Below are 288,358 nucleotides of genomic sequence, written 5' to 3'. Positions count from 1 at the left end.
ATGCTTTTTTTGTTTTTTGTTTGTTTTATGAGATTTACATATAATTTAAAGTCGTTTATAAAATGTGAAAAGCCCACTTCTTCATATGTAGCTATATGGAATTTTCCTAACAAAATAAATAAATGTATAATATGTTCAATTAAAATTTTCGTTTTCTGTATAAAAAAAGTACATCAGATTTCTATCATACACTCCATTTTTCTGCTAATATAGAATTCCAAATCCTTCCAAAAGAATCTTGAGTAAAGTGATGTACACACCTGTGCAACTACAAAGCCTTATTTGGCGCATCATCTTCTAGCCCCGCCCATATTCTCCGTTCCTTGATGATGATTGGTTCACGCACACGTCTGTAACGCTATGGGGACGCCGAACAGTTCTCCAGGCGCGTTGCACACATTTCGCTCTTATTTTTACGATGAATTTAAACAACTACGACTGTTTCTCGCAACTTCAAATATCATCTCGAAAGTGGAGGAAATAAAGTGGCAAATGCCACAGGAGGTGGTCAAGTCATACCTGTGCTGTGTTGAACTAAAATCTCAGCAATGTCGCTACTGTGCGTGCGAGGCAAGTGTTTGGGACCTTTAAATATTTTTCGTGTTATTGCATTGTATACCTGTATATATATATATCCTTCTGTTTTGAAATAGCGTGTAGTTAGTTGCTAAACTTGAAGTGCATCTGAAAGCAACAGGTTATGATGTTAACTTATAATATTCTAGCAAAGGTGCAACTTTGATAAACATGTGAGTGTAACACAGACTCGAATGTGTGTTATTGTGGATTGAATGCAACTCAACAGGGTTTCCAGCTGCTGAGATGTTATTATAGCATATGCTGTGATTGTCTTACTGTACACAATGTGATTATATGTGACAACCAGCACACATTTGTCTGTGCATTATTGCATTTCATCCATCTGACTTATGCTATGCTTAATAAGAGAGATATATGCACAGAAAAACTATGTCTACTGTGCACCTGTTGTTATACATCCATGTTCAATCAATAACATTTCAGATCAGTGAGCTTGAGTAGATTTAACTTTAGCAGATTTAACAAATCAAGCATTAGAGTTGACTGGCTTTAATCGATGTAATTTCGCTTTATACACTAATATAAGCACTAAATGTTATACTGGATGTCAAAAATACTCCTTATTGATAATATAGTGTGCGAAAAATACTAATCTGCAACCATTTGTTATCTAAGCAGACTAGTATGCTATTACTATTTTTTTTTAGCATATCTTTCTATGACAGAAATATTAAGAGTACTATGCTAGTATGTGATTTCATGTACCACTGGCTCCTGTGTGTTAGCCAATCAGAAAACTTGGAGTCAAATCTCTTCCAGTGATGTGAGATTGAGATTTACATGTTATGCCAACATTTATTAGATTAGGTTTGGATATTAATGTTGCTCATACTCCGAGGTAGGAATTTGAACAAAACGTCTAATTCTAAGCATTAAACTTAATCACATTTCTCCTATTAATTGTGCTACTGGCATAATTGATACCTTAAACTTTTTAAGCATATTAAAGAGGAGAACATTGTTTTCTTTGCTAAAAATAAGTTTTCTATCCTTGCATTGGTGAACAAACCTAATGCATATCTAAAGACAAGACTTGAATGGGATTTTTTTAACTCGAGCCTGTAAGTAGCAACCCAGTAACCCCCCAGATTACCCTAGTAAATGAATAGCAAAGTCAGCATGCATGTTAGATCTTGTTACAAAAATGCATAAATGTTTCCATTTATTTATTTATTTATTTGAAGGCTTCATGTATGCAACCTTGACCCTACAAGCTTGTGTACATCTGCTTGCATTTTGCATGTGCAGGCACCAATTAAATTAGTAGTATAAAAGTCTTCTTTTATCACTTCTGTTAAGCCGTTGACTATTGAAATCGTTTATAGCAGCTAAATATTCTGCTTAGAAATAAGTGGTATGGAAAAACTGAATATTTGCAGCATGAGCATGACAGCAATTTTAAACTGTCTATAGGAGTTTCCTCTCTTTATAAATCTAATACAATTGATTTGAGTTTGTCTGGACTGGAGTAAATTGCTGTTCTGTGAGGTCTTTTGTGTCACAAAGATATGTCATGCTGTCAGCAGTCATAAGAGAGGAAGCACGTACAGAAAATCAAAAGAGACTGACATCTCGATGATGAATAGAGAGATATTCTGGGATAACAGAACAAAATAAATATGATTTGGTCTCATCGTGAATGTAACAGTGGATTATTATGTTTTGCCTTTTCTCTCAGCGTTTTGCTGCAGACTGTGTTTTACAGTTGAGTTTATAAAAAAGGCATAGGGTACGAAGATTTGGTTTGCAGTGTTTTGTGTGTTGCTGTGGATTGTTCAGAAGTTTGTTCTCCACACGTAGAGTGGAAGCACACAGGCACGAGGGGAAAGTGAAAAGTTAGACGGATGTATATAGCGCGATGCTGGTGTTGGGGGGAAGGACAGAGCTTCAGTGTAATCCTCCAGCCATCTGGTGTTGCGTGGGTCTGCGTGTATGCAGCCGCAGCATCACATGTGTGCATGTCAGCCGTAAGCTCTCTGCAGCCTCTGTTTATCCTGTCTGACCAAAAGAATGCATCTAATACTCTATACCTATCCTTTTTTTCTTTTTCTTTTTTTTAAGATCTGTGCATTGTCTTTTACTGCTTGTCATCTGTTGTTTTATCTGTATTTGTGTACCCCCCCCCCCCCCCCCCTTTCATCAGGTATTCTATTGCTACAAAAAGAAAAACCTTTGCAATTTGTGGTTTTCACTGGGTTTGTGGGTTTCACATTGTCTTTTTTTCTTTTCTTTTCAGTGAAAAAGGCCAAGCTGCAAGGACCTCCAGGTAATGGACTGTTTGCGTCATGCATGAAACAGTTGTGGCTCTACAATTACCCTAAACTCAAAGAGGAAAAAATAACACATCATTCAGTCAATTGTCATTCACATGAGTGTTTGGTGCTAAAATGAGGTGCTTGAATCAGACTCGTGCTGCGGCCCAGTTTGACTTGGACTGGAGAGACGCGGTGAACTGGTTTTCTTGTTAGCCAGCAGGCAAGCACTAGACTGTCAGGGGATTTTCACTCTACTATAACACACATTACACTCTCTACCCAGGAGAGAGACAAACACACACGCTGTAAGTGTATGTCTTTTAGTGACTGAACCTTAGAATTAGAATAAGCTTTTCGGAAGAGCAATGAAATGAAATTTGCATTAATACAACAGGAAAAAATAGGGATTATTATTTTTAGTTTATCAGTATCATCTGATATTAGATATTTAATATCAAATATTTGTGCATGTTCTTTTTCCTATTTTTTTAATGTAGATTCTCTTGATATATTTAGCAATTCTCAAATATAAAATATATATATATTGTTTTCATAATATACATTGATATATTGATTGATTTTAGTATTTTATTTTTTTATTTATTCAGACAAAGTAGTATAGAATTTTATAACCGCTAGGCTATTTATCCATTATCTGCCATGGACATTATCTTGATCTTGTCATTATCAGCCAGAAAAACATATTTTATTGGACTGTCCCAGATTTAGTGCAAGTAGAAACCTTTTTTATGAAAAACACTCACTCAGGGACTTGTTCTGTAGGATTTTACCAGAAAAGATTTGAGCTAAATCTTGTGTATTTTTGTTTTTATTTTGTTTGTAACTCTTGTATTATTTCATTTTATGTATTAACCTTTTATTGTGGCCAGCCTAAGGCACACCTGTGCAATTATCATGCTGTCGAATCAGCATCTTGATATGCCACACCTGTGAGATGGATGGATTATCTCGGCAAAGGAGAAGTGCTCACTAACACAGATTTAGACAGATTTGTGAACAATATTTGAGAGAAATAGGCTTTTTGTGTACATGGAAAAAGTCTTCGATCTTTGAGTTCAGCTCATGAAAAAAGGGGGCAAAAACAAAAGTGTTGCATTTATAATTTTGTTCAGTGTAAATTATACTATATTATTTGTATATAAATACAAATTATAATCTGATGCATGTTGCATATAAAAATGGCAAAAGCTGGCTACAATCTCCAGCTTCAGTCTGACTGTGATGCAATTTCAGAGAGGCAAGCTGCAGAGATTTCTCGCAGTCTACAGGGAAAGGTTGTGTTTATGAGGTACCGAGCTACTAGAATGTGTGATTCTGACTAGTTTCTTTTTTGTGTGGCTTACTATCACATTAAATATTGCAGATATTGTTGGCACTTATGATTTGCTTGTGTTGTTTTTCTCATTTGTGAGTCACTTTGGATAAAGATTTCTGATAAAAATGTTTGAGAGCAAGTGGTGATATTGAAAGTTTGGTCGAATAGGTATGGATTGTGGGGACAAATTTATGGTAAATAAATCTATATGGGTACATGAGTATCTTTCAGTCTAAATGATGAATCTCTTTGAGAAGCTAATGCGCTAGTGTTTCGTCTCTGTCTGGCATTTGGTGTTCTTATTGACTGTGTCTGGGTCTTCTCATTCTCCCTGTGTCACCCACACCATGAATGTCTGCTTCTGCTTTATCCTGCATCATCCATCCTTCCATCCATCCATCTGCTAAATTCCTTAATGGTGGACTCTGTGTTCAAATATGCCTACTTCCATACTTTATAGTATGTGAAAAACAGTACTCCAAAAGTGTAGTATGTCCGATTTAGTATTTAATGGGCAAAAAGTATCCGGATGACCTGCTATTTCTAGAATCTGCATTCGACGGACACTTTACTATCCCATGAAGCCTTGAGAAATTGTGAATGGCTGTGATGCGACGCAACTGATGCTGGTAGGTCATGTGAGAGTGACAACATGTCTGAATTGAATTCATATTAACCATATTCATACTACATACAGTATCTCACAGAAGTGAGTACACCCCTCACATTTTTGTAAATATTTTCTTTTCATGTGACAACACTGAAGAAATGACACTTTGCTACAATGTAAAGTAGTGAATGTACAGCTTGTATAAAAGTGTAAATTTGCTGTCCCCTCAAAATAACTCAACACACAGCCATTAATGTCTAAACCGCTGGCCACAAAAGTGAGTACACCCCTAAGTGAAAATATCCAAATTGGGCCCAAAGTGTCAATATTTTGTGTGGCCACCATTATTTTCCAGCACTGCCTTAACCCTCTTGGGCATGGAGTTCACCAGAGCTTCACAGGTTGCTCCTAGAGTCCTCTTCCACTCCTCCATGATGACATCACGGAGCTGGTGGATGTTAGAGACCTTGCGCTCCTCCACCTTACATTTGAGGATGCCCCACAGATGGGTTTAGGTCTGGAGACATGCTTGGCCAGACCATCACCTTTACCCTCAGCTTCTTTAGCAAGGCAGTGGTCGTCTTGGAGGTGTGTTTGGGGTCGTTATCATGTTGGAATACAGCCCTGTGGCCCAGTCTCTGCTTCAGTAGCCTGGTTGCACAGACAGGGTTTAGACTAAGCCAGGGTTAGGCCATAGTTCAATTAGGACATTTAAGTAATTTTTATAAATGTGCCTTGGACAAAAACATTACTGGTGTCCATCTTGAGACAAAACAAAGGCATTGATATATTTTAAGATCAAGCAGTGCAAATTTCTTTCAGTTGAAACAGCTCAGACTTACATTTTAGTCTAGGACTAGGCTTAAGCCTTGTCTGTGAAACCGGGGAGTATGTCACAGTACATGTTGGCATTCATGGTTCCCTCAATGAACTGTAGCTCCCCAGTGCCGGCAGCACTCATGCAGCCCCAGTCCATGACACTCCCACCACCATGCCTGACTGTAGGCAAGACAGCCTAATCCTCACCTAATTGGGCCCAATTTGGACATTTTCACTTAGGGGTGTACGCACTTTTGTGGCCAACGGTTTAGACATTAATGGCTGTGTTGAGTTATTTTGGGGGGACAGCAAATTAAGTTATACAAGCTGTACACTCACTACTTTGCATTGTAGCAAAGTGTCATTTCTTCAGTGTTGTCACATGAAAAGATATTTACAAAAATGTGAGGGGTGTACTCACTTCTGTGAGATACTGTAGAACATACTTTTCTAAAAGTCACCAAGTAAATTTCAAGCTAAATGTAGTACAAGACAGTATGCTATTTCAGACACAGTTGAAGTGCGTAATTTCCCCACAAATAGCAGCATCAAAAAGACATAAGATATTAACATGTTATGCTAAACATAAACATAACCATAGGCTAAACATAATAACATCAGCTGAGTTTAGGGCAGAACTACCTGTCCAGGCATTGGCAGATGGAGATTACTAAAACATCTTTGAAGACAGTCACTATTTCTGTAATTCTGTTAAGTGCCGATAGTAGTGCAGAAATCACATGCTTCATCTGAATTTATATACTTTATGTATGCATATATGGTGTGTTTTCCTTACTGGATTAGAACAAAATAACTGCATAATTCATGTACTCTTGATTGACCTCATGTAGAGTGGCTGTTCCATAAATGAGACTAAGATCACTGATAGAGAGAGAAAGAGCGCCAGCAGCAGCAGAGCATCAGTCTGTGTTTGACTCCCAAATGAACAGAGGTCTGTCAGAGTGACAGAGAAGCCCATAGAAATCTAATCTATTGCTAATAACAGAAAAAGCCTTCTCAGAGTGTCCCACCCACAGTACAGAATTCAATACTGTGCTAGAATCAAATGCAGTTTGACTCCTAATAATATTCTATTATCTTTGCCGCAGAGGGATTCTTACTGAAAAGTGAATGTGGCTCACTTTAGTTTAACAGCTGGTGATGCTTAATTGCATCAAATTAAGGAGCCTATTATTTGAGACGGGTGTCTAAATTCCTGTTTCTTGGCTTCTACCTGCTCTAAGCATGCATTTGTTTTTCATCTGAAGATATTTAATTTTCATTTTACATTGATGGCTTGCATAATGTACTGTATATGATCATGTGCACACTACCATTCAAATGTTAGGGGTTTGTCTCTGTTAGATTTTTTTATATTACTGTTATTATATATATATTTTTTTTTAAAGAAGATACTTACCAAGGATGCATTTATTTGACGAAATATACAGTAAAAAAATATTACAGTGAAATATTAGGCTGTTCCAGTTTTAAACAACCGTTTTCTATTTAAATATTTTTAAATGTTATTTATTCCAGTGATGGCAAAGCTGAATCCGCAAACATGAATCAGTGATCCTTCAGAAATCATTTTATTATGCTGATTTGTTGCTTAAGTAACAGTTTTGATTATTGTTGAGGACAGTTGTGCTGCTAAGTTTATTTTTGTGGAAACCGTGCTGCTTTTGTAGGGTTATTTGTTAAACGGAAGGGGAAAATTTTTAAAATGAAAACTTTTGTTGCATTATAAATAACTTTACTGTCTTTTTAGTTTAACATATCCTTGCAGAATAAAAGTAGTTCTTTTCTCTATAATATGGACTAGGTTTATTGCTTGTACTTGGGTGTCTGTGTTTTTATATTTAACATCATGTGGGAGTATTTCTCCAAATAGCTCGTAAATGTCAGCTGTACAGGCCCAGACATGTGTGAATATGACTTATTTATTTTCGCAAGTCATCAAAAATTAAATATTCATCAGGTTAGGCATCCCTGGGAGCCCCTTTGCACTCTGGGACAGTGAGAGAGAGCGTATAAAGGAATCTTATGAAAGGAAGTGGATACAGATGTAAAGATGTACCCACAAAAGAGTCTGACGTACATAAGAGTAATTAGAGATTCAGAATGATATAAATATTTGATCATTTCCCTGCTTCACCCTAGGCCCAGATAAGACCATTAATCACAAAAATCACACCTCGCTTCTGTATTTCCATTTATTGCTGACTCCTTTTCCCTTCAAATATATTGCAGCTGTTCTGAAGCCTAACTGTAGGATTGCATGTTACTTGATCCACAAATTGGAAAGCAAAAGTTTCAACTTTTCTGTTGCCTTCAGATTTTGAAAAAATAGATATTAGTGCATACTGTATTTCCTCACTAAATGTAGATTTCAAGCTGAAACCCACCCTACTGTTTTGGACAGCACAATAACTTTATTTTTTAAATAGATGAAGTGAACTTGCTTTACTATAAGGTATAAGTAATAATATATTTAAAAATGACAGAAATCAAGAATGAAATTATTTGTTGCACATCAATGCACATGTTTGTTACTTTCATTTTACTTCTTAGTTTGGAGTCATAATTTAGTTTTGTTCTTGAGGACACAGTCTGAGTGATGGTCACCAATATAGATGCAGAAACATTTAGAGTGAATTCAGTATAAGTGGGCTCAGTTTGTTTACAATGGTCTTTAATTAAAAGGACACCATTTCTTTAGATTATAAAGTAGTTTTGGGTGTTGCTACAGTATATGACCCTGGTGATTGTTGCTACATCTCGAAGGAGGACTCATGAAAGATAGTAAGCCCATTGATTTTAATCAAGGTTCCTTAAGAAATGTAATATTTTATTGTGACAGTACTTGTATTATTCGTCACTGCTGTTAACATGGATTAAAATGCAAATAATGCATTTAAAAATAGTTTTGTTAGGTTAAATATTACTGGCCCATTTTGGCTGAGTGTGCTTGGTAAAGTGGGCCACTTTAGACCTTTACTAATTCTTCTCTTATTGATTGAATAAATTGATATATACTGATTATTTCATAATTTACATGTATTATTGACTTTTTTGAAAACAGAAATGAAGTTGGTTCTTGTGGGCATGCTGAGAATCAAATAAATAACAAAGATAATATAGCTGCTATAGACTTTAGGGACAAAAAATAAGTGCTTATTGCATTAGTTGAAGAGTGAGAAAGTCATGATAGATTGTCAACCAGAGAAAAGAGGATGACCATTTTAGCAATTAAGAAACATTGAGATTAAAAATTTAGACTGACTATTTATGTTTGTTAATGGATGCTGAAAAATGTCAAACACTAAAACTGTATTCCAAAAGGGTACAAGTTTGTTCATTTTGATGAAAAATGAGGCATCCGGGTTGAAGACCTCTAGCTGGTTGACCAGCCATAGCCATGATGCCGCCCATCAAGATGGCTAACCTGCATGCCCATTCTGGGGAAGTTGGTTAACTAATCGCCATTGCTGGTGTATTTTAATGTAATCTTCCACATTATTTTCCACATTATTTTACTTTAGCCTGAGTTAGTAATCAGTCTTTGTATACTTTTAGGTTCATCTCTGGGAAGAATAAAAAGTGTGGAATATTACTTAAGCCAAGGTTAGAAGTGGCCTTCATCTGAGGTTAAAAAAGATGCTGTGTTAAGTGTTTTGAGAAAAGCCTTTAAAGGAACACTCCACATTTTTTTGAAAATAGGCTAATTTTACAACTCCCCTAGAGTTAAACTGTTGAGTTTTACCATTTTTGAATCCATTCAGCCCATCTCCGGGTCTGGCGGTAGCACTTTTAGCTTAGCTTAGCATAGATCATTGAATCGGATTAGACCATTAGCATTTGGTCATCAAAAACGACCAAAAAGTTTCGATAATTTTCCCATTTAAAGCTTGACTCTTCTGTAGTTACATCGTGCACTAAGACCGACGGAAAATGAAAAGTTGTGATTTTGTAGGCCGATATGGCTAGGAACTATACTCTCATTCCGGCGTAATAATCATTGAATCGGATTAGACCATTAGCATCTCGCTCATATTATTCATGGATACTACACAGTTTTTTGCTTTGGGATATTTAAGAAGGAAGTAAAAATGTTAAATGGACAAAACATGGTAGATCACAACGTTATTTTAACCTTTGGTGACTTAAACCAGCCATTAACTACACATTTTTTTGCTTTCTGTTTTTCATGTTCCTGGCAACTTATGATTGAAATGGTTTTGTACTTAACTTGACAAGGTCAAAGATGTATTGTTATGAGAAGTTAGTCGATCCAGTAATATTTGCGCTACCATTTCAGCCGAATCCCTTCTAACCCTTTAACAATGACAGACCCACACACACATATGCAACCAGCCAGGCTCTTACAAAGAATCAATTGCCCTTCACCGACTTTTTCTATCTTCTCCAGCTCTATCCTTCCATCTCTCTCTCTCATTCCGCCCCAATTCTGCTCTTCATTACGGTGGTCATATCAAGAGTGGGCTGCAGAAGCTGTGTTCCTCTGGGATAAGGAGGAATCCATGGGGACAGAGATTACAGCCTGTCTGCAGAGAGAAATTGGAAGAATTCTCATTAAACTAGCATTACTTCTTGAGAACAGCTGTCTAGTTCTCACCTAGACAAACACATGACACTTGACCCTCCAGGATTTCATTAGCACTAGTGTATGCATACACACTCGGAGGACAGTTTTTTTTAGTTCTTTTAGAGCTCAGGAGACTTAGACTTGTGGTTCAATATTTAAAAAATATTTGACTTCATATTGAAATATTTGTGTCATTTTGGCAAATTAGAGCACAATTTGAGATTTCTTTTGAGGTGATTTTTTTTGGTCACCTCCTGTCTCTTTCTGTCTGTATTTCTCAAGACTGACAGATGAGGTAAATTGCACCTGGGTAAGTGAAAGGTAGAGCATGAGAGGAAATAAAGATTTAGGGAAGGAGAATCGGGGAGTAAAGATCAGGACTGTACTATTCGTTAGCCATACCAGATAATCTTGGGTGGAAAGATGGAGACAGCCTCTTCAGTGAAGGACACATTTTCTCTGGGGCTTTCTACAGGATTCATTAGACTGTTGAAATAAATCAAGAGCGAAGGACAGAAAGCCTTTCAAGAGGTGGTCAGTATTCAGGTTAATTTTATTCAGCATATTCTTTGAGTTGTTTTAAGAAAGACTGTACAAAATGCAGGCTTCATTTCTGTGAGGGATTCTCGGGCCAAGCGCCTTGATTGGATGAATAATGCCACTGTAAATAGAAATGTCATCGAGCAATCGTCTGCTGATTAATTTCCGCAGATGAGAAGTTCAGCTCATGCTGATATTTATGAGCTAAATTTAGAGTAATCACAGGGTCATGAACACATTGTATTATAGAAATAATATTCTCTGGAAACAAATAGTATTTTCTGGAAATAATGATGTTCTATCTGAAAGGAATATTGTTCAGAATAATCAATTTTTTGTCCAATTTGATGATGCTGCCTCTCTCTCTAATTCTTTTTCTCTGCTTGTGCCATTTTCTTTTAAAAATCACCCTTGTGAAATGAGTCTTGCGGTCTTTGTTAGTCTTCGTAAGAACATGTAATTCAGTACACATTTTGCTCCATGTTAACAAACCCGGTTGGTTTCAAATGCGAATTGTAGACTGGAACATATATGCATTAGTTTTTTTTTATGTAAATGACAATATTGTGATTATCCAGTTGATAGTAGATTAAGAAGCTGTAAATGTTGTCAGAGATATATTGTAAATGTTAAGTTAAATTCAGCAAGGATGCATTAAATTGATAAAAAGGGACAGTAAAGACTTTTAAATCGTGACAAAAATATTCAAATAAATGCTGTTCTTTCTGTTTACCCCAAAAAGTATTATAAATTCTACAAAAATATTAAGTAGTAATAATATTAATAGATAATATTAAGAAATTATTCTGATAATATGAAGAAATTAGAATATTAAGAAATTTCTCGAGCACCATTTCGGCATGTTAGAATGATTTCTGAAGGATCATGCGACACTGAATACCGGATGATAAATAATGGCAAAATTCATCAAACATCAGTATGAATAACATTTTAAAGTGAAAATTCAGGTGTAAATAACAACTTTTTAGCCTTTATGCAGCCTTTATGAGAGACCAACCCCAAACTTTTAAATGGTAGTTTAAGTGCCATAAAAGTATGAAAATGCCTTAATATGGTAGATGCATGTTTTTTTAGGCCATACTTGGCATGCAACACTCAGTTTTATGTCCTTGGCCTGAAAAATGTTGAAGCCCCACTTACACATTTTTAAAAAAAGTTTTTTTAAAGTTGTGACGTATTGTCAAGTATGGTGACCCATACTCGAAATTGGTGCTCTGCGTTTAACCCATCCAAGTGCACACACACAGCAGTGAGTAGTGAACAAATGCACGCACACACACACACACACACACACACACCGTGAACACACACCCGGAGCAGTGGGCAGCCATTTATGCTGCAGCGCCCGGGGAGCAGTTGGGGGTTCGGTGCCTTGCTCAAGGGCACCTCAGTCGTGGTATTGAGGGTGGAGAGAGCGCTGGACATTCACTCCCCCCACCTACAATCCCTGCCGACCGGGGACTCGAACCCGCAACCTTTCGATTACAAGTCTGACTCTCTAACCATTAGGCCACGACTTCCCACGACTTCACGACTTTACACATTATGTGTGCCGTAGGAAAAAGGCCTTAAAATGATGTGAGACATGTCAAACTTGGGAACATAAGAGAACTAAATGAAAAGTAGGACAAAGTTTATTTGATTTTTTTTAAACCATATCCAATTTTGTATGTGTAAAAGGATGAATGTGGGTTGGCCCATTTGTGTTCTCCTGGTGTGTATGTGTTTTTTTTTTATTTGGTAAAGTCTGTTTCCCTGAGAAAGAAGGATTGATGGAGCCTTGCATTCCTCAACCTAAACCAACAGTCACAGATGCAGTGAAACTAAGTCTTGTGTACACGATTCATCTGGACCAAAATGACAAGGCAATCTTGTGAAATGCCTGCAAAGAAGTGAGAAGTGTACTGTGGCATCCTAGAGAAGGCTGCAGTCCGAAGGGTATATCAGTTATGCTGAGGTGCTACACTGCAGCTGATGGAGAAAGATGCCTTGCTGCTCACCCACTGCCGATCATGACCCTGCTGCTTTACCAATGATACCAGACCAGACACCTTTAGTCCTTTCTTCAAAATCTGATTTTTCTTTTTGTAGCCTATAAATATATGGCTTTTTGGACTGAGGACAAAGTTTTGAGTTCTGAAAGCTGCATGACATATTTTTGACATATTTTTCAAATCAGTACTTTTTAATCCTGAACCATTTAATAATGAGATTATAAAAGCAGCTCTCTGTACAAAGTCAACTTTGGAGAGATGATAGAAGCACTCACATTTGTCTTCGTCGTCCTCTGTACTTGTGGCTCTCATGGAGCTCTTGTGGCACTTTATATCTAGGTTTAATTATGCCTGCTTGCTTTGACCTCTGATAGTCAATTTCAACCTGTCTGTGTTGCTGCACATAATAACTATTGCATTTACATAAAACCATGAATATTTAACACACACACACACACACTTAGAGGTGGATGTCACATCTCAATTTTCCATTACAATACTTGTCAGTTTGCTATGACATCACATTAGTTGGTTTATTTAATATAGAAAAAAGATGCATTCCTCAATTTCTGTATTCCTTTGCATGAAGCTTTTAGTGACCAGTAATTCCTGAAATGTCGTCTTTTGTCTTCCACGGAAGAAAGTCATACAGGTTTAGAATAACATGAGGATGAGTAAATTTCTTTTTTGGGTGAACTATTTGAAAATGATAGACTTTAATGTTCTAACCTGTTTTTTTTTTTTTTGCAGACAAGTTTAATGTGTATGTCACGTTGAAGGTCCAGAATGTTAAAAGCACAACCATCACGGTGCGAGGAGACCAGCCCTGCTGGGAACAGGACTTTATGTTGTGAGTATTTCTGTTTTTGTCATGTTTCCATGCTTTTGGAAATGTCTGTACCACTGTAACACTCAAATTTGTGCCTAATGAAAGGGCCCAGATTCGCTGAAGGACTTTAAAAACACTCAAAACTGCTTTGCTGTGGAAAATGGAAGATTGTTTATGAGCACATCAAACTGGATGTGCAGATGTGTTCTTCGAAATAGAAAACAATTTAATATTTTTAAACCTCAGTATTGAGGATAGTGTAAAATTTGGTATTTTGGAAGAGTTAGAGCTGTTATGTTCTGTATATCTTTGCATTTTTTATTTTGGTTCCTGCATTAAATGCACAGACTCTTCAGTTTGTCTTATCTTCACTTACCTTTGACCCTCTTGTGTTGCAATGACAAATGTTAAATAGCTTTTTGGTGGGCTCTCAAGAGGTTTTGTGCGTCCCGGAAATTGTCCCTGATTTTCAGATTGTTCCAGAGAGAATTTTGGCAATTCTTCAGGAAGAATTCTGAGAATCCGCTGCAGTTACAGTGATTACCAGAGAGAGAGAGGGAGCACAAAACACAAGGACTGACATATAAAGTTTTTTGTTCTTCCCTTCAAAACGCACATTTATTCATTCTTCACCAGAGATGGAAGGGTTACTTTAATTTGTTCCCAATTTTACCCAGTGTTAAAAGTAACATAATTTTAGACATTTATTAGAGATTACTTTTCACATTTATCTTGAATGAGAAGGGTTCATTTCAGTCTGATTCTCATATAAAGCTCCTGAAGCACATGTATAATGTTACATAATTTTTTGAAGATTAAAAACCTTAATCCCCATTTGTTGTAGCTGGATTGAAAATAGTGAATTTAAGATAGAAATTAAATTGATTTGTTTTGGGACAACTTGAAGAAATATGTGAAATTGTCAGTAATTTGATTGTTTACTGTTGTATTTTATATACGCTGATATAGGGTCATAAGCATTTTTTTATACTTTTATTCATCACAGATGCAGTAAATTGATCAAAAGTGACAGTAAAGACAGTTGTAACATTAAACACAATAATATTTGTTTTAAAAGATTTATATTTCAAATAAATGCTCTTCTTTTGAGCATTCTATTCATTAAAGAATCTTGAAAAAATGTATCAGTTTTCACAACAGTATTTAGCAGCACAACTGTTTTCAAGACTGATAATAAATGTTTCTTTAGCAGCAAATCAGTATATTAGAATGATGTCTGAAGGATCATGTGACACCGGACATTGTAGTATTGGCTGTTGGAAATGCCATCTACAATCCGAAATCCAGAACTTTTGGGACGTTCTTTTAAATTTGAATAAAATGGAATCTAAAAGAATTTCAAATCACATGAGCCAATATTTTATTCACAATAGAACATAGATAACATAAATGTTTAAACTGAGAAATTTGACAATTTTATGCACTAAATGAGCTCATTTCAAATTTGATGCCTGCTACAGGTCTCAAAATAGTTGGGGGCATGTTTCCCATGGTGTAGCATCTCCTCTTCTTTTCAAAACAGTTTGAGGACGTCTGGGCATCAAGGTTATGAGTTTCTGGAGTTTTGGTGTTGGAATTTGGTCCCATTCTTGCCTGATATACGTTTCCAGCTGCTGAAGAGTTTGTGGTCGTCTTTGACGTATTTTTCGTTTAATAATGCGCCAAATGTTCTCTATAGGTGAAAGTTCTGGACTGGAGGCAGGCCAATTCAGCACCTGGACTCTTCTACTACGAAGCCATGCTGTTGTAATAGCTGCAGTGTGTGGTTTTGCAATGTCCTTCTGAAATACACAAGGCCTTCCCTGAAATAGATGTCGTCTGGAGGGGAGCATATGTTGCTCTAAAACCTTTTATATACCTTTCAGCATTCATTATGCCTACCAAAATATGCAAGCTGCCCATACCGTATGCACTTATGCACCCCCATACCATCAGAGATGCTGGCTTTTGAACTGAACGCTGATAACACGCTGGAAGGTCTCCCTCCTTTTTAGCCCGGAGGACACGGCATCCGTGATTTCCAACAAGAATGTCAAATTTGGACTCGTCTGACCATAAAACACTTTTCCACTTTGAAACAGTCCATTTTAAATGAGCCTTGGCCCACAGGACACGACTTCGCTTCAGGACCATGTTCACATATGGCTTCCTTTTTGCATGATAGAGCTTTAGTTGGCATCTGCAGATGGCACGGCGGATTGTGTTTACCGACAGTGGTTTCTGGAAGTATTCCTGGGCCCATTTAGTAATGTCAATGACAGAATCATGCTGATGGGTGATGCAGTGTCGTCTGAGGGCCCGAAGACCACGGGCATCCAACAAAGGTCTTTGGCCTTGTCCCTTACGCACAGAGATTTCTCCAGTTTCTCTGAATCTTTTGATGATGTTATGCACTGTAGATCATGGGATTTTCATAGCCTTAGCAATTTGAAGTTGAGGAACGTTGTTTTTAAAGTATTCCACAATCTTTTTATGCACTCTTTCACAGATTGGAGAGCCTCTGCCCATCTTTACTTCTGGGAGACTCTGCCTCTCTAAGACATCGCTTTTATAGCTAATCATGTTACAGACCTGATGTCAATTAACTTAATTAGTTGCTAGATGTTCTCCCAGCTGAATCTTTTCAAAATGTCTTGCTTTTTCAGCCCTTTGTTGCCCCCGTGCCAAACTTTTTGAGACCTGTAGCAGGCATCAAATTTGAAATGAGCTCATTTAGTGGTAAAAAGTGTAAAATTTCTCAGTTTAAACATTTATGTTCTCTGTTTTATTGTGAATAAAATATTGGCTCATGTGATATGAAAGTCTTTTAGTTTTCATTGTATTCAAATGTAAAAAATATCCCAACATTTCTGGGATTTGGTTTGGAAATTACATTTTAAAATATATTAAGGTAGAAAAGAGTTATTTTAAATGAATAATATTTTAAAATGTCACATTATTACTTAAGACTCTTTTCATGTTTTTAAAAGAAAAGAAATAAACAAACCCAAACGTGTCAATTCTCCTCATTTTCAAACAGTTTATCACATTAACTGTGAACATGCTCTACTAACCTTTGACACCCAGAAACTGTCCAAGAAATATTGGCCACTCTATCTGGTTATGTCAGTCGGAAAGCCTGAAATCAAAAGCAATGTGCCTTTTACCGCTTAGAGAAAGTGTTGTATAATTATAGGGATAGTGTGTTAGGATTCTAGGCCAGTGGCTCAGCTTTGTGTGCGTGTTCTATTCAGACGGAGATCCTCTGTGCCTGGATTATTGTCCTGCTGCTCAGCGCTCACCAATGATCAGCAGGTTAAAGTCCACACATACATAACACACTTTCACTGAGGGACTGAAACAGCATTGTGTGTAGAGGATACAAGGATAAAGTGAATGTATTAAGGAAAGTGAGAGGTATTGATAGAGAAGCTAGGAGGAGGTTTCAGACGAGTAAATGTGAAAGTTAGTGTGACACATTATGCAGAAAACTAGGGGGGGGGGGCACTCTCAAATTGCTAGCATTTAATAATAGTCAATGACTACTATTCAGAAGTTTGGCGTTGGTAAGATTTTTAAGATTAATATTATTATAAATTAAAATAATGACAGTATTTTAATGTAATTTGAAATGTGTTTTTTTTTTCCCTGTGATGACAGTATCCTGCGATACTAAATGTTCAGTATCATTAATCCAGTCTTGTGTGCCACATGATCCTTCAGAAATAATTCTAATATGCTGATTTGAACCCGAAGAAACACTTATTCTATATTGAAAATGTTGATTTGGACAGTCCTTAATGCCTTCGTACCTCCACATTTCTGTATTCAGCCTCAATATATAATTTATGAGTTTTTGAATTCAATTAAAGAGAGGTAGACATGGGTTGTGACATGCTGTCTGTCTCTGTCTGCTTACCCCAATGAAAACAAATTTTCCAAGGACGGCTGTTGTTTATTATACACCCCTTTCTTCATTGCACACACAATTTAGAATATTATTTTTGCTTTGTTGGTGGCAAAATTAGTAGCTTGAAGTCCTTTCAGTACTTTTTCGTCACTGATATAGTGTAATGTAAACATAAACATGTAATGTTTATAGTAGGGTTAGATCATTCCCTTTTTGAACTAACTTTATAATGTATAAATGCGTGTGCACATATACTGTGTTCTTTTTTTTACCACTAGTAAGGCCTAACTGGGCTACATTAACCAAAATTGGGTTCAAGTCTTAAAAGGGGAGATTCACGACCACTATTCTGGCCTACTTGCAAGATGCTTAACTGCTGTAGATTTCTTTGGAACAGTGTTAGCTAAATCAAGAATGGAATGGTTGCGCTAATGGTTTGCTTCCAGCTTCAAGCTCTTTAGAAACCGCTAAGACTCACCAAGGAAGAGAGGGAGAGACAATTATGAGTTTTTCATAGAAATTAAAATATTTAGAGGTAGCAGGACTCCCGACAGCCTCAATGTTCTGATCGTAGAGTTCGGAGAGACCTGTAATTAATTCCCCCTCCTCTTCTCCCGCCTCTTAATATAATTACTGTCTTTATATTGAATATGATTGTGAAGAATTAGCCTGGTATGTGCAATGACAATTTCTGCTTGGGTAGTTTAAATTGCATGAGCTTGACATTTATTATTTTGAATATCAGGAGAATATTTTGCTCAGGCAAAATTTGAGGGGAAGAAACTGTTAACACTAAAGCAGGTTCCAAAATGGAGACTCTTTGAGTTAGTTGAATTATTTCACCCCTAAATAATGGAAATTGTTACCCTCATTTTGTTTCTAATTCATATGACTTTCTTTTTTAAAATGACTACATTTTGAGAAATATTCAGAAAATTCGTGAAGTGAGTGATGGGGAGGATGGGGGATAAAAGCACCATGAAACTGTCTTAAAGTGGGTCATGTGACTTTTCAACTTATACAGTTTTGGAATGGCATAAGAAGGTGCAAATTGTTGGTTGAACTATACTTTTAATTCTGACATAAGCAACATGACCAAATAAAATTATATGCAAATTTAAACGGATATGAAATCATTCATGTATGTGCATAGGGATGATCTACTAAAGCAAACATCAGCCGGCTCAAACTTGACGTTACAGAGACCCAATTAACTATACTGGTAGCCACCAATATACAAGAAAACCTAATTACATAATTCCATTCCCAAAAAAAGTCAATTAATAATTCAAAATTAAATTTTTATGATCTGTACAAAATATTTATGCCCATTTCCTCAATTCATCCACCGTTGGTAAGGCTATTTTTAGACTTAGTCCCCTAAAGGACACTGATGAAGTGTCTCGAACTCCTAGAGAGGTGTGGGTGAATTGGGAGGTTTCAGAATTGGTGCATTTCTTCATCATATTTGTTGATGGTCTGATCTCTATTTCTGTATCTCTATCTGTGGCCCAAGTGAGATTAATCGTCTGGATCTGGGTCTGGTTGTGGAGGTGTGGAATAAAGGACTCATCTGGGACACATTAATAGGAACAGCATGGATCCCACTTAACACCATCCGCCAATCGGATGAGGTAAGTGGGTACCACCAGCCAATCGGAATGAAGAGAAATGTGCCCTCGACAGTCACACATCTCAGCTGTCTATCTGGTGAGGCACGAAAGTGCCACTCCCACCTTGTTTCACACAAGACGTTAAGACCATCTGAGTCATGCCCGGAGCTGAGGTGGGTGGGGTGGGTGGTGGGTGGGGAATGCAGTGCAAATGGTGAGAATGACGAAAACATTTTCTTCCAACTGGACACTTCTGGAATAACCCCATGGTGTTAACCCCATGGTAACCCCAAAGGTGGTCAATTAAAGGAATAGTTCACCCCCAAATTAAAATTAGCTGAAACTTTACTTATCCTAGGCCATCCACGATCTAGATGAGTTTGTTTCTTCATAGCAGCAGATTTGGAGAAATTTAGCATTATGTCCTTGGCCAGTGGATCCTCTGTAGCAAATGGGTCCCATCAGAATGAGTCCAAACAACTGATAAAAACATCACAATGCAGCGAAAGCAACACTTAGATGTTTTAACTTCAAGCCATTGTTAGCCATTCTGGCAAAAATGTGAAAACCCATCTATAATGCTTTCTTTGGTGGAAAAGTTGTATCATCTGAATCAGGAGAGAAAAATGCGCCGTTCAAGTACCGTTGCCAAAGCAGTTCAAAACACTGATGTGAGAGTCAGTGGATTTTGATGTGAGAGGACAAGGGATTTTCATTGGAGAAAGCATTATTATGGTTATGGGCTGGTATTCAGCCTAGAGATGTGTTGGCAGCCACTCATGTTTTCTGCAGAAAACATAAAAATGTTGTTGAATTAGTTAATCCTGCCCTTATGATTTTATAAATTGACTGTGAAACAGATACAGTCAAACTCCCCCTGTTGAAAAGAGATCCCTTCTGACTTGAACCATAAAAAAAAATTAAAAAAACATTTGTGAACCTGGACCACAAAACCATTCATAAGTAGCATGGGTATATTTGTTGTAGCAATAGTCAAAAATACATTGTCAGTATGGGTCAAAATGGTCGATTATTCTTTTATGCCAAAAAACATTAGAGTATTAAGTAAAGATCATGTTCCATGAAGATATTTTGTAAATTTTCTACCGGAAATATTTCAAAACTCAACAATTTTTGATTAGTAATATGCATTGCTATGAGCTTCATTTGGACAAATTTAAAGGCGATTTACTCAATATTTAGATTTTTTTGCACCCTCAGATTCCAGATTTTCAAATAGTTGTATCTCGGCCAAATATTGTCCTATCCTAACAAACCATACATCAATGGAAAGCTTATTTAAGATAATGTATGAATCTCAATTAAAAAAAAAAATTGACCCTTATGACTACTTTTGTGGTCCAGGGTCAGTACCTTCATGCTCTCTCTCTCTACACTGTATCTCCGAGTCAGAGTTGGGATGATGTCTTACAGGTCTCTCTGTCTCTTTCTTTAGGAGGGACCTGGAGAATGGACCTCACTGGATTCTGAGGTTCTGATGAAGGAAGATGAGATCTATGGCACTAAAAACCCCACTCCTCACCAAGTGCTGCTGGACACACGCTTTGAGCTCCCTTTTGGTAGTCCACATATAATAGAATAGAACATGCCTTTTTTATTTTATTTCTAGATTTACCTTTTCTCAGACCTCTTAGAACTGATTCTGAGCAGTTCCTTTAACTGCCACATATACAGTGGCCACAAAACTAAATTCATACATTTTTAAGTGACTGAAGTACTTTGAGGGCCACTGTATGATATAAAACATCTAAATAAATCGGGAGAATCAAGGAGACATAAATGGAGAACATCGAAGGAAAAAAGAGAGGAAGCAAAGGGTGCTGATGTACTTGTGATGTTGCTGCAGTAACCTCTGTCTCATGCCATATTAAACACTGTGAATACAGAATTGAGTGCTGTGTGGCCAGAAGAACTGGAAGGGAGGAGCGAGCGGTGCATTGGAACAGTGGAAGCTGGAGTTTTATCTAAAGATACCTATAGACTTTCTTTTTGCCTTATTTCTGTATTATTTGTTTGCTTGTGCAGATATCCCCGACGACGAGGCCCAGTACTGGACTAAAAAGCTGGAGTGCATCAATTCTATGAGGATACATGATGAGGTACAGACTGTGTGCGTTTAGATGGAGTAGAGATGTGAGAATGTACAGTAGAAGTAACATGTTAATTTGATGGGTCTGGACAAGAGTTACCACTATTCAGATAAAAAAAAAAAATTATTATGGTGAATTTCATATTTGAAATATGAATTTAAGATATATATTTTATGTATTTGAGTGTTTTTTTTTTTTTTTTTTTTCACATCCAACAAATGGAAATCTGTATTGTTTTGTGGGTTCATTGTCAGCTATTGTCCGGAAAAAAAAATCTCAGAACCTTTTCTTATATGTGTGTATATTCATATGTATGTTTGTGTTGATTATATGTATGTATGTTGATTTGGAGCAGATATTTGGTATTTTGCTCTCATGTATGTTGCCTTGGTACTCAAAAAAAAGGAATTCTGCAGTTTAGTTAAAGAAAAAAGATCTTCTACCTCCTCCTGCTGTCAGCTCTGAGTTATTGCAAGGGCCTTACAGTTATACGGCCAAAAGACCACTAAGATGTGATTTACAGGTGCATCTAAAAAAATTTGAATATCGTGAAAAAGTTTATATTGTAACATTTCAAAAAGTGAAATAAGATTTATAGATTCATTACATGTAAAGTAAAACATTTCAAACTATTTTTTTGTTTTAATTTTGATGATTAGAGCTTACAGCTCATAAAAGTCAAAAAAGTATCTCAAAATATTAGAATATTTCCTAAGATCATTCAAAAAAAGGATTTGCAAAACAGAAAAGTTCAAGTTGTTTAAAGTATGTTCATTTATGCACTCGATACTTGGTCGGGGCTCCTTTAGCACAAAAACTCCAGCATCAGTGAGGAATGGCATGGAAGCGATCAGCCTGTGGTCTGAAAAAAAAAAAAAACTTTTGAAATGTTTCACTTTCATATATTCTAGAATTTCATATATTCTAGAATTCAAAATGAACTTTTTCACGATATTCAAATTTTTTGAGATGCACCTGTATATTACCAATGGAGGGGAAGATTAGTGCACATGAACATCACTTCTGATTAGTTATGAATCTTTCCCAGCTGAAATGGGTTATTGGTGTGTTAGCCAGTGTAATTAATGTAAAGACAACACACACATTAAAACACACAGGTATTAAAGCTTATGTTGTTAGCTGATGGCGTTTGACCTTTTTGTTAATTTCCCTTCTTCTGTTTTTTTTTTTTTTTAAATAGTACTCACTGCAAGATGAAGCACAGAGAAGACAGCTGCCCCCAGTGCCCTCCCAGTGCTGTAAGTATTCTGTTTTCAGCCTTTACTGTGAGGAAAAAATGAAATTACGTGATGAGCCCTGTAAGACAGCAGATGGCAGTAGTTTATAGATGTTGTAATGGATTTAGTCCTGATGATTTATGGCATTCGACTTTTATGTTCTGTTTCTTGTATTAAAATAGCAAGTGATTTACTTTTGCTTAAAAGGATAGTACACTCAACAAACGAAGATTACAGAATGACTCTGAGAGTCAATATTTACTTGGAATATTGAATATTTCATTGTTTTGTGTGGAACAATGAAATGTATCTCTAACATTCTGTGCATTTACTTTCGTGTTCATTCTACTTTCTTGACATCTCTAACATTTACTTTCTTGTTTCACGGAAAAGAAGGATTTACAGATTTGTAACAAAATGAATGTGAATAAATAATTGCTGAAGATTTATTTTTGGTGAAGTACCCAACCGTGAAGTAATTTACTGAAATATTTAATATTATTTTGCGACCAAAAAATACAGATTTTTGATATTAAATAATTAAGAAAGCAGATTTGCATGCAAACTCTTTAAAAACCCCTCTGTGGGTTATGCAATTGTATATAGCATCAGTAACACTTACAAAAAGATTGTATTAGTTAATATTAACGCATTGACTAACAAATGTACTGCTTGTTGTCAGTGTTAAAGTATTTATGAATCTTTCTTAAAGGGGACATCGGATGCCCATTTCCCACAAGTTGCTTTGATTCTTTAGGGTCTTACTTACTACTAGGGAAATACTTTTGTGAAAATTCCTCAATGGTTTACTTTTACATCCAACTACATAACATCTGCATACCTTACGAGACATTGTTTTCGCTACAGCTGTTTGAGCACAGAGAAAATGACAGACACCGTATGACTAGCTGAGGGCAGAAATATGCTAATATGCGATCATAGACGGGGCCTGAGCAGTATGACATCATACTACTCAGAAAATCAAAACGGCTTGGTAATTAAGACTGTTTAGTTCTTTGGGGATATAAAAAAAAAAAAAAGGAGTGAATGGATTTTTGTCATTGTAGGGTGGTTGTCCCCACACACTACTGAGACATATTTATATGCAGACACCATGTAAAAGTGAATTTTTGCATCCAATGTCCCCTTTAGCATTTGTTAATACAACTGTTCAATCTTAGTTCATGTTAGCTCAGGTTCATAAATATTAACACATACCAATTTTGGTTTTAATAATTTATTAGTAAATGATGAAATTAATATTAAGATGAATAAATGCTTTAGACTTTTGTTTTATTTTTAGTTCTTGCTCACTAATCTAGGTATTTAATGTTATGAAATGGAACCTGTTTGTAGAGCGTTATCATTATATCTATCTTCTGCTGTTTAACTTTCTCCACACCACTAGGCAATTGGACATACTTTGGATGGAATGATCAGCAGAGTATGTACTTCAAGTGTGTTGTAACTAATCATCATTTCACTTCTTTCTTTCTATTACCATTTATTCATTTAGAGGAAGTAAGGTTTGGTTGGAGGCACTTGTAATGGAAAATTTGGTAAAATATTTAGTATTTATTAGTAATACACCACAATTTAGACACCAAGTTGTGGAGTAGATTGTATGGTTTTACTTTTTGGATTAATTATTATTTGCTATGTGTTGAATTTAAGTTTTTTTTTTTAAAGGCGTCACGTCCGTTGAAGTGTCTGAGGAAATTTTGTATGCTCAAAGTCTACTCTGACCGCAGCTTTAATCTTTTGATAATGCTTATATTCTTAAAATGCTTATATTCTTAAAATTTGATTTGTGCCATATGGTTTTCATTTCAAAACTAACATTTTATGACAAAACACTTTATTTTATTCATTTTATTTTCATTGGTAACTTTACTATTTTCCAAATTTTATAATAATAGTAATAATAACGAATGTGTTTGTGTGCCCAAGCTAATGACTAATAGTGTACATAAAACAAGATGAAGTTTAGTGCATATGCAAACTGAAATTTTCCACTATTCTCCCTCCTTTCCTATTTTGGTTATTCATCGTTCCTTCATTATGCATATGTTTGTGTTTCATGCATTTATTTGTTGTGCATGTGATTTGTATTTAGAAATCTCCATTAACTTTTTTTGACACCAAGATTTTTGCTGAAGTCTTACAAAGATGCCGTCACCTTTGTTTTATTTATTTATATATGTATATATTTTTAAAATTTTTGTAATTTACTTTTAGCTTTTATGCAGTGTTGTAACAGAACCCTATAAAAGTAAAAATTTTCCATATAGTTTCTCATTTAATATGAAGTTATTTTGTTTAAAATAATTTATGCTGGAGTATAGCATATTCCACAACTGTCACTGCTTTAGCCTGGTCGTTGCAGTCTCTGCATTCATTTAATTGAATTAATTTCAAGTTTTAGGTAAAGTCCTCCCTGACCACACTTTACGCACTTCTGGATTTCATTGTGCTGTAGCTTTTGAAGACCATGACAGTGCTGTGGATGAAAGGGACAGTGATTACCGCAGTGAGACAAACAGTAGGCCTCCACGATACCACACCACAGCTCAACCCAATTCCTCAGTACATCAGTACCCTATTGGCCGAAGATTACAGAATGAGGCATTGTCAAAAGAGTCTAGGACAGACTCTATCCAGAGCTATGACTTGGATTATAGAGAAGGAAAGGAACAGAGGTATGTTTGAACACTTGATTACACAAATACATTTACAGCTTGGCATAAATAATTTTGAAATATAGCATTACCCACCCGTTATCTAAAAATCCTTAAAAAAAAGGATTTACAATAAGTAAATATTACATTTATTTGAAGCAACCCTAAATAAGATACTGTGACTTATTTTCAGATAAAGTCTCGGATATACTTGTATTTTGTCTTTCTGCACTTCTGCACAAACTTGTGTTCTTGTTTAATGTTTACAATAAGTGCAGTGTGCAAACACCTGTCAGTGCAGTAAGACCAAATGCATATATTCAAGATATGATCTATGAACAATCTTTAAGAGTTGAACTATTCAATTAGAACTATTAAGAAAGTATTTTTTTCAGTCAAGTTAGCTCCAGAAATTTTCTGTTTTAGTTGCTTCATACGTTCACATTTTTCTGTCTGTCTTTGTTTTTATCCATCTATATGTTTTGATTGAAGATTTTGTTAATTTCTCTTCCTTTTCGTTCTTCTCCTCATCCATGCTTTTGGCACTTTCACTTTATGCACACCAGATTTTCAAGTGGTACAGATGATGTCAAAATGATTCCAGTGGACTCGGGTATGGGAGTTGAAGACTGGGAGACCAAATACAAAATTAATGACAACATACTGGACGATTACCTGGTACCAGAGCAGAAAACGTGGGACGACGATGATGACACCAAGAGTGAAATTTATAGAATCGTGAGCAGTCCGGGTGACTCCAAAGGGAGTCTGTTTTACCAGACAGTAGACTGTGATGCAATGTCCCCGGAGGAGGCTGAGGAGTATGACACATTAGAAAATCCCATCAGGAGAGCAGCCACAAGCAGCAGTGAGGTCCGTTTGGTCTATAAGGAAGCTAGAAACTTCGAGGATGAAATTTCCCCTCCTGAGATTTCCATCATTCCTTCAATTAGGCAACTTGGCAGGACAAACCAAACATCATATACAGAGGGGCTATTGTACAAAACCAGGATGTGGGCCAAAAACTCATTTGAAGACACCCTTGAGAACTACACAATTTATTGTGAGGGAGAGGAAGCCAGAATGAGAGCAAGAAGTGAATCTGGATCTGCAGGATCTGATGAAATGCAATTCTCTCTTGGGTCTGAAGAGGAGCTAGATGATATGGCGTTTGTAGAAGGGGATGCACAGTATGAATATGACAGTTACTACAGTAATCCAATAAATATTTCCTCTTATGATGAATGGTCACAAGGCTATAATGAACAACAGAGTAACATGGGGAATGATTGCACAAGGGGCACAGATGAAATATTGCCACCTGTGCAGAAGCCAGATAAGGAGTATCATGATACAATGGATGAACTTCAAAGCTTAGTTGACTCTGTGTCAGAATATCTGGCTGGAAGAGAGGAGGAAATGAGTAAATATGAATCAATGCAAAAATCTGTCACTAAAACAGAAACAGAGAGTGAAGAAAAGAAAACTGAGGGTAAACCAGCTGAGATGAAAGAGGAAAATGCTGTGGAACAAAGGATTGCCGGTGTTAAAAATGCCACGAGCTCTTTGTTTAACTCAATCACAAATACTAAACCAGCAGCTGAAAATACAGAAACGGCAACAAAAACTCCATCTCCATTTCCTCCCCAGTCAGAGTCTGGTATTTCAAAACTGTTCTCTTTCATACCTAAATCAACTAGTAGTCCAACTCCTGTCGCTGTTGTACCACCTGCTAATCAGGAAACTAATGCAGATAAGAAGTTCTCTTTGCAGTCACTGTTGTCATTTCAGTCCCCAGAGGTCAGTCGACCGGCTAGTGCCACATCAGAGACTGATGCTACAAACATTGCTGTTTCAAGTGGCTCTCAAACTCAGGACTCCACTCCAAGTCAAACACAAACAGTGGTTGAGTCTGTGCTAGGACGATTGAGCCCTTTCAGGCTTTTTGGAGACAAATCTAGTGCTGAAACTGTTTCACAACCAAGTATAACTCAGGGAAACACAGAATCTAAAGAAGCGTCAATGGAGAAATCCAAATGTTTGTCTTTAGAGGGATCTGGGACACAACCTGAGCACCAGTCCTCATGTGGGGGATCAGGAAGTGGCTCAGTAGAGCTCTTACCTGAAACAGAATCATCTGGTGAATTACCCGATTCCATGCCCAGAGGGGCCACACCCAAGCTAGTAGAGAGTGCAACTGAAGCAAAATCTGCCTGTCAAACACCAGCAGAAGACACCGGATTCTTTAGCCCCTTTAAGAAATCATTGAACTCACTCATATCAAACAATGCTCCTGACGATAAACCAGCTGAGGTCCCCTCGATGTTTTCTATTTTTAAGCCAGCCGAGGCTCCAAAATCTGAGGATGTGTCTGGTACTTTTGGCAATAAATTAAAGCTGCCTTTCTTTTCCTCAGATGCTCCAGTCAATACTCAGGCACCTAAACAAGAAGGTGGTATGCTGTCTGGATTTCTAAAACTGACAACAGGTGAGGATCCCAATACTTCTAGACCTGGAGGACTCCAAGCTGGTGCTAAATCACCACTGTCCAGTCGTTCCGCACTGCTTGAAAGTGTTTCCAAAGGAAATGCAGATACTGGCTGGTTCTCCAATCTGTTCAAAGCAAGCTCAACTGAACCACCAAAGCCTCAGACTGGAACACCAGCCTCATCAAAGCCAACAGCAACTACACAAAACATTCCCACTGTTGTTGTGAATCCTGAAAAACCAGCCAATGTCATAGAAGCTTCTGCAGATATAGTTGCAGAAGAAGATGCTGCAACAAAATGTCATAATGAGTGCCTGTCTACTGAAAATCAAAGAGAGATTAAAACAGATACACTGGATACAGACCAAGGTGACAGAAATGAAAATGCATCTAAACTTCAAGATGGATCAAATACCAAGCCGGATGACCAATGCCATTCGAAGACTATGACACAAATTGATACACCGGCACAACCTCAGTCTCAGGGTTTGCTATCCGGTCTTTTATCTGGCAACAACAAGCCCCAAGCAAATTCTGGTCCACCTCCAAAGGGTGGATTATTCTCAGGGTTACTTTCCACTGTTACTGGCTCTCAAAACCCAAGCCAGGTTCAACCAGGGGCTGCATCTGCTCAGTCAGGAGGGCTGTTGTCTGGAATATTGAAAACGGGTCCCCAACAACAACAACCCTCCCGTGAAGGAAACTCCTTTCAAGAATCACCTGCAGCTGCTCAAAGCCACAGCCAGCCACAGCAGAGCACTGGAATTTTCTCTGGGTTATTCAAATTGGCCAGTGATGCAGTTTCAAGCCCCCAAACAGCACCTGGCCAGTCAGCACCAAATCCTGAAAATCAAAATGTCCCAAAGCAAGGGACATTGGAGGGTGCACCCAATGAGCCCTCTCAAGGAGCTTCACCTCACCCTCAATCGGGAGGCTTCTTATCTGGACTTTTGAAGTTGGCCCCCCCTGAGACTGTCCCAGCACCTGGAGAGGTATCCCAGCCTCATCAACAGCAAGCACCACAACAGAACAGTAATCAACAACCAAGTCAACAACAATCAGAAACAAAGAGTCAACTGCCGCCATCTCAGTCAGTGCCAATTGCACCACCTCCGAGTCAAACAGGAGGACTTTTTGGGGGACTCCTAAAACTAACGGAGAGTGCTCTTGCAGGGTCACAACAGCAAAGTGATTCTGGCAGTCAGCCTAATCAACAGCAATCCAGCAAACCACCTGCTTCAGCAAGTGGAATGTTCTCAGGATTTTTGAACAAGCTAACAGCCCCAGAGAGTGTCCCTCAACAGCCACATCCTGGAAATAGTAGCCAGACCTCACAACAGAGCCCTAAACCCCCTCAACAACCACTACCTTCCCAGACAGGTGGCTTCCTTTCTGGCCTGTTTGGTATGAGTGCATCAGATGTTAATAATGCCAGAGACCCCGTTCCCCAGAATCTCCCACAGCAGGAGGCCCCTTGTTCTGGTCAACCTAATGCACAGCAAAGTAACAGACAAAACTTGCGAAGACAAAACCAAGTTCCACCTCAGCCGGTACCTCAAAGTGGACCAAGTGGAATGTTCTCTGGGTTGCTTAATAAGATTGCAGACACCGCCACTGCACCATCCCAGGCACAAACCCCACAGCAAACCAGTAGATCTGGTCCAAATGAAAGTGCCCCCCAGCAATCATCTAGCCAACAGGGTGGTGGGTTCTTTTCTGGGCTTTTTTCAACCAACCAGACACCAGCACAATCACAACAAGGACCCCCTGGATACAATCAACAGCAGCAAGGAAACAGGCAGCCTTTACAAAGACAGAATCCGATTCTATCTCATACAACATCAACCCCTAAGCCATCACAAGGGGGTCTGCTTTCAGGCCTTTTCAACAAACTTGCATCAGTAGATACTCCAGGTCCGTCATCGACATCTGTTTCTGGAGTTCAGCTTAACCAACAAACAAGTAGGGCAGATGCATCAGGACAGACTCAAACATCTACCCAACAGCCACCCTCTTCAAACCAGTCGGGTGGACTTCTTTCTGGTCTTTTGAAGATGGGTTCAGAAGCTCCAGCCCCAAAATCACCTTCTGTAGGACAGCAGCCACATCCTTCCTCTGGAAGCCAGATGCAAGGTCCACAACGTCAAGGTCAGACTGTGTCACGAGGAGCAACACAACAGCAAAGTCAGTCTGGTGGTCTGTTTTCTAGCATTTTCAAAATGGCCACCTCGGATGAATCTGTGCAACAACATGCCCAGTCAAGCAATCGGCAAGGAAATACGTCTGTTCAAAGTGCCAACAATCAGCAAATTGAGTCTAGTGGCATCATCTCTGGATTTTTGAACAAACTTACTACAACAGCTGAAGTAACGGTAGCAAAAAGTGAAGCTTCCCCTGATGAGAAACCAAAACAACAGCAAAAAGACCGTTCTGGAATTAAACCTAGTCAAGGACGTCCACAGAGTCAGAGAGCCAAACCAATTGAACTTATGTCCTCTGAAGATGGAAGTGCAGAAAAAGATCTAAAAGTTTTCGCACAAAAAGGTTTTTTGTCTGGACTATTTAGCAATGTCTCAGAGGAAGACACTTCATCTAAACCTCCTTCACAAATCAATGAACTGCCAAAAAGTACTTCTAATAGTAGTGCAGGTATGCTTTCTGGAATTTTTAAATCTGGAGCTAATGAAAATGACACTTCAGCAAAAAGTAAGGACTCCGAGAAGGGCTTCCTTGATCGACTAATGTCTAAGCAGAGTAAAGACGAGTCCACTACTTCAGTTACCAGCAGCACTGGTTTAGAGTCGAACAATTTAGTGAGTGAAGCTTCTCAACAACCTGCTAACCTGCATCCTGCAGCAAAGTCCACCCAACAGTACATGGAGGAGATCCATAGACTCTTATATGGCACGTCTATTAATTATGGCTACCAAGATCTACTGTATTCATTTGCTATGCATGGTGTGATTCCCCCAGAACTTTATGAACATCAGTGTCTCATAGAAGCTCTTCTTTGGCAGCAATTGAATGATTATGCTCTTTTGGAGACGCTAGCAACTCAAGTTCTAGACTGTTATTCTGCATATCAAATGGAAATGCCATTATCCTCTGAACCTTTTGTAGAGACACCTGAATCGTGGAACTTGAAAAACATGGATCCTAGTCAATTCCATATACCCTCACATCCTTGGCAGGATGTTGTTAACCTGCCATTTCAAAGTAGTCTTCCACTAGCAAATGGAGAGGATATTATTGTGTTTGACATGAGTAGCACAAACAAGACACCCTGGGAAGCCTGTGACAATTTAAATGGCTTCAGTGATAAAAGAACCAAAAAGTCTTGGATAGAGAAAACCACTGCCATAAACCTCTCAACGGATGTACCAGCAAAAAAATATTTGTGCCAGTCGATGTCAGACTTTAGTAGCAAAAATGCCTCTCAAATCACCCCAAAATCACATTTAGATTTGAAATTTGACTCAAGATTTTTCAGACGTCTCACTGAAAAAAAGGGGCCATTGGATTTGACTCCAGGTGCAGTCGACCTCAGTAGCACTGTAACTGCTAGTGAAGGTATAGAGGATGACATGTTTTTTGAAGATTCTGAGTGGTACCAGCAGTGGCTGTCCTTGTTGGAGCAGGGAATGTGGTGGCCGGCTGAGGCAGGAGATTGTGGCTATTACGTTTACATGGATGAAGAATATATATACACTCTTTTGACTGATAGGGATGGGAAGCACCTTTATGCATGTGCAACCCCAGAGGAGAGCCGTGTTTTAGAACAAATCACTGAAAATATTTCAAGTATTCTGCATAAAAAAGACAAACCAAAGATGACGCTCTGTGGTTTTAAAATACCTCTGTTCAATGAAGATGAAGTTCTGTGGATACCAGGAAAAAAATATTGTGACTCGCAGCTCCTAAATGCTCCCGTTGATTTGTCTTCAGCTCTTCAGAAAGGAAACAGGATTATGAACATGAATCTTGAGCGGTTCTCTCAAATGTTTCAGGACTCCATAAATGCGCAGACAGAGCAACCTGTTGACTTTAGTGCGTACAAACTCAAAAAAGTAAAAATGGGTTCACAAGAGCCAAGTATAATTTCTACAGAGGAGCAACCTCAAGCAGCTGACCTCTCTAGGAAAGCAACGAACCCATGTCATGGAGGACCATACTGGATAAATCAGGGTATTAAAGACCTTTTTCCTGAGGTATCTGTGCACCAATTCTCTTCTACAGTTACTTTTACTTCATCAGTGGGCTATAGAGAACATCCCTCAACTATAAAATCTTCAATTCCTGAAATCAGGATAGGATCTGTAGATGATAAGCCTGTTGACCAGAAAACTCAAAGTACAGAAACTACTTTGACAACTACTGCACCACCAACAGCTAAAGGCACAGCATTGGCAGGATCTACAATTACACCACAACCTCAGGCCATTTCTAGAAAACCTTCTGATCTACTGAATGGCAATGGAACGCCACCTACATCAACTAGGAAACTTCCTGTAGCACCAGGAAATTCAACAAAACAGGATGGGTTTACACAGCAGAGTGCAACCATTACACCACGAGTATTACCTACTCCACCAACCTCAGAACAAGTCACAACAAGTATTTCTTCTAAGCCTTCTGCTGCATCTCAGAAACACAAACTGGCAAGACAGCCATCACAGTCAACACAGTCTCCTTCATTAGAGAAAGCATTACATTTTGATAGCTCTAAGACTGAAGAAGTTCCCTTGAAGCCAAAACCTTCCGCAGTGATGTCAAATCAAAGACTATCATTGCCACCACCACAGAATTTACTTTTTAACAAGCCTCAAATGCCAGTAGACTCTCTTCTTTGTAGTAAACCTATGGATTTCTCTGGAACCTTGAGCAAAAAAGACAAAGGTAAAAATGAGAAAACTCCAACAGATACTGATGCTGAAAGGTCTATTCAGGATATCATTGACTTTACCACAACAAAACTAAAAGTTAAAAATCAGAATGAAGAGACTTTTCACATTGACGAGACAGCTGCTGTAGATCTTACTGTTGAGTTAAAGGAGGACGTGAAAGAAATCAATATAACATTTCCAGCTTTAGAGGTCAGAAATCTCTCCATGACAATGTCTGATGTGCCTCTGGGAACTGTTTCAGCTCTAGCCTCTCCGAGAAGACCACAGTACTTTCTTCCAGACAGTGGAATTCCCATACAAAAAGACAGCTGTGGCAATAAAGCACCGATATCACCAAGACAAAAACCCCAGCTTGCAAGACTGGTGTCAGATCAGGTGTGCCAGGCAAGCAGTATTCAAGTAAGCCCTGACAGAGTCCTGGTGGATTCACCCTTAAAGGTAGCGCCAAAGTTGGCCTCAACACCAGTTAAACTTGATCGCCTCAAGGGAGGCTCAATTAAGCAAATTTCCAAACCCAGCCAAGTACCAGCTTCCATGCCTCAGGCACAATCACCTCATATATGTCCTGAAATAAAGACATCACCAGTGCTAAGCCCAGCATTGCGCATATCTGCTCAAAATAAACAAATCGGCCTCACAAGGCAGATTTCAGTTGTTAGTGAATCTATGACAATGAGTCACGTGACTGGTCAGTCATATAATGAGAACATTGCTCCAGCTAATTCAGTCAAAGCAACACTGGATATGACTTTAAAGACAGCCAATAAGCATATGGAGATAGTGATCACTGAGACTTCAGCAACTGAAGCAGTAGCCCTTGTAAGAAGCAGACGGGCATCAGTCACAGAAATGAATACAGATTCTGTTGGTTTGCCTTTGCTTGTAGAGCCATCAGCACCAGAGGTGAATTTTCTCCTACAAAGGCATCAATCATTACCCCAGCTCGTTTGTAGCGAATCCAGATTTTTCCAGGAAGCTCCTGTTTCACACCGCCAAAACCATATTTGCAACAGAACTGCAGGTTTGCCAGTGCATCCTTCTCATTATCATCAAACAGCAACTGCTCCAGCTAATGCAATAAAAGCTACATTAGATATGTCTGCTAAATCAACTACTCATTCGACTGTGGTTACTGAGGCAATTCAAAAGGAAGCACTGCCACTTGTGAGAGCGAGATCAACATCAATTTCAGATTGCAATGAAGAGCTTGTCGGATTGCCTTTGCTTATTGAGCCATCAGTGCAAGAGAAGAGTCTTATCCCGCAAAGGCATCAATCGTTACCACATCTCTCTTCTAATGACTCCAGGTTTTTCCATGAAGACCCTGTTTTACCCAGCCAAAATCATCCTTATAACAGAACTGCAAGTTTGCCAGTGCAACTTATTCATTGTCATCAAATAGCAACTGCTCCAGCAAATGCGATTAAAGCTACATTAGATATGTCTGCAAAAACAACGGCTAGTTCAGCTGTGGTAACTGAGGTGGTTCAAAAGGAAGCGTTGCCACTTGTGAGAGGAAGATCAACATCAGTCTCAGATGACAATGAGGAGGTTGTTGGTATGTCTTTGATTGTTGACCCTCCAACACAACAGCGAAAAAATCTTCTCATGAGTTGTGAATCACAATCGAATGTTAGACAAAGTGATTCTTTACAACATGTGGATGTGAAAACATCCCAGTTAAATCCAGCCTTAAGCCGACAAACACCTAGTTGGCAAGCAGCTTCTGCTCCAGCCAGTGCAGTTAAAACAATTGTGGATATGTCTCCAAAGCCGATTGAAAAAATCAAAGAGGAAAAGCAAGAATTATCTCCAGTGCCATTGATGAAAAGAAAAACATCTGCTACTGTGATTGCCACAGGGACATCTGCTGGTTTACCTTTAATTGTAACACCCTCTAATTCCCAAGAAAATCTTATGTCAGAGTCCTCATCTCCATCTCAAACACTGAAAGAAAAGAATAGTGGTCATTTAAGCCAGCAGTCCCTTGAAGTCAGAAGCATCTCTGCTAAAGTGGGTTGCTTTCAAAACAAAGGTCCTACATTACAAATAACATGGCAATCATCTATTTTAGGACAGCCCAACAGAATACCCACAGCACCAGCTAATACAATCAAGGACATAGTTGACATGTCTCCAAGACTCTTGTCAGATCCAACAGAGGTTTGTGGAGAAGTTATGACTGAAGCTGGTGTGCTGTCACTTGTGAAGACAAGACCAACCAGTGATGCTGAAGTATTTAAAGGGCTAGCTGGTGTACCTTTACTGGTCGAACCTCCTTTGCTTCCTAAACTAGTTCGTGGACAAAGCAAATTGCCTGATAAAATGTCATCGTTCTCTTTGAAATCAACTATAGCTCAAGGAACAAAAGGATCTTCGGCACCAGCTAACACAATTAAATCCACTATTGATATGTCTTTGGGCCGATCAATCTCTAAGATATCTGAGGGATCAGTAGGAGAAATGCTTCCAAGTGGAGTAATGCCTCTTGTCAAAGATAAAGCAGCCATCAACAAATATTCAAGAAAAGACTCAATGGGAATGCCATTAATAGTTTATTCTTTTTCATGTTCTGAGCAGGTCTCTCAAAACACATCTCCTTTTATATCATTACTAGAGGAAAAAGTTAATCCACACCAAATGCAATTATTGAATGGACGTCATACTACAGAACCTTTTTTACGCCAACAGATCTCTACCTATCACCGAAATGGAATTCTCTCAATCTCAAAGACACCAACCGTAGAATCTCAGACCTTCAGCAAACCGATAGACTTCTCTGTCATTGTTTCACCTACAAAGCACAACTGCTTCTCTGTTCTGCAAAATGAACATCCTGTGGATTTTACTAGAAGTGAAGAAAAGAAATCAAGCATTGGAAGCAGATATCCAAAAAATGGTAGTAGCACTTTTAAGAAATCCTATGTTGGGGCTGTTGACCTAACTGCTGACATAATGATTGATGTAAATAGAAACAAAAGTGGTGATGATGTCAAAGATCTTTCATCTCCAAGGACTACTAGCAAATCCACTCAGAACACCTCAGCATGTACAGCGGTTGAATATGCCACCACAACAAATAAGAAAGATTCTTATCAGCTGTCAGGAAATGTGGACATATTGGCCCCCCGATCAAAGAATGTGCCTACACAAATGGCAGATATATCCATTCAGATGAAAAGTCATTTGCTCAGAACTGATTTACATATCTCTAAAGCTTCTGTACAACTAAAGAAAGAACAAAGTGAACCTGCTGAACCAACGAACACACATCTTTTGAATAAGGAGCTTCCATTTGCAAGCAACACAAGTGTTGATCCACATGGCTCTCATCTCTCTGCACAAATCAGTAATTCATCTAAAATGGTGACCTTCAGTGACCTGCCCCCAAAAGCTATGCCTCACATAAATTGCTCAGAGCATACAACTAATCTGCAAGTATCTCGAAGATCTATCATTAGTAGACAGGTGGTAACACACCAGTCAGTTCCCTTGGCCTTAACTGAGAATGAAGGGACTGAATTTTTTTTTACTTCAGCTGCTACTGCTTCAACTACAGTCTCAAGACCCAAAGGTATTATCAAACAATCAACAGTGGAAAGCTTTGGAGAAGATTGCACCCCTCAGAGTGGGACAGCTACTTTCATCGGAAAGCCTTTAGCATTAGACAATACACTTGTTCAAACTTCAGTTGTTCCAGTTATATCAGTTCAAGATGTATCCATACCTGACCATGGTTTGTCACCTAATATTGTATCTACTGCTGCAAACCTGCCAGAGTCAACTTCTCCCATTGTACTAGAATCAGTAGTTGTTGTACCCACAAGTACAACAAACTCTCAAGTTTCCATGGCATGTTCAAGACCACTTTTAACAAGTCCTGCTGTCAAACCAAGTGTTATGGATAGTCGTCAGCTATCTCCAGATCAAGTCTCAAATTCAAGCCCAGCCACAAAGATGTTAGTCAAAGGTTTGATATCATTGCTCGACGGATCAAGCTCACAGCCAGCAACAGCTATCTCACAAAGAAGTGATAAAATATTACCATCAATTGTCGAACCATCACAAAATGTTTGTTTTGAGTTTAACCAAGAAATGACAACATCTCCAAATTGGACAGTGATGAAAACAGCCGACATGTCAGTGATCAGTGGAACTGTACCATCTACTGTTAAAGCATATGCGTCGCCATCCTTAGTTAATCCATCCACAGTGCATCTTCCAAGTCCAGCAAGTACTACACCACCTTCTGTAATAAGACCACCCGTCAAACATAATGAAGTTTCACCAGTTCCATCTCAAGTTTTTCCCACTGACCAGCCTTTAACAAAAAGTACACTCATACAACATAACACAACAACTCCTCAGACTGAGACATCTGCTCAAAGCTTGGCTCCAACATTTAGTGGCACAATTTCTCAGCCAATGAATGTTTGTTTTATTCCGGCAGAGAGACAGTCTCAAGAAAATACTTTTGGAAGCATCCCCTTTCCTGAAGTTTCAGTCACAAGTGATAAATCCAGCCCTGCTACATATTCCTGTGTTTCTACAGTTACTCCCTTAACACTTCAAACCCAATTGAAAGAGATACCATTTATGGTTATGTCTTGCAACCAAACTGATGCAGGCCAACCATATGAAATATCAACTCAACATCATACTGCTACAGTCAGTGGATGTGATGCCCAGCATATGTCAGTTCAAGCTACTTCGCAGTTCTCTGTGCCTCAAACAGCAGCTGTGTGGTGGACAGTGGTGGACAGTGTTAGTCAGTTAGATGTTACTCCCCAGCAGTTTGTTTTGTCTGAGATGATGTCTATTGAAGAGACACCATCTTTCATGCAAGTTTCACCCACTGAGGTATTGGGACGATCATTAGTCATTTCTGGTTTAGGCCCAAGAAAGATGCTTATACCTCAGATCATGATTTCAGAAGCTAGCAGTCCTGAAGACTGTCCTAGTGAGGAAGATACCATGACAGATGAACCTGATACAATAGACAAAGATGATCCTGTCATTGACAAGACTCCTATGGAAAGCACTGATGGTTCTCAAGACAATTTAGCTATCGAGGTTGTGGAATCTCAAGAAACTGACAGTCAGAACATAAAAAATCATCTCTTTAAAATACTGGCATCCCCAGAGGCTCTAACAGAGGTTTCAGAGATTAAACATGATAACTCTATTGATGTACTCTCCAATTCTGATGCATTTTCAGCACCATTAATACCAAGCACTGTTGAACAAAATAAGAGTATCTGCCCTGAGGCCAGCTCTTCTGAAAAAACATATCCTGATGACGATTACAGGAGGATTACAGGACTACAGGAGGGTGGCCATGTGTCTAATCTAGAAAATGGTGCAAACACAGAATCAACAATGTGTAAAGAGAAAATAAAAGATCACGAGGTATCCTCTCAAGTAATGTCTGACAAATTGAGTATCATTTCTGAACCAGTGTCCTCAGGAACAGAAAGTCTACCATCAGAAGACACTCTAAAAACCTCTACAGTGATGTCTCCCGAACTGAGTATCACTTCTGAACCAGTGTCTTCAGGAACAGAAAACGTACCATCAGAAGACACCCTAAAAACCTCTAAAGTAATGTCTCCCGAACTGAGTATGACTTCTGAACCAGTGTCTTCAGGAACAGAAAACGTACCATCAGAAGACACCCTAAAAACCTCTAAAGTAATGTCTCCCGAACTGAGTATCACTTCTGAACCAGTGTCTTCAGGAACAGAAAACGTACCATCAGAAGACACCCTAAAAACCTCTACAGTGATGTCTCCCGAACTGAGTATCACTTCTGAACCAGTGTCTTCAGGAACAGAAAACGTACCATCAGAAGACACCCTAAAAACCTCTAAAGTAATGTCTCCCGAACTGAGTATCACTTCCGAACCAGTGTCTTCAAGAACAGAAAACGTTCCATCAGAGAAAATAAAAGATCACGAGGTATCCTCTAAAGGAATGTCTCCCAAACTGAGTATCACTTCTGAACCAGTGTCTTCAAGAACAGAAAATGTTCCATCAGAGAAAATAAAAGATCACGAGGTATCCTCTAAAGTAATGTCTCCTGAACTGAGTATCACTTCTGAACCAGTGTCTTCAGGAACAGAAAACGTACCATCAGAAGACACCCTAAAAACCTCTAAAGTAATGTCTCCCGAACGGAGTATCACTTCGGAACCAGTGTCTTCAAGAACAGAAAACGTTCCATTAGAAGACACCCTAAAAACCTCTAAAGTAATGTCTCCCGAACTGAGTATCACTTCTGAACCAGTGTCTTCAGGAACAGAAAACGTACCATCAGAAGACACCCTAAAAACTTCTAAAGTAATGTCTCCCGAACTGAGTATCACTTCCGAACCAGTGTCTTCAAGAACAGAAAACGTTCCATCAGAGAAAATAAAAGATCACGAGGTATCCTCTAAAGTAATGTCTGGCGAACTGAGTATCACTTCTGGACCAGTGTCTTTAGGAACAGAAAGTGTACCATCAGAAGACACCCTAAAAACCTCTAAAGTAATGTCTCCCGAACTGAGTATCACTTCGGAACCAGTGTCTTCAAAAACAGAAAACGTTCCATCAGAAGACACCCTAAAAACCTCTAAAGTAATGTCTGACGAATTGAGTATCACTTCTGGACCAGTGTCATCAGGAGCAGAAAACGTAGACACTCTAAAAACCTCCATATCAAAATCTGAACCAAGTACAAAGGAAGTGGAAGGGCAGAGTTCAGGGCCTGCAAAATCGCACGAAGAGGCAACACCCACCAGCACTGAACCAGTTTCCTTTTCCACATCTGTTGCCACTTCATCTTCGGGTCAAACTCAGCCACAGAGTGGACAGTCCATACTAGGAGGGATACTCCCTGGGTCTTCATCCTCTAAAGAAATACCAGGTACAGGATTATTCTCAATGTTTGGAAGTTCTGGTACTCAAGCAACACAAACACCATCCGCACCTAAAGAGCCACCTGGAAAGGGCTTATTTTCTATATTTGGTGGATCTGTTGCTCAGCCACAACCTAACCAGCAAGGTTCACCTATGTCTGGCTCAAAGAATCTGTCTGTAGGACCAAGACTACCACACATGCCTACTCCAAGAATGGCTCCTGGACCAAGAGGACCACCCGGACATGTTCCAAGAACTACATCAGGACCTGCACCAAGGGGTCCAACTCCAAGAGGGCCCACTTCCAAAGAACCACTGGGAAAAGGACTATTTTCTGTGTTTGGTGGGTCTTCTCAGCCGACAGCACCAACAGGGAACTGGGGAGCTGCTGCAAAAACACCTGGATTTGGATCCTCAATACTTGGAGGTATTTTGCCTGGTTCTGGGGTCAAGGAAAACAGTGGCCCTGGTTTATTTTCCATGTTTGGTGGAGGTAGTTCTCAATCCCAAGCACCAACTGATGCTGCTGCAGCTGAATCTACCAATAAGGAATCAACAGGAAAAGGATTATTTTCCATGTTTGGTGGGCCAAGTCCAATGGCAAGCTCTGAACCAGAAAGTCTCTTTAAAGTTCCTTCTGTGTTCTCATCAGATAAAACAAAATCTAATGGGTTCAGCCTCATGTCTTTTGTGGATAAGAAATCTGATTCAAAACCTGCAGATGCATCCACCGTAAGTGTGGATTCTCTCACGTGCAATATAACACCCCTACCTTTAACTGATGCAATTACAGATGAAAATACATCAGTTAAGGCTAAAGAAGAGTTTTCTGCAGAGATCACCTTTGAACCTCCTGGCAAGAAGGATAAGAAACTGAGTGATGAAATGAAGGAAGAGTCTACGAATGATACAGGGAGGACTGATGAAATGCACTCTGCCATAAATGATGATACAAATTCTGAAATGGTGACACTACTAAAAGAGAATGAAGAGGTTGCACCTCTGACAGAGAAACAAGCTGAAAAGGAAGAAACTCCAACGGTTGACAAAGTACATGAGGAACAAACCATTAATGAGAAACTTAATGAGGAGCTGGACATGAAAAATGACAAAGAAACTATAGCCACTAGTTCAGAGAAAACTGATTATGTGACACCAATAAACAAGACTGAAGAGATTGTACCTGTAATTGAGGAGCAGTCTAAAAATGAAGAAACTTCTGTGGTTGACAAAATGTACGAGGAACAAACCAATAATGAGCAACTTAAAATTGAGGAATTGGATGTGGAAAATGACAAAGAAACTGTAGCCACTGGTCCAGATTCTGACAAAGATTTAAACCAACATGTGCTTGAAAAATCATCAGAGCACGAGAAAGTTTTAGAGCCTTTTGAGCTTGAGAAACCATCAGAAGTCTTGTTAGAATCTGAGAAAACTGTAGAGCCTGAAAAATCATCTGAATCACAAGACCCAGTGCAGAAGAACATGGAATCAGAAGAATGTGTGGAACTGGAAAACTCTCAGGAAACTAACAAACCTCTGGATTCTGAGAAACCCTCAGAAAATGAGAAATCTCTCACTGAAGGAACAGGGAAAGTTGATGATGTACAAATAGCAGACAAAATGTCAGCTGGATCTGAAAAAGACACTGTATTGACAATTTCTGACAGCCAACAAGTAGACCTTAAGGAAAAACCAGATGAAATCAAAAAGTCACAAGAAAGTGACAAAACATTAATAGTTGCAACCACACAACCATCTTTAGATCCACAGTTGATTTCTTCTGTTCAGCAGCAGCAACAGGCCAAACAAGACACTATTGTACCTCAGCCAGGAAAGGTTGGTTTTCCTGCTCAGCCAAGACCAAGAATGGCAGGACCTTTTTGTCAGCCCAGACCTGGAATGTCTGAACCAAGAGGACCTAGACCTCCCATTTCCAATCAACCAAGACCAAGAATGCCTGGATCTCAAAGACCCCCAGAGCCTGCTGCATTTTCTGGGTTTATGTCAATGTTTTCTGGTCCAAGTGCTTCTAGCAAGCCAGCAAATTCTAGTTTTTTCTCAGTGCCACAGACCTCTTTCTTCAAGTCATCAGCACCTTCTGTTCCAGCACAACCGCAACAGCAGAAGAGCTCATTTTTCAATCTTCCCACCAGCCTGCCAACGGACTCCCTCACAGGTGATCTGTTTGGATTGTTTAAAGGTACAGAAGCAGCAAAATCAGATGAAACCAAGCTGCCAGAGAAAGGTCATGATGGAACACAAGTCTCTAAAGAGCAAATGAGCCTCACTGCTAGTAAGTCAAGTGCAGTCTCTAAACCTGAGTCAACTGTGGCAAGCACTGAATTAGTAAATGAAGAACAACTGAAGCAAGGTGATTCAGAATCATTAAAGCTTGTTGAAGAGAAAGAGGTCAAATCTCCAGATGAAACAAAATATGAAAGCAAGGAAATCACAGAGACATCTGAAACGATTCACACACAGACATCTGAATCGGGTTTACCCTCAAAGGTACCACTAGGAGACAAAGAAACCCCACTATCAACACCCAAAGTAACCAAAGACAAACTACCAACATCACCACCTTCTAAAGGTATCTTTGCTTTACCTGGTTTATCAACATCCTCTCTTGGTGGTTTGGTGTCTGGTGCAGCGGCAGAGACAGCCAAACCTTTCAGCTCTTTTTTTGGTTCTTCCACTCCTGCCCCTTCAGTCAGCACCAACACTTCACAGCCACAAGCAGAGAGCAGTGGTCTGCTTTCTGGTTTAAAAGGTTTGTCTGCGGGTCTCTTCCAAGAAGAGAAGTCAGCTTCTGCAACAGAAGAGACAATGTCTTCAATGTTTGGAAGGAAAATAGGCTTCCCGTGGCAAAGTTCACCCCCTCAGACCCCAGCTGCCACCCAGTCTAAACACCCAGACTTGAAACCTGAAGAAAATGATGAACCAGAGGCTGATAAATTGTCACCTGAATCAGATGTCACAGGAAGTGCGGATCCCAGTGATACAGAAGGTCCAAGTGACAACTCTTCACATAAGCAGCCAAGCTTTGACACAAGTCCAGAGAGTCCGACAGCATTTAAACAAGGGGCATCTTGTCTGGAAGTAGAACATGTGGACAAATCCCAAATTTCCCAAGATTGCATAGACAAGGACCCTCCTAATACAGATTCCAGTGAAGAAAAGCCATTAGAGAGGCTTCAACAGCAAACCTTTGATAAAAGGCTAGTAAAATCATAATAAATGGCTATTCTTAGGCCATTTATTATGGTTTGTTGTGAACATTACCCACCATCTTTCCAGTATACTGTATATTTTTTTTTTTTTATTAATTATTCATTTTATTATTTATTCCTGTTATTGATCATTTTAATTTGGTTTCTTACAGTCTGTCGAGACAATACATAATCCAAATAACTTTACAAGAACATTGCTTGCTCCTTTAATTAAGAATCATTTAAAGGTGCCAAAGAATAGAAAACTGTATTTACCTTGGCATAGTTGAATAATAAGAGTTCTGTACATGGAAATGACATACTGTGAGCCTCAAATACAAATGTTTCCTCCTCCTTATGTAAATCTCGTGAATGCAAAAGACCACTGAAAAATAGGCAAATCAGAACATAACACTGACTGTGACGTTACAGTCGGGATCACAAATAGTTATGCCCCCAACATTTGCATATACCCACCCATGTTCTAGGCCAGAAGTTCTGCAGGTATTGTGAAGAAACAAGCGAGGACAACAGCGAAAATGGCAGGTCACGGAAATAAATGTTATGTCCCAGGCTGTCCAGTGATGGGTTGGTGTCTGTATTCAGAAAGGCACGGAGAGCAAATAACGCGTTCTAATAAAATAACGCGAGCCACTAAAGGGACACGGTTAGCTCCTTGCTAGCGGTAGCCTGTTACATTACTGTACATAAGATTTCACTTACCACATAAACAGAGTAAGGAGAGATGACTGAGGATTATGGCGAATGATTTACAGATCCTGAGTACCACTGACAAGCATCTGATCTTGTAAAATGTATGGTGAGTACTGCCGCTCCATAGTATAAACAGAGTTTGTGCGATCGTGCATTCCAAAGCAGTTTCAATGCCCAGCATATTAATAGTGGCTCACCGATGCCCGCATTTTATGTACATTATAATTACCCAACGATATAACTGTGCGAGAAAGTATTGAAATATATATTTTTCCGTCCTGCTGAAGCTGCTGAAATGAGCCACACTGTGAAACAACCAATCAGAGCAGAGCTCAACATTGAGCAGCACTGCGAAACAGCCAATCAGAGCACAGCTCAGCATTATTATTCATGACCCTTCCAAATAAGACCATTTCATTCTAGGGAGAAATCCTAGGTTTTTAAATAGACATGTAAAACAGTTTCTGGAGAATTGTTTGCTCTTACCTAAGCCACACACCTTCTATGTAGATATCAGAGAACAATTTAAAATATTGTATCAATGCATTCTATGGCACCTTTAAACAACCACTTAATCCATGAATCCTTTAAAACTACTTAACCCATTTAAACATTAGAATTCAGTGCTACTAATTAATTTTATATTTATCTTAAAATTTATCTTTCTTATCTACTGTTCTAATAAATTATAATTAGCACTCTCCCCAGTGTGTTTATTCAACTTTTCCCCTAAGATTCTTCATACTGCATTACTGTAATGAGATCATTGACTTGTTACCCAGATTTTATTTAGTTTGAGACTGTTTAATCCGTTTTGGAAGTAACTCCCACTTGACAGCCAGTCAGTCTTAAACCTGTGCAGTTATTCTAGAGTTTATTTGATCATTGCATCTTTTTGTGTTCCTTCACCAGCCCGGTGGACAGTTCTCGATTTGGGTCTTCTGGTAACCTTAGCCAGGCCAGTTCCAAGTTCAGCTCGGAACCAGAAGAACAAAGCTATTCAAATGCTCAGATCATGCCTTCTGTTGTTGCTCAACCTCTTCCAGCCTCAGATGACACAGAAAAAGGTGAAAGAGAGATATTAGCAAATGTGGAGAAAGAAGTACAGGGAGAGAGTTTGCCCAAGCTTGTTGCTAATCAAGGGAGAAAGCCAGAGAGGCAGCACAGGTAAGTGTTTTGTGTTGAAAAGATGTGAATAGAGGATGGGTGAATTAATCTAGAAAAGACTAGGAAAGGGGATACAATCATATGAAACTTAACGCTAAGCTAGTATTTAAATAAATGTAAAGCACAACACTGGTAAAAGTGTATTGTTTGACCTTGATTGTAACTGTAATCAAACTTTGTAATAATTAAACATTGTTAATGATATCAGAATCGTGTTTTAAATGTTTGTGTCTGATCTGTCTCTTAGCTTTGAGACCATCTGTATGCTTCTAAGGTGACAAATTATATGTAAATGTATAATATACTCTTCCAGGAAATGAACCAAAAGCATATTTATAGCGAGGGACTTTAGCCACAAGGGTTTTATGTCATTTACTTGTGTTTTTCAGTTTCTATGAGGATGGACCACCTCCTTTCTCTCCATCACGCCTGCGCTGGTTGAAGGCCATCAATAAAGTTAGAGTGAAGCTGCATGAGGTAGGAGGGAGAGAACAAAACATCTCTCACCGTTTCAAACAGTTAAAAAAGAAATTATTCTTGTTTTTTGTCCTCCTCTTCCTCATCCTTTCACTTGCTAGCTCTCTTGATATTTATCCAAAGTCTACAATTCCTAGTTCTTTGCCCTTCTGTTGTTTGGTTGATTGAGATTCACGTGACAAATTCAAAGTCACAGGCTGCTGTTGGGAATGAAAGTAATGACATTTCCGTTATTTCCAGTGTTTATTTTATTTGGATTGCCTGTATTTATAAGATAAGATGAAGGAATATATATAGTTTTATTTTTGATAATTACTAGTTTTTGTAATGTGCACTGTTGTGTTTGTAAAATAAGTTTTTTTTTTTTTTTTTTTACAGCTCTTTGCTGACGAGTTATCATGTTTGTATTGTGTATTTGTTTTGTTTCTTGATGCCTTGTGTGTTTATATATGTGTGTGTGTTCAATGTATGCGTCATTGTAAGTGTCTGCTTACTTTCTTAAGCTTTTCCGAGTCATACTCTGGTTGTTTTGGTAATTGAAAAAAATGTGTGCCACCCAGTATGCTCTGTTATTGTTTAGCTGTGGTCTAATTTGGATTTGAGAGTTTTTATTTTTTTATATTGTTTGACGTGCGCTGCTGGAAAGGCTTGTTGCTGTGACTTAATTCTTCCCACAGTACTAGATGATTGTTAACCCTGCAGGGAAGGCTTTTTAAAAATAAAGATTAAATTATTCTGTACTAGAGGTTTTTGGTGCAACCTAAGGTCTGTCAGTGGTTTCCTCAGTTACCCCATTATACAAAATAGGATATTTGAGACACCTTCAAAAGGTCATTTAAAGAATCTCCAATGAGATCCACTAGTGTGGCATTCTGAGAAACGCCTTAATTCTCTCTCTTTCTCTCTCTTATAATATTGTCAGTGCAGAGGTTGACATACAGAATCAGCGTTGTGTCCTTGAGTGATCTTGAGAGACAAAAGGTGGAGAAAGCAGTAACAGAGATGACTCTCTTGGTACATCAAAACATGCTAGCAACTGGAGCCCACCACTGTATGTGTGTTGTTGTTTTTTATAAACAATAGCGGTGTCACTAGAGAAATCAGATAATGGAAGATAAATAATAGGTTAAAAAGTGTACAATAAACATGTAAATTCAATACATATATTAAAAAATTATATTAAAACAAACATTTGTACATAATGTAAATGAAAGCCTTTTTCTGAAAAAAAAAGGGTGCTAGTTGACACCCTTGTGGGCAGAGCACCGACATACAGCAGGCGTCCCGGGTTTGAATCCTAACTCGAGGACCTTTCCTGATCCCGACCCCACGCTCTCTCGTACTTCGCTTTCTGTCAGCTCTGATCTGTCCTATCATAATAAAGACAAAAATGCCAAATATAAAAAAACAAAAAAAATCAGGGTAATTTTTGATTTGGATTCTCTTCAAAATGTTTGTTTTTTTTTCACTTGATCTAACACAAACTAAGTGATAATGTAAGTTGCCCCCCCCGCCCCCCCCAAAAAAGGACAAATATTGAATACTAAACTGGTAAATGTCAGTCTTGTACCTTGGATTCTTCAGATGCTGGAGAACATAAATTCATTTTGCAATGCTTAGATAATCCACCAATCAAAATGATGGTAAAACCAAAGAAGGATGTTTTTTTGTTGATGCTGTTGTTTTATGTGTTCTCGTTGATATTTGCAATCTGCCTCAGCAGCTGTGTCCTCTGATGCATGCAGCTGCTAGCGGGAGGGACCGTGGTGATGGGTGATTGCTCTATTGAGACAAATGCAGTGACAGGGAAAGTGTTGGGCAGAAAAGTCTTCACCAAATGATCACTATTTTTCTGCTGACAGCTTAAACAGTACCTTCAGCACTTAAGGTTTGGAGTGTTTGTTCAATTTCTTTATTAATGGATCTGTAGTGCAGAGGGTGTTCCTTTAGCATGTTATGTGTACTGTATGTTTGCATTGTTCGCTTTAAGTTAAGTGCTTGAGACAAGTGTCAAAGGGGACAAGCAAGACAGACTATGATTATAAATATCTACACATAATCCAAAGTGCTGAATACTTCTTTGTTTAAAATATCCATTTTATCTCAACGAGAAATAATTTGCCATGGCAACTAAGTGACATTACTATGGAAACACAACCTTGATTGTTGCATGTGGAGCCAGCCTTGGGCACCTATTATATGCATAATTCTTGTAGTTTGACTCAATCCAGACATAACCGTTGATCATACTACATTTCTCTTTTTTAAGGACATTAAGTGCCGCTTCAAATTGCTGTCAGATGTCTTAAGAATGAGTTGAACCTGTTATTAACAAAGCTTAGCCATAGTGTTTTATTAATATGGGTAATTTCATCCAGGATTAGGGAAGTGCATTTAAAAGTTCCTTTTTAGATAATTAGATAGATGTCATTATGCTGTCAACACATATTTCATACTGAATTTATTATGGAAAGTAGGAATCTGTGTATTTTCTTTGAGGTGACCTCGTGGAACAAAAGAGACTGGCAATAAAATTAGCCCGATGTAAGCCTTTATACTAATTAAAATGGAGTATCATCACTGTTGTTGTGGTTACCATTAGTATCCAGCTTTTTAGTTTTAATACAAAGATTCAAAGCGATGACTTAAAATCACGCTGCTTGCAGTGATCAAGGTTTTGTTGAAGTGTTTGTATGTCGAATAATGTATGAATTAGTGCACTTAAATTTAACAGCTGTAAAGCATGAATGGTGTCCCTAATGCTGCTTTAATTTGAAAACTCCTATGTGTACACATTTGTTAGCTTCCATTTAACAGGTGGTTTCAAAGCAAACTGGCGTAAACTAATTACAGGGACAGTCTCGCTGCAGTAACCCCAGGTTAAGAAACTCGTGCAAGGACAAAATACAACTGTCGTAGATCTTGATTGGCTAATTCTAAGCACCATTGTTGCCCACTTGAACTATGGGAAAGAAATTCTTGAAGAGTTGTTTCACGAGGAGTTAGCAACTAAATTCCCTCATGAATGGCCGTTAGCATAGTGCACATATGGAAATTTAAAGGAAGAAGTTTTGCCATGTGATCTTGTGTGGCACATTCTTGAGATTAATTTGAAACCTGAGGTGATTTTATTAGAATAATCTGATTTTAAGACCATTTAAACACCACATATTCTTTGTGTATTTACATACTTCTAGTTTTTTTTCACAAGCAACACATTAGGAGATTAATATATAAATAGATTTTAATTGGGGGGTTTGACACTTGATTGTAACATTGTGTGAGAAGTAGCAGGCTTTGTTGACTTAAAGCGTTTTTGTCCTTTTTTTAAAACACATTTAAAATGAGTTTTCTTTTTATATTCATAACAATGTAAGAGGACAGGAGATGGGAAAGATGACGAGAGCTGAAAGATGATGGGATCAGATTTGTCCTACAGGATTAAAACTGAATTTGTACAGTGGAATGATAAAGGCCTATTTGCACAATGCGTTCTTTCTAACACGCTTTAGAAACAGCGAGGCATCGCATCTAGTAACAGCACACACATAGTACAAGCTTTCCCCTGTGGAGTTGAAGCTGTTGGGTTTTTTTCTTACGTGATGAATGACTTTGTTCTAGTGGTTTATTCAATAACCACAAGAATGATTATTTGGACCATATTTTGCTTTGTTTTTTTATTCCTGATATTTAGTACTTGTTAAAGGCTTTTTGTGCATATGAATTTAGTTCTAATGCATTGTTCAGGAAGGAAGGAAGATTGTGCGTCATCTGTCCCTGTGATGACATGTGGCTAAGCATCATTTTAATACAAGTTTAACAGAAGAATGACCTGATTGATGCACTGCACTGAGCTCTTTTAAACTTTTTCTTATATACCAAACATAAAGGCATTCAAAGGGCCTTATAGAACATGGGTCTGTTTATGTAGGCCATTTTTTTCTTTATGAAATTGAGGACAGAATATATTTATTTATATTCCAGACCGGACAGACATTAATATCCCTCAGACTTCAAATCACTGTGCCCATTACAATAGTCATCCTCAGAGCTGGAAAACCCTAGAGAGAGACGGAAGGGAGAAGATGTGTCAAAGAAAATCAGAGCGATAGAGGCGGGGAGATAGAAGCTGAGCGGAAGAGAGAGAGAATGGAGCGAATGAATTGGATAAGGAAGAGTTTCTGAATCTGAGTAGTGAGTATGCACAGAATACTAACTGTAAGGAATCAAAGGCATGTAGGATGACATTGGCTGAAAGTCACCAAAGAAATTCACCCCTCCCAGTCGCACCTCAGCTTCCCTTTCCTGCTGATTTCCCTACAGCGTCCACAGAACCTGTGATAACACAGTGACAGTCTTTACTTCTCCAATGTTGTCTCCCTAATCAGAAGATCAAAGAGATAATACCTAGAGGGAGTGCGGATGTGAAACGGTGAATGGTATGCCATCCAGTAGCTTGTGTATTCGGTTGATGGAGCATCGATCAGGCAGTACAGAGCATTGTAAAAGAGGAACAAATAAATATATATATATACTGAACAAAATTCTAAACGCAACACTTTTGTTTTTGCCCCCATTTTTCATGAGCTGTACTCAAAGATCTAAGGCTTTTTCTATGTACACAAAAGGCCCATTTCTCTCAAATATTGTTCACAAATCTGTCTAAATCTGTGTTAGTGAGCACTTCTCCTTTGCCGAGATAATCCATCCACCTCACAGGTGTGCTGTGTGATAAAACTGCACATTTTAGAGTGGCCTTTTATTGTGGCCAGCTTAAAGCCCACCTGTGCAATAATCATGCTGTCTAATCAGCATCTTGATATACCTGTGAGGTGGATGGATTATCTCGACAAAGGAGAAGTGCTAATCCCTGAAGCAATATTTCTGGCAAAAATTGCATGTAAAAACTTACTGCACACATGATGCAACTCATCTAGCACTTTGGACACAGCGACGAGATGATGTCATAGTGAGAGGAAGAAGAGTTGTAGGAGAGATGTGGAGTGTGTGCAAGCCTCCGCAAGGGGGAGGAAAAGAGAGAGAAACAGATGGATGGAGAAGTGAAGAGTGAATAAGGCAGAAGTGTGAGGGAGAGAGAGGGAGAAGGAGAATGGGTGAAAGTGTCTGAACACTCACACACAGCTGAGGGTGGATGTGTTCTTAGCAACAAGCCAGAGGAGTGTAGGAGGAAGAGACTGGAGAATCTGAGATAGAGGAGTGGAACACTGACACAAATGTGTATGAAGGAGCAGGAATAAGAATTACTCGTATATTTGAACTAATTGAATCGAGAAGAGGGCATTGAGGAGCTTGCCAGGACTATACAGACTTATTTAGCTTGTGCTATACTAGAGATCATGAGCACAGTGATTTTTTTTTTTAGGTTAACTTATTGGATTGTTGTGGAAGCTGCCTGGAGCTTTGGATAAAAGCTAAATCTGTCATTTTCACTGTATTTTTGACATTTATTTTACCTTTTGTACTTGATCACTCCCTTTTTATGGACTTTCTACATTGGAATCACAATGAGGAGCTCTCTTTATAATTCCACTCTATTGGAAAATGTTCACTATATGGTTTAACTGATCTGTGCACCTTCAACGTGGTAAGTTGGGTGTTTTGTTCTTTAAATACTAAATATTTTTAGATCATATTTTCTGTTAGTATTTAAAGAACGTATGTTATTGCAAGCTTTTACAAGATTATTTTAGAAAAGATTTAGCTTTATTCTCTGTATTTAAATATATTGTTTAATATCATTAAAAATAAAAACTATTTGTGTATGATTTCAAGCACTCTATTTACTGTATATAGATTTATGGAATTAAAACTAATCATCTGAATACTTTCCTCTCTTATCTAAGGCGTCATGCATCCATTCATATAAGTTTGAGTGTAATCGTGTTGGTTAGTGGTACTTTATTGTAATTTAGTGCATATCAAGTGGTCCAGATATTGGAGCTGGCTGGTTGTCTCACTCTCATTTTCATTTAGTTGCAGTGACTGTGCCGGGAAGTCAACAGGTTTTTGGTCCATGATTATGCTTGCGCTTAATTTTGAATGAGTGGCAGATTTAATATTTACTTCGTTTGCATGCAAAAAGGTAGCCGAGTTCAATTCAAAGGTCATGTTGTACTGGATGTATTGATCAACAAGCTCTTCAATCTTGACCTTCTATGCATTTCTGGCCTTTTATTCTTGAATGAGCTTCTGTGAATACACTAAGTAGGCATGGCATTGGAAGGCCGAATACAGAGTACACAAGAATGGTGCCTGTGGTTGCATGTTTAAGTGAATTCAGTATGACCAGCCAGAATAAGACCTTGTAAATATTGTTAACAATGCTGTTGCTTAACATCACAGAGATTACTGAGTTTGCTGGAAAGGAGAGATAATATTTTACTCACTTTTAAACACACACACACACACACACACAAATTATCCCCATAATTCCTGACTAATAGCATCCCTAACTAATTCTGACATAGTTTATGACTATTAGCTTCTCATTTGGAGCTGTTTTTGATGACATGATCATGAAACTGATTGACATGTAAAGTCAATCACAAACATTATTTTTTCCTTACACCTGGAAATTCCATAAAGCAAGCTGATCAGATCAGAGCTTTCAGTTCTGTGCACCATATTTGTGCATTAAGCATCAGACTGCGAACAACAACACATGGGTGTGCCATCGAAGGGTGTCACAGGGTCTTATTTTTTATTTCCTGAGATCAACTACCCATACTAAATCACTTCCTGTCCACTCCTTAGTATGTTGTAAAAAAAACAAACAAACCAAAAAAAACTGGTGTTTTGAAAAGTTCTTTTCTTTTTGTTCTCATTTGCTTTGGATGTTTGAAGGAACATTTAGACACAGTGTGATCAATGAAATGATCAATATCTGAAAATATGTAGCTGATTTCAGTGAAGAATAAATCTGCCAAGGACATTGTTTAGACTGTGTGCCATTGCTTTTGCTTTGATAGATGAATATCTGGTCATTCTACTTGACTGTTTGGATAAAATGATTGTGAAAAAGAGAAAGGGACATGGGTCAGTATGTGAAATAGATTGGCACAGCAATTTTCTATAATTGATCATCATCTTATTGTGCCTTTGGTTGCCGTTAGAATCATTTTCTATTTTAAGTAAGATGTAATATTTTCACAATTCTGACTTACAGATTTGAATCTTCTATGTGTGTACTATAGAGATTGTGTCTTCTGTGTGTAGCAAGGTCACAGCGTCTGGTAGTGACAGCAAAGACACGTGCTTGAACCCAATCTGAAGCTCAGTGAAAGGCAAGATTAATTAAAAGCCCTAGCTTTCACCACATTGTGCTCTATACCTCTGTTTCTCTTGTAATATAGTACTGTACATGAAAGATGTGAGAAGTGGTGTGCAAAGATGTGAGCTCTGAAGGAGTCATTGCCAGTTAAAAATCCAATTAATCTTGCAGTCGCAAAGAAGCTGTTTATTTTAACCTTCTATTGCATTATGTCCGTAACAAACATTTTATTCAGTTTGACAATAAAATGGTTATTACGTTTTGATGACCATTATGAATTATTTATTTAATGCACTTTTTGACTTTGGATCGCCGCACTTTTTTTATCACCTATTAAATGATTTTAATGGATTTTTTTTTTTGCACCCATTAAACTAATTTTAAAAGTCAAATTATTTGCATGTAATGAACATTGCCTAATGTTTGTTGCCTAGGAGATACATTGTTATTTTTAGGTAAAGGGGATGAAATATTGGAACTCAAACACTGGAATTGAATTTTTGCCCTCATAATGTCTGCAGTAGAAGCTTAAGAATAGTAACATGTAGCATCTTCCGGACAGCTGTAGGGCGAAATGACTCTGAAATGATTTTAGCTGCCCCAAGTGAAATGTTCCTCAAGCACTCAGTGTCACAGACGCCTCACTTTGCCTGGCACCTGTTTTTTTTTTTTCTTCTCGTATACCTATTTTTTTTTTTCTACCTTCCTGTCTGTGTCTCACTGAGGTGAATGTGCTCCACACTTAAAAGTTGGTGTTGTGAGTGGTAGTGTGTTTACCCTCTGCTTTCTTCTCCCAGCATCCCCTACGCCTCTGTTTGTTCTGTGCCTTTGTCTTCCACGCTTTTAGGTAGACAGAAAATGCATGCCTTGAAGATTTGGGCAAAACACATACATGCAGAATGGTGTTACCTTTAGCCCTTGTGCTTCAGTGATCTCAAAAAGCCACATTAGTGTGCTTCTCACTGCGCTCATGTGGATCACTCACCCCTGAATGCCCTAACCTACAGTGAATGACAGAGAGAGAGAGAGAGTGTGGAAAAGACAAGGTGAAAAGGCGAGACTGTGAGGCATGCAAGGAGACTAGTGAAGCGTAAGACTGTGTAAACAAAATGTGGCGTAAAAAATGTTTGGCTATTGAAAATTCACATCCAGTTGTTGCTAGTTAGACGAGCATGAGTGTACGATCGAGACAGGAGATGCAGAAGGACTGAAGGTATGCATCACATATGAGTGATATAACACTTCTGCCTCAACTCACACCATGTCTAACACTGGTTTAACCACACTATAACTCATCTTCTCTCAGCCTCACTGTCCAATCTAACACCACCTCAGAGAGACATACTAAACCATGTAGGCTACTTATTTGGGAGAGACTGCTAAAATATGCAGTTGGTGTCTGTCAAAAAATATATGCAGCATGCAGACTCCCAGAACAAGGGTGTCAAATTTAAGTTAAGCAGAATAATTGACTTTTTCTTGAGTTATACCAGCTTAACATCCATGGGTTGCTTTACAATTCCTGATTGCCTGCATGTGTAACTTGTCTTATTAAGTTGATGCTTGGGAGTTGATAACAGAGATGAGAAACATAGGTGGAAAAAAAAACAGAAGAGCAAGTTTTATGCAGGTAATTGCCATCTTAGAATATAGATAGATATCTCTATATAGAGAACCTGACTGCAGGTATAGCACATGGTTTCCATAGCTACTGATCCGGTGTCACATGATTTTGCACAAACATGTGACATTTTCTCTGCTTAATTGACTCTCCACAAGGAGTCGATTGAGCCAGACTCTTCAGCTCTCTTAAAATTCCAGTTATTTTTATATACTGAAATCCAAAAATGAATGAAATGCTGCAGAGTCTGTATTTTGCAGATTTTCCATGACAAAATTGTATCTTGCTGCGTTTCATATTTTAGTATACTTAAAGAATAAGACAGGCATAGCAAATAGTATGATGCACCAAGATTTACAAAATGAATAGTCATTTGTGGTTTTAATGCAGCTCTGTTGTAGGTAAACATTCTTTTTATTGATTTATGCATTCAATAGCACACACATCTATATGTACTCATAGAAATTGCATATAATATAATGTCAGTGTTGTTTTACTTTACTGTTGCACTGTGTTGCCATGGATTTAAGTGAATGTTCTTAAAAGGTGTTTAGTTTATCTTTTGTGCTTCTTATCTGTTGTGTTTTCTCTCCAGCAGATAAGCAAAGCCAAAAGTGCTGTTGCATTTCAGTCTTTGTATACTACTACTGCTAGAATGCTAGTAATATGTTACTTTATTTCCTTTCACTTTTATTCATTTTTGTTTGTTGTTTTTTAGTATAATTTTTTATTTATTTAGGTATTTATTTGCTTCACTAATTTTCACATTATTTAGATTTTTGTTTTCGAGATAAAAACAAAGGGATCGTTTTTATTTCTGAGGAGAAAATGCTAGTCAGCCAGATAGAGTTGCTCATTTGTGGCATATTAATATAATTAGGGTATATTTAGGATCAATCTCACGACTGTCAATGGTATTTTGGACCAGGTAATGTGACAATTAATTATTAGACACTTTCAACACTTTGTGTTCTAGCATTGCTCAAACTGCACTTTGGGTGAGTCAGAATATACACACATGATAAATTCTCTGTGTTGTTGATTACTTTGTGTTGTTGCAAATACATGACAAAACTTTGATAAGGGAGGAAATTAACTGAAGGTATAGTACCAAATGCGTAATCAGTCATTTACTTTTCTTGACCAAATCGGTGCATTTGCACTGGGTGATGCTTTATGATGTACTTTTCCCCCATTGTCATGGATTTACCCCGCTTAAGTCGACTGATAATCTCTCACTTATATCATCAGATGTAATGTGATTCAGCTCTACAGCACGGAAGAAGGGAGGAAAACAATGTTCTCCCGCAACCGCTGCAATGGACAGGATGGCACGGGCATCCCTCAATATCCCCGACCCAAAAAGAAAACTTCAGCACCAAAGAGAAGGCAGCCTAATCCCAAAGTTGCTCTGGTGTTGCGTGGGAAAATTCATCGTTTCTTGCAGGGATCTGCAGATCATTCTGTCCAGCCTTCTGGTCTTTACTATGCTGGAATTGAGGAAGAGGATGAAGAGGGGGAAGAGGATGTTGAAAAGCTGCAGAACTACTGCAGGAGAGAATTAGATTCAGCAGAGGTCTGCTGCTCACCTCAGGTGCCAAACGGACTTGAGCTGGGAGCGTTTTCTGGGGCAGCTTGTGTTGGGGAAGTGGAACTAAATCGAGAGGGAGGCATCAGAATTCCTTGCACTTTGCAGCACAACAGTAATTCCACAGTAGTTCCAAACCAAATGACTCAAGATCTAAATGGGACTAGGTTTTCATCTGGAAGAGGACTTGATGGTGAGCCTAAAAGACAGACGGAGACTTTGCTGTGCAGGTTAAATATGGCGATCCTGGATGAAGTCGTGGAGGGGAATAATGAGGACTATCAAGAGGAAGAATCGAGTGCTATCGTTGAGCACATTCTGAAGGAATTGCGAGGGATCAACAAAATTCAAGAGGAGATTTCAGACTTGAGGGAGTACCTGTCATCTGTTCGTGGCTCTGTCGAGGAGGTCTCTAGCTGTGTAGATGCTGTCCTAATGGAGATCGAATGCATGCGGTCTGGAAACAAATCTGGTGTAGAGACTTGGCCAGGAGCAATGGGTGGCACTGAGGGTCACTCCCACCACACACACAAATCAAATAACACGGTTAGTATAGGCTGCTACACTGTTGAATCCTCAAGTAGCTGTGGCGATATACTCTCAGAATATCAAGTCGTTGATGGGAAGCACAAAGAGCCACCAAGGCAGTCTGCTTTCACTAGTGTTGAGACTTCAAACCACAATGAACATCATCCTTTTACACAAGAAGCATCTAATCAAAAGTCTGATGTATCTCAAGGTGCAAGGAGAAGGAAGGTTAGCTTTGGTTACCTCGAGCGCCAGGATGGACAGGACTGTCCGAGCACCAGTTCCCTATCTTCGGGTCAGAGTTCCAAGTCTGAATCTGATCCAGAAAGACCCACCTCTGAACATGGCAAAGCAGGGGGTGAAAGGCAGACCTGGAACCCAATGGCTTTAAAACATAGTGGGAGTGGAGAGATTGGTTGGAGCGAAGATGATTCTTGCTCCAGACAAGGCAGTTTTGAAGAGGCAGAGTGCTGCATGGGTGAAGTGGACAGCTGGGACCCATCAAAAGCTGTAAGTACATGTACGATGGGCACCTCAGATCAAATATCCATAGTATCTGGTAAACACTACAACTCTCCTGTTAGTACAAGCAATAGAGAAGATTGGAAGCTGTATGATGCAGAAATGCTGCCTGAAGAACCTGGTTTGGGCTGCCATAATTGCAAAGCAGATGGTAAATATCCTCAGAGCTCTGTTTATCAGAATCGCATGTCGTCTTGTGAAAATTGCGTAGTTCCATTTAAAAGTGAGTCAACAGAAAGTGTGATGATTGAGCCATCTAGGAGCCTTCTATATGAAGGTACATGTATTCGAAATGTCCCCGATTGGAAGCCAGGCTCTGCTGATGACAGTAATGTGCCGTTTAATGTAAAAAAGTTTGGTAGAGCAGTTCTTGACTTGAAAACTGCCTTGCGGGGAGCTCTAAAGAAGAGGGATGGAGCTAGTGCTACTTTGCCTGGTGAAAGGGTCAAAGTCCATATGCAGATCTGTCCATGTGAGGAACAACAAGGAATGGTAAATGCTGTAAATACTGAGACACCAAATTTAGACATGCCTCAAATACAGATGGAGACTACACAAACAGAAACAAATTATTCTGAGCAGCCTCAAGCCATCGGTACTGAGAAAGGTTTCGTTGAGATGCCTCAATGCATCTCCACCAAAGCAAGACCTGAATCGCCTCCTCACCAGCAAAATGTTGAACATTCAGAACATCCAAATTCTCCAGGGGTGGACTCCTCCACCAGTAATGCATCAGATGCTACATCTGGACATCCAACCAATGCTTATTTACCACAGTGTTTCTCTACAGACATTATCCCAGACTCTTTTTCTCCCGAGGAACTAGCAGTAGAAGAGGAGCAAAGAACGCTGGCGGGGGAAACGCAGCCTCCCACCGATTCCTCTACAGAAGGAGGTAGTGAAGCAGAGCTTAGTCAGCGGGATGCACGTCGTCTGAAGTGCCTCAGGACTTTCCAGCAGATTCTAAGGGAGAAGAGAGAGTCCAGAAGACAACTCAGTATAGTGACCATGTCAACATTTTCTGAAGATGATTTGAACCCAGGTATATTGAGTTTGGAGGTTCTAAAAACTTTCCTATTCATTGTTCTCCTTCATTGTCACGTGTTAGAAGTTCTTGTCTGAAGTTTCAGATTTGTAGTGTTAGTGAATTTCTGTGAACTCAATCTTTTGAAATTTATGTCAGAAAAGGAAAGCAAATCATTCTTATGTGCTTTTCCATGGCTATGCACATCAAACATGCCTCACAAATAACATTTAAACACTTTTTTTGTATCTGTAAAATATCAGATCTCATCAGAAACGTAGCCAGTGGGTGTTTGGTCCTTTCCTGCAGATATATTAGCAAGCGTCCTGCTGGGTGTTAAACTAGTCTTGTTCCCCAGGCTCAAACAAAGTAATTACACTCATCGAGTTGAAATGAAAACAAATCTGACATGAAAGAAAAGTGCAGAGAAAATTTAGGAGCCATTATAAATGAATAATACATCTCAGTGAAACTTTTATGAACTGTCTGGATCAATTGTGAAATCCCCACAGTTATGCAGTTCATGTTCTCGGTCCATATACACAGGGTTATTAAACTCCCTGTCTGCAGATGTAAATATGTTCTTGGACAACAGGTTTAATTGCGTTATAATGTTATGTCTAGTTAAAGAGTGCTGTCTAGTTCCGGTTAAAAATGGTGTGATAGCTTGATGTGCTGTTTGTTGTTATTTTCAGATGGAAGCCAGGATGAAGATCAGGTTATATATTTTTTACATGGTTTAAAAAGTGCCTTGATGTTTCATGTTTGCACTGCTAGAGATAATACTGTTTGAAGGTCTTTAGTGCGCATGGTGCTAACAGGCTCCTTTGATTTGGGTTTCCTGCATTGTGTTGAGTTACTTGTGTCTATGTTTTATTTCATTTTTTAAATCATGCCTTGTAGTCTATGCTGCATTGTAAACATTACACACATTTTCAGTCTGTGTTATTGATTGTGGCTCATTAAAGTATCCCTCCAGGTTATACTGTATAAAATAGAAACTGTGATGGCAGATTCATTTTAAGGCCGAGAGTTGCTGAGTCTCAGCCTTTTTGTTTTGAGGGGCTTGGCATTACAGATGATTTTGCATAGGGAATTTATTGATTTTGTTGCAATTACATTAACAATTAATCTCTTTTAGAGTAAGAAATGCTTAATTTAGTGCACAGCCTGTTGCCAAATGATGAGTTAAAATGAGATAAAATGATCAGTTTTTTGACACAGCACAGACGTGGCATAAATGCTACTTCAATAATTTGTCCTAATTATATAGTAAATAAAAATATTCTAAATATAAAACATATTTAAAATTTATTAAATTATTTTCTAACTTGTTTTTTACAAAACTTGATATAATTGCTTCTTTTAAAGATGAGTCTTTATCTTTCTGCATTCACATCAAAAGCAAAAATACTTTTCTCTTGTTAGATTTAGGTTACTATTGTGCATCTTGAAAGTAAATTAAATTGTGATTTTCTGACAGGAAGTTATATTAGAGAGTTCTGAGCCTTTGCATGTCTAATCTTGTCTTGACTAGAATTGTTCTCATGACTGAAACATTCTGCTTGTATATTCATGAATATAGTGGTGAAATTCAATCAACCAAACTGCAGGATTTTCTCTGTTCCTCTTTCTCCCCATTTCCTACGTTTTTATTAAGTGCTGTTTTTGTTGTCTGTGTGAAAAATTAACATTTTATATTTGTTTTAATGCATCACAATTTAACAGAATATCAATGGAGACCATAACAAACATCCATGGGCCAAACCTGGGTATGACCTCTTACTCATTCACTATCACTGTTTGAACCATGTTGTTGTTGTTTAGCTGTTCTTTACCAAACATTCATTTTCCATTACTGGAATATCCATATTGTTATCTTCAGGGGAGGAGGATTATTTGGCATTGATAGCATGCCTGACCTTAGGAAGAAGAAGCCTATCCCCTTGGTTAGCGAAGTGGTGAGTGATTATTATTATTATTTTTATTTTTCATATTGAAATATTAGTAATTATAATCTTAAATTGTAATCTAACTCTTATCTAATATAATTGAAAGTTTAGCTGAAATCTCATCTGATCTTTTGTCTTTTTTTTCTTAATGCTTTCCTTCATTACTAGGCCATTGTAAGTAAACCTTTCTATTAGTGAATGCTTTGTGTGTGTGTGTGCGTGCGTGTGTGTGTGTGTGTGTGTGTGTGTGTGTCTGTGTGTGTGTGTGTGTGTGTGCATGTTTATGTGGTTTATGAGGACACAAATTTGTATAATGACATGGGTATGACAGAGGTATTACAATATGAAGGTGGTTTATGAGGACACTGCCTATGTCCCCGTAATTCAAAAGGCTTAAAAAACATACTAAATGGTGTTTTTTTGAAAATCTAAAAATGCACAAAGTCTCCTGTGAGGGCTAAGTTTAGGTGTAGGGTTGGTGTAGGGCAATAGCACACACAGTTTGTTCAGTATAAAAACCATTACGCCTATGGAGAGTCCCCATAAACCACAAAAACCAACGTGTGTGTGTGTGTATCATTTATTTTAATTTTTTTTAGTTTTTGCAGACTGAAAAGGAATCCTATATCCTACACATTTTGTATTTCATATGTTTTCATTTTTTAGGTCTAAATTGTTATTTAAGCTATAACACGGTGTCTTAAAAAGACATGATGTAAGAAGATTCCAGTGACAAGCAATTTGTCTGTCCACACTAAAGGCAAAAGTGCTGTCATTTTTTCACACCTAAAAAATCTGATATAGATTATACAGATGTAGATTATATGTCAAAAATGATTTGTGCTCAGTTTCATTTTCAGTGTGATACCATCATCTTTGATTTGCTGCTCGATTCTGGTGAGATTGCAGTGAGCAGTAATACTATATCACCAATGAATGACCATATGACATTCTGTCTGAGAAGGGTTTGATATTACAAGTGGTCCGTTTTTGTTTATAATGGATTTTGGTGTTCAAGTCAATGCAATTTTCCAGCAATCTCGTAATTGAATGTCTTCTCTTCACCCTTAAAGAGGCACATCTTATGTGACTGGTGCATTAAAAACCAGACAAGTGTGCATACAATTGAGAAACTGAGCTCTATTTGAGGTGCTTGTCTTCTCCACCAGTTTTCTGACATGCCCATGAGTCAGAAATGGGGAACTTTCATCAATCAGTCTTTGTTGCGACACAATAAAACTGAAACCCACACAGATATATTTGACATGCTGTGGAGGGGACAAAAAAAGCCAAATAAAAACAGGCTTGATGTGAAGCTTGTGACTTGCACAACAGTTTTCATGCCAACAAACGCTTCTTTTTTTGTAGTAAAAGATTTTAGCTGAATATAAACAGGTTATTGCACAACTCTGGAAAACTGTATGGTCAGTCGCTGAATTTGGTGGTCAAATATTCTGTGTAATCAAACATGGATGCTACAGTCATATATTAAACATATATTGTACATATATTAAAACATTTTATCATTAGAAGTTATTATATATTAACATACAAATAAATTACAAAGAGTAACATTATTCAATAATAATATATTCCGTAATAGTGGTGTTCATTGGTTAAACACTGGCTTTAACATTAAACATTTACAATATGTTAAATACTCATTCATTGGATTTGTATGATGCTGGAACTTGATTTTTCCTCTTTTTGTTTGTAGAAATGACATTTTCTCCTAGCAATGTAATATCGATCCTTGTAGTTAGCTTTCAGGCCTTTTTTTTCTCCATTGACTGAACCTTTATTATTGAACCCCAATTCTTTATTATGGTATTTCTTTATTTACAGAGTTGGCTATGAAATGCTAAAAGCTATTTAATTAGGCATGGGTACCCTTAATGGCCAAATAGTGCTTAGCATATTTGAAATGTATTTATTAGGATTAACCCCTTGAGATGGACCATCTCATTTTCGAGGGGGTCCCACAATGTATCACAATATTAATGGGAATGTAGTAGACACGAGCATAGAACAACATTTACCAGGTGTTTAAGGAAACATTAAATCCACTGGGAGAGCACAAAATGGTATAATGAGTACTACTATTACTAGTTGTTAATAATTAGGCACATGTTCATATTCATCCTTTGTTCCCCTCTCAGTCTCTTGTGCAGTCCAGGAAAGCTGGGATCTCACATGCATTAGCTGCACGCTCTTCACTGAAGGACGAAGAACTGGTACGAGATGCAAAATACACAAACATCTGTCATCTATCTGCTTCTCACTTTATCAAGTTGTTCATGTTGTAACAAGAGCAGCAACAGAGATTTCCTTCTGCATTATGACATACATTTGAGTGAAACAGAGTATCGTAAAATAACAAATTGAGTGCAGGTTGGTTCTATCATTGGTTGTTGATTGGACGGAGGCAGATCTAAATGCAAGCTTACAGTAGATTGTGTGTGGGGTAAATGATCAGAAGAGTCCAGCATATGTTACCAGATGGAAGAAAAAAATGAAATGAAAGATATGCATGGATAAACTGTTCAGACGATGCATTTAAAACAAGAGAGGGTGTATTTTTACGCTGACTTTAATGGCATTGCAAAAAGGAAAATAAGTTGCTATGTGCTCACATGTATTATAACCAGTAACCATGTGACAGTTTGAATGTAATTTTCAGTAAATAATGATTTTATTTGTATCATATGTCTTCATTAATAAGTAATAAATAATACCTACATACTTAAATTAAAATCAATAATTATGTCTTTCAGCAGACTTTCAAAAGTAATATACAGTAGCACACCAATAATTTTCATAGCTTTGTTATATTGCCAGTGCTTTTTGTCATTTTTATAGCTTGACAGCATGTGTCTCCTTTTAATTTCATTGCATGACATTGTGTTTTTTGTGTTGTAATGATAATAGAGTAATTGTTGACACAATTCTAGTTATGTCTTTTATCAAAATGTAAATGTACCCTTCAAAATGCTCTGGATTGATGAATGTTTTTGAAACATTTTTCAATAAAGAAAAAAAAGATGTATGCCACCTACACTTTATGTAGATAAAGATGTGATGTGGCTCTCATTTGGTCATCAGTTTGACACCTGTCTGCCCACTTCCATAACTACACCTACAACATGAACCAGGACCAGAATTTATAAAGAGCATCTTTGTACTCTTACCTTTTTACTTCTCAATGCTTTTTCCTATTTTCAGTTTGAACCATTTTTAACTACTTCATGATTTCAACATGTCCTACATGTCATCTGGGGTTTGTTTTGAAATGTCTTCTTCAGGGTTACGTCTAGGGTCCGTTTCTGGCAGAAACTATATTCGGTGTATTTTCTCTCTCTGTAGAAGAATCACGTGTACAAGAAGACCCTTCAGGCTCTGATTTACCCTATTTCTTGCACGACACCCCATAACTTTGAAGTGTGGACGGCCACCACGCCTACCTACTGCTACGAGTGTGAGGGCTTGTTGTGGGGCATCGCGCGGCAGGGCATGCGCTGCTCAGAGTGTGGAGTCAAATGCCACGAAAAATGCCAGGAGCTTCTCAACGCGGACTGTTTACAGAGTGAGTCACCAACCAAATACTGAAAAACAAGCAACAACAAAACAAGCCTAAATGTATTATTACTTTAGTGTTCATACAGCAATTACAGTTAGCTGTTTATTTATTTTTTAAGCACTATCACTTATGAATATTACATCTGTGCCATTGACAAATGCTTTTTTAATGAAGCTCAGTGAGGAGATGCATGTAAAAATGAGTAAGAAATATTTAAGATTATGCACTATGCAATTTATGAAATGCCAAAAAGGTAAAAATGTATACAGTCTTTGTTTTTGATCCCTTTTTTCATTGCATGTTTTATTTTGCCATTTAAATGATACTTTTCTACAATTGCTAGGAGCTGCTGAGAAGAGCTCCAAAACAGGAGCCGAGGACAAAACCCAGCATATCATATCAGCCATGAAGGACCGCATGAAGATCCGAGAGAGGAACAGGCCTGAAATCTTTGAAATTATAAGGCTTGTATTCTATGTGACTAAACTGAACCATGCTCAGCAGATGAAGGCCATCAAACAGACTGTGCTTGACGGAACATCAAAGTGGTCTGCCAAAATCTCCATCACGGGTACGGAAGCAGGGACAGCTGTTATTGCTCTGATACCTTTCAGTAATCTACAGTTTTCAAGGAATGGTTGTATAAATGCAGATTTCTAATAGAGCTTTTAATAATATGCACTGTGCCAGCATTGGAATACATTTTTCCTTTTTTTTTTTTTTTTTTGTGGGTTAATCTTACAAGAGTGTTCATGTGTGTTTTCCAGTGGTGAGCGCTCAGGGCCTGCAGGCTAAAGACAGAACTGGTTCCAGTGATCCGTATGTGACCGTTCAGGTTGGCAAGACTAAGAAGAGAACCAAAACTATCTACGGTAACCTCAACCCTGTGTGGGAGGAGACATTCAACTTGTGAGTCTTCTACAATATTTTCTGTTCTCTTTGTTCTTTTGGAATCCTGTTTTTTATCTGCTGTGTTCTTATTTTCATTTCTTTTCAATGTAATCAGGAAATCATTGCTTAGGTGTTGTTATATGTCATCACCTTTTTCTCCAAAGGTTTCTTAGGAGAAGTAAAAATAGAAACAAGAGTATAGAGCTGTAAAATAAATGAATAGCATAACTCAGTTAATTTGGTTGGTATTGGGATCTCTGACATTTAAATGCACACTTTTTATCTTGGAAAATCTGATCACAGATGGTTTGATTGTTGAGATCTCGTTTCAGACCCCACAGGAGATGCATGAAATTACTGGAGCTTTTGCTCTGGACAAGAAAAATAAAATCTGAGAAGCAGGAGACTTCAGCAAAAGTGTCTATTTGCTCTCCGTGCTATCATATTGCAGGCTAGAAGAAATAATTAGGCATTAATATAAGATTTTAAAGATACCTCATTGGCAAATATTCTGTGCTACAGGCTTGCAAGTCAAAGATTTTAATTGTCGTATGTATAGGGTACAGTGCACAATGAAATTCTTACATGGGAAGCTTTCTTGCTAAGACTAAGGCAACAACAGATGATTTACAAAAAATATGAGGCAGATTTTTAAAGGCGAATTTAAAGCATTTTAAAAAGTGTTATGTAGGAAGAAAGTACTGCATCTCATTACATTTGACCAATAATATAACATGGCATAATACAGCAGAAATGAAGCAATAATCTGTAAAAGATCCTGTGTGTTATATTTTCAAGGATATTTTCGAGAATGTTGGTAACCAAACAGTAGCTGGTAGCTATTAACTTCCATAATAAAAAAAAAAAAAAAAAAAACTATGGAAGTCAGTGGCTACCAACAACTTTTGGTTGTTTGGTTACCAATAGAAGAAAGAAATTCATACAGGTTTGGAGCAATTGAAGATGAGTAAATGATGACAAAAATTTCATTTTTGGGTGAACTATCCCTTTAAAAAAAATCTTTAATGAAAATGAGCTAATACTTTGTTATTAAAAACAAATTGCAGTAAACAATTCTTATACAGTAATACAGTTAAGTTCATTAACATAACTGTACACTGTTTACAGTTGTCAAAAAAATATAGCAACTTGTGTTGATTATTGATTAGTTGTTAATTTGGTTGAAATCACAGCTCTCTGTTCACAAATTGACCTTTTCCTCCCCAGTGAGTGCCACAATTCATCTGACCGCATTAAACTGCGTGTGTGGGATGAAGATGATGATATAAAGTCTCGTGTGAAGCAGCGTCTGAAGAGAGAATCTGATGACTTTTTGGGTCAGAGCATTATCGAGGTCCGAACCCTCAGCGGAGAAATGGATGTCTGGTACAACCTTGGTACGTTTCTCTGCCTATGTACTGTGTTTCATTGTGGGGTGTTATTGACTTTTTTTTTTAAATGATCTTTTTTTTATTCTCTGAGGCTTTGAAAGTACTGAAGCACTCCCGATATAAAGCTGTACAGGCATGACGTCAATTTGTAGACAAACCTGAAGTCTAATTTGCTGTCCTCTCTGGAATTTTGAAAAGGTTTTATGTGTTATTCTACAAAATAAATTGCACGCTGTTACATCTCAAACATGAATTTTGAAACCTTCGTGTGCTTTAATGCAAAAAAATGGAAGCTGAAGTTGCTCCAGAAGGGCTAATGAAGACCTTATTTTTCTCATAAATCTAAAACTGATATTTGAAAAACCCATTAGAAATTCTCAAGGGAACCCATGACTAGACAATGGTAATTTTCTTAAGAGTTTTAGGACTACAAACTGAATGGCTCCTTTGTATGTCACACAAGAAACTAAACCATCTGTCTGTTTAAGTGTTGCAGTTACCATGCCTAAAATATCAACTATAATTTGCAATAATATATATATGTTATTTAATTCTTAATGTTGTAATAAGCCTAATCCCATAAAAATCCTATAATGGAATGATTTGCATGCATTTAGATCAAAGAAAAGATTGTAATTATATAGAAATATGCCAAATTTTGCTTTAGCTATTCATGAAAACTTGCTTTATGAATTGAATATGTCAAAAAATGGTGCTGGACCTTTTACAGTCCGCCAGATGGTCTACAGCCACATGGCTGCTTCTGCCTTTGCATAATAATATTACAGAAATGAGAAAGTTGTTCTTCAGTTTTTCATTAGAGCTCAGTACATTTGTCTAATCTGTTCTGCAAAGTGGTTTCTAAAACAATACATTGTTTCTGATGGAACTATTCGGTATTAGTATTCATTTTAAAATATTGAGTTTGATGTCTTTACATTTGAAGATACTGTTTGTTTTCTCTTGAAAAAAAATTTGCTTGGATCAAGGGTCACCATTACAAGATGCGATAAATGAAGAATTGTCTTTCATATCAGATATGTATTGGCCATGTGTTATCTTGCAGAAAAACGCACAGACAAGTCAGCGGTATCAGGGGCCATCAGACTGCAGATAAGTGTGGAAATTAAAGGAGAAGAGAAAGTGGCTCCTTATCATGTTCAGTACACCTGTTTGCATGAGGTAAACTTTGAATTCTTTTTAGATGACAAGTGACAAGTTTTTAAAAGAATTTACTTTTATTCAGCGAGGATGCATTCAATTATTCAAAAGTGACCATAATGACCTTCATATTGTTAAAAAATATTTCTATTTGAAATAAATGCTGTTGCTTTGAACTATTCATTGAAGAATGTATCATGGTTTGCACAGCAGCACAACTGTTTATAACATTGAAAATAATGCAAAATATTGAGCAGCAAATCAGTATTTTAGGATGATTTCTGAAGGATCAGGTGACGCTTAAGACTGGAGTAATGATGCTGAAAATTCAGCTTTGCATCACAGGAATGAATGACATCTTAAAATATAATAAAACACTTATTTTAAATTGCAATTATATTGTACAATTTTAACTGAAGTGTGCATCAAATAAATGCAGCCTTGGGGGAATAAGGCTGTGAAAATATTACAGATCTTTCTAAAATCTGATCCTAACATAAATCATATCTAATATATTAACTGTATGTAACATACAACTCACAATCATTTCTATAGCAAAGCACATCACTGAGCCTCTTTCTCCCTCTATTTTGTTTGTAGAATTTTTTTCACTTTGTGACAGACATTGAAGGACAAGGTGTGGTGAAGTTGCCCACGGCACGAGGAGATGATGCCTGGAAGGTCTACTTTGATGAGGTTGCTCAGGATATTGTAGACGAATTTGCCATGCGCTACGGAATAGAATCCATCTATCAGGCCATGACGTAAGCCCTGGAGCATTTTGTCTGTATTCTGACAGTCCTTTGCTGTCGATAGGAAATATCTGCTGGTAGCATTGTGTAACCACATTAATGCCCATCAATAATCAGTCAGTCTTAAGACCTATTAATCCTATTAAACACATTAATCCTGATTAGGTATTTAAATGGTGGGAATGTAGTAATTGCTCATCCTCATGTTGTTCCAAACCCTTAAGACCTTTGTTCATCTTCGGAACACAAATTAAGATATTTTGATGAAATCCGAGAGCTTTCTGACCCTGCATAGACAGCAACGTAACTACCATGTTCAAAGGTACAAATGCACGTCAAAGACTGACACGGAAGAGAAGAAATTGTTGAATGAAGTCATCGTTTTTGTTTGTGTTTGCACATAAAAAGTATTCACGTAGCTTCATAAAACCACTGATGTCACATGGACTATTTTAATGATGTCCATACTATGTTTTTGGGCCTTGAATGTGGTAGTTGAATTGCTGTCTATGCAGGGTCAGAAAGCTCTCAGATTTCATCATTTGTGTTCTGAAGATGAATGAAGGTCTTATGGGTTTGGAACAACATGAGCATAAATAATGACAGAATGTTAATTTTTGGGTGAACTATCCCTTTAATTATAAATCAGTCTGATAAATACATCTATACTAACCTAGACTTCTGTCTATTCAATAGTGGGGCTTGTTTTGGTGAGAGGCAGTCAATCACAATAGACTTGTTGTTTATGAGATGAGAAGTCCAGATACTCATCAGATATCAGATATTTAAAAGTGACATTTACTATTATTACATAGCTGTACAATGCTTAAGTAATAGTAGTAAATGTCACTTTTCGAATAATAAAAGCATGCTCAGTTTCTTACTGGATGTCTGTGTCTGTCCACCTGTAGGCATTTTGCATGTCTGTCCTATAAATACATGCTGCCTGGTGTTCCTGCGGTAATGAGCACACTCCTGGCCAACATCAACGCATTCTACGCTCATCCCACCTCAGTCACCAATGTCTCCGCCTGTGACCGCTTCAATGCCTCCAACTTTGGGGTAATGCTAACTTAGCATCGCACACAGCCAATATAGCCCGACCAAAGGACGGCTTAGGGTTTGATTATTCCCTGGGTCCATCAACAATAAAGCTGCTCAAAACAATGACAAAAAAATAGTGATGTAGCTTTACTTTGTCTTTGTTACTAAATGAAAAAGTACCTTGTTATTAGAAAAGCTACAGCATTTTGAATACAGCTGTGCTTTTGTATAAATGTGCAAACATTTGGAAAAAAAATATTTTATTCAATAAGCATGCATGACGTAGACATGACAATAAAGAAATATGTTGTCATAAAGAATTTATATTTGAAATAAATGTTCAAATACATTTTTCAACTTTGTATTCAAGAAAGCATCTTGAAAAAATGTGGCGCCATTTCCACAAAAACGTCACAACTGTTTTCAGCATTGGTAATATAAGAAATGTGTCTCGAGCACCAAATCAGCACATTAGAATGATTTCTGAGGGATTATGTGACCCTGAAGACTGGAGTAATGTCTGCTGAAACCACAGGAGTAAATTATATTAAAATAGACATACAGATTAATATTAAATATATATTAAAACATTTCTTTCATATAGTAATGTTCTTCTAAAATATTAGTTTTTAATGTATTTAAAAAAATCTTTTAACGTAAAATATGATAACATTTCAAATGCATTTAAAAATCAACCCTAAACTTTTGAGTAGTCTGAATTACTGAGTAGTTTAATGATACTGATGCATATGATATAATCTGAAAAATCCCCACCGCTAATGCACAGACTAATTTAACATGTAAACACAGAAAAGCGGAGTGATACACACATTGAAAAGTCCTAGTGCTGTTGAACTAAATGTCAGTGCTTTTGGAATGTTCTCAGACCGGAAATACCTGTTGTATAAGATATAATGTCACATTTGATCACAGACTGATAGTGAGTTTGACTGTTATAATCAGAGGCTCTCAAACGACACAGCTGAAGATGATATCGTGCCAGCTCATCCTATCAAAGCATAAATACAGCTGCTTGGATTTGTGCACAGCACAAACTCTCCAGTTCCCTCCTTTTCTTGTACTGGACCCTTCTGCTGTAGAAGTCTTGCTCATACCAGGATTTTGAAAAGATCCAGGATGGTGAATAACTGAGACCTTGTCAGTGTCCCTGAACCTTTGATTCCCTTTCAGGTTTTCTCATTGCCATCAGAAGGATTTATCCAAAAGCCTGTCTGTGGTGTGTTTGTACAGTATGTTCGTGTGTGTGTGTGTGTCCACGCTCTGTGCCCTTGGCCCAAGGTCTAGATTCCATTCAAAGTGAGATTGGTGTCACAGAAACACATCTTGTGGGGCTAGTTTTTGCTCTGACTCCATAACTAAATCATACTTTGCCTTTCAAAACACAAAAAGAAACAGCCAATCCTTTTTTGGTTTGTTAAATTTTATTCACCACTGACTCATTTTTCGCTCTGTTAATGCAGAAAGATCGCTTTGTTAGACTGCTGGATCAGCTCCATAACTCTCTCCGAATTGACCTGTCAAAATACAGAGTAAGTATTCATCATGTTCATTACCTTAACCTAATCTACAGGCAGAGTTGATGCAGTCTAGGATGGTGCGGTGTAAAACAAATTACAGCTTAGTTGGAAAACGACGCACATTAAAACATATTTTGCTTACATAGTTATTTACCTTAATTTTGTTCTTTTTTTGCCATCCCATTTTATTCTTTGTTGTCAAACTTCATTTCTCAAGCTCTTCTCTGAAACTGTTGTCTCCTTGGTAAACTTTTGAAGATGTTTTTTATTAGGGCTGGCGGTTATTTATTTATTTATTTTAATACTGATAGATCTTTAGTCATTAAGTCATTAATCTTTACAACATTTCATTATTATTTTATAATCACCAGAACCAGAAAGAGCGTTATTGCCAAGTATATTTGCACATACAAGGAATTTGTTTTGGTGACAAAAGAAGCTTCCAGTACACAGAGAAACAACATGCAGATAATAAAAAATAAAGATATGTGAGTAAAATACATGTATATTATATACAAAATTTGGATGTATGGGTGTTCTGCCCATCCATCCATTCTTCAAGTTACTTGTCCTCTGTAGGGTCACAGGATGCTGGAGCCTTGGGCTATTATCTCAGGCAGCATATTTTACTTTAACCAGATTTTTATGGTTTAACATTAAAAGTAAGGTCATGGACAAGAGTAAAACCATGCAATTTATGCATAATGGGCATTTCTGCAAAATGTTTGAATGTGACCATGTAACAAAGTGGAAAAAAGAAAATCAAAGTTTGAATAAAAATTTTGTAAAATGTTTGTTTTATGCGCAAATCATGATTCGCCAATCAGTGTGTTTTTCCACTGGTTTTGGGAGTGTCTTGCATGTATACATTTTATAAAAATTAATAGACTTGATCAGTAAACAATGTCCATATAAGTGATGCATTGTTCATGTTTGTTACTTCTCCTCAAGTATTCATTTCACCAGCGTCATACTGTGTTTCTCACTCAAGCTTCCTGTGATCTTCATTCTGTCCCTTTGATCTCCAGAATAATTTCCCAGCCAGCAGTAAACCACGTCTAGCAGATCTCAAATCCACAGTGGATTTGCTGACCAGCATTACATTCTTCAGACTGAAGGTAAGATAACGTAGCTCTAAATCAGATCAAGCAATGGCATGCAGTAATGCATTTCTTGTTGTTTTATACAGGGATGTAGGTCTTATTTGTAATACATACATTGAGTGACAGATCCTATAGAGATGAGTTATTCAATTGTGTTTCATATATTCTTGAGTAAACGCTCCGTCATTTCTGTCTGCCTGAGTTCATACAGTAGAAGAGGATAATAGAAGGCTTGAGATGAAGATTGATTTCTTTGTGCTGTAAGAGAGAGGCTTTTGTGCGGGCTTTCATAACGGAGATTAGTCACTATTGATTTGTTAGCGGGTGTTACGTTGTTTTTGTATAGATGTATTCTTGTCATCTCTGGCGCCCCCTGTGTCCAGGTTCTGGAACTGCAGTCTCCCCCGCGTGCTGCCCATGTGGTCAGGGACTGTGTGAAAGCGTGCCTCAACTCCACATATGAGTACATCTTTAACAACTGCCAAGAGCTGTACAACAGACAGTTCCAGCCGGCCGCGGAGCCTGTAAGTAAATACATTCGTATCATGCACAGGTGTATTTTTGCATACACACAGATGGGATGTGCGTATGCTTGTGTTTGACAGTAAGTTTGGATCACTGTTTAGATGATGTCATTATCAGAGGTTGAATTTCTCATGGGTAATACCAGCATTTCAACATGGGACATCAGCCTGAAATGAGTAATATTTCATAGAATTTATCTGTAACCACAGAGACCACGTTTGTTCATAAAGGTCAGGCACATGAATCATCAATTCTGAGTTTCTTTCATAGACTTTTAAAGAGACTATCTGTCTGTCTATCTATCTGTCTGTCTATATATCTGTCTGTCTGTCTGTGTGTCATTCTATCTGTCTGTCTCTGTGTCGTTCTATCTGTCTATCGTTCTATCTGTCTGTCTGACGTTGGGTGTCTGTCATTGTGTCTGTCAATCTGTCTGTCATTCTATTGTTCTGTCTGTCTGTCTGTCTGTCTATCGCTCTATCGTTCTGTCGTTCAATCTGTCTGTCTGTCGTTGTGTCTGTCTGTCGTGTCTGTCTGTCGTGTCTGTCTACCGGTCTGTCATTCTGTCTGTCTGTCGTTCTATCTGTCGGTCTGTCTGTCTATTGGTCTGTCATTCTGTCTGACATTCTGTCTGTCTGTCGTTGTATCTGTCTATCGGTCTGTCATTCTATCGTTCTGTCTGTCTGTCTGTCGTTGTGTCATTCTGCCTGTCTGTCTATCGGTCTGTCGTTCTGTCTATCTATCGGTCTGTCGTTCTGTCTGTCTGTCGTTGTGTCTGTATATCGGTCTGTCATTCTATCGTTCTGTCTGTCTGTCTGTCGTTGTGTCATTCTGCCTGTCTGTCTATCGGTCTGTCGTTCTGTCTATCTATCGGTCTGTCGTTCTGTCTGTCTGTCGTTGTGTCTGTATATCGGTCTGTCGTTGTGTCTGTCTGTCTGTCGTTCTGTCTGTCATTCTGTCGTTCTATCTCTGTCGTGTCCCAGGGTTCCCGCGGGTCCTTAAAGTCTTAAAATGTCTTAAATTTACTTGTATCAAGTTTAAGGTAATAAAAAGTCTTAAATTGTACAAGAAAGTCTGTGTTCTGCTGTTACCGGGGAAACCGTACTGAAAGTGCCTCCTGCTGGCAGAGAATGAATGTGCATGTTCAATAAGCCTGTTCTTGTGAGTAGGGTATTCCTGCAATACTGGAGGCTGCAGTTTCAGGACCGCATTTCTAGGACCTTATAGTTATTTATATATTTTATGTATTTTTTTGTATGTATGTATTAGCGGCTCAATACTATTTTATAGCACTTGCTATTCAATTCTGTATATTATTATTTTTAAGGAATTATGTAGTTGTTTATTTGTATACACTTAATTATTGTCCTAACCAACTCCTAACCCTAAACATACCCATTGCTAACCCTCTTGAATTAACCTAATTTATTTCAATATATTCTATATATATATTCTGATTTTAAATTGTTTTCTTGGAAAGACTTATGTCTGTGCGAGACTTCAGTTCATTAACGCTTCACGTCTGATGTGTGACCCACTGAAAGTGCAGTAAACGGTAAAACAATTGCTGTACAAATTAGTGTGATTATTAGTACTTTAATAAATGTACAATAATTTGAATACAATACTAATTTACAACATCCAGCAGCACAATGAACTGTTTTGCACAGCTAAATAGGCTAAATGGAGATTGCTGACACCCCCTCAAACACTCAAGTTCACACTCTTACATTAAAAAGATGGAAAGATAAAAAAAATGTATATTTTCCTTTGATCTAGTCTTTGCATATGTTTGTTTGATGTTTGAATCAGGTCTCCTCTGCTGGAATAGATGGCACTGTCCCAAAAAAATAGGTTCCTATGCAGTTCTAGAACTGCAGCCTCCGGTATTGCAGGAACATGGGGTTGTTTTTGTTCAGACCAATGCGAAAATCGACCCATGTTTTTACCCTGCAAACACGCAGAGCTGTAAATGTCATCCATTATAAAAATCTAAACAGTAAAATGTGTTTGTATGTTAATTAATATAATTTATTGATGATAATTGTTTGTTAATATATTAATTAATACTTTTGACTTTTTTTTACTTTTAAAGGCTGAAATGTGAAGAGTATAATTTTATAAAACTTTTAGTTTTTGTGTGAACTTTGATCTGAACTGTAAATCATGCTTTTTACAGTCATTTAACAGTTTAATAGTTTACCATAGACATTGCCCGACCCCGCTCATATGGTATTAATTTTATTTGTGCAGGTCTTAAAAAAGGTCTTAAGTCTTGAATTTGAGCTTAAAAATCCTGCAGCAACGCCTGGTGTCCGCCGTTGTGTCTGTCTGTCTGTCTTATCGTTCTGTCATTCTATCTATCTGTCTGTCTGGCTGTCTATCTGTCTGTCATTCTATCTGTCTGTCGTGTCCGTCGTTGTGTCTGTCTGTCTGTCCTTCTGTCTGTCGTTGTGTCTGTCTGACTGTCCGTCTGTCTGTCTGTCTGTCTGTCGTTTAGTCTGTCTGTCTGTCGTTTAGTCTGTCTGTTGTTGTCTGTTCTTCTGTCATTTTTATCTGTCATTTTATCTATGTGTTGTTCTGTCACTTTTATGCCATTCTATTGTTTTATGTTGTGTTGTTTTATGTTGTTCTATATGTTGTTTTTTTTATCTGTCATTCTATCTATTTCTATATCTGTTTTTCTGTATCTATCTATTGGTTATTTTATCTGTTGTTTTGTCTGACTGTATGTCTAATGTTCTGTAATTTTGTCTGACAAAGAGCAAGCAACAGCACGCACATCGTGCTCGACTAAAAAACAAGTAGAAGCATATTTAAAATGCAAAGTCGGCAACACCAAAGCTCCAAAAGTAGCAAAAAATTTATTTAAAAGACTTTTGCATAGTGTGTGACGTTTTGAGCACGCAGGCTCTTCATCAGACAAATGAACAACACTGATATACCACTCTTTATACCTCCAGGTGATTAAAGGTCACATGATCTCACATGAAATTATCATAATAATCATACCCCAACAAATAAACCGAAACAATAATATATCAATCAAGGAATTCAACAGCATTAAGTGATACCAGCCTACGTACAAAAATTCAACTATTACCATCAAAACCTTTATCAAAGCTGTAAAAAAGCTATATAAATAGATATTTTATATATTAAAGAACTGGACGAATATCAAAGTCCTCATTTAATCCTCTAGGGGACAACGTATCTAATGTAAAAATCCAAAAGGCCTCATGTTATAAAAGTAATTTATTAATATCACCACTGCACCGTGGACACTTGACTACCTCTATTCCTATGTACTGAAGATGGGTAACGAGTTTGCAAAATGCTGAGCTACTGGACTTTTTGGATCACGATGTCTAATTGCACACCGATGTTCAGAAATATGAATTTTCAGAGGTCTACTAGTCTTACCAACATAACATAAGCCACAAGGGCAACGCAACAAGTAAATAACATTAGCCGTCTTACACGAAATGGTGTAAATTTTAAAAATAGTGTAGAATTTTAAAGGTTTTCGCCGTGTGAGGATTTGTAAATGTCAACGTCTTCTATGTGAAATTGCACTGTTGACAATTACCACATCTATAATTCCCATATGGTATTTTGTTCAAGAAATTAAGATATTTTGAAGGTTAGGTGTTTTCTTATACACTAAACGAGGTGGTTTATCAAAATATTTCTTGAGACTGGGATCACTCTCTATAATGTGCCAATGTTTCAATGTCCTTCGAAACAGGCGAATATTGAATGTAACAATTAATCCGGCGGTCAAATTTGTTTTGTTTTTTAACGAGACTCTCTTGTTGTGACCCATCTTTAAAACAACTCACTGCAGACTGGATCCACTCTTCTCGATATGATCGTTTTGTGAATCTCTGCGATAAGATATGTGATCTTCATATCTTTCAGTGTGAAATCTTCATCACTGCTGCAAATACAGCGAATACGACTAAATTGTGAAATTGGTAATGAGCGCTTTAATGACACAGGATAAGATTGTCTGTGCAAGATGGCATATTAAAAATGGCGCCGATGATGGCAGCTATTGTGCGTTGCTCTTCAGTGTTTGTACTGTTTTTGTTTTGTTTTTCCTGTTTTTTGTTTTTCAAATACGATCAGTTTTACCAGGGATGACCTGCTGACCATTCGGCAGAACACACCACAAAATGTTTTACCGGATTTTGATTTTTCGGACGTTTTGCTGGACATTGTAGTTGGCGGAGCCGTAGCTCTGGTCAAACTCTACAGGAGGCGCAGGTGGTGGGGGAAAAGAGCCGGAGCGCTGGTGAAGCTTCGTCAGCGCGGATTTCGAACGGCGTTGCCTAGCATCCATCTGGCGAATCTCCGCTTTCTACCCAACAAAACAGACGAACTCCTTCTGCTCTCCCGGACAAACAAGGACTTTTCTAACTCTGCTGCTCTGTGTTTCACGGAAATCTGCCTAATTACCAGCTGATCAGAGCAGATCGGGATGCAGAATCAACGCGGAAATCGTGCGACGGCGGGACATGCTTTTACGTCAATGAGAGGTGGTGTACAGATATAACTGTGTTAAAGAAGATGTGCTGTTCAGATCTAGAAACACTCTTCATTAACTGCAAGCCATTCTATTCGCCGCGGGAATTCTGCTCGTTCATTCTCGTGAGTGTCTACATTCCTCCGCAAGCGCACGTGAGCACAGCTTTACAGAAACTCACTGATCTGATAACAGACACAGAACAACAACACCCGGACTCTGTTTTAATCATTCTCGGGGACTTTAATAAAGCAAATCTCTCCCGCGAACTGCAGACAGCACATCACATGTCCCACCAGAGACAGTAATATATTGGATCACTGTTACACAGCGATAAAGGACGCATATCACTTTGTTCCACAAGCAGCTTTAGGACTCTCTGATCACTGTTTGGTTCATCTTATTCCGTCCTACAGGCAGAAACTTAAGTCTGCAAAGCCTGTGTTAAGAACTGTTAAAAGATGGACTAATGAAACAGAGCGGGATCTACAAGCCTGTTTCTCTCTCACTGATTGGTCTGTTTTTGAAGCTGCTGCCACCGATCTGGACGAGCTCACAGAGACTGTAACATCTTATATCAGTTTCTGTGAGGATATGTGCATTCCTAACAGGACTCATCTAATCTACAACAATGACAAACCATGGTTCACTGCAAAACTCAGACAGCTCCGTCAGGCCAAAGAAGATGCTTACAGAAAGGGGGATAAAGTCTTGTACAAACAGGCCAAATACACACTGGAAAAGGAGATCAGAGCAGCAAAGAGACAAGCTCAGGAAAAAATGATCTTCTAGTGATCCTGCTTCAGTGTGGATGGGAATGAAGGATATCACCAGTTACAAGTCACCATCCCCCAATACTGTGGAGAATCAACACCTGGCAGACGACTTGAACGAGTTCTTTTGTCATTTTGAAAGATCAAATCATGATGCAGTCAACATGGGACTGCACTTCACCCTGCAGCATCTGGACAGACCAGGGACTTATGTGAGGATCCTGTTTGTGGACTTCAGCTCCGCTTTTAACACCATCATCACGGAAACCCTTCAGAATAAACTAACCCAGCTCTCCGTCCCCACCTCCGTCTGCCAGTGGATCAACAGCTTCCTGACGGACAGACAGCAGTTAGTAAAGCTTGGTAAATTCACATCCAGCACTGGAGCTCCTCAGGGCTGCGTACTCTCCCCACTGCTCTTCTCCCTCTACACCAACGACTGCACATCTAAAGACCCCTCTGTCAAGCTCCTGAAGTTTGTAGACGACACCACACTGATCGGCCTCATCCAGGACGGTGACGAGTCTGCTTACAGACAGGATGTTAAGGAGCAGGCTGTATGGTGCAGTCTTAACAACCTGGAGCTTAACACGCTCAAAACTGTGGAGATGATAGTGGACTTTAGGAGAAACCCCCCTGCTCGCCCGCCACTCACCATAATAAACAGCACTGTGACTGCAGTAACATCTCCCAGGACCTGAAGTGGGATATTCACATAGACTCTATTGTCAGGAAGGCCCAGCAGAGGTTGTACTTTCTTCGCCAGCTGAGGAAGTTCTACCTGCCACAGCAGCTGCTGAAACAGTTCTACTCTGCCATCATTGAATCCATCCTCTGCACTTCAATAACTGTCTGGTTCAGCTCAGCTATCAAATCTGACCTCAGAAGACTACGGAGGGTAGTCCAGACTACTGATCGAATCATTGGTACAACCCTCCCCACTCTCCAAGAACTGTACTTATCCAGAGTGAGCAAAAGGGCTGGTAAAATCACTCTGGACCCCTCACACCCAGCACACTCCCTCTTTGAACTGTTACCGTCTGGTCGACGCTACAGAGCTCTGTGCACCAGAACGACCGGACACAGGAACAGTTTCTTCCCTCAGGCAATCCATCTCATGAACACTCAACAATAAATGTGGAACACACGACTATAATACACTATCCATTCACCACACTCACTAATTTTATCTTTATTTTCTCATTTCTAATTTGCACATACTTGACCTGTACATACATAGTTGTCTATATTATATATTGTGTTTTTGCTGCTTTGTACATTGCCTTTTGGTTAATTGTTGTTATTCTTTTATTATCTGTGTCCTGTCCTGTTGCTGTCTTTCTGTTGCACTGTGGAGCTTCTGTCACTACAACAAATTCCTTGTATGTGTAAACATACCTGGCCAATAAAGCTCTTTCTGATTCTGATTCTGACTCTGATTACGGTCAGTTGGTTTGCGATACAAAGTTGTTTCAATGCCCGATGCAGTGCGAAGGACAAGCACATCCAAAAAATGTATTTTCTCTTGATGAAATTCAATCGTAAATTTCCACGCACTACACTTATTATTTACCAAACTATGAAACTCCAGTAGCTCAGATTCAGTACCACTCCATATGAAAAAAACATCATCAATATATTGTTTCCATAGAACAATGTCTCAAAAAATCATTTGCCCCAGGGTTTAGCACAAACTGATGTTCAAACATCCCACAAAATAAGGATGCAAAGCTTGGGGCCATCTTGGAACCCATGCTGACCCCTGAAATCTGTAAATAATAATCGGACCCAAACAAAAAATAATTATGTGAAAGCATCATTTTGCCAGGTCACTCAGACATGCAGTACAAAGATGTTGATTGAGAAAAAATTCAATTGCCTCTAGCCCGCCCTGAAATGGAACATTAGTGTAAAGCGATTCAACATCCATGGTAACTAGAAAAACAGGATGATCAGGTAACTTCACATTATCCATAAATTCAATAAAATCCATCGTGTCTTTAATATATGAGGGTAAAGACATGACTAAAGTTTGTAAATGAAAGTCAACAAAAGCAGATTTTTTTTTCTGTAAGTGACCCAATTGCTGCCACTATGGGTCTCCCAGAAGGGATCTCCCAGAAGGGGTACAGATGTCTTAAAATGAGCCAAAGGATTCATACTAAATTTTTTTTATTAAAAACTGAAACTCTCATTTTGTCTGACATTTTATGTTGCTCCTTCTCTTGTTTTGTCTGTTATTTTATCTGTTGTTCTATCCACCTGTTTATCTATCTTTATCTGTGCATCTATCTATTGTTCTTTTGTTTTATCATTCTGTGTCTGTTGTTCTGTCGTATCATGCAATTGTTCATACAACAGAAAACACAAGAAAAAAAAGAGGTAGAAGAGGGTGAAGAAGAGGAAGACAAGGAGGAGAAGGAGGAGGAAAATGCTGCTGTGGAGGAACCAGGACCAAGCATACAGAATTTGGACTTCTGGCCCAAACTCATCACCTTAATCGTTTCCATCATAGAGGAGGACAGGAACTCCTACAGCTCCATCATAAATCAGTCAGTCACTGCACAGATACACACAGTATCGCACACAAACACACTGAGCTGTTATGTTTGACCTGGTGTGTCCTGTGCAGGTTTCCTCAGGAGCTGAATGTGGGGAAGGTCAGTGCTGAGGTCATGTGGACACTCTTCGCTCAGGACATGAAGTATGCACTGGAAGGTATGAAGAAATATACATTTATATGTATGGGAAGCATGTTTGCCCTTAAAGGGGTCATGAACTGAGAAACCAAAATTCCCTTGATCTTTTGACATACACTATTGGCGCTTTTCCACTGCATAGTACAGCACGGTACAGTTCAGTACGGCACACTTTTGGGGGGTTTTACACTGGGTACAGTACGTGGTACCTGGTACTTTTTTTAGTACCACCTTGGCCGAGGTTCCAAGCGAGCCGTACGTTACCAAAACGTGACGTGTAAACTCTGCTGATCACTGATTGGCCGGAGAGAATCGTCACTGCCTACGTCATTGCACTTGCGGCACGAGACACAACAGACCCGCTAGATTTAAATCAGCACAGCCAGTGAAGGATCGAACGCAACTGTTTTGAATGGGCACGCCTTTTTTAACAACCATAAATGGCTGTTTCGTTGTCTGTTGATGAAGTACAGACGATCCTCTCATGATAGCCGAGGAACAGATCCAGCGAGAGCTTGGTGATGAGTTTTTGGCTCAAGGTCTGCATATAAAGTCACACCAGAGGTGTTCAGCTGGGATCAGGACTTGGCTTTCGCAGACCAGTCATGTTCGTCCACACTGACTGAATCAATCATGTCTTTTTAAATCTTGCCTTATACACAGAGGCATTGTCATGTTAGAATAGAAAAGGGTCCTGTCCAAACTGTTGCTATAAAATTAGAAGCACACAATTTCCTAGAATATCATTACATGCTTAAACATTAAGATTTGTACTCATAGAAATGACTAAAGTAGTCAAACATGTTCATTAGAAGGGGGTGACCCAATACTTTTGGCAATATAGTGTATAAGAATTCATTGTACTATAAAAACATCCTGTAAATTTTAGAATAGTGTGGCTAAACAACGCCTCTGCAGAAGATGATCTACATCACTGCCTGTGTTTAGCCCCTCCCACCGATTCACGCAGCACATTCCTTAGCAGGAGTTAAGACTTCCACTCCCAGCATCTGCATTTGACTGGCTGGCCGATTACCTGCCCTAAATCTCCTTATCTCAGGAGACCTCTAAAAACCAGGATAAATTTGAGGGAGCATCTGGATGTATTCCAGAACAGGACTTTACTGTGGCTTTCTTATCACTTAAACATAATTCAACCAGAAACAGGACAAAGACCTCTGGATCTGGACACGACCTCCTGACTGCTTAACATAATAATAATAATTTGTTACATTTATATAGCGCTTTTTCTGGGTACTCAAAGCGCTTTACATGGAAGGGGGGAATCTCCTCAACCACCACCAATATGCAGCATCCACCTGGATGATGCGACGGCAGCCATATTGCGCCAGAACGCCCAGCACACACCAGCTTATTGGTGGAGAGGAGACAGAGTGATTAAACCAATCAGTGTATGGGGATGATTAGGAGGCCATGATGGTCAGAGGCTAATGGGGAAATTTGGCCAGGATGCCAGGGTTACACCCCTACTCTTTTTCGAAGGACATCCTGGAATTTTTAATGACCACAGAGAGTCAGGACCTCGGTTTAACGTCTCATCCGAAGGACGGTGCTTTTTACAGTATAGTGTCCCTGTCACTACACTGGGGCATTAGGACCCGCACAGACTGGAGCAACCAAGTTTTCCCAGGAGTTCTCCCATCCAGGTACTGACCAGGCTCAACCCTGCGAAGCTTCAGTGGGCAACCAGTCTTGGGCTACAGGGTGATATGTCTGCTAATGTAATTCAATGACTGTATCAACCAGGAGAGACGGTTTTACAACTGACGTCCAAGCTAAGAAAAACACCAGATCTCCATGAGAATGACATTCCCACGACCTCCCGTTTCTCCCCAGCAGAGAAATGCGCCTTTTCTTCGTATTGGCAGGGCAAAGAAGATCAGACCTTTATGGGTGTTCCCGAAAGACATAATAATTGCTACCGAAAGCAACATATATATCTGGTGCAGGTTAGGGTTAGGGTTTGATTTTCATGTCTTAAACTATTTGCCAAAGATTGCGTTACCTATGCTAAAATTTACCTATGCTAAAAAATTACCTAATCAATTCAGTATTACTGTGGCCACGGGAATAGTCGGAATTGTTAAAACATACTGGTTTTAATGCTTGCTGGACAAGTCGTTAATTAGGTATCGTTAATAAGGTATAAGTTGGACGTTTTGATTAATATCCATTAATCATACGAATATGAAATCGATACGACTCGATTTCCAGAAACTAAAATTAAATTAATAGTTCTAAAATTACTACAATGCAGAAATCAAACGATAAAGAATGCTCTGATGACAACAGGACGCTGTACAGTGCCAAGTTGTGGAAAATCACAGTCTTCGCATCACCTTCCTTCTGATCCCAACATTTGGAAAAAGTGGATAAGCTTTATTGTTAATGAAGTTCCGGACCACGTCAGTAAGAACTTGGTCCTTTGTTTATTCATTTTATCATGGGTTTGTTTACAAACAATGCACAATTTGACACTGGATTTTCAGAAACATTGACACAAAAGACAGTGCTGTTCTGACTATATTGGATCAACACACAAGTGTGAGTAAGTTTAAGCTAAATCACAGCAGCGTCCATCTGTAAAGGATGTAGGCTGTCAAACATACACAACTGTTAGCCAATCACAGCAGTGGGTATTTACTTTTGAGTCTACAAGCCGCTACATCTATTCAATGGAGCATTCTGATGAGGGGGGGTTAAAAACAGGACAGAAAATAGCCTATTACTTCTAAATTATGTTTTTTGATGTGAAAATCTTGATAGCATTGTAAGTGGACCTCAGAGAACAGTACAAAATAATAAAACATTAGTTTTACATACATACTATGTTAGTTAACATTTCTTTGCATGTAGTTTAGTTTACATGAACATATTCCATCGCCAGTTCTTTGACCCTTGAATTAATCTAACCTTTGAGAAGTAATATGAATTTGCAAATTAAATGAGTTGTGATTCCAACATATTAGGCACTGCCTCATCATTTAAAAACAGCTTCTATAGCTTTGATACCAAGTGGAATGTTAGTAGAGTTAAGGTGATCAAGTACAACATCTGCCTTACGTCCTCCTTACTACCTCACCATGGTTATGTGGGCCAAATTGCGGAGTGCTAAATAATAAACATGGCCGGTGTTGTGTTAATGTGCTCATTCTTGTGACTATGCACATGAATTACTTGTTTTTGCAGTTTAGTTTGAATAATTTTCAGGGTGGGCAGGGGAGGGAGCTTTGCATTGTTAAGGTTTCATTTCAAAAGAGCAAAGCAAATCCTGTTTTCGATGATAAAACCCCTTTAAAGGTTCAAAGCACTCTTTTTGGTCATAAGTCCTCACTCTCTCATTGCTACAGCAGAGTTAGAGAATAGAACCCTCTGGTTTCCTTTTCCAAGTAGGAGTAAACTAGAGTTAGACTCCTCATTGAAATATTATCTCTTCCTTTTGATGCCAGCATCCTTTTCTTTCGAAAACACCTCTTTCATTGCACACCTGCACTTTTTTCTGTTCTTCCTCAAGTGTTCTTCATCACTCCATTCTCTCTCCTGCCTTGTTTTTTTATTTTAGCACCTGCCACATTCCATATTCGCAGACTTGATTTTTATGCTGGTAAGACATACTGTATGGTTAAGTCTCTGTGAGAGTTTGTGTGCACATGTAAACTGCTGTTCAGAAATGTTTGCGGGGTGGTAAGATTTTTTGATGTATTTGAAGAGTCTCCCCAAGGCTGCATGGAAATGATCAAAATTAAATTGAAATATAAATGCATTTCTGTTATGTTAAAGCTGAATTTTTAGGATCCATTTCTTGATTTTTTTAAATATTATTGTATTTTTATTTTTTAATTGTATTTTTTTTAATTTAAATTTTTATGGACAATCCTTAGCAGCTTTTTTATCATTATCATTATTATCAGTGTTGAAAACAGTTTCATATTTTTGTGGAAACCATTATGCATTTTTACATTGGGAATGTGATTCTGAATATAAAATTCAAAAGAACAGGCTTTTTTTTTTAAATAGATTCTTTTTTTTATAACAATGTGTAATCCTTTACTGTCACTTTTGATAAATTTAATGCATTTCTAAACATTAGCCTCTGTGAGTGAGTACAGCTAGAGACTTTCAGATAGATAAAGCAGTTCATTCTTAGTTTATAGCTCGTTGAAGAATACATATGTTGAAGCCGAAGGAGAGTAAATGTTTACTGGTTGAAATTCGTGACAAGGTAAGATGAAATTAAATCCGTCGACTCACGCTTGTTGTTTCCCCAGAACATGAGAAGCTGAGGTTGTGTAAAAGTGCGGACTACATGAATCTGCATTTCAAAGTCAAATGGCTCTACAACGAATACGTCCATGACCTGCCCGCCTTCTCTGACACCGTCCCAGAATACCCTTCGTGAGTCACGCCTCTTCTAAAACTCTTCCAGAGCATCTTTAGCTAAACTTTTCTCTTTTCTTCAAATAACCTGCAGTTTGTTCTTCTTTTGAGTAGTTTTATGTTCTCACTCACACACTGTCATCACCTACAGTCCCAAATCGACTAGGATCCCTAGTTGATGCTTTCCTCTGTTGTTTAAATGTTCTTGACCACTTGCTGCTTCGCTGCCCTCCTGCTTTATTCCTCCTCCTGTTTCTCTATATTTCTTTTTCATTTCCCATCTGTAGGTGGTTTCTGCCATTTGTTCTCCAGTGGCTGGCTGAGAATGAGGAAGTGTCGATGGAGTTTATGCATGGAGCCCTTGAGAGGGATAAAAGAGAGGGGGTATGTTTCAGAAACTGCTGTATAACCTTTCTGTGTGGTCCGCTCTCTTATATATATGGCTGCTTCGCTCTTGGTCTAACAGGCTTTAAAACAAGCCTTGTCAAACTAAATTGCTGCTTGCTGTCTACTACCAATTTTCGTCAGATTGATGTTTTCTTTTAGTTATGTAAAGGGCAAATTTAAATGGTTTTGAGAAATGCTTTCTTCAATGCATTCATCATTTATTTTCATATGTATTTTACTTTTACTACTTTTCAAATGTATTTTATGGATAACCATTGCAATATATTGTCTAAAATACAATATATTTTTCAAAATTTGGGGGTTGGTAAAAATGCATTTAGTTTATAAAAAATGTTTTTGAAAGAAGTGTCTTGTGCTCTCCAAGGATGCATTTATTTGATCAAATATATGGTGAAAATATGTTTTACAATACAATTTAAAATAAAAAAATAGAAAAGTTTTCTATTTTGATATATTTTAAAATGTGATATGTTTTTTGCTGTGATGCAATGATTTGGTGCTCAAGATTTTTTTTTCTGCTTAATATTTTTGTGGAAACCGTGATGAATTTTTTAATTCAAAAGAACCACATTTATTTAAAACAGAAATCTTTTGTAACATGGTAAATGTTTTATTGTCATTTTTGATGAATCGAATGCATCCTTGCTGAATAAAAGTATTAGTTTCCTTTAAAAAAAAAAAAAAACAGCTCTTTTGGGCCTTGTCTCAGACTTCCAATCTAAAAATATGAACATTTCATGTTTTAAACTATGGTAATATAAACAAAGAGTGAATTTTAATGTGTATTAGTTTCCACCACACAAACCAGTTTGCCCCAATTTTTTCCCCTGCAAATTAAAATATGAAATATGAAATGTGATGTGTGAAGAAAACCTAAAACTTCAAGTTAAATATCACTTTTGAACAATATTTTTTAGCATAATTTCCAATCAACATGTCATTTTGTCAAGTTATGCAAAAAGGTGTAAAAATATTATTTATTTCTGTGTATTTAGGATTCATAAAATTTTGTTGTTCGATGCCAATAATTCTCATGACATTTGGATGACATTAAGTAGAGATATTAAATAAAAAAAAAAAAACCGAAGACACCGTAGCGAAAGAAACATCTCAGACTGAAAACCTCTCGTTTTTTTCCACAGTTCCAGCAGACATCTGAGCATGCTCTGTTCTCCTGTTCGGTCGTGGACATCTTCACTCAGCTCAACCAAAGCTTTGAAATCATTAAGAAACTAGACTGTCCTGATCCTGCAGTGGTTGCCCAGTACAATCGACGATTTGCCAAGGTGAAGATCAACAGACCTAAACCATACTGTATGCTACATTCAAAAGATGTTTCCAGAGAAACTGGAAAATAGACGAGCACAGACTGACAGAAAGACAATAGATGGGAAATGGAGGCAAGAGACATATAAGCTGCTGGCACACAGAGTGTTTGTCTTTAGACCATCACCATCTGTTTCTTAGCCTGTGAGTCATATCTAACTTAGACGTCTGACGCAGAGACATCTTTGTTGAAGCCTACACAGGTTTTGTAGGAGCTGGGATGCATTTACATTTCATTAGATTTTCGTAAAGACCATGAGTAAATACTAAATGCAATTATCTGACATGATCGTAATCGTGGTATTTTCTGAAATAATTTTTATCAGTAATCAGCATATTGAGGTCTATGTCAGGGAACAAAACAGCAACTTGATGCATCTTCAACAAAGTCAATTTGTCTGCCATTCCAGATTTCAGACTACCGGTTCAGTACAAGGTGTAGTTCATTTACTCTACATACCGTATAGGTGTAATAGTGTTCTTTCTTTTCCTTTTTCCCCTTTCTCAATCAGACTATCACCAAAGTGCTCCTGCAGTATTGTGCTATTCTAACCAAGAGTTTCCCCTCGTACTGTGAGAAGGAAAAGACGGTGAGTGTTAACAAACACTATATTTGTACCAAATTTTTTAGGCATGTCTGTTAACATACATTAAGAGTCCAAGTAGGTCTAAGTTCTGTCTCTCTACATGTATATCTTTCTTTTTCCTTGTGCTGTTCGCTCTTTCCTGCCTCTGCTGCAGCCCTGTGTGTTGATGAACAACGTTCAACAGATGCGTGTGATGTTGGAGAAGATGTTTGAGTCTATGGGAGCCAAACAGGTAAGTGAAACATGAAGTTACTTCAGGCTTTTTAAGCTTTTTTGACTACAGATGCAGCACTATTACAAAAACCGTCTGTGGTGGTACTATTGTAAATTGACACAGTATAACAGGGAAGAAGCCACTGCACATATTCAGGAAACTGGTTACCAATGGTACTTTTTTTCGTTGTGCAACAAAAATGTGGTGCCTTATACGGTACACTATTGTTCAAAAGCATGGGTTTGTGAAGATTTCTCTTATGCTGACTGAGACTGCATTTATTTGATCAAAAATATAGTAAAAACGGTAATATTACAAAATAAATTATTATTTAAAGAGATGAAAATTTGATGTTTATCTGCTTACCCCCAGGGCATCCAAGATGTAGGTGACTTTGTTTCTTCAGTCAAACACAAACAAAGATTTTTAACTCAAACGTTGCAGTCTGTCAGTCATATAATGTCAGTCAATGGCACTCACGGCTTTGAGAGAAAAAAAAACATACACAGACAAAACCAAATTAAACCCTGCGGCTCGTGACGATACATTGAGGTCTAAAGACACGAAACGATCAGTCTGTGCAAGAAACTGAACAGTATTTATATTGTATATTACGCGCTCAGGACAGTTGGATAGTGCGGTGGATATAACGATATAAATACTGTTCAGTTTCTTGCACAGACCGATCGTTTCGTGTCTTTAGACCTCAATGTACCGTCACGAGCCGCAGGGTTTAATTTGGTTTTGTCTGTGTATGGTTTTTTTTCTCTCTGGGGGTAAGCAGATGAACATCAAATTTTCATTTTTTTTGGTGAACTATCCCTTTAAGGTTTACAATAACTCAATTTTAATATATTTGAAAATACAATAATTTTTTTTGATTACAAAGCAGCCTTTACTCCATTTTTTCAATGTCTTATTAACAAAGAACAGCATTTCTTTACTGTCCCTTTTTATCAATTTAATGCTTCCTTTCTGAATAAAAGTAAAAACAATCTTACAGACCTTTAACAGTTGAACAGTAGTGTACCTCGTTTAGCCAAAATCTAAAATATCATTGTTACCTCAGGATGCAGCGAATTACCCTGAATTTGTGTGTAGTTTTTGTGCTGCTTAGAGTCTCGAGTTGTTTGCTTGTGTAACTGGAGAAACTGAAGTGCAGGCTGGCATTTTGTGCATGATATACTTCTGGTGAGTAATGAACTGAATATTTATTATCTGTCATGAGTTCGTCCAAATGTTCCACATCTTTTTGGAAATACTGGTGAATCATCTGCTGCAAGACACGAAAATGTCTAGTTGAAAAGCGTGTTTCTCAGAGTTTTTGTGCCTTTTTCTGTAGATATGTGTGTGTGGTGAATGTTTATAGTAGCTGAGCTAACCATATTCATTTTTTTGTGTGTGTGTGTGTAGTATACTGTTGAGGAAGAGCGGGTAGGTGAAGCGATGTATTTTTGAGATGGACCATCCCTATAAACCTCTGTGTGGTTTGTGTGCTTTAGTAGGTGTTGTGTTTAGACCCTTTCACTAGGTTGCAGTGCCCTTTTTCCACCACCTTATGCCACCCAAAAGATTCAGCCCTCTGTAGTGTTGTTCTCTTAGTATAAAATTCTTAAATCACTTAAACGTTGGTCTCTGTTTTCACTCCCAGCTGGAGAATGAGGAAGAGCCAGAGGACGATGAGGAGGAGGTGTGTTGAGAGTGTTTATGGATGGGGTCCAAAATTAACTGCTAATTACCTGCCAATCATAATTTAAATTCTCAGTTCACTTTGGAAAATTATGGTCCATCTTTTTTATTATGGTACTCTCATTTGGTGCTTGGCCACATTTAATATTTTGGTTTTCTAAAATATAATTTAAACATCTTCCAGTTAGACAAAGATGCGTGTTTATGTATGCAAATGCAAATGTAGTCTTGTTTATGAGTGTGTGTGTTCAAAGCTAGGGGTCAAAAACACAAAATTCTGTTTCTTTTGGTCTCCCTCTGTTCAGGCCATCACTGATGATGAAGGCAATGAGGTCTGTACACTCAACACTGCGGTAGAGAGGAGTGTGTGTGTGTGTGTGTGTGTGGGGGGGGGGGGGTGTTTTGCAAGATTTTGTGTAAATCAACAAGGCAGTGAAAGTCTTCTGCTACTACCTAGCACCTTCTTTCTTTTTTGTTCTTTGTTTTCACTATCACTCATCTTGTTCTTTATTTCTCATTGCCAGTCGGATGAATCAGATGCTAAGGTGAGAAGCAGGCATACGTCTCACCTGATTGGCTTCTGTATGAAGCTGTTTATCAAACATATGAAACATTATAAATGGCTTTTTACACTGACAGAGATATGCAGTGACAAAGCGACCGGATGCAATGCAGCAATTACCATACAGTTTACGCCTACTAGCAAGTCACTGACAGTACAGCGACTTCTTAGCACTGAGATTTCCAACAGAGCAGATAGTTGCACTACAGCTGAAACGTTTGGGGTCATTTAGGTTTTTTAATGTTTCGATATATTTTGCTATGTCATTTATTCCTTTGATGGCAGAGCTAAATTTTGAGCAGCCATTACTTCAGCTTTTAGTGTCACATGATCCTTAAGAAATCCTTCTGATATGCTGATTTGGTGCTCAAGAAATATTTGTTATTATTATCAGTGTTAAAAACGCTTAATATTTTTCTGGAAACTGTAATATATTTTCTTCAGGACTCTTTAATAAATAGAAAGTTCCAAACAACAGCCTAGTTTTTAAAATCAAAGGGTTTTTTGTTAACCATTAAAGTTTTTGCTCTAATTTTTGATTAATTTAATGCATCTTTTCAAAATAAACTTATTTATATTCCAAACAAGAATAAGATATTACTGAGCCCAAACTTTTAACAGTAGTGTAAGTGAAGCTGCATTTATTTATATTTATTTCTTTGGTTATTTATGTCATTGTCATACATGTCATTTAATTGTTTATTTATTATTTTTGTCTGACTTGTGTATCTACATCTTTTCCATTAGTCTGGCATTTCGGATTCAGAAGGATCAGAGGTATGTTAAGAGATCATAGTCAGTGCTTTTTAAAGATGGACTAAAATCAAAAGCTCGGCTGATATACAGTACAGTCATCTGTCTGCTTTTCATTTACTCATTCATGTTTTGTTTTTGTGAAACATAATTAGAGATTGTGAAAGACTAAAGAAAATACAGGGTTTGAAACAGAATGGAGGCGAGTAAATGAGAACAATGTTAGTTTTTGGTGAACTGTCTCTTTAAGACTTAAGGTAGTTAGTAGAATCTGATAGAGCAGATGGGTCTTTAGATTGCAGTCACACACATTAAAGCCTAATTGACCCATTAATTGCGACCAGATAATTTAATGTAGCACTTAAGCTTTTAAAAGAATCAAAAGCTTTCACTTCTACAGCTGGCATTTGTGCCTTAATTGATTCCTGCATCCAACCAAAAGCAGTGAATCTGACTAAGAGCATGAGTGAGGAGTGAAATATGTAAGTTCTCTCTATTCATATAGTAAAGAGTTAGTCTTAAATGCAAGTTAAATCCATACAAAAGTGATATTTTTAATTGGAGGTGAGTGAGTACTCTGTGACGTGTCCTAAACACTGAACAGACAACTCCAGCTGTGATGTTAATGATTGCCGCTGACTTAACATCCGCATCATTACATAATACAAGCTAATTAAATCACAGCTCCACATGAGTGACACCATGAAAGATCTGGAAAGTCCATTGAATAGAAATTACCTTTAAAATAAAACTGTAGGGATGAATTCACCAAACAATTGATGCACTTTGTGCAGTTATAGGATCAATATTTGCTGAAAATCTACTCCCCCTCAGAGCATCCAAGATGTAGATGAGTTTTGAAAGATTTAGAGAAATTTAGCATTAAATGACTTGCAGTGAATGGGTGCCGTCAGAATGAGAGTCCAAACAGCTGATAAAAACAGCACAATAATCCACACCAGTCTATTATGCATGTTTGTGAGAAACAAATCCATTATTAAGGCATTATACGAATCCATAATAACATTTCCTCCAGTCGAATCAGTTATCCTTTTATAAGCTGTTTGGAGATTCGATCTGACGGCACCCATTCACTGCAGAGGATCTATTTGGTGAGCAAGTGGTGTAATGCGATTTTAGCAGGTTGGTATATTAAACTGGACTGTAATTGGAGAATGTATGATTTATTTTTATTTGTAGATTGACAACAAAGAAAAGGAGAATAAGGTTGGTTTTGTAAAGATAAAAGTCAACCCATTTGACTTTAGTGGCTGTATTGTGTGTTGTGAAACCCTGTTGCTTGTATACCTTTCAGTAGTTTGTATCGTGCTCCTGTGATTGTGGTTGAGGTCTTGTTGCAACGTTTTTCGATCATGGGCTGTCTTTTATTCCCGTAGTTTCCTGTCCTCACTTCAGTATTGTATAAAAAGTGGTCAAATAACGATAGTTAACTAAAGATTAGTTTTGGGACCGTGTTGCCAGTCAATAGAACTGAATTAGAACAGCAGCAGTTTTAGGCTCAGCAGGCAGTCTTCTAGTGACTGCACCTAAAGTGGGATTCCTTTGCTTTGTGTTATTGTGTCCAGGCATTTTTAAAGCCAGACATGTACAGACATTTTTAAAATTAATTCTGCATTTTAAAAATGACACTGTGAAACGATGACAAATATTCTGCTGTCCTTGAGTTCGTGTGAGTCAGTCTTACTGTTTTTACTGTATTTAAATACTGCATTGGTAAGCATAGGATATATCTTTAAAATAACATGAAACCTTACTGACTCCAATCTTTTATGGAGTACTGTTGGTGAATGCCCGTTGATGAAATCAGCCTGTCCTAACCAGGTGGAACGATACAACCTAACCTGCTGCGACTGCAATAAGTATTTTGATAAGTTTCTGTATATTAAATATCAGATATGTTCTGATTGCTGTCATTGTCACATGGCACAGCAGTTTTGCGTTCTGGTTGTTGTGGTTAGGCCAATTCTTCAATCCACTCTTGTCTAGCTGTTTTTAATGCACAAGTGCATCCTATGTGAATGGCCCCTTGAGCATTCGGCTGCTCCTGTTCAAAATTTCAACTTCCTTCTCTCTGCCATTCATCCATCTGTTATTGACTGTTATTTCTCCTTTCATCTGTATGTACAGCTTGGCAGGCAGAAGGTGGGTTTGTGTGAGCTAAATGCTTCAGTTTGATGTATGACAGTCGTAGTGAAGTAGTCAGTGTCGTCGTATCAGATGCTTTGAGCAGATGAATCAAATATTTAGGGAGCCAGATTCTTCTCTTCTATTTAACTTCTTCCTCTTATTACCCGGTAGAATTATTTATCTAGATTCTTCTTTCCTTCCCTTCAGTTCTGTTTGCGAAAGATATTGTGGTGTTTGAGTTCATCTATGTGCATATTTGCGTTTAGTAGCTCTTTAAACTTTTTCTTTATTGGCTTCCATTCTTATTGTCTTTTTGTTCATTTTTCCTGCAGTCTGTTGCTAAGAAAGGAAAGGTGTGTACACTTACAGTATTTTGTAATATTAGTACTTAAAGCACGCGTGTGTGTGTGTGTGTGTGTGTGTGTATACAGTATATAATGTACCTAATGTCTAAGGTGGTCACAGCCCTGGGGATGAGTATGAGTACTCTGAAGCGACAGCAATAATCAATCAAAAACAACTCGATGGAGTGCAGCTAAAATAGAACGTAAAGTTTTGAGATGACTTTTTGAAAGTTAAACTAGTTCTAACCCAGCACACATCCTAATAATGCAGTTCTTGTGCTGCAAGATGCTGTGAAAAACATTTCACTGCGTGTAGCTCCTAGATGCAGAACTTGATTTTACCAGGTGCGACATGTTCCTAGATCAACATCTTTGTTGACCCTAGAACAACATTGTGATTATCAACAATCAGATATGAAGTTTTAATTTAAGGCTTACAATCAGTGTTTGGTGCTTGTATATCAGTGTCATTCATCTATCATTTCCTCTGATTTTAGGGATTACTCATGGTTTAGGTGCAGGGATATGGTTAAAACTAAATTTGTGGATTAAAATGTTATTCCAGGGTCAACAAAATATGTTGACCTAGGAACACATGTAACTGAACAAAATCAGGACGTGTGCTCATAGAAAAACAATTTAAAATTGTGTTAGAAAGCAGGTTCTGTATTTTGAAGTGAAAAGATCCTGGAGTAAGATGCCACCCACAGAATTGAGGCATATGGTCCCCAGTGGCATGTTTTTGCTAGTGTTTTATTGATTGTTTTATGTGTTACAAATGAGTGAGATTTTGATGCTGGGATAAATACAAACCAGTGCTGGGTAAATATTGGACAGGACACATGCTGGGTTGTTTTCAACCAACAGTTGGGTTAAATGTTTAATGTTGAATGATTAAATCTGAATTAGTTTCTTTCAATTAAAATGATAGTATAGTGTAATAGAGATGTAACTCTGACATATTACATTTTCTTGCATTATTCAAGTTCCAACATTTTCAAAATACATAAATATACACACAATACACTAACACATAAGTTTGGGGTCCGTAAGAGATTTTTTATTTTTTTTGTACAAGTTTTTTCACACTGAATTAACCAAAAAAGAAAGTAAAGACATTAATAATGTTACAAAAAAAAAATAACCTGAAGAAATGTTAAGCAGCACAACTGTTTTCAACATTGATAATAATAAGAACTGATTTCGCTATTTAAATGCTTTTTGTGTGCAGAAAATCAGCAAATCTATTTTAGAAGATTTGTTAAAGATTGTTCAAATTTATTAGAATGAATTATGTTCATGTGTGACTGAAGACTGGAGTGATGATGCTGAAAATCCAGCTTGAAATAAATTATTAAATTATCATTTTAATTTATAGTTATTTTAAAAGAAATTTCAAACAAATTACTGGTTTTACTGTATTTGAAATAATGAAATAAATGCATGCATATATATATATATATATATATATATATATATATATATATATATATATATATATATATATATATATATATATATATATATATATATATATATATATATATATATATATACATACATATATACATATATATATATATATAATAGTAAATCAAATACACTAGTATTCAAAAGTACTAATAGTTATATTTATATCTATGTATATATTATGTTTATTTTTACATAGTCATTAAACATGTAGACATATTTTGCATCTGCCCCAGGTCCGGGATCATCTTCATGATGTTTATGCTAAGTTATAACAACTAAATTAGCAAATGTTTGCATTTATTTCCCTTAATGTATTGAATAATGCATCATATGTGCTCATTTAGATTTAGCTTGTAAGAGCCTATATTTTCTGTCTTGTGTGTTGTTTGTGTGTTTCTTTGATTCATATGTTTGCTTCCATGTTCTGGCATCAGGGGGAAAAGAAGGACAAAGAGAAGGAGGTTTGTGTACACACACACACACACACTGTTTGTCTGTGGTAGTGTTGCCCCTAGTCTCTGGATCAACAGGACTCTGTGTGATATTGAATGTAATTTTGTTTCTCTGTCTCAAGGATGAGAGCACGACCACAGAGGTGGGTGATGGAGCTGAGGTAATAAGCTAATGCACATCTGTGGGTGTGTGTGTGTGTGTGTGTGTGGGGTACTTTCTGAAACATGATAGAACAAGGTCTCATTAGTGTGAGGAGCAAGTGTGTGTATAAAATCTGATGGGAAGGAGAGATGTGTGCTGTTTGGCTCTGATTCTGTCCCCGGGGCTCCAGTACCTCATTGTCAGAGTCTTGTTTTTAGGTGGAATAGGATTCTTGTGCCCTGATGTGACATAAAAACAATTACCCATAATTCAAAGCTTAAATAATGATGTGTCATAGGCAAATGATATGATTTAGCTGTTGTCAGTGAATAAACGATCATTGTTTTGGTCAACACAGTAACCGATGCTTATTAAACTTTTTTTCTGCTGTCTTGGAGTGTTTCTCTAGAGCATAAGTCTAGAACACTCATTAGGACAATCCATGTGTTTTATGAGTGGTTTAAAGTAGTCTTGTGTCACCAGACTTTTGACTGAAGTCTGGGCAACTTTGCTACTTATTTTGGAAGTTCAGATCATTTTAATGACTTGAATCTTTAAGAATTAGTTTATTTTGCTGATCTTTCAAGTCATTTGGTGTAGTTAATTTAAAATGTTATATTTTCAATAGCCAAATTCCTCACACACCACATATACAAACTTTAATCATAGTCTGAATTAGAAAATCTTTGTAATGCAACCAAATGATAAATTTGCACAAGAGACTTCTTTCAAAAACCTTTTTTACAAAATCTTACCAAACCTTTGATAGGTGGTCTAGCCGGAATGTATGCATATTCAGATACTGAACTGACACCTGAAGTTGCCTGAACTGCATTCACCAACCAGAATGTAATCACACTAAGCTAATTGTCCATCACATAATACACATTACACAAAAAGATAGCCATTAAGAAATATTTATCATGTGTAATTTTGCTAACTCTGAGAAATGGTGATATGAGCTGTGTCACCTGGATCTTTCAGATCACTATCGCTATCGGACTCCAGTTTATTTAACTTTGTGTCCGCTGTGATGAGTAAATGCAGTTGTCAATGCCGAACACTGATTATGTGAATGTGACCTTAGACAGAGAGTAGACTAGACCTTACATCTGTCAGACTAAAATTGAGTTTGACTTTAAATGTTTTTCCCATTTTATTTATTCTTTTCGTTTTTATGTTACTCTTCAGCAAAAAGATGAAGGAAAAGAGGTGTGTGGTGTTTCTTTTGCAGTTTAAATGTTAACATTCCTGTATTTATCTAACATTCAGAAGCATATGTGCAATCGAGGATTTGCTCAGCAGTATCATTTTCTCTCTGTGCCTTGTCTTTTGTTTTCCTGTGTTATTTTCACTCTGTCCCTCGGTAGAAAGAGGCAACAGTCGACACAAAGGTGCGATAATCATCTTGGGTATATGTGTGTGTGTGTGTGTGTGTGTGTGAGACTGTCATGTTGTTTTGCTAGAAGCCTGGCTATCTCTTTCCTCCTCCTGAGACTTTCCCTATCACTGTGATGGCATAGTGCAAAATAGACGTTCAGACAAACATGCATTTATGATCAGTTCTGTGCATTCATTGACCTCAGTGCAAGTCCGCAAGCCACAATTCAAATGTAACAGTTTCCACAAAATTTTACAACCAGAAAGTGTCCAACTAAAAATATATCTCAATTAAACTATTTGTATACGTTTGTTTAAAAAGCTTGCTTGTGCAACCTTTCTTTAATATAAATAGCACTTGGTTTTATACTTTATCGCAATAACGCATTCATACATTGTGGTTCAAGTGTCCAAATACTTTTTGGGGCCACATTCTTGTGCAAATAAAGGATAAAGATGCTGTTGTTCAATATTTTTTAAAGGCTTATTGGTGCTTTCCGTCTTTGAATAGCCATAGGCTAGAAGATAGAAAGCAAAGAAAACCTACTTATAAGTTTTCTCTGTTCTACCACCCTGAACCAAATCTACATCCCTTACTGTCGATATTGTGCAATGTTTTAATTGTCCTTTCTCAGGAGCATTAAACTGGATAAACAAATGTTTCCAAATTTAATTATTGAATGAAAGCCTAACACCTGTATTTTTACACCTGCTTTAACTGAGCTGTTGTTGGAGCTGACAGATGTATTGCGGAATATTTTTCTTACCATTGAAAAACGGCTTTAATAGAGAATTTTTCCAATTTGTTTCGCTTCCGTGATGCTGATGCACTTGCAGAACCATGACAAACAGACATGGTGATTCCCCCTGCAACATCTTTTCCTTGCCTCTCCGCTCCTCTGCCTAGTTTAAGTTCGATATTTTCTATTAAACTAACACTTCTTCCCGTGTGTGTGTGTGTGCATGTGTTACTCTCAACAGCTCGACTCAGAGGCTGCAGATATCCTCAATGACCTGCAAGGGAAGCTTAATTCAGTTCTGGATAACCTGAGTGGCATGTTTGCCAAGAGGTAAACTTAATTTTCTGAGCCTGAATTTCATCTGAATATCGTTATTACAATGTTTCTGAGTGTTCTGCTTATAAATATCACCTTTGTCATAATAGCTCTGTCAGAAAATCACTATTATTTGTTTTTGTTTTGTTGGGTGTTTTTTTTCATTCTTTAAAATATTTTATTTTATTTTTATGCATTTTGAATGCATCTATAAACATAAACTATTAATAAATACAATATAATCATTGCACTACAGAAAAATCTATTTTGGACAATTATTTAGGGCTGCACGATATATCGCATGCGATTGTCATGCTCATCTCGTCAGTAAAGCCGGTTCTGTGATTAGTAATAAATCTCCTGTTTTCAATCGCCTGTGATATTGAACGTGATATTGCGTAGCTTGTTGGTGAACTACGGCTCTGTGTATTAAATGCCGCTCCATTTGAAAACAGGTGATGGAGATTTATTACTAATCACAGAACCGGCTTTACTGACGAGATGAGCATGACAATCGCATGCGATATATCGTGCAGCCCTATTATTTGTTTTTTTTCATTTTTTAATTCAGTTCTAAAAATATTTTATTTTGATGCATTTTGAATGCATCTATAAACAATATAAACATTGCACTACAGAAAAATCTATTTTGGAAATAGTGTTATTCTCACTGTCGTCTTGCTTTTGAATTTTCTATTTTCCCCCCATTCCATTCCTATCTCTCTCTCTCTCTCTCTCGCTCTCTCTCTCTCTCTCTCTCGCTCTCTCTCTCTCTCTCTCTCGCTCTCTCTCGCTCTCTCTCTCTCTCTCTCTCTCTCTCTCTCTCGCTCTCTCTCTCTCTCTCTCTCTCTCTCTCTCTCTCTCTCTCTTTCTGTATGTGTGTAGTTTCCAGGCCCGTATGAATGCATGTGTGCGTCAGATGGCGGAGATCCTGTATCAGATTAAAGGACCTCTGAATCAGAACAATCGTAACACAGCGGAGGCTGATGCAGACAACGCACTGCGGCCGCTTATGGAGTTCCTCGACACAAAGTCAGTTCAGCTCAACTTCCTTTAGTAGTTTTTAGACCAGTTTCAGATCAGTTGTCAATTTTGCCACACTAAGGATCTCCATGTGTGTATTTCTGTTTCTTGGCACACTTGGCATTCTAAACAAGAGCAGAGAAAAGTGAAATAGTAACCTGTCATCAGTACTGTATATCATAAATTCCCCAGGGAAATTCCCCCGACTGCCAAATGTAAATACACTTGTCTGTTTGCAATGTGTGTTTGCAGCCTCAGCATCTTTGCGGACATATGTGACAAGATTGTGTTGAAGCGTGTGCTAAAGGACCTCTGGAGGAATGTTCTGATCTGCATGGAGAAAACGATTGTGTTACCTCAGAGCAGCGACAGTATAGTGAGTTATATGTTTAGTGTTAGACACGTAAAAACTAAATTCATGACACAAACAGTATTATGATTCTCTGTCCTTGCTCTCAGAACACCATGTATGCTCTTTTACTGGCACAGAGTGGTCATTATTAATGCTTTTTTATTATTTTGTTTTATTTCATTTTTGAATTTATTTTATATTTTATTTTTAAATTTATTTAATTTTTTCTAGTTTTTTTTGAGACAGTCGTTTTCTAACTGGTGATAACTTGTCTGATTTGTTAGACAGCAATTTCTACAGTGTTTTTAAGTTAAAACTATTTTTTAATTGAGATGGCATCTGCACTGCTTATGGCAAGTTGTTGAAATAATAATGTCTAGGAGATAAATGCTTGCATAGAATTAGGTTTATACTTGTATTAGAGTAGGCAACATGGCCATAAAGGCCTTTCTATAGCTGGCACACTTTTGACATTTGGGATGTTAATAATATAATATTTTTCAGCCAACACTGGCAAGCAGAGGTCTGAAATAATTTTTCCTTTATTATTATTATTATTATTATTATTACAGGGAACTCAACTTCTTACTGCTGCTAAGGAACTGTCTAAACTAAAGGTATCAACCATAAACACTTGAAACCTATAATCTATAGCCTAGGGCAGTGGGCGTGGCTAATGCTTCTCTCTCATTATAGGGAGGGGTGGAGCCAAAGAGCTTGTCACCAAGGCAATGTGTGATCCTGGATACAGCACTGGATTCAATCAAGGTTTGTTGGTGGATATGGCATGCCTGCTGACTTACAACACGTTAAAGTGTCGAGTTTCTGCTTAAAAACAGAACTGTCACACCAAGTCAACACATTGCACACGAAGTGTTTGGGTTCTTGGGATCGGTGCGTCATTAAAGTGTGTGGGAAGGAGAGAGAAACTGAAAGAGTTTGAGAAAGCTGCTCACCACAGGCGTGACTTCTCACACGTATTGTAATAATGTGGTCAGACAAAATAACTGTGAACTGTAGCACCTTTTGCAGAAGGAAATTAATGCAAATTTTCTCTCTCTCTAACCTGCTACTGGGTAGCTCTTCTTCCATGCTGGTGGGAACGGTTTAAAGAAAGTGTACCTGGAGAAGAGCCCTGAGCTGTCGTCGCTGCGTTATGCTCTCTCCTTATATACACAGACCACTGATGCTCTTATCAAGGCGTTTGTGACCACACAACATGCTCAGGGTGAGATACATACCCTTGCACACGTTTAGTGGCTGACTTTTATCAACCCTTGCACATGGCCACACAATCTGTATAAATTATTTGACATTAGCTAGACTCGTATATTTTTAAAATGAAACATTTCTTCTTGCAGTTCAAAATGGTATGGGCATCAGGATCACCCCCAAGGAGAACGTTCGACCCGACAGAGGTGGGCCAAAGATTCGTTCATCCTTGACTCTTTGAAGAGCTAGAAAGAGAGAGAGTCTCTCTCTCTTCTGAATTAAATACAGAAATATAGGAAATGGCGGGGAAAATGGAATAAATTAATAAAATAATAAAAAATAATATGCAATAAATTAAAGTATACATACATACAATTAAAAGTTAAGGGGTCAGTAAATAGTTTTTTTAGTCTCCTGTGTTAAAAAGGCTATGATAATTTCACCAAAAACAGTAAAATGGCAATATTGTGTAATATTAAGATTACACAGTATTAAGTGTGAAAACTACATATATTTGAGTGTAATATGTTGAATATACAGTGTTTGTGAAATGAAGGGGTTTGGTTGACAGGCTCTGGGGTTGAGCGGCCGATTGGGGAAGCGGTGATTCAGCTGGATTTGTCGCCCCCAGCTGGAAACACTGAGCAGAAACTCGGCATCAGAGGTGAGAGCACTACAGCAAAGAAGAGCTAAATTTAGGACTCTTATCTGTGCATTTAAGTGTCTGGTGAGATAATGACGATTTAATCAAGTCTTAATGTTGACCCCCGGGTCTTTTTATGAACTCTTTATCTCTTTCTCTTCCAGTGATTGCAGTAAATGACATGAAATGGCAGACCTCAGGGATGTTTCGTCCATTTGTGGATGTTAATCTGGTCGGCCCACAACTTACAGAGAAGAAACGAAAATTCACAACCAAATCGAAAAACAACAGCTGGACTGCAAAGTACAACGAGGCCTTTCAATTGTGAGTAAAAACTCATCTATTAAATATGTGCTTTGAAACACCCAGTGTTTTCTATAAGAACAATACTAATACTTACTGGCGGTAAGTCTAAAAATGTATAAAAAAAAAATAATAAAAATATTACTGAGATATGTGTATTGTTTCTCTCCTTTATTTCAATCAGTGTGTTGGGTAAAGGCGCTGCTATGAGTCTGGACTGCTATGAGATTCAGATAACGGTGAAGGATTATTGTTTCGGTCGTGCGGATCGGGTGGTCGGGATCGCAGTGCTGCAGCTGCGTGACGTAGCAGACCGGAAAAGCTGCGTGTGCTGGTGCCCCTTGGGTCCGCGTATCAACATTGATGAAACCGGGACCACCGCACTACGAATCCTCTCTCAGCGCTCAACTGATGAGGTTGCCAAAGAGTTTGTCAAACTAAAGTCTGAGACCAGACCTGCTGAAGAGGGGAGGTGAAGATGAAACTCAAGGTTGACCTCTTCAATTTATCATTAGGATTACAGCGGACTGATTAAAACAGAAGAGACTTTGATAATAAAAGACAAATGAAAGCACTGACAGGCAAACAAGCGTTCACAAACCAATCACACAAGGACCTACACTGTTTATAAAATTGCATATGTTTATTCAAAGCCTTAAGAGGCACTTAACTGTCTGACTGGCTTTGCATCGCTCTACATGATGGACAGCAACTCACAAAATGAGTGAAATATCTGAATGAGGAACATCTGGAAATATCAGGGAATTTTCAAATGTTGGTTTCCAGGCATGAAAAGTCATGGAAATGTTAAAAAAAAGTCAGTACTGAAATATTAAATCAGCTAGAAATCTCTGCATTTTTGTGCCAAGAAATCTTAAAATCTTAAAAAGACTAAAATATTTTGTTGGCTAGAAATTATATATTATATAAAAGGTATATTCTGCATTTTTGTTTTATGAAAATGATCTAGTTAAATGACTGGAAAAGTCATGCAAATTAAAAAAAAAAAACAATCTTCAGTCAGCACTAAAATATTTTGTTGGCTAGAAATTAATTTTAAATCTGCATTTTTTCACAAAAATTATCTAGGTATTCAAACGACTGGAAAAGTCATGAAAATAATACAAAAAAGTCCAACTCAAATAATTGGTTAGCTAGAAATTGTGCAGTCTCTGAATTCTTTGCAACAATGTTTAAAAATAATCTAGTTTATCAAACAACTTAAAGTCTAGAAATGTATTGGTAAAAATGTGTGGGAGCCCTGTGAGAAGAGAAAAGCAGAACGCTATACATTTTACTGAGCACTTCAGTTATTTCAAGCACATTGCGAAGAAAAAAATGTGAGAAGATGCGAGAGTTTTGCCAAACATGAGTCTATGGGCTCATTCCACATGTTCTTCGTGGCCTTCTGAATGGGAGGAGTCTTACAGCAGGGGGAGTGGTCTAACAAGATTCATTTACATTGGCTGCCTATTCTTTGATTGACAGGCACGGATATGCACATTTAGACACATTTTTCTCTTTTGGTCTTGTTCACTAATGTGTTCCTGAAATCTTATCTGTGATACTTTCAGTACATTCATCACCTTTGTCTAACTTGAAAGACATTTCTAATAGTCTGAGCGCTCCAAATCCTCCAAAGAGCAAGGTTATCCCCCCTAGTCTCTTTATGGATATCTGAAAACAGATAAATACGCAAGTAAATCAAGACTAATATAGACCACCCAGTAGTGCCAGCCAATGAGAAGGTATGTACTCTATGAAACTTTGTTTACCTTGTGCCAAGTGGTTTGTATGCTCTCTTTTTTGAGGTGTAATGGAGTTATGGTTTTTGTTTTGTTTGTAATATATGCACAACCAAACAGGTGTAAACACAGACTACCACATGTGCATGTATTTATTGTAAATTCCAGCTTTTGGTCATATGTTTATTTATGTTTTGTCAATATGTGGAAAGCTATTTATGTATTTTAAACTATGGAAGAGATCACAGATTGATTCGATATTCTGAATTTATTTATAAATTATTTATGAATTAATGTGAGACTCTAATCTTTCTTTCTGATGTGCATTTGGATGCATAGATCTGTGGTTGCAAAACCTACACTTTCTTTCTTAACTTTCTATATGACTATGGGTTCTTCCTCTTAAACCATTTCCTCTCTTCCATTTTCTTTAGTATTTAGAAACATGTCATTTTGAGTGTTCCTTCTCTCTTTAGAAGATCCTCTAGAGGAATGTGATCCAGATAGGGCATGTCCATCCTTGCCTAAACCACCAGGCCATTTCACTCCTTGACCTCTGCCTTGTAATAAGGTGACCTGTTTTAAAAATCAATGAAATAGCGGTAAGACTCACTTCTGTATAATGCAGATCAATTGGCACATAGTTTTTTGCATCTGAAGTAAAGCTATACACATGGAAAAGTGTTTAGTGACAGTAAGTGGGTGTGTGTTAGTATGCTTATTAGTGTTTAATAGTCCGAATTAGTATTATTAACCTGTTTTCTTTTCTTGGATTCTTTTTTAATGGGTTTATAATAAGGTTATAAACCTTTATATAAAATATGTTGTATGCATTTTTGAGCAGTGCTGTATCAGGACTATTTTAATGATTGTTCGCTTACAGGACGGAAATAAGTCATTGGCCTGTGATAGCTTTCTACCTACATTTATTCTTGAATACTTGGTTACAGTTTGGGAACAAATTTGTTCCCAGAAGTGAGCAAAATATGATTTATATATATATATATAACTTGCATACTTGATTGTGTAACTGATTGTAATTAACTTTATATAAAAACAGAAGTCCTTGTTTAGATGGTTAAGTAAACGTGTATATTGTGTGTGTTTAGCCTGTGTGTGGCCTTGTGGTTATAGTGAACATGCTCAGTACTGCTGTACTTAGTCAGTGGTTAGAGGAATGGGGAAAAAAAAAATGGGTAGCTTCCTTTTTTTGTGTGCAGGAAATCGATACTTTACTAGCAAGTAAGTAAGTGGATGAGAAAGAGAGACAGATCTTAAAAGTTTGACAGTCTGAGTTTATTACCCAGGAAGACCAAGAGTAAATGTTACCTCAGATTAACTGAAACTAGAGTGGAGCAAGAAAGAGAAACACAGAAGAGAGCACTGCTCTCCGCCCCTCTTCCTTGTTTATCTAGAGTGTGTGTTGAGGGGTCTCTCTCTCTCTCTCTCTGTGTGTGTGTGTGTGTGTGTGAGTGAATGAGTCTAGGCTGGATGCCTGCACTCCCTGTTTCCCATCAATGTAAAGTGAGAGCAGATGGAAGACTGAGAAGCGAGAGAAAGGAGGAGGAGAAAGAAAATAAGAGGGCAAGACAAAGAGGAGGAGACTGTTTGGCTGACTTTGGCGATCTCTGGCTGGAGAAAGAAGTGCCACACTAGACCTACACACACTACGATGTTACCGTAGGACTTTTACGGTAAGAATCCTGAGGGTAAAGGTTAGGGGTGCAGTGAGGGGTCAAGGTCAGTAGAGGGGGATTTGTCAGACAGTCCTGGAAAACACAGGAAGTAAAGTTGTGAGTGTGAAAGAGTTGTTAGTTTTTTCGTGTCTGTCAGCAGTCTTAAAAGTGGGGTGGGAAGAGTGAGAGGTTCATGTAATAAACAGGCTGAGGACGAGTTTTTGTTTTCATTGGTAATATTTGGTGTCAAAATAGACTAAAAAAGTTGGTGTTTTGAATTTTGCATATGTTGGACTGTACAATTTTTCTAACCAGCGTGCTGTCAGAGAAACTTATGGCACACAGGTTACTTTAACACCAGGTGAGAACTGATGTAAACCACTGCTGTTCTTTTGTTATTTTGAGACAAAGTTTAAAAAAATAAATAATAATTTGATCACTTTTTCACAGTAGTGATAACACAAGATTAAATGTTTGAAATTCCATGCAACTCACTGAAAGCATGTTAATTCTGTCAGGTATTGTAGTGTACTACACCTCAAACTGACTTGTGTGTCTGTTTAGTGTGGGGGTCCCTAGGGATTATATAATATAAAAATGATATATACATATATAATGATATATATAATAATAATTCATACATTTAAAAAATATATATTTGAGCATCAAATTATCCTATTATAATTATTTCTAAAGCATCTTGTGATACTCAAGACTGGAGTAATGGCTGGAAAAAATTCAGCTTTTCTATTACAGGAATAAATTACATTTTAAATGTATGAAAATGCATCATATTTCACAATATTACTTTTTTACTTATATATATGTGTGTGTGTGTGTGTGTGTGTGTGTGTGTGTGTGTGTGTGTGTGTGTGTATATATATATATATATATATATATATATATATATATATATATATATATATATATATATATAAATTAAATGCAGCTTTGATATGCATAAGAGATTTCTTTCAAATTTTATTTTATTTTTTTAAAGGTTGCTAGCCCCAAAGTTTTGAATGGTAGTGTATATTTATATCTACATATTAAAAGAATATTCAGTTGTTTTGGGCTCTTTGAAAGACCAGTACATAGGGTATAACTGTAAAACCCTTTTGGTCTTTTTTTTAAGCGTGTAGGATAATTTTTGCTTGTTTTGTATTTAACATTTAGCACCGTTCATTACAGACTTCTAAAAATCAAGCAAGAAAACTCAAATGTTTGTCTTGTACTGTAACATATTCTCCAGACTTGTTTAGTACATTCTGGAGTCTGCTTCTCCTCAGGTTCAGGAGTTAGTCGTGTGTAGGATGGCTTTGCTATATGTCTGTGACTGTAGCATGACCCTGAGTTCCTCCGGTGGCCCATATAACTCGTTGTCAAATACAGCAGATAGATAATGCAGTGACAATACACAGCAGGCTCTGTCTGATCAGACATGATTATCTCTCTGACAGACTGTAATTGTTAATGGATAAATAATTAAAAGGTCATTAGAAATGACATGCCTTTATCTGGTAAATTGAGAGGCCTCTCCTCCTTTTGCTATACCTGAGCTCATCAGCTCTTGTCTTATAGATTTTCCATTTAGTTGTGATTTATCGCTTTAATGCCTTTACTCATTTTTTTTTTTTCAAGATGAAATTGTTAATTGGCTAGGTGTTCAAATGCAAGCAAGCAAGCTCATTACTTGGGAAAAAAAATCTGTATCAGTATGAATAAGTGTAACACAAGTAGATAAGGAAGTTTAGTTTAGATGTTCAATGTATAAATCCCACGAGGGGATTTCAGTAAAATAACATAAAACGGAAGTAGCTGAGTTCCTCAAATTCTATTGTATTGTAATAAGCTGCTAGCATAACAAAAAGTGAGGAATAAACTAATATTAACAACAACAATGGAAGAAGGACAGCAGGTAACACTTTATTTCGATAGTCCACTTTAGACATTCTATTAACAGTAAGTAACTTTGCAACTACGTCACCTAGCAGTCATTAAAGACACATAGTAGCTGTTTATGCTGACCTCGGAATATCATGGATATTTGCAGATGGGTTATTTTGACCTTGACCAGTAAGAAGCCACAGAAATTGCTAAGAAAAAAGTACATTAGTCAGATCTCCATCACAGAGCCATAAATGCCAAGCATCTCACATTGGGACATGTTACTAATTCAATTCGCACATCTACTATATAGTCCCATCCATGTATCTCCTGTGAGAAGTTGTAACCTACCATTGCTCTTTAGCTTGAGCTTCCCATCGTATGGCTCTTTCCATGATGCCCGCCTCTGACTGACTCAGTGAGCATGTTTCCTGCACTCGAGGGAAACTGAGGAAATGATGAAATCCCACTGCAACAGCGGCACACTTCACATTTTGTTGCCTTCAGCTCACTAAACAGACTTTTAGTAGAGTGTCTGCTTCAGGACAGGTTTGGTAGAGATGATGCTGTTGGCCTTTAATGTATAACCAGAGGTTCTTAAGAGCTTCCCCAGTCCATTAGTGCTGGAGGAGCGCTTGTTTATTGAGGTGCTCTGCTTGGAAAGCCACGGTTGATGATAACATTCCTTCACTAGCCATTTAATATGTAAACTAGAGGGAAAGTTAGTCTTACATACTTTTGCCTCTGTTGACCTGATTCAGGTTGAACCTATCAGACCTTCTGAAAGTCTGTGGATGAGTTTTGCATGGTTTATGTGTCTGAGGGACACTTTGATAAACGCAGATTAAATTTAAAGATTAACTTGAGGTTCCAGACCTGTTTTAATCTTGCGTGTGACATGATGTTTGCATAACTGAAAGAAAAACATTTTCAAGGAAACATTTTGTTAGCCAAGTTTGGAAAGAAACATCTGGTGAACCCAAATATTTGTGTAGAGGTTACTTTTTGTAGTAGAATGAACTTTAAGGCTTCAGCAGCGGTGCTTGGAAGTAACTATCTAGCGATGCTGCTAACTTAATTTTTCAGTACTGTGACAGTAGTTTAGCCCCCCCCCCCCCCCATAACAATATACAATAAATATAATATATTAATTCATGTTCTTATTATAAAATAATAATTAAAATATTTATGGATTCATGTCATTACAAAAATACCTGTACACTACAGTCTGTAGTACTCCTTTATCTTATAGTGAAATATTTCCCTGATTTGTTTTTAATCCATTTTCTAGTTTTAGCTGTATAACTGTATCTGTTCAAGTTTGATGCTATCGATCTTCATTCATTCGTAATAATGTGTGATTAAAAGCTATGATTCAATTTTGATATTGCCTATTACAGCTTTGTTGTTTGGTAGGCTACCCTTTGTTAGTAGCTTGTATTGTAACTAACTACTATTGAAATGTAGCTGTAGTTGGACTATTTTAACTCATCTCCAGACTGGAGTTACTCACTAGGCAATTACTGCATTTCTGAGCAATCCTGCTGCAAGTCCCTGCATGTTTTATACTGTCCTGAGATGCATGTGCTAAACTACATAAGCTACGTGTTGCAATTGAGACTCCAGACTGAAACATTTGACACTTATAATGCAGATTACAGTTCAGTGATTCATTTGAATGTTGTATTGTATAATACATTGATACTTTAGCGTATGGTAACATTAACTGTTTTTCATGTTACAGTGTTGTGCTGCACTTGTTGCTAATCTTGTAGCTTTCCCACAGTCTATACTACAGACTGTACTGTAAAAGTCATTAGCACTTCCTTCTATTGTATGATCTTTCAGCAGTTAATCTTTCAGCAGTTAATTCCCTCTCAGTTAACCAGACTGAGTTAGTGTTTGTGCATTCAGGGTTTATACTGTCTCCTTGCATTGATTTGTATGCATTAGATTAGATTAGATTAGATTAGATTAGACATATAGATAGACACACACGGTGACACTCTTTTAAATGTTACTCTTTGTATTCAGTGGGTTTCTAAAGAACCCCTTGTTCAATTAACTGCCCTACTTTCAAAACCACTTAAGTGGTTTTAGTGTCTGTGTTTTCAAACCCTCATAATTTGTCCTATTATTTATCTATTTTTGTAATTAAAACTAACATTTATTAAAAGTAATAGCATGTGACACTTTAACTTTTCATTCATTTATTTGCATGCTCTTTTGATTCTGTTATGGTATCTATGGCCAGCTTACAGTTTTTAGAAATACCCCTCAGGGCACTGTAAATTATCTAAAGTGGTGTGGAACAATAGTGACCAGAGCATGCCAGCACACACACAGGCATGTGGGGTATTCTGAGACACACAAAGCTCATCAGGAGACAGGATCTTACTTCTTTTGTATGCATATTTAACTTGAATTCACTCAGATGTAAGCCAGGCACGCATGTGTATACACTCCATTGCTTTGCTTTGTTTTTTTAAACAAAACTGATATGGTGTTGTAATCACATTTCACAGAAACAAGAAAGCACAGGAAAAAAAAAAGATTTAATGTTGGCTTTGTGTCAAAGTGAAAGGTGGAAAACGAGAGGGCACACAATAGCCCCTCAGAAAACTCACACACATGACTACCACTTGACTTCTAGACTCTAGACAGTGTTTGTAAAATTGCCAGTCATTGTGTTTTCCTTCCAAAGAGAGGAAGGTCATTGAGTACTGAGTGAGGATTTTCTAGGTGCGGCCTTGAATTCTTTATAGGGCAGTTAATGATGTGTGTGTGTGCCTTTTTTTATTTCTGCTTAGAATTTATATGTATATGATCACCATTTTTAATCACCTTTGAAATTAATTTTGAATTAAATTAGCACAACCCACAGGAAGTTGAAGTGGAATTTAAATTAAAATGACGGACATAAAATGACTCTAGTTACAAGCACTTTAATTTTGTCTTTGAATTACAGTTCATTTTCTTCTTTAAATTCAAATTCAATTTGCCTCAATTTAAATTTCTCAAAAAAAAAATTCTCAAAAATGTAATCGGAATTTATAAGGTAAGTGTGACTTGTGAAAAAAAGAGTACGAGGGGATGATTTATAGTATGTGATTAGTAAAACTGAAAGTTTTGCCTCTTTCTTTTTGTGGCTGGATTTTCTGCTTTTTTCCCCTTCTGCTCACACCTTACTTCATTAAGTACATCCTGCATATTTAATGTTTATGTAGTATATATTTTTAATTTATTAAAATGGCAGTTTCAATACTTTTCATATTTTAGTTTTCTCAGTGACTACTTTTCTTTGTTTTTTTTTTGCTGTACAGTGATGGTACAGTCTAACCTACTGTGGTGGCAGTGAGAAAGTAGCATGCGTGTTTGCAAACATATATTTGCATATGTGGTTTTTATGTGTGCGTATTGTGGCCTGTGCCTTGTCATTTTGCACCCCCCAGAAGCCCCCCGTATTTGTTTCTGTGGTTTAATTGAAATCATGTTTTTTTTTTCCCAACCACTTGCTCTGTTACTCAGTGACCCCATTATTTCTGTCCTATTTTTCTGTAAATCACTTCCTGTATTTTGTGTTGCTGTGAAGAATTAACATCAGAAAGTTTTCACATTTGGCTTGGGTGTTGTCTCTGTCTCAATACATGCTGTAATTGTTTTGGTTTTTTTGGGGGGGGCTCAATCATTACTGACAATTAGAGTGGGAAAGGTCTTATGTATTCCATTGCAAAACTCTGTATGCCGATTATACAGATTACAGTGAAATGTAGATTTAAAAATGATAAAGGATGATGATAAATGATAAAACATTTGCTTTTGCTTTTTTTCCCCGTACATTGAAAGAATACAATGACATGGGGCACTCAGACCTCAAAAAGGACAAAAAAAAGAGGCCAATGAAAGCAATTATATGATGGCTTTTTCATGAAGAAAAGTACAAAATTTTAATAATAATAATTTTTTTTTTTTCTTTTCTGACGTAGTTCTCAAGTAATTGTCATATGGCCTGCTTTTATGATACATTTACTTGTCTGCTAGCATTGAATGGAAGTGAGCAGCTTAAACATTCAGTTAAATATCTATTTTTATGCTCCATGAATCTCAAGTCAAGTCACCCAAGTTTCAAACTACATTAATGTCAGTAAATGATGACAGAATTTACACTTTTGGGTAACTATATCCCTTTAAGGCTTCCAATTTAGTAGGACATGTACTGATTTGTAACCCCTTAAATATTTATTTTTGGTTTTCATAATGACTAGTTTTTTTCCAGTGATGTGGATAGCATAACCAGGCTGTGGCCGCAGTGGAAAACAGCCCTTCCAGAGGTGCTCTAGCATGTGTGCTGTACGTTTAAAACACACACACGCACACACACACGCACACGCCCGCGGTTTCTATAATTAACTCTTGCGCTGAAGTCACTCTGAAATTCTGGTCAATGGGCGGATTTCAAGTGCTGTTTCCTCAACTTGAAATGTGTGTGTGTGTGTGTGTGGTGTGTAAATGTTTTATCTTTTCTTTTAAAATAAGTCTTTTCTATTGTAATTTATTTTAAAATATAATTTATTTCTGTGATGGCAAAGCTGAATTTTCAGCAGCCTTTATGCCAGTCTTCAGTGTCACATGCTCAATCCCTTTTTTGTCTTTAATGTCCCTTTTTTATATAAAAAAAGTGATCTTACTGACCCTAAACATTTGAACGGTTGTGTATTAGTGTGTTCGTGTCTGTTTGTGTTTATCCATTAAAAATGTGTTGGTGCTTTTGTACAAACAAAAAGTGCTTAAAGATCATCATCATTAAGCAGTTTACACACTCTTCCTGAAAGGAAAACAACCCCCAGACAAGTGTTTTGTTCTGTTTTTCAGAGAAATTATGATTTGAAAAGGAAGAAGGGAAGACATGTCATTCTTTGGCTTAGACTGTATGCGGAAGAAAGAAAAAGGTACATGCATGACATACAGCTCTGTCATCAGAACACTATCAAACCAAAGTCTTTCATCACTCAGAAGTGAATTGTCATTGTTGAAGTATGCAGAGACAAAAGTTGAAATGCTGTGGTGCTGTTGAATATGTTTTGTTTGAGCATCGGGACAAACACTTTGGCTCATCAACTTACCTAATCTAACCTGACCTAACGTTTATAAAGTGTATATACAATTTCTCTGTAAATTTTCTTCTAGAGGTGGAGAGGAAAATCAGAGCAAATGACAGAGAATATAACTCATCATTCAAATATGCCGTGAGTATAAAATCTGAAAATCTGAAAAACTAATTCAAACCTATAAAAATAAACATTTATGTTTTGTCTGATGACATAGGTGTCATCATGACATTATATCCACCAAACAGTTTCCTCTTAACAGATTGCACTTATTTTTAGATGCCTTTCTGTTAAAAAAAATAAACACTTGTTATTTGTCATCGTATTACTCATATTTGGAAATATGATTCCCAGCATGTGTGAGCTTTAGACAAACCACACCACCACATGTAGCACGATATCTGAACAACACTATTGAACACATTTCTATCTTTTCTCCCTGAAGACCAATTCCATCAAGACCTCCAAATACAACCCCTTCACTTTTCTGCCTCTTAACTTGTTTGAGCAGTTCCAGAGGATCGCTAATGCCTACTTCCTCTTCCTGCTCATCCTACAGGTGCGTAAAATCCAAGTTTACTGAGTGAAGCACTGGAAACAGGGTTGCAAGAGTGATATATTCATAATATGTTTTCAAAATAAATAAATGGATGAATAGGGATTTGAATACAAACTCTGTCCAATTCAAAGGAAGTGAAATTCTCTCAGGATGTTTCCTCAATTTGACACATTCATGCATATTGTGAAGAATGGGTTTGTAACGTGACCCTGACTTCCCGTATCAAGCCTACGCCCAACACGTTCTAAATGACTAAATACTTGCACAATAATGACCGTCTCATGACCCTGTAACTTCATTTACTCGCTCTTTACTAGCATTGACTTTGTGGCAAATCAGCTAACATCAGCCATTTTTGTTATTCATCATGGGCAGCTATTTTCTTTCATGCAAGTAAAGCGACCATATACAGTAGTAAATCAATGGAGAGACTGTAACAGTTTAAAATTACATGATCAATAACGGACAATATTTTCTTAAGCTCAAATCACGCAGTCATTTACGACTTCTCACAGTTATATATGTGCAACGTCTCTCTGGTTCACAATACAGTAACTACATATATGCATATATTTGAATTCCCACATTCAAAGCACATTAACATGTTTTGTTTCGTAGGTTATTCCTGCTATTTCTTCTCTGTCCTGGTTCACCACCGTCGTCCCGCTAGTCTTAGTATTATCAGTGACTGCAGCCAAAGATGCCATTGATGATATCGTAAGTACACACATGTGACTGTATACAACAAACTGTTCATTGTACATATTTCTTTCTTTTTCCCCTCCTCAGAGGAAACGGCAAGATCCGACTGTGCCAAATTATTCCTTTTAAAGGGATAGTAGTCCACCCAAAAAAGACAATTCTGTCAACATTTCCTCACCCACATGTTGTTCCAAACATCTATGACTTTCCTCTGCTAAATACAAAAGAAGATATTTTGAATGTTGATTATTCATAACAAAGCAGTTTTGATCCCACTGACTTCCATTGCATTGTTTGTCCAAGCTATAGAAGTTAATGGGAACCAAAACCGTTTAGCTAACAACATTAGAAAACAGTATTCCGCAGTAGAAAGGACGTCACACAGGTTTGCAACATTGTGTTGATTATTTTATATCATGTAGTACTGGATAGCTTTGCCCCACCAATCATTTCTTTTGTCCCAATGTGATCCAGAGGACCTCCAGACGTTCTGCCAGATCCCAAATAGAGAGCTAACTGGGTTTCCCATGCTCTGGTTGTGAATCTTATGGAAATAAACTGACATTTAGTTAATGATACTGGCAGCTTTTACTATAATACTCAGTACACGTCTGATTTAAATGCCCTTTACTTTTGCACACAGACGTCATCAAGCAAACTTTCCTCTGAGCAGCAGAAAATCGTAAAGCGAAAGGTTACGGATCTAAAATTTGTCAGCGGTGGACTGGAAAATTTGATACAGTTAACAGGAGCCACCTCACCCTCAGCAGGAATACAATAGTACTTATGTTCCTGCTGAGGGGAGTGGAGGGAAATTAGGGAATCGCACTTCTCGCCCCTCCTCTCCTCTTTCTCTAGCCTTCAAAAACTGGGATGAGCTGCTTTCTGGATGCAGAAGGTCTTGGCATTTGAAGACAGAGACTTCTCTTCTGTCTTCAGAAATTCATTTATCCCATGAGAGCTTCTGTTACATTTTTCTTTTTGCTGTCATTTAATTTCCTACATGAATTTTTCCTACATGAACTCTAATCTTATTTTTTTCTTTTTCTCTCTGACAGAATCGCCACAGAAGTGACAGGAAGGTGAATAACCGGAAAGTGAATGTGCTCATAAATGGAAAGTGAGTGGCTGTCAAATTTAGTTTGTCACACCTGCATACCTTTATCAAATGAATTTCACATGACACCAAATGCAGTCAGAGCTATTGTAGGTTCAATAATTTGCTGTCAAGACGGGTTTTTATAATATTGTTTATACAACTTTAGTTTTGGTATATGGTCATGACCTGAGTGTTTCAGTAACGTTTATCATATCACTAATGCTATAAATGGTTTCATAAATTTTGCATATACTGTAACTCAACCCAGGTGCATTTTTTCCATAATTTGTTCAGCTAATGTGCATGCACTTTCTAGAGCCCAAAACTTTGGCCCATTTAACTGAAAGTTGGGATTTAGTAAGTGTTCTTCTCCTCATAGTGGTAACCTTGAATTTTTGGTCCCACTTTCTATTAAGTGGCCTTAACTACTGTGTACTTACATTTAAATGAATCATTCGGTGCAATGCATTTGTGTACATACATGTTTTTACATTGTACTTATATTTTTAAATATACCTATATGTAATTTGTAATTAATTTCTGTAATTACATTTATAATTACACTGTTGACCCATCCCTCACACCTTAACTCACCCTTAAACCTACCCATACCACCAAACCTGTCCCTAACGTTACCCGTATCCCACCTCAGTAGCAGCAAAAGTGTTTTGCAATGCAAATATGACAACAATAAGTACATTGTACTTTGATGCAAGTACATAGTATTTAAGGCCACCTAATATAAAGTGTGACCGAATTTTTAACTAACCACAAAACAAACATCAACCACAGCAGGATGCATCTGTAGACACATCAAACAGTTCTTCCTGTTGTTCTGACCTGTTGTTCTAGATCTCTCACACACAATGAATGGCTGCTTGAATGATGCCTCAGATTTCTATTTTCCTGGTGGTCCCTCATCATATTTAAAATGTGTCAGTATCAGGCTCAGCAATAATAATTTATGTTGAGTTAAATAGAAACACATGACCCACACACCCTGACTGTTGCAGCAACTTGTAATCAGAATGATGTGGTTTACATAATTTGTTCTTTCTTTCAAAATAGACTGATAAGCGAGAAATGGATGACTGTGCAAGTGGGAGACATCATAAAGTTGGAGAACAACCAGTTTGTCACAGTAATACATTTTACAGATTTAGATTGCATTAAATGTAATGTAACCTTAAACTGTATATCTTTACTTAAAATTTAGGATCAGATGTAAATTGATGTTGAATTAACATCACCTTGACTCTCTGTATCCTCCTCACAGGCAGATTTACTCCTGTTGTCCAGCAGCGAACCTCTCAACTTAGTGTACATTGAAACTGCGGAGCTGGATGGGTGAGTGCAAGAAACAGAAAATAGGCATTGTTTTTTTTGCAGCTATATGAAATACTTTTGTGTTGTTTTAATGAAGCTGAAATATCTCATATGAATATTTTTTTATTTAAGTTGGAATACTGAATGCCTGATTTCATGTTTGTTTTCTTTGTCGCTTTTTGTCACACAGAGAAACCAACCTGAAGGTTAAACAGGCTCTGACTGTAACGGGAGACATGGGAGACAATTTAGAGTCTTTGGCTGCATTCAATGGTGAGGAGAAAGAGAGAAAGAGAATTCCTTGCTCTAGTTAAAGGGATAGTTCACCAAAAATGAAAATTCTGTCATCATTTACCTTCAAGTTATTCTAAACTTACAAGAGTTTCTGCTGAGCCCAAAAGAAGATTACAGAATGCTGGTAACCAAACAGTAGATGTTAGCTACAAGATGAAGCATAAACAGACTATGTAATGCTGCTCAGAGATGCATAAATGCAATTACACAGCAATTACAACTGTATATGTTGATACTAGGAGAGTCAGAGAAGGCATAGTTTAGTCTGGCATTTGCAGCTTTGCATCTTTCCACTGAATTTTGAGAAGGCACAGACCAGCCTTAACTTGATTGTGTGAAGGTGCCTTATTTTAAAGAATAAAATTGAAATCGTATCCTATACAATTGATCATGAACACACATCAGAGCTTTGTGAGATTTTGTCGTTTGCCTGGGTTACTCTATGTGCATACTCCATTCATAGAGAGCCAAAGGGGGAGGGACGTGTCCAAAATCAAACCAGTCACAGCTGTGAGGGAGGACATACAAACAATTAATTACTGACTCTACCTGATGATTCATCGGGGAAGTCGTGGCCTAATGGTTAGAGAGTCGGACTCGTAATCCAAAGGTTGCGGGTTCGAGTCTCGGGCCGGCAGGGATTGTAGATGGGGGGAGTGAATGTCCAGTGCTCTCTCCACCCTCAATACCACGACTGAGGTGCCCTTGAGCAAGGTACTGAACCCCCAACTGCTCCCCGGGCGCTGCAGCATGGCTGCCCACTGCTCCGGGTGTGTGTTCACGGTGTGTGTGTGTGTTCACTGCTGTGTGTGTGCACTTGGATGGGTTAAATGCAGAGCACGAATTCCGAGTATGGGTCACCATACTTGGCAGTATGTCACTTCACTTCATGATTCTTCCAGCATCTCTCCTTCATACAGATATTAATCTCTTAAGTCTTTACTAGTTAATCATTTAGGGAGGGTACTTGAGTCAGCAACACACTACCCTTTCCAAGGCTTTTGTTCCCCTCTTGTTGGGCTTTTACAAATGTGGAAAATAGTGCATCTTCCTATTTTTATAAATGTTTGTTTGCTGTGTTCTCTGATAGTAATCTCAGATAAAACTCTAATTTTTCTCCTGAGCAAAACCCCAGCTTACATGTCTCCTTTAGAGTTTCAAAAGAGAACAATAGTCTCATTTTGTGGTCAGAATATATTAAAGTTTGCTCAAATAAGTGCAAATGTATGTTTTTTTCCAAAACTACATTATCTGAGCTATGCAATTCACACACACAAAAAAGTTAATGGAAATTAAATGTAACTGAGAACTCCCAAATCTTCTCAACTTCTAAGTCTTTTCAACTTCTGAGCAATAACATTTTCCTCTGGTCTACTCTGTGCTTTCTTCAGGAGAGGTGTGTTGTGAGCCTCCTAACAACCGTCTGGATCGCTTTACAGGCACGCTGACATTCGGCACACAGAAATACTCTCTGGACAACGAGCGAGTCCTGCTGAGGGGCTGCACGCTCAGAAACACAGACTGGTGTTTTGGCCTGGTGTTGTTTGCAGGTAATAAATTCAGGCAGATGAGTGGTGTGTGCTCTGGAGCGGTCTGGTGTCCCAGTTTAATTCCTCTTTATTACTACAGAGAATGTGTGTGTTTTATGCTTTTGAGGGTGTAAAATGGTTTGCCAGCCCATAGGCTAAACAGACTTGACAAATACTGACTTTTAAATAAATAATATTCTGGATTTATGATTGAATTTATGAATGTTGTCTTGAAGGAAAAGTATCGTAGTTCATGTATATGTTATGTCTTCAGGCCCAGAGACTAAGCTGATGCAGAACTGTGGGAAAAGCACCTTTAAGAGGACAAGTATCGATCGACTCATGAATGTACTGGTGCTCTTTGTAAGTTAAATGTCTAATCTATAGTTCTTTTACTTCAAGATAAGCTCCACCTTTATACAGCATATGTATGTACATGTATATATAGGCCTACTAATAATTTTTATTTAGCAAGGATGCATTAAACAAAAGTGACTAAACACTTTCACTCTTATAATTTTTTAAATTTAAATTTTTTAATGTTTTTTCTGTTTTTTTAACAGAAACGTGAATATATTAATAGAAGACTATATTTGCTCATATGATATTTAATGTCATTGGTTGGTATGTAAGCAGATGGTTGGTAGCTCTATGTTAACATATTTGATCTCTTTGTAGATTTTTGGGCTTCTGGCTCTGATGTGTATTATTCTGGCTGTGGGGAATGGGATTTGGGAAAACCATGCAGGGTCAAAGTTCAACGCCTTTCTTCCACGGGAAGAGAACACTGCATTTTCAGCGTTCCTCACTTTCTGGTCTTACATTATAATCCTCAACACTGTGGTGCCCATCTCATTATATGTCAGGTAGGGTGCGTTCATGTACTGTATATATGTTTGTTTTCTGTGAAAAGTAACATGAATCCAAACTGTCTACAATTGGCTGTAATGCTGCCAAATGTCGTTTTTCAATGCTGATGATGCAAAAAATCTTGCACTAATTTAAGAAAAGAATGTCATTTTTATATTGCAGTATGGAAGTAATTCGGTTGGGCAACAGTTACTACATCAACTGGGACAGGAACATGTATCATGCACGAACTAACACGCCAGCTGAGGCTCGAACCACAACGCTCAACGAAGAGCTCGGTCAGATCAAATACATCTTCTCAGACAAAACCGGCACGCTCACCCAGAACATCATGACCTTCAACAAATGCTCCATTAATGGGAAATCTTATGGTCAGGACCAATCCCACATGCATCAGTAGTTTGTTATATTTATAGGCCTATATTATTTCAAAAGATTGCCAAGACCTGAAACTCCCCTGCGGCGATCAAACAGCCAGATACTGTTTGAACTTAAAAGTGTGTTTTCTCTGCTCTACAGGAGATGTTATTGACCACTATAGTGGACAGAGGCTGGAGATCACAGAGGTGAGAAACAAAGTCTCAAACAATCTCAAGTGATTTTAATGAGTCTGCTGGGTTAATGAGTTTGCGTTTGGTAATAGGAAATGACACCAGTGGATTTCTCCTTTAACCGTCTTGCGGACCCAAAGTTCTTCTTTTATGATCATAGTCTGGTAGAGGCTATAAAGCTGGAGCTTCCAGACGTTCATGCTTTCTTCAGATTACTTGCTCTCTGTCACACTGTCATGGCAGAAGAGAAAAAGGAGGGTGAGTGGTTGTGTATAGTGTGCCTTACCTTTTTACTGTATGTGTACCTTAAAACATGCGTTGTGTTTTTTTTTTATTGTTTTATTTATTTACTCTTAATTTACTCTGTAGGTGTTCTAGTGTATCAGGCCCAGTCTCCCGATGAAGGCTCTCTGGTCACAGCGGCGCGTAATTTCGGCTTTGTGTTCCGCTCACGCAGCCCTGAGACAGTGACAATAGAGGAGATGGGCATTCAGAGGAGCTATGAGCTTCTAGCCATTCTGGACTTTAACAATGTGCGGAAAAGGATGTCTGTAATTGGTATGCTCACTCTTGCTTTAACAAACAGTTTTTACCTAAAATGAAAATTTTCTGAAAATGTACTCGCCGTCAGGCTATCCAAGATTTAGAGTTTGTTTCTTCATTAGAACAGATTTGGAGAAATTTAGCATTGCATCACTTGCTCACCAATGGGTTCTTTGCAGTGAATGGGTGCCGTCAGAATGAGAGCCCAAACAGCTGATAAAAACACAATAATCCGATGTGACTCCTGTCCATTAATTATTGTCTTATGAAGTGAAAAGTTGTGTGTTTGTAATAAACAAATCCATCATTAAGACATTTTAACTTTAATTGCTTCGGGCTAAAATAAGTGTCCTCTATCCATAATATTGGTTTCTTCAGTGAAAAAGTCATCTCGTCTGAATCAGGAGAGAAATATGCACAGATCAAGCTAAAGTGGGTTTTGATGTGAAAAGACAACCGGGATTGACTTTTTCACTAGAGGAATTGTTATTATATAGATTATAAACTATATAATATTTATTTGACCAGAAGTAATGGTTTAAAGTTCAAAATTCTTAATGAAAGATTTGGTTTTTACAAATATGCATCTTTTCGTGTTATTTGAGTCATGTGGATTACTTGTGGATTATAGTGACATTTTTATCAGCCGTTTAGATTTGATTCTGACGGCACCCATTCACTGCAGAGGATCCACTGGTGAGCAAGCACTGTAAAGCTAAATTTCTTCAAATCTGTTCAGATTAAGAAACAAACGGATGGCCTGGTGGTGAGTAAATTTACAGCAAAATGTCTTTTTAGGGTAACATATTGCTTTAAGAAGGCTCCATGGCTCTTCTCATATAGTGTGTATTTTATGTGTGTTAAATTTGTGGTTTTTCTTTCAGTTCGTAATCCAGAGGGCAAACTCTCCTTGTACTGTAAAGGAGCAGACACCATCATATACGAGAGACTACATCCTTCCTGCAGCGAACTGATGAAGGTCACCACTGAGCACCTCAATGTGAGTCAACACCAGATGGCTCTAGTGAGAATACAAAGAGGATATTTGTTCATCTCTCTCAGTGCTTCACATATATCTCACACACTTTAGACAATATAGCTCTGTTCCAAAACCTTGTGAGCTGCCTTTCAGTTTTCTGTCTACATAGGCAGTGAACTAATTCATTTTAAACTCAAATCATCATAAGCAGGTCATCTCCATAGAAAACTCTACAGATTTCCCCACAATAGGAGTGCCTTTAAATCTTACCCGTTAAATATATATTCGATTGTGCATTCTTTCAATATCTATTTTTCTCTGCCTCTGTAGGAGTTTGCTGGTGAGGGGTTGAGAACTCTTGTTCTAGCATATAAGGATTTGGATGAGGACTATTTTTCAGAGTGGAAACAGCGCCACCATGAGTCCAGTGTGGAGCTGGAGGACCGGGAGGAGAAACTGGAGAAACTATATGAGGAGATAGAGAAAGACATGATGGTATGAATAAAACACACACCCACACAAAAGCATAAGTAGAGGTTATAGTCTTTATGTTGGCTGTTCTGTTTAATTTACCCAAAATGTTAGCTTTTTTTGTAGAATATGGTGCTAAAGTGTTTGTGTGCTGTCTTTTTTGTGTAGTTAATCGGAGCCACTGCAATAGAGGACAAACTTCAGGATGGAGTCGCTCAGACCATTGAGCAGCTGGCCAAAGCCCAAATCAAAATCTGGGTGCTCACTGGTGACAAGCAAGGTGCTTCATTATTTAATTCTAAAATTTCTTTATGCAATTTGAGACACACTTCACATCCCCAATACTGACTAGTTTAAGTCAACCTGATGTGTTTGCATTGCTCATTTTCTGTGCTGTGCATCTCATGCGATGAAGAGAGGAAAAAACGCATTAAACAACACAATCTCTTCCCAAAGATTATTTTTGTATTTTATTTTATGAAACTGCAATGATTCAGTTATGTAACATAATGAGGTCAGTGCTTGTGTCATTTGTAATCGTTATATAATGTACTGATTACCCACCATTTGTGTGTGTGTTCATGGTTGGCAGGATTGTTAATTAAGTTCTTTTAATGATAAATTACCAAGTCGCCGTCTGAAAACGTTCTTGTTTCTGTCTGTCTGTCTCTCTAACAGAGACCGCTGAGAACATTGGCTACTCATGTAACCTGCTGAGGGAGGAGATGAACGACGTGTTTATTGTTGCAGCTAACTCACCCGAGGAGGTCAGACAGGAGCTGAGGTAATATATCTCATGAAGATGACATATGTTTCATACATTGAGTAGTAAAACACATGGGCGAAGTCAAAATTCCTAAATTGGGTGGGCGTCCGCAAAATGGGTGTTTTATAGGGAGATTTTAATGGTGTCAATTAAATTTCATATCCAAAATTTTGCTTGCGAATTTCTGTTGTGTTTATATTTAAATGCTCTCTTTTTTGCAAAGGGATGCCCGTCTAAAAATGTTTCCTGATACTGAACAAGACAAATTCCTTATTCCTGAGGTTATCCTGGGTGAGACTCCTAAAGTGGTTCAGGATGAAAACGTAAATGGAGACTACGGACTGGTGATAAATGGACACAGCCTGGTGAGAAAGTCTCTTTCTCTCCTCTGTACTTTCTTCTGCCTGATGTCCGAATGTGTGGCTGCAGAGAGTAAAAGCATCTTATTTCCTGATGGGATCTTTGTGTTCAGGCATTCGCTCTGGAGAGCAACATGGAGCTGGAGTTTTTACGGACGGCTTGCATGTGCAAGACGGTCATCTGCTGTCGGGTGACTCCTCTGCAGAAAGCTCAGGTGGTGGAGCTGGTCAAGAAATATAAGAAAGCGGTCACTCTAGCCATAGGAGATGGAGCTAATGATGTCAGCATGATTAAAGGTGAATTCAGCTTGACAACAGTACAGATGCATAATAAAATAAACATTCTTAAGAATTTCTTTGTTGTTTTATTATATAAAATGACATTTTAGACAATGTAAAAAAATTTTCCTGCAGATATTAAATCACAATTTGGGTTTTTAGTTGCTTTTAGTCCTTGTTCATAGCAATGCAGTGTTATTTTAGTATTATATGTATAATATTCTAGTATTTAATTAAAGTATTAATATTTTGATTTAGCTTTTATTTTTATATTTTCAGTGTTAATTTACATTTTAGTTTTAAGTTTATTTTTTCAATTCATTTTCATATTTCCATATAGCTTTGATTTTTTTATTTCAGTTTTAGTTTAGTTTTTAGTCATTCAAATTCAATTTATTTCAGCATATCTAATTTTCATTCAAGTTTTTATGTAATATTTGTATTTTATTTTAGCTTTTATAAAAAAAAAAAAAAAAAAAAAATTAATAGTTTAGTTTTAGTTAACTATAACAACATTGTAGCACTGAGACCATCTACAGCGTAAGCTGGTGTACTCCCAAAAGTGACTTCATTGTTTTTGATTCTTTTGCTGTGCTAATACTTGTGCTTTTAATATTTGTTCTATGTGATACATTATTCAAGCTTTATTTTTATTTTATTTATTTTTGTATTGATATGATTGTCTGTCTTCTCCTGCAGCGGCTCATATTGGTGTGGGTATCAGCGGTCAGGAGGGGATGCAGGCAGTGCTGTCTAGTGACTTTTCTTTCGCTCAGTTCCGTTTCCTGCAACGCCTCCTGCTGGTACACGGCCGCTGGTCATACCTGCGCATGTGCAAGTTCCTGCGCTACTTCTTCTATAAGAACTTCACCTTTACCTTTGTGCACTTCTGGTACGCATTTTTTTGCGGCTTTTCCGCTCAGGTGAGACAAGTGCAGCAGAACTGAAAACTGTTCTTTGTTTCTTGCTTTTAAGACTTTACTTAATTATTTGTACATACAAAAAGCATTTGTGGTTCTTGCATGTCTTTCTAGACGGTGTATGATGAAGGCTTCATCACTTTGTATAACTTGGTATACACCGCCCTGCCTGTTCTGGGAATGAGTCTGTTTGACCAGGTAGGTTGTGTGTGCGTGTGTTACATGAAATTAAAATGAATTCATATCTGTCCAAACAAATGATATTCTGATTATTCTGAAATCAGACAGCTGTGAAAGGCTAATATATTAACCTTCAAGAAACATTAAACAGTGTCAATTCACCATGCTCTTGTGTGTTAACAAATATGAATAACACCTAATGGCTAGAAATGAACTGGTTTGTTGAAATGAAACATGACTTAATATTGTTTTTCCATGTTTCTCCAGGATGTGAATGCTGGCTGGAGTCTGGAGTACCCTCAGCTGTATGTGCCAGGGCAGTTGAGTCAGTACTTCAGTAAACGTGCTTTCATGATGTGTGCACTTCACAGCTGTTACAGCTCTCTAGTACTGTTCTTTGTGCCTTACGCTGCCACATATGACACGGCGAGAGACGACGGCAAAGATGGTGCAGACTATCAGTCATTCGCACTGATTACTCAAACCTGCCTCACAGTCACTGTGTGTGTACAGGTCAGTTAAACATTTGCAGTTGTGTGTGCGATTCATTTGAGTGGAAGTTTTTTGCCCCCTAATTTCTGCTCTATGTTCCATACAGTTGGGGCTTGACCTCTCATACTGGACTGTTGTTAACCATCTCTTCGTTTGGGGAAGTTTGGGAATGTTCTTCATATTGACCTTCACCATGTTCACTGATGGACTTTTCCGGTTACATCCATCTTCTTTTGCATTCATAGGTAAGCAGGGCTTGCATGTTGCATTTCATAAGTTATAATGTGTCTGATATATCACATACTTTTTTTCATGCTAATTTCCAAGAAATAGTGTGTAGTGTAGAGTGTGTACAGTGTGTGTGTTGTGTCTTACAGGAACTGCCCGAAATTGTCTTAACCAGCCCAACGTGTGGCTGACTGTTGCATTGACAGCTATACTGTGTGTGCTGCCTGTGGCTGCTTACCGGTTCTTCTACAGCCAGATCTCTCCTACCATCAATGACGAGGTATGGAGTTACTTAACCTCGCTTTACTATTCCTCAAATACAGTTTAATTCACAGTTCCCTTTACTTGCCGAATAACAGTAAATTACATCATTATTTCATTAACCATTATTATATCAATTGCATTTAAGGTCATTTATCAATCAAATTACACATTGGCATAATCTGCATATGCAGTAATTGACTATGTTTACATGCATATCAAATTCTGTTTAAGGTCTATATTCAGATTGCAGCCGTATTCAGAACGCTCAGGTATCAGAATATTCCTGTAATACAATATGCTCAGTTTTATAACCTTTCCTATGATAATTTAATTAGGACTAACAATATTCACCTTCTAAAATGCCTGACACCACCAGTCTCATTGTCACTCTAGAAATGCATTGAAATTGTATTGATTTTTTTTTTCATTTTGTTCTGCAGATGCAAAACACAGAACTGCATTCTGAATTCAGAGTAGTGCGTTTAAACAGAATGCAGTGATTTCTCTCGTTTTAAATTTTTTTTATTAAAATTTTTTTTTTTACCAAACACACAGACTCAGGCAATTGGATTGCAGTGTTAACATGACTCAATACTAACGTTGCCAAATGATATTGGAGTTTTTATGTGCATGCAAATGTAGTCATTGTGAGTGGCTGAATGAGAGATAAACGGGAAGACAAAATGAGATGAAGTACTGTATGCACATTAAAATATCTTATTGTAATTGTGTGTAATATAGTAGTATCAAAATGATAGTAGTATAATGAATAATAGAGTAAAGAGAAAGACAGTATCTCAAGTGTTTGCTGAAATTGATGGATAGATGGGTGTAGAAATGAGCATTTGTGTTTTGATTGTTAAATACAGGTGAGGTATAAGGTGCGTCAGATGAAGGAGCCTGCTCCTCGTCCGCGCCGCACCAGGCTCACCCGAAGGAGCACGCGGCGGTCCGGTTACGCCTTCTCGCACGCCCATGGTTACGGTGACCTCGTGACCTCTGGCAGATTTCTGCGGCGACATGCACCTGCTCGCTCCATGGGCTTTATTCCCACAGGACGTTCTCCTGGGTTCAAGCCCACAGGTCGGTCTGCGGGCTACAGCCCGGTCGGGCGAGAACAGAACCCCAAACAGAAAGTAGAACCAACGTCACTGCAGATGTTCCGTGCGGTTAAAGACTCTTCCTTTTGAGGGTGCAGCTTTTCAACCAGAGCTAGAACCAAAACCTTAAATGCTGTTTACAGGGTTTGAACTCTTGGGGACCTTTTCACAGCTGCTGTGTTATGCATATATAGCAGAATACTATAGACGCACACTAAGAGCAAAAGACTTGATTCCGAAATGTACAAAATCTTGTTGGGGAGTGTGCATTGACACATTTGTCACTCAAAATGCAAGTGTGGTTTACAGCAAGAACAAATTGAAGTATCCATCATGCTGAAGGACAGAGAGTATTATACTTGTCCTTTCTACTGTCATCACTACAATGGGAGCGACGGACAAACTTGACTGCAAGAGAGCAAAAAACAACGGCATGTACACGATATCATAGAGGCAGTGATGAGTAATCTAATTCAAAACAGTTTCCTGTTATTTTCCTCTTCCAGGTACTATGTTGACTAACTCCTTTTGACATGAACCTTGAGTTCAGTATAAACCACACCCAACATTTTACAGTCATTTCAAAACTCAAGCGGGTCATAGCATATTTCCTATACTTCATTTTTTTTTTCTTCTGAGTTTTATTTTTCCTCCCTCTTTCTGGCCTTTAGAATTAAAGGGATGGTTCACCAAAAATGAAAATTCTGTCATGAATTGATGTCGTTCCAAACCCATAAGACCTTCGTTCATCTTTGGAACCCAAATTAAGATATTTTTGATGAAATCCGAGAGCTTTCTGACCCTTCATTGAGAGCAATGCAACTGAAATATTCCCAGACCCAGAAACGTACAGTAGTAAGGACATTGTTATAATAGTCCATGTGACATCCGTGATTCAACTATGTGTGGTTCAACTTTCATCAAAAATATCATCATTTGTGTTCTGAAGCTGAACGGGTTTGGAACGACATGAGGTTGAGTAATTAATGACAGAATTTTCTTTTTTTGGGTGAACCATCCCTATGAACAGGCCTTTTTGCTACTGTGCCTTTAAGAGCTCATATAAGAGCTTTCTTAGCACGTGAAATGAATAAAGGCCTGTTCAGACCAAGAAAGTTAACTATAATGATAATTATGTTAGCATCCACACCGGTGCGTGATAACATTGTTTATTATAAGTGTATGCTGTTATCTGCTGCTTTGTATGCTCAAACTCTTCAAAGCTGGATGGATTCTGATTGTCTGTCAATTTTATTTTTTATTTTTTTCCTGTCAGCTGGGGAAAAAAAGTTTTGCAAGTGATTCTAACATTATTGTTCCTCTGTTTCATTATTGTTATGGTGTGTGCTATTCTGTTAAATTTAAAATGATTTTTAAAATTAATTATAGTTATCATCATTGATATGAATAGGCCTTAACTGAGCTGTAATGGCCCTCAAATAGTTAAGATTGGAGTGACACGATCAAGGACCTTATTAAAAAATAAAGTTAGCCGCTTTACTAATTTTGGGATGCATTGGCAGTCAACTCATCACATCGTCACATATGCCACAGTAACCGACAGCCAGAAAAAGCCCATATCTTACACTTATCTTTACCAACTTGTTACCAGCTCAAATAATCATATTTATAATAGTATCCATCCCACTTCCTTCTCATTATGACTAGGCATTCCCAGTTGCTGAATAGACATTATTGTTGTAATTGTGGGGGTTTGTGTTAATATATTCCTCACTTTAACAACACACATTTTTTGCAGCTGTTTCTATACATGCTTTTCTTTGGACTAGGACAGGGGTTTTGACTTCCAAATGTTTCAGTATTTTATATATTATAAGTCACATATTTGAAAAGATCAAGGAAACATCCATTTTTCATGTCATGACATCATTATGTCTATGTTTAGAGCTAAAAAGAAATAAGGAGACCAATTTGGAGACATTCATAGTATTAAATACTACTCATAGAGTGCCTTCCACATGACTCTGACTTACAGATCAATGTTAGCTTAAGGAGTTCTTATGGTTTGGGAACGTACAAGTGTATTTTCAGCACAGTAAAAAACATTTTAATTCAGCATTACTTGGTATGCTAATATACATCCTATTCATACCCTAGTTGTACTATGCAAATCCTGTATTTTTTATTTTTTTTTTACAAATAAAATACTTTTTTACACTTTTTATATTGTATAAAACTGTAAGTTTGTTCAAGTCTTGTCAGTTACACATGGCTGTAAGTTCACCCTGAAATGAAAATTCAGCCATTAATTATTCACCCTAATGGTGTTCCAAACATACAACTCTAAAGAATATTCTGGCTACTTCTTGTGATCTAATGAAGTGGATGAGGGGAGGACAGACCCCAAAAAGATTTTGAATACTTCAGTCAACACTTAACAACATAAAAATGACATTAGATTACAAAATATCAAAAGAAATTGGATTTTATATATATATATATATATATATTATATATATTAGTGCTGTGAAATGATTAATCGCATCCAAAATAAAAGTTCTTATTTACATAATATATCTGTGTGTACTGTGTATATTTATGTATATATAAATACACGCATACAATATATATTTTGAAAAATATTTACATGTAATTACATGTATATATTTATATTCATATTTATATTATATATAAATATATTTAATATAAACATAACACATTTTTCTTCAATATATACATGCATGGGTGTGTATTTATATGTACATATATATATATATACACACAGTACACACACATACTTATTTTGGATGCGATTAATCATTTGACAGCACTAACATATATACATCTGTGGTTACTGATTTGGATCACTTAAAACAATCTAGCAACATTTGTCAATTTAACAAGCAAAAGCCATTTGCAATGACATTGAAACTGCATGCCCCAAAACAACTGTAATCCCTGTTTTCCCTATCTATCCAGCTAAAATTAGGTGGCCCCCCAGACAGATGGGCCCTTAGACCATTCATGAGACACGCCAGCTATTTAACTCTCAGTCTTCGAGTAAAGGCAGGCATTCTTCGACTAAACAATGAGAAATGCATCTCTAGTAATGCTAGAGAGCAGGCAGAAGAACAAAGAGCAGCCTACAGGGGACCAGCAGTCTAACACCCCACCCACCCTTACGCTGTCAAACCACAGTATGCAAAACCGCTCATCTGGACCAAAAAGACGTGATTTGAGACCGTGTATCAGAGTAAAGATGCCCAGAAGTCAGCTTTGTAAGAGGACGCACAGCCAGGGGAGGGTTCGCTTCATTCTGACGTAGCGCCGCTCGCTCCAGCCCTGCGCCTCTGTTGCACTCAATACCTCCAACACAAAACCAACCCAAACTTGGCGATCTTTCAGCGTGATTTGACATCGTGACATCTAGGAACCAAGGAGATGACATTTATCATCAACGTGAGTATAAATATGGCTTTGCCTTTAGAATTTAATGGGAATTTTTGGGAAACACTGTGTGCAGGAAGCGAACAGAACTGCCCGCTGGCAAATATTACATCACCGCTGCTGATTCAGATTGAACTGTGATTTTCTTCATTGTTAAGAATGAACCAAGTATTGTTATTTTAAAATGCTGGAATATAGACGCTGTAGACGTGTGCGCGTTCACCGTTATAATGTAACACGCCCGCATCGTCGCTGTTAACATTACATATCCTTTTTACTCCGCCTTTAGAATAATTACAGCATCCAGAAAGCATGGCCCATAATCGTGTTAAGAAAACAAGCGGTCATGGACAGGCTGTAACGTTAGGTTTTCTGTTTTGATGCTGATTTGGCATTATTTATTGATGCTTCGCCTTGCTTTTATTGCGATGGCGCATTGCATGTTAAATATAAAAGAATACACACGTGATAAAATCAGTAAATAGGCCCACATATGCAGGGAGTGCTGCTCTTATAGGCCTGTGTTTGCGCATCGATCACATTCACAACATAAACATCATGATAATATGAACGCTAAACATTATTGGAGGAGAAAATTAACAGAAAAAAAGGCCTCTTAATGTACTGTACGTCATTTAAAGAGAGATTCTTCAATATGGTTAACTTTTCTGTCCCCTAGTATGATTTTTAAATGAAAATGCTATGTAAGTCAATGTAGTTTCGAAGAATAGATTAAAATACATTTTTATTAAGCTTTATTAGGTCTCATTACCCCACATGGTAAAATACTAGTAAATACTATAGTGTTTTTGAACCATACTATAGTAAAGTGTATTATTCTGTGTATATTATTGACAAAACTTTGTATACTTGTAGTATACTTTAGTTTTTACTACAGTAAACTGTAGTGTATTGTAGTATGTATATATACCCTATAGTTGTAGAAAACGTACAGTACAGTATTGGGTAAAGTAATTTGTTTATTATTACTATAGTTGTTATATTACCACAGCAACTATAGAATTACCACAACAAATTAATTCAAGTACTTTACTATAGTATGGTTCAAAAGCATAATTTTTCATGTGGTTATTATTAGAGAATCATGCAACCTATTTCTTTTTGTTTATTTTATTTATGGTTAACTGACTTTTAACTTGTTGTGCAAGCAAGTCCAAGGTTTATCTTTAATAAAAAAAAGAAATGCACCACCACATGTTATGATATTATACCAAATCCACTTGAATTTCAGATAAATATTATACTATTTTTATTACTGGATGTGTACACAGAAGTGTTCAGACGTGCCAGTGACTGTCTGCTATTTTCCTCTATGAATATTGTTAGAATGCATATTGGGAGCATATTGTGTAATTATGACCATAGCAGAATGTTACTCTCTGGACCCTTAGTGGTAATTTGATCATTTCGATATAGAGAAATACTTCTGAAAATAACATTTATTTTGTGTTACATAACTGAAATCTGTTTCTTTCCATCTCTGAGAGAACTTTCTAGTCTGATTCCATTTAACAAAAGCAGCTCAAGAGATGACTGAGATGTTATCATTTCAATTCAAAGCCTATTATTGATTGTGAGCGGTTAAAATTGACCATGATAGTGCAATATAGTAAAACTGACTGTAGAAACTATATAATTTTTCTTTAGCACACAATTTTTCATAACAAACAGTAGTTTATTTGATTGAAATCATAGTTGCGTGTAATAATTGAGGGTGTGTTGGGTAATGTTGTCATATGGTAATTGTAGAAGGGCTATTATTGTGTATGTAGTCTGGTGTTGGCTTTTTCATGTTTTTGCTGAACAGTAGCTTGATGTTTACTTTCATCCTGACAGACTTGTAAGAAAGTCGAGCATGAAAAATAATTTTTCGCCCTCACTGGTTTATTACTTATTATCTGGTTTTGTATCAGTTTGATTTTGTGTGCGTGTTTAGTGCCTTGGCCATCATTGTTTAGTTTTTTTAAACATGAGTCACACTGGGAAGACACATTATGGAAACCAGTAAACCCTTTTTTATCTCTAGAAGTCTATTCAGAGACAGTTTACTCATCATTTTCTAACTGTGACCCGTTTTTCTTTAGATTTCCAGGCTATTGTTATCTTCAAGTTGCCGAAATGGCTGTTTGAAAGTAACATCTATCTTTACATGTCTTTAAATTACAATATTTTTGTCAAATCACTTTCTGCAAATAGGCTATGTTCAGTCAGTCAGTCATCTAATATATTATACTAGAAAACCAGTCTGAATTCTGTTCCAAATGTACTACTTAGTTGCTTAATAAATAACACAAGCAACGCCTGTTTGAATGCGTTTTACCCAAATCTCTCTGTGTTTGTGCATGTGCGAGAGGCATGCCGTCTGTCTGCAGCTGTCTGTCTGATCTTATAGCTAACCGCCCAGTCTGTGGAATGTAGTGGCGTTCATGGCCTGTAGTTATGCAACAATGAGACATGAGAGAGGGAGAGAGAGAGCATTTCCTGCTCCCTTAACCAGCCTCTCTGTCCCTTTTCATTTTTTTTTTTACTACAGCAACAGATGAGGATGTTGTGATTTACAGTAGCTTGACTGTTGCTAATAATTTCAGCCAAATACCAGCCAATAGCTGCCCTGGTCAGTCTAACGGTCTATCACTAGTTGGTCCCTACAGTATGTCTCAGTAGTGTGTGATTGATTAGATGAAGTCAGGCTAAACTGACTCATGAATTACTGGAAATAGATGCCTCAGTTCAGACTGTGTGAACTATTTAAGGTCTTAGATACATTTCAGTGTTTCTCCAGCAATGTCAAGTTGAAAGTTGAACTCATAAGCATCCTTATGAGGAAAAGTTTTCATCAGTGTAGATTTACAGGACCACATGATCTTTTTCTTTGTGAATCTTTTTAAAGCCTTGATGGAACAGAAGTAGCGGCAGCTCTTTTCTTTCATATTTTGATGTACATCCGAATAAAATGGATTATTAAAGAAAAAGTGTAGAGTGGTACTACGCACCAGTTGTTGATTGGATGGTGTTGAATGTGAGTTATAAATAAATTGAGGAGTCCATCTTATATTACCAATCAAAAGTATGCAATTTTATTGAAAGATTGAGGCTGATAACATTTTGATTAAAAAAAAGAAACATATACTTGAATTAATCATGCACAATAAAATAAATGACATGCATTTAGAAAATAATAGAGAATATATTTTCTTAAACACACACAGACTGGCAGGAACACATGAGTGTTACATAATGGAACCATAATCTGGTCAGACATCAGGAGGACAGTTCTGTGAGGGTTCTCATTGACAGGTGATGTTTGCTGAGGATCTCTTGCTGTTGTATGGCACCTCTCTGTTAAGGTAAAATGCACAGAATTTCCATATTGTTTACATAATCAATTAAAGGAACACTCCACTTTTTTGGAAATAGGCTCATTTTACAACTCCCCTAGAGATAAACAGTTGAGTTTGACCGTTTTTGAATCCATTCAGCCAATCTCCGGGTCTGGCGGTAGCACTTTTAGCTTAGCTTGGCATAGATCATTGAATCGGATTAGACCATTAGCATTTGGTCATCAAAAATGACTAAAGAGTTTCGATAATTTTCCTATGTAAAACTTGACTCTTCTGTAGTTACATCGTGCACTAAGACCGACGGAAAATGAAAAGTTGCGATTTTCTAGGCCGATATGGCTAGGAACTATACTCTCGTTCCGGCGTAATAATCAAGGAACTTTGCTGCTGTACCATGAGTGCAGCAGACGCAGTGATATTACGCAGCACCTGAAAGTAGTCCCCGGCTATATCATAACTAGTTACCTAGCTGGGGACTACTTTCAGGTGCTGCGTCATGGCAATATATTAAATGTGCTTACAAGAACAACCTCAGGAAAAATAATCTCATTACTGTATGTTATGATTATGGTTTTAGTGCACAACTACAATTTTGCACAACTACAAGATTTTCTAGGCATAAAAACATGTTCATGATCAAAAAATTTAAAATGTGTTGATAACACTGGCCCAGAACTTCTGTCAGTCTGCAAGTAACACTCTAGTATTGGCCTAGGGCCATCCTTATTGTTCAGGCCTTAAACACATGTAAAATAGATGCTAATAACCTATTTAGGCAATCAGAATTTAATACTTCTAGTATTTAAAGGCACTATTCTGGATTATCCCATTGATTTTGTCTTGTGACTATGACCTACAATGGGACAACTATCACCAACACACACACACACATACAGAGACTTTCAGATGAAGTAATGCGCTCTACTACTTCACAGAGACGGTTTTAGGCCATTGTCAGGCTTTGCACGTCCTATTACTTGCTGTCTGCCCACTCCGAGCCCCAACAACAGGTCACTGACCCACAACCATTTCCTCCTTCAAGATTTCCGCCCATCTAAAATAAGGTCAACGTCCACTGCTCACCCTCCCTTCCTCTCTCTTGTGAAGTCCGCATTTGGTACACCAGGAAAAATATACTGAGTATCACTTTGACCAAAGTGGCCTAGTGGTTAGCACATACGTGCCACAGTGCTTGTGCATGTGACATGGAGTTCATAATTTCCTGAAAGTTCACTGTCATTTCTGGTCTTATTTCTTGTCCACATAATTAAAGGTTGCAAAAATATAAAAAATGATCACTGTTAGAAGTGAGATACTGTAATTTTATGTAGACCTCACCATCTCCATTGAAATCTGGGTTTATCTCTAAATGATCACATCAGTTTTACAGTAAAGGCCATTATATAAAAATTATAAAAAAACATGCCTTCAAGATACTGGTTAATTAATCACTGGGCCAGCATATATGTAATCAGTAGTCAGCTCTAGTAATCTACTCTTAGTCTCCTTCATGGACTTCTGTAAATTTAAGAATACTTGTGTTGGTTTAAATGTATTTCCTTAATATTAAATAATATCAATAATGTATTTACCTGTGTACCAGTTCATTCATAGCTTGTCTACATTCTGAATCCATTGTTAGCTGTAGACTGAGGAGATTAAGGAGCCTGTGAACTGGATTAACTTCATTATTCATTTGTTGGTTTCTTTTTGTCTGTTTTTTGGTACTCAGGATTTGTCCCCATAGGTCATGTTTTTGTTATGTAACAGTCTTTGTTGAAAATTATATGATTACACAATGAGACACCTAACTAAAAAGCCCTTGCCTCTAATGAACACTGGATTTATTAGCTTAATGTTTTACGTGAAGATAATTTAAAGCTGAATCCTGTCTTCTGTCTTTTTCCCAGATGTTGACCTTCTGCCAGGAGATCCTCTTTAAACTTTTCTTAAATGTTCCTCACTTTCTAAAACCCCGGATTGGCATTGGACGTGTGAACTAAAGTCCTCGGAAAACCACGTTCTGCAAATATCCAAATATTCTTCATCTTCACCCACATTAGGAGAAGATGGACAGTCCACCTAAGCTAGCCGGGGAGACTCTTATTGTCCACCACATTCCGCTGGTTCACTGCCAGGTTTCGAACTCAAGACAGTGCTGTGGTAGTCTACTGAAAAGGAACGGTAATCCCTTCAGATGCCCAGAGAATCTGGGATTGAGCCGGACCACCTCCCTCCCTGAGAGAGACATTCTTCAGCGGGAGGCTTTGGTGTACAGCAGCCTCATACAGACGTCGAGCAGCAGCCTTAGCTCTAGTGACACTTTTGGGGATGGAGGGATGAGAGGAGGAGAGAAACATGGAAGAGGAGGGAGAGAAGGGAGTATGGCAAGCGACACTTCCTCTCTCACCTCGAGCAATTCTGAAGATCAGGCTCAAGGCCTGCAGATGAAGACACGTGAACGGCCGAACTCGAGGCGTAACCCCTTTCTGCTCAACACTGAAGATGAAGATGACGATGAGGATGAAGACAATCTGAATGGATATTTGGAAGACTCCTCCTTTCACCTGCATGGAAATTCGCATGACATCTCAAATGCAGCACTTGCAAATCAAGATTTGCCGCCGTTCCACCTGCAAGACCTTGGGTTTACCGCTGAACCTTTTCTCTTGCATGGGTCTACAGAAAAACAGTGGAATTCCACTAATGGGCCTAGTGGGGAAGCAGAGAGCAGAGACAACACAATAGGTGGGACTTTCCTTTTATCTACTCACATGGAAGGCCTGAACTTGCTGAGATTAGATAGCCAGCGGCGCCACGGAAGCAGTGGTTCCACCCTTTCAATGGACTGTGGTGAGCAAGAATGGGGTGAGGATGATGATTATGAAGACCAGTCCATGCAGGGCGGCAGAGGAAGCTCAGAGTGTTCCAGTCTCGTAGCACCACATTGCTCCTGTTGCGGCCTTTCCCAGCCATACCCTGAACCTTTTCACGAATCGTTTTCTGAGTGTCACCAGGGCTACGGCAGTGATTCCTCCTGCAATAGCTCCGATGGAGTGCTGGTTAACTTCAGCACCATTTACAACAAGATGAACAATGTTGTCCCGGCCAAACAGTCGCTCAATATCAACAGTTCATCTGTCTCATCTGTGTCTGAGCTCGTAGGGATGTGCGGAACAGAATGTAGCAGTGGACGTGGAGCTTTCTACCTGGATTTACACACCTCCCCAATCGAACCCCCCCAGCATCCTTTGGCCACTCAAGAACATGCAAACTCTTCTTCTGTATCTCAGCCTCAAGGTGCCACTATGGAACTAGATGCCAACTGTAACTCATACCACAACCTTCTCGGAAGCGAGGTGCTGTCCTCTGCTGAAACCTCTGCCAATGAGCTCACATCGTGTCTTCAAAGCCAAGCTCGATTGGTTGTAGCAACGCAGAATTACTACAAGCTTGTGACGTGTGACCTTTCTTCCCAGTCCTCTCCCAGTCCAGCGGGATCATCGGTCACAAGCTGCTCAGATGAGCACAGCAAAGGAAGTCCCACTCAGCCAACAGAATACTATCTATTCCAACAAATGAAAGAAGAAGAGGAAGATGCAGAGGTGCTATATTATTTGCTTCATGTGGTCTTAGCTTGTATTTTGCATACCATCACTCATTCTCAGAGCTGTTTAGATTACTTACAAATTGTAGTCTGTTACTGATTCCAAATTACATGACACAAATTATACTTAATGTAATCCACTACATTATTCATTCTAGGTAACATAATCAGAGTACTTTTTGATTACGTAACTTGTTTATCACATTGATTTAAATAGGATAATATTGTACCATACTGATATTAAAATGCAAAGAAAATATATTCCATTTGTTGTTAATAACAACATAAAGTGCATTAAGCATTTCATTAAGTCAGGGTTTCCCAAACGGTTTAGTGAACTGCAGGGGGTTTGCGAGTTTAAAGAAAAGATGAAAATGTAAAATTTTAAAATAACCTCTGTCAAAATAAAACACTTAAATATTTTGTTTACCTGCATGTCATGTAGGCATTTTAGAAAGGAAAATTTAAAAAATGAAAAACAATGAGAAGGGAGAACCAATAAATTATGAATACATTACAAGAATAAATACTATAAAGAATAATTTAAAAAAGTATTTTAATCTAATTACAAGTATTTAATTTTCAGAATCTGATTACGTAATCCAGATTATGTACCAGCTCTCATTCTATACTCCTACATCCTTTACATTCTTTTCTTTTTCTTTTGCCAGAATGAAGAAAAGGATCCAAGTGAGATTGACTCTACCCGTGAGAATGTAATTGAGGGGCAGGTGTATATCAACATCTCCCCACCTACGACAGCCTGCAATTCAGTTGGTGCTTTGGGAAGCGGTCGACCTCGTTCTCGTAGCTACGATCGGAACTTGGACAAGTCTCCATCTCCTCGCCTTGGATCCTTGGAGCGCATGCTCAGCTGCCCTGTTCGGCTCAGTGAGAGTGCAGCCCCGAGCCCGCCACCTCCACCACGTGTCACTTCTTTTGCGGAAATTGCAAGAAATAAGAGGAGAACTGGAGGGTCACCATCGCAGAAGGGTGGGACGGAGGCCACATCCATGCACTCTCACTCATCTGGAGAGTTCTCGCCCATCCTGGAAGACCTTCCACAGGGTCAAAGCCACAGTTTGCCGCCACTCACTCAATGCCATAGTCAAGGAAGCTGTGATTTGTCCTCCCCGCATAGACCGCGGAGTACACCACCGCGAGAATCACCGGGGGGAGCGGGAAAACAGACTCGAACTAAAGCAGAAGGTAAGGGGAAGTTTTTTCCAAAATCTTCAAAAAAAAAGGATGGTTGAACGGTGTTATTTGTAAGAGCTGGTTTATTTTATGGATTGACTTATTTTGTGTTTGAATAATGTTATTGTGCTGCTTGGCGCCCAGTTGCCTGGTTGCATTTTGGAACTCTTCTTGATTATGTATTGGATGGGTAGTAACTATTAAATATTCTCAGTGATTGCTACTGTTTCTTGTATGTTCTGGGTTGTTCCTTATTTTGGCAAAAGAAAACAATACTGTATGCTTTGGACCCAAAAATAATTCAGTCATCATTTACTCACGCATCATGTCATTTCATATCGCTTAATTTCTTCCATGGAATAAAAAAAAAAACAAATCTCCATAATTTTTCCTTTAATGTTCTGTGGAGCAATAAATGTTATGTGGTTTTGAAACAACATGATGGTAAATTAAATATAACAGAAATTGTTGGGTAAAATATTATTTTAATTTTTTATTGTCTGCCATAGTGTTGGGCAGTTTAAGCAAAAATCCATATCAGTTTTCTTCTTTTCTTTTATTTTTTTTAGGATTCTGACGATTTCATGATTTATCACATTTTTTCCCCCTGACTCTTTATTTATGTGAATCAGAATGTATGAAACAGTTGCAGAACCACTGCACATGTAGCTTGATCAGTTTTTGATTCGATTGTATTATTTCAAAATTTGAAGTAAAAACAGAATGATTTGACTATTTGTTGTGTAATTACGCTACATAAAACATCTGCATGAAACAGCAGACGGGCTTGAATGAGAGCTCAGATTCACTCTCTTACAGCAGGTGGCGCTTATGGAACAGCAGAATACAGTGTTTCCTTGGTTACCGCTGTAAACAAAACAGCTGCACTTTTAAATACTACATTAATATGCTTTATATGGAGGTAAGATGGAAAGAAAATAGCATCTGAACTTTTCTGAGAACAGTCAGTTCCCTTCAGAGATACAATCATATAAACCTCCAATTCAGTATTTAAGATTGAGTTAGTTCTGCCTGCTATAGTATTTTCTCCTCTTTTTTCGTCTTCGGTGTCTCTGGCTTCTGTTTAACAGCTGCTTACATTTGTTTTATTTGCCCAGTTAAAGTTGTTTGTTATTAATAGTTCTAAAAGTTCTCCAAGCATTAGTTGGAAGCGTATGCAGTTAACAATTTTTAAAAAATTTGTACCATGTGCATAATTCAAACCGCATTACCGTTTGAACCGGTATATCGCCCAGCACTAGGACTCTGCCAGGTAATCTCAAATCTTATGAGATTAGTAATAATAACACATCGATCTTCTTCCAGCTGTGTTATGTGAGATGTCATTCATGTCTGTAGCACAAGCAGTGCAAGAGTTAAATGATCAATTTTAATAATTAGGTTTGGAGGTTTGCCAAAAGCAGAGAGGTTAGCTTGTGTTACTGGACTGCATGTTAGTTCTCTATGTGCTATGCTGCCCCTGCTGGCTGTGAGTGGGTTCTGCGGTGTACAATAGCTCTGACATATGAGTACTCAGGCATGTGGAGCACACAGCTTGCGCAATAGCCCTGTGACGTTTCACACACACACTGTGTGCCGTCAGAGCACACGCAACACACACCTAGAGGTATACACAGAGGAGCTTCATAATCAGGCTGTTTTGGTCATGATATCTTGGTTGTTTATGTACCTCTTTTGGACATTAATTTTTTGGAGCAGTGTTTTAAGATATGTGTTTGACAAAGCTGTATGGTTTTTGTTCTATGTATGGTTTTGTTTCACTTTCATAATAAGAGACTGGTGTTGCTGTTGCTCTTGCTGGGTTTTATTCTAGCTGTTTTAAATGGCTGTGTCATTGTCATGGGCTTTCTGGTTTAAATTTACATTAAATAACTTGCTTCATGTGATAATTATATATATCATGTCAATCCATGCATCTTTAGATATTGTTAATGCCTGCATTACTACATTAAATGATACTCTGCTACAGACTCTGATGTTTTAACTATCTAATTTTGTTCTTAATCTGCAGCCCTCCTTGCTCATCTCCGTCTCTTATCTTTCTCCCCCTAGGTGGCCTGTCTAGCTCCACAGACTCCTCTCCAGTTTTAATTCGCTATAGCAAAGATCAACGTCCAACCTCATTACCCATTCAGCCTTTCACTTTCCAACACCAGTTTGGAAAACCACAGGCGAAGCCTATCCTTCCTCTTCTGGACGGATACATCAGCCATATGCAGACTCGAGGGGCTGCGGCACCTGAGGGAGGTGAAGATGACTCAGAAGAAGATCGTAGGCCACCAAACGGCACCTCCAACGCACCTACAATAGTGCGGCCATCCCCACTGGGCAGCTACTCCCCAGTTCGCCTCCAAGGTGCACCCACCTCTTCTGGAACCTGCTCCACATGCACTCCGACCCCAGGTGGTCCAAAGCCGCCACGTTCCCTCTCTTGCCCCATCTCTGCAGGTCTTCTGCCCCAGCATACCCCACCTGGAATGGCCATACGTACCGAGACTCCTGAACTCGCTCCCTTACCTCCTACACCGCCTCCACCTCCTCTGATGAAGCAGAGTCCGCTGATGCCTGCATTGCCCACTAGAAATCACTGTTTCCACCGAGGCAATTTGCCGGCGCTTCCCAGCTCTGGGCTCAGTCCGCTAGCGTCACAGGAAGAGCCAGTGAAGGTTTTACCAGCATGTGTGACACAGCGACAGCCTAATGGTAGGTTTGGAGCAAAAACAAGTAAATTCAGACATAGTTCTCTAGACACTACTGTGTTGTTTTTGACCTTATTAATGACTTAATTATCTTTTTTTCTGCTTTCAAAGAAAAGAAAACATTAACATGGTTTTGCCTTGAGTTTGTAAAACACGTATTTGTACTGAAAATAGTCTTTCAGTTCGGTATGCATGTGTTTCGAACAAATCATTCAGTAATGCCGTTTTGGTGCTCTTTGATGTGGCGAGACAGATTGTTGTATAAACGTCTCAGTTTAAACGGCAGCGCGGAGCGCGAGTCAGCGTGATCATCCCTTCCTCATTACTTCTAGTTTTAACGCGAAATAAACATGAATGAACATCTCATGTAATCGCTCAATCAGTTTTTCAATCGTGGAAAGACATGATTCAAACAACTTGTAAACAAAATGTCACGTAGCATTTCATTTACCTCAGGCAAGTCATCAGTGCCCACAGCTTGTTATTTCCCGAGAGAAATTAAGTCCAGAGAAGAGCATTTCTCGAAACATTATATTTTACTCTACCTGTTAGTGATGTTTTAATTATTTAATGTACGTTTAAATAAATCTTTTATGAAATACGTTATGACAGCCACTGTTTATATGATTATATTTCAACAACAAATAGAAATTGTTAATTTAAAAACTGCATTGTGTGCAATTTACATGCTTGCATACATTTTTTTTTTTGAGTGTTGATTATTATAGTCAAAAATAAATAGTAATTGAACTTAAATTTGGGCTCTGTTGTTAATTGTAACCTTACAGTAATGTAAAAGGGCTCACTAGTTTAGAGCAGAAGCTGAGTTAGATTTTTATCCCTAAGAAAATATGAATTATAATTGAATGCACTTAAAGAGCAATTTGTTCAGTAAACCATTGTTTAATTTAAAAAAAGCAATCTGTTTAGTTTTTTTTTTCCTCCTGCTGTACCAAAACCATACCGAACCGTGACTTCAAAACCAAGATACGTACCGAACCATCATATTTGTGTACCGTTACACCTCTAAATTGTATATAGGCTGCCTATCTGAACAAAGCCGTAGCTTCCTTACTTAGCTTGGCTTTTCTATCCTTGAACTACTGCTAACTACTTCTCTTTTCTATCCCTCCTGTTTCCCCTTCTGCCCATGGTTTGCATTGCATCTCTTTGGCATTTCCACAATTTTATCTTACCCTTCTGACTGTTTTTTCCCTTTTGCTACTTTTCACTTTATATGTACGTTCATCCATCTTACTGTCCATTCACCAATACCTCTTTCTCTTTTTTCGTATACCATCCATCCTTTGCCACCGTCCCCATTTTCATCCATTTCGCCCCCCAGTGCACCACCTCTCCCCACAGGCACTGAAATGGAGAGAGTACAGGCGTAAGAACCCTCTGGGTGTGGAGCATGGTAAAGACGGCCCTCATTCTTTCTCTTGTGCTTTGGAAACCAAGAGACCTGGAACTCGTGTCAAGCGACGCAATGTGTTTGATTTCCCTCCCACCAATCAACCACTCAGCTTCGGCAGACTGAATGGTGCTGAACCAATTTCTAACACCCAACAAGGGTTGAAGGGAGTGAGCCGGAAAGGGGGCTGGGGTCATTTTGTTTGTAGTTAGTAAATGTAGTTAGTAGACGCTTAAATGTGATTATGACTTTATATTTTGTCTGGCATCAGCTTATTTTGTCTTGCACAGTGTCTGTGTTTGGTATATGTTTGCATTTATCTGAATGATGTTGTTTTTGTTTATAGGTCAGTCATTGAGGCAACTGCCACAGTGCTACAGCGACTTCCTGCCTGATTACTTCTCTCAGACGGAGCGCCCCCCAGAGGAATTCTGCTTATCTCCTGATGCTAATACTGACAAATCCATTTCTATAGACCTGTTGCAGAAGAGAGGTATGTGATTTAGTTTTTTTCTGTGTAGTTATGCTAACAGTGGCACAGCATGTGTTCATTTTTGTGTTTAAGTTCTTAAGTTAACCTCACTCCTGGTAGAGGTGAAATGCCCTAGTTTTATATTTGGATTTTCATTTAGTCATTTATCAGACAGTTTATTGAAAGTCACTTACAAACGAGTGTGAGTCATTAAATATTCTCACGTAACTTTTGACCATCTAGCAGTTAAAAAGTAAAACTGCAAGAAAACCATTATTTCGTTGTTGTGCTTCGGCTTTGCTCTTCTGTGTGAATGCGGTTCAAGGCACAGGTGTACTTATGGATAGACGACGTCTTATGAGAGTGGATGGACAAATAATAACATTTTTTCTTTGTTTTTACAACTGGTGATTCTCCAGAGCTTTGCTGTTTTGAATGATCCTTGGTCAATTTTTCTCGTTCATTGTGAGTAACGTAGTGTAGCTTTAAATGGCTTATGTTTTATCATTGCTTTCATACCTTTTAGGCAACATTATTATTCTTCACACTACATGACTAAATTAGTCTTGCACAGAAAGGTGACACCACATAGTTACATAGTAATAGTTTAGATAAGGACAAGATGGAGAAGCTGAATTAGAAAGTAAAAGGAATAGAAGAAAAACATGAATTTTACCACAAAAATATTCCAAACCCAAATGACATGAAATGACAATTTTACCGAATGCTTGCAGTACTCTTGCCCATACAGCAAGCATATAGTGAAACTCTAAAAAAGACAAATTAGCATCATAAGGTTAGATTAATGTTAGATTAACTGTGTATAATGTGTATCGGTAACTGTATGTCTGTCTAATAGTACACTGTGTGTACTGAGTATATGTATGTGTATATTACACATTGTCATCTGTATAAGTCTGTACGTATGTATGGTAATGTCTATATGTAAATTGTTTTTGCAGTGTCTGGAGCACGCTCTCAAGAATTTCACTCACGAAGGCACACGTGCTGTGGTGATGTGACAATAAAAGTGATTTGATTTTATATTTCAGGTGTTCTGATGCCAAAGACTAGCTTAGGACAATATTTTCTAGCACTATTATTCAGCTATTATCAGTTCCTGGTTCCTGCTTTTGTTGTAAACAGTGTAAACATTCTTAAAAACTGTTTTGTGTGTTCCAGATTGACCTATAATCTCTATATAGTCATACATACAGCAATATAATAACCTCTGTCAGCAAGCTCATCTTTAAAGCTTGATGTGGTTATTATGAACCTTATTGTTGCGGTGAGCCCTTTAGCTCTTAAATGAATTATAGTTTTATTGCACCGCATACACACAGCATATGAATCTGCAGTGAATGTTACGTACGCTCTAGTGACTAGAAATCGATGTCTCCTGATGTTGTTTCCACTGGGTCCTCATGTCAATCAGACAAGGCCCCTTTTGCTTTCTACTCATCTCACATCTTGACAGTTCCCATCAGACCCTCTAAACTGCATTAGCACAAGACAGAGCGTGTGTTTGTGTACTATTAGTTGGAGTTTAATTTGATTAGATACATTGAATAATATAATATTTTCCTGTTTGTCCTTATGTACTAGGTTTGGTGAAGGCCATAAACACAGCAGTGGATCTGATAGTGGCTCATTTTGGCACCAGTCGGGATGCAGGAGTAAAGGTACAATATTGAATTTGAAATAAATAACAGTGTTAAAGTCAGTCTACTTGAGTTTAGTGTCTCGATAAAGGCAGTAAAACATTGACAGTACCTTCTGGTTCACTTTTGCTCTCCTATACAGGCCAAATTGGGCAATAGCTCTGTAAGTCCGAACGTGGGTCACCTTATTCTAAAGTACCTCTGTCCTGCCATTCGTGAGATCCTGCATGATGGACTGAAAGCGTATGTACTGGACCTGATCATCGGACAACGCAAAAACCAGCCCTGGAGTGTGGTGGAGGCCTCCACACAACTCGGTATGAGAGGGATGATGTAGGTGATTATTGTATGGATGAGAATGAAGGAAATGATTTACGCTTATCCTTTCTGTCTTAGGTCCCTCTACACGGGTTTTGCACAGTCTGTTTTCTAAAGTCAGTCAGTATTGTGAGCTGACCAATCACAGTATGAGACTCAATGCCTTCATCTTCGGCCTGCTAAAGTAAGCTTCTTTTATTTTTCTCTCTTTTCATCTCCCTGCTCTTCCTTTCACTCTTTCTAATCACGCTCAACTTATGAAAGCATATTTTTGTCCCTTTCATAATTTTTTGCTTGTTAAATCAGAATGGATTTCTTAATTTTCATTCCTTATTGTGTGATTCATTGGATTCCTGTCAAGGTTTTCTCATTGAATATAACTTTTCAATTGGAATCTGTCTTGAGTTGATTGATGGAACGGAAGATGCTGCTTAATCTTCTAGGAGTTTCTGACATGAAAACAGATGATATACAGTATATTGACCATCAAATGCATTGCAGTACTGCGGTCTTATCTCAATAACAGTGTTGAAGAGATGAAGCTTTCTCAATACATTCAGTATCAGATCATGAATTTAACCAGTGACATGTATATGTAGTTCATTTTTGTTATAAATCAGATTGCTCCTTCGTAGATTTGGCAAGCACAATAATACAAAGACAAATCCTAATATTTTAATTAGAGCTATGTTTTTAGCAATGCTGTATTTCATAAAATATAGAATATAGATGATTTTTTAATGCAGTGCATTTTGAGATTGCTTCATCTGATGGATACATGCAATTTTGCTTTATATTTTAATATAATACTTTTAATATATTTTGCCATTTTCTACCTTTACGATGGTGCCATAAAATAGTGTCTTGGTAGGCAGCTCACTAGGATTTGGAACAGATCGATCATGTATGATTTTTATTAGCACTATAACAAGCCAGGTCTAAAAAAAACCTCAAATCTTGCTGTCTAAAACTCTGCAGTGTGTTTCGAGAAGTCTTTAGAAGTCATCAAAGGCTCCAGTTTTGCTTTGATGGGCCTTGATGTACTCATCTCAGCTCCTGTGCAAACTTCCTCTTTTCCACTCCTATTAAAATTACAGTCAGAGACACAGCGCTTTGATCATAAGTTTCAATTATGCATTCTGCAGCATGCTGATCTTTCTCTGTCTGTCTCACTCTGTGCTGTGGTCACTCTTCTTCTCAAGATCAATACAAAGTACAGTAATCCCTTTCGAGGCTCCTTTTTGTTGCACTTGTAGTATTTCACTTTAAAACAGATTTCCAGGGGTATTCAACAGGGGGTCCCCAACCCCTAGGAGGACTGCAGCAGTACTGCAGAGACAGGACTAAATGTAGCTGTTATTCACAGGAATAAATTATATTTCAAAATATAAAAAGACACTTATTTTTAATTGTAATTATATTTCACAACATTTTTTACTGTATTTTTGGGGGGGGGGGCCTTGGTGAGCATAAAACATTCAAGAAATCTTACTGAACATGCATATAATACATACATATATACATGATACACACACACACACATCTGCAAATCTCTCTCTCTCTATATATATATATATATATATATATATATATATAAATATAGATAGATAGAAGACTCCTGCCTCTGGTATAAGTACATGATTTCTGTTATTATGCAGTTATGTTACAGATTTGCATTTTACCTCAGTAGTTTTGGGTCCAAGATTTTACATCTCTCACCCACCTTCACTGTTTTTCAGCTTGCGTTCTCTGGAATTCTGGTTCAACCACATTTACACACATGAAGGTAGGACGATACTTTCTTCACTTACATTTATGCTGCAACAATGTTCAGCATCTTGTTTAAGAGTAGTTGACTATAATTAGAGGAATGGTGATGCCAAGAGTTTTAGGTTTCACATACTCTATTGCCAGCATAATTCTTATAATTAGCATTTTTTGTGTCGCCATCTGTCTTTTTTTTTCTTCTGGCATGGTTCCTCAGACATCATAGCAGCACACTACCACCCATGGGGTTTCTTACCCCTGTCTCAAGGGGCCTGCCAGCCACTGTTTGAAGAGTTGCTGCTCCTTCTTCAGCCGCTCTCACTGTTGCCCTTTGACCTTGACCTGCTATTTGAGCCACACCAGCTACAGAAAGGGGAAGAACACCTGAGACGCAAAGAACAGCTGTGCTCTGCTCGCCAATGCCTCGACCAATCAGATCGCTCCACCTTCCAGCTCATGCGAGGCTGTGGAGCGTTGGAGTCTGGAGCGCAGGAAGTGGGAATACTGCCTCAGAGAGAAAGCTTCATCTTGAGAGACGAGGACAGCCGGCTTTGGATGGAGGGAGTGACATTAAAAACAAAACGAGATGGGCGGAAAAATGTGGAAGCGGAGCGTGAATCACGAGTTAAGGAGGCTGGAGTTGGCAAAGAGTGTTTGAGAAAGAGTGACGGAGGACAGATAGAAGGCAGCGCGTGGTCTGGTGGCAGGATGAAGGGAGTTGGAGAAGACTGTGAGAAGGAGAAAAGGAAAGAAAGAGATGGAGATGGAGCCAAACAGAGAAACAGGCAAGCTGGCTGGTGGTACCAGCTGATGCAAAGTTCACAGGTTTACATCGACAACTCCACTGAGGGCTCGAAATTTGTGAAGTGGGAGAAGAGGAGGAAAGGTGGTGTTGAGAACCACCGGCAAAGCCATCCACCTCCAAGAGAAGGTGTGGTTGAGGGGGCCGAGGCCATTCAGCAGATGGATGAACAGGTGGAACATGGTCGGACCAGCAGTAGCAATATTAATAGCATTGGCAATGGGGTCCTCCACCAATCAGCACTGTCAGAACCCAACAAGGTCGCTAAGGGGAAGCCATCGTGGATGGGAAGTCCACCGGAATCAGTGCTCACTGAGCTGAAGAAGAGTAAGGAGAAGCAGCCAGACTGCCAGGATGCCTATGAAGGGGTTCAGGCCCAGCCAGAAGCAGGCGAGAATGGGTCAACACAGGTGCTCCGCTGGGGTCGGCTGTTTGGAGCTGGAAACGCAAGCAAGATGGAGAAGAGTGAGCCGAAACAAGTCAGAAAACAAAGGTGAGTTGGTCAACATAACTATATTTAACTCAGGAGTGTGTTTACTCCAAGGAGGCAATGGGGGCAGTGCCTCCTCAAAATATTGGATGAGAAAAAAATGTGTTGTACAAAAATAAAACAATGCAAATACAGTCATGGCCAAAAATATTGGTATTTAATAAAAGGGTGCCATTAATTGTGGCCAATGTGTATTACAGAAAAAACATTTATTTCATAATGATATTTCCCCCCATTTTAAATTCTTATCCAATGAAAGGTTAGATTTTTGTGAAATCTTTTAAATAAAAAATCAAAAGGATTAACAGTGCAGATACATTTTCACAGCCGCCTTTGATCATATTTACCAAGGGTGCTGATATTTTTGGCCATGACTGTATTACAAAATATAACATTAAAAAGTGTATAAATCGCTTGTTTTTCTAAAGAAACACTGTCCAGCTGCGACACCAGCAGGTAATGTTACAGCGGGAGTGTCTCTCTGGCCTCCCCTGAGCCCACTGAGTTTTCACAAAAACCCTAAAGCCTGCAGTGATTTAGTGGGGGGCAATTGAGCATTGGTATATGGGGAAAGTGAGATATGACTGGTTATGACTGGTTATGATCAGCTGTGATTGGTTCTTGCAATAAATCCCATCTCTTGTGTTTGTGTGCGTTCCGCGTTTGTGAATCAGTCTGAATGAGCAATCTAATAGCATTAATGGGAAGACTAATTAAAAAAGTAAGTAAACAACTCACAGTAGATACAGCCACTTTGTTACATCAAAATAAGACTTGAAATGGCCTGAAAACATGATCTGTGGGAGCGACCATATAAAATATAGTTTAAAGTGTTACTGCCTTGAGTTGATTATTTTGGAATAAATGAAAAATGCTTAAAAACACTAACTTGATGGGATTCATACTCGGCTTATAGAATATTGATTACATTGTTAATGTAAAAATATAAAATATTATTATTTTTTCTGATAGTGTAAGTAATGTTTATTTAACCAAGAAAATGTGACTAGGGCATGAATTTACATTTACAACACTGATTATTATAAGTGAATATTTCAGTTATGTTGCTTACGAATTTGAATGCTCAAGCTTTTTAAGGTAAGATGGGTTCTGATTGGCTGTCAATATTTTTATCTATCAGCTGGAGAACATAATTCTGAATGTGATTTTAGTGATATTGTTCTTCTGTTTTGTTATCATTGTGGTGTGATTTTCTCTATTCTCTAATAGTTAAAACAATTATCAAAACATTATAGCTTTCAATCTTGGTGTAAATGGGCATATATATGTCACAGATATTGCTATATATGAAGTGGGTCCATCCATTTTTTTTTTTTTTTTTTTTTCAAACTTCAATTGCTTTATTTTCAGAATGTGGTGGACATTTCCAGACGCTAACCTTTTACAAAGGCATTTTTAGTATAAACTTGCAGCTAATTTTCTATCTACATGTTTGTCTCAGATTGCCGTCTGGTTGGTTGAGTCTCGACCGTTCTGTGCTGGATCTGGTGGCTCAGTCTGTTGGAGTGGGGAAAAGAGCGGAGCAACAATCTCTTGCGTCTCAAAGCCAAGAAGCCCACCTTGGCCCAACTGAACAAGCACAAACACAGTATCCACCGACACGGAGACAAGCCCCACGGTAATGTTGTTAGACTAGTCATAATGACTAGTTTTGCATTTCAAGAGGAAAATCAGTGCTTGCATGGCAACGACAGAAGAGTTTTAAGTAAGCTTAGGTTTTAGGCTTTGGTTCAGGCTGTCAAAATGAAATTTGGTTCCCCGACGTTGTCATTTTTTTAGTCACCTATACACAGATTGTATGTGTCATCTGTACATCATCACTTATTCTGTATTCTGTGCTGTCTTTGTAGTGTAAAGGTGGTTATAGTTGATAGATCAAGATAAATAATAAAGATTAAATATAAAGACCAAGCACAATTCAGCATGCAAATATTACATAATTGATGTCAGTAGGTTATGCAAATGTAATCTTAAATGTCTTGCATAATACAAACAAAAGCCAAAAATACACTGTATAACATTAAAAACGCAAGATTGAAATGATCAAAGTTTAAATGTTTGTTTAGCTCAGAATTTGGTGAAAAAGAATTGCATGTTTGATGATTTTTGAATAGTAAGTACTGTAATTGGCTTATTTAATGTAATTATAATATATATATAATAATGTAAGCATATTTAATGTAATTATTTGTAAATAAAAAGACAGTACAGTCATGCCTGATCAATTCTCAACTAATTTTTTCTTTCTTTCTTTTTATGTCTCTTTCAGGGAAGTGAAGGCATTATGCCATCATATTGCCACAGAGCCAGGGCAGCTCAGTTTCCACAAAGGTGACGTGATGCAGGTGCTCAGCAGGGCAGACTCTGATTGGCTGCTGTGTGCTCTGGGTGACAGCCAGGGACTTGTGCCCATCATATACGTCACCCTGATCGAGGACAGTCGGGAGCACTGATACTCACAGGCTCCGATAGAGACGGGAGTGAGATGCGGTCAGGGACAAAGAGGAGGGTCGCTGCTTTTCTGAATATAAAATCTGCTGCACAAGAGAGTCTGACGGATTCATTATGTGCTTGCATGTGTATGTAAACACCAATGCACCAATGCACACACACAAACATCACACTTTGCTGTTGTGAAAGCACCCTCTTTGTTTCAGCATTGAGCCAACCAGTGATTAGAAAGTGTAGATCTAGTTACTGAGTATTAAAATTGTTTGCAAACGAGCCATCAGATTTTGCAACTTAGCTTGTAATCATAAATGTCAATAGCCTTTTAAAAAGAACAAAAAAACCAAATGAAGTTGTTAGATGACACTACTGGCACATATGCCTTGTCTTTACTAAATACTGTATGATTTTATGTAATCTAGATGTTAACCAATTCATGTGGTGTGACCGAGAGTGTGTGCACGTGCCCTTCAGAAGCCAGATTCGTGAACATTTCTTTCTCACGCCGTCCGTGCAAATAACTGTATGAAGCTGAATAGTACATCACTCAAAAGGGACGCCTCGGTTTTGAAGTCTACGGTAATTAAAGCTCATCAACATTTCCCCCGCCTTACAAGCCAAGGGAAATCAACCTGTCCAGAGGCATTTTTTTCTCCAACCTGTGCTGCTTTGATCAGAAAATTGATGCGCTAATGCTATCCCCACAATCTCTGTCCCTTCATTTCAAGCTTTTTTCACTAATAAGGGACAGTTTACAGCAAGATTGCCTGCATGTGAGTGAGTGCATCACAAATGTTTTGCTTTTCTGATACTTAACGAGTTGAAATAAGCTCAATCTTTAACCTTAAATATTCTATATACCTTCCTATATCAACTTTTGCGCAATCTGCAAGAGATATAGAAAGGGAAGATGCGTCTAATGTTTGTCTACATTAGATTTTTGGTTGTTTTGATTTGGTTTAAGGAGTCTGTTTGTACTATATTTATTAACACAGATCAGTCTGTATATGAATGGACAGATGTATAGATAGAATGGAATAGATATACAGAGTTTATGTAAGTATTTGAATAGATGGCGAGCAAAAAATAGATTTTTTGGGGGTTTGGTTGCAAATCCCTTCCCCTTTCAATATATTCAATTCATGAGATGATTTCCTCCAGTTAACAACATGAACTTAGATTACTTAAATATCATCCACAAACACTTTCCTCTGTTTTTGCAGTAGAGGACAAAAAAAAAAGACATTTAGACAAGGACGGGGAAATACTACATGACCCTTTGATGTGCTAAATTTAATTCAAGGTGAGGCCTTATGGAAGGGATTGCGTATTATGTATTTTATTATAGCATTAAATTGTTATTTCAGGACTTGAGTATGATCAGAAATGTTATTTAAATTAATCTTGGGCCCTTGGTATGACACTCGATATGCTTTTCCTTAAAGTAATACATATATAATCATATTTTGATTTGATTTTTTCAAATTGCTTTATTGAGACATCAATAGATGACTGTCAAAGTATGTTTTTGTTAAAACAGTTTTATGATTATTATTTTCTATTTATAAAATGCATTACTGTAGTTATTATTTAGTGTATTTGTAAATATGTTGCATTCTCATGTTCTCAAAAGGAAAATGACATTATTGACTTGTTATTAACAGCTTTAAATGCTAACAGTTAATAACGAAAACCATTCAAATGTACATTATACAGTTATGGGATGTTATGAGTAGAAGAAAATGCTCTCACAAAAAGCTGCGCAATCTAGATTGTAGTGCTGCTGCTTTAGGTCAATCCTGGTCACTTGAGGTTTGTCTGTTGGTCTTCCAAATACGCGTTGCTTTCGACTAAATCCACCTGGCAAATATCAGAGAGAGAGAGATATAGCTGTCCAGTGCCTTTTGGAATCAATGCGTCTGCTAGTGGGATTCAAGAGTGGTTCCTCACAAGTGGTTGGTGCCATTCCAGTTGCTTTTTCCTTCTGTATGAAGCAGGAATAAATTACTGGTAAAACTGGAATCAGATTATTAGAGGATAAACACCAGTGAAAGCGAGGACGTTTTATTTGGGAGGGTGATATATGTTTGTGCAATGCTCTCTCTCTCTCTCTGTCTGCTTCGATCCTCCCAGTATTTCTGGCCTGTATATACTGTACCATACCTGTAGCTCACCTGGCTCTCCTTTCCCCTATATGACCATGTTGTGCTCCTATAACATTACCATCATGTATGGATATCAATAACAAAGTGAACACTGAAGCAGTGCCTCTTGTCCTTTTTTCTAATTTATGTGTTTATGACAAGTGCTGTTTTAATGAGAGTGATATTTAGATGATTATCATGTTTGCTCAATTGTTTTAATGATTGTTTGCCTTTTACAAAAATCCAGGTGACACTTGAATCACAAGACTGGTATTTCAATGAATTGTTTTGAAGCAAATAATAAAATTTGGCTTTTTTCCCCAATTACACATGGATAGGCGCTTAAGGCTACACATAACCTTGGCACTTAAAAAAAAACTTAAAATAGGCCAGGATTATGGTTGTGTTATGATAAAATTTACAAAGATATTTATATATATATATATATATATATATATATATATATATATTTTAAAAAAAATTACCAGGAGAAATATATTTTAGATTAATTATTTAAACATGGGTACTGACGCTGTGTAAAATTAATAAATAAATTCAGGAAGACGTCATGAAGAACCGAACGTCATGACGCAGCAACATGGACGGATGAGCGACAAAACAAACTTTCAAGGTATTCAGAATAAAATAAACACATATATGCAGGAGAAACGCAAAAATGAGCTCGTTTGTGTATAGATGTGTTGCTCTTTTGTAAGTACAACAACAAAATCACCTAGATGTGTTGACAAATAACGGTCTCGGCTCGTGCAGACGTTTGTAGTGAAAGTTGAATTTTTCTACGGCTCTGACTGGCCAAGGCTTAACCTTATGAATATTAAGGCATAGTAACATTTTTAATGAATATTCATAATTTTTTACTACGACAAAAAGCCTTTTCTTTGTATCTTTCCTCAACTTTCTTACTACGACAAAGGCAACATGGCCTAATTAATACTGATATGCCTAAAAGCCTCACTGGGAAGGCTACAACAGCATGATTTAAGTTATTTATAATTCATAAAAAATCTATTTATGAACCGGATCACTAAAAAAATCATCCGTGAATATGTTACGAGAACCGTTTGACAGCAGCATTATGTCAATCAAGCTGTATTTGAATATTTTATTCAGTTTTGCTGGCAGAGAAATCTCCCATGTCCTTGAATTTAGGGTTAAAGAGTATGTTTTAGTTGTGTCCTACTTCAGATTGGTTACACATCAGACGTGTTCTGACCTTTGATGCTGTTGTTACTATATTCATAGGTTGTTTGTGAGCCCTTCCCTCCCCCTTATGTCTTACCATCAAGGCTGAACTTTCCCCTAGATCCCATACATACACTCACAGAGGGTCCACTCTGTTAAATGGCACCGGTGTGGCTGTCTGCTGGCCAGTGGTAAAGAGAACCGAGCACTATGTACACGCTCCATTACCAGAGAAGATCTGGACACTGACTGACTGCTTCCCTCAAAGGTTTGGCTGAGCTCAACTCTTCTTGAGAATCCCACATTTCTGAAATTTAAATGCTTTTTCTAATATTTTGTGTCTTATTTAATTGAGAAGTTATTACTGAATATGTTAATTATTAACTGTGGGCTTTACAGTGACCATGTTTTTTTTAATGCTTGTGATTGTTTACATTCCTGATTGTGTGTAGGCATTTGTTTGAAGCGGTTGCTGTGTGCACTGGATCAGTGCTATTTATATACTATTACAGTATTTATCAATATTAGCTTTTATTAAAATTTCAGTTTTCATTCATTTTGCATAGGAATTTTGTTATATGCTTGGTAGGTTTTGTTTTTTAATACTTCCTTTTAGCTTTACTTTTTATTTCAGTTATAGTAATTTTATTACTTCAACCTAAAATTATTTTATTTCAGTTATTTTACAGGGAAATATTATTTTTCATCAAATAATATATGTATATATATGTGTATGTATGTGTGTGTATATATATATATATATATATATATATATATATATATATATATATATATATATATATATATATACAAATATTAGATTAAAAAAATTATATATATTATTTTATTTCAGCTTTTTTCAAAGATAATAATTTTTAATAATTTCTTTTTAGTTAGCTAGCTCCGAATTTAGTTTCCTTGCACTAATAGAACTGTTAAAATATCTTCAGTTCCTCTATGAATTAAAATTTTGCATGGCCATGCGAATATAAGGATATAAGTATCGCTTTTTATTTTAATTTTTTTTCCCTTTTTATGTTTACTATTGAAATGTTGTTGTATGCATTTGTCAATTTTATTTAATTTCTGTATTTTCTTAAATGGGTGTGTATAGAGTATTTACAGATTGTTAACTTTTAGTTTTAGTTACTTTGGATAAAAGCGTCTGCTAAATGACTAAAAGTAAGTAAAGTAAAAGTAATATACTATATATGAGAAGTATATCTTATTTAGAAATTACGTATAACCTATGAATGAATTATTCACCCTAAGGCTTTTAATATCAGACAAGAACACATTTTGCACTGTTTTGGTTGCATCATAATATTGCACACTCATGCCATCTAGTGTTGTGCACACTTTTGATAACTTAATTGTGGAATGCTTTTTCTTTATCTTTACAGTTGAACACTTACAAAACTCGAGACAAAAATAAAAGGAACCATCTCATCCTACAAGAAGGCATATGGGAAGCCTTTAAATGTGTATATATGCGACCGCTGTCAGCTCTTACTTATATAGCCCGTTTGAATGCATCATCAAAGTCCACAGGGTGAGAGAGATACCATCACAAACACCCGCCACAGACTGTTCAGGGGAACACACTCCTCCAATGGACCCGAAATCAGCAACAGGAAATGAGGAGATTCCTCAATCAACTACTAGTGATCCCACTGACCAATCAAAAAGCACTGAAGCAGCTGTTTCCAACACTTTTCCCATGGAAACCAGTATGCCAGATAGGCCCAAATTCAGTTCCAGTGTTCAGGCTAAAGAGAGAATGAAGTTTATTCTGGGAGCTTCTGAGGATAATTCCTCTGATGATGAGACTTTGGTTATGGGCCAGGCCACCAAACCTCAGCCCAAAAGCACAAAGACACCTAACACACTACCTACTACGTCATCAGAAGTGGTGCCACCCCCAAACCCATCAGCCTGTTTGAGGTGAGTATCCTTAGAGATGTATTATTGTTGATTGTGTGTGCATGTGGTTCTAAGTTGGTTTTATGCTGTTGACATGACATTTAAGGTTTTAAAGCTGTGCGATGAAAGAAAAAGGGTGATATTTTTTCTAAAGGCAAGGATAATTTTTGAAATCTATTTTAATTATTATAAATTCAACCTGATTGTATAATATCTAGTTTTTATCATGAATGATTATTAAGCATTATAATATTAATTATAATTAGACATTTTTATTATACACGTTTTGGTGGTATTTGTCAAAGTGATAAAAGAATTAATGTAATTTGACAGATGTCGTCAATGAATGCATTTTGTGCCGAAGCAATGATAAATGATTCACAGCTGATTCTCAGTGTTGTGCTCGCTGTGTGAAAAATTTTGAAAAAAAGTTAACCAAGTATTGAGAAATGTGTCCTTGCAATCGTAAAAAAAAAACAACAACCTGTGATATCGGTAGAGGACACTGTGCACTAAATGAAAGAGTCCAATGTTAAACAGGACAGAGTTATGGACCAGAAGTACAGCCATGTGGTCATTCTCGGTGATCACATGACTTGCTCATGCTTGTCACCTGTTAAAGTGACATGCCGCACATTTCTGTACTATTAATGGAAGCAATGCTCTGATGTTGACTTTCAGAGACATTCTCATTGCATTTCAGCGTAAAAACAAAAACATTCTCCTAGATTGCTTCCAGAGACAAAATATCCTATATTTAGGTGCGTGTTGGGACAAGAGCAGGACACATGCATTTAGTGTTTCCTGTAATGGAAGTTAAAGTTTTGTCTACACAGATCTTTTCTTGTGGTGACATTTGAGACGGATCCGTCTTTGCTTGTAGTGAACGATCACCTGTTACTCTGTTTAGCACTCTTTTCTCTAGCATGCTTTCAGCATGGATAGATTTGCAATTTATTTGCAAAAAATATTTGCACAGATTATAGGTAATAAACCTTCAGAAACTTGTAGGCAAGGAACTGCATTTATTTGTCTGCAGAGAAACCAAAAGCAATGAACGTCCTTACCAGGCTCTTAGCATGTTTTTCTTAAACGTGGTGGTGAAGTGAGGTCCTCACTGACTTGTGGGAGGGGACATGAGAGGGAGCAAAGAGGAAAAGGGAGGGAACATAAACCGTGGTAGAGGTTTATCTTCTCCTGCATTATCATCTGCCATGGACCGAGAAGGAGGGCAAGCACTCAACTGGTTTCAGTGCCTCAAGAGGTTGGTACCAGACCAAACATGCACTTTGTTCATTCTGTCCTCTAGAAGCTCCCATTTGTAAGTGTACAGTTTGTTCTTGGCAAGAGTAGTACACTGGAAGTAAGAAAAGGGGTGTGGTTTCTGTAGTTGTTACTAGCAGCGTAGCATAACACAGCAGCTTGTGAGTTTATCGTAACTGCACCGTAGTGTTGGAATAGAGTTTTGGAATGCACAACTCTGCTGGATTTCACTCAAATGCACAGCAGAATCTAGACTGTTCGAACTGTGCATGAAGTGTTACGTAATATAACCTGATAATGTTAGCATGGCTCTCTGAGTTCAAATACTTGAGTTCAAAAACAAAAGAGAAATTGGACATTTTTGTTAGGTTCCCTGATGCTACATGCAGTTTTCAGATAACAGAAAAAAACAGATGCAATGTTTGTGGGCAGTTAAGACGCTGGATAATTGAAAACAGACATGAAGTCTCAGAACGTAGCATAATCGTCAAAAGGATTTTCAGACAAGCATAATAAAATCTTTTGTTTTTGTTTTTTTTCTCTGCACAAAATGAGACGATTATAAAAAATACTAAGCATGCAGTTTTCAAGAAAATATGTTTTTGGAGTGCATTAGGTTGTGTAAGATTATATGCTGCTAGGGATACACATTACATTTTTTGTATCAGCCAATACTAGATTTTTTTATATCAGTATATGTCTGTTTGAAAAATGTATTTGTTCATGCTCGGATGCCTTACTTTTATATTTGCCTTAAAATTAATCTTTAAAAACAGAAATAATTTAATAGCACTGTTAAATCTTTTCAGCAAATGAATATTAATTTTTTCATTTTTATAGTATATATATATTTTTGATTCCTAAATTTAAAAACTATTAATAATTGAAAGGACTTTAGTGTTTTATTTTTCATTTATTTAGATAAAATATAGAATTTTAATGTTTATTAGTCATCATGATATTGTCCAATAGACATTGTTACTATTAATATCGATATTGTGTTAATAGAATGGAACGGTGCGACTCTGTGTTACAAAAGGTAACATGCTTTGCCTGAAGTAATGGGTGATGTTTTTTCAAGTGACACATTGAAAAGATAGTAGTCAGCATCTCAGTGTTGTTTCCACTGAAGAAGTGTTATCCTGCAGGTGATCCACAAGTTAAGCTGTCACCTTGGCAAATAGTTGGCAGTATTGTCTTCTTCATTCCACCTTTTTACTCTACATTAATTGCATTACATTCACAATTGCATAAAGACATGAGTATGCAATTTAAAGTGTAAACTCGTTCTACAGTTCAGAGGTAAGTTGAGCATTAGTCAGTACTGTCTCTATCATTTATGATAACACATTAAGCTGTGATTGGCTGATTTGTTTGTGTGAGCATTTATATTATAGCACACTTTGACAGAGGTGGAGAGTACAGATGCCAGATCAGTAGAGGAAACATTTTTTCACACGGACGGATCAAGTTGACTTCAAGAAGTCATGCTGATTTAATGGATTCTTACCTCATATGTTTGTTTTTGTAACGTATAAAATGCTTATATTGGCTAAAATGCTGCTTTGTTGATGTTTCTCGGGAAGGCTTACATAAAACTTTTGTTATAGCAAGTTGCACGTTACATTCCCGTTCATGTAGACTTTACATTATTAGTTATTGAAGCCTTAACCAGCTTCCTTTTTGAAATGCATTGTTTTTTTGCCTATAGGCCTAGCATGTCAGGCCCCCATCTGCTGAAAAAGGGCAAAGAACACAGGAAGATGGACGTGCACAGAGATTTCACTGTTGCCTCCCCAGCTGAGTTTGTCACTCGCTTCGGAGGAAACCGCATTATAGACAAGGTTAGAGTCATTCCTTTATCTGAATGTTGTTTTAGTTCATTTGCAACTGTAAAAAAGGGTTTAATATATCTCTCTCATTTTAGGTGCTGATTGCTAATAATGGCATTGCTGCAGTTAAATGCATGCGTTCAATCCGACGCTGGTCCTATGAAATGTTCCGTAATGAGAGAATCATTCGCTTTGTGGTGATGGTCACACCTGAAGACTTGAAAGCCAATGCAGGTTAACAATCAAGAAAAAATGTTCAACCTGAAACGCAATTTTATTTCTGTATGCATATTTTATGTTATTTAATTTCACTTATTTAAATTGATAATTTTTGTTTTTTATTTTGTATTCAATTTCATAAATCATTGCTAGGCATTCATTTTTAGAAATGATGTCTAAATTTCACACTGTTCAACTCCAGAATACATTAAAATGGCTGATCACTATGTGCCAGTCCCCGGCGGTGCAAATAACAACAACTATGCCAATGTTGAGATGATTGTGGATATAGCCAAAAGGATTCCAGTGCAGGTACCGCCTGTCCAATATCTGTCTCATACATGTGTATTTTCCATCATTATTAATGATGGTCTTGTCTTCATATAAGGCGGTTTGGGCTGGATGGGGTCATGCTTCTGAGAACCCCAAACTACCAGAGCTGCTTCATAAATCAGGGATATCTTTCCTAGGTATTTCATCTCATTATTTAAGACCTGTTTAGACAGCTTTTAGCCTTGCTAGTTGAGGACAAAAGGTGTTGATGGGGTTGTCTTTTTCAGGACCTTCCAGTAAAGCCATGTGGGCATTAGGAGATAAGGTGGCATCTTCCATCGTTGCTCAGAGCGCAGAAATCCCTACCCTGCCCTGGAGTGGAATTGGTGAGAGATCCGGTTCGTTCATGAGCAGTTGATAGAGCTCTCATTGTGATGTCTTCATCCCTCTTTTTTTGTCTTTTTTTCAGGTCTAAGGGTTGAATGGGCAGAAGAAGAAGAAAGGCATGGCTGTGTGATCAGTGTTCCACCTGAACTTTATGTGCAGGGCTGTGTTAAAGATGTGGACGAGGGTCTAGCGGTGAGTTTTTACTTCAGAATCGGTTACAGAATTCAGACTGTGACATCAGTGTTAACAGTTTTGATTTCGTTTGGTGCTAATTTTGTGTTTTTTTTGTGGTTAGAGTGCAGAAAAGATTGGCTACCCTGTGGTAATCAAAGCATCAGAGGGAGGTGGAGGGAAAGGCATCAGAAAAGTGGACAGTTCCGAAGACTTTCCTAGTTTTTTCAGACAGGTACACAGTGCTTTGATGTAACTTCATTATTTTGTGTAGTTATAGGTTCGGTTTCATTACACAGTGTCACGGTGTGTTTGTTCTTCAATACAGGTGCAGGCTGAGGTGCCAGGTTCACCTATTTTCATCATGCAGCTAGCCGAACATGCACGCCACCTGGAGGTGCAGATACTGGCCGACCAGTACGGTAACGCTATCTCTCTGTTCGGCAGAGACTGTTCCATTCAGCGCCGCCACCAAAAGATCATAGAAGAAGCTCCTGCTACCATTGTCTCCACCACCACTTTTGAGCAAATGGAGAGGGTGAGGCACAAATCTATAAATATTTTCTGGCCATGTTGCCATCGGCCGTTCATAAGCTCTAAATTTGGGCTGTAAAGTTCACACCATAGGCTAGTAGCTGGTTTGTAACTAACTCTGTATTTTATTTGGGTGCACCATTTGTTCTTAAGGCAGAATGTAGCTAGTTTGTAGGTTCTCTGTAAAGTAATGCTCAGTTGCATAATTTTATCAATTATCCAAGGTCAGCCTTCAAATTTGTGCACAGACGTATACTTGAAGATACATTCTGATACAAAAAATGACATTGATTTGATTGATTTTATTTGACATGCACAACACGGAGCGATGCACATCAAGGTGCTCTATTTAGATCAGCTTCATGATATTTTTTTGTGCATTTAATTATTTCTCTGCCTTTTGGTTTTGGGAACTTCCACAATGGTGTTGATATATTTATTTTCTGCTCTGTGTGTCAGTATGCAGTGCGTCTGGCTAAAATGGTGGGCTATGTAAGTGCTGGAACAGTGGAGTATTTGTTCACTGAGGATGGATGCTTCTACTTCCTGGAGCTGAATCCACGGCTTCAGGTGGAACACCCCTGCACTGAGATGATTGCTGACGTTAACCTTCCTGCTGCACAGCTACAGGTAAGTAGTATAGTGAAGTTTTGAGATTCTCACTGCAAAGTAACAGGACCGACTCTTATTTCCCTATTTTTTTTCATATTTTGTTATTGTTGTTAATTCTCAAATGCTGATCATAATCTCCTGGTACCTTCTCTCTGTAGATAGCAATGGGGATCCCTCTTTACAGAATTAAGGATATTCGTGTCCTGTTTGGTGAAGCTCCGTGGGGAGACACACCTATTAACTTTGAATCTCCAGAATGCATCCCCTGTCCACGCGGACATGTCATAGCTGCACGCATCACCAGTGAGAACCCAGATGAAGTGAGCAGGTTTCGACATTGATAATAATAAGAAATATTGGTAACACTTTACGTTAAGCCTTTATGTATAATGCATTATAAAAGTAGTTTTTAATGCATTAATTATGCCTTGTAATGCACCTTATAATGCATTGTACAATCTATAACCACAGTAAATACATTATAACACTTATAAATTCATTGTTACACTATGCATTTTAAATTTGGATATAATTATTTACGACAAGATAAAATGTATTACAACACACATTATGAATATTTATAATATCCTAATAACACTTTAATTCATTATACATAGTGTTACAGACATCTTTTCTAAGCAGCAAAATCAGCATATTAAATATCTGCTGCTGAAAAAAATCAGTTTAGCCATCGCAGGAATACATTGCATTCAAAATGGAAAGTTATTTTAAATTGTAATATTTCACAGTATTACTGTTCACACTATTTTTGACCAAATAAATGCATCCATAGTGAGCTTAAGAGACTTTCTTGCAAAACTGTTTTGTCTTATTTGTATGCAAGTATCTTCCAAAATTGTCTAATAATGCAAAAAGATTGCTTGTTTCAATTAATTTACTAGTATCATTTTAGTTACTCCTGCGTAATTACAGTATCTTTTATGTGTTTTTAAACGCTTAGTATTAATGCAGTAGTCTTTGAAAGCTACTTTAGCAGTTTATTGCCTGATTCATTTATTTGTCTTTTTTGTTTTTTTTTTCACAAGGGCTTTAAACCAAGCTCAGGCACTGTTCAGGAGCTGAACTTCCGCAGCAGTAAGAATGTGTGGGGTTACTTCAGTGTAGGAGCAACCGGAGGTCTACACGAGTTTGCAGACTCTCAGTTTGGACATTGTTTCTCCTGGGGCGAGAACCGAGAAGAGGCCATCTCGTGAGTTCCTGGAGACTAGCAACAGAATAAAGTCTTTAATGCTTTAAAGACTTTAATGGCTTTTGGACTTGAAGGCTTTAATAAAGTCTTTGTTCCTATGGCCTGCAGAAACATGGTGGTAGCTATGAAGGAGCTTTCAATCAGAGGAGATTTCAGGACCACAGTGGAGTATCTCGTCAAGCTACTAGAGACGGAGAGTTTTAGGAACAACGACATCGATACTGGCTGGCTGGATCACCTTATTGCAGAGAAAGTGCAGGTAAGACCCAAACCTGGGAAGAGAACTGTCCCAAATCAAGACGCAGTCTCTCTAGGAACTCTATTCTAATTTCCTCTCATGCTAAATAAACTTTGAAGCCATTTTAAGTAAAGTGACATCTGTTTTATTGTATATTTATTTTAGGTGGAGAGGCCAGACACCATGTTAGGTGTAGTATGCGGTGCTCTACAAGTCGCTGATGCAAGTTTTAGAGAGAGCATGTCTGACTTCCTGCATTCACTGGAGAGGTATTTCTATTACTTGGGCAATCTAAGGCATTGAAACCCCAAAGAAACTACTATAATGTTACAGCATTCTGTGTTTGAATGTATTTCTGGATGTTTCAGGGGTCAAGTGTCGCCTGCTGCTAGTCTCGTCAACACAGTCAATGTTGATCTGATCCATGATGGAGTCAAATACCGCCTACAGGTAACACAAAAAACCCTTTGATCATCTTTTGATTCGTGACTAACAAATGTGGATGTGTGTGTTTGTGGTACAGGTGGCTCGCCAGTCTCCCACCACATATGTTATCGTAATGAATGATTCAGATATTGAAGTTGATGTCCATAGACTCAGTGATGGTGGTCTACTACTTTCCTATGGTGGCAGCAGCAACACAACCTACATGAAAGAGGAGATTGACAGGTCAGAGAAGAAAGGTTTTGTGCAGTATACCACAGTGTACTTTCATATGTACCAGCTGATGTTTATTTGGTCTTTTGTCATATGATGTGTAGCTACCGCATCACAGTGGGCAACAAAACGTGTGTGTTTGAGAAAGAGCGAGACCCTACGGTGCTCAGGTCGCCCTCTGCTGGCAAGCTGCTGCAATATGTAATCGCTGATGGTTCTCATGTTCTGGCTACCCAGCCTTATGCTGAAATTGAGGTGAAGATCAAGCAAAGCATTTTACATTTCTAGGCAGCATTACAGAATGCACGTTTTCCTCATACTGTATATGACCTTATGTGGCACTGACAGAGATGTTTTAAATTGCTTATTAGAGTTTGCTTTTGCCGTCTTTTTACAGGTTATGAAGATGGTGATGACCCTGCATGTCCAGCATTCAGGTTGCATTCACTTTTTAAAAAGACCAGGGACAGTATTAGAGCCTGGGTGTGTAGTGGCCCGAATGGACCTGGATGACCCCAGCTGTATTCATCCGGTGATTCGTCTATAATTTCTCCTCACAAGATAAAGCACATGATCAAATCCACTTACTGTTTAGTACTGTTTGCGTTTAGATTTAGTCATTTAGCAGACACTTTTATCCATAGCGACTTACAAATTAGGACAATAGAAGCAATTAAACCAACAAAAGAGCGATAATAGGTAGATTGCTGTATATAAGAAAATGTAGCAATTATTGTGAAGTGGCAATAGTGAAGGGCCAAGCACACTGAGCAATATAATATAAATGATGTACTGTTCAAAATTAAGAGTATTGTGACCCCTTTTGGTTGTAAGATGTTAGTGTATCATGTTCATAATTAATGTGATCAACTATTCCTGTGAGGAACTTACATTTGCAAAACAAAAATCTGAAATCAGCTGTTTAAAAGTAAAAAGGAAAAGTGAAGTCAGTTCTGTGAAAAGATGTAGCATAATTTGGTCCGATATCTAATGCACTCATGCATTTTTTTAATGTAATTCATGCGTGTGTTTGAGAGTCCAAATAATTTTTGGGTCACACACTTTTTACCAGTGTCATTTATAGACGTATGGCCATCTGTGATGACAAGTATTAATTCTCAGTCTACTCCATCAGGTAAAGCCGAATACAGAGCCATTACCATCCCAGGAGCCTTTACCTGTTGTAGGGGAGAGGCTTCACCAAGTGTTCCACACTGTTCTAGAGAACCTGGTGAAAATTATGGATGGATACTGTCTACCGGAGCCATACTTCAGTCAAAAAGTCAGAACACTGATCCACCAATCAGACTCCAAGTAGCATGAAAACAGTGTGCAGTTTAGTCTGTTAACTATCGGTATGCCATTGCAGCTGAAAAAGTGGCTCGACACGCTGATGAAGACTCTTCGGGATCCATCTCTACCTCTTCTTGAACTGCAGGAGATTATGACCAGTGTGGCAGGGCGTATACCAGCTACTGTGGAGAAGGCCATTCGAAAGGTCATGGCACAGTACGCCAGTAACATTACATCTGTGCTCTGTCAGTTCCCCAGCCAAAGGGTGAGTGATGAAATTAATATACTTATCTGGAACATGCATTGTTCTCATATCTCTAGACAGTGTTACATAGAGTCAAGTGTAACTTGAAATAAGCAAAGTTGATACCAATTTATATTACTTGACAGATTCGCTTTACAAAGATACTGTGTATAATTGAAGTTGTGGGGGCAAAAACAGTTTTAATCAGTTTTCAATCAACACTTCCAGATAGCAAACGTACTTGACAGCCATGCTGCTACACTTCAGAGGAAAGCTGACCGAGAGGTTTTCTTCATGAACACTCAAAGCATCGTGCAACTGGTGCAAAGGTGAGAATTGCCTGATGACTCGCTCAGGCTGATAACATAATAGATTCTACCTCAGCTGTTGTCTTAAGATACCCAAAGATTCTCTGTTAACTAGAAAATGTCACTATGAACCTATTTTTAATCATTTTAGGTACCGAAGTGGCATCAGGGGGTATATGAAATCAGTTGTGCTGGATCTTCTGAGACGGTACATTCAGGTGGAGATGCAGTTTCAGCAGGGTAAATCTCCCAGTGTAATCTTGATGCTACGGTCACATCAGAGCAAACAGAAGATGATTGCAGAAGTTTTAAAAAAAATATATCTGGAAAAAGTTAAAGGATCTAAACCTGAAAATTGTTTTAATAATAATAAAAAAAAGTATAATTCTCTCATTCTCATGACAGCTCATTATGATAAATGTGTCATCAACCTAAGAGAGCAGTACAAGCCTGACATGACTCCAGTACTGGAGTGCATCTTCTCCCATGCTCAGGTCTCCAAGAAGAACGTCCTAGTCACCATGCTCATAGTAAGATCTTTTCTGAAATATTTAAGTGCTTATTTATTTTATTAAGCTGTGGCTTTGCAAGTTGATTCCACTCAATCATTATGAAAATAGCAACAGAATGTTTAAGTAGGAGTAACTTGTTTTCATTGATACATCTTTTGCTCATATATATAATGCAACATTTATTTTCAGGACCAGCTCTGTGGTCGGGACCCGACTCTTGCTGATGAGCTCATGGTCATTCTAAATGAGCTCACACAACTCAGTAAAATGGAAAACTCTAAAGTAGCGCTTCGGGCCAGACAGGTATGAACCTCAAGGGCTGTGATCTTTGAACTCCAGCACTTATGTGTTAATGTTGACTCTGTTCAAAGTAGCATACGGTACTGTACTATTTTATCAGTATGCAAAGTGGTTTCAAGTTTAATAATGTGACTAATGGCTGTTGCATATTTTAGAAAATAATAAACTGTTATCTTAAATTGTAATATTTCACAATATTCCCATTTTTACAGTATTTTTACTGTTTTCAGCATCGGAGGGCCTTCTTTCAAAAATATTTTTCAAAATATCTTACTGGAAAACTGATAGTGTATACTGTGTGAATTATGCACATAGGATGACCTCCAACATTTACACAAAAAGCTGAATTTTGTGAAAACAGAACGTCGCACTCTAAATAAAACGTAATATTGTGTAACAAAATGATATAACAAAATAGCATACTAATTTATAATGCTTATTATTTAAAATAAAAATGCTTATTTAGAAAAACAATAGTTGGCAACATACAGTATACACAAACACATTATGCACTAAGCAGTGCACCGGCAATAAAAACTCTGTTTCTTCAGGTCTTGATTGCCTCTCATCTGCCCTCATATGAACTCAGACATAACCAGGTGGAATCCATCTTTTTATCAGCTATTGATATGTATGGGCATCAGTTCTGTCCCGAGAACCTCAAGGTAAAGCATCTTTTGTCTTTGCCGCTTTGAAACTTTTATATATTTGATTATCTAAATTCTGCATTTGCAGAAACTCATCTTGTCTGAAACCTCCATCTTTGACGTCTTGCCCAGTTTCTTCTATCACAACAACCGGGTGGTTTGCATGGCTGCCTTAGAGGTCAGTAAAGCTTGACCTTTTCTTCCCAAATGTTAGTGGTATGCAGTCAGGCCTTTTCAATGTATTGTGTGGGAATTCCTCAGGTATACGTACGGAGGGGATATATAGCGTATGAGCTGAACAGCCTTCAGCATCATCAGCTGCAGGATGGAACATGTGCAGTGGATTTCCAGTTCATGTTACCATCATCCCACCCTAACAGGTATAGCAGCAACCACATCTAGTATCTTTATATACTGAATAGGGCTTACAAACACGATCCAGATGCTGAAATCTCCAGTGTACTCCCATGACTTCAAAATACACACAATGGGATTGTTGTGACCTTCTTTTTTGATATGATCTTTATGAATGGTAGTTAATGAACTGAGCTGTGGTGCTTAACAGGCCACACTGTTCATGTAATAGAATAACAATAAAATTTAACCTGGATACATAGTACAACTGTTTTCTAGTCTGAATGTTTCTGTATGATCCCTTGTAACATTTATTCTCCTATTTTGACATTCTTTTCTGTGTATCTCTCCTCTGAAAGAGAGCCTTACGCCTCATTGAGCCAGTCCGTGCCCAAACCCACGTAATAAGCTCTTTATTTTTTAGCATCTCTTTAATGAAGTAATATATAACAAGAGTGCACAAAAACAGATTCTGTCTTACACTCCTAACTTCCCACTTTGGTGTAAAGCCTGGTTTGGGTTTCCTTTACTAAGCTATACTGGGAGATGGTATTGAGCACAGCACAGGGGCAAATGGATTTCACACCATCACACTGGGGTGATTGATCAACTTGTTTTGAGTATGAAAGAAAAAGGTACATAAGTGATTGCAGTTAGTTTTACACATAATTATAGGTTTTAATTATTTAAAATAGACACTGCTTTCTTTGTATGTATCAGTCAACATGAAATCAAAATTGACCCCGTTTACTTTTCTACATATTTTCTGGCCTCATTTGTGACTGATTTTTTTTTTCTTCTTTCATCAACATTTAATGATCAGAAATATGTCACATTATGGAAGTAAAATGGGTTGTGAACACCTTTTCATGTTGATTTGAAATATTAAAGCATCAAAACATAAAATATTCACAATCTTTATAGAAATATTTACAATTTCTTCAAATATAGTTTCCTTCAAGTCAAAGCAGATTGGTCAATCACACTGAATCCCGTTATAGGGATAGTTCACCCAAAAATGAACATTTTGTCATCATTTACTCACCCTTATGTTGTTCCAAACCTATACGAGTTTCTTCCTGATGTTAAACATAAAAGAAGATATTTTGAAGAATGCTGGTAAGCAAACAGTTGATGGTAAATGATGACAAAATTTCCATTTTTGGGTGAACTATTCCTTGTTCTGTATATGAATAGTATATAGAATTGTAGCTTTAGATGTTTTCTCATAAAATGCAAAACGTGATTCCCTTATCAAGCTAATGATAAATAATGATTAAAATCTATTTAGATTTTTTTATAGACCAATATTTCTACTTAGATTGGATCTCTTTCTATCATGATTATGTTAAAAACAAAGTTAGAGGATGACGATCCAATGCTAACAACTCACCTGCTCTCATTTCAGAGGGAGCAGTCCTACTTTGAACAGGTAGAGTACAGCTCCTCCCTGCAACCAGTCAGCCTTGTGTGTACAGAACCACATACAGTAGTATGTCTGCAGCAATGCATGCTGGATGCAACTGTTTAATGATTTGAAGAAATTTAGCCTAAAGGGTATTCCTTTTATTTGTTTTAATTTGGATTTAATGGCTCAGATAATTTTAAATTTATTGGGTAATATTACAATTCTAAATTGTAGAAACGGTCAACATCGTATTAAAATGTAGACTGCATTTATCAATCATTCCTGAACTCTTGCCTGTTTAATTTAGATGAGCCACATAATCCAATTTCGCTCAAGCTGAGACCATAAGGAAGATCACGGAGTATTTTGCATTTAAACTTGTGATTTTTTTTTTTCATTCTGCACAAGCAGTGCCATTAGTTCAGCCTTTTTGTCCATAATTGGTACCCATAATTCCCTACTTTTGCCTGTTTGCACTCACACACACATACACTGTCCTCTCCCCTCTCAGATTGTCTGTGAATGATTCGGGAGAGTTTCAAACAATGCGCCGTCAGGGCAGTGAGCTCTTCCTGGAGGGGGCGCTGTCTCCCCCCTGTCAGAGGATGGGAGCCATGGTCGCCTTCCATAGTTTTGAACACTTCAAAAGGTGCCTTCACTTCTTTTCTTTTTTTTCTTCTTTTTTTTGATTAATTGGTTATGATGGAAGATGTGATCTGATCTGTGGTTTGATTGTATTGTAGGTGTTTTGATGAAGTGATCTGCCGCTTTGCAGATCCGCTCTGTGAGAGTTCTCTATTCTCTGATGGCTGTTCCACCTTCTGTGATGGGGAGAGCTGTAAGGTCAGAGTTAGGAGAAGAAGCAAATAGGGATGTAACAATTCACTCAACTCAAGATGTGATACGATTCACAGTACTGATTTCACAATATGATTTTCTCACAGTTTTGAACAAAATGAGATTTAAGACAAATGATAAAAGGTGTCCTTTTATTATCGCTTGGACAAAATGCTACACATTTCTTTGTGAAACTGAAATGTCAAATAGCAAAACAAAACAAACCCCAAATCAAATATATAACACAAATAAATGAAATCTTTTTCATTTTCATGTGCCATTTCCATTTAAAATTAGGGAAAATCACTGCATTTTAATCACGATCCAAACGAAGATACTGCGTACATGCAGAATGAGCAGTTTCTAATCTAAATTAGATTATTCAATTTCAAAATTTGAAGTAAAAACAGACTTTAGTTTTGTGAAACTGTACTACATAAAACATATCTGCACGAAAAACAAAAACAGCAGATGGGCTGAATGAAAACGCAAATTCACTTTTCTGCCAGCTGGTGGCGCTTATGAAGCAGTGGCAATATAGCGTTTGGTTGCCACTGTAAAGAAAGCATCTCTTTAATATCCATTGCACAGAGGCAAGATGAAAAGAAAATACCATCTGAACTTTACTAAAGACAGTCAGTTCTCCTCAAAGATACATTCATATAAACTCAATTGTATTGCGATTTGTTTAATGTCTCAACCAACTTGAATCGTCACGTATTTGTATTGATTGTCAAACGTCTAAGACTGCATCGTTTCATCCCTAGAAACAAACAGTAATATTTCACCCCAAAATAAAAAAATATGTAATTTACTCCAAACCCATATGACTTTCATTTTTCTATGAATCACAATATTTAGTTAATGGTTGATATCACTGTACATATGGTCTGTCTCTGTTTCAGAACATGAAGGAAAATCCCATACACATCATAAATGTGTCAATCAAACAAGCAGACACTGAAGATGATGATGCTTTAGTCAAAGCTTTCACTGTCTTTGCTAATTCTAAAGTAAGTACGTTAAAGTCTTGTCCTTTTAGCTGTGCGTGCTGTTCCATGACTTAACTCTCTTTGTGCCTCATTTCAGAAAACTCTGCTCTATGAGTATGGAATCAGAAGAATCACATTTTTAGTTGCTCAAAAGGTGAATGCTCAGATGCATAAATGACAAAATATGTTGTCAATTAAAAAAGATTAAAATGATAAATCTTCCCCTTCAGCGGGAGTTCCCAAAGTACTTCACGTTCAGGGCCAGAGATGAAGTAAGTGATGCATCTGTTGATTCGATCATTTAAAAATGTGCGTTGTAGAGTAACACCTGAACATTGTCCTTGTTTTTTCTTTAGTTCCATGAAGACCGAATCTACCGTAACCTGGAGCCTGCTCTGGCCTTCCAGCTTGAGCTGAATCGTATGCGTAACTTTGATCTGACGGCCGTTCCCTGTGCCCATCACAGGATGCAACTGTACCTGGGTGCTGCTCGTGTGGAAGAGGGGGCAGAGGTCACAGATTATCGTTTCTTTATCAGAGCCATCATTCGCCACTCTGACCTCATCACCAAGGTAACCAATAAAACTACTAGACAGTATGAAATATATTTAATGGAAATGAAGCTACAATATACAACTTGTAGCAACATGTAGCTGTCTTTATTTTGTCAGTGTGAATATTTGGGTCAGAACTCATGTAATTACATTAGTCTAACTGGACACCATCATCAATACATGCTTGAATAACCCTTGGAATAAATCCTAAAATGTTCTATTTTGAATAGAATTTTTGCACATATTTGCAAAATTGCTTTTGTTTATAGTACACTAGCGTTTAAAATATGGGGTTAGAATTGTAAGATTTAAAAAATGTATATTTTTGAAAGACGTTTCATCAGCCATTACTCCAGTCTCGAGTGTCACACAGTCCTCAAGAAATCATTGATATGATATGCTGATCTGGTGCTGAAGAAACATTTATTATTAGTGTATTGTAAGATTTTTGTGAAAACTGTGATGCATATTTCTTTGTTGAAAAATGTGTAGAAAGAACAGCATTTAATTGAAATAGATTTTTTTGCAACAATTTTAAAGTCTTTATTGTCACTTTTGATAAATTGAATGCATTCTTGCAGAAAAAGCCTATTGAACCCAAAGATTTTAATGCTAGTTTATATATTGATGTACATTGTCTCAAATTGCTTCCAACTTACACTTGTTTCAGACTTGCCAATTGAAATTAATTGACAATAGATGTTAAAATCTTAATACTAATGCATAAATATTAAATGTAAAACCAGAAATCCAAGGTTCTTATTTCATATAATGAAAACAATTACGTAGGTTGTTGATGGGTATTTTTATATATGGTCTAAATTTGATAAAACACATTTATTTTTCCCCCACTCTTCCTGTAGGAGGCCTCGTTTGAGTACCTGCAGAATGAAGGAGAGAGGCTGTTACTGGAAGCGATGGATGAGCTTGAAGTGGCCTTCAGTAACATACCCACTCGTACTGACTGCAATCACATCTTTCTCAATTTTGTACCCACTGTTATTATGGACCCCTCGAAGGTTAGATTCAAAAACATAAAACTCTTTTTCTTTTAACTCTTAAATGTATTAAATCATAGCTACTGTCAGTGTTCCTGAGCTGTATTGCTCTGTCATCTTTTCCTACAGATAGAGGAGTCCGTCCGCTCAATGGTGATGCGGTATGGTAGTCGTTTGTGGAAGTTGCGCGTTCTACAGGCTGAGCTGAAGATCAACATCCGCCTCACCACCAATGAAGATGTCATTCCCATCCGCCTCTTCGTCACCAATGAGTCCGGCTACTATTTGGACATCAGCCTATACAAGGAGGTCACTGACCCCTCCACTGGACAGGTAGAATCTACATTCACCGGATTGTGATTATATCACATGACGCATTGGCATAACACAGAGTAGTCAAGGAGGAATAAATGTGTGAAGGAATTACTTTTTCTTTTTTCAGTTACGGATTTCAAATGTACGTAGACTGATATCTGACCCAGTTGTTTTTGAGAGTCACTGCTCAAGTGCAGAACATTTAAAGGTCAAAAGTTCAGTGGTACATCAGCTCAGACACAACAGCAGCTGTTTCATAGATCTGTGTTTATCAATATGCTTTTGTACTCGGTAGCGTTTCTTCAGCTGACCGTTTTCTTCCCACCAACTGGTGCAAGACTGCTAAACCACAACACAGGGTCATGAGTGTAGTTTGAGTATAGCTTGCAGAAATAGTGGCTAATTCAATGTCGTATATGTGCTTTCATCTATATTTGTCTGTGCTCTAAAGTGCATTTTCATTTCCTCTTGCCAACTGAACCTGATTTACTACTGATCACCAAATTAACTTGACCATCTAAAAATAGGAAAAATGGTCATGGTCTTGAGGGTTTCAGTCTTAAGTTTCCCCCATTCAAGTAGATAAAAGCTGTATTGCATTACTGTAAACAACAAATTACCGAAACAGTATGTCCACTGAGTGAGACAGGCTAGAAATCAAATCAGAAACTACAGATTGTATTAGAATAGATTACCTCATAAGTATTTGCTTTGAATATTGCTGTTGTAACAGTGCAACAAACTTATTAACTCCAAGGCCACCTACCGTCCACAACAGTATTTGAGGACCCCATGGCTTCTCCATTTTTTCATAATTTACTAAATAAGGATTTTGTAAAATACTTACTTGTAATAATGTTCTGCAGATAATGTTCCAGTCATTTGGAGACAAGCAAGGTCCACTGCACGGTATGCTAATAAACACACCATATGTCACAAAAGATTTACTGCAGGCCAAACGCTTCCAGGCTCAGACCCTTGGCACCACGTACGTCTATGACTTCCCTGAGATGTTCAGACAGGTGAGGTGATTCAGTTACGTCAATTAAACCTGTTCTCGCTGTGAGTGTGGCAGTCTTGTTTCTGGAATGTATTGTTGGATTGATATTAGCTCATTATCTTTTCTTTATGTTGCCAGGCTTTGTTTAAGCTTTGGGGACCAGGAGACAGCTACCCTAAAGACGTGTTGATGTGTAATGAACTGGTCCTGGATTCTCAGGGGAGACTTGTGCAGATGAACCAACTACCAGGAGACAATGAGGTGCATCAATGAATTCTCGCAATATTCCTTGAGGGATTTTCTCTTGCACAGGACTAATTCTCTGTGGAGCATAGGAGAATGCTGTTCATCAATCAGAATTATGAAGCTTGTTTACATTTTAATAATTTACCTCGTAAAGAAAAGATAGTAAATGTAAATAACTTTCGCAACAATGAAGTAAATGGATGAGCTCTATGCAAGTCATTTGTTTGTCCTCCCTTTCCAGATTGGTATGGTGGCTTTCCGCATGAAAATGAAGACTCCAGAGTACCCAGAGGGCCGAGATATCATTGTGATCTGTAATGATATTACCCATATGATTGGCTCATTTGGGCCCCAGGAGGATGAGCTTTTTTTACAGGCATCTGAGCTGGCCAGAGCAGAGGGGATTCCACGTATCTACATCGCAGCCAATAGTGGAGCTCGAATTGGCCTGGCAGAGGAGATCCGCCACATGTTTCAAGTGGCTTGGATCGACCGAGATGACCCTTATAAGGTGACCGAATGCTTAATGTGCGGTCAAATTTACAATTGCTTGGCTGGATAGTTTCGTGTTAATTTCGCTGTAATATCGCTAATGTTAATCAAACCACCACTGACTCTTGGGTTTTATCATTTTATAAATCCAATTTGATGCAGTTTTGTATTGTTTACACAGCTTTTGTTTAAGTCTATTATTCCGTTTTGCCCCTGCAGGGTTTTAAATACCTATATCTGACGCCTCAGGACTACACCTGCATCAGTTCCTCTAATTCTGTCCACTGTCACCATGTAGAGGAGGGAGGAGAGTCAAGGTAAACCTACTGGTTTCAGTATGCACAGAAAGACCTATACCCAAACACCTCTCTCTCTCATTGGCTCTTATGTGTTCAAATAATGTCTCAGGTACATCATCACAGACATCATAGGGAAGGAAGAGGGTCTTGGAGTGGAGAATCTGAGGGGTTCTGGCACCATAGCTGGAGAAACTTCTCAGGCTTATAAGGAAGTCATCACCATAAGCATGGTAAGAGTTAACATCTACCCATAATATCATCAAACAATTTACAGTGTACCAGGAACGAAATGCCAATGTTTATTATATAAGCAATATATAATATATTATCTATGTTTTGGTCATCTAGTTATCATTCTGTGTTCCTGTAGATCACATGTCGTGCTATAGGAATTGGTGCATATCTGGTACGTCTAGGACGAAGAGTAATTCAAGTGGAAAACTCCCATATCATCCTGACGGGGGCTGGGGCACTAAACAAGGTGTGGAATTTCACATCTGCAGTCACACCTTAAAATGTTAAGTGTCATGTTTATGTGGGCTGTGTTTCCTTTATTCTTGATAACAGGTGACGCCACTTTAGTTCAGTGATTTAAGTCTTGAATTCTTTAATTCTGTATTTCTTTGTAGGTGCTGGGTCGTGAAGTCTACACCTCCAATAACCAGCTGGGAGGGGTTCAGATCATGCAAAACAATGGCGTGACGCACAACACCGTGCCAGATGACTTTGAAGGGGTGCTAACTATACTACAGTGGCTATCCTACATGCCAAAGGTAGTCTGTTCATAGATACTGTATGGTGAATCTCAAAACAAACAAAAAAAAAACATGCCCAGTTCATATTTATCCCCAAAATAATAATAATAAAAACAGAAATCATGATTTAGCAAATCATGAAAAAAAAGCAGCTTAGTTTTTTTCAATTAAATAAGCACAAAAAGGCACAAATTCTACCATTTATATATACACCCCTGTTAAAAAGTCAAATACTTTTATTTAGCAAAGATGCATTAAAGGGATGTTCACCCAAAAGCTATCGGAGAGCTATCGGAATTAATCAAAAATACCTTAATTTGTGTTCTGTGAAGGTATTACGGGTTTGGAACGACATGAGGTTGAGTAATTAATTACAGAATTTTACATTATCGGGTGAACTATCCCTTTAAGTGACAGGCTTAAGGGACCTTATAATTGATCTTACTGACTCAAAACGGCTGTGTATATGTACTTTATTTATATATTACAATTTAAATAATAATGTTGCACTTTTCAGCTTTACGGTAATGAAAGATGGATGGTGAATTGGTTTAATCTTCAAGGTTGAATTTTTATGCCAATAAATAAATCATATATATTTGTCCAGTTATGATCTTGACCGGATTTAGATGTAATCTTTAGCATGACTTTAAGTAGTTTGGGCTGTTAGTCCAAATGACAAAAGGGCCAAAGGTGTTTTTGTGTTCGATTAAATTAACATCAAACCCTACTTGTGTTTGCTGTTATAATTTAGAGCAATCAAAGTCCTGTCCCAATAATGCCTCCTACTGATCCAGTTGAGAGAGAGATCGATTTTGTTCCCACAAAAGCACCCTATGACCCTCGCTGGCTGCTGTGTGGACGACCCCATCCCAGTAAGAATCTAATTATCCACACAATCTGTTATGAACATAGACATACTCTCAGCCTGTCTGCATGGGAGCTCAGGATGATACTGCAAACTCAGCCTTTCTTTCTTTGAATTTGTGTTGATAGCTGTGAAGGGAGCATGGCAGAGTGGGTTCTTTGACCATGGTACGTTTATGGAGGTGATGGCTACCTGGGCACAGACAGTGGTGGTGGGCAGAGCCAGGTAAAAGACAGAACAAGGGAAGATGTCAAACAAACATTTTGTTTAACTAAATATTCTCAGCTGAATGAGACTGTGAATGTCCTACAGGCTTGGTGGGATTCCTCTTGGTGTCATTGCCGTTGAGACCCGCACAGTTGAGGTTACCATTCCAGCAGATCCAGCCAACTTGGACTCAGAGGCAAAGGTCAGAGTCCTGACACTATGAACCTTTTAGGCCCTGACTTTGGTTGCCTTAAGTCTTCTCTGTGTTTGCTGTTAGAATGTCCCAATTATTCTTATCATTATGCACTTAAAGTGTCTTTTCTGCCTCAGATCTATCAGCAGGCTGGTCAAGTGTGGTTCCCAGATTCGGCGTATAAAACCGCTCAGGCTATTGAGGATTTCAACAGGGAGAAACTTCCACTTATGGTGTTTGCCAACTGGAGAGGCTTCTCTGGAGGCATGAAAGGTATATAGGTGGTTTTCATGAGTTTGCATTTTAATGGACCCGTTCAAAAGGTTAGGGTTATAAATTTTGTATTTTATTAATTTTATTCAGCAGTAATGCTTTAAATTGATTAAAAGTGACAGTTACGCTGTCTATTTGAAATAAATGAGGATCTTTTGGCCTTTCTATTCATCAAAGAATGCTATCATGGTTTTCACAAACAATATTAAGCAGCACGGCTGTTTTCATCATTGAAAATAATAAGAATTGTTTCTTAAGCATCAAATCAGCATATTAGAATGATTTCTGAAGGATCATGTGAGTTACTGACTACTGAAAATTCAGTTTTGCCATCACAGAAATAAATTACACTTTTTAAAATATATTCGTATAGAAAGCCGTTAATTAAAATTGTAGTAATATTTCACAATATTACTGTATTTTTTATCAAATAAATGCAGCTTTGGTGAGCATGTAAACTTTCAGGAACAACTTTTGAATGGCAGTGTATCTGCAAAGTTTTAAGGGGTTTTCTTTCGGCGTGAATGCTCTGTGTGTCAGATATGTATGACCAGGTGCTTAAATTTGGCTCTTATATCGTGGATGCCCTGCGAGAGTTCACCCAGCCTGTACTGGTTTACATCCCTCCCCACGCTGAGCTGAGAGGAGGATCATGGGTCGTGATCGACCCCACTATAAACCTTCAGCACATGGAGCTCTATGCAGATCGAGAAAGCAGGTGAGCTTCTCTATACAGCTTCCCACTAAATCTTTTTGCCCATTGATCTTATTTGACTGTTCACCTCAATTCCTCTTCAGAGGGGGTGTTCTAGAGGCTGAGGGTACAGTAGAGATAAAGTTCAGAAAGAAAGACCTGCTAAAGACCATACAAAGAATTGATGTGGTGTATTCCCGTCTGGCTGAGCAGCTAGGTATAGCAATTCACTTCACTTGAACACACATTTCCTCACTGGGCCAGGGAATGTCTACCTGTGACACACGGTTTACTGTTGTACTCCATGTAGGCAACCCGGAGTTACCAAGCCAGGAGCGCAAAGACTTGGAGGCCAAACTGAAGTCTAGAGAGGAGTTCCTTCTTCCCATCTACCACCAGGTTGCAGTGCAGTTTGTGGACCTTCATGACACTCCAGGAAGAATGCAGGAAAAGGGTGTCATCACGGTATAAACAAACTAAACATTAGGCACATAAGGCCCCATATGTCCCCTTTTATGAAGTTTTTTTTTTCCATAGCTGTGGATCACATGCAAGAAATTTACTAGTTTTAAAAAATGGCCTTTCTGCTTTTTCACCTAATCAAATGTTTCCAGGACATCCTGGACTGGAAGAACGCTAGGTCATTCTTTTACTGGCGTCTGAGGCGACTGCTGTTGGAGGAGGTAGTGAAGGGGGAGATCATGCAGGCCAACCAAGATCTGAGCAACGGCCACATACAGTCCATGTTACGCCGCTGGTTTGTGGAGACAGAAGGGACTGTAAAAGTAAGGACACTTTATCCATGTATGATGGGAAACAAAAAACTGAAGATTTCTGTTTTTCTCTCTTTCTGAAGTCAACAATTTATAACACAAATTCAGACATTTGTCAGCTTAGGATCTGACATGATTTGCCAAGAAGAAAGCAACAGTTATTGTAAAACGCTATTAAAAGTAGTTTCCGGGGAAGCTGTAATAAAATATAAATATGTTGCCTCGGAAACTAACCGAAATGAATATGTATAAAAATTTCTAAAACTTAACCAGAAATAAAAATGAAAGATTTCATTTTAAATTTTAAATGAAAATGGAAAATATACAAATAAAACTTAATTCAGAATGTTAATAAATACTGTAATAAATAATACTAAAATAGCATTTGTGGGCAGTGTAGTGAAGCTTTGCTAACTAAATTAAGCTAACTCTAACTTAAAATGTATCTTCATCAAACTTAACTATGATAAAGTTGATATTTATCCCGTGTGAAGTAATTGTTCGGTAATTGGATCTTTCAGGTGTATCTATGGGACAATAACAAAGTGGTGGTAGAGTGGCTGGAAAACCATCTGTCACAGCAGGATGGGACACGTTCAGTCATCAGAGAGAACATTAAATGCTTAAAGAGGGACTACGCTCTCAAACACATCCGCAGGTAATTTAGGCGTATTTAAATATTTTTTGTTTTTCAAAGTATCTTTTATGTTCACCAAGGCTGCATTTATTTGGTCAAAATTACAGAAAAAACAGTAATACTGTAAGATATTATTACAATGTAAAAGAGCTTTTTACTATTTTAAAATGTAATTTATTCCTGTGAAGGAATCAAAGGTGAATTTCAGCAGCTATTACTCCAGTGTCATATGATCCTGATGTTTCAAACAGTTATCCTGCATAATAGGCCCTATTTGTGATAAACTGAAACATTTTCTTTGATAAACAGAAAGATGAAAGAACAACATTTATTTAAAATGTAGTTTTTTTTTTGTATAACAATGTCACTTTTGATCAATTTAATGTCACTACAGAATAAAATCCCCAAACCTCCAAAAAGCCTCTAAACCTCTAAAAAACAAAACAAAAAAAACCCTGAAAAGCCAAAGCTTTGCATCCAACACTATTCCTGGTTTCAAATCTAATATGATTCTCAAACCTTTATGATAACAATCAAACTTTAAGTCAAATTTAGCACAGACACAATGACCAGCAAACAGTCATTGGTTGTATAAGCAAATCTCTTTTAAAACTTGTCCTGCATTATATGTTTAGCTTAGTCCAAGCCAACCCAGAAGTGACCATGGACTGCATCATCCAGATGGCACAGAACATCACTCCCTCACAGAGAGCCAAAGTCTGCCACCTGCTGGCCACCTTGGACAACTCTACCACCAGCTGATCACATCCATGCCATTTAAATAAACCTACAGTGAGATGATATTCAAATGGTATTATTAAATAATAGTGCTTTAAAACTAAAAAAAAAAGTTTTGGTCGGTTCTTAGGATCAACACATTGGTCAGTAGCCTTAAACGCACAATTTTAAATGTCCAGCAATGGCATAGTCCACCTACTCATCTTACTGCACAGTTGCTGTTAGCGTGACTCACAGTGACTATGTGAGGATGAACATTTCTCATGGAGCACCAGAGCATTTCTTTAAACTCACTCTCAAGAGAGGGAAACTAGTATACAGCGTCTATCTGTTCACACTTGTTCCTTTGTGTCCTTTCCGTGGAAATAACCGACTGATGAATGTACATTGAGTGGACGAGACTGAATATTAGATGGTTTTAGGGAATCACCGATGCTTGGAGCGAACATTCATGCTGTGTAGCACTTCCTCAGGAATGTATGCAACATTAATTAAGCAGAACAAACTACTAAATCTCTATCGTTAGAGTGAAGTAACAATATTACACCTAAATACAGTCACTGTGTAGATATCAGGGGAATTATTGATGGTAATGTTCATTTCTAATAACATACAGTAGTTATGAACAATCATTGCATTGCAAAATTTCCTGTAGCTCAAATAGTAGAGCATGGCGCTAGCAACGCCAAGGTCATGGGTTCGAGTCCCAGGGAAAGCAAGAGCTGATAAAATGTAAAAACTGTAACTTAAATGCAATGTAAGTCGCTTTGGATAAAAGCGTCTGCTAAATGCATAAATGTAAATGCAAAATACTATAATGCTTATTTTTAATATACATTCAGATTTTCATATCTGTTCATATTGAATGTACATTAACTAATCTGCTTGGTGTTAAAAATATTACATAATGAAAGTAGTTATCCAGTGTTATTTATCAATATCAGGGCCTCTGAATATTTGAATGGCTTGAACTTTGGTTGTTAGAATAGTTTATTTCACACGACTGCAGGTAATTCTTCTGTTCATATGAACGCAGCCATACAGTATGTGCTGGTTCTATGAATGGATACATTTGTGTACCTACTGCTGCTGTACTGTACTCAGCTGTTGATTCAGATTAAAGAAGACTTCTTGATCAGATGTAATGCATTAAATCGATTTTGTGTGTTTTTAGAACATACAAATCAGATTAATATTAGAGCCAAAGTGCCTGACTTTATCAGGCTGTTTTTAAAAAGAGATTTATGATTATGCATTAAATAATCTGTGTTTTGGTGAGTTTGTGGTCATTTTTCCAATTCATAATTATCTTAATCTTAGAAATACAGATGGGTCAACATTTTGTTCAGTTGTGTATATACAGTATTTTTTCCAAATTATTCTAGCCACACTCTATATGCAGGGTGGCATTTCAGTTATGTATTGTCACTAATATTGCTTCAGTTAAATGCCGCCCTGCAATACAATTCATACGTACTGTATATGATTGTCATGTACAGTTTTGGGAAATAACTAGTTACATTGCATAATTTAATCACATCCACATCCATTCTTTCATGAATTGCAGTGATTACTCTAAAATATGAGACCAATGTTTCAGGAGTTTTGGACGCATGCTTATTCGATAACTGTTTTATTTCCTATTTGGGTTTATGTACAGTATATGCTTTATTCATATACTGTTTTTTCCAAGCTATTGTTAGATGTCAGTGTTTCCTATGCAAAGATTTGATTTCAAAAACCATATCATAGCTACTAAACTATTTCTTGTTACGGTTTTAAATCTGTATTTAACTTCAGAATGATCTCAAAGTAAGTCTGATTTTGTCTTTAAAATTAAATTATAAAGGATTTTGAAAGTCGAACAGAAATCGTTGTTGAATACTACTATTAGGTTAACCTTGTCTGGTTTACAGGTTTGAAAGTGATTAACAGTTGGAAACAGTAGAAATTTAGAAAAGTAATCCAATGTAATCAGTTACATTACTTGACTATATGACTATATCATTTTAAAATTCCTTGTTTTTATTATTTTTATTTCCATGTTTTTATTGATTTTTAATGTCTATTTCACTTTCTTTTATGTAAAGCACTTTGAATTACCACTGTGTATGAAATGTGCTATATAAATAAACTTGCCTTGCCTTACTTTAATAAAGTAATTGAAATAGTTATACTACTTACTACATTTTAGATGGGGTAATCCGTAACCTATTACATTTCCAAAGTAACCTTCCCAACACTGGTAACAAAACAAAAAAAAGTCATTAAGAATGAAGTTGAATGAATACATCTTTCAATCTGAATGTGAAATTTTATTGCTTGCATTCAAAATATTTTGATATGTACAATAAAAAATGATTCATGTCACCATTTCAGCTCTTTTCATAAATATAAATAATAAACAAACATTAAAGAGCAGATACAGTGTCTATCACAGTACAACAAAAGACACACAACTACAGTTACAAGGCTAACAGTTACATGGACAAAATGAGAAGAAAACAAGTTCCTTTTATGGTACAGAAAGAAGCTTGGCAACACCCAAAATCATAATTCCCATGATTTGATCTTTGCTCCTTAAGTGTTGTTAACTCACAATTTGCATTAGGGGTATAATGATAACAACACTGTAGTTTCAATGATTATGTTCGGCCGCAATGCCAGTATCTGCACTGGACTGCGCTGTTAGAGGAAATCTTTAAACTCCTTATCAATACTCCCTAACCATGCAAATTCTCAAAAAAAAAACCCCGCTGATTTGGTCCCTTCAAACTCATTGCATTTAATGCAATTAATACAGTCAATGCAAATGACACCTTTTGAATACTGTGACGTCAGCATGCATGCCACTCATTTCTGTTCAGGATGTTTTCTTTCTGATGTTGTAATAATTTTACGAAAAAAAAATTTTTGGCTGCCTTGGAAGAAATCTGTGTTGCAGGATGTTTTTTTTGGAGTCTGACACACCACGAAAGCTAGGATTGAACGCTTTATAGATGGTCCTGGGAAGTAAAGCTTAGCTTGTTTCATTTCTTGCGGGTGCAATTAAAGCAAAACGATAGGTTTTGTTCCTCCTTGTGTGTTTATGTACTGGTTAGAAAGGGCATCCACAGCCGAGTATGAAGAGTAGAGGCCTGTCACCTGCAGGTCTGGGTAAGGCAGTCCTCCTGCATTGGACACAGGCGTTGCATTGCCAGTGTCCAGGTCACAGTCAGACAGCCGAAGCGGGGAGTTACTGAGTGTACCTAATGCCTCCAGGTTAAAGCTGTCATCCTTCATCTCCTCCCACAGGTTTCCTGCAATCAGAAGAGGAGAACTGTGCTAGATATCAGCTTAGAAACAATCAAACGTTCTGTGGCTTTCAATATTTTAACATTAGTTGATTGTTAACATAGTTACCTTGCCAGGCGAAGTCCATAATACTTGGGTCCAGAGCGTCCACCTCTGAATTCACGTCAGTGCCGTGAACCGTGTAGAAGTCGCTGTGCTGCTTGGCAGGATGCTGAGGGAGGGAGCTGTTTGTCAGGTCGGGGATGGTGTGGAGAGGGGGTGTCTGAGCAGGAGCAGGGGAGGCCGGAGCCAAGCGAGACTGATTCTGGAGCTGCATTTGAAAGTGCTGATGCATAGGGAGGCACTGTAGAGAGAGAGTGACCACTGGTTGGTGCTGCATCTGCGCTGGGATCGGGAGGGTCTGCCCTGGTGGGCAGCTGGGCAAGCGAGTCATGCCAGTCTCAATGGACTTTTGTCTGCAGCTCTCCGGTCTGTCTGTAATGAGTTTGTCTAATTCATCTGGTAAAAGAAAAAGTACCAGAACAGGACAATATTAATGACAGGTTAGATTTCTACAGTTTTCTGCTCTAGTGTCTGTACTACTTCAGCCTATGCTTTGCATAGTGGTACTATAAATATTGCTGGTTCCTGTATGATAAAATGCCTATAATGCTCTTCATCTGTAAATCGCTATAGATAAAAGTATCTGATAATTGACTGAAGCCTGGAATACACTACATTAATCTTTACCAAAGTTTTGCCCCCTTTTACAGTGTGGAGGAGTCAATGCTAGTTGCAGAATATCAGAGCAGTAGGAGTTGACAGATTTCACTGAAAATCTCATAGTGTGTGATGGGCACAGGCTCCAGTTTTTTGGGGGGGATATGAAGCATGCTTGACATTTCTAGTCAATATTAGAACGCATAGCGTTTTCATTTGACACGTGTCTTCCTAGAAACAAGGCGCGTATTTCTGCACGAGTTTGCTTTGTTCTGAGTGATTTTAACCAGCCTTAAATGTAAGAAAATTCACTGCTGTGATGCTAGAGTGTTATGGGTGGTTGTCAGAGCAAAGATGATAATAGTCAATGATTTGAGACCTGGATTAGCCATGCTGCGACGGATGGCTGGGAGATCCTTGCGTTTCCATTTCTGCATCTCTTCCTCCATTTTATCGATCTTTGCAGGATTGAGTGCCCAAAGACAGCCCTTTCTGGATGAACCGCTCATCTTGTTCTCCACCTTCTCGAAGCACTTGTTCAAGGACAGGTTGTGGCGTACAGAATTTTTCCATCCATCAGGTGCTGTCTGAGAAGCGCAGTAATCGACAGTACAGTATATTGTAAGTTACATTTATTTGATTCTGTGGTGTGTCGGCTTAGTCCATCTATTCGCCGGCATTCTTTTGCATAAACTCCTCACCTTGAAATAAGGGAAGTGCTCTTTCATAAAGCTGTAGATCTCACTAACAGGAAGGCTGCCGGTTTTGCTGTTCTTCAAAGCCATGGCAATCAGACAGCTGAGAAAAGATATCAAACATAGTCAACTTGAGATAAATAAAATCTTGTTCCCTTTCCAGAGAATCGTAATGTTTTTCAGAGGCTGTCGCAGTGAACCTTATTTCACCTGTAGGAGTAGATGGGTTTAGGAAAAGTCTTGGGCTGCATGTCCTGGTTGTGAGCGGTAATACGGGGTTGAGGAAACAGACTCTGGCTGTTGTAGTTACCATAAAGTCCACCGGGAGAACACTAAAGAATATAACAGAAATGGTATTACGATATTATATAATATTAGTATTTTGAACAGTCTTTACATATAATCCCAATTACTGAACCAACCAGTGTTAATTATGACAGCAAATTTTTATTTAGTTTTAGTCATAGCCTTTTGATTTAAAATACCATTTAGTTTTAGTCATATTTTAGTCATTTGAATAGAATGCACAGCTGCAATGGATGCAATGTACTGATACACGTTCTCCCTACTGTTTACGTTCACTTAAGACGTAATTGACTGTGTTTATGTGAATACTCGTCAAAACGGACAATTCGACATCATTTTATGTGTAATTCTCTGTTCATGTGACTCGAGAGTACTCGCGCGCTGTGAGACGTGCTTTCTGTGTGTGTATACTTCAGTGTCTGCGGTCAGAAAACCGGACCGAATTGAGTTCACTCTTGCGTCGTCAGATTTAACCATATATCTGCTCTTCTCTTGCTCCCACATATTGACATTTTTGATTGTTTTATGAGTGCATTATAGCTTATGTCCTGCCGGTTCATATTTATGCATCTAACCTCCTAACTACGCACTACAGCACTATGTTCTGAATGAATCTCTTCCCAAATCGTCCCTCCCTAACATTTTCGTCTCAAATATGTCAATAGATTTTCATCATAGTTTTTGTCATTCAAAAATAGTTTTTGTTGTCGTCGGTGAAAAAAATGTCGTTGACGACAATTATGATAAATTATTCGTCAACGAAATTAACTCTGGAACCAACCTGTTGGTTTGCCTGAGTGAAAGTGAGAACTTGTTGAGGGGTGGTCTGGTACACTGATGCAGCACACGGAAACCCAGGAGAAAACTGGGGCATCTACAAATACAACACAGAATACATCTATGAACACAAGATTATTTTAGATCTATTACAAATGGTTGTTCTGAATTGGTTGAATATGTAATATGAAATTGTTTGAAATCTGAAACATCACTCACGCTACTGATGGCCAGAGGGCTATGCGGCATTTCACTCTGTAGATGAATCGTAGATCCTGCTCCTACTGGTACCGTCATGCTATTCAGCTGAGCTGAAAGTTTCAGCAAAGTGTGTTTTGTAGGGATTCAGTCTACTACTGTTAAAGGGTTAGTTCACCCAAAAATGACAATTCTGTCATTAATTACTAGCCTCATGTTCATCTTTGCTGTCTATGGAGGGTCAGAGAGCTCTCAGATTCCATCAAAAATATCTTCATTTGTGTTCTGAAGATGGTCGAAGGTCTTACGGGTTTGGAATGACATGAGGGCGAGTAGTTAATGACAGAATTTATTTTTGGGTGAACTAACCCTTTAAGGCACAGCTTTTTTTCTTTTTTTTAATATTTATAAAAAACTGGGTCAGAGAATAATCTAAAGGTTTGGTAAAAAAAAAAAAAAGAAATCCTTAGAATCAATGCAAAATGGCAAATATGCTAAAGACATAAAAATGACAAACAAATCAATTTGAATGCAAATAAATAACAGCCTTTAAAATTAAAGGCTAAGATAACCAGTTTGATGTCTTGAGATGTTGTTGGATGAATTCAGATTTTTGCCATTTCTGCCATTTTTAACTCAATCCATTCTAACCATACACGGTCTATAAAGCTCCTGACCTGTCTGCCGCTCCAGCAGGCTGTTCTGAGCAGAACTGGCAAAATCAGCTCGTCCAGATCCTATCTGCTGCAGTCGGGGAACATCCACAGAGGTGAGCCAGGACAGGGACTGAAGATCACCGGGCAGCTCGTCCTTCAGCTGCGAAGGGTCAGTAGTCAGGAGTCTACAAAAACACAGCATATAGCTCTCAGTACAAAAGCACAAATATGAATTTTATGTGAAAAAAGAGAATTGTGTAAACAATTACACTTCAATTGATTTTGGTCTTATAATTGTCAGTTCCTAATGTTACATTCGTATCAATTCTGGCCTACATAAACTAATTCTATTCTTTTCTCTTTCAACAGGTTTTCTTGTAAATAGCAAAACAGTAAAGTCTGTGTGTAAATCTATTGTTTGGGGAAGGAAATAAAAATACTCTCACCCTCTAATCTAATCCAGTGCAGGGAGAATTATTTACTCTGCCATTTCTTCATTTGGACTAAGCATCAAGAAAGCAGAGAAAAACCCTCTTGTATTCTCTCCAGACTTCACTACACACTCGCTATTCAGTCCAATAATTGGGATCGCTATGACAACCCTCACTTTTCAGTTATTTTGTGTGTCTGGACACTTCAGTGCTCCCCTCTCCATTAAACCAACCTCTAACAGTGGTCAGGTGACTACCGCCTTCTTCACTGTCATTGGCTGAATCATATGTAAACAACGCATGAGATCATTTGAAACATGGGTATGTGGCAAACGTTGCCTGCAACAGTTGGTCCAGCCCCATTGAAAAATGATCACCTATTGTGTTCCAAACGACAAATCTGCACAGCGGCACGTGGCTCTATCGCCCCCCCCACTCCCCCCAGACCCTTCCTTGATTGTCTTTTACCGTTTTTTTTTTTAACCAACCCCTTGCATTAATCTACTGGAATGACAGGCCTCACACAACAGAGAAAAATAGGATGCCATCTGTTTCCCTGTCCCTTTCCACCCAACCCCTGTCCCCTTCTGCCCCATCCCCCCCGCCTGGAGGCATCAGACAGTACCAAAGGGGGGTAGCTGGGAGGGGGTCGTTGAAGGAGTTGGGAGGTCGAGCCAAACTGCACACACAGTCTGCCACCTGAATAAATTACAGCATTGAAGGAAGAACTTGGGGACATGGCCTTGAGCACCCTGATTGCTCTGGTTTTGGATATTCTGAATAATTATCCTTTTCACACACACACACACTAGCATGAAACCTTAGACACCGAACATGTCAACACTACACTGTCTTGTGCTTTGAAATGCCTTCCTGATCCACATAAAGACATGAAAAAGACACCTTGCGAAGGGAATGGGACAGTTTAACACCTGGCTTTATCAGTTCTGCTTCTTATTGATGAGCGTTAATCAGGCTTTTCCTGTTGAGTGCAAACATTTAATGGAATTAAAACTGATTTCTGCACCTTTCCATTTTGTAGCTGAATTTTTTTTTTTCAAATATTGTTTTCCTCCTTAATATTGCTCCCTTTTAATTTTGTAAGCCAATATTACCTTATATTTCAAAAGTATAATTTAACACTGAAATGTTATCCTAAACGACTTAAATACTTGTCATTTGAAAGCTGTGTAAGTCATTTTGGATAGAAGTGTCTGCCACAAGCTTATTCGTTTACATGTAATTAATTATGGAATTAATTGCCACAACAATTGTTAAACTCCCTCATGTTGTGTATATTTCATTTAAATAATAATACCTTTTTTTATATATATTATTGTTTAAATATTATAGTAAGTGCATAGAATCTTTCACACAATGCCTGAGAAAACAGATCTAAAACTGATTTTGATGTGACTATAACCGACAGTTCAGTGTTGCCAAGAAGAACATCCAGACAAAGGCCGTACTGTAACATCAGAAGCACATTAACATTTAGTTTTAGAAAACGTTGTCTTGCACTGCAGGTCTGAGATTGATGCACATATATAATAAAGTAAAAGAATAATAATGGTATTTGTTATAGTACTGACTTAAAAACCGTGTTTCAGTAATTGGTAGGAGAGGGGGCTTGATTTTGGAAAGAATTCATTACATGCCACATAAACTCAAATTTAGGGTCGTCAAGACAGGAGGCCTACATCCTTGTGCTTATTAGCATTTCTGAAGTCTAATTGTAAACCCAGCTGTGCATTGTACAGTTTACGGTCATTAGGGTGCAGTTATACAAGTGGAAGAAAAAATGATTTTATTTGCTCATTGATGCAAACCCTTACGTGTCCCACAGAAAGGGGGAGGCGGGCGCACACAGTCACGGTTTATCACAGCTCAAGTCGCCCTCGTTTACATTCTAATTGGGAGCCACTTCTCCTTGGTGACCCGTGGGGGCCCCCGCCAAGGTCCTCAATCCCTCCGTGTGCCGACAGCGGGCGTGTAAACAGAGCTGATGCTTTCTGACAGATCCATTCAGAGCAAAGATGATGTATTCTCTCGCTCCTTTGTTTTTTCACAAACCCCAATTCCCTGCCTCTCAAAACACACCTTTATTTTACAGAATAGGGAAGGTGGAGATTGTATTAAGATTAGCAGCGCTGCTCCTCTTCCCGAAATGATCTTTTTATTCTCTAATCTGCTCAAGGTTCAAAAGCAGTGGGTTCAGCCATCAAAGTAAATCACCCCCTACCTGTAGTCTTGTGCGGAGGTGTGGTGACTTTGTACAGGGTTTTCATGAATTCCTGACATCCTGCTTGTAATTCCACTTTCAATCATCTTCTGGCAGATAAAATGCAAGTAAATGAACCATGCAAAGCAGAGGAAAAAAATGAATTTTAGAAATGCGTGAAAACGCAAATACACAGTAAAAAAAAAAAGGTTACACTTTATTTTAAGGTGTCCTTGTTACAGTATAATTATACATTTAAGTACTGAGTAATATTAATTAGCCACATGTCTTTACTATATGGTTAGGACTAGGGTTACTTGCATGTAATTATACATAATTAATTGTTATTATTATAGTAAGTGCATGCAACATGCATAACATCTTATATGAGAACACATTAACTTGCAAATATTAATAATTTTGCAAAAACCAGAGCCACAATAACTGAGCAAGAAAAAAAAAAGATTAAATTTTTTTTTATTTTTACAATCCAGTGTTTATGTGATATTTGCTTTGTTGACTAAACGGAGATCATCAGATGTCATCAGTCACCGTTACCTGTCAGTCTGCTGGCACGTCTCAATATTTCATACAAGTAATACTTAATTAAACCAAAAAGCGTTAAGTATTTCCTAATCTTTTTGCAGTGGTCTTCAAAACACCAGCTATTAAAGTCAGATATTTATGCCACACATCAGTGTTCATGCTGCGTGATATATCAGTCCAAAATAGGTGCGCATTCTCTTGGCTTATTGAAAAATAATAATAAAAGCATGCAATAAACCGCATCTTACCTGTTAATGCTGCAGTTGTTCTGCTGTATAGAAAGTGTTGGATAAAGAGACAGAGGAAAGCTCTACTGTTTGTCGGGGCACTTGTTGTCCCGCAAGAAAAAACCGTTTTTTAAATTTCCCTCGTCTGTGCGGTTCTCTCTTGACGGTCATGCGCAGTGCGTGAAGAGAGGAGGGGGTCCGAGCTCTGACTGACAGCTGTTGCCTTGCCTCCACAATCACCTAAATCATCTGCCAGAGCATCTCACCTGGTTTCCGATGCTTTTATTTAATCAAAACGTTCATTCCTCAAAGATGTGCCTTTTTTTCTCTGTGCTATTGCGCAGTAGTCCACAGGTGCGCAGCTTCTTTTCCCCAAAAAAATAGAAACGAAAAAAGCAGAGTTTAGACAAAATCCTCTGTTTCTACTGGAAGCTTTGTTTTACACACTATGGATTCCTAAAAACGAATATAAACTTCTATGTAGCTACCCGAGACCTGTAACAAATTGAGCAGTGATTTCCATGTTCCTCTGTAGCCACAGGCAACACAAAATAACACAAATAAGAGTTTCTGATGTTCACCTATTTATAAGTAGAAGCATTATTTGTATACAGGTCTAAATAAAGACACATCCTCTCCGTGCGGGTCTGTGAGAGATTCTGTCCTGATAAGAGCAGTAGGTCAGTGTTCTGATCTTGATTTAACCGCCTTTGAAGCCGCGTCGTTTGCTACAATGTAGCGCGAAAAGCGCATTGAGTGGCGCGCGGGGCACTTGGACACTATAGGCTAGTTACTTATTCTATGCTGAGTGCAACAAATGAACTGCGTGCACCTATCTAATTATTTCTTACTGCTTCTTATAACTATTATTGTAATTAATAAATGTAAGATTAATATTTGCATAGTGGAGAGTGGAACCCAGAAGTCACTTCCAAGACATGCCACAGATATTCATAATTTGGTCATTTTTTTATTTGTCTTTAAACATGACTTCAGGAAACTTTTTGAATTTCGAAATATAGGTTTCAAATCCTGTGGGGAGTGATCCGGCCGGTGACGGTAATTGACTTGAACCACATGGGACACCACAGATGGTAAATCGCGAAGTCACAATGGCCCCAATCAATGCGCACTTGCAACGGACAAAAAGACGCTCCTACAGAAGCGCGCTGGGTCCTAAAGCGCGAGGGCGCTGTGCTTCTTCCAGGCTCAGCCGCTGCACTGCACGCACTATTTGCAAAGTTTGTCATGTTAAGGCAAAGATAATGTAAACATAGCCTACTATATTGCCTAAAACATGCCAGATGGGTTAATTTAGGCAAACTGTCATGCAAAATAATTTTTAGATTAAACAGGACGCTCCCAGACGCATCATACTTTTATTTTTCTTTAGTGTTTTAATGTTAGTCAAGTTGTTTAGTTAGCCCTAATGTTTATAGCATTGTTTTAATGTGTATTACCCTAATGGTATTTTGTCTCTTTGTTATTAGACAAGAAAGGCCAGTTTTGAGTTATTTTATCTTCTATTTTATGTAGTTTTTATGTTTTTATTTTAAGAAGCTGATTAAGTGACTGAAATCAGTTAGATTATCATTATTGCTGAAACTAGATTTTCTACTTTTTAACAACTTATAGCCTATGCTATATACATGCAACTTGACTTATGACTTTATATAATAAAAATGTATTTACTTTTGTGGGTAGAAACTCTCTAAGCTCTTTAGGAAACTTCCTCTTTATATTGTTGACACAAACTGTCATCTTGCATTTACCTGAAGCTTTTCACTAATTTTAGGATTGTTGAAAAACAGGGCAAACAGAAGTCACAACTCTGTTTTGCACTTCAGATCGAGCTGTTTTGATATTGTTTTAACTCAATCACTTGTAGAGTGAGGTCGTTCTTTGTCTGTTCTCACCTCTCACTTGGTTCTTTCTGTGTCTTAGACTAATGAAACCTGACCTTTTTAGGACTGCGGTCTCCGAGACTGAACCCAGGGCAACACTGGACCACAGCAGAGTAAGCCTAATTGTCTCAAGAAGATCTGACTTTGATGGGTCAGATGGTTCATTAGGAAACCTTAAAGAAGGTTTAATGACCACATGGTCTGCTGAGACAAATATGGTTGTGTAAGAAGAAAGCATCTGAAAAATGTTAGCAACAGGTTTTGCACCCAAAAAGGAAAATAAGACAAGGAATACAAGTTTTTCGTAAAAGGACTTTCATTCCTAAACAACGTTATCATTTCTTATTGACTTTCATTGTATACAGAGAGAGAGAAACCTAACACATTTTTCAAAACATCATATTTTGTTTTCCACAGAAGAAAGACTACTTGCATAAAATGCATATGTATTAATAAGATGATGTATAAATGCTCAGTTTTTAGTTTTATCAATATAATGGTGATTGAGAGATGTTCCTCAAAGGCCTGATATCACAGACATTTGATACTCATATTTTGGCATTATTTTTATGAAAATTTGCCAAAAATTTTCTTCAGTACAGTAAGTGTTGATTTGAAAAATCACTAAAGATTTCACAGCAGAAAGACCATGTACCATGACCTGAAGGTGGACATTACAGTTTTACTAAAAGGTATTTTGCCTGCTAAAAAAAAAAAAACCTTATAAACCGTTAATCAAATGACACATGGCATGTAGTAGGTTGTGTACTAAGTTTTTAAGGGGCCTTAGAAATGTGCATATCAAATATGAAACAGTAGGCTTTATATGGCTAAACTACCCGAATAAGTGGAGGTGAGGAAAGACTTTAAAACACTTTAGGTAATGTTGCAGAATTCAATACATTTTCTTGTGTTAAACGTGAATAAGCTTTACAACCTAATTCATAACATTAATACAACTTAATCTGTATGGCAACATCACTGACTAGCAAAAATGCAATAGCCCTACATAGAAAACATTTGTAACTCTCAAATCAATTGACTGAGCCCCCTTGTGTTAGTGGTCACCTCCTATTCTTCTGTTTCTTTTCTGACCTTCAAAGTTCCAGTTCAAACACCACGTCTTGGGGGTCACCAATCAGGTCACCTCTTGACACTAGTCTTGACCTTTGGTCATATCAGCAGGTCGTGGCTGATCTAAACTCTGACAGGGAGAGTGAATGAAAGCTTTCTTCTCTCTGCTATTCATCCAACGCCTCCAAAAACGACTTGTGTCGTCCCACTTGGCTTATGTCAAAACGGTTGTCTTTTGGTTGATTTGTTTGAAGATGCCTTGGGTAACCTGTGTGAAAAAGTAGTTAAGGAATGCTCCCATTGGCACATGGAGAGTATCTTTAAATTGAAAAGCCACTACAAATCAAATTTTCATAAGTCTGGAAGCTTTAATTGTATATTCATTAATTACCCACAATGAATCCAATGAATAAAACTACAGAATATGAAAACTACTGTTATGGAGAATGCTAAGCTTTTCTATTTATTGTTTTTTCCCCCCCTAGCTCTTACTGCTCATCAGAATCCCACAGTAAAAGAACCGATGAAACATAGCTAATACTAAGAAAAGAGCCCATGAAAACGAGAGAGCGAGGTGGGATTTTCGGTGGGAACGCGGCAAAGCCGGTGTTATAATACACCCTTATTCTCCGCTTGGAATCTCTAATGGGAAAATCAAGTGCTGTGACTCCTGTATAATAGGATTTGCTGGGTCTCGTGCTGCATCAGGGCCCAGTGGGCAGCACAAAGCCTGTTAAGGCTGGACAAGCATTACTATAAGGGGAGGGGAGGGGAGGGGAGGGGGTGGAGCAGAACGGGCCTGTGGTGTAAGGGGCGAAGGTAGCCTTGACAACAGAGGTTGGTTGTGAATGGGACAACTTTTAATATGACTGTGGATAGATGTGTGTGTGTCGTCCTACCTTTGTACAATGCAATGGACTTGTTTGCAATAGATACAGAACTATAAGGCTATTTGATGAGAGCAAACTATTATTTTGAACAAGTTTAAAGTAATATTCTGTTCTCAATGTAAATATATAGTTCACCCTTCTGTGGAACACGAAAGAAGAATTGGGGTGACCATAAATTTCCACTCTACAAAAAAATGACAGAGACATTTCTCACAATATCTTATTTGTGACCCTGGACCACAAAACCAATCATATCAATCATATAACACCAGGTCAATTTTCAAAATTGAGATTTATACATTTACTGAATAAATAAGCTTTCCATTGATTTATGTTTTTTTTTAAGGATAGATACAACTATTTGAAAATCTAGAATCTGAGGGTGCAAAAAAAATCTAAATATTGAGAAAATCTCCTTAAAAGCTGTCCAAATTAAGTCCATAACAATGCATATTACTAATCAAAAATTAAGTTTTAATATATTTAGAGAAGGAAATTTACAAAATATCTTCATGAAATATGATCTTTACTTAATATCGTGATTTTGGCATAAAATAAAAATCTGTCATTTTGACCCATACAATGTATTTTTGGCTATTGCTACAAATATACCCGGAAGGAAGTCAGTCATACAGGTTTGGAATGACATGAGGGTGAGTAAATGATGATAGAATTTTCTATCCCTTTAAACTCAGTCAACAGCATTTGTGACATAATCAGAATCAGAATGAGCTTTATTGGCCAGGTATGTTTACACATACAAGGAATTTGTTGTAGTGACAGAAGCTCCACAGTGCAACAGAAAGACAGCAACAGGACAGGACACAGGTAATAAAAGAATAACAACAATTAACCAAAAGGCAATGTACAAAGCAGCAAAAACACAATATATAATATAGACAACTATGTGTGTTCAGGTCTGATATGTGCAAATTAGAAATGAGAAAAAAAAAGTGTGTTGAATAAATAATGTATGATAGAGTGTGTTCCGCGTTTATTGTCAAGTGTTCATGAGATGGATTGCCTTAATTATTTAATATATAATAATTTATTACCAGAAAAGTTCATCTCCATTTGTCCATCTTTTTCTTTAAAAGTGTGTCAGTCTGGTTTACAGTGAGGCACTTACATTGGAAGTAAATGGGGCTGATGCATTATTGTTAATATACTGACTGTTTCAGTAGTATAGACATAAACATTAGCAGGGTTTTAGTGTGAAATTCATATATAATTTCTGTGTAAAGTTATATCCAATTTTACAATTATATTGCAATGACAGCAGAATGCCATGAGAATGCAATGAGTTAAGCTGCTTTACAAATAAAATAAAGTTTCGACAGAATAATTATTGTAAGCATTTTTATAAAATTACAAGCTTCGGAATTCTGCGTATAAATTCTTACAAATTAGGCCCATTCACTTCCGTTGTAAGTGCATCACTGTAACTTCTGTCTAAATGTATTCATTCATTCATTCATTTGTTCATGAAATGTGGGATAAGTTGATAAGTTGTATTGTACAGTGATTATTCGTTTAGTAAGGGTCAAGTTCATACCCTGTTCATAATAGATAATATAAGATGACAAGAAAGTTCAAGTGCAATCCAGTGGAAACTGGCCTCACATGTCACCTTGTTGAAATTAGCAAGAGTGACACTGAACATCACATGCTTGTCAAGCTTGACACAGTATATCTCACACACTTGAGATTCAAGGCAAGTGCTGTAGGAAACTCAGTCTTTTCTGCTGGATTATTTGGGTCATTAGCGGAGCAAAAAGAGACACCAGTCAGTCGTCTCATGCATGAGTCAGATAACAAAGACAAAGGGAAAATAAGGTTGGGTTTCATAGTCATCACTGTCTAAGACCTCTTTCAGTCTAGTCCATGCAAGAACCACATGTAGTGATCGTTTATAGGCCCTGCTAAATTTCAAGACAAGCTGTGATTGAATGGCTAACATTTGCTCGTTGACTCCTGAGCCAGCTGGCTTCAAGTGGCCAAGAGCATGGAGGACTGCATGCCGTCTGCCCCGATGACAACTTTATTGAGCGGCTCTCTCAAACTCACTGATTGAATGTGCAGTAGTTAATTAGCCATTAATCTATTTCCCTAATCAAAGATCAGAAACAGGAGCCGCTCTGTTGTAATGTTTGGTTTTACCGTAGCAGAGGTAGAGGATTGGGGGAGGGTTGATATCCACGGATTGTGTTTCTGTATCTTTGTGTTACACCCAGTGCAGTGGTAGACACCTAGGTAAGCACTGAATAAGATCTCTGGTTCTCTGAACCCCCTCCTGACTGGGCCATGAATCATTAAATACCCAGGTCCTGCAACCAGAACATGGGTCATTACTGCGAAGAGCGCAGCAATAAAAGATAGGCATCCTCTCCACGTTTGAGCCACCTTAGTTTGAACTGCTTGCAAGCCTTGTTAGAAAAATGGAATGAACTTTTGATGAGTTTTGGAGAAAATTTTAAATCAAGATTGTTTTTTTTAGATCCACAGTGGGATTTTGAGGTGTTCCATGGCAGAAGTTGGGTTGATTTGCTTAGCTCTAGCTGGACGGTGAAAGGACTATTTAAGACAGCACTGGTCTGGATGTGAGCAGTTCCCATATTTTGATCGGCAGCTAACCAAAGATGCAGGTATGATCTGTTTGCATGTATCTAGAGATATTTGAATGAACATTTATATTTTACTGAACATAGGTTCTAACTGCTATTATCTTTACAATCAGCCAGCAATCTTCTGCAGCAAAGAAAACAATGGCATAGAAATAATAGCGATGATGAATAGCAAATATCAAAAGAAGCAATATTTTCAGAATTCAAAGTGATCATTAATGTGCTCTTTTCAGTTTCTGCTTCCTGTTTGCTTTTTTCTGTCACGGTGGTAAAAGCTTTGGTGTTTAGCACAATTTCCAATATTTCACCCAGCTGATTAATCACAAGGTGTAAACCTGTCAAAACTTCAGGTTCCTTTACTCCAAGAAAGAGAGATGTAACTAGACCTCATCGTTCACTTTAGGAGAGTGCTATTGCCCCTTATGTCTAGTCTTTCCTATTCTTGGCCAGGCCTTCTGAGGAGTAGGACGTCTTTGCTGTATCTTTCTCTCTCTTCCTCCATTCTCCCTTCTCTCCTTCCCTCCCTCTCTGATTTGGTGGAGGTCATCTCAACTCAGCCGCGACTGACATTTTAGACCAGGTTGAAGGACCATCTCTTAATTAAAAGACAATAGCTTTTATACTAAAGAGGGGAACTAGTGCACCTGATGTGACATAAGGGTGACCAGCCTTGTGACTTAAATGATTTGTGTCTTTATGTCTATTTTATTCTCTTTAGAAGAGAAAGATTAAATCTCCCAATTACTGCTCTCTTGACTGAAGAAACTGATCTCTTGACTTTGGGGCTCAATGTTGTTTTAACATTTCTTGCAGGCTATGCAATTATTAAAATGTGGTTGACCATAATAGTTTTGTGTAAGGTGTGACTGCTTAGTGTTTACCTGATTTAGAAATTGGCTGGCAAATATCTATGAAATTATGAAAATATTTTCATATTTATTTATTTTTGCATGGGAACTCTTTTAAGTCATTTAGCATTCCAAGATTCACCTCGTGCACTTGACTAATCTGGAATCAGGAATCTAGGCAAAGGAAAAAAAAACAAGTTTTGATTAACATTTTTCCATACTTTTATTTGTTTTGTTTTTTTTGGAATGGGTGAGTGTGTCCAAACTTCTGACTGTATATGTGAACCATACAGGTTCCTCAGACCTATGAGAGTAACATCTTTGCCTGAGTCTCTCATTGGAGTAGAGGAACAGGCTTTTCCTGTGCCAATGTCCATGCGTCTTATCACACTGAAAGTGTCACACTCTAAACATTAGCATCCCCTCTGTCCATTGTTCCTCATGTGACATTGAGTTCAGCTTGTTCCCATGTGGGGATAGAAACTAGAGAGGGGGAGTCTCCACAATAACGCCAAGATTGAGATTGGTTCTGACATCTCAAATGGGGGATCTTCAATGATATTGTTCACCTGCCCCTTTGGCTTAAAGCAGGGCGAGAGGGGGAGGGGCTTGTTTTGGGGTTGGCGGCGAGGACATGAAATAGTGGGAAGTATGAAGTTGATGTGAGGCGGTGGGTGGTGATTCACGACTTGCATGTGGTGGGATGAAAATTTTATTGGCGGACAGGTGGACGAAAATCTCCCATCCAAGAAACACGTCCCCCTCCTGAACACAGTACCCTTGATTACGGTGTTCATATAACTGTGCTGTTAAGAACAAGCCTCCATTGTGTGCCCCAAGGGCATGCTAAATGAGTGTCTCAGCGAGCAGCGGGACACAGACCGTTACAGCACAATTTAGTCTGTCCTGTTGTCTCAATAAGGCCTCATTTCAGAAGCTCTCAGATCAGACAAATATAAGCAACCCCTCCCTCCTTCCCTCCCTTCCTCTGTCCCTCCTTCATATCTCCCTCTTTCTCTCTCCCTCTTCTGCTCCTTTGCCCTCTCCCCCTCTACATCCAACCAGGCCGCACCAGCCCAAATAGGCCAAATCTCATCTATTGTCCTGGGACTGCCCAGTGTGAAATTCGGTGTGACATTAAATGTTTTCTAATGAATAAATTTTGAAAGGATATGCAGAGAGAATATGTGTAATGGAATGTAGACTGCATTTTAAAAGCTTCTTCATTGTCCATCGTCTTTGGAATTTACAGGACAAAAAAACTGGCCTCTTTCAGAGCTAATGAGGTTTATGGGGGTGAAAGGGGGGGCGGAGGAGATTTTGGGGGCTTCTAGTCGTTAGATTAGACTTAGTTTTTTTTTTTTTTTCCTTTTCTGTTTCTTCTTATAATTCGCTATATGAAAGTCAAATATCCTGTGTTCTAAAAAAAAAAATGTGAAGATGACAAATTCTGAAGAAAAGTAAAGACCACTGGCAATCCTAAAAATATCTAGCATGTAAAAATACACAATTTTAAGGAATGGATTAATGCATGCCTCGAAAGTTTCACATATTGAGAAATGCACTTCTCTGTTCTCTTTATTATTACACAATGACAGACACTGAACTAAGGAAGTAACTTGAACAAAGTTTGATCATTTGGTTGAGGATTGTGGTTTTTGCAGATAATAGTTCAGTTGCCTAATTTTTGGCTAAACCCTTTCCTGAGCTGCTTAAGAAACCAAAGACTTCTATGTATTAACATTATAGACTTTTTTTTTTTTTACAATATCGAGAATAAATTGACATTTATTCACACACTGCTAGATATTGGCATTGATTAAACCCGCTTTACTATTGATGTTGGCTTTGATTAAACCTATATCTCAGGAAATATTTCAGTGGAGTGAAAACAAGCACTCTTGGTTTTCGAAAGTATCTGCTAGTGCCAAGTTGGAAGATATGGCCGCCTGTATTTAAGGTGTACTGAATGCTATCTGATATGGTCGGTGGAATAAATTAAATCACAACATGCTATTTAAACAGGTTTCTTAGCGAAAGCAAAGCTGTCAGTCATAGGTCTACTCATTGCAGGTGATATCTCATTACAAAAGCCTCTACAATAGAGAGCAGCATTATAAAGTACTTAGTTAAACATCAGCAGGGGATTATGCGGTTGGGTGATTGTGACTCAATCAGAGACCTTAGACCCCGATTTTCAGTCTCAACAAATCTATTAATGAAAGAAAATCTATTAATGAAAAGTTGAAGAGTCACTAGATGGCTCAGTTTTACTGCTGGTTTTTATTGCTGAAGAAATGCAGCATCTATTAACCCTGATATTTCTTCATCCAATAGCCAATATTTCTTTTGAAACGAGTCACTGATTATTTGACAGAAATTGATATTCAGGCCTATTTTGCTGCTTTAAAAGCTAAGCTTCTGAACTCTATGGCTGCAGAATGACACAATCCTATAGACTTGGTCAGTGTAAACAAATTGCATTGGGTCATGGTCAGTGTTGTGCTTGTCTGATTGGGAGAAAGGAAAGGTTGAACTGGGTCAGTTGGAGTTGGAGGGTGCCCTGATTGCCAGAGACCGAGTTGGCATCCAGGACTTTGTGCTTCTTGATGCCCACAACAGTGAGACAGTCTTCCTGGACAATCTGAAGAAACGTTTCACAGAGGATTTGATATATGAGTCAGACATCAAAAACAAAGGTTACTTTGCTTTTTACATTGTGATTAAATTCATGACATCTCAGCATCTCTATACTCTCAGACTTACATAGGTACTCTACTGATATCTGTAAACCCATACAAAGAATTGGACATCTACACCAGGAAACAAATGGAGGGGTGAACTTCTTTGAGCTGCCACCTCATATGTAAGTATTTAACTTACCTTCATTGCCAAACCAGTAACTTAGATATTTGTAAATAAAATTGAAAGAAAAAAAAAAATCACATTTTTTGTCCTTCTCAGATATGCATTAGCAGATAATGTCTACCACACCATGCTATCAGAAGCCAACAACAACTTTATTCTGATATCTGGGGAAAGTGGAGCGGGTAAAACTGAGGCCTCCAAGAAGATCTTGCAGTACTATGCAGTCAGCTGCCCTAGTTCCACCTTACTGGACACTGTGAGAGACCGCATGCTCATCCCAACCCTGTACTAGAGATCAGTCCAACAATAATATTCTCAGAATGTGTCTGACCATTCACTATATATGCTTTACATTCATTGCATGTGATTTTAGGCCTTTGGAAATGCAAAAACAATGAAAAATGACAACTCCAGCCGTTTTGGGAACTATATGGACATCCAGTTTGATTGTCAGGTATCGACAAATACCTTACTACTTTCATCCCATTAAATAATATTGCATGTTTAAAAAAGATTCACGCTCCTTTTAATGCGTAGGGAGATGCTGTTGGTGGCCACATCCTCAGCTATCTGCTGGAAAAGTCTAGAGTGGTTCACCAAAACCATGGTGAGAGAAACGTTCATATTTTCTACCAGCTGGTGGAGGGAGGAGAGGAAGACCTACTGAGGCACCTGGGCTTGGAGAAGGACACTAAACAATATAGTTATTTAGTGCAGGTATGATTTCCAATTTTAAATCTGATGTGCAAAAAAAAAAGGCTGTGACGATATCAGATTTTTCACTACACGATTGTCGTGGCCACAAAAATCACGATAATGATATATATAGAAATCTTGTGATATTTATATAGTATAAAAATACAGTGTGTATATATATAAGTATATATACTCCATAATGGCTCTGGGCTATATGTCTATGTATACTATTCATTATTTAAATATACAGTATATTGTGACACCACCCAATTAACACGATAACAATATTTCATTGTTTAAAAATCCCAATTGTTGCCAATACATATAAAGCGACATCCCAAAATAAGAAGTGAAATCTATGCAGAATCAGACTCTCCAGCGTTTTTTGTTTTTTTTGTCTTAATAGGGAGAATGTTTGAATGTGAGCTCCTTTAATGCCAAGAATGACTGGAAAACTGTTAAAAACACATTATTGACTTCGATGCTAGTGACATTGAGGTAAGGAGAAGCACAATTTTTGTGTATAAATGTTCTGATCTGCAAGTACTTTGATCATAAACAGATACATTTTATCTTTAATATCTCAGCACCTCTTTGGGATTATAGCTAGTGTGCTCCATCTGGGGAACGTGCACTTTGATGGAGACCCCAAAGGTTATGCTATTCTAAACTCTAATGCGGCACTGCGTTGGGTATCCAAGGTCAATTTATTTATTTATGTTCAATACTAGTTTACAATGACATACTCTTAAGTGATATCTGAGTAACATCGCTCCTTTGTGTTTATTTTTAGCTGTTAGGGATCCATGTACAGGCCCTTCAAGAAGCTCTGACATTCAGGAAGATTGAAGCCAAATCAGAGGAGGTAAAATAATTTTGTAATGTGATGATGTACTGTCTTTTTATCCAAAATGATTCTTGAAGCAGGTGACAGCTGTCTTTCTGGCCTCCAGGTTCTGAGTCCATTTACTGTTGAGCATGCTATCTATGCCAGAGATGCTTGGTGAAAGCCGTGCCTTCACATGGCTAGTCAACAGGATCAATGAATCTCTGGAGAATAAAGTAAGAGGACAACAGGAAAAAAAGTTCAAATAATTATGATTTGAGGCCAATGTTTGGTTACATTGCAAATCTCCTGGTATAATTCATTTGAAAGTCACTGGATGTGGTTTGTTCCATTTTAAAGAGATGGAAATATTGTTGCTTTTTACTAAATTCTACTAGACAGATTTAAAGGAACTATCATGGAATCCAAAATGACTTGCCTTTTTTTCTCTTAGGATTCTGAGAGGAAGACAGTCATTGGATTGTTAGACATCTATGGATTGGAGGTATTCTCTGTTAACAGGTATGTGTTTGGAAATAAATGGGACAGACAGATAGATGAAAGACAGACAGACAGATCAATAGATAGATGGACAATATTGCCAAAAGTATTGGGACACCCCCTTCTAATGAACAGGTTTGACTACTTTAGCAATTTCCACGAGTATAAATCTTAATGTTTAAGCATATAATGATATTATTTCTATTCTAACCTGACAAGGATATTCTAACCTGTGTATAAGGCAAGGTTAAAAAAGAAATGATTGATTCAGTCAGTGTGGAAGAACTTGACTGGTCTGCAGAAAGCCAACTCCTGATCCCAGCTGAACTCCTCTGGTGTGACTTTAAATGCAGACCTTGAGCCAAAAACTCATCACCAAACACCAATGACTAGTACATAAGGGTACAGTTATTTTAGTCACATGGGTACAGTCATGCTGCAACAGAGATGGAAATACAATTTTGTAAATACATGAATTATATTTCCATCTTTGGCCACAGTTTTGGTACCTTTTTCTGTTCTAAAGAAGGGGGTGTCCCAGTACTTTTGCCCATATAATGTATATACAAGTCATTGGACTGTTCAGCTGGGATCAGGACTTGGCTTTCTGCAGACCAGTCAAGTTCTTCCACACTGACTGAATCAATCATGTCTTTTTGAACCGTGTCTTATACACAGAGGCACTGTCATGTTAGAATAGAAAAGGGTCTTTTCCAAACTGTCGGAAACAAAAAATTAGAAACACAAAATTCCCTAAAATGTCTTTATATGCTTACACATTAATATTTGTACTCATGGAAATTACTAAAGTAGTCAAACTTGTTCATTAGAAGGGGTGTCCCAATACTTTTGGCAATATTGTGTAGATATATAGATCATTTGTGTGCATGATCTTATGAATGTTTTGCTTAGTTTTGAGCAGTTTTGCATTAACTACTGCAATGAGAAGCTACAGCGGCTCTTCATTCAGTTGACTCTGAAGTCTGAACAGGAGGAATATGAGGCAGAAGAAATTGAGGTGAGCTAAAACAAATCGATCATTCATCATCCAAACATTATTATAGAATGATATACTGAGCTTGAATAAGAGAATAAGGGTCATTCTCTGTCACTGTTTTAGTGGGAGCCGGTGCAGTTCTTCAACAATATAATCATCTGTGATCTGGTGGAAGAGAAGCACAGAGGAATCATCTCTGTGTTGGTATGGAATAATAAGTACACTGTCTTTACACACTGAAGGGTAACATACTGAAGATAGATATCATTTACTTCGATACTTTTTGAAATAAAAGATTGCTTGTTGGAGCATTTGCTGGAGCATCTAACTGGAGCATTTGCATAAGAGAAATTTGGGTATTTCAGGATGAGGAGTGTATGAGGCCGGGTGATGCCACGGATCTCACTTTTCTTGAAAAGCTTGAAGAAAAAATGGGAAATCATCCCCATTTTGTAACGTGAGTTTGTGTTTTATCGACACCTCAATATTGTATGTGGCACTAAACAAGAGTTCTTCTGCTTTAATTAATTCAGTAGTGCTAGAAACTATCAGCAGCTTGGTTCTTCACTACAAGCCTCTGACGAGGAAGAATCAGCCAGACTTTGTCGTATTTGAAACTGAAGCATTCACCCCCTGGTTTGGCCACATTGTCTCTCTTAAGCCTTTCATTGACTGACGCCTGATGAAAGTGCACAGCAGTGTGAGAGAGACAGAGATTGTGATGTTGTGTTACTCACTCTTTATCCAGGTCAAATACAAATTAAGTTCCTGAATCACTGAGTGAGTGTTATTGTACTTAGCAGGTAGACCGTAGCACTAGCAATGTCAAGGTTGTAGGAAAACATACATCCATAAAACTTGCTAAATTCATGAGAAGAATGAAATTAAGTACAAATTTAGTGTACTTATTATATTTATTATCAGTACAGAAAATTAATATACAAACACAATTTATTATTTTAACAGATGTGCAATTTAAGCATATTATTTGCATTCTCTTATTTTAGGCCCTACAAGATTAATGGCCGTAAATGTGTTGTGCACGCACGTGTGTTTCCTTATATGTGCATTTGTTTGTGTGTAACCAATAGGTGGTGCGTCTGTCAAAGAACCCTATAATACAGGAGTGCTTTCCAGCCACTGAGGGAGACAGCAGGAGAAGACCTGAGACAGTGAGTCCACTTGCTGTGCCAAAAATACTGAAATATACTCAATTAATGTACACTAAATTGTTTTCAAAAGCTAGTAAGGATGGTACATTTTTTTAAAGATGAAATGGAAGTTGCACACATTGTATTGTTGGTACCCATATGTCCTATTCATACATGATTTATATTATATATAAATAGATATGACATTCTTCTTAAATATACAAGTATTTATATATACATATTAATACACACATATATTATGTAAACACAAACTTTTGTGATTAATGTGATTAATCGTTTTGAAAGCCCTAAAATAAAGAAATGGGAAACTCAGTCACAGATTGGATTCTGCTAATTTTGTATGTGATGAAGGAATTATTTCCATACTTTAAATACACACAGTATTTATAAATCATAGCATTTCTATAAATTGAGTACTGTAGCCTACTATTTTGAATCAAAAATACAAATTTTTAAAAATATAAAATAAAATAAATAAACTCACATCATATCTAAGTAATGGACATAATCTCCTTCAATCTGAATTGTGAAATCTGTAGGTGGCTACTCGGTTTAAGAACAGTCTTCTGCGGCTGACGGAGATTCTGACCGCTAAGGAAGCATGGGATGTGCGCTGCCTCAAGTCCAATGACAATAAACAGTCAGGTGAGAAACTGTATGTGAATGCTAAGAACTCGTGTGTACATTGAATTTGTTATTTCGGGTAATGTAGAATGATAGATTCTTTTACTCTGTTTGTCCTCTCACAGGCAAGTTCGATGAAATTCTGATCAGGCACCAGGGGAAATATCTGGGGTTAATGGAGGGTCAGACGAGCTGGATTTGCTTATCGACGTAGATATGAGGTTTTTCTACAAAGGTACAGTAGCCATTTAATACCATCACATACTCAAATATGAAAGCTGTTTGACTTTTACACTTAATAGACTTAAAATGCTCATATAATGCAACATTCCTAAGGTACAAAGCTCTTTGTCCTGCCACTTGGCCCCACTGGAGAGGTGTACCTGCAGAGGGGGTGGAAAAACTTCTAGGCTACTATAGCCTGATGAGTATAAAATGGGCAGGTGAGCTCTTTCAGGCTTTTACAGTACCTTCACAATTTAATACTGAAAAATTAGGATCTGTTTTCTCATCACACAAACCTGAACTTCCCTTCATATTCAAAGGACAATGATATCCATACGATATGCCAGGACACTTTTTGCCACAGAAGATGCCTTTTGAAATCTGCAAACATGAACTGGGTAAGCAACAGAGAATTCAAAAGAAACTTTTTTTTGTATTATTATTTTTTTTTATTATAAGCATTTGTTAATGTTGCTTTTACAGCTACAAGATTACAGGCCAAATACAAAGGTTACAGAGCCAAACAGAAAGAAGCTGGTAAGTAACAGTATTTATTGATTTAATAGTTTAACTGATATTTATAGTATATTACAGAATATTATGACACTTCATTGCAACATAAAGTATATTTAATATAGCATACATATGATTCAGCCTTTTTTTTTGCCAACATTTAGCTACAAAAATTGAGACATGCTGGAGAGGAGTGCAGGCACGCAAAGAGAGAGATCACAGAGCCTGGGCTGTCAAAATCATTAAACAGTAATATTAGTTAAAAAAACAAAAATTAAAAACATTTTATTGACCAGGTGTATGCCCTTTCACTTAAGGGGATAGTTCACCCCAAAATGAAAATTCTGTCATCATTTATGATTGAGGATGAACTACACCTTTAAGGGATGAGATGGCATTCCCATAATGAAATTATTTTTATGCTTGCAGGTTTATTAAGGGTTACATCACACGTCGAGAGGCAAAAACTACTGACAACTCCGAATACCTGGCCTTCGTTAGACAGAGCTACCTAAATAGACTGAAAGACAACTTACCAAAGACTGTCCTGGACAAGACCACATGGCTGACACCTCCTCCAGTCATGACAGAGGTTTTCAGAAATTCTCTGTTATTAAAATCACGAAACAGATACATTGATTAAATGATTAAATGAATCATAAGATCTATATTAAAATGAAGAGGCATACACAAAAACATAAGAAAAGTGGAATATGACATCTGCAGAAACAATGCTCAATGCATAGCTAAACAGATTCGTTAAAGGGTTAGTTCACCCAAAAATGAAAACTCTGTCATTAATTACTCTCCCTCATGTCGTTCCAAACCCGTAAAGACCTTCGTTCATCTTCGGAACACAAATTAAGATATTTTTGATGAAATCCGAGAGCTTGCTGTTCCTGAATAGACAGCAACACAACTGACACGTTAAAGGCCCAGAAAGGTCGTAAGGACATTGTTAAAATAGTCCATGTGACATCAGTGGTTCAACCATTTTATGAATCAATGAGAATACTTTTTGTGTGCAAAGAAAACGATAGAAAACTAGAACGAAGATGAACGAAGGTCTGGAAGGACATGAGGGTGAGTAATTAATGACAGAATTTTCATTTTTGGGTGAACTATTCCGTTAATCACTTCAGCCACACTTAAAACTATGAATTGCATTTCATTAAAAGTTGCATCACAATTATTGCCATTTGACCTAATCTTCAATTGTCTGAACACTTTTTGAGGAAACTGTATTCAAACGTTCATGTGTAGTGTTATTTTAAACTGGGATATCTTTGGCGCTTTTGTGATTGTAGAGATTCTGCGACAGCTGAACACACGAATGATGGTGAGGAAGTATGTGCGGGGAATTACACCACAGAAAAAAGCACAGGTCATTATCACTGTTGTCACAGGCTTTTGAGTCTTTAAAATAGAGTTTCAGCTAATTTTGGCTAATAATGATGAAAATGTGTTTTCACAGCTGCAATAAAAATAGTAACTAGTGCCATCTTTAAGGGAAAGAAGGACAGCTACCCTTCGAGCATTGCTGTTCCTTGGATGGATGCTAGAATCAGTCAGTAGTTTACATAAACAATTAGTCTTGCACAGATCCTTTTGTATGCCTTATGTACTTTCTTGAATTTATTAGAGGAACAAGACATCGATATGAGGGTCCTTCAGATTATACGACATGAACGTATCAAGGTAAATCAGAATCTTTCTAATGTATGAAGTCCAATTGTCAATCATACAGAATAGAATTAGAATCTTTGGGGGAATATCCATCCCCCAAACTGTGACACACACACACACACACACACACTAACTCAATATATGGAGATTCAAAGCAGCACTGTGTACAAATAGAACATTTATTAAAAAATATATTTTGTTGTTTTGATAAATGCTGCTGTTCTTGACATTTCTTGTAAACTGAATGTTTTATTTGGTCATGTTCATGCGTTGTTGTTGAGCCATATTTATAACATTGTTTTATACCAATGCATACAAACCACAGAAATAAAATACAAAGCAAATGCGCAGTTTGATCTACAAAATTTGTAGAAATCTTTATTTGTGATAACGTGTGTATAAATAATTTGTATGTAAAACATTTTTATTCATGTGCAAACCTCTACAGTATTACAGATTTCATAGGTTTTTTTTTTTTTTTTAAATACACCTTTAATAAAACTAATAATCGCAAACCATCTGTGATGCTGCAGCAGAGGAGAGCCCATACTCGCGTACGTCCTGGAGCTTCTTTAATGTGGTCTGGTCTCTGATTACACACTCATACTTGGTGTCCATTTCCCAATTACAGATATACATCCGAACGCTTCTGACTACATCTCAGTTTCTTTGCTTGAATGAGATCACTTGCAAAATCCAGAGGCATAATTAACTTGATGGAATTTAATACAGCGCAGCAGAAAGGTATTTAATAGAATAATCATTTTACTGATTGTAGCTAAAGGGGGCTAGAAAACTTGACAATTACTGCTTTTAAAAAGTGCCTCATGTACATGAGTGAAAACACCATAACACTACACTGCCCTCTATTGGCCAAACTCATACAGACCTGTCATAAAATCCAGCACATACACACAATCCTCAAATGACAGAGTGCATAAATGTTTTTGCACACACATAATAAGAATTTGTATGACACGCTTCTCTAATGAGTGTAAAAATGTGAGTTAAGGACTGAATTCTTCTAATAAGGCAATAATAATATCCTCCTTCACTGAATTCACTGATCACTTGACTGTCAAACCACACCGACATTTTCAAGAACGGTATCTCAGTAAGACACACTATCAGCACTGTGAAATTCTGGCTCTAACACTTAAGTTCAAAGCGACAAAAACAAGAAAAGAGGGATAAACTAAACTCAAAAGCCACAAAAATCCAACGTCTATCACACAAACAAAAAAAAGAACAGGATTAATATATAAGGCACCAGGAACCCTACAGTCTTCACTCGAACAGAACAAATATGGTAAATAATGTCAAATATAAAAATACTACGGCAGACAACTAAATTTGGAAAATATCCATTTGCTGCAAACCTAAGTAAATGACAGTTTAGCTGATCGACTTGATATATTCATTGGAATTTGCTTTATGATTAACAAACAGGGCAACATGTTCAGGGAATGTTACGAATGCAGTAAAACTAACCATCTGTTGTGCACTTCTGCTCACATTTACACCATCATAGCATCTTTTTAGTGAGGTCCTCAAAAATGCACAATTTACCTTTGAGGTCAATGCTGCACTGCCCTATATGCCACATTCACGTAACATTATCATTACTAGCGATTCTGTGAGAATCCCTTTGTCTCTCTAAGGAAGTAGACTCGGGATAAACTTAACTGACGTGTCTGTTTGCAAACAGGGACGTAACCGAAGCGCTGGTAGTTGTTAAGGCACTGAAAAGAGGAGAAACTGCAGGGTCACTGGTGGTGGTGAGTGCGGTCATCAGGGCGCTTGATGTGGATCCTCCGCACTCTTTCAATACGCTCCCTCTCTTCGTCCTCGTCGATGTGGTGGGAACGCCCTGCGGCGCCCCCTGTGGCCTCCAGCAGTGCATTGTCAGGTCCGCGGCCATCTTGAGACTCATAGAGCAAGATGTTGAGGGTCTCTTCATAGATGCGAGCCTCTGGGAACTCAACCTGTGATGGAGGGTATAAAAAAAGTGAGTCATATATACTTATCAGAAGCATTTAGGACAAATTTATCTTTTAGATAGTTAGGTAAATGAGAGACTAAAACAAAGTAAAGAATATCTAAAGAATAAATTTAACAGAACAATACAGCAATATGCAGGCTTCAATACATCAAAGTTTGAATATACAACTTCCAACAAATATTCATACTTTTTATTTTAATTTGCACACAAACGTGCTCTTCCTCAGTTATCATTTACAGTGCCAATGTTGTAAGTTTCGTAAATCAAGATAATTTACTTGAGAATCGAGATGATATAAGATGTCTTGATTTAATCAAAGTCACTTAATTTGTCAGAAAACCAGAGTTGCCAACTGCTTGCTTCAAGTATAAATCCAAGGATGTTTAGATATTTGTATTGGAAAACATCAATATATATATATTTTTTGCTATGCATGCAACATTTAATGCTGTGACTTCAAGACTTCCTGTGAATTCAAACTTTTTAACCCAGAAATGAAGAGATTTTGTTTTGAAAACAGAAAATGCTAGACTGTATAAGAAGTTTGATTTTAATCATGTGACGGACAGATCACCCTTTACCTTTGTCTGCTTCTTCTCAGTGGCGTAGACTATTGATGTGCAGCACACCTCTGCAATCTTCCTGCCCTGGCCGTAAAAGGACCAGCAACAAATCTCATCACCAATCACGTCCTTGATGAAAAGCACTCGGCCATTGAACCTCAGAGACAGCTTGTCAAACAGCTCAATGTTCTTCAACATGTTATCATCAGAGTTGCTACAAAGAGAAAGAGCAATCCAATCAGGTAAAAGCTCAACTGTAAGATTCTCAACAACCCAAACCTTATAAGAAATTAAACTCTTTACGTTGTATATGAATATTTATTGTTGCTCCTGTTGTACAGCAGTTTGACTGTAGGCTGCAAATACACAGAAAGACAAATCAAGGGTCTGTTCTCGGTGAAAGCGAATAGTATTCCTTTAAGACTGACATGATAAAGCATTTGTACCTTATTAGCAGTAGCGATGAGCCTCTGTTCCTCCTTCGATGATGTCACCAGTGGAACTTTACAGAATGGTTCATACGCATCTTTGTTCTGAAAACATTTGTAAACCAGAAATGTAGAATGTAAGTCTAAATAAAAAAATTATTTAATATTGTAACATATATGCTTACTTAAAATGATAGCCAAAAATGGAAATTCTGTCATCATTTACTCCCCCTCATGTTTTTCCAAACTCATAAGACTTTCGTTCTCCTTAAGAACACAAATTAAGATTTTTTTTAATTAAACTTGAGAAATTTCTCTTGGTCATTTACACCAAAAATGTGATGTCTCTTCTGAAATATTCCAAGTATATCCAAGTCTTCTGATATTACGCTATAATATTTAGGCACACAACCATTTATATTTTCATTAACTCACAAATGAAAACACGAACATTTAACTGAACTCTCTGAAAATTGCAAATCCTGTAGTTGGGACATCCACAGCAATAAAAATAGACTTTCGTTTTTTTAATAATATAATAAAAAATAGTTGCACATGGGATCATAGATCATTGGCTTGTGCAATGAGACATGCTTTGACGACAGTCAAAAAATCTCAAATGTGCACATGTAGTATCCCCATTAGGACATACACAACAAAATGATGTACAAAATTATAGAAAAACAGATTTATCATCAAAAATATTGATATAACTTGACTGCTCTATGACAAGTATATATTTTTTTATAAAAGTCTGATAGATAAAGTCTGTATTTTGATTCTGTTTATCTATATTTCGATTTTTACACATTGCGTTGATGCATTGAATCGTCATTTGATTGATGCTTTGCTACACATCTAATAAATGGAGCAACATAAATCTCTCAGGTTTCATAAAAACTATTTCATTTGCATTTTGAAGATGAACAAAAATGGGTTGAAACAAGAAATAAATGAGAGAATTTTCAGTTTTGCACAAACTATTTAAATGTGTTGTAGCTGATACTGTACCTGTAATGCCGCCTGACACTCATCCACCAGGCCCTGCACCAGGTAATACTTTGCTTCTGCCAGTAACTCCTCCGTCTCCCTCCGGCTCTCAGGTAACGGGACGACTCCGTCTCTCAGGTAGTTCAGGATGGTCCCAAAGTGCTTCCCGCACCTGTCAATCAGAATCCAGCCTGGAGAAAGATCAGAGATGAAAAGTGTGTCTTGAACACCGCAGAAGCACACATTTGCATCGATATGGTTCATAATATTAAATTAACTCTTCTGCAGTAGCTATTACAGTACATCTACCTTCACTATCAGTAAGGACCTCCATACGGCCACTGAACATGGCCTTCAGCATGGTGTCCTGCTTGGTCAGGGTCTGCATGGTGGTGTAGTACAGTGCTCCTCCAACATTCAGCTTCACATATTTGGAACTAGGACTGGACCCCTTGAAGGAGGTGGTCCGTGTTGTAGCTGCCGGCACAGCCGAGCTCACCACACTTTCTCCTGACATCTCTTCCTGAAAATCAGGAAAGAAAAGTATGAAAATGCAGGATTCTCATATAATACATACATATAGAACCACGCTCTTTTCTCTGCTTGTACATTAGACACTTTTTATAAACACTCCCTGCTACAAATATGATAACGTATGTTTACTCGTGCATTGCACTACAAATCATCTTGCACTATGTGCTGCTTCTTCCAAAATTTAATGTACAGTATTTATGCGTCTTTAGACAACTATTTATAGTATATGTATAGTCAAATTTATGTCCACACATGTAGCAGAATAACAGTAAAGCGCTATTTTCTCATTTCTCTCAGGGGATTAATAGTGTATGCATCTACATTGCAAATATACACACATACTACCCTATAATTTTGAGTGTTATGAAATGTGTATGAACACAGTGAGGGTACATTTCTTCAAATTACAAATAAAATTTGTTCTGAATATCAAAAAAAAAAAAAAAAAGTTATGCACATATTGAAAAGTTTTAGCAGGGCGGTGCATATCACTTCTCACACTCCCACAAGTCTCTTAAATTCTATTAAATGTACCAAATTAACAAACTAATAGATTGTAAAACATTAAATCGTGATATTAACTCGTCTCTCCTTCAATGCGTTCACAACACAATGAGACTGGTTTAATGACCTCATGTCAAAACCTGCTGTGATGGTTTTTTTCTTAAACCCATATATAACATTACATGATTCGTAACTGAATACGAAAAAAAATCATTTAATTTAACGTTAGTTAAATAAGAAAAGGACAACCAGAGGAGCTAATGCGCTAAACTAGCACACCATCTTGTTCTCTCAATTTCTTTAAGGAAATAAACACGAACTTACAAGTAAAAAAGCTAATTACACGCCACAATAATTAACAATTAAAATATACACCGATAGAAGCATACAAATTAGATGAAACATCAGACAAATGTCGTTATTTACCATAGAAATTCCCCGATTCTTTCGGGCCTCTTGAAACGGGAATTAGATCACTTCCGGTCGCAACCCAGACTCGTGCACGAGGCTTCAGGCCACGCGCTTATTGGCTGTTTGGAGCAAAAAATACATGAACGCGCTTTTTATTACAGTAGATGGGAAGTAACTCCATCTGTCCAATATCCTGTAAATTTTCTCACTTCCTGTGATTGTAACTATACACTAATTTGTGAGTGTTGGGTGGTTCTATATTTAACTAACTTTGTGTCTGATACGATTCAGACATCAGGCACTTTTTAGATGCCATAATAAAATGTTTTTTGGATACATATGTATCTCCAAATATCACAACAACTAAAAACACCAAAATAATTTAAGACAAATTTTAAAAATCATTAGCAAATATACTTTGACCATTTTTTTTAAATCTGTTCTTGTTTATGCAATAAAAAAATTAAAAAGTTGTTTATATATATATGTACATCAAAAGCTGTATCACAAATAGTTACAAAATCCCAGCTCCCTGCTGTCCCAAACCTCAAATTAAAACGTTTAAAATAGTTCAGTGTAATATCGCGTCAACAATGAAACGATATCAATGCACTGCGACAAATTAAAAAGTACGAGCCATATTTTTGTGTGAATGCGGAACGAAGATGTTCCTCCGGAAGGATTAGGAGGTTACACCGGTCATGGATTAGAGCTGCGGCGTCTGGGTCGCTCTTTTGTTTACATCAGTTTTCTTATTATTCTCAAACGCTCAGGTAAATGAAACCTTCGAGAAAACCCTAAAGACTTTCTTTACTTTTCATTTGAAACACATTTATCAAGTGACAACATTTCCCAAGCGTTGCCAGCTCTGTGTTAGTATTTGCTAGCAGGATAGCTAACGTTAGTGTGAATGTTATTGTCTCTGAAGGTACAATTAATTCACAGAGCACTGTTTTTATTTTGGTGTAAGTGTTCTACAAATTTAAACCAGATGTTAAATGCTAATTTTGTTTCCGTGGAGTGCTCATCCTGTGGTGTAATCAAAGTGTTGATGATATAAAGGCTCTGCCTTGTTTTGGTCTGATTTTCTGCTATGTGATCTGTTGATGTGTCTAAAGCTGTCTTTTATTTCTAACTTATCATTTCCAGAGTCATTTTAATGAAGGTTTGACTCATGTGCTTAAATCAATGGATCATTTGTGCGATTGATTTTCTTACATGTCTCAAAGAAAATTACTCTTCTGTTGTGTAGAGTCCAATGGATGTCCAGAACAACAAGTGTGAATATGTGATAGTATTCATGTGACCTGTGGAAGCAGAATAATTACCAGTCACTACATTAGAGCAAGGTAATTTGTGTGTTTATGTGAGATTTGAAATTGTATTTGAGAGACATTAATTTTCTTAATTATCTTTGAAAATAATGTTGAATCCAATTTGTTTGCACTTGCGTACATAGCATCTACTTTGGGTTTGTTCTCAGGTGTGATTTTTACACTTTTTATAATGTTTAACCCACAGTTTGGAGTGAAAACATGTTCACCGCTACCCAAATCTCCAAATCCCAGTTCCTGGATAAAGCCAGGATAGCACGGGAGGAAAGGAAAGGTTATAAAGAGAAGGAGAAAGCTGCCACACAAATCCAGGCTCTGGTCAGAAGATTTCTCTGCCGTTGCAGACTGCAAAGAGAAATAAGGTTTGGGCTGAAATGAACCGTTCTTTGCAATAGTTAAAATTATTCCAAACCGAAGGTCTTTGCTGATTTTGTTGGCTAGAGATAAGAAAGTAAAAATTAGGATTAAAACAACACAGGAAATTATTAAGTGCTAATTGTGTTAAAATACTTTGTTGTTTTCACATTGACATCATGAATAATAATAACCCTATTTAAAAAAAAATATTTTAGTAATATTGGTATACTATATAACCCTAACCCTAATTTTATTAATATTTAATTTTAACTTTAGATATACTTAAACTCCTCCACTTGAGGCAGGATAGTTTAAGTATCTTGGGGTTTTGTTCACGAGTGAGGGAAGGATGGAACAGGAGATTGACAGACGGATCGGTGCATCTTCTGCAGTAATGCGGTCGATGTACCGGTCTGTCGTGGTGAAGAAAGAGCTGAGCCGCAAGGCGAAGCTCTCGATTTACCGGTCAATCTACGTTCCTACTCTCACCTATGGTCATGAGCTTTGGGTCATGACCGAAAGGACAAGATCCCGGATACAGGTGGCTGAAATGAGCTTTCTCCGCAGGGTGGCTGGGCGATCCCTTAGAGATAGGGTGAGAAGCTCGGTCACTCGGGAGGAGCTCAGAGTAGAGCCGCTGCTCCTTCACATTGAGAGGGGTCAGCTGAGGTGGCTCGGGCATCTGTTCCGGATGCCTCCTGGACGCCTTCCCGGGAAGGTGTTCCGGGCGCGTCCCACTGGGAGGAGACCCCGGGGAAGACCTAGGACACGCTGGAGAGACTATGCCTCCCGGCTGGCCTGGGAACGCCTCGGTGTCCCCCCGGAAGAGCTGGAGGAAGTGTCTAGGGAGAGGGAAGTCTGGGCATCTCTGCTTAGACTGCTGCCCCCGCGACCCGGCCCCGGATAAGCGGAAGAAGATGGATGGATGGATGGAACTTTAGATAAATTTTTAATCAAGTGCTTTTCTTTTTTTTAATATTTCTAAATGTTTTTTATTTCAGTTTTACTTTTAATTGTATGGCATTCACAGTAGTTGCTGTTTGAAAATATATTGTCAGCATAGTGATGTACCCTGACACAGAATTATCACTTTTTCACATTTTCTATTTCAGGAAAGAGGTCGATGACTTCATTGCAGTCAGCGATGCAGGTTCAACAAAAAGAAATGCATTGTCCATCTTCAAAATTGCTAGAAAAGTATTATTTATACTGAGCAAGGAGGATAAGTTGGTGAGCATCACATAATGTTAAGATTTTTATAGGAAGAGGATTTGATTAGTTACTTATTATTGATGGCTTTTTTTTTTTTTTTTTTTTGCTTACACAGAGGTTTGAGAAGCTGTGTAGAATCATACTAAGTAGCATGGATGTGGAGAATGAACCTAAAGTACGTTTTTAACCAAGCGATGACTGAAACATACTTTATCATATCATACATTATAATAGTTCAGCAATTTTGCATTGTTGTGACAAGCTGTTATTTTTTTAGGTATGGTATGTATCCCTGGCCCTTTCAAAAGATCTCACCATTCCCTGGCTGAAACAGATCAAAGATGTGCTCTGGGTCTCTTGCGAATTTCTGAAAAAACTGAAGGTACTTCCTTGTGATAATCGTAGTTAATACACATCTGATCTGTTTGTTGAATATCTATAAATTACTCTGTGTGAGTTTTTCAGTTATCTGTACATACAGATCAGGAAGTGCTTCTTGAAGAATGCTTATTTCCTGCTTTCCGTTTCTCTGCAGCCTGACATACTGCAAGATAATAAAATGGTGACGCTGTATCTGACAATGCTGATAACCTTCACTGACACATCGACATGGAAAATCATCCGAGGGAAGGGTTCGTATCACGTGTGATCAGAGCTGGTGAGATGATTTACAGGCTAAAATACTTAGAATCCTGCCTAACGCTCCTCTCTATTTTCTTAAGGAGAGGCCCTCAAGCCTGCTTTAAACAGAATTTGTGAGAACATTATGGGACATCTCAATCAGAAGGGCTTCTACTCTGTTCTTCAGGTACTGCTCATCCAATCAGAATCTTGTCACAGGCTGGTAGTATATCGTTTGAATACATTTTAGTATGTTGTTAACACTGTAACTTCTCTTTTTTTATTTGATGTGAATAGCATAAAATAAATGATGCTTTAGTGTGATTTATAAACTGTTAGTAAAATAGTAGTAAATGTTGGGATAAGTTGCTTCTTACTATTTTTGCTGTTTACAGATTCTACTTACAAATGGATTGGCAAGATCCAGACCTTCCCTTTCCAAAGGAACCCTCACGGCCATTTTTACGCTGTCACTCAGGTCGGTTGCCATGAGAACTGGCTTTGCTCTCTGAGACATCTCACAGTCTGATTACATCAGTAGCTCTATTTCTGTGAAGTGACCGGTAATGTGATGAGCTTTTGATTCCGGTGTGTTTCAGGCCTGTTATCGCTGCACATTTCTCAGACAACCTGCTGAGGTCTTTCCTTCTCCACATCATGTCTGTTCCCGCATTCATCTCGCACCTCAACACGCTCACTCCAGATGTAAGAAATAAACACATGCAGATAGACAATTACACCTCATTTGCACTCACATCTTACAAAGTCAAAACAAAAATTGCGAGAATATGATTTCACCTGTCTGAATTTGTGCTCTTTGCAGTGTATAGTCACCATCCAAACCCATGACCTTTTTCGCAAGTTTGTCTTGTTTTTAAGTCGAGAGGAGCAGTGCTTGGATATCTGTGTTTGTCTGGAGGGAAGCCACTCTCTGTGCTTACTGGGTAAGCATGTGTGTTTTAAACACACACTTCATGGAGTGTGTATTCGATTCGCAGAACAATGGTGGACTGGTGAACGGAATCAGTTCTTAGGATGCAATTACACTGCTGGGCCATTTTCATTCTTAGTTTATAATTTCTCCATCATTTATCTCATCGTCTCTATATGTTTTGTTTCCAGGTAACCTCATTCAGCTGGGATACTTTAATGTAAAAGTTCTAGAGCAGGAAGCAGGTCACTTTGTCAGGGATCTGACAGATATGTTGTCATACTGTCAGAGATACGTGTCTCAGAAGAAATCCAATCTCACACACTGGCACCCAGTGTTGGGCTGGTTCTCCCAGACTGTTGACTATGGGTATGTCAATGTTATGTTGACAAAATACAGCAATTGATTATACTTTCTGGATTTCTCTGTTGTGTCATCCTATTAAGCATTCTTTCTCTTTCACTCCCTTGTTTTCTTTTTTCTGCCTCTTCAGGCTTAATGAGTCTATGCCGTTGGTAACAAAGCAGTTACAGTGTCTGTGGGGAGTTCCAGTGATCTGCACTCTCTTCTGTGATGTTCTCAGCAAAAAGCTTGAAACTCAAGATCCCACTCCACCTCCCCCTCCTCCGCCAAGCTCATTACAGAATAATCTGCCTGTCAAAAGTGAGAAACACCTATTTTTAAACTAGTTCCTAAACATTTCTATTGTTACAGGATGCATAGAACAAATGTTATTTGGTAGATAGACTCTGTCTCTAACATAGACTCTGTCTCTAATGGTTATCAGAAGCCCATTTGTAAAAAAAAAAACAAACAAAATGATTCCCAATTTATGACCACTTTTTAAACTAATACTTAACTATCAGTTGCCTCAAGCAGAGGTGCTCAATCACATGGGCCAGGACCAACTAGGGGGCCTCTGCACACTTCCAAAGGGTCACAAGATGGCTTAACATGATTTGAAATAAGAGAATACAAGGTTTAAAACTAAAGCTAAAACAGCTTAAAGTCAATCCTATTTCATCATATTTTAATTCATTCAATGAAAAATGGTAAAAAAAAACAACAACAACTAATATTATTTAATTTTATTTGAAAAATTTATGTAAATTCTGTCAAGCTCCTATAATGTTTTTGTTGGGTGGAAATTGCTGTTTGGAAATAAAAAATATTTTAAAAACCCTGTAATCACAAACTAGACATTCAGTTATTACGGTGATGCATTTCTGCCACGAGATCAAATGTTATGTAGTTTTAACAACGATATATAATATCTTCTATAACGGGAAAAATATATCATTTTTCAGACATAATATTTTGTTATTACAAGAAAAATGTTGTTTTAACAATATAAGATTTTGTTAATATGAGAAAATATCATTTTAATAATGTTTTAATGCTATTTATGTGACCGCAATGCATCACTTTAAGTTATTGTGATTTATGGAAATTAATTATTCTAATTACTTCTAATTATTTTATTTAAATATTTTAATATATTGGTTATCCTGGTTTCTGTAAACAATAACAGTAGTATTAGAAATATCTTGAGGGGCCTTTAAATTGGGTGCCTTGGAGTCAAAAAGGTTGGTCTAAAGAATGCCACACTGCTGTCTCTGAGTCGGTTTTAAGTGCTCTTTCCCTGGTTAAACCAAGGATACAAAGTAAACAGCTGTAAAACAGTACTGTGTTGCAAGTCATAAGCTCTCTCTTCATCCTGTTTTCACTGAGGAACTCTTGTTAAACTGTCCACACGTATAGATCTGTTCAAGCGAGCGTTCCAGAAGTCTGCATCTGTGCGGAACATCCTGAAACCGGTCGGAGGGAAGCGTGTGGACTCGGCTGAGGTCCAGAAGGTGTGCAGTATTTGTGTGCTGTATCAGACGGCCCTCACCACACTCACGCAGATCCGCCTGCAGATTCTCACAGGTACATGCTTTTCATATGAAACCATTGATGATGTCTATGCTGTTTACACACCTATGAATGCACATTCACACAAGCAAACACTTCATAATGTTTTATCCTCATCCTGGAAAAAAGGTTTATACTTGTGTCAGATGTTTTTGCAGAATATTAGTTGTTTGTAGGGTAGGCCCAAAACCACTGTAGAGTAGTGTCCAGTGAAACAGGTCTTTGAAATATTGTCATATGTCATAAATTTGTTTAATATTCTTGTTGATCTTGATTTTATGTTTCAAATTAAACTCTGGTTCCAGGACTGACATATCTGGATGAGCTGCTGCCTAAGCTGTGGGCATTCATCTGTGAGCTTGGCCCTCAGGGGGGACTCCGACTCTTCCTGGAGTGTCTCAATAATGACACGGAGGAGTCCAAACAGCTTCTGGCCATGCTGATGCTCTTCTGTGACTGCTCTAGACATCTCATCACGTAAGTGCAGTATAGTCCACTGATGACAGTTTTGCATTTATTTGAATTATATATTTATATGTTTATTTATGTATTACTTTTTCACTCACAATGTTGTGCTGATAGATTAATTTGTAATCTATCAGCACAACATTGTGAGTGAAAAAGTTGATTTGAAAATGAATTTAATTACAGGATTCTGGATGACATAGAGGTGTATGAGGAACAGATTTCTTTTAAAATGGAAGAGCTTGTTACCATCTCCTCGTTTCTCAACACATTCATTTACAAGATGATCTGGGATGGTATTTTAGGTGAGCAGGTATTATTTAGCCCTTGTGTTTGTTTCTGCAACAAGGGACTTTTTTTTTTTTTTTTTACGTATGTGTATGCATTCTTTTCTCCAGCCTTGTTTTCTTGTTGCAAATTCAATTCAAGTTTATTTGTATAGCGCTTTTTACGATACAAATCGGTGCAAAGCAGCTTTACAGGAAATTAAGTTTCCACAATATATTTATATATTGTAGAAACTTAATATATTTAACTTATGGCAAAATTTGGTAATTCTGTATGTTGTCTGTGGGTTGGCATCATCTCTTCTCAGGTGTTTGGTCATCTCAGATCATTTAAGGGTTGGATCCAGACCAGTAATTCCTAGTTACCCCGTGGCAGAAACAGAGAAACAAATAGAGACGCTGCTGTTCCATCTAAGCAAAAATGATTTGTTCAAGAATAATAATAATGTACATTTGATCAGATATAACTGCAGTACAAGATTATAAGATGCATTATGTGAATGCTTGGCTAAAGAGATGAGTCTTTAATCTAGATTTAAACATAGAGAGTGTGTCTGAACCCCGAACGTTATCAGGAAGGCTATTCCAGAGTTTGGGAGCCAAATGTGAAAAAGCTCTACCTCCTTTAGTGGACTTCGCTATCCTAGGTACTACCAAAAGTCCAGAGTTTTGCGACCTTAGGGAGCGGATTGGATTGTAGCGTGGTAGAAGACGAGTTAGGTACGCAGGAGCTAAACCATTTAGGGCCTTATAGGCAAGTAATAATATTTTGTAACTGATACGGAACTTAATAGGTAGCCAGTGCAGAGACTGTAAAAAGCTTAATTTAGACAAATCACAGTTGTTTTGAACCCTCTGCTGGAGGCAGTGACAATGTGCTTTCTTTGTGGTCATTCATTTGTTTCAGAGAATGCTAAAGGAGAGAAGCTGGACTTATTCCACAGTGTTCACGGCTGGCTGATGGTTCTCTATGAGCGGGACTGTCGCAGGAGATTCACACCTGAAGATCACTGGCTCCGCAAGTGTGTCAGCCTCACATGCTGTGTATATTTGAGTCAAATTATTTTCTTGTTTTACTTTATAGTTGGAGCTGGGTTCATTCAAAAACAAATTACTGATCATTATTCTCATATAGGGAATAAATATTATGTTTATAAATAAAACAAAATAACTAAAAATATAATAAAATACCTAACTATATAATACTTTTATTGTTAGAAATTGCAACAATATAAAAATAAAAATATAATACATTTATATATTTAAAATTTTAATTATTACAATAAATAAACAATAATATCCTGGCCAGAGGAGAACTGGCCCCCCGACTGAGCCTGGTTTCTCCCAAGGTTTTTTTTCTCCATTCTGTCACAGAGGGAGTTTTGGTTCCTTGCCGCGGTCTCCTCTGGCTTGCTCAGTTCGGGACACTTAATTTCTAGCGATTATCGTCAATTTGATTGCACAGATACTATTTAAACTAAACTGAGCTAGACAATGACATCTCTGAATTCAATAATGAAATGCCTTTAACTGAAAATTGAGTGTTTAATCTTATTATTATACATTACTGACACTCCATCCTCCAATTTGATACTGTTAAGTGCTTTGACACAATCTGTATTGTTAAAAGCACTATATAAATAAAGGTGACTTGAGTTGACTTGATATAGGGGAAAGTTAATTGCCCCGGTTTACAAAATAGGTCTCATTTGTTTTCTTTTCTCTGTATGTGTAACACAGGGACCTGAAGCCCAGCCTGTTGTTTCAAGAGCTGGAGAAAGGCAAAAAAAGAGCACAGCTGCTACTTCAGTACATTCCTCATGTCATCCCACACAAAAATGTGAGAATCAGACTCAAAACGGAAGATTATTAATGCTCATGGGTCATAACAGGTCATGAATGAAAGGATCATACAAAGATTCAGTCTTCCTTTCATAAAGATTTCAAGTTAGATCAAAATCATCGTCATTTTAGCTTTCAAAATGTCAAAATGTACGGATTTGCTTTTGTAACAGAGGGTGCTGTTGTTCCGTAACATTGTGACAAAAGAGAAGGAGACTCTAGGATTGGTGGAAACAAGCTCCGCCTCTCCCCATGTGACTCATATAACCATTCGCCGCTCACGCATGTTGGAGGTAATGGCTGTTTCGTCATTCTCAAATACTGATACACAATGAACATAATTTGTATTACGTCTTTTAGCAAACTAATAAAAAGTATACGTTGAATGCAATGTAAATCGTTTTCAAAAAAAGCGTCTTGCAAATGCATAAATGAAAACTAAGAAAAATAATAATGATCTCTCTCTTTTTCCCTTATCTCCATAGGATGGTTATGATCAACTGCGGCGTCTGCCTGTCAACTCCATTAAAGGAGTGATCCGAGTGAAGTTTGTGAATGATTTAGGCATGGATGAGGCTGGAATTGACCAGGACGGTGTGTTTAAAGAGTTCTTAGAAGAAATCATCAAGAAGGTTTTCAACCCAGCGCTCAATCTGTTTAAGGTATACACTGCTCTCTAAAGGCTAAAAGCTGCAGACAATCATAACACCTACCTTACTTTGTCACTAAAAATCAGCAATCTATCTCTTTCAGACCACCAGTGGGAATGAGAGATTATATCCCTCCCCAACCTCCAGCATCCACGAGAACCACCTTCAGCTGTATGAATTTGTTGGGAAGATGCTTGGAAAGGCCATGTATGAAGGCATAGTAGTGGACGTGCCATTTGCCTCTTTTTTTCTCAGTCAGGTTTTGGGTCACCATCACAGCACCTTCTACAGCTCCATAGATGAGCTGCCCTCTCTTGACTCAGAGTTTTACAAAAACCTCACCTCCATTAAGGTCAGTGCCAGTGTGACTACTACAACATTCGTACAGAGTTTGGAAAGATCTGAACTATTATGTTATACCCAAATTCTCTTTGGTGATTTCTAATCTCCTCTGTTTCATACCCCAAACATGTTTTGGTCTGTTGTGAACAGCTGCACACAGACAGCAGTGTCTTCAAATCCTACAGGGCAACATTAAATGTTAATGAAATCTGTTACCCTCATCTATTTCACACAGAACAGCTTTAATAAATTCACTCTAGTGATGTCTAAACATTTTTATTTCCTAAAAAGCGTAATGTTCAGCTGCAGATAAACACCAGGGTTACCAAATATGCCAACATAGCATTAGGAGTTACTGAAATCTGTTACTGGTTTAATGTTTTTTAAATTCACTTTGGTGATGCCTAGTCTCTTTCGTTTTAAAACACATTTTGGTCTAATGCAAAAAGCTGCATACAAACGGCAGGTTCGACAAATCTGACAAAGAAGCATTTGACATTACCAAAAATCTGTTACCTAAATCGGTTAATCCAATTTATTTCACACACAATACCTTTAATGTTATCAAGATTTACTCTGGTGTTGTCTGACCTTCTCTGTTTCATACCACTAAAAGCATTTTGGTCTGGCATGAACAGTTGCAGATATACAGCTTAGTAACCAAATCCGACAAGGCAGTATTACAAGTTACTGCTCTCAAAGATTTTTTTTATACAAAATGGCTTTAAATTTTTACTCTAGTGATGTTAAATCCTGTTGTTTCATACCCTAAAAAGCATTTTGGTCCGATACCAACAGCTGCACACAAACAGCAGTCACCAAATCTGACAATGTAGCATTAGAGGCAACCTATACCCTTCTTTAATCTTAAATGTATGTTTGTTATATAACTAATTAATGAATTTAAAAAACCAGGCAGTTTTCTTCAGTTTGTATTTGTTTTGATCTTGTACTGATATCCATGACCACTTATTGATTTGATTTTTCAGCGTTATGATGGGGACGTCAGTGATCTGGGTCTGACTTTGTCTTATGATGAAGAGGCGATGGGGCAGGTAAGCAACTTTTGTTTCAGCTGAAATGCTGAATCAATTTTGTTGGTTCTTTTGACACTATCAGCTTTCCTCATTCTCTCATATGCGCACTCATTTCCTTTCGTTGTCTCTTCACAGTTAGTCTGTCATGAGCTAATTCCTGGTGGAAAGACCATGCCTGTCACTAATGAAAACAAGTGAGTTCATTTTGTCTCTTCGGTCAAGTGTAAATATAATTTTCGTGGCAGTGCTGCCTTCTGTTCACATCCATTACAATAAGAAGAAACGACCCGATGAAAAAACTAATTAGTATTGGAAGCAGAGCGGTTCAAAAAGCAATTAGGGATTTGCAACTACAGACAAATACTTAACTTATCTATTTATTCTCTCACAATTGGATTCTCTTATATCAGCAAGCTTAGAATAGGACACAATAGAAGACTCTTTTTCAGTTCATGTTTTGTCATTAACAAAAAAGTCGATACAATGTTTATTTTTTTGCTAACCATCCTCCAGGATCAGCTACATCCACCTGATGGCCCACTTCCGCATGCACACCCAGATCAAGGAGCAGACGGCTGCATTCATCAGGGGCTTCCGCAGCATCATCAACCCAGAGTGGCTGCACATGTTCTCCACCCCTGAGGTTCAGAGGCTCGTCTCTGGAGACAACGCTGAGATAGACCTGGATGATCTCAAGTGAGTCTGCACATCTTAACAATGGCTTAGAAGAGTTTTGCACGTCAGTTTGTTGGTTTGCAATAAAAACAAAGAATGATGCAGTGCATCAAACCTACATTCCTCTCTATATAGTCAACAAGGCTGGAAGCATCTTGAATGCATCACACCTTCAGTGAACAAAAATTATTCATCAATGGATTTTTTTTTTTTTTACAGAATCCAAAAAAGCATCCACACTGATGAGCTAGCTTTTTTTTTTTTAGCTGTGTGTAGAATGCCTTAATTTTTTCTGTCATCCCAGACATGATTTTGTGCGGCAGTAGTAGCTATACACTGCATTGTCATCTTCTTTTTTCAGTTTTTTGATGGATGGCAACTAGAGTTAGGGCCATTCACACAGATTTCACTTTTGCATTCCATGGCGCTGCTTTTTCATTGCTTCTTTATGTAGATGTTCGAAATACACTAGTCAGATGTACAGACACATCATGTTCATCTCATATTTTTAAATGCAAAAACGGCACCTTTGAATGTGCTATACTGCCACTTACTATGTTAGTGTGTCAGCTGGATAGTTATAGGTGCTCAGTTATTTACTTTATGGTTATATGAATAGTGTTAACATAATAATAATGATTAACGTAATGATCTATGTTTAATTTCTGTAAATATCATGGTTATCATCAGTACTGGTATATTGCAACACCCCTATTCTGAAATAAAATTGTATTATTTTTGGTCCCTGGCTTTTAAATTTAATTTTTTAAATCATCTATAATTTCTCACGGATTTGTTCAAATATCTTATAATGCTTCTGCTAGCCCATACAAGCACAAAGTTTAACACATTTCACCACGATTATAACCACTGTGCAGATCTTTCCCACAGTCAGCACTCAAATTGTAATGATGTCCACATGTAGCACTAATAATCACATGCTGTGAAGAACAGTCTTAAAAAGGTTACTCAAGATGATGCATGTGATTTTCTGTCTCTCCCAGGAAGCACACTGTGTACTATGGAGGTTTCCATAGCAGCCACAGAGTCATTCTTTGGCTGTGGGACATTCTCTCCAGTGACTTTTCCCCTGAGGAGAGAGCCATGTTCTTGAAGGTAATACTTAACACATCTTGAAGGTTTTATTTGGGTTATTTAAAGGTTTATTGCAATCTGTAATGTGGCTGTATTACTCCTCAGTTTGTCACCAGCTGCTCAAGACCTCCTCTGCTTGGATTTGCCTACCTCAAACCCCCTTTCTCCATCCGTTGCGTGGAAGTGTCAGATGATCAGGTTAGACGTCACCCCATCTTCTTATTCCATACATTGTTCTGCAAAGATTGTGTAGCTTCTTCATCATGCTTCTTTGTGTTTGATTGCATACGCAGGACACAGGCGACACTTTAGGTAGCGTTCTGCGCGGCTTTTTTACCATTCGTAAGAAGGAGCCAGGTGGTCGCCTCCCTACATCCTCCACTTGTTTCAACCTGCTCAAGCTGCCCAACTACAGCAAGAAGAGCATCCTCAGAGACAAACTCCGCTACGCGATCAGCATGAACACTGGTTTTGAGCTTTCATAACCCACCAAACATATTTGTGTGCTGGTTTATTCCACCCATACAAACTCATACATCTACAAAAATGCAAAAACTGGCAGTGGCTGAGCTAAAGTGGCCTCACAAAGGTTGAAGTAGGAGACCTAATGATTACAATCTTTCTTCGTTGACATTTTGGCCTTCAGCTAAGGCCCTTAAACTTGAGTTGCTCAAGGAGAATTTTTTTCATCAGTTTGTACTCTGTCTTGTCTACCAATTGGCAAGTGAATGAAGAAACGTACTAACTTTTTAAAATCGTGGAACTGAGCTAAATGTGTCCAGTCAGACTTAGAGACTTGGAGAAGATCAACCATAGAAGTATATTAAAAAGTCTTGAACATTACCTACAGAATTGTTTTTGAACCACTTAAAGATTCATATTTAGTGTCATGTTCTTCATTCTCAGCATTTGAAGCCAAAAGAGCCTCAAACGCCTTATACAATCAGTTTTAAACCAGCTCAATTTAATGTTGTCAAGTCAGGATCCTTCTGGATTCATCAACTTCATTTGTTCATCCAGAATAACTAAATCGGGCTTCTGAGCACAGCGTCCATTCGTTGACAAACACTCTTAAACCTCTTCTTAAAGTTACAGAAGATACAGTGGTGGATGTACAGATCTGCAGAAACAGTTCAGCGTTGTCTCTCAGGTCTCCGTGGCTCACTCCCCAGGAAGGGAACAGGAAAGCAATACTAACGCACTGCAAGCCATGCAACTCAAGACACAAAGGAGGCTTTTGCCTGTTTGCTCGGAAAATGCTTTCAAGCGTGCTAAACTTCTGCTGGACTTGAGGATCGAGCTTTAAGAGGAAACCCAGCACTGTTGATCGACTACAGCATGTCAGAGCCAGCATTATGTCAGACAAGAGATGTCCCTGCAGAGATACACCTCTCCTTTCCTGCTTTCTCTTCACATACACTACAGAGCCCTTTCCAGAATCGGCCTAATGTCATGGTGACATTTCTTATTGCTCATGATATTATACTCTTTATTCTGCTCGTGCTTTTCAGTCCTAATATGCTGTCTTCTTGTCAAACTCATCTATTCATTAAGATCAATTCCTTGTCTTGGACTTTTTAATTGATGAAGGCTAACCACTAAAAAGAATTTTACTCCATCTTAGAAGTAACCAGTCATCACATGACAAACCGCTCTCCCTGTCATCTCCCGCTAACTCTTTGCTCACCGTTGCAGTCTATACTACTGGAATTAAGCCATACAGTAAAGACGACTAGCTATCAAACCAGCTCTCGTAGGGACTTTTTTCTTAAAGGGAGAGTGTTGCAGTGACTTCGCTGAAAGGTCAGTGGGCTCAGTGGAATCTCATGAAATGTTATTCCAAGTAGAAAAAAAATCTCCCTTTGCATGATGTCACTGGATGATTCAAATGACTCCATGTCCGTGTCACAAAGGTCATAGTCTGCTGTTGATGTCGTTGTGTTATTTGTTCTTTTTCTTTTCTTTTGTTATAAAGAAGGTTAGGGTTCATTTGTTTAGAAATTTCTGGGTTGAACCCCCCCCCACACACAAATTTAAAGGAAATACATTGAAAAAATATGTTTTGTAGAAAAGGAAGTGAAGCCTACTTTTAAGTCCGTTAAGATTTATTAACGGATTTATTAATTGACCATCAAGAAAACATCATGGTAGTATTTATTCATGGATGTTATTTGAAACAAATTTTTTTTTTTTTAATCATTGTATCAAGCTTCATTTTGTTAATGCAAAATATAATTTCTTATTTTGCTTTCCTTTTGATTTTGAGATGAATTATGTCCTGAACATTTCTTCATGAGATTCACCCTTGGTTTCAGGTCTCTAAAAAGCAGTAATCAGCTGTAGTTATTCCAGAATATTTATTGTATGCAAACCCTCTTTCCCGTTGTATGCCGTATATGCAAAATTATAGTTGAACATTATCTGTCTGCCCAGCCTCCCCCGGCTCTCCATAAATCAAGGCATGGAAGTATCTTCTGATGTAGAGTCTTTTTTAGATGTTGAAAACTGGCTTTAAGCTCATGTAACTTTTTTTGTATGCATTGCTGTTAATGTTAAGTTATAAATGTACTGTCCTAATGCACAAGGGCTTAGGCTGAGTCCAATAGCAGAGTTTTGTATTTAAATGAACTGATATTAACATGCTGTTCCCTTTGAAAGATATTCAAGTGCTCTGGTTGGTGTTGTGGATGAGGAATGTGTTTGGCATAATGCTGTAAATGCAAAAATATTCACATGAATGAAGAGTCTTTATGGACTGTGCTCTGTTTGGTGAAACGACTCAGCTGAAATACATGATGTCACAGATTCTTGCTCTCTCTCTCTCTCTGATAGGGATGCAATAACCTTAAAAGTGTCTGGTCTCTATTCCTTTGCCTGATGATGAAGTGTCTTTTGAATTTGGTTGCACTACATGAACTGCAGGTTGTTATATACTCAGTATATTACAAAAGCAATGGCATTGTAAAGTTCTTCATGTGTACAGTAATATTTCCTTTGTAAAATGTAAACTTGTCAAACATACAAATTTGAATATCCAAATCTAAAAACTTAGAAGAATCTTCAGTTGTTTTTAGTTTATTAGATCTCTTTTACCAATTAAATCCCCAAACTACGTTTATTATATAAAGTGCAGTTATGAGTAAAAAAATACGCCAATTTTGTAATTCACAATCTCTTTTAAAACAGAATCAATGAGTTCCAAGGTTGAAAAGAACAGTATTTAGAACGTTTTTCGTAACAATGTAGAAGCCTTTACTGTCACTTTTGTGATCTTTCTCACACAGCCTTGCTTTGGAACTGTGATGTCAGAGCTGATGCTAGTCAAACTTGACATTGATGTAGTCAGCTGCGATACCTTGACAACTTGAAATGAATGGAGCCCCTAATGTATGGAACGCATTTGGGTATGAACTGAGAGAAAAGACTGAAATGGTAGAAGAGAAATATAGCCTAATAAAACCTAGCTTAGAATTTGTATGTTTTCGCGTGGATTACTCTGTGTACAAACCAGACGCTTGCCAGAGAAACATGTTCCTTCCCCAAGACAAAGCCTCACATCGTGTCTTGTCTCAGCTAGTCAAAAGTAGCTTATGACGAAGGCCATAACTGGTGTACTCTGTCACAAGATTAGCAAGCTATTAGTATTTGCCTTTACAAATGTGCCAAGCAGTCAAAAGACGAAGATTGTAAAACCAGGTGATGCTTTTTGTCATTCATTTCACTCAAGCAACAGTCCACATACAATAGATGTAACAAGGTGGCATTGCCATTGACTGAAAAACACAGGGAAAAAGTACACTGTAAAAAAATACAAGAAAGGTACAAAGCTTTCACTGGGGCTGTACCTTATTTTTACATCTTTGTACCTTATTTACCCCTAAATGGCTGTATTAGCATCTTAAAGGTACATATTAATACTGTAAAAGTTCATATTAGTACCCAAGTATATTAGTACCTTTTGAAAGAGTGACAGTTTTGTACCTATTTGGATACCTAACCCTTAACTGAACCCTAAATTCTAATTATTGTTTAAAGATTATATATAGGATATTTATCCATATTTGTTTGCCTTGTGGTAAATTATAGCGCATAAACAGTGCAAACGTGTTAAAAAGTATGATCATCATTCTAGATTTCATTGCCACAGTTAAAACACCCTTTTACCCTCCATGTGGAGTCTCTTAAATATAAAAACTATTTTTTTAAACATGTATAAACTTGTACGTTTTGAAATGGGAATATTAATTGATTCTGTAGTGTAAAACGCGATGTTGTATGCAGCCTTGAACAACTAGAATGTAGCGGTAATACTACACTATCTTACCGTCTCCTTATAGTAAGCTACACATGAATGTTTCAATTGATCAGGTTTATCCAGTGATTTACATGAGAATAACGCAAACAGAAGTCATTCATTCAACAGAGAAAACAACACTAATGCTACCTGTATTTTTTTAAAGAAATAAACTTATTTTAGAATTTAATTTTTATTTAAGGATGCATTAAACTGATCAAAAGTGACAGTAAAGACATTCGTAATGCTATTTGTAATGTATATATATATATATATATATATTTATTAAAAAATGTTCCCTCTATAGTTTTTCAAAAATAGAGAGTACAGTGTCCTCTGGGACAAACTGCCTGACCAATGTTTTTGTATTTAGACATTTATACTTGGAAACAAGAGCAACATGGTTCAAGTTCTAGATGAGACTCTGAGATGTTTTCTTCCTCCCCTATTCAGGTCTTTTGTAGATGGTTTCTCCATTGCCCTCTTTCATTGCAGCATATCTAGCCACCGTGAACAAGTAGTCACTCAACCTGTTAAAGCAAACAGTGTTCATTGATTAAACTTACATCAATAAATTAAATACAATTCTCAAAAGTACTCATTGAATAAAATTCACAGATCCAAATTAAAAATTATATATAGTGACTAATAGGTTCATACCTGTTCAGATATTTGGCAACTTCGGGATCTGTCTCACCCGAACGGACAACAGGGGCAACACTGTAATAGATAATGTAAGACCTATGACACTGACACAGCGGTGAGGTAACAAGTTGAACTGATATTAAATATTGCGTATGTCAGACTGACCAGCGTTCAGCCCGTCGACACACTGCTCTGGCCACATGTAAAGCTGCACTGCTTTTTCCTCCTGACTGCAAATTGAGTGTGAGATTAAATGGCTTCTCTTTAGTAATTACTTTAATTGCAATATTATTTGTCAGCAACATGTATGTAGCAACCCAAATCGGGTACATTATATCAATATTTCAGGTACTCTGTGGAGATTATGCAATCAGAATTAGCTTCTATTGTCCTCATTTGTAAGTCGCTTTGGATAAAAGCATCTGCTAAATGATTAAATGTAATCATATATATTTCTGGAACATACAGGAAGTATGAAGTTAGTGAGTGGAGGCAGCTCCTCTGTGAACGAATCAATCCATCTCTCCAGCTCAATCACAGCCTGAGAGCTGAACTTTGTCTTATCTGTTTGAAACAAAAACATCATAAGGGTTATGTTTTACTACTTTCCTTTACGATTAAATACATTAGAAATGTCCTGTGATTCTGCTTACTGATATGACTGTCTCTAGCTGATGACCGGGGAGTGGCAATATTTGACCCTACGTCCTGTAGTACACACTGGATCTGTACAGAACAGAGAGGTATACGGACACTTAAGCCATGCAAAATATAAACCAAGTGCCATTTATGTGAAAACATTTCAAATCTGAGGTCAAATGACTTTGCACATCCCAAAAAAATCTACTTGATACCAGCTGGTTTAAAGTAATTGCAAAACTCACTCCGAAAAGGAATTCAGTGGAAAGGCCTTGAATGATTTATTTGCAGATTTTGTATAACAGCAATAAAATTTAAGCTTTTTAAGAGTAATTTAAGTTTTCAAATGCTTTCAGGGCCACTTTAGTAAAATTAATAATCCACCTAAAATGCTAATTTGCTGAAAAATGCACACTCTCAGGCCATCAAAGATGTAGATGAGTTTATTTCTTTATCAGAACAGATATGGGAAAATGTAGCATTTCATCACTTGCTCATCAATGGATGCTCTGCAGTGAATGGGTGCCGTCAGAATGAGCGTCCAAACAGCTGATGAAAAAGTGATATAATGTTAAACTTCTCCAATTCTGTTCCAATGAAGAAACACTCATCCACATCTCAAGTGACCTAAGGTTGAGTAAATACATTTGAATTTTTGTGTGTGTGAACTATTCCTTTAAAATCATGCTTCTTATTAAATGTCAGAGAGAGAAAAGTACCTTCTCCAGCTGATCAGTGAATGAATAGCTGCGGTCGATGCAAAATTCTCTGGCTAACCTGAAAGAGAGAGACAACCAGAGACTTTTTTTTTTCTTTTGCTGGAAATGAACTACAAGGATTTTAGTCATTTGCCCCACACACTACACTACATTAACTCTATCCATTACCCAATTGCTGATGATAATTCATCTGTTGTTCCCAAAGCCTCAAATATAAGATCCTCCTTTGGTCTCCTCTCACCTGTGAAGGTACTGGAGAAACCTAATGAGGGGAGACAGCGAAAACAAAAACAATGTTTACACAAACCCTACACTTCCAATTGAACATGCAACACATGTTAGTCAATAATCACGTCTGTAGTATGAAATTAAATAACCTTTGTCTCCGGTTTTTGTGTATATCTTGGGAATTCGTCTGTTTTCTTCAGATGTGCTGTTATACCTTAGAAAAATGAGAGAACGTCGGTAACACACATTTAGCCTGATTAGCCTGAATATATGGGATTTAACATTCTTTGTTTACCTTCTTTCATCCCTACACACAGGCTGCATCTGCTTTATGCTCACATATGTCCCTAAACGAAGGGCACGGTGAACACCCGTGCACTTGGTCACGAAAAACGACATCGTTGACGTTAAAACATTTCCAAACGCGCTTTTGTGTTTACTATTATGAGTTACTGACAGCTCTTGCTGCCCGTAGAAGGTAGTTCTATCACGAAACCGATGACACGATGTGGCGCGATATGCGATTGGTGTTTTGAGAGTCGGTGACTATGAGCGCTTCGTCCTGATTGGCCGGTTTAGAGTCAGCGATGTGAGAGGTTCATTCTGATTGGTCCAGGCTACAGCGACAGTTCACGTGTATGGGTTTGACGCTTTACAGCAGGAGTTCTCGATTATTTAGCAAAACGGCTACAAGTGTAGTGGATTTATCTTGGTGGATGAACAGAAATATGAGATTTTAGCAAGCTTTGGTTTTTTATACAGCTGTTCAGAAATATCTTATAACTGTAATAATTAAGATGCAAAGTAATAAATAAGATGCATTAAAAAATGGTTTAGAAAAATCATAGTAACTCAGTGAAGCATATTTTGATTAGGATTTTGGATAAACTAAAGACAAGTTTTAAGGTCTGGAAATTATTTGGGATATATAATAATTTGTGATTTACTGTGTGTGGGTTACATTTTGGGTATCATATAGAAAATGTCTTCATTTTTCAGTTTATGTAAATATTTAATATTTCTATAGTTTTTTAATGTATAGTTTTCCATTTTGCGACTGAAAATGGGTATTATGTAGGTTGACATTTTTGGGAGATGTAATAATTTATCACTAAAAGGGGGTAGAAATGGTATCATTGTGTAATTTTTTTTTTTAAGAGTCACCATTATTCAATATGTATTTTTTTTCATGTCAGAACTGTTGCTGTGTTACAGTTCACAGTGTCAGCTGCTATTTAACTTTTTTTATGCAATATTTAATTAATAGTTATCATTTAATTGCTTAATGAATGGTTCTAAAGTCTGTTCTCAATCAACCTTAAACAGGTTGCCTTGGCTGTGAGTTTGAACCTGCGCACGTTCCTGCGGCTGCAGTCCACATCATCCGGTGAAGTGCACATCAACCTCCCCAATATTGACACTTTTCTGTCCTGGGAAATAACTGCACTGCAGCCTCTTCTAGCAGGGTGTAAAGGTGAGTGGAGAAGGACATTTGATTTTTATTAAAAAGAGAGTTCACCCAAAAATGAAAATTCTGTTAGTATTTACTCCTGTGTATTCTGTTTGGACTGTTCATTGAAGTAATAATGCAATCATCTCCGGCCCATGTTTCTTTGACTGTCCGTTGTTTCAGCAGAGCAGGGAGGCCTGAAGGAACTTGATGCAGATCTTTTGAAGAGACTACGTGAATTCACAGGGATTTCAGAGGATTCCACAGACACAAGAAGCATGGCAGTGTTGGCCTTCCTCTATATATACCTGTCTGTTTTTGCAGAGTAAGAACACCATTAAACTCTCTGTAGCATTTATTAAGACCGTATGTATTTGAAAGCTGCTTTTGAACATTGTTGTAGAATGGACTGTTGACATTTGCTGCTGTTTTTTTGTTTTTCCAGGTCTCTGGCCAGTATCACGGTGTCTGTGTGGTCAGAGTTGCTCACAGGAGCTGGTTTAGGCTCCAGTGCTGCCTATAATGTTTGCCTGTCTGCCGCTCTGCTGTCTGCTAGAGGAACCATATCATATCCTCTTACACCACAGCAGGAGTCAGCCAGGTAACACTTCATTACAATGGATTATGGGCCTTTTATGTAGATAATGTAAGTAAGGATTGTTTCATTTGCTTTTAACTCTTTAAAAGTGACGTACAATCAATTATTATAGGGAGTGTCCTCCTTAAACAACCTGCAGCCTTCTGGTTACCAGCCCAGATCGTTAGGAATAAGGTTACGCCACCCTTGAAACTCCAACACCCCTTCTGATTCAGGTGATGGATTAAATAACCAAGTTACCAGAGATTAAGTCTTTGTCCTTCGTCTGTCCTCTTAAAATTTGAAAATGTGTGCTTCAAAATACACTTTCCAGAGGAAATAAGGAAAACAAAAGGGATCAAATTTAGAATTGCTCTGCTGGTCACACTCGATCACATTTAGCTGCAGTGTTTTGGCAGGTGATCACTTTTATTATTTTATTCTGTCCTCTTCCTACATTATTGTTCAGTAAAATTTGCTAAAAATAAGGGGGGGAAACAAGGATTGGAATAGGTATTTTTTTTAGGATGGTTTTATTTGAACAAAACAAATAAAAACACACATTTTGAAATAATATTACTTTTTCTATTTTTTATGTAATTTATTAAACAAGGCTACATTTTTAGCAATGCTGCTTTATATTTTTGTGCAAACCATTATGCATTTTTTTTCAAGATTCTCTGATGAATAGAAAGTTCTAAAACAAACTAGCATTTATTTTTTTATTACAATTTTTTTTCTATAGGCCAGGGGTCATCAAACTTGATGATTGATTTCGTTGATTTAGTTTAGCCTTACTTGCCTTAGCACACATGCCTGGAAGTTTTAAGTATACCTAGTAAGACCTTGATTACCTGCTTCAGGTGTGTTTTATTAGGGTTGGAGCTGCAGGACACCGGCCTTCCAGGACCGAACTTGGTGACCCCTGCTATAGGCAGTCTACCTGTTAACTGTATTCGTATTAAGGTAATTCAAAATCTTTCATCTGTTGGTGTTGCAGGTGGAGTAAAGAGGAGATGGAGCTGATTAACCGGCGGGCGTTCATGGGTGAAAAGATCATCCACGGTAACCCTTCAGGGATGGACAATGCTGTGCGCACAAGGGTTAAAAGTCAATCTTATGCATCCATGGTTCTGCTTCGTTTATTTATTTATTAGTGATTTATCATCACTTTATGCTTTTCATAACAGGTGGCTTTTTAAGATACCATGCTGGGAATATAACTCCTCTAAGCTGGTAAAACTATATTCATTATAAAGTTACTGTTCCAGTTGATCAGAAAAGTATATAAAAAGTTATTTCAGTGAAATTACCGAACCAGTAGAATTTTCTAGGTTCATTTCCTCCCTAGGGCCCCATTCTGAGAATCCTTCACACTAACAACAAAGTACCACGTAGCACCAAAGTGCTTGTTTCTGGAGTGAAGGACAAAATTAACAAGGTAGTAAATGCCCCCCCCCCCCCTTCATGTTTTTATTCCTGTGCCCTTCAATTAGCATAATGGCCGGTGTGTGTGAGAGGGAGGAACACTCCAGGGGCCCGGTGCTGAGTGGCTTTTATAAGAGCTCCAAATGAAACACTCTGCCAATGCTCCTGTGCTCCGTTACCTTGACAACGGCAGCAGGTAGCCTCACTGCTGGCACATCCTGATTGGTGAAGTGGAATTCCGGTATTATCGGGATGGAAAACAGCAAAGAGTCAGGACAGACTTTAAAGGGGTCATACTCTACACTTTTGTGGCATTATTAGTCAAAGCAGCAAGTCCTAATCAATGTACATTTAGTATTACTGTTTCCACTCTTGCTTTAAAGGAATGGTTTAAAAAAATTAACTCCCGCATCGCTTTGCTTCTTCCGTGGAACACAAAAGGAGATGATTTAAAGAATATCCAGTTGATGAATTCAGTATGATGGCAGTACATCATGCTTCAACCTAACACTTAGTACAGCCCCCGAGAGTGTCAGCAAAAAATGGCAATTTTAACAAAATCATTTCTTGTGTGTCAACTAGTGCTTCACACTCCAGTCCAGTAGGTGGCGAAAATTCACTATCGTTTTTGTAGTTTTCCCCCACAAACCAGGGGCACGTTCAGGCTCACAACGTTTTGCTCCGGTTTCCGGGTTGAACGACATGTTTCCTGGAAACGGTGTGCAACAGGGTTTGTGATATGTTTTCTCTTGTTAGGTGGGTGTGTCAAAAATGTCAGCCCAATCAGCAGCAGCATGTATATAAACCACGGGCTATTAAAGAGACAGATCGGGTCCAAGTGAGGTCATTAAATATGTGTCCACTGCAGCTCAGTATACAAAACAATTGAAGATATTAGAAGACATGTTTGTCGTAAGAGTTTTATAGTAACATAGCATATCGGCATGATGATGATGAATTTGTAAGTAAATGTAATTAACATCAAAATAAATTCACAAGAGCAAGTATATTGTTTGCACGTTTATTTACATTAAAGGCAAAATAACTGAAATAATAAGAGCACAAGTATAGATCTGGGACTTCTTTAAGTCTAAATATGTAGTAATTGGCATGTCTTCTGGTCCATATCCTTTCCTTAGGAAGGTGTGCTAGACACTGATTAATGTAACATAAAAATGCTATACATATATTTTGCTATTGTATTATGTAGTCACACTTTCATAAACTTTTCTATGCTGATTATATAATGGTAAATATTACAATATCATAGCACAACAGCAGTGATCAGCAATAATAAGTCTAATACTCACAATAAAAATAATAAGGTCATAACACAGTCTCGGCGGTAAGAAGTGGATTATCCTTCACCTGAAATGCGAGGCAAATGTCCGATCACAATAATTAACAACCACAGTTTCCACAAATCCCTTCACTCCATTGGGATGCTCTCTTTTATTCTGGAGGGCAAGGGCAGTGACTGTAACATCGAGCGTATTAAACACGTATTTATACCGATTTCATTAGGCTCTGAAAATTCTTCAAAAAGAACACAAAGAATGGCCTTCTCAGCTGACGTAGTTGCAACTCTTGCGTCATCAGAACAGGGTGTTCAACGCATCACCGTTTCCATTTAATAAACGTTTTGCACCGTTTTTTCGGGACTGAACGCAGCCCAGTTAAGCACAATCCCCGCCTCACATATGATTTAATTGGTCAACTCAATTACATAGTCATCTGTCAAAAGCTTAGTCCTCATTGATTTAGCTCAGAGTTGAGAAATATCAATATCATGGATGGATGAATGCAAAAAAAAGTCAACATAGTACTTTGGAGTCTTGCTATTATTATCAAATAGCAAGAATTTGAGTAGCAGATGTATCTGATGTACACAAGGCTTCTAATAATTATAATAATCTTTTGATGTGACAAGCTTAAGCTGATAATTTTTCTTGATGAAAAATGTTTTTCTCGCCTGTGTTTGTACAGCATCTGTATCTGTCCTTATAGTCTTTTGTGCCGTGTTACTTTGCAGTTTCCCTCCGTCATGAAGCCAGTTCTGGAGTCCGTCAGCGCTGTGTCCTGCACCTGTGAACAGACTCTCACAGAGATGGCCAAGCATGGACCTTCAGCTGAGCACTACAACATACTGGAGGTACAATCACACAGCTTTTCATTCATAGAGAAGGTGATACCTTTAGCAGTGTGAATTGTGCATTAACTAAGGTTAACTAATGAGATCTTATTGTAAAGTGATACCTACTGGTCTTTATAATTCTTTTGCACTTTTGTAAAATGTTTAACTTTATACATTTTTTATCTATTGCTTTATCGTATTTAAATGTTCAGTTATTTTTGTTGTAAGACAAGTTATTAAACCTGTTATACTGTATTATGGCAACACTTTTTTGCAACTAAATTTCAATATCATGATAATACCATATACCAAAAGCAATTAAACTGCAACATGAAAATTTAATACTGGCATATCCCTAGTCATCCCATACAATCTGACTCCTATCTATCATGTTTGGGACAAACAGAAAATGTTGTGTAGTGAACACCCTGTATCAGGAGCAGATTATTCACTGAATTCCTGCAAATCTTGTTATATTACACAAGAGCAAAGATGATATTCTGGTGTGGGACACATGGCGTAGTAGTTGTGCATTTACTCGTTGATTTGTGGCATGCATAAGGGAGATGCAAGTTTGAATCTATCTGTCTCTGTAATTTTCTGTCCTCCCTTGACTTTCATTTAAAGAAAAAGTGGCAAAAGAGCAAAGAAATGATCAATATTTTTATTCGGAGAAAGCCCTGATGGATGGATTATATCGACCTTTTCAAGACATTTCTCTGTGTGTCATTTGTCTTCAGGAGCTGATTGATGTAAACCAGCACCATCTGAACGTGATCTCTGGACACACTGTGTAGGGTCACTCTGGCCAGAGGCCTGCATAGCAAACTGACAGGGGCAGGAGGCGGCGGCTGTGGAATCACTCTCCTACGACCAGGTACCAGTACACATGTCAGAGTAAACTAAACAATTTTGTTTTTTTACAATGTATTTATTGCAAAGATATGACTGGTGCTTGACCTCTCAAACATCACTGCCACTGTGGGTGGTTGCTAGAGCATTGTAATGCATTTGTGTGGACAAAAGCATAACCTTCTGTGAATTCTGACTCCTGGCTTATTACAATTGTACCAGTCGTTGTTGTTTTTGTATGAAATGTCTTCCTGGAACCCTACAGTGTGTATTTTGGATATGCTACCTGTGGTTAATCAGTCTGATTGCTGTGCATTGTTTGAAAGGTCTCCATGAGGGTGGCACCCTGCAGACTGCGTGACTGTTTAGGGTGATTCGTGAGGTGAATCTCACTTGTCATTCTTGTCTGACAAAGCTAACAACTTGACACAGCAGCTGTCAGACTGGGCCACACTCTTTGTTTATGCCTGAAGCCACTAACGCATTGAATTTTAATCAGGATCTTGGAACCCTCAAAAACAGCCTCCAATAAAAAGGAAAGACGATGCTAGAAGAAGCCGGGCAACGTTTATGATGTTTGTGATGCCTAACAACTTGAGTATGTGACATTGTCATTTCTAGGCACACCTTGTTAAGGCTGAATTAAGATTTTTGAGTTAAAGTCCTCTTGCTTGTTTAATTTGCAAACAGAATTGCTCTTACTCCAAGTGTTTCCTTTTGCTAAATGAGGTAGTTTACTAAAAACCAAAACTGGATTTCTACCTTTTTAAAAAAGACTTTGAATTCTTACTCCACTTGACATGGCAAGTGGTCTGTTTTTGTATTTTGCATGTAAAATTGCACCTAGTTTCATCTTCTAAAACTCTAGAGGAACATCATCAGCCACCTGGTGATGTGCACGCACACACACACACACACACACACGCACACTGATTCTTGAGTATCATGTTTGAGGGTTTGGCAGATTGTCAGACCACCTGCATATGGTCAGTACTCCTGACACAAACAAATGTGAACAAGTTGTGTTTCAGCTGGAACAATGCTTCGAAGAAAGTATGTTAAGACATGAGGTACAAACAAGATTTTCATCTGAACCAAGTTTGTTTCCTGAACAATTTTTGACATGCTCCTGACGATAAATTGTGCTGTTTATGCAAGTGACACAAATGCATATCCAATCCAATATAATATATTATAAATACCTTTCAGAAGTTTGGGGTTGATAATGTTTTTGAAAGAAGTCTCTTATACTCACCAAGGTTAATTTATTTGATCAAAAATACAGTAAAAACAGTGATATTGTGGAATAATACAATTTTACAAAACTGATTTTATTTTAAAATATAATTTAGTCTGAATTTTTATCAACCAGTCTTCAGTGTCCTTCAGAAACATTCTATTATGCTGATTTGATGCTTAAAAAAACGTTCTTACTATCAGTTGTGCAGCTTAATATTTTTGTAGAAACTGTGATACACATAAATGTCTTTACGGTCTCCTTGGGCCAATTTAATATGTCCTTGCTGAATAAAAGTATTAATTTCTTAAACAATTTTACCAACTCTTTTTGAATATTATATGTGACCCTGAACCACGGATATATTTGTAGCAATGGGTCAAAATTATTGATTTTTCTTTTATGCCAAAAATCATTAGGATATTAAGTAGAGATCATGTTCCATGAAGATATTTTGTGAATTTCCTAACGTAAATATATAAAAACTTAATTTTTGATTAGTAATATGCATTGCTAAGAACTTAATTTGTACAACTTCAAAGGCGATTTTCTCAATATTTAGTTTTTTGTTTTGCACAATCAGATTCCAGATTTTCAAATAGTTGTATCTTGGCCAAATATTGTCCTATTATATTATGCAAAAATGACACATTTTCACAATTTAGCTTTAACTCCGTGGAGCTCCTGTTTCATTGAGTGTGATTTGTCTAGGTCTTGGTGTTGATGGGGTCGTTTTTGGCTTTTCTGTTTGCAGAAACAGATACTTCAGTGATTCAGAGCACAGTTGAGGAGCTGAAGGCCTGTGGCTTTGACTGCTGGGAGACCAGCATCGGAGCTCCTGGAGTCCAGCAGCACTCAGTCAGGACATACTGAAGATATCAACAGCTACTGAAACATTAAGAAAGCACACTGTACTGTATGCATCATTGCAGCCATAAGCACAGATGCTCGTTGCTGCTGTTACTCTGGATCCTGGTTCGACAAATGTAATTCATAATCATACTGCAATTTATTTTGTATATATAATTGGAAAATGCTCTAAAACATAACCGTATCATCTTTTTTTTTTTTTTATTGTGTTAGTATTATTACTTTCAGAGTGCATACATTCTAAAGTTTTATATGCCACTAGGTGGCAGCAAAGTGTAAAACAGATTTAATACAGTCAATTTTAGAGCGTATGTATGGAATGCAATAGATAATTTAATTAAATATGATACTGAATTAATTTAAAAATAGCAATTCATAAATTTCAGCATTTTTCACGAAAAGCTGTTTTGCTCAACATTATTTTTTTGTCTGGCCTGTGTGTGTTCCCAGAAAATCTCATTTGCCAAAATGTTTCTCAACATGGATCACATTTCTGACCAGAACTAGCACAGCTTGGAGCATTTTGGACTGAGTACAGCTGTTGTATTATTGTCACTAAACCCAAAGTAATTACTTTTCAGTTCTTTGCACTTTGTCAGAATATTTTGCACCGGAACAGGTTTGAAGCCAAAGAGGGGATGCTGGGACGCATTTGGCTGTCGACCAGACACAGTCCAAGTTGAGCACATTTCTCCACAGTCCCAGGAGAGGGGAGTAATTTTAGTGGTGTTTTGTGAGGAACAGATAAAGACGGCTATCTTCAGCACACAAGACCTGGAGCTAGAGAATAGGAAATGGATTTGCACTGAGATGAATGTGTTCCTGTAAACCGAAGGCTGGCAGAAGGACAGGCCGTTTTATACTTGAAAAAGTCAACTTTGAGAAGACGTAGGGAGGTCAGAGACACCTTTAAAAGTGAGAGCTTGATTCAGGCGCATAACCACCATCATTTTGGAAGTGAAGGGAACATAATGTGCAGACCAGTTTTCCTGGCAAGTCTTATTTTCCTCCTCTTTTGTCTTAATTCTATTTTTAGCGTATTTGTATTGTTTTAGGCACATTGGAAGTTCAAAACTTGACTTTCATTGGACATTTTTGGTTGAACTTTCACTTCAAGAGCTTAAACATGACTTTTAACGATGATGTTGTTGAACACACTTACCTGTTTTGTGCAGGATGCATCTCGGTTTGATTATTTTGCTTAGTCATTTATGTTTAAACTAGTTTTTTTTATTAATATTTATATTCAGCAAGGATGCATTAAACTGATCAAAAGTGACTTTTACCTTATTATAAAAAATCTATTTCAATAAATGCTGTTCTTTTGAACTTTATATTCATCAAAGAATCCTGAAAAAATGTATCACAAAAATATTACGCAGCTGTTTTCAACACTGATAATAATAAAAAAATGTTTGAGCACCAAATCAGCATATTAACCCGATTTCTGAAGGAGCATATAACACTGAAGCTGCTGCAAAATTCAGCTTTGCCATCGCAAAAATACATTTGATTTTAAAATCAAATCTTACTTCGACTTCACAATACTGTTCCAGTTACTGTTTTTCTGTATTTTTGAGCAAATTAATGCAGCTCCGATGAGACATTTTTCAAAAACATTCAAATAAATGACCTCCAGCTTTTTAACAGAAGTATGCTTTCTTTTTTTCTTGTGTATAGCAGATCTACATCTTTGGAGTACATTGACGTTTTAAGAGAGAACAATCGCAGCACTCAAAGGAAGTGACCTCAGACCCCTGAAGTGAGCCGTTGTCCTCTTGTCAATCACAGCGTGTGGCATTTAACCACAAGCAGGCCACCTACCTGTACATACACACTTTGAATATTGCTTTTTCTGATGCCATCAGCTCTAAAGGGTAAAAATGAGTCGCATCATCTTCCCTTCCCATTTCCCCCTCTCTGCCACATACACTTAGGCCCGATCCAATTTGGATCTCATCCTCAGACAGATTGAGGAATCGCTTTTCAATCTCTGATCTGCTGTAATGAAAAGAGAGAGGGTACTGCCTGTGAATGCGGTAACCGGATTAGCGGAAGGAGGAGAGGGCGGCATCGGCCGTTCGAGGGAGAACAGATGAATGAGTAAAGCTGGCTTTAACCAGAAGAGGGGGGGCCCAGGACCGGCCCCCGCCACCGAAATCCCCCTGACCTGCTGATAGTCATGCGCCTCGCGTTTGTGCTGACAAACAATTTCACAAAAACGGATCCCCCAAATGATTATCGACTTTTCCTCCTCCTTTTCCATCCCATTTCCGAACATAGGGCCGGCTATGAGTTAAACACTATTGGCAGTTTTGAAGTCTGTCCAACAAACAACTGGCAGAGGATGTTAGAGAGAAAAGGTCAGTTTGTGGAGGGGGAAAAATCTGGAATAATTGATTATTATTTTTTTTTCTTCTTCTTTTTTTTCCCCTCTCTCTGTTGTTTTTATTCATTTCTTTAAATGTCAGAAGGCTTTTGTGCAGACAGGTTGTTTGAATGAATGGGAACTGGCTGGCCAAGGCTGCCTTTGGTGGTGAACCTTGACCCTCCGTGTGGCATCCTCTCTGCGCATTCTCTGTTGTGTCGAAGCCGCGACTTCGGCCCCCACCGTAACCCCAGCTTGAATTTAATTACCACTGAGCTTTTCAATTTAAATTGCATTGATGAAGAGGAATGAGGAGGAGGAGGGGGCGAGCTGTACCTCTCTGTCTCTCCTCCCTGTGAGGCACAGATGGTATTTTTTATCAATGTCAGCGACAGCTTCTTTCTGCACTGATGAATAGATTCTAAGGATGGCCTGACATTATTTCAGATAACAGAGGCAGCCAGGAAAAGGGGTCAAGGATGGAGGGAAACGGCAGAGCTATAGAAATATTATAAAACAAGAATTCATGCCTTTTCCCCTTTATTCTGTTTGTCTGTTGCCATCCGTAATGATACGCACCCCCCCCCCCCCCACCCCCCCCCACCCCTCCGTGAGTTCGTTTAACCAAAGTTCAAGAGTGACAGTTCAAGTAAATGTGAGGACATGATGTGTTTTTATTCCTGTTTTCTCTGGGCATGTGAGCTTTGTGTGGTGCTGTTGTGACTCATTCTCTGCAGGGATGTGACACTGTTCGTGATAGATATGAATTCTGCGTTTGTCTGTGTGACACTAGTAAACGGATCATAGCAGAAGAGCACGCTGGCAGCGAGTCGCACAGATAAAAGCCAGCGACTGACCAGCTGTGTGAGTGTCTTCTCACCAGGCTTTGCCTTGATACCACTTTTACAGGGAAAGTAACATTCATCACCCCTCTCTATTTTACTGTCCTTTCCCCTTCCTCTTTCCATTCATTTCCTTCCTTTCCTTTTTCCTGTCCTGTCATCTCTCCTGCCGTTGTCATCTTACCTTTCTTTTCCATTTCTAATTTTCTATTCTTTTCCTAATTGCTTTTATTATTTTATTGTTGTTGTTGCCTTTTCCTTCCCTGTTCCCCTTTCCTGTTCATGTTTTGTCCTTGTCTTTCCGTTCTGATCCTTTCCATTTCATTTTCCCATTCCTCTTTTCCCATTATTTTCCCCTTTTCAGTTTCATGTCTTTTTTCTTTTCCTCTCCTCTAAATTCCCCCTCTTCCTATTCCAATTCATTTTAATCTTTCCTTTTTCCTGATTTTATTTTATTTCCTTTTTCCTCTCCTCTTTCCTGTCCTGTTACTTTCCCCTTTCCTTACCTTTTAATGTTTTTGTCATTTTCCTCTTTACTTTCCACCTCCTTCCCCTTCTTTTCCTGTTTTTATTTTTTTATCCTTTCCTTTTCTTTCTTTTCCCTGCCCTTTTACTGTATTTCCCCCCTTCTTTTTCATATTTTGTCCTCATTTCTAATTCTTTCCTTTTCATTTCTCATTTCTTGTCCTTTTCCTGTTACATTATTTCCTTTCCTTTCCTTTCCTTTCCTTTCCTTTCCTTTCCTTTCCTTTCCTTTCCTTTCCTTTCCTTTCCTTTCCTTTCCTTTCCTTTCCTTTCCTTTCCTTTCCTTTCCTTTCTCCTGTTCTGTAATTTCCCCTCTCCTTTTCCTTTCTATCACTTTTCTATTTCCTGGCATTTTCCTCTTTCCTTTTTTCTCCTCTCCTCTCTAGTTCATTAGACTTATTGATTTTTAACCCTAGCAACTTTAGCAAAATCGAGGCTGGTGATATTTCACGGGTAGAGCCTGGTGCAATTCCAGTTCTTGAGAAGGCTTTCGTCTTGCCCGCCGGTGACCTCTCACCTTCCTTCAAGAGCTTGTGGCTCTGCAGCTGAGCAGGGCTCTTTTCTCTGCTCCTCTTGAGAAGATGCTGCAAGGGTCAGGGTCAAGGTGGTGTAAAATGAGAGTATGTGTGGGAGTTTGTGTGTCTTTCAGAGTGGAGAAAGGCATTCCCCTTCTGCTTGGCCCTGGTGAGAAGTGAGAGCAGAGGTCAGCTGACCCCATTAAGGCTGTCGGCTGCAGAAGAATCTGGCACAGACCTGCACATGTCGAGAGGATGGAGCGTGTGCGTGCGTGCGTGCGTCCTTGTGTGTGCGCATGAATTGGTGGGATAAATCGCTGAGAACACAAGACTTCAGCATCTTATAGACACTTCAGGTTGATAAATTCACTTAAGGTCCGGTCTTGATGAATGAGCACATTTGAACCAATATCATTGTTATTCACAGTCTCAGTGAAAACATATCAGTTCAGTGATAAATGATTCTGTGTATATGTTAATAGAATTTGTAATTGAAGTTCTTTTTTCACAAACAAAAACGTTCCATCATAACATCATAATAATGTCATGGTTTTCTTTGTAGTATCATGTAAATACCATAGTATATGAATATAAAACAGCAATCAAACAGTAGGCCATGCTTTATGGGTTGTTGAGACTCCTGCGGTATGAAATTTTAATACTATTTTATGTATTATTTTGATCATTCTTTTAATTATGCTTGCAACTTTTATGACCTCATATTAATGTAGAGACTGGAGAACCCTTTTTATTTTTCATTAAAAAGTCCATGAAACGTACATAAAACATGAATCAACTACCTATATACCACATTTACTGTTTTATAGTTGTGTTACTTCCAAGAATACTATGATATTCCATCTGATACTCCCAACACCACAGTCCTTTTTTTCTCGCTAAGGGTTTATAGCAGAGAAATTGCATAACATTCTTTATTATGGCAGTGCTACTGTATATATACCATATTGATTTTACAATATAAAATATCTGAACTGCGCTAAGTGTAGTGTTTGGGTGCTCAAATCTACAGATCTAATTGCAGAGTAATGCTTTTGTTGTACTGTAGGTTTTGAAGAGCTTCATTGATTTTTGTAGAAGCGCTCAGAGCATGAAGCCTGTCAAAATCTCTCAGAGCAAATCGAAGCAGTTCAGACTCAGAATGGAGGGTGTCGGGGAAGGGCACCTTTACCTGCTCTAAACACAACCACACACACAAGAGTAAAGAGCCTTCCCAGAACACGAAGAGTTCCAAAAACTAGTGAGCCGCCCTACACAGGCATCATCCTAGCTGAAATCTATGTGACTGATTTGGAGTGCACTAGAAAGGCAGCAACTTGATTTGAATTGGGTTTTGACAATAACTTAAACCTCTAAAAATAGAGCTATTGTGAGGTTGTTAGTGTCAGTCCACATTATTTATTCATTTTTTAAATAATCCTGTTTAACAGCAGAATTCCACGTGAAGGACTACATTACATATGATTCTAAAAAGCAAACTGCATCACTGTTAAACATGATTATTTTTGTAGTTCTTTCCCTCATAAAAGCCTTTAAATCCAAAGACTTACCAAATTTTCAGTTATTATAATTTTTTTTATAAGTTTGTAATTCTGCGATTCACCTTGTAGCTGGTTTTTTGGTTCATGGGATATAACTCTTTTTAAAAATCCCTCCATAAATTATTAATGGATAATATACAACTGGAACTAAGACATAACGGGCATGCACATTTGCATAATGCTCCAACATGCCATCAGCATGTTGATAAACTAATGCTATGATACTCCTAAGTAAGTCCATAGCACACACAAATATTTCAGAAAATAATACATTTCCACCAAACTATTAGGCCACTATCATTTAGTTTTGTATTTCTTGAATTAAATTTTAATTAATCCAAGTATGGAATGACATTTGGTTATAATTAACGTTTCTCATGTCTCATCCGCCACCTTGAATTAATTTTTTCTCTGCGTTCTGGAATTGCTTTCTCCATACGTCGACAATTTGTCCAATACAAGGTATTTTAGGAGCCAGCATAATTAATTTGCCTACAATTTGAACCTTTGCATTGCTGGCCTGCCTGTGATGCTTTGAAAAAGGTTTTGGAGCAGAGCTTGAGAGTCCTGCTTTTATTCACACTGGCCTAATACACAAAATAACTCCTCCTCATTGTATTGTCAAACCGAATTTCCTGAGCTTTCATAACTTCACTGTGAATGACAGCTGATTGCATGGTGGATTTCCAGGTGTCTAAATGCAGCCTTTGTGGATGGACCGGACACGGCCGCGTGTCGGAAATGAATTAGCATTTACTTCCAGTCATCCAACATTCCGCTTCATTCTTTCTCTCCTTTTAAAATGCAGATGTTCATTCGATAAGACAGCATCCTCTGTCCGCAGAGATAAGCATAATTTAATCCAATGCAAATGCAATTGCTTGAGCGCTTAATGGAGAATATAACATCCCGCTCTGATTTCGGGCCCATTTAAATAAAAATTGAAACAAGCAGTAGGCATCCGTGCCGACTTCAATCCCATCTCGTGCAGATCAACCGATTTGATCTGCATTTGAATACATTAAAATAGAAGCTCTAGCATCTTGATGTAGGCTATGAAAAATCATCCATTATACTTAGAGCGATTGAACCATTTCATCTCCAGCTATCAGTTTCACTGGTAGAGATATACATGCTAATTCTGTGGTTTCGTTCTCCATCTATTATGACTCGGACCTGGAGCTGGGATTTGTCCTGCGGTCACCTTGGCTTTAAATTATGTGTGCAAATGACCTGCGACAGGCCCTGACCGTGCCGGCGCTTCGCCTTCCTGTCTGTCCACTCGGCTGCTGTAATTAGAGCCGCGCAGGTAGGAGTGTTCAGATTTCATCTGCTGAATTCCTGATAATATCTAATAATCTGAAAGCGTTTTAAAATTGGTCTCTCGTGCTCATGCATTATGCATGAGCTGCTGATTGCTTCTTTGCATAGATTAGCAATCATTTTACAGATATATTTTTAGAGGGAAAACGCTCATAAGGATGTGGAGACTTTAGGTTTCGCATTGGCTTGCATTCGAGATGCTAGTTACAGGTAATTTAGGTCCCTCGTTCGCTCGCTCTCTTTCAGCCCCTGATTTCTGCCTCCGTGCACATCATCAGTAGAGGAATGTCTCTAATTTCTTGTCCTCTTTTCTCTTGATTACTCACTTGTTGAGCATCCAGGCATCTGCAGAGCTCGCCGTGTCCTGCGCCGTTTCCAGAGTTCTAGTGCTGTTGAGCAATCAGCACACATTAGTCATCAGGAGGCACCGGCATCTGCATATATGTGAGGCTCGTTTCGCCCTCAAATACTTAAGCGGAGTGACCTCTCCCTGCCCCCTGCGCCCGGCACAGATCGGCGTGAGACAGAAGGTGCGGGTATGGTCTAATGAGCGGGAAAACGAAGCTGTAACCTGGCCTCCCAGGTGAGCTGTACCGGCTTCGTCTCCCCGGCAGCCGTTTGACCTGCTCACCGTTGGGTGCGTTCATCTATATTAATGCTTGAGGTGTTAAATGCTCCGAGTCACCTTGGACTTCAATCGCTGTCAGGAGGAAAGGTGCTGTGACATGACAGTGATATTCTGTAATGAGAAAAAATGTTCCATGCAGCTTTCAAGTGGATTTGAGAGTGTTTCTTAACATAATGTGTCTCAATATGAGTGACACGCGGTGGGCCTGCATGAACTGAAACCTAGCGCAGTAAGCTTTGTTCAGACTGTCAGCCCAAATCCGATTTTGTGCATATCCGGATGGAATCGGATTTGAATAACTGACTGTCCAAACAGCATATCGCAACTGTTCAAATCCGATTTGTGTGTCCATAAGCGCTCTTTCGTTTTTACTGAATGTGCATTGGTTTCTAATGCCGTTGCGTTGTTATGCCTACTCTAAAAACAACAGTAACAGCAATACAGTTTGCAATACACATGTTGTCTTACCGTAGTATTATATTTCGTCTTGTGAGGCAGCGGCAGAAACGCAGGAAGCTTGAATGTGTGGCTTTATTCCGTGCTGCCGAGTCGACCTCTGCTACTTTGCTGTTTTTCCTTTTTTCTGTCGTTGTTGTCTCCGCTACTTTCAAAACACAAAGAGGTGCGTATACTAGCAGTATATTGTTTTATTCCGCTTGACTTGCACTTTGCAACGGCACAAGCTTGTTTCTCTTTTTCCACAAGATGTTCAGCATGTTTTCTGCAAAAACATCTGACGTATTTACGTTTTACGTGGTGTGAGAACGTGAAAAAGCTACGCTAAATCCGATCTGACCGTCCAGACTAAATCGGATTTGGGCTGACAGTCTGAACGAAGCTTAAATCGAATTTCCAGAAATGCGATTTGAATAGGATTCCAAACCACATACGAATGTACAATTTGAACAAATTGGATTTCATGTAGTTCGCTGCCATTCAGACTATTTAAATATGATCACAAAAATCGGATTTGGGCTGACAAGCCTCATTCAGACTAAGTACTCTTAAAGGAACGCAACGCCGTTTTTTCCACTTCAAAAACAATAGAAATCTACATGATTTTTCACAAATGTGACCCTGGACCATAAAACCAGTCTTAAGTCGCTGGGGTATATTTGTAGCAATAGCCAAAAATACATTGTATGGGTCAAAATGATCCATTTTTCTTTTATGCCAAAAATCATTAGGACAATAAGAAAAGCTCATGTTCCATGAAGATATTTTGTAAATGTCCTACTGTAAATATATCAAAACTTAATTTTTGATATGCAATATGCATGGCTAAGAACTTAATTTGGACAAATTTAAAGCCGATTTTCTACTATTTAGATTTTTTTGCACCCTCAGATTCCAGATTTTCAAATAGTTGTATCTCAGCCAAATATTGCCCTATCCTAACAAACCATACATCAATAGAAAGCTTATTCCTTCAGTTTTCAGATGATGCACAAATCTCAATTTCGAAAAATTGACCCTTATGACTGGTTTTGTGGTCCAGGGTCACAAATGTTTAAAACAAATGTTTAAAATCTCTGAGCAGCTGAAAAATACTCACTTTATCTTGGTAGCCCCCTCATTAGTCAACACTGATAAGCCATTACTAAATATAATGTAGAAAGTTTAATTTTCTGTAAAGCTGCTTTGCAACAATTTGCAAAAGCGCTATACAAATAAACTTGAATTGAATTAACTTGTGGAATAAATTAATAATTATTAATTCTGTGAATAGAGAATTTTGTATGAGATGCTGTAGTCGAGTTGCAAACAGACACATTTCGGAATGAAGCAGTGCACTAGTGCTTGCGTAGCTGGAGGCATCTGCATTCACATGCTTGCACTGTGTATGTTTTGGCCTTAAAGGAATAGTTCACCCAAAATAAAGGGTTGAAGGCCATCCAAGATATAGATAGCTCAATTGAAGTGGGTGCCATCAGAATAAATAAAACAGCTGATAAATATCACCGCAATTCACATGACTCCAGTCCATCAGTTAACATCTTGTAAAATGAAAAATTTCAGGTTCATAAGAAACAGATCCATCATAGGGTATTTTAACTTTAAGCCGTCGCTTAGTGGCTAGAGTCAATAATAACACTTCCTCCAGTGAAAAAGTCCATCCCCTTTTGCCTCCTGTCACATCAAAATCCACAGACAAATTTGATTAGAAATGTTTAGGACTGGTTTTTCTTGAAACAGTGCTTGAGCTGTGCATATTTCTCTCCTAATTCGCACAAGTTGATTTTGTCACTGGAAAAAGCAATATTATGGATAGAGGAAGCAATGGTTTAAAGTTAAAAACGTCTTGATGGATTTGTTTCTTACGAACACAGTTTTTCATTTCACGAGAAGTTCATTGATGGACTGCAGTCGTGTGAACTACTTGTGGATTATTGTGATGTTTATATCAGCTGTTTGGACTCTCATTCTGACGGCACCCATTCACTGCAGAGGATCCATTGGTTTAATGCTGAATTTCTCCAATTTTGTTCCTATGAAGAAACAAACTCATCTGCATCATGGATGGCCTGAGGGTGAGTAAATTTTCAGCATATATTTATTTTGGGGTGAACAATTTCTTTGTTTACATTTTTTTTGGAAAGGTGAAAGTAGAATATAATGTCATGAACTCAACTCACGCTCATAGAAAAAATGTGCCTGTGGCGAAATTTCTACAAAAAATATATTGCGTTGCTTCTTGCTCACTTCATGAAACTAAATGTCTGGTGAGTGGAGCTAAAAGCATGTTCAGTTTTCTCTGAACGTGAATCTGACAACATTTTAGTACGTACAAGTGGTGCTAAAAGGTCTATCAAGCTTGACTATAATGTACACCTTACTACATCCTACATTACTACAACCTAAACTTAACCGATAATGTTAACAAAGTAAACATGAAATAATAAGTTATTTTGAGTTATTCTGTGACTCGTGTTTCATGGGACTCATAACCAAGCACCCCTGTAATCAATATATGTTTGAAAAGCAATAAAAGCTGTTGCCGTTTTATTGCCACTAATATTTGTTTGAGCTACAAACTGTGAATTTGTATGTATAGGTAGGTTTTAGGAGTTTTGCAAAAATGTAGTTAGTGTTTTTCCAACGAGTCTGTGTTGCATAAAGTTGTGTCATAAAGAGTCCTACTGTCGGTGTTTAAATGTATGCATTTGCATCCAGCTGACAATTACTTACCAGCAATAAAAAAATGCTGTGCAGCTGCACCCCTTTCATTTATCTGAGCTAAAATGTTAGCTGTTGTGAGCAATATCAGCCTGCATGCACAGATGCATGGAAAAAGTATATCCAGGCAGCTTTGAAATAGTGATTTGGGATGCACTAATTCTTAATATGTTAATTTCGCCTTCCGTTTAAGATGCATAATACAGTACGAGAATTGGGATGCAGGGTCCGTTTGGAGTAATTCACCTCCAATGACGAGTCTGCACTCTGGGCCACATGATCATCACAGCCTCACCTTTACTCCCGAGCTCCATTCCCTCTCATCTATTGCGTCCTCTGTCTTCTTTGGACTCTCTGGCTGTCTGGGGTGCGACCCTGCGGAAGTCACTGCCCTCTCCGTGACAGTCCATCACTGCACTGTGTCGCCAGAGCAGGATTCTACCCGCCGGAGACAGAGTGTGATTGGGAGCAGTGTGAGAATGGCCCTGTCACACTCGATAAGCCGGCAGGACGCCCTGAGATGGGGACATATGGCATGTTTGACAGGCAAAGAGAGGGTGTGAATGGCACAGAATGATAAAATGGTGTTTTTTCCCCCTTTGGCAATGTCATGCTTTCAGGGAAGAGAAGCGTGCAGAGGGGCTGACCGCTATTCAGCCAGGCGCAAGACCGACTCAAGCCCACAACTGACATCTCCTTCAAGGTCCTGAGGTTGCCTCTCTCTTCTTTTTTATCTCTCTCTCTCTCCTCCTGTCTTTCTTCTTCTTCTTCGTTCTCTCTCTCCCCGCTGACTGGTGGATTTGAATGCCACACATCACACAAGATCCCATCAAACCCTGAACTTTCCTCATTGTCACTAGCTGTCAGGTTCAATTATTTCCTATCAGGTTAGTGTTAGAACAAAAATGGGCTAAATGAATAAGATCAATGTGATTCTGCCATTTTAGCCTGCATATTTCTGTTGATATTGACTTTGTGTCATAATTTAACCCTAGGGGAAAAAAAAAACATTATAGAAAACATATGTGTATATAGTTTATACACACACGCGCATATATTTCATATATAATTTCAATACGTTAGGATTATTTTACTACTAAAAACACAAAACAAACAAACTGTTTTGTTTTGTGTTTTTAGCAGTAGGCTAGTCCAAAAAAATTCTTAATAGATGAAATGTTAACTATTAAAGGGCCTTGAGGTTTTTCAGGCCCCATACAAAACATGAGGTTTAAGTATCATTGACTAAATCCATTCCTATGTTTATTATAAAGACGTATAAATAGAACAAGATTCTTCAGGTCTGCGTATGTTTAATCGGTCTGCCACAGTTCCTGCTGTCAGTGTCAGTGGGGGTCTTGATTTTCACTCAGGCAGTGGCTTAGACCACTATCCTTGTAAGATGTCACAGAGTATATGTGTCAAACCAGTGCCACTGCTCCTTTAGCTTTCACTCAGCATTATTCCCAAGAGGCCTTCAGTCAGAGTAATCACACACACAGCTGATAGTAAAACAGTGAAGAAAATAGCTAGGGGACTTTTTGAGAACAGTACTCACCAGTTTGTTTGTGAAGATCATGTTGGTTAAGACCTAACATTCATGGTGCAAACACTCACCTTGACTTTAAAATAATGAAATTGTTGACACTTACTTCCTGCTGTATATTCCAGGTGTTACTTACAAGCTGTATATAATACAATTACAAGCTTGGAACATCATCACGATTGGAAACGTGAAATCAAACAAACAAAGAAAGCTACTGTATGGTACTCAGAAGACCTGCACTTAAGTGCCACTTAATTTTTTTTCTTTTCTTTTTTTTTTTGTAGCTTAAGGGCATTGCGAACATTCTTCAAAATATTGTCTTTTGTGTTCCACTGAAGAAAGAAAGTCCAATGGGTGACATGGGAGTGAGTAAATGATGACCGCATTTTAATTTTATGAGTGAATTATTCCTTTAATATGTTGGACCTCAGACAGAGAATGCTTTGGTGGCACATTCATGCAGGGGAAAGTGCATCAGGTCTCGCAGTGTAATGTTGAAGGGAACGCCACAGTATTAGTCTCTTTCATGCTAACTCTTTGGTAGGCACCCAAGAATGATCAGGAAAGTGTTGTTGATTCTCTTTGCTCTCTGAATAAGGCACTTAATCAAAGCAAAAAGTTACTCCAGGGTTTAATTTCAGCATGGTGCCTTCGCTCTCAGCAGGACAGCTGCTTCAGTTTAGTGTTTTGATGAAAAGGAGGCCAGAAAACAAACTAATATCAGTGCATTAAGACAGCTAAATTTAAATAGAAGTTGAGAGGGATTTTGTGTTAAATTACAGTTAAATTACAGTATGCTGCTTTCATTGGGTTTTCGTCTGTCTCTGAGAATTTGCATTGTTGTTCAAATGTTTTCAGAGCTCATTAATAGGATGTTTTATGTTAGTTCTGAATTTAGTTCTTTGATTTTACTTAGTTACACTTATACTAGTTCTTCTTACTGTATTCTACCTTTAAAATCAGATCTGTCTATTTCCATGCAGAAGAAATATATTGTTTTATTGAATTATTGCAGGTTTGTATCGAGTTCTGTGTTTGCATTGTGCTTTTTCAACACAGGCTCGAAATTACATTATGTTGCTGCTTGCACATTTTGCGACACTTTCAAAGTGCAATATCCAGTGAGTGTCGCTGGTTGTTGGTATTGCGACAATTCGGAAATTAAATGTCTTGTGAGTGGCACTAAAACGTAATGCTTTATTGCATTTGAAAATAACATTCCTCCTGCACTAAACCCTACCCTAAACCTACAGTAATAGTGTTAACAAAAGCAAATGTAAGGTAAAAATGTGTTTGCAGAAGCAACCATTATTGGGATTTGTACGCAAGTGCACCACATCACAAATGCAGTGCTGTACCAGGTGAGCAACAGAGCAAGTTTACTACATTGTGCAAGGAACCACATGAAATCTGCCCCTGAAATCATAATTTGTGTGAAAAACTATTTTTACTGCTACTAGTGGTCATTTAAGCTGTAAACTGCAGTGAATTGTATGCATAGGTACGTTTTTACAATTTAGCAAAAATGTAGGTACTTTGTGAGTGTTTGTGTGTGTGTGTGTGTGTGTGTGTGTGTGAGATTGATAAAAAGCACTGCTGCAGAAATCTGCCTGTGCGGTGTCTTTAATATGTATTCCTCTATAAGTGTCATTGAAGGGATAGTTCCCCAAAATGAAAATGCTGTCATTAATTACTCACCCTCATGTCGTTCCAAACCCGTAAGACCTTTGTTCATCTTTGGAACACAAATTAAGATGTTTTTGATGAAATCGGTGAGATCTCAGACCCTCCATAGACAGCAATGCAACTGAAATGTTCCCAGGTCCAGAAATGTATAAATTAGGGCTGTCAACGTTAACATGTTAACGCATGCGATTAATCAAAAAATTTTAACGCGTTAATATTTTTTAACGCTAATTAATCGTTTGATAAGTTTGACCCCAACTTCTTGCCATCATCGCAGCGCGGAAGGTAACCGATCATTGCCTACGTCCCAATGTGCACACTATCCATCTAATATCCTAAATTACATGTGATATTAGTCATTTTCAGTACTATTTAGGGCAGATAGGGCGGATAGTATACACATTGGGACGCAGGGATTGTGTGATTATGAGGGGCCGGGCTCGACAAAAGTGAAGCGAACGCAGAGAGAGAGAGCGAGTGAGTATGTCCGAGAGAGAGAGAGAGAGCGACGAGAGAGATATGTATACTCATATTTGATAAAGGTACAGCTAACCAGTCTTGCCAGGGTCGCCTGCACAATTGGGCTATTTTGAAAATACAGTCGCGCAAAAAATTATAGAGCCGTGGGTTGCGGTTTTTTGGGCTACTTGTATAATGTAGCGCGGCCCCCCAAAGTGTACAAACACTCGATGGTGGTTTAAAGTGAGTTCTGAGTAAAAGTGTATTATTAATCTGTCACGAGTCCGGGTCCTGCACTTCTCCCTGGCGCCACAGGAGGCCGCCATCTCCCGTTCTCCCGGACTCCTCTCCCATATAACACACACCTGCCGCATCATCACACTCAGTACACCCACGGCTGTTCCCCATTAGCCACTGACTATTTAGTCTCCCCTCTCCCACCACTCTGGTGTGGGTTCATTACTTGTCTTGCCATTTTGTGATCTGTCGTGCTTAAGTGTTTGTTGTGCCGTGTTGGCCTTTGTTTGTTTATATTATTAAAAGCCTTACCTGCATTTGGACCCTGACCTCGTCTTTCCACGCCATTCCTGGGGGCGTACCGTGACAGAATGAACCCACCACACATGGGTCCAGCAGGGAGGCTCCTCAACATTCGCCAGGGAGTCCGGAGCACGGAGGAGTACGCCAGGGAGTTTTTCGATTTGGCTCGGCGATCGGAGAGGGAGAAGACCTGTCTTATGGTCTTTTTCAGGGGTGGCCTAGCCGAGCCCTTCAAGTCCCTGACGCCATTCTGGGACCCTGAGGAGTCGCTGGAGGAGTACATCAACCTGGTTCTATGGATGAGCGGCTCAACCTTCAGGGTGGAGTTAGCGGCGGTGCCCGCTCACAAGGCTTCCGAGACAGCTGTGATCACTCACGTTCCTCCTGAGAGCGCGGCGTTCGCTCACGAAGCTCCCGAGACAGCTGTGCTCACTCACGTTCCTCCCGAGACAGCTGTGCTCACTCACGTTCCTCCCGAGACAGCTGTGATCACTTACGTTCCTCCTGAGAGCGCGGCGTTCGCTCACGAAGCTCCCGAGACAGCTGTGCTCACTCACGAAGCTCCCGAGACAGCTGTGCTCACTCACGAAGCTCCCGAGACAGCGGCGTTCGCTCACGAAGCTCCCGAGACAGCTGTGCTCACTCACGAAGCTCCCGAGACAGCTGTGCTCACTCACGTTCCTCCTGAGAGCGCGGCGTTCGCTCACGAAGCTCCCGAGACAGCTGTGGTCACTCACGAAGCTCCCGAGACCGCTGTGGTCACTCACGAAGCTCCCGAGACCGCTGTGGTCACTCACGAAGCTCCCGAGACAGCTGTGATCACTCACGTTCCTCCTGAGAGCGCGGCGTTCGCTCACGAAGCTCCCGAGACAGCTGTGGTCACTCACGTTCCTCATGAGAGCGCGGCGTTCGCTCACGAAGCTCCCGAGACAGCTGTGCTCACTCACGAAGCTCCCGAGACAGCTGTGCTCACTCACGTTCCTCCTGAGAGCGCGGCGTTCGCTCACGAAGCTCCCGAGACAGCTGTGGTCACTCACGAAGCTCCCGAGACAGCTGTGGTCACTCACGAAGCTCCCGAGACAGCTGTGGTCACTCACGTTCCTCCTGAGAGCGCGGCGTTCGCTCACGAAGCTCCCGAGACAGCTGTGATCACTCACGTTCCTCCTGAGAGCGCGGCGTTCGCTCACGAAGCTCCCGAGACAGCTGTGCTCACTCACGAAGCTCCCGAGACAGCTGTGCTCACTCACGTTCCTCCTGAGAGCGCGGCGTTCGCTCACGAAGCTCCCGAGACAGCTGTGGTCACTCACGAAGCTCCCGAGACAGCTGTGGTCACTCACGAAGCTCCCGAGACCGCTGTGGTCACTCACGAAGCTCCCGAGACAGCTGTGGTCACTCACGTTCCTCCTGAGAGCGCGGCGTTCGCTCACGAAGCTCCCGAGACAGCTGTGATCACTCACGTTCCTCCTGAGAGCGCGGCGTTCGCTCACGAAGCTCCCGAGGTGGCAATGCCCGCTCTCAAGGCTTCCGAAGCGGCGGTACCCGCTCACAGCACTCCCGAGGCGGCGGTGCCCGCCTGGTTTGTCCCTCCGGTCCCACCCTGGCCGTTCGCTGGGGTTCCTGTTCGGCTGGAGTCTCCCTGGTCCAACCCTCCGAATCCGCCCCGGTCTCCTGCTTGGTCTCTGTCTCCAGGCCCTCTGCCTTCACATGGACCTGGCCCGCCATCCCTCCCCCTGTTTCACCATCCCCTGGTTCCACCTCCCTCCAGACTTTTGCGCTTGGTGGAACGTCTGGAAGCCGTTCCTTTAGGGAGGGGTAGTGTCACGAGTCCGGGTCCTGCACTTCTCCCTGGCGCCACAGGAGGCCGCCATCTCCCGTTCTCCCGGACTCCTCTCCCATATAACACACACCTGCCGCATCATCACACTCAGTACACCCACGGCTGTTCCCCATTAGCCACTGACTATTTAGTCTCCCCTCTCCCACCACTCTGGTGTGGGTTCATTACTTGTCTTGCCATTTTGTGATCTGTCGTGCTTAAGTGTTTGTTGTGCCGTGTTGGCCTTTGTTTGTTTATATTATTAAAAGCCTTACCTGCATTTGGACCCTGACCTCGTCTTTCCACGCCATTCCTGGGGGCGTACCGTGACAGAATCTCATAAATTGTCTTATGTAGCATGATGCTAATGTTAGCTCTAATGCACCTGTAGAACAGGTCCAATTCATAATGCATTTTGTCATAATACATAAAAGTTTTTAGAAATACTTTTGTTAATAGTTGGGTAAATGTGTACTGGGATTGAAGCGATGTGGCTTGGTAAACATTTTATTGCCAGTATAAAGGCTGATAATGGCTGAATTAAAACAAAAGAATAATATGGATTATGTCTCATACCTGGCGGAGATGTGAAAGGTTCTGCTTCCTTAAACTAGTTTTTATGCATTTGTTTATTTCACATGCCATTTTTAAAATAGTGTAGGCAGTATATACACTGCAGAAAAAGCAGTAAGTCCAAACATTGTCTCTTTTCATCTCCTTTGAGAAACACAAAAAAGTTATTCCTGTTCCTTTGACGTAGAGAAGATGATCCCACAGGTCAGCTGGGGTTCCCGATTGACAGTATGCTCACCAAGTGTAACTCTCCTACACTGAAATGTCGAATGCTTTGCAATTTACCTGACAGCAATGGCTTTGCAAAAGAGCATCGGCTGCTCGGGTTCATGTCAGATGTAAATGAAGGTTAGAAAAAAAAAAAAAACTCTAGGTTGTGATTGACAGTCCTACTGCTTCTTAGAACCAGGGCTCGGATTCTTGAAAACAGTCAAAAGCTTTTCATGACAGCATCGCCTCACGGATAAGACGCTCCTGTGCGCCGCTGTTCTGAGATGTACTCACAAAGTCTGTCCTTCACCGAGCACAAAACATGAAAGAGTCTGCCTGATATTCCTCTCACTAAGAAAAACATCCTCTTAACCGCGAGTGGCATTCAGAGACCTGGGAACTGAACGAAGCCTCTTTTATCTGTATTCAGCTGAACAGTCTAAAGCCACTAAGACACATTACTGTGCTCAGTCATAATGCTTATATTTCTTCTCGCTGTTCGACATGATATAGATGGATCGTATGTGATAGAAACGAACATGTGAGCGAGAGATTATACATGGAAAGCAGCAGAAAGTGTGCCGAGCAGCACCATTCATGCCTCCTGTGCCTAATTGCCAGGCCCTCTGGGTGCTGTTCCCTCTGCTTGCCTCGGGCAATTACAGGAAGTTGTTTTGCATCCAAATTCTTGAACATGATTTCTTGCATGACATTAGCTGTCTGAATAGTCGTCATTAGGTGCACACGAGCCACTTGATCACAGTGATGGCTGCTGGACTTATCATGTAAAGTGTAGATTTACCATAATGTAGGCCTGCAATACTTGATTCTAATTGGTTAGTTGCAGGATTCAGCTGTCAGGTATTTTCTAATGTTCACTGTCGTCCATGGTAATGATGTATATCAGTCCGCTACTGAAACCGGCACTACTTTCATACCTCTCATAAACGCAACTAGTGTCTCGTTTATGGATTGTTGAGAAAAGGACCTTCAGTATTACTGTAATAGATATTAGTCAGGGTAGTGCCATATTTAATTTTCAACAGGAATGAAAATAAAGCTGTGAGGGATAGAAGTACCGAGTGTTCAATGGATTGTACTGTTGTTTAACATTGTTCAGTTGAAAACAAAATACAATAAAAGAGTTTTAAAAGTTGTAAGTTCTGATTATCTTTTAAGGCAGTTGTTGTAGATAATGCACATTTCATATGATCCATCAGAAATTATTCTAATTTGTTGATTTGGTCCTCAAGATGGAAATGGCTTTATGGAAAGCATTTGTTTCAGTATTCTTTAAGGAAAAGCATTTATTTAAAATTGAATTATTTGTAACATTATAAATGTATTTACTGTCACTTTTGATTCATTTTAATGCAACCTTGCTGAATAAAAAGTATCCATATCTATAAAAATATATATTTTGAACTGTAGTGTAATAATTTGACTCAAAGCAATGTCCTTGTACCTGTTTTTTGGATCAGTAGACATGTAACATAGTCTGTTTCGTGTTAGATTTTGTCTGTGGGTGGGTGGCGTTTGCACGATGTGCGTGGGAGTATGTGTTTATGTGCAAATCAATGTGTGCAAGAACAGTTTAGATGATTTGTTATGAATGTGGCAGCTGCACAGACTGTGCTGCAAATTCAACTCAGATAGCGTCACGTAAATCGACACATTGTGCAGAGCACCTCTATAACGCCCCCCCCCCCCCCCCCCCCCCCCCCCTGCTCCCACTTCCCACCTCTGTAATTAAGAGAAACATTTTGTAGTAGATTACAGAGGGGCTTCGAATGCCTTTGTGCTGGTCTGTCTGATTAATAAAAGGCCACTAATTTCAGTTGAGGAAGGCTGTATGCTCCAAAACACCACCTAATTACACATTAGGGGTGTGAAAGGCCTGAGCACTTCTGAATGGTGCCGTGCCCACATCCACACTAATTCCTGATCGGCCACCGGCATCTCAGCAGCTGTCAGAATGTGGAAGGATGAGAGATGAGTGTTTGAGATGGAGAAAGGGAGATGGAGATGTGGTTTAATGTATTAGACACTGATGCTACTGACCATTTTTTCATTTTCCACCAACCAATGGAGCAAATTAGGCGTAAACACATTAATTAATCATCGTTTGAGGTTTTTAAGAGGCATTTGCGAGCGCATGCAAATGCACAGGGCTTTATCTGTCCATTTGCAATCTGCTTTACTTTGGATAATATGACTTATTTTATGTTTATATTATTTTATATAATATTGCATTATATTTATATATATATATATATATATATATATATATGGGCAACGATGAATCGCATCCAAAATAAACGTTTTTGTGTACGTAATATATGTATGTGTACTGTGTATATTTATTATGTTTATATAAATGCACACACATACATGTATTTAAGAAAAATATTTTGTTTATATATTAAATATATTTTTATATAATATAAATTATATGAATATAAATATATACATGTAAATATTTTCTAATTATATACTGTATGTGTGTGTCTTTATATATATATACATAATAAATATACACAGTTCACACACATATTATGTACACAAAAACGTTTATTTTGGATGTGATTAATCACAATTACCCAGCACTAATATATTTATTTATTTATTTATTTTCAGTAGTGTTAAGAGAGTTTTATATTTTATAAGTTATCTGGTGTTCTCAAAACATTACCGCAAAAACATGGTTTATCCTTAATTGTTCATTGAATTGAATGCTTTTTTTTTTTTTTGGAAAAGCTAGTGTGTAAAATGTTTTTAAAATGTTACTACATGTTTCAAAAAGTTCAGAAAACATTCTTTCATTTTTAAAACATAAAAAACTGGACGTTTCAAACATTCAGAGAAATTCATAAATAACTTTTTCATAATTTAATAAGAAAATTAGCAAAACATTCTTGGAATATTTTTATAGTATTTATTAACGAATTAGCTGTTTTACTTATTTTTATATATTGTCAGTTTTCATTTGAAGTTTTAGTAATTTTGTTGTGCTTCATATGTTAATGTTTTTATATAGCTTTATTTTTCTTTCAGTTTAAGTAAATGCAGTACTTCAGCTTAAACACTGATTTCAGTCAGCTGCAAATGTTTAAGTTTTTCATCTAATATTTGTTTTCTAGTATTTCAGCTTTATTTAAATTACCGATAAACATTTTAATTAAGTTTTAGTTAACAGTAACAACACGTATCACTGCTTGTTTACATAAATTTGAACTCTTGTCACTTTCTCTCGTCACCTCAAATCGCCATCTATGATTGAAAATGAATATTTTCTGACCACTTTGTCGCTGCAAATCACACTCAGTGTGAATTTTTATAACTAGCCTAAACATAGCTGCCATTAAATGGGCCGCTAATGGGGATCCTAATAAAACAATAATAAAACAATTTGATGCAAGATATTTAACTTTTTGTTGGAGCAAACAACACTTTCCTCCCAGAATGTTTAGTTGGTAGCATTGTAGATGATGTTTAGGAATCAGAGTCATGCACCGCAGCACATTTGCATCAGAGCATTATTGCGTTTGTAAGGCGGGGGCGAAGGCAACAGCTGCAGAGGAGAGCCGAGTGCACTAAATTACAACGAATGGAAGCTGCTGGCTAACAGGCTGGCGAGGTGACGGGAAAAAGCAGGTTTTTACGGAAAGCTGCCGTTATTAACAGATTAATCAAGCCGGCTCTTTTCAGACCTGCCGTCCAGCAGGATCGTTTTCTGCTTGTGTGTGCCTGTCCTGTTGAAGGCTGCAGCTACAGTGCATTCACGCATCTTCTGCTGTTACTCTATACAGCGCTGGGGTATGTGTATGTACCGTGTCTCTGTGAATCTGGCTGCATGCTCGGTTCAGGGTGGAGGGTTGACTGACTCTCTCAGTGCTCGGACTCCGCCAGATGTGATGATTAAATCAGACACCCTGTCAAAGCCGATGCCAAGCCTGTGATGTCGTCTGGTACTCGGGCAGCAGCCGGCTGCAGGTGTTTCTCTGTGCACCTGGAGACCTCCGGGGTCACATGAAGGATAGGCGAGTACAGAAAGAGGGATGAATTGGGAAGTGCTAAAGAAAAATGAGAAGCCGAGGGGGTTAGGGGTGTCTTAAGCACGCTGGATCTGCCTTCTCTCTCTCTCTCTTACTTTCCCTCTCTCTGCCTTTCATCCATCACAAAGACATGACAGCAGAAAAGTCATTCTCCAAAGAGAGAGCAGAAAGCGGAAGATAATCCTTTTTTTCCTCGCCGCTGATAGACTGTGTTGAGGGTCTCTGGTCGCTGAGAAATTAGGTTAAAACTGTTGGGGGGAGAGCAGATAATTGCCCCTGTCTGTCAGTGGGACCAGCCCCTCTGCAGTCACTCACACAGCCAATGACATTTGCTTCCCCTTTTCTCCACCACAGTTTTGTGGTTTTTGTCAACCGAAGCTTCACAGTTTTCCCCAGGCAATATTACAGCCCTTCTGGCTGACTAGATCACAACAGTATTCTAAAAAAAAAATATTGTAGTTACCAAGGAGTGCAATACGCCTTGGTAACTCTTTAAATGACATTTGGTGCTATATACACTGCAGTGTCCATGTTACAAATAGTGCATGTATATTTGATTGCTAACACTTTACAGTAAAGTTTTAATAGTGACTGCATTAACATTTAATGGCAATATGCACTATTTGCTGTATAGTTCATGATAGCTCAGGTCTATTTAAATACTACTATACTTTGATTTTAATATAGAACCTTATTGTAAAATTCAGTTTAATAAGTGTAAGTTTAATTAAACTAGTCTGGACTTATCCATGTGTTTGCTGAAGCATTTTGTATTACTTGTAAATATTTAGTGACCATATATTAATCTGTTATAATTTTTCAGGATCTAACAATCAAGCATTAAATATTTTTATAGCGGATATCAGAAGGACAATGCAGTACATTATAATGTTATGATGCATAAATATACCTTAAACTGATGTATACTATTGTTATTTATTTATTTTAAGCAAAGTATAGATTTATTAAATCAGCCATTTATCTGTTATCATCCACAACATGAATTAATGATTGTATTGTATCGCCAAACTACATAGAAATACACTAAACACACCTTACCAGACCCTATCCACTATATTTTGCAGCACAAAAATAAGCTATTTTCTTTGAATGTGCAAGATTACATTACAAACTTCAAATAACTAGAAGAATAGCAAAGCGCTGTAAACGGTAAAACTGTTTGTGCAAATAATTATGATAATGATTTAAAATAATATGATGACAAATATCAGCATAATGGACTGTTTTTGTACAGGTTAAATAACTGGAAGCCAATGACAATGGAACCCTTAAACATTCAAGTTATCATTGGTCTATACATATTAACAAGACTGGTGAAGTGCATTTACAAGCAGTTCTACAAAAGAATCACATTTGAAGTACATTTTGTTCATTTGTATTAATCAGTACTTGATGAGCCTCTGTCTCGCAGTCATTATTTCCTTGCTCTCTGGGTTGATAGTTCTGTATCATTTGGCACTTTTCACACTTTTCTTTTGTTTTAGTTTGGTACGCTTTTGTTCTAAGAGGCTTGTTACTCCAGACGCCCACCTGTGTTTGCATAAAGAGCTTGGTCAGCAGGAAAGTGCAGCCCTCCATGTACAATTCAGCAAAATCCTCATCAAAAAGAGCTTTCATCAACATATTGTCCTTTAATTACATCTGATTGTGAGATTGAATCTCATGGCGGTTCAAAGAGAGTCATTACGCTGATGAATCCATTAGAGTAGAGCCTCTCAAACATCATCATCATATGCAACTTTTCTTTTAAGCTCTAGACATTTCCAAAATTTTAGCATCACTGTCTGTCAGCATAGACAGCCAAAAATGAAAATTCTGTCATCAACATCCTCGTGTTCATCCAAACCCGTCTGATTTTTTTCTTCTGCTGCGGAACACAAAAAAGCATATTTTTGAAGAACTTTGGTGTCCAAACAACATTTGGTCTTCTCTTTTGTTCCACAGAATAAAGAAATATGTACAGCTTTAGAACGACATTAGGGTGAGAAATTGATGATGTCATTTTTATTTTTGGGTGAACCATACCTTTAAGGCAGTATCCTAACAATAATTGAATCTCATATCAGACCGTTTGACACGAGCTGCAATTTTCTTATAGTCCTATGTCTGGAGGCACTAGCATTATTGGTGGGCTGCATAATTTGCCATAGGTTTTGAAAATCTGGTCATTAATAAGATGTAATGCCTGTAAAATATTCTATTTTGACAAGAAATCCGTGTTCTTGCTGCCAAAAGTGAACATTCTAGAGGGGAAAAAGTATATTGCATCAGTGCATAATATATCATATCACGAACATGATGAATGTTTATGCATCATTTGTATAATATCTCCATATGTGGGCAGAGACAATCATATGGAACAGAGAAATTGCACTCAATGACGATAATTTCTTCATATTTGCATTAAGGTAAAACTCACTCTACTTTACATGGCTCACTTGCATGGCACCATCGGTGGGCCACTGTTTGCAGTCTCGTTGAAAATGAATGACTTGCAGTCGCTTTGCCACTACAAAACACTCTTTAGTCACTCAAAACAGACGCTCACATGTATCACATAAATAGCTTTTAACACAAAGGACAGACAACTGAGTTTGGTGTAGCATATGCTGAACAAAGCATGCTTTGATACTTTAATTAGCAGAACAAATAAATAGCTTATTAGATGAAATAAATACTATCTGAATTAAATCTATTTTTATTTTTCTATATATATTTAACAAAAATTGGTAACACTTTGGGAATACTTTACACCAAGGTTCCACTGGTTAAAGGGATAGTTCACCCGAAAATGAAAATTCCGTGATTAATTACTCACCTTCATGTCATTCCAAACCCATAAGAGCTTCGTTCATTTTCAGAACACAAATTAAGATATTTTTGATGGAATCTGAGAGCTTTCTGACCCACCATAGACAGCAACACAGCTATCATAGTCAAGGCACAGAAACAAAGAAAGGCCATCGTTAAAATATTCTGTGACATCAACGGTTCAACCTTAATTTTATGAAGCTACAGGAATGAGAAAAACCAAAGAATATATTTCTCATGTGCAGCAAAAAATAACTGAGCTTCACAAATTAGTGAAGTGGCTTTAAGAAAAGAGCTAGAGCAGTGAAAATTCCCATTTCCACCATCAGGGCAATAATTAAGAATTTCCAATCAACATAAAATGTTACGAAACTGCCTGGAAGAGGACGTGTGGCTATATCGTCCTAATGCACGGTGAGAAGGAGAGTTTGAGTGGCTCTCCAAGACTCTCCAAGAACCACAGCTGGAGAATTGCAGAAAATAGTTGAGTCTCGGGGTCAGAAAACCTTTAAAAAAAAATTGTCAAACAGCACCTACATCATCACATGTTGTTTGGGAGGGTTTCAAGAACAATTCTCCTAGCTCATCCAAAAACAAGCTCCAGCATATTCATCAGACACGACTTCAAATGGGACTATGGTAAGATGAAACTAAAAAATGAGCTTTTTAGCAGCAGACACTCAAGATGGGTTTGGAGAACACAGGGATAAAAAGTACCCCATGTGTACAATGAAATATACTGCTGTATTTTTGATGTTGTGGGTCTATATTTCTGCTGGAGGTCCTGGACATCTTGTCCTTGGCATCATGGATTCTATCAAATACCAACAGATAAAAAAATCAATAAGTGACTGACTTTGTTAGAAATCTTATAATGGGCCATGTTTGGATCTTCCAACCGTACAATAATCCAAACACAAACCTCAAAAACAACACAATAATGGGTCACTGAGCACAAAACCAAGCTTCTGCTGGCCATTCCAGTCCTTTGACCTGAACACTATAGAAAATGAGTGGAGTGAACTGAAGAGAAGAAGCACCGTCATGGAGTTGGGAATCTGAAGGATCTGGAGAGATTCTGGATGAAGGAATGGTCTCTGATCTCTTGTCAGGTGTTCTCTAACCTCATCAGGCATTACAGGACAACATTTAGAGCTCTTAAACTGGCAAATAGAGGTTTGAAAAAGTATTGAATAAAAGGGTGCCGTTAATTGTGGCCAATGTGTATTAGAGAAAAACATTTCATTATGATATTTCCCCACTATTTTAAATTCTTATCCAATGAAAGGTTAGATTTTTGTGATTTTTTTAAATTAAAGATCAAAAGGATTAACAATGCAGATTAATTTTCACAGCCTTCTTTGATCATATTTACCAAGGGTGCTGATATTTTTGGCCATGACTGTATATTCCACAGAAGAAATTCAGGTCAAGTTTGGCACAACACAAGTTAGTAAATTCATTTTTGTGTGAACTTTACCTTTAAGCATCATCTTGTCGCTTACCGTTTGGAGCAGCATTTAAATTGCGACCGTGCCTATGATGATGCCTTAAAACGCTCTCAGCTCGCTATGGTTTAGAACAGTGCCATATTTGAGCAAAACTACCTCCAGCTCAGTTATTTTAAGCTATTTGTGTGTAGAATTTCTATTCATGTGTGCCTACCTTCCTTGTTTCCATCTGCAACATGGCAGAATTTCCTCCTACCTGCAAGGCAGTCAATTCTTCACACGATACGTCTTGTTGTGTGTGAATAGCCGGCCCAGGAGAGAAAGGCACCTCGTTTTTCTTCATCCCTACCTACGCAGAATGCTGCTCGGCCGCCCTGCTCGCCGGTACCCCCGGGCGACCCGGACAGCTGGTGTGTCCTGCACCAACGACCAGCCATTCATTTCCCCCGCCTGTGATTTATGGATTGCTGTGTCGGTGTGGGCGCATGTGTGTATGTGCGCGTTTGGCGGCACCGAGATCTTCTCCCGCTTGAGTTAGTGCACTGTCCGGCCTCGTCATGCTTTGCCACACAATGGGCTGGAGCAGCTAATTTACACGAGCAGACAGTCACATATTTCAGCCTCTCGTCTGCTGGATGAAGATGGGTGGCTTTCATGAGGGATTGTGTATACAAATTGATTTTCACTGGAGCCTTCAGCCCTGGACTAAGGCCTATTTTGTCTTTCTTTCTATTTTTCCCTTAATCCCCGTTCTCCCCCCTTTGCTTTCCATTTCTCATTCTCGGTTTCCCTTATCTCAGTGGGTTTCTGTGCCTCCCTCTCTCGCTCTCTCGATCCATCTCTCTTGTTATGCGTGCATATATGTGAATGTAATGCGATGTGACTGGGGTGAAGGTGGGCCGATCCAGGGTTTCCTAGCTGTGTGTTAGACTCTCGCCTATTGCTGGGGGCAGAAGGGAGGAAGGTCAGGTCGGGGCAGGGCAGGGTAGGACTGGCAGCCTGCAGTCTGGGAGTATTAATGCTTCTCGCTGACCCCTGTGCTCAGAGAGAACCTGACAGAAGAGCATGTTTGATTCATGAGAGCCCTGCAGAGGTGTTTTGGGCCTTTTGGCTGCACTGTCCTTTTAGCGCCGAGCAAAGAGGACCACCCCGAGCTCCGAGGAGGAGCTGTCCAATGTGGGGAAGTGGGCGAGTGCATCTCTGCCCCGGAGTAAGAGACGTTCTCACTTTACAGTAGCGAGTAAAGACAGAAAGTTTAACCCCGCATAATGCTTCCCAACAGAAATCGTACAGCTGCACCGTGCTGTTTGTAGATTGGGGTCGCACTGATTTTGTTTTAAAAGAGTTCTGCGGGGGAGGTCATGGATTTTAGGGGGCCGAATGAGATGGTAAACAATCTACTTTCTCTACAGCTTAGCTTGTATTGCAGTTAGGGCTGTAACAGTTAAAAATTTGGGATCAGTAAGATGATTTTTTTTAAGTCTCTCATGCTCACAAAGGCTGCATTTAATTAACCAAAAATACAGTAAAAACCGTTTTTAATATTTTAGTGAAAACCTTGATATTTTTTAAGAGTCTTGGCTAAATAGAAAGTTGAATAGAGCAGTATTTTTCTGAAATAGAATTTTTAATTAATTTCTTAATCTTACTGACTTTGAACAGTAAAGTATATTTTAAATAATATTGTATATAGTACTGAATAAGGTTAAAGGCTAAAATAAATATCAAATTTATCTTCAGTCAGAGAAACTGTTCAAAGAGTAGAAAAGTAATTTAAAATATTTAATAATAGTGAAATCAAATTAAATAAACAATGAAGGCATGTTTACCACTGGGCTCTAAATTAGTGAATATATATTGTAAATATCGGATATATTACCCAGCTTTAACAGTCTTTCAAACACAATTAAGATGCAGACACAGAAGGCCACGATTCATGGGTCACCCAAAGTTTTGTTCAGTGCTGAATCGCTCTGTTTCTTCCTCTCCAGCACCCAGAGGGGGATTAGAGTCCTAATCCTGACAAATGCTAGTTTTAAATTCAACCTCAGCTAACAGAGGGCCTACAGCAACCCAGCTGCTCTAGGAAAGATGTGTTTGCATATGCACATAGGTAATTTATGTATGGGTTATACTGTATGTGTGCAATGTTTCTTCTTTGTCTAAAGAAGGCTTAGACGTTCCATGAGAGCCGGAGGACTCAGTGCCACTAAAAGCATTTACATCTATAAAAGGTGCTGTAATGAGAAATAAACATGAATATAAATACTTTGTCATTAGCTGGACAGAGAGCGGCATTACTGAAAGCAATAGTTCACCCAGTAATGAAGATCTTGCTCATCCTCATGTCATTCCAAACCTTACACTGATGTCAATCTAGTTCAGACCTGTTCTTTAGCGCTCAATTTACCTTTTATGTTCATAAAACGCATCTAGCATTTTAATACAAATCTCAAATCCTTCTTACACCTCATTTCCTGCATGCTTATCCTTTTTCCCATTGTTTTCGGGCCAGACTTTTGTTGGACTGAGAGCTCCTTTAGTTTCTGTTCCTCAGTGTTTATGCATCTTGTGCTTTGGCTTTTGTTTTGGTTAAGATTATGTCTCAGGATTAAAGGGAAAATAATCTTGTTTTTACGGTTGGTTTTGACCTCACTGATACGTGATATGTTTATTTATTTTTTTTTTTTTTTTCATTTCTCACAGAACAGGTTAAAGCTGAGAAAAGGACTTGTGTATGTTTAAATTTTGAATATGTATGTAACTGAATTGGAGTTAAACTTGGCTTTGCTCTTGAGGAACGCTTAACTGAATACCAGTGCGTTTGATTTATTAAGTTCTCCAGCGGATCTGTCCGCGGGTACGTTATCAACTAATAAGACCCCCCCCCCCCCCTTCCTCCTGCTTGCTCTGTCAGATGGTCGACTAATACTGATATTAATGAATTCATTGCTTTAGTCAGAAAATCAATACACACTTCTAAAGCATTTGCGAATCTGAGCGTGCCCAGATACTGACCTAGATCCCATGTAAAGCAAGAGTCATAACACATTCTGCGGTTTGTTTACCAGTGCAGGGGATATATCTTACCACAAATACATATTATGCATGTTTCAGAAAGGCGGAGCATAGAGGAGCAACAATAATGTACATTATGTGGAAAATAATGTGTTTTTTGGACATTAAACTGCATAAACACATTGCATTACACCAAATAATTTTCAAATACACAAAATAACTTTTTAGGAACATCATATGACCCCTTTAACATGTTTCTTTTTTAATAGATTTTATTATATATAATGTGAATATTATGCTTAATATGGTTCTATTATCAGCTTATCAGTATTGGAAAGATTTTTATGCATCCCTAACAAATATATCTGCTACGGTATAAAGATTTATATCAGTTTATATCAGATCTTCAGCCCTATTAAACACCATCGTAAAGGACAACAATTTTGTCTGCTGACAATATTAATATAGAAATTAATTGGTGGGGAAAATTTGTAAAATTATTGCCGCCTTGAAGACGCTCTGGAATTGTGCTCAGGCATATCCCCAAGCAGCACGAATCTGTCTGAAGAGATAGAATGAGAGATCGTGAGAGAAATTTCTTCTGATAAACTGGCTGTAAGATGTCAGATAAGACAGATCGCCCGTTGATGTTGGTTTGGTAAGGAAAGCAGCCCTTTGTGCACGACTGCTGTGTGAGCGTGTTAAAGGTCAAGCAGCAGGGACGGACGAAGGCTGGCCAGAGGTCAAACTGTCTGCGTCATTTACATACGGATCAGAGAGATGAGAACAAAACATAGGAGAAAGAGCAAAGGAAGCACAAAAAGAGCTTCTGTAGTGCAGAGGTTACAGCACATTCTCTTGGCATGTTGAGCTGTGTTGCTTATATAAGTGATGCAGGTTTGAGTTCACCTTTTTTGAGGCCTAAATATAAATTTAATTCAGTGCCACTTCAGCTATAAAAAACGAATAACAGCATACTGTAAGAGTCATACTGTACTTTAAATCTTCTGCTCGGGCATCCCCACTCAGGACTGCAGAACAGATGTGTGCACTCAGAAATTGTGCCACAATCTGGGAGCATCTTCCTCATGGGAGATCCTAATTGGTTTCTCCACCCCCTCTATCCCAAACAAACACTCTAATTCTATATTGTCTCTCTGTGAGATTAGAGAGCCACAGAAATCATAACTGATGACAGTATCAGAGTATGATTGAGAGTAGTATGGCCGGATTATAGCTGTGTTCCCTTGGTCTCTGCGGTATTTTTGGGATTATTATCCTCATACTGATGGGCTGCTGTGAGGAAACACTGGATTATGAAAGAGCAGAGCCATTTAGCATGGATATTTTTAGGGCCTTATTTGGGGACGAGTCATTAAATTATTCTTTAATTTAATGCATGCAATTAATAAAGTGGTTCAAGCAGAGAATTGTGTGAATTTTGTATTGTGTAATTTTGATGTAAATGGATGTGGTAATTATAAAAAATAATTTAAATGTTAATTTAAATATAAAATTTTTAAAGGAGTAGTTCCCCTATCTCCCCTTCTTTGTTTGTTTTGACACATAAACCAAAAAGCAGCATCAGCATCAGTCCATATGACTTGTGCACTTTCTCCAAGCCTTCTGAAGCCATACAATAGTTTCAACAGACAGAGATTTGCATCAGTTTTTGCACCTCTGTTAGTTTTTAACTCTGATATGTTTGCTAGATCAGCAGGTTTATTGAAAAGAACTGGCTCAAAATCACGATTCGTTTAACTCACTGACTCAATAGTGGGTTTCAGTATCACTGAAATTACCAGCTCATGCTGAACTATAATGTGGATTTGGAAGATTTGGAATACAGCACCAGTCATATGAAGGACTTTTATGGTGTTTTTCCCCCATCATTTTTAGAGCTTATTGATGTGGTTGCTATTGTTGTTTCATGGGAAAGATATGCATGGAGATTATTAAAAAATAACAGCATATAGCATGAAACAGCATGTTCAATAATGACTGAATTTTATTTTGGGGCTTTGCTAACATTTTAATAAGGGTTTGTTTATGTTCTTTGTTGCATATGTGAATATTGAATACATAGTTTGCACTAAATCATGTTCAGTTCTGCAATCCTTCACAACAGTGTTGATCAAATACATTGCCTTTCTCTGCCTCTCTCTTTGTCCACATTTCAGTATTCATCTTTTTTTTTCTTGACTTGACTTTCTTTTTTTGATTCTGTTGTAAATGCTTTTGCATGCCTTCTTAGCATTCAGCTGTGTGGCCATGTGTATCCTGGTATGTCTTTCATACCAGTGGAGGGCGTTCCACAGCACTAGAGCCTTTTCACAGGCTTGTGTGACCTCCTGACCCCTGCTGAGCAGCATCTCTTCAGTGTCTGCCACAGCGCTGTCCCCTCCGCCCTGAGTCTGAGGGTCAGTGTCCTGCTCTCAAATAATGGAGACACAATCTCAGAGATCATCCAGAAGTTCCTCTAGTCGGATGAAAGAGACTTTCAGACATTCTATCAGTCAAGTTAATTCTGCTCTAATAAGAAAATCAACATGCATTTGTTTTAGATGTGACTACACTTATTTATGGTGTGGACAGGAATTTGCCACACAGTGCCTAACACCGTCCCTTTACTGTGGTAAAATTACTGTAAAACTTGGTTTTGATTTGCTTTTTGTGTTCAGCAATTATACTAGTTTGTCAGATTTTAAAATGTTTTTGAAAGAAGTTTTTAATGCCAGATTTTAGCTGCATTTATTTCAAGTCAAGTCAAGTCAAGTCTGCTTTATTGTCAATTCTTCCACATGTACAGCACATACATACAGATAATTGAAATTGCGTTACCCTCAGACCCTTGGTGTAAACAGTTAACATTAAACACGTTCAAATACAGATAATACGGTTTAAACATATGTACATACAACTCTATAGCTATACAAGTAAGGACATTGTAGAAAAAAAATAAAGAAATAGATAAAGTGGCATAAGGCGCATGGCAGATAGTGCAAACCAGTTAAATAAAAACAAAACTGTGCAGATATATTTGTAGTGCAAAAAGAGCTTATCAATCTGAGAACATTGTAGAAAAAAAAAAAAAAAAAAAGATAGATAAAGAAATTTTTTTTGCAAAGATAAAGAAAGATAAATCTATCTATAAAGAAAGATAGATAAAGAAAAATTATTTGCAAATATATTGCAAAAACAGTAATACTGTGAAATATTATCACAATTTAAAGTAACTATTTTCTGTTTTGAATACTTGTTATGATTTAAAATTTAAACCTGTGGTGGTAAAGCTGAATTTTTGGCAGTGTCACATGATCCAGAAATCATTCTAATATGCTGATCTGGTGAGCAAGAAACATTTCTTATTACAATCAGTGTTGAAATCAGTTGTGCTGCTTAATATTTTTGTGGTTACTATGGTAAAAATAACAACAACAAAAAAACAGAATTCTTTGATGAATAGAAAGTTTAAAAGAACGTTCTGAAATAAAATGTAATTTCTTAATTTTAATAAAAATTTGTTTAGAAGAAAATTTGGCAACACTTTAAAGCTTGTAATGCATCTTGCATTGTACAATTATAACACTTATCAATTAATTGTTACACTATGCATTTTAAGTTCAGTTATAATTATTTACAACAAGATATAATGTATTACAACTGTATTTTAATGCATTAGATTAGACCCCTTAATATCCCTTTATAGTGCATTATACATAAAGGCTTTAAGTAAAGTGTTACGGAAAATATTATGGCGTTTTGCTATGCAGATAAGGTTTTCTGAATGTTTGCATGATGCTAAGTGATTGCTAGTGTTCAGGGTTGATTACTTACAAAAAGTGATGATTTGAAGTATTTTACGTATTCACAGCACAGACAATGCGGGATACATTTAATATTTAGAATCAGGTGTTGGTTCAAATCCCTAGATTGTAAGCAATAATGATGATTGCATTAGCAAGCGCTGTTGGTAGTTCCAAGTTGTTCAAGTAAATTGAGAGCATGTGTGGTTTCCGACAGTGATGAAATGTGTTGTCAGTGATTGGTCAGATGGACGGTGCTGCGGAGGTCAGGACACAGAACATTTGCTGTGTAAATGTCTGAGCAGCGTTTCCCTAGTGTGAGCGAACTGCAGGTCAAGCAGATGCGGCTGATGGAACTAAGTGTGTGGCTGAATCAGGTCTTATAAGAAAGGGGCTACAATCCATTTACTGCATTGCAGGGCCGCTGTCTCCTGGGAACCAATGGGAATTTATGAGCAGGGACTATATAATTCATACAGAATGTGGATGAAATATATAAACGTGTGAATATATAAATAATAAAAAGTTGACATTCAGTCAGTTTCCAAAATCTGCCACTGTAATTTGCCCAGGATTTTTACTCTGGGGGGGGGGTCGGAAAGGAGCAAGGAGGGGGTCCATCTTTTCCTCTGTCACTCCCCATCATGCCTGCCAGGCTTCATTTGAATCCATCCGTTCTGTTGCTTTATTCATCCTGTCACCGTGCTGTCATTCACTCATTCATCCTGTCATCTCAGACAATGAGTATCACAGTCACTGTCACTCATCAAGGGCCCTTTCATCCTCTGTCTCTCACTGTTTGGACTGGTGTTGATCTTTGTGTATTTCTTATACATTAGAGTAAACCTTTGATGCGTTTTTCATTGGCCATCTTTTGCTCTTCTGTTAAAGGCATGGTTCACCCAAAAAGTAAAATTCGATCATCATTTACTCCAGCAATTTTCTTGTTGTTGTTATTGTCATCTAAAACTATTAAAAATCTGTTTTCGTTAATTGAAATTTACATTTTAGATGAAAAACTTGAACTTAAGAAAATTAGCAATGTTGCCTTGGCAGCTAAAAATACATTTTATTTCTGGAAGTATATGAAAGCCTATTCAAAATATTACTAAGTACTATAATAGCTTATGATTAATTCTAAAATAGCAATAATTTACTCACCTTCTGTCTGAGATATTTTGATAAGATATTTTGAAGAAATATTTTGAAGAAAGTTTTAACTGTTATGTCGATACAACAAAAGTCAATGGGGTCCAAAAAACACTGGACAAAAAAACATTTTTTCAAAATATCTTCTTTTGAGTTCCAGAGTAGAACAAAACTCATACAGGTTTGAAACGACATGAGGATGAGAAAATGGTGACAGAATTTTCATTTTTGAGTGAAGTACAGCTGTAATACCCCTTTTTTTAATGTACCATCTTTGTTGTAGCGACGTTAGCACCAGTGAGGAAGACACGCATCTCTAATTTAGCCTCACAATGTAAGAGTAATTACAGTGCAATTTCTTATTCACAATTTCTGCCAAATTCTGCCAATAGCCATGTGGTAGCGGCCCTCACAGATGAGACCGAGCTCGGGCGCATGCGAACGCTCCGTTCCAAATTGGAGCCGGCCTGGCCCCGAGGGCTCGGAAACATAGGAAGAGAAAGTCAGAGTACGCTTTCCGACAGACTCCAGAGCCGCTCCTTCAGTAAAGTAATTAGGTCTTATTCTTTAGCGCACAATGGAGGCTTTTCTGTACAGCGGGAGGTGGGTAACAATTGCAGGTTGGATCCGGCCTCTTTTTTTTTTTCAGAGATCTACGGTTTCTCTTCGTAGATGCATCAGTCCAGGAAGTGTGTATTTAGTGTGTATTCAGGGGTCGGTCCGGTGCACAATAAAACTGAAATTAGAGAGGCCGAGAGAGAGCCAGCTGTGACACAGGTCGCCTTGTTCAGACACATGTGCATAATGGATCGCTTTCATTCCACGGCCGTCGCATTTGCACACGCGGAAAAGGGGGGAGAGAGAGTGAGTGCGTGAGCGAGGGGAGAACAAATGAGCATGGCTGTTAAATTAAGTGTGGAATGAATGCATTATGAGCTATTAGGGCAAAGAAAAGGAGTGTCCTAAAAACACAGGCGCGTAATTGTGAATTCTGATGCTGGAGTGCATTCGGAGCCCCCGCGGCCTGCCTTTCGGACGCAAAATCCCCCGAGTGCTCCAGGCCCGCACTTGGAACGGAATGGGGGTTGTTGAGGTGATGGCTTTGTACAGTAAGGGTTGCATAAGCTCTGGGTTTCTTTTTTTTTTTTTTCTCTGTTTCCAGCATTTAGGTCAGACTTTACCTCTGGTCTTCACTCCATCTGGCCCTGCTGCTCGAGCGAAGGTGCCCAAAGCCACAGGGCGGCATTCTGGCATTTTCTAGAGCCACGTGCCCCGTCGAGTAGAGATCAGCCCAGCGTGAGATTTCCTTAGCGTGGGCTTCTTTAATGCAGTGTTGCCTCTCAGCACGCCTGTTTCCCGCCTTAATAGGTAAGCGGCCCACTCTCACATCTGAGTTTCAGGTGTTTTCTCTGTTTAGCTGCGTTCTCTGGGGAGCCGCAGCCTGAATGGATTAGGCCACGTTTAGACGGATGACTGCTGGCGACCAAAGCTTTAAATGTATTAATCCCTCTCTTATCAAGCAGGAAATGATGAATCGCCTGAGCCTGCTCCAGGCTAACCTCTGCTGTCGTTTGAACAGAATCAAAGCTTTAAATCACACACTGCAGCACCTGGCGATGTGTGTGTGTGTGTGTACTGTGCCCTGTTTTAAAGTGATTTAGTAACGCTTTGATGGGGTGAGGGAGGTTAGGAAATGAGTATGAAAAGTAAATTAAGAATTCTACATGGGCTTTGATAAATAGAATTGCTGACTAGGGAAACTCGTGCGGCTGTTGTCGTGTTCCATCCAATCTGATAAATTCCACCCGTGGCTGCAAACCAGGAGCAGCAGTCAATCAATGATTTTACAGCCTCTTTTTCGTGTGAATTATGCGCTTTATGGCCCTATCTGGCACCTGTACTCGATTTCTCAATGCCCTTGCCCTGTACCTCAGTGTGTACTTCCAAAAAAGAGGAACATCAGCACTCCAATTGCTCTCTGCGACATTTGAAATTCTGCCATTCCTCTCTTTTATCATTTATAGCTTCGGCTTAGTATCCCGTCTGTGCAGTGCACCAAAAATTATTTCCACACCGCATCACAAGCGCATGTTAGGCTTCAGTAAACAGTTTGAAAGGTTTATAAATATCAAAACAAAATCAAAGGCTTGTTTGTCCTGTGATGTGACGGATGCTTTAGTATTTGTTATTTTCTTACTGAAAAATCATGGCCAGTTATGCCGTTATGGTGTGTTGGATATGGTCGTCATCACAATGTTATTTTTCCAGTCCGTTGTTAATTAACATCTGTCAGTCTGTCTAGTATACAGACACACACAAACACATAGAGACCTGCATTAGAAAAAAAAGTACATTGATTACTGCCTCAAAAATGTCTCAAAAGCAATTTGGCCCGAGTTCTCTGATCTCGCCACATATGAGGGGTCCTTGGGAAACAATTTTAAAGTGCGTCCTAGACTGCTTGATATTTAGAGTCTAAAAGGCCACATATGGGGGGGATACATTGGACATTATTACAAAAGGTACCAGATGCAATTTTTATTTTAAAGATTACCGTTGTATTTCACCGTGCCTGTCGGATTAGCATTATGTAATTTAAACCTTTCAAAATACACCCAGGCTCATCTGTTAAACTGTCTGTTGTGGCATTTAGACGTGATGGTTTGATGATTTTCTTCACAAAGCATCAATCAAATTTAAATGTCAAGTCTTCATGGTGAAATTCGATGTCCCTTTATTTCATTTCATAAAGTTAGCAGTCCCTCTGTAATTTGTAAGCACCAGAACTTTCCTTTTGATGGCTTAATGGTGCCTGCGGATGCATTATTGAATTTGCACATTTAATCATATTTACACTGCATTAATCAAATGCCATTTCGATTCATTTTCATACCCATACGAAAGAAGCATACATTTAGGACAATCAATATGTTTGAATGACTCACAATAGCTGCTTCAGTTGAAAACAGCAAAGTTTGTGTGAAAGCACTAGGACCAAAACGTTTTTTATGCAATAAAGCATCTATCATTTTTGTTCATTATATTAACTTCGTCTTTGTCAAGACAGCAGCATTCTTGCTTAATTACTTTTAGCTATCCCTTCATTAATAGAATTTAAAATGCACAATTTTAAGATCAAATGAGCCTTTTTGTGCTCAATACTTTATCATTTAAAAAGATTAGAGGGAAAAAACAACAAAAAAACAGGGAAACCAAGCAAAAACCAGACCAAAAGAGAAATCAAAGGAGTCTCTCTTGCATCTCGTATAACAGCAAAGAAGTAGGGCAGTGATTTCTTTTATTCAACATTAAAGGATTAATCATTTCTCTGTGACATTTTCTCTCAGCTGAAGGTGAATGTTTGTGTCTGTGTGTTTTTAATATAATCTCTTTATCTGTCTTGTTATTTTTATTTGTCACAGTTCTGCTCTGTGTCACTTTGATTTGAATGATTCATTATGAAACATTAACGAGATCATTGCTAGATTTTTCCTCTCGGATCAATGAAGCACCTGTCAATCTATCAATCCATAAATTGGATTGCTTTAGAGCTTCTCCCACAAATCCTAAACAGATGATTTTCATTCAAGGCGAGACGGCATAAAATATGGAGTGGTATTGACTGCTGGGTTGCATTGAATTTTAATATGTCCCCATCTGCATGAAGCTCGGGGGTTTGTGGGTAAACTTGCGGACACTCGAGACAGCACCGAAACAAGAACTCCATTTGAATGTGTGGAGGTCACAGGAAACATTTGCAAATTATCTCACTGATGCGTCTTCTGATCTCCACACAGATACTGGAAAACCAATCTGGCCTACTGATTGGTATCTTATCTGGCTGCGCTTGGAAAAATGTTCACAGTTTGGTGCAGGGACAAAAAATTATCGCTCTCTGCTCTAAATAACATTGAGAATGGCAAGCAAATGAGTTTTTGATTTCATTTTAGCCATAATATAACATTTGGAAGAGTGAGGGAAATACCACACTGACAACCAGGAGATGCTGTGGGAAAAAAATAAGAAAAGTGTTTTGGCAACTCTGTCTTTGATATCACATATAAGAGACTATATGCCTGTACGTGTGGCAAGAAAGACATTTGCTCCATTCAGCTCTTTTCTCCGTGTTTGCACTCTGCAGCCTCATGTGTGGTCACACTGAAGCTCACCCTGAACAAACTTGACTTAAATTTCAACTCGGAGATGAAGTATTTGCATGCTTTGTTCTTCCAAGTGGGTTGCTGTGCAGACAGACTGTGGGCAGTGTTGACTTTGTTCCTGTTATCCTTTTGATGAATGCTGCTGCCGCTGTGGGCATTACCTCCCTTCGTGCGGGGCCTATTGATCAGGGCCATTGCAATCTAGTACCTGCGCAGGATTACTGTCTCCACCGTTAGTCACAATCAATGACTCCGAGACAGCCGCGGCTAAAATGTCCTCGCAGGAGACAGAGTACCTCCACTTTTTGTTTATTGAAGATGACGCACATGTGGAGAACAATATCAGAAGTCTGATATCTGGCAGATTTTACTCTGATAAACTGCCTGTGTGAGTTCTTGTCAAAGTTTATATAAATTTCAGAAAGCTCTGCTTTGGGAATTTCTCTGTACTGATTCGTCCAGCCTTCTGGCTTGGGGTAGACATACTGTAGTTTTGCCAGCTTCGCTGGGGGCTGAATTCTAAGAAGTGAAAGTGGGTTTGGGGTTGATTCAATATTATTTCAGAAAACACAGCCATACAAGTTGTTTTAAATGATGAATTTTTTAAATGCTTTCCAATTAATAGTTTATAACTACAAAAAGAGCATCTCGTGAACTAATCAGTATATGAAAAGCATCTTGGAGACGTTGCCATAGTTCTTCTGGATAGTCTGTCTCAGTTTGTTCTGTTTCTTCACTGTCATTCCAGAAAGACTGGATGATGATCAGATCAGATCTCTGTGTGGAGCACTGGCTGTTGTCAAAACAACTTACTGGATTATTACAATTAATGGCAAAATGAATGTTTGGAAATGTAAACTGATATTTCCTACTGACACACTACAGCAAAAGATAGAAATAACTGAATTAAAACCGTTTTTATCTGGTAATAATACTAAATATTGGTTCTATGTTAGGATTAGGTTGTAGTTTTTGTAACTAGCTGTATAAAAAACAAAGAGTTTGTAATATCCTTATTAGATAGCTAAGTAAGCACGAATAGAAAAAAACAAATAACAATATATATATGTATGCATGTTTGTGTTATATCCTTTTTTAATTCTTACTATTGCATACATTTTTACTATTACCAATTCTATAATTTAATCATCTGTTTTTGTTTTTGCAGTGGTCTGGTAGGCTTTCTGATGAGGTATTAAATTGCCTCTGGTTGTAGTTCTTCACTGATTTCATAATTGTATTACTTTAGATGTCATAGGTTCTTCCTAAAAGTTCATGGTTGTAGTAACCAATGGATAGGAAGTAAAAGAACAATAGTATGTCAAACTAATATGAGAAAATTAAATTTATATATTAGTACATGAAAAATATCTAGCTTCACTTCATCTCAAGTTTGCCTTCTTTTCCACACATATGCGATCTGTTCTTGTTCAAATTAAGTAATTAAATTAAGTTTCAAGGTCGAAAATCGAGTAGATTAAACACTTTCAAACATTCTTTCTTTCATCCTCAGAAGTTTTTCTAAATTCCAATGTGATTGATTGTCAGTTTTGAAATATAGCCAACATAAACAGTCTACAGGACAGGTCAGCATATCCTGCCAACTATTTTTCAAACTGTATGTCCGCACCCACAGTAATGACTCCTGACAATTCAGAAACCACACATTTGGATGAATGCGTGATTAAACATGACAGTTTATGCGGTGTTTTGAATTCTCCTCCTGATCTGCTGAGCAGAAAGGCAGCCAATGCGGTTCAGTCTGACCCTCTTCAACCCTATTTTAAATGCAAATACTGAGTGTTTATCGGAGCTCCTTTGCCTGTTTTGTGGCAGTGAGCTGTTGACCTTAAGGAAATGGAAATTTGCCATCAGTGAAGCAGCAGCCATCTGCCCTCCATCTGCAAAACAGAGGGAGCGATATCCCTTACCCTGAGAGAGATGGACACAGAGATTATACTTGTCTAAATAGAATAATGTTATAAGACTCACGGAATCAGTATAATTTGGTTAGACCGATAAACCTTGTTGGCTTCTAGGCACACCATTAGAGAAAAGCACAAAAGTATCTTGGCCTGGAGCTTTGAGTCCACAGCGATCTGAACATATTCTGACACGCAGAGGAGATGAAGTGAAAAACCGATCTGTGGAGATATTCAAATTCCAGAGCTCTCACGTGGAAATCAGCTGCTTATTGACTCGATTGATTACATTCTTGTGACCCTCCTGACCTCCCTGCTTTCTGTGATATCAGCTTTGGAATGATTGATCAAATTCTTTGTCGTTGGTTAATCTAAACAAACTGGAAGACAAAAAAGTGTCAGATCCCATTGTGTAAGCTCTGCTCCTCAGTCAATGAGCGAGTCTTTTTAAATATTTAGCTATTGTCGGTGTTGTGGCCCATGTGGATGTCATTGATTGAGGAGTCTGCTGGGATATTTTGGTATTTTTTCACCTTGATGTAAAAGGCGGTGAATCAGAGTCTGTAGACAATGAAACACATTGATTGACTGGAAGCTGAAATAAACTCGAGTCTCTTGTTTGTCCGTTCACAGCTGTGAGCTATAATTGGATCTGGAGTGAGTGACACTTAGATTCTAAAAGATACATCTGGCCAGCTGTCAGCATCTGTGACTCTATCTTCATTCTGTAGCCATTACTCATAAATTAGCCACCAGAAGTGGAAGGAAGCTCTTCAGTTGGGTGTTTAAAGGGATAGCTCACTCAGAAAAGAAAATGCATGTCATTTGTCATCATTTACTTTTTTTTTTTTTTATATATATATATATATGATAAATACAATAATAAAAAATAAATGTCAATATTAATAAATATTTGTTATTAAATTCATATTTGTATAAATGAAGGATAACACACACACACAAATTATAAATAAAAAATGTATATGTATGCATGTACTGTCTATATATATATATATATATATATATAATACATACACACACATTGTCAGACCTCTGTCGTGTGTGTCATGTGTTCTTGCCTCATGTTTCCATATTTGGTTTGTTTCCTGTCCTTGTTTAATATGATCATTAGTTAATTCTTGTCCAGCCGTATTTGTCTCATTATGTGTGATTATCCTGTGTATTTATAATCCCGTCCATTCAGTTTGATTTCGTCTGGTCTACTCGTTACTCCCCGGTGTTCCTGTCTGTGTCTACCTTGCCTTGCCTTGCCTTGCCTTGTTTGGAGTCATTAAAGACTGTTATTTTGAGTTTACCTCCTCGTCTGCGTGTTCCTGTATCCTCATGCGTGTGTGCACCGTGACACACATATACATACAATATTATCATTTATTCATGCAAATATTATCTTTTATTTATGACACTCTTTGCACACACACACATATTATAAATAAGTTAATAAATGAATAAATACAAAATAAACAATAATATTACTACCCGAATGTTGGGACGTTTTTTTCAATTTGAATAAAATGAAAACTAAAAGATTTTCAAATCTCATGAGCCAATATTTTATTCACAATAGAATATAGAGAATATAACAAATGTTTAAATGGAGAAATTTTACACTTTTATCCACTAAATGAGCTACAGGTCTCAAAAAAGATGGCACGGGGGCAACAAAGGGCTGAAAAAGCAAACATTTAAAAAAGATTCAGCGGGGAGAACATCTAACAACTAACTAAGTTAATTGACATTAGGTCTGTAACATGATTGCCTATAAAAGGGATGTCTTAGAGAGGCAGAGTCTCTCAGAAGTAAAGATGGGCAGAGGGTCTCCAATCTGTGAAACAGTGCATAAAAAGATTGTGGAATACTTTAAAAACAATGTTCCTCAACGTCAAATTCCAAAGGCTTTGCAAATCTCATAATTTACAGTGCATAACATCATCAAAAGATTCAGAGAAACTGGAGAAATCTCTGTGCGTAAGGGACAAGGCCGAAGACCTTTGTTGGATGCCCGTGGTCTTTGGGCCCTCAGACGACACTGCATCACTCATCAGCATGATTCTGCCATTGACATTACTAAATGGGCCCAGGAATACTTCCAGAAACCACTGTCAGTAAACACAATCCGCCGTGCCATCTGCAGATGCCAACTAAAGCTCTATCATGCAAAAAGGAAGCCATATGTGAACATGGTCCTGAAGCGTGTCCTGTGGGCCAAGGCTCATTTAAAATGGACTGTTTCAAAGTGGAAAAGTGTTCTATGGTCAGACGAGTCCAAATTTGACATTCTTTTTGGACACGGATGCTGTGTCCTCTGGGCTAAAGAGGAGGGAGACCTTCCAGCGTGTTATCAGCATTCGGTTCAAAAGCCAGCATCTCTGATGGTATGGGGGTGCATAAGTGCAGATGGTATGGGCAGCTTGCATGTTTTGGTTGGCATAATGAATGCTGAAAGGTATATAAAGGTTTTAGAGCAACATATGCTCCCCTCCAGACGACGTGTATTTCAGGGAAGGCCTTGTGTATTTCAGCAGGACAATGCAAAACCACATACAGCAGCTATTACAACAGCATGGCTTCGTAGTTGAAGAGTCCAGGTGCTGAACTGGCCTGCCTCCAGTCCAGATCTTTCACCTATGGAGAACATTTGGCGCATCATTAAACGAAAAATACGTTAAAGATGACCACGAACTCTTCAGCAGCTGGAAACCTATATCAGGCAACAATGGGACCAAATTCAAACAGCAAAACTCCAGAAACTCATAACCTTGATGCCCAGACTTCTTCAAACTGTTTTGAAAAGAAGAGGAGATGCTACACCATGGTAAACATGCCCCCGTCCCAACTATTTTGAGACCTGTAGCAGGCATCAAATTTTAAATTGAAAATGAGCTAATTTTGTGCATAAAATTGTAAAACTTCTCAGTTTGACCCTCTGGGGTCTGAGGGTGTTTTGGGGGCCTGGAGAAGTTTTGACATGCCCTGACATTTGTGCTTTTTTCAGCTGCTTCTAAACATATAAATGGCTGAAATCTAATAACACTGTAAACAGCACAAACTGGGCTACAATAATATGTTATGTTACATTTGTTATGTTCACTATGAATAGCATTGTGAATAACATAATGGCTCATGTGATTTTAAATTATTTTAGTTTTCATTTTATACACAAAAAAAAAAAAAGAAGTTTTTTGGAACATTTCTGGAATTCAGGTTGTAATAAATATGTGTTATTAAATTCATATTTGCATAAGTAAATCATATTGCATAATAAATGTTATATATGCATATATGTATATCTATATATACATGCGTTTTTTATTATATGACTTCCACAGTATGAAAAAAATACTATGGAAGTCTATGGGTGCCATCAACTGTTGGGTTACACACATTCTTCAGAATATTTCTTTGGTGTTCAGCAGAAGAAAGGCATTCATATAGGTTTGCGACAACTTGAGGGTGAGTAAATGATGAGAGAATTTTCATTTTGGGGTGATTTATCTCTTTAAGGTGTAGGATAACATTAGTCGGTATATTTATATGTTTTTGTTGTTTTGTTTTTGTTTAATTGTGATTATGATTACCTGCCAAGGGACCACGGATGAAAACTAGCCATTAACTAAATTCGGTACAATGCATGAAATGGAAACATTTATGTTAAAATTGTACATGGTCCCTGTTCAAATTAATTTTAATAATAATAATAATATATAAAATCTATATCATAGTATATATCTATGGTATGTGTGTAGATATAGCAAAGTAAATGTTTGTGTTTGTTGATCTCTATTTGTGGATATTAGGGAGGTTGCAGGTTCAGCATGTCTTTGTCTCCCGCGGCTCCTCTCTGGCAGGAAGTGAAGTTCTCGGCAAAGGGGTGGACGGCAGCATCAGAGGCATATGGGTAAACTGAGCTGCACAGCTGGAGCTCCCTGCTGCGTCCTCATTGGCCCCTGCAGCCCGTTGCCACGGTACCAAATGCCCAGCCATGAAATATGGATTCAGATCAGCCAGCATGTTGTCATAATAGAAAATAAACCCAAACCTGAGAAAACACAGAACCCGACGCAACTTTAGAGGGAAATGCACAACAACGAGCCTCCCAGTGATCACGCAGTAAACTTTTATTTTCCCTATTCCACCGCCTGACCACATTGCTCTATCAGTATGTGCATCACACACTATCTCTGTTCCACCATATCATAACTGCTGGCGATGATCTCAGTTTAGTTCTGCTACGGGCTGCTTTATATTCACTGTCAGTTTGCCAGGTGTAAATTAGCCATGATAAGCTCTGCCCTTCACCGCCATACTTCTGCTGTTATGACAAAGTCCGCCAGTCAAAGCATGCTTTAGATCAAACAAAGAAAAGGCTCTGTGTTTGTTCTATAGCACACAGGAGAGGTTATGAGTGTGTGTGTGTGTGTGTGTTTATTCCAATCTTACCTTCAATCCCTATATTTGGCAGGCCCAGCCAGAGAGCCGTATACACACATGCTGCTCTTTCAAAGCGGCTGTATTATCTTTACTACGCTTCACGTCACATTGAATTTCCCCTCCATTTGTGCGTTTCAGCAATTAGCCATGGGCCCCAGAGCAGCTCTTCCCATAATGAAACCCCCCTGTGGCTTGCCTTTAGCTTTGATTACCAAATGCTTTAGCAAATGCTTTCTATTTAGTGATATTAAATCAAATTGGCCAGTATCAACTCTATATCCTTAAGAGTTGGGGGTGTCCGGCAGAGAGAGGTAGAGCCATGCTAATGTTTCATGCTTCGTGAATCTGGGAATTGATGCTGAGCTATTACAAGGCTGATGCTAAAACGATGAATGTCCTTCTGACTGAAATGAGAATTTTGTACAACTTGTATGAAATGTCATTGATATTAACAGACATGCTATTAAGAAAATTGCCTGGAAAATGGCAACCATATGCATTGGCTAGATTACTGGTTTACTTTAATTTATACTATGGACTTGAGAAAACATCATATATATATATAACTTAAGTACATACAGCGTATATCAAGCAATAATAATAATATATAATAATAATAATAAAACATGTTTTAAATTTTATCATTATTTATATTAGAATTATTTATACATATTCTTAATGCATTTAGCAGATGAAATCCAATTTTACACACACGCACACACACACGTTTGTTTCTGTGAATTGTGGGGACTTTCCATAGACTTCTATTACTTTTATTCTGACCAGATGATATTTTTATCCCCTAAACCTACCCCTTACAGAAAACCTGTTTGCATTGTTGCAAATTCAGATAAACATCATTTACTATTTTTAATAATTTGTTTCCCTCATATGGACCACAGGCAGGTCCCCACAATGTCAAAAATTTCAGGTTTTACTATCCTTGTGGGGACATTGTTCCCCACAATGTAGCATAAACAAGTACACACACACACGGTAATTCTTCCTAATCCATTATTGAAACTGCATTACATCCTTTACATGAGGGAAATGAACCATCAAAAGTTTGTAATTTGTTGACTATTTTGTCACAGAATATTCTGTGTGATATCTAGAATATTCTCTGCTGCTGCTGTTGTTGTCAAGTATGGATTTGTTGGTGAAACCTGTTCAGTCAGACATGTGACAGGAGGAAATGACACGTAGCGGCTGGTGAAAACTTACCACAATCTGACTTAATGGCCAACGTGCATGCACACACACACACACACACACACACTCACAGGAAATTATGTGTGAGGTGCAGGTCTGCACGCAGGAAGTGGAGGTCTGCTTGTCATTACAGATTTATATGGGCTGGTTTCTATCGACAGAGACTTCTCACAGTAGGCTATTTCACAATTCCAAGAGAGAAGTGTATATCTGCCACTAACCTTTCAAATGAAACGTAGGGTAATTTCATTGGTCAATTTGTACAAATTTGTAAGTAAAATGTTAAGGAATTGGATTTCAAATGCATTTGGGATGGTGGATGCATTTTTTCAAAAATATGTGCACAAAGTGTTAGAAACTTGTTGGATTTTGTGGATTAAAGTGCCCCTATTATAGATTTTTGAAAATGACCTTTCATGCAGTGTGTAACACAGCTCTAATTGAATGAAAACATCCTGCAAAGTTTTAAATCTGAAAGTGCACCGTGTATAAAGTTATTGTCTCTCAAAAGAAAGAGTCGACTCTGAGTCATTGAAACGAGTCATTTTTAAAATCAATCCCAGGTTGACCTCAACATGAAACATTAGCATATTGCTTGCCCACTTATGAATGAAAATGCAAATTCATTCTTTGCCACTAGGTGCAGCTTTTGGAGCTAAATAGCGGTTTCCCCGGTAATGCTGTGCACTGAGCTCACAAACACTGCTTTATCAGGCATTACAGGCGAGATGAAAAGAAAATAGACCAAGTTGACCAATCTTTGCAGATTAACGTCACGCAAAGGAGGGTTTGGAAAAATGAATCATTAAACGAATCGTTTGGGAGTCGTTGAGCAAATAAGACAATGAAAGTGTTTTTTGACCTTGCATGCATGTCAACCTGTTATTGGGGACTCCCAAAACCAAAATATGAACCTTTCATAACCCATAATAGGGACACTTTAAATCAGGTTTTGTTTTAGAGTGTACAGAATGAAGTGCATCTCCATTTTGTCATGAAATGCTGCATTTTGTGTCACATAGTTCATTCTGTGCACAAAATGATTTTGGTTACACAAGGTGCCCTGTATTCAGCAAGAGTAGCCCACTATGATCCTCTACGGTAAAACCTACTCTTTGATGAAAGGCAAAAAGGAAAGTCATTTCAGAGGTGAATCAAGTTATTACATTTTGATGAAAGATTATGAAGACAAACATGTTTTCCTTTGGAATAACATGTACTGCTGAATCATGCACTCTAAGACCTGGAACATGTGTTAAGAAAGTAAATAAGGTCCTTTTTGATTTCATGTTGACTTGAAAATCTAATTTCCCATGTATACTAATCAGGTTTCGAGATATGAAAGACAAATGTCTCTTTTTGTGTCTTTATAAATCAAATCTCTTTTCTAAAACAAACTGCTGTGTTCTTGTGTTCCAAATCCTATTTTAAAAAAATAAAAATAAAAAAAAGATGAAATGTCAAAAACTACTCCCACTCTCTCTTCTGCACGAGGTTGTCTGAAGAGGTGAAACCAATTTGTTTTCGATCTGTGAACACGGCTCCCTCTGATCTCCATGCGTTCTTTAAGACAGGCCTTGATTATTGTTCTACGGAGGCCTTCAAAGTCAGCCTCACAGAAGTGTCAAAAGTACAAGGATTCACAATAAACACTGTCAGATGTGACAGTTCACTCAGCATGTTGCTTTTTGAATGCTATATTGGCTAAAAAAATATTAATATATGCGTTAGTCTTTGAGAAAATTAGACCTTGTTGAAATCGCATTTATAACCCATTTTATTACTATAGTATCACATAATTTGATTTCTCAGCAAAAGCAAATAAAGAAATTATGACAATTTATGACAAATGAATTATATATATATATATATTATTTTTTATTAAAATTATTACAATTTACAGTATTTTTATACAAATGTATAATCAATTGATGGATAATTAGTTAACTAAAATTGGAACTAAAATTAAAATTATGAATAAATATAAAACATTCTAAATGTTTAGAATATTATTAATTTGCAGCAAGAAAAATATATTAACATAAAGTTCTGATTAAACATCTGTTGCGTATTGAATGGCTGTGCAGGGTTGCACAATATCATATCACTGTGTGTGTGTGTGTGTGTGTGTGTGTGTGTGGAGTTTGAGTGTATGTTTGATCTGTAACCAAAGCCATGGTCTTCCCTCACCTCTCTCCTCTCCAGAGGCCCGTGGCTGGCGTTCTGTTCTCCCTCATCTGCCACATCAAACGATCTCATTACCTGCTGTCATATCTAAGCTTCTCTCACTCCTCTCTTTCACTCTCTCCTTCATTCCCTTTCCCAGCCTTCTCCTTGCTTTACATTAAAACACAGAATCATTGTATTTATAATAGCTGATGTCATTCTATGTTATCTTTCTGATGTGTGTGTGTGTGTGTCTCCACAGCCTCCACCAGCCCACCACAGACGCCCCTCTATAAAATTCCCTTTTATTTATCACTTGTTTGCTTTTTATTAGGTGGCTGTACAGACCTCAGCCGTTCCCTGCCGTTTGATGTGTGTTGCTCTCTTGTCACTGATTACAAGTCACATCTGCAAAAAGACAGAAAGGAAGGAAGACAGGCTGTTAAAAGAAAAGAGCAGGTTGCCACAGGTTTTGCAGAGGGGATCATGTTTATTTGCCGTCCTTTGTCTCTTGTTTCTCCATGGTTATGTGTCAATCCATTCCCTTCAGTGGTAAGTATACTGCCCAGGGAGTCAGACATTTCTAGGGTCAAAAATTTTCACATTCACTTTCTAGTTCTAGAATTTCCCAGGATGCACTAAAATATCTATCTGTCTGTCTGTTGTTTTATCTATCGTCTCATATATCATTCTATACGTATATATTATCTATATATATTTCATAATGTCACTGTACTTTTTAGCAAGTCAAATGACACCAGAATGATTATTTTTATAATGTGTTGATGCTAAATAGAAGCTTGTTTTAATGTGTTATCAGTGCCTCAATGTTAAGTAGACCTTTCAGCATCACAGGGAACTGAGTGAGTGAAATGAGACACACTCCATGTCTCCTCTACAGGATTATTCGAATGGCCCCGGTCCTAAATTACACCCCTCTTTCTGCCTTGGTATGACAGCACTAAAGCCACAAATCTGAGTATTTACAACTGCTTTGTTGCCTTTTCTCTTATGAGCATATCTGTAAAATGGCTTTAGGACTGAGGATGAGAGATTGCTTTTGGATAGGTCTCAGTTTTCTAATCCTCTCTCTCTCTCTGTCTCAATCTCTCGCTTTCTCTCGTTTCCCCTCCTGCTTGGCAGGCCCACCTGGAGTCATTAATATCAGCAGTTCCACCTGTTAGCTCCAGGGCGGTGCGGCTGCAGCCAGGGTTGTCATTAGCCTGAGTGAGGTTGTGCTCCCAGCCCGCGACCTGCCTCGTTTGCCTGCCTAATTTATTTACTGCAAGTCAGTGGCGGGACTCGCCAGAGTCTTCCAGAGAGCTCTCTTTCTGTGTCCCTCTCTTGCTTTCTCTCTCTCCCTTTAAAAACGAAAGAGTAGGCGCCGTAAATTATGTGAATGGAGCTCTTTAACAGGGCAGGGTGAGCGGAGGCAATGACTGGTCACAGTTTAATGGGACTCTGGTTGTGCTTTAGAAAACTCTTAAAACTGCCAGGCTTTGGTCAGTTTTTGCTTCACAGCATGCACAAGCACAAAGTAAAGTAGCGTCTGGCTTTCTGACACTGAGAACAATACATGCCTAGTGCAGTAAGGGTTTTTCATTCTTTGTAGGTTACTGGGTTCTAGTAATTCAACTAATATAACATTTAGGCCAATACACACACACACACACACATATATATATATATTAGGGCTGTCAACGTTAACGCGTTAACGCATGCGATTAATCTAAAAATCTTAACGCGTTAATATTTTTTTAACGCAAATTAATTGTTTGATAAGGTTTGACCCCAACTTCTTGCCGTCATCGCAGCGCGGAAGGTATCTATCATTGCCTGCGTCCCAATGTGCACACTATCCATCCTAAATTCTATGTAATATCAGTAATTTTCAATACTATATAGGGCAGATAGGGTGGATATGCACATTGGGATGCAGGGATTGTGTGATTATTATGAGGCGCCAGGCTAGACAAAAGTGAAGCGAACATGGAGAGAGAGAGCGAGTGTGTCCGAGAGAGAGAGAGAAAGAGCGATAGTGCGAAAGAGATATGACTGTGATTAACGCGATTCAAATTTTTTATTGATTGACAGCACTAATATATATATATATATACACACAAACACACACTCAGACACACATACATTCATACATATATACAGTGCCCTCCATAAGTATTGGAACAGTAAAGACAAAATTGCTCTGCTGGCTGTGGAGTCAAGACATTTACAAATATGATTAAAAGATGAATATGAGACAAAACTACAGAATGCCACATTTTATTATTGGGTGATTCAACATACAGATCTTTTACCAGCTAAGACGTTCAGCACTTTTAGAGTTACCAGCAACCAACAACGACCTGATCGGCTGAGAAAACAACAGTAGTTGATGACAGACAAATCATAAAAGCTGTGAAAATGAATCCTAAAAGACGCGTCTGTAAAATCACCAACAACTTCCAGAAAGCTGGGGTGATGCTCTGACAATCTACTGTCCTCAGGAGACTTTGACACAGAATTACAGATGCTACACAGCAAGATGACCTCTGACCTCTGACCAGCACCAAAAATAGAAAGGCTAGATTAGAGTTTGCAAAAAAGCACAAAGGTGAGCCAGAAGAACTGTGTTTATGGACCGATGAGACAAAGATGAACCTTTATCTAAGTGATGGGAAAGCAAAAATGTGGAGAAAAAAAGGGAACTGCAATGATCCCAAGCATACAGCCTCATCTGTAAAGCATGGTGGAGGTGGTGTCATGGCATGGGCATGCATGGCTGACTCTGGAACAGGTCCTCTCAACTTTACTGATGACTTAATGTATGATGACAGTAGCAGAATGAATTCGGAAGGGTACAAAACCATCTTGTCTACCAATATTCAAGACAATGCCACCAGATTCATTGGGAAGTGCTTCATATTGCATCAGGACAATGACCCAAAACACCCTGCCAGTTCAGTCAAGGAATTTATAAGGGAAAAGAAAAGGAAAGTCTTAGATTGCCCAAGTCAATCTCCAGATTTAAATCTGATTGAACATGAATTTCACCAGCTGGAGAGGACAGTAAAGGCAGAATTGGCTGAATTAAAGGCTGGGAAAAGCATTTCAAAGGATGAGAGCAAGAGTCTGGTGATGTCTATGGGTCACAGACTCACTGCTGTGATTGTGTGCAAGGGATCTGCAACTAAATAATAGCTTTTAATCTTTTATATCTGCCTTATGTTCAACTGTCCCAATACTTATGCTCTCATCAATGAGTGGGATGAACTCTAAAAGTGCTGTTCTTTTTATTTAGTAAAACATGTATGTGTTGAATCACCCAATAATAAAATATGACATTCTGTAGTTTTGTCTCATATTCATCTTTTAATCATATTTGCAAATGTCTT

General features: G+C 38.0%; 7 protein-coding genes and 2 pseudogenes across 12 annotated transcripts; 6 read left to right on the top strand and 3 right to left on the bottom strand.

Annotated features, from left to right (window-relative positions):
• Positions 1-103,210: 103,210 nt before the first annotated feature.
• Positions 103,211-126,109, top strand: LOC306870902 (putative phospholipid-transporting ATPase IM). Its single transcript, XM_079418476.1, has 28 exons — positions 103,211-103,436; positions 110,178-110,254; positions 110,493-110,551; positions 110,859-110,972; positions 111,591-111,689; positions 112,733-112,794; positions 113,842-113,914; positions 114,050-114,120; positions 114,290-114,372; positions 115,785-115,943; positions 116,197-116,285; positions 116,601-116,788; positions 116,955-117,163; positions 117,312-117,358; positions 117,436-117,601; positions 117,713-117,901; positions 118,771-118,886; positions 119,196-119,360; positions 119,505-119,616; positions 120,015-120,120; positions 120,326-120,467; positions 120,575-120,758; positions 121,440-121,663; positions 121,775-121,858; positions 122,108-122,353; positions 122,439-122,577; positions 122,710-122,840; positions 123,694-126,109. The coding sequence occupies exons 2-28, from the start codon at positions 110,212-110,214 to the stop codon at positions 124,012-124,014; spliced, it is 3,621 nt and encodes a 1,206-aa protein (XP_079274602.1). The 5' UTR covers positions 103,211-103,436; positions 110,178-110,211; the 3' UTR covers positions 124,015-126,109.
• A 1,089-nt stretch (positions 126,110-127,198) lies between these two features.
• LOC306870678 (AP-4 complex accessory subunit RUSC2-like) lies at positions 127,199-149,870 on the top strand. Its single transcript, XM_079418092.1, has 12 exons — positions 127,199-127,344; positions 132,605-134,299; positions 134,973-135,510; positions 137,572-138,222; positions 139,979-140,125; positions 141,710-141,786; positions 141,908-142,082; positions 142,162-142,267; positions 143,823-143,869; positions 144,068-145,145; positions 146,605-146,781; positions 147,433-149,870. The coding sequence occupies exons 2-12, from the start codon at positions 132,764-132,766 to the stop codon at positions 147,614-147,616; spliced, it is 4,716 nt and encodes a 1,571-aa protein (XP_079274218.1). The 5' UTR covers positions 127,199-127,344; positions 132,605-132,763; the 3' UTR covers positions 147,617-149,870.
• A 453-nt stretch (positions 149,871-150,323) lies between these two features.
• On the top strand, positions 150,324-184,301 carry LOC306871351 (acetyl-CoA carboxylase 2-like). Of its 4 annotated transcripts, XM_079419196.1 has the most exons (56): positions 150,324-150,386; positions 151,080-151,226; positions 152,362-152,902; positions 155,856-155,988; positions 156,072-156,210; positions 156,398-156,507; positions 156,584-156,665; positions 156,756-156,854; positions 156,938-157,047; positions 157,151-157,261; positions 157,355-157,564; positions 158,020-158,190; positions 158,331-158,492; positions 159,219-159,382; positions 159,491-159,641; positions 159,786-159,889; positions 159,989-160,070; positions 160,144-160,289; positions 160,382-160,532; positions 160,675-160,809; positions 161,413-161,559; positions 161,647-161,835; positions 162,043-162,143; positions 162,274-162,362; positions 162,528-162,652; positions 162,824-162,937; positions 163,486-163,599; positions 163,670-163,759; positions 163,843-163,961; positions 164,295-164,336; positions 165,344-165,367; positions 165,855-165,992; positions 166,087-166,186; positions 167,086-167,193; positions 167,270-167,326; positions 167,403-167,444; positions 167,529-167,744; positions 168,590-168,745; positions 168,854-169,057; positions 169,906-170,061; positions 170,178-170,300; positions 170,527-170,796; positions 170,997-171,094; positions 171,186-171,306; positions 171,447-171,557; positions 171,706-171,849; positions 172,586-172,706; positions 172,828-172,924; positions 173,012-173,108; positions 173,237-173,372; positions 173,913-174,090; positions 174,171-174,283; positions 174,377-174,531; positions 174,681-174,851; positions 175,361-175,497; positions 176,112-178,587. In XM_079419196.1, the coding sequence occupies exons 3-56, from the start codon at positions 152,439-152,441 to the stop codon at positions 176,236-176,238; spliced, it is 7,254 nt and encodes a 2,417-aa protein (XP_079275322.1). In that variant the 5' UTR covers positions 150,324-150,386; positions 151,080-151,226; positions 152,362-152,438; the 3' UTR covers positions 176,239-178,587. The 4 variants fall into 4 exon arrangements, 3 of the variants coding, with proteins under 3 accessions (XP_079275322.1, XP_079275323.1, XP_079275324.1); XM_079419197.1 differs by lacking the exon at positions 164,295-164,336; XR_013784322.1 differs by lacking the exons at positions 150,324-150,386; positions 164,295-164,336; positions 176,112-178,587 and adding exons at positions 182,880-183,008; positions 183,209-184,301 and having other exon boundaries at positions 151,063-151,226.
• On the bottom strand, positions 178,512-186,408 carry LOC306871352 (forkhead box protein N4-like). The gene is made up of 10 exons (XM_079419199.1): positions 186,286-186,408; positions 185,513-185,601; positions 182,861-183,024; positions 182,205-182,296; positions 181,990-182,082; positions 181,113-181,234; positions 180,909-181,005; positions 180,587-180,794; positions 179,617-180,006; positions 178,512-179,513 (listed from the first exon to the last, which is right to left on the bottom strand). The coding sequence occupies exons 2-10, from the start codon at positions 185,596-185,598 to the stop codon at positions 179,263-179,265; spliced, it is 1,503 nt and encodes a 500-aa protein (XP_079275325.1). The 5' UTR covers positions 185,599-185,601; positions 186,286-186,408; the 3' UTR covers positions 178,512-179,262.
• A 9,637-nt stretch (positions 186,409-196,045) lies between these two features.
• Positions 196,046-205,391, top strand: LOC306870786 (unconventional myosin-Ih-like; annotated as a pseudogene). Its single transcript has 25 exons — positions 196,046-196,281; positions 196,365-196,470; positions 196,569-196,766; positions 196,846-196,926; positions 197,010-197,189; positions 197,575-197,666; positions 197,756-197,869; positions 197,962-198,033; positions 198,122-198,230; positions 198,449-198,516; positions 199,408-199,513; positions 199,616-199,696; positions 199,858-199,944; positions 200,584-200,664; positions 201,204-201,309; positions 201,414-201,523; positions 201,625-201,731; positions 201,834-201,911; positions 201,997-202,050; positions 202,191-202,275; positions 202,456-202,618; positions 203,336-203,410; positions 203,501-203,593; positions 203,669-203,724; positions 205,374-205,391. The product of its transcript is annotated as an unconventional myosin-Ih-like (transcript).
• LOC306871055 (BTB/POZ domain-containing adapter for CUL3-mediated RhoA degradation protein 3-like) lies at positions 204,058-209,235 on the bottom strand. The gene is made up of 7 exons (XM_079418736.1): positions 209,160-209,235; positions 208,005-208,218; positions 207,717-207,886; positions 206,724-206,810; positions 206,581-206,633; positions 206,296-206,491; positions 204,058-205,697 (listed from the first exon to the last, which is right to left on the bottom strand). Exons 1-7 carry the CDS (start codon positions 209,160-209,162, stop codon positions 205,479-205,481), a joined length of 942 nt encoding a protein of 313 aa, XP_079274862.1. The 5' UTR covers positions 209,163-209,235; the 3' UTR covers positions 204,058-205,478.
• A 578-nt stretch (positions 209,236-209,813) lies between these two features.
• On the top strand, positions 209,814-224,753 carry LOC306870954 (ubiquitin-protein ligase E3B-like). Its single transcript, XM_079418562.1, has 27 exons — positions 209,814-209,917; positions 210,397-210,493; positions 210,666-210,840; positions 211,948-212,065; positions 212,163-212,222; positions 212,325-212,429; positions 212,583-212,679; positions 212,770-212,855; positions 213,064-213,146; positions 213,268-213,373; positions 213,492-213,612; positions 213,791-213,968; positions 214,093-214,262; positions 215,361-215,528; positions 215,819-215,990; positions 216,165-216,283; positions 217,173-217,287; positions 218,006-218,105; positions 218,281-218,400; positions 218,593-218,769; positions 218,861-219,109; positions 220,089-220,154; positions 220,272-220,330; positions 220,650-220,832; positions 221,816-221,927; positions 222,012-222,104; positions 222,200-224,753. Exons 3-27 carry the CDS (start codon positions 210,680-210,682, stop codon positions 222,389-222,391), a joined length of 3,210 nt encoding a protein of 1,069 aa, XP_079274688.1. The 5' UTR covers positions 209,814-209,917; positions 210,397-210,493; positions 210,666-210,679; the 3' UTR covers positions 222,392-224,753.
• A 244-nt stretch (positions 224,754-224,997) lies between these two features.
• On the bottom strand, positions 224,998-228,933 carry LOC306871807 (corrinoid adenosyltransferase MMAB-like). Its single transcript, XM_079419978.1, has 10 exons — positions 228,727-228,933; positions 228,581-228,645; positions 228,372-228,465; positions 228,204-228,261; positions 227,499-227,571; positions 227,312-227,409; positions 227,011-227,075; positions 226,861-226,920; positions 225,458-226,730; positions 224,998-225,156 (listed from the first exon to the last, which is right to left on the bottom strand). Exons 1-9 carry the CDS (start codon positions 228,828-228,830, stop codon positions 226,646-226,648), a joined length of 702 nt encoding a protein of 233 aa, XP_079276104.1. The 5' UTR covers positions 228,831-228,933; the 3' UTR covers positions 224,998-225,156; positions 225,458-226,645.
• Positions 228,934-228,949: 16 nt separating this feature from the next.
• LOC306870785 (mevalonate kinase-like) lies at positions 228,950-248,493 on the top strand (annotated as a pseudogene). The gene is made up of 14 exons: positions 228,950-228,958; positions 229,048-229,080; positions 229,293-229,337; positions 229,758-229,905; positions 230,068-230,206; positions 230,327-230,482; positions 231,459-231,568; positions 231,649-231,694; positions 231,810-231,899; positions 233,919-234,038; positions 234,761-234,897; positions 236,864-236,967; positions 244,453-244,694; positions 248,346-248,493. The product of its transcript is annotated as a mevalonate kinase-like (transcript).
• Positions 248,494-288,358: the final 39,865 nt, after the last annotated feature.

Source organism: Barbus barbus, assembly GCF_936440315.1.
Source record: "Barbus barbus genome assembly, chromosome: 6".
Taxonomy (NCBI): domain Eukaryota; kingdom Metazoa; phylum Chordata; class Actinopteri; order Cypriniformes; family Cyprinidae; genus Barbus; species Barbus barbus.
The sequence above is the reverse complement of the archived record's forward strand: the minus strand, read 5'-3'. Positions and strand labels throughout refer to the sequence as shown.

Bases quoted from the DNA above. Each gene is read 5' to 3' on its own strand.
- LOC306871055 (XM_079418736.1), bottom strand. The intron at 206,634-206,723 runs GTACAAATGCTT...GTGTATTTGCAG, and splicing joins TCATCGCTACTGCTAATAAG to CCTACAGTCAAACTGCTGTA. The intron at 206,492-206,580 runs GTAAAGAGTTTA...TTCTCTTTGTAG, and splicing joins AATAAATATTCATATACAAC to CAACTCTGATGATAACATGT.
- LOC306871807 (XM_079419978.1), bottom strand. From the start codon at position 228,830: ATGTCGTTTTTCGTGACCAAGTGCACGGGTGTTCACCGTGCCCTTCGT. The intron at 228,466-228,580 runs GTTATTTAATTT...TCCCCTCATTAG, and splicing joins CACAAAAACCGGAGACAAAG to GTTTCTCCAGTACCTTCACA. The intron at 227,076-227,311 runs GTATGTTCCAGA...CTCAATTTGCAG, and splicing joins TCACTAACTTCATACTTCCT to TCAGGAGGAAAAAGCAGTGC.
- LOC306870954 (XM_079418562.1), top strand. From the start codon at position 210,680: ATGTTCACCGCTACCCAAATCTCCAAATCCCAGTTCCTGGATAAAGCC. The intron at 212,223-212,324 runs GTACGTTTTTAA...TTATTTTTTTAG, and splicing joins ATGTGGAGAATGAACCTAAA to GTATGGTATGTATCCCTGGC. The intron at 218,106-218,280 runs GTGAGAATCAGA...CTTTTGTAACAG, and splicing joins ATGTCATCCCACACAAAAAT to AGGGTGCTGTTGTTCCGTAA.
- LOC306870678 (XM_079418092.1), top strand. From the start codon at position 132,764: ATGGACAGTCCACCTAAGCTAGCCGGGGAGACTCTTATTGTCCACCAC. The intron at 140,126-141,709 runs GTATGTGATTTA...CTTATGTACTAG, and splicing joins AGACCTGTTGCAGAAGAGAG to GTTTGGTGAAGGCCATAAAC. The intron at 145,146-146,604 runs GTGAGTTGGTCA...TGTTTGTCTCAG, and splicing joins AAACAAGTCAGAAAACAAAG to ATTGCCGTCTGGTTGGTTGA.
- LOC306871352 (XM_079419199.1), bottom strand. From the start codon at position 185,598: ATGATTGAAAGTGGAATTACAAGCAGGATGTCAGGAATTCATGAAAAC. The intron at 180,007-180,586 runs GTCTCAAATCAT...TTCTTTTACCAG, and splicing joins TCGCAGCATGGCTAATCCAG to ATGAATTAGACAAACTCATT. The intron at 179,514-179,616 runs GTAACTATGTTA...TTCTGATTGCAG, and splicing joins TATGGACTTCGCCTGGCAAG to GAAACCTGTGGGAGGAGATG.
- LOC306871351 (XM_079419196.1), top strand. From the start codon at position 152,439: ATGTGTATATATGCGACCGCTGTCAGCTCTTACTTATATAGCCCGTTT. The intron at 152,903-155,855 runs GTGAGTATCCTT...TTTTGCCTATAG, and splicing joins AACCCATCAGCCTGTTTGAG to GCCTAGCATGTCAGGCCCCC. The intron at 156,855-156,937 runs GTGAGAGATCCG...TCTTTTTTTCAG, and splicing joins CCTGCCCTGGAGTGGAATTG to GTCTAAGGGTTGAATGGGCA.
- LOC306870902 (XM_079418476.1), top strand. From the start codon at position 110,212: ATGTCATTCTTTGGCTTAGACTGTATGCGGAAGAAAGAAAAAG. The intron at 122,354-122,438 runs GTCAGTTAAACA...TGTTCCATACAG, and splicing joins CAGTCACTGTGTGTGTACAG to TTGGGGCTTGACCTCTCATA. The intron at 122,578-122,709 runs GTAAGCAGGGCT...TGTGTCTTACAG, and splicing joins ATCTTCTTTTGCATTCATAG to GAACTGCCCGAAATTGTCTT.